We start from the raw sequence: 288,358 nt of genomic DNA, 5'->3' as shown, positions 1-288,358 counted from the left end.
TCAAAAATATCGTAAAGAATACAGTCCACAAAAAGCATTTGTATCGGAAGTTGTGTACTCCGAAATGTGTAATTTGTAAATCTAATGAAAATCATTCTCTGAATGTATGTCCTGTGTTCAAAAATATGCTTGTTAATGAGAGAATAGAAGTCGTTAAAAATAAGCAATTATGTTTTAATTGTTTAAATCACCATAAAATTGCTAACTGTTATTCAAAATCCAGTTGCTCCATTTGCAAAAAACGACATAACACTCTTTTGCACTTGGGAAATACTCAAAGCGAAACTGAAACTCGCTCGCAAAATGCTAACGCGGGATTAAATCCAAGGTCAAATGTATTCGTTCCGCGAATTAAAAATCCTAGTCATAATTCTTCACAACTGACGAATGAGTCACCTGCGAACAGTACGCATTCATTCACTGCTACCAACTTAAATCTAAACAAAATGGTTTTATTAAGTACTGCAAATGTAATGATTCAAAATAATGTAGGAATGTTTATGAGTGCACGTGCGTTACTGGATGTTGGTAGTATGAGTCATTTCATTTCAAAACGTTTAGCCGATAAACTGAATTTGAAAAAAGAAAGACGAAACATTGTGGTTTCTGGACTAAATCAATCTTCTTCTGTTATTAACTGGATCGTAAAAACAAAAATTTCGAACGTTAGCGGAAGCTTTGAAAAGGGAATTGAGTTATTGGTAGTGCCGCATATAACAGATTGTATCAACTCGAAACAATTTGACATTGATACGCTAGAATTAGATAGTTTCAATTTAGCGGATGTGAGTTTCAATGAACCTGGAGAGGTGGATATTTTATTAGGTGCCCAAATATTCTATGAACTTTTAAGATCGGGTCAAATTAGGTTTCCGGGAACAGACATTGTTTTTCAAAATACTGTGTTTGGGTTTGTTGCTACCGGAAGTGTTCCAATAGAAAACGAAACTACTGTTCATTGTGGGTTGGTAATAGAAGATTTGGATGCAAATTTAAGGAAATTTTGGGAAATTGAAGATGTTGAGGGGGATAAATTACAAAATGATGAGAGTTTAATATGTGAAGATCATTTCATGAAAACACATTTCAGAAATGACGATGGAAGCTATGTTGTTAAAATGCCGTTTAAAATAGACCCCCCATGTTTAGGCGAATCAAAACACATTGGTACTAAAAGATTTAATTCACTTTGGCAACGTTTGAAGAGAGAACCAGAGTATAGGCAACTATACAGCGAATTTTTAACTGAGTATGAGAATTTGGGGCATATGCAGGCAATTTGCGAAACTCCAAGGTATATTATGCCTCATCATGGCGTTTTTAGGCCAGAAAGTAGTACTACAAAATTACGCGTTGTTTTTAACGCATCAGAGGCAACGTCATCTGGACAATCGCTTAATGATAATTTGTATTCAGGATCTGTTGTCCAAGATGATTTGTTTGCTATTTTGTTGAGATTTCGAAAACATTCTATAGTTTTCACCGCCGATATAAAAAAGATGTATCGTCAAATTTGGATACATCCAGATCAGTGTGATTTACAATGTATTTTATGGAAGGATTTAGAGGAAGAGAATTTACGTGTATTTAAGTTGCTCACTGTTACCTACGGAACCAAATGCGCTCCTTACTTGGCAACCAGAGTACTAAAACAATTATGTTGTGATGAGCAGAACAACTATCCTTTAGCCGCTGCTGCTGGCAAAGATTTTTACGTCGACGATATACTCAGTGGTACCGAGGATTTATCTTCTGCCATTGAACTACAAAACCAGTTAATACAATTGTTAAAATCAGCTGGTATGGAGCTTCACAAATGGAGCTCAAATAATCCTGTTTTGTTACAAAATGTACCAACGTCGGACCGAGAATACAATTTCGATAACCCCAACTCAGCAACTTTAAAAACTTTGGGATTACAATTCAATCCTGAAAAGGATACATTTAGTTTTAGTGTTCAAAAAATTGTGAGACCTGCAACAAAAAGAACAATGCTATCGGACATATCCAGATTGTTTGATCCTTTAGGCCTCTTAGGACCTTTGATAATCACAGCGAAGATGTTCTTGCAGAAGTTGTGGATTTTGAGAATTGATTGGGACGATGAAGTTCCCTTACACTTAAATAGAGAGTGGGAAAAATTTAGTTCTGAATTGAGTCAATTGAAAAATGTAAACATAGATCGTCATGTGTTATGTTCTAAAGTTCTGAAAGTAGACCTGATAGGCTTCGGAGATGCTTCGAAAAATGCATATGGTTGTGCTGTCTACACCAAGTCTTTGTCAAGGTCTGGTGAGATAAAGGTGTCACTCTTATGCAGCAAATCTCGAGTGGCTCCCATCAAAGAAATTAGTATCCCACGTTTGGAGCTGTGTGCAGCGGATTTGCTTTCCAAGCTTACCGTTAAGGTTCTGTCATCCTTGCAACTAGACATTGATGGAGTACATTTGTACTCGGACTCCACTGTGGTGCTTGCTTGGATCAAAACTCCACCTACATCGTTGAAAACTTTTGTGGCTAATCGAGTCGCTAGGATTCAAGAGTATACTAAGAACTTCCAATGGCATTATGAAAATACTGCTGAGAATCCTGCGGACTTGATATCACGAGGAGTTTTCCCTTCAAAGATCCAACAGTTGGACATTTGGTGGAATGGACCGTCTTTTCTTTCATCTAGTAGCTGTCCAAACTTCAATGACGATCCTGGTGTCTCAGATGATGAATATCTTCTTGAGGTGAAAAGAACTGCAAGGAACTCTGAACTGAATAATGATCCTATGATTAATCTTTCCATTTGTAATACTCCTAGTTTTTTACAGTGCATATTAGATATAAGTAATAATTATAGTAAAATTGTTCGTATTTTAAGTTATGTTTTCAGGTTTGTCAAGAACCTAAAAGAAGCAGTGAAGACAACAGGTCCACTGAATGCTGAGGAATTGAACTATGCAGAGACATTTTTAATTAAAAATGTCCAAATCCAAGAGTTTGCCAAAGACGTCAGTAGTCTCCAAAAACACCACTGTGTGCCTCCTGGTAGTAAATTAAAAACTTTGAATCCTTTCTTGGATTCTAAAGGATTGTTAAGAGTCGGAGGACGGTTGGGTAATAGTAATTTTAATTTTAATAAAAAGCATCAAATAATTTTGCCAAAAAGCCATAGATTAACTTTAATTATAATAGAACATTTTCATAATAAATATTTACATGTTGGTGCTTCTTCCTTGCTATATCTTGTTAGAGAAAAATTTTGGCCTCTAAATGGACGTAATAGCTGCAGAAAAATCGTTCATCAATGTATCATTTGTTTCAAGGCCCAACCAATTGCACCTTCTCAAATCATGGGGAATTTGCCCAAGGAAAGAGTGTCTCCAGATTTTGCTTTTAATTGTGCTGGTGCGAATTTCTGTGGGCCGTTTTATATTAAGAATAAGGCTCAGCGTAAAGGTGCTTTACAAAAAATTTATATTTGTATTTTTGTATGTTTTTGTTTTAAAGCTGTTCATATAGAAATTGTTTCAGATTTGACTTCTGATTCCTTTATAGCGACTTTAAAACGATTCATGGCTCGAAGAGGTAAATGTGCGAAACTATTTTCAGATAATGCTAAGAATTTTGTAGGAGCTAATAGAGAAATTAAAAAACTTCATGAAATGGTTAGAAAACCAGATGAAAAGCTGGCAGGCTATTTAGCTGCAGAAGGTATTGAGTGGAAATTTATTCCACCTAGATCCCCACACTTTGGCGGTCTTTGGGAGGCAGCTATAAAGTCATTTAAATACCATCTAAAAAGAGTTGTTAAGGGAATAAACTTAACTTATGAAGAGTTCTTAACGGTAATTGTGCAAATTGAGGGAATTTTGAATTCTCGACCACTTTGCCCCTTGTCAGCTAACGAGGACGATTTTGAGGTTCTTACTCCTGCACATTTTTTAATAAATAGGTCTTTAACCTCTTTGAATGAGCCTGATTTGACAAATTTAAAAGAAAGTCATCTCAAGAAATGGCAAAAGGTAACTAGACTTGTACAATATATGTGGAAATTTTGGCATCGTAATTATTTAAGTCAATTACAACAGAGATCTAAATGGATGTTTGACAAAAATAATGTAAAATTAGGAGATTTAGTGTTATTAATTGAAGATAATTTGCCTTGTTATAAATGGGATATGGGTAGGATAATTAAAATTTATTATGGTGATGATAAGAAAATTCGTGTTGTTAAGATTAAAACACGGTCTAGTATTTGTAAAAGAGCCATTTCTAAAATTTGTGTATTGCCTATGGAACATAATTAATTTGTAATATTTGATGTTGAAATTTGTAAGTTTTGATTCTTATTTCTTAGAGATATTTATTATTATGTATATTGTGTATTTTTTACTAGATTTGTGTAAAAGTTGTAATATTGTTTATGTTATTGAACATTGTAATCTCTTGAAACCCTGGGGTTTCAAGGTGGGGAGTATGTTACAGCTTCACGCCGATAGATGGCGTATCTGTCGAGTACAAAGTTCTGTTAATTCCTTTTTTGTATCAGAACGTAGAGAGTGTAAGAACGATTCTGAGAGGAGACGAGGCATCCAACTGTGAGAGGTGTCCTAATCTGTAACAGTCTACATGAAGTGGCACAAAAAATGTGTCCGAAATAAAATGGTGTTCACCAGAAAGAAATGAGTAATTATTTGAAGAGAATTACAATGTTATTTAAATTCAATAAGTTATTTCATTCCTGTTAGTTTATTATCTTTAAAAGAATTTAACATGCATTTACTTAAAACTACAAAGCACAAGCGTAATATAATGACAAAAAAAAAAAGCAACAAGTATGAAAATGAAATGGTTAATGATTTGTTTTATTTCCATATTACATACTATGAAACTTAAATATCAATATCGCATCACCTCTTCATTCACAATGTAATTTTATACATTTCTAAAAATTATATATGATCCGTTTATGAAATGCAATACAAGAACAAAATTGTTAACTGCAAAACAACATTTTCAAAGATAAGAAATAGTGATTTAAAAATAGACATTAATAGAGGGGAAAATCATATTCACATTTACATGCTAAAGAAATGACAACGCATTTCCTCGTGATCAACGAAAAACGATTCAACTGAACCGGGATAAGCGTTGAGCTACAACTCAACATTTAAAAGACAACGTTTATCCCTGATGCCCCTCTCCGGCAAACGTACCTACCTGTGAAAAGTACGGTTCATGATGGATTCGCCCATCCCGTAGGGATTACGTTGCGCTAGTGGAAAACGGAGTTTTTCAGACCACGTGATTTCTCCGTCAGATTCCTGAACTGTATAATTCTGATCGTTCAAAAATGTTTCGAAATTTGTCTTCGGAATTCTGAAATGTAAATGCCTTTGATTTTAGAATAGTGTTATTGAACTAAATATAACGACGCTTTTTTTTTATATAGAAGTTATGACATTATATGAAAAGTAAGATGCTGCAAAAAATTATTGTTCAAATAAAAAATACATTATAGATTTCTCATCCATGTCACCCAAATCATTGATTTATTTTTTATTCCTTTACTTTTTAAATACTTTAATTAATTTGAAAGTAGCTCAGTTTACTTATAAACGTATCTCGGAATACCAAACGCAATGTCATATTATTTGTTTAGGTGGAGTTATTGTGACAACAGACAAGTATTTTTTTGTTTTATATTATCAATTAGTAACTATTGAAAGCTTTTGTATTTATTTGAGAAAATTATGATTTCATCAATTTACTGTTATATATATATTTCAGCGCCAATATGCATTTTTAAGGAATATTTTCAAACACATATAGTTGGGTATGTATTAAATACATACCTAACTATATGTATTAAATACATAGATCTGAAAATGTAATGATGAAGAAATATGGATATATACGAGTCTAATATTTCAATCCCATAAATGAAAAATAAATTTAATATATTAAATTACATATATTTCAGTTTCATAATTCAAGTGAATTTTATTAAACTATATTGAAATGACATTTAAATTTTTAAAAGTTTATTATATTATTATTTTGCAATAAATTAATATTACAGTTTTGAGTACATGCATACTTAGCCTTGATATCTGTGTCATTGAAATATTTGATGTTTCATTTAACTACCAAATTATTAAATTAGTGTTAAATCAGTTATTATTAAACTGATGATTATGAAGGAGTTAATTGCTTATTCTGCTATGAGAATGTATTTTAGTTCAAACATAATTTGCTGGTCCTTTTTAATTTTGTTTTTTAATAAATTAGATTGAGAGCCTTACTCATGTCTCAATGAGAACAAAAGTTAATCACATTGTAATCTAAATTTGCACGATTTAACTATTGGAAATGTTATACATTGTAATCTAAATTTGCACGATTTAACCATTGGAAATGTTATATATGTAATAGCTTATTGAAAATGTTAAATGTACCTATATTTAAAAAAATTGTGAAAAACTAACAATTTGAAATGATAACGTTTATTATTCATGATCAAAAAATTATCCTTTTTTCTTCAATAATATTTTACTAGACTTTTGTTATTATCAACTCCATGCCTTTTGAGGTTTGCTTTTTTTTTACTTATTAATATTTAATAATACATATATATAATATATATAACTGAGATTTTATGATTTGAAATGTTAGTTTTTAATTTTTAATATTTTTATTTGCTGACAACATTTGTAAATCACACGATCTTATGATGATGTTTTAAAACTCTTAAAATATTAAGATATTATTAGAATTTAATCATGGTAAAATCAAGCACATCTTAATAACCAGTGTTAGTAGAAGATAAAATATAAAGGCCCAAAGCTGTGATTTTGTTCATTAAAGTTTAGTATAGAAATATAGCCAATAAAAAAAAATAACATAATGCTTAATGTCCATGACAAAATATTTTTAATTATCCGATTATTATAGATGTTAAAGTTATGGTACTTTTAATAATCTTGCATCTCTATTGCATATTTTATCCCTCAAAATAAGAGCATGAATTGCAATAAATATGACAATGGCCTAGTAACTTTAATATATATTGAAATTTTTGTACTATAATTTTAAAAATACCTATTTACAGTCTTCAACAGATTAATTTTAAGAAAAACTGCATAGCATCAAAAATATATAGACATTTTTTTAAAGCTGAGAAATTGCATGTGAAACAAGTTTCAGGATATAAAGTCCTTGTATGTACAGCTTTACCGATTGATCTCAATTTTCTCCATTATTACGATATTGGTATTTAACCATATGTAATATATCAATGCGATTCTGTTCATTTTTTTATGTAAAGTTCAGTTAACCTGAAAGGCTAAAATTTTAGAAGTATCTCTCAGACAAGTTAAAATTATTTCCACATTTGGAAATATTTATAAGTATGAGCAATTATTTTTTTTCTTATGACATGAAATATGTTTTATGTCAGATCCAGAATTACTGATATTCACCTTGTATAATTTTTAAATTGATCACTGTAGGCAAAACATATTCCTTGAGATAAACATGCAAGAAAGGCAGCATTAATATTACTTTTGTCTCTAGTTTTTTTTTTTAATGACATTTTTGAAATAGATTAATATTTCTGTTAAAAATATTTTTTTTTCTCTCCTACATAAACTCAAACCCTATTTATTTTGTTAAAGCTAGCATTTGAGTTTGACATCTTTACTATAAAAAGGGAGGAGTTTATGAAAAAAATTATTTTGAAATGTAATAAGAGCAAGATTTTATTTTTGAATTATTTTAAACAAATTGTTAAATCCATTTGTCAAGAATCCTTTTAAGTAAATAATTGTTGGTTTGATGATACATAAAATTATTTTATGGTTTTAATTTGTTATTAACTAATTTTAATATTTTTGAATGATTCCTAAGGGATATTTAAAGAAGAGTGTAAGTGAAACTGATTGCACAAAATATCACATTATATATATATATATATATATATATATATATATATATATAATGTAAAGAAAGTAAATAGTTTAATAAATTCAACCCTCTGATTCTTGAAGGTAGTACTATTATTTATGGCAGAGTTGATTCTGAAAGGGTTAAGCGTTAAGCTACAGAATATTTTATCGTATATATATATATTTTCTTTTTTGCTGAGATGTTATAAAAATAATGCTTTCAGTGCTCTTCTTTTCAGCATACAATGAAATCATTTCTTTTTCAGAATACAAAGAAATGTAATTTTAAATATGTATTCTCATTCACCATAACATATTTTTTATAAAGATTTTTACTTTTGATTGAAAATAAACATTTTTATATACAAAAAATCTTGTTTTAGTCTTCAGTAATAATAAAAATATTGAATTATTTTCATATCTCATTACAAAATACAATTTAATAATTTTAAAAAACAAGGTTTTGTATTTTAATAAATGTTTTTACATAACTAAATGCAAGACATGCATTTAATTCCCAGTTTGATGTAGGATTTAAATTTACATTTGAAGATAATCTTTTACTCATATTCAATGTCATGCTTACCAACTGCTTAAAAAACTACAAATAATTTATTATTGTATCAATTGTCAATGAAATATTCATCTATATTATAAAAATTACTATACATTAGATGTATTATCAACATATTGTTACAAAATTTTTCTACTACAAATACCGTCAATTAATCTTAATGACGCAGCGCATTTAATCTCTAATAGTTCATTAGTTCAGCAGCTTTCTTGCTGTCTAATCCTCTAGTCTTTTACTCGTCGACGACTCCGACTCCTCTCACACACACACAACTTTTGACGATCCACACAACTTCTTCCGATACACACGACTTCCTCTTCCTTTGTTGAGAGGGATTACGGCTCATTGGGGCCGCAGGCCCCACCATCCGTAAATCTAAAAATGGTTAACTTTGGAGTGATATGAAACTGACCTTAGTAATTACAGTGCATCATACATGGTTTAAACGACTTCATCTTCAGATTGCCCATCTTTTATAGTTCCGGGAGGCGGGGCTAGAATCTTCAGACCAATCAGGGCGTACCTAGCTGTATCTCGGGTCTTAGTGGATGGATCGTGAAAGTTCTCGAACTTTCCAGTAGTATCCATTTAGTCGCCAAACTCGCCAAATCCGTCGCCAAATGGTCGCCAAGCTCACAGGTCATTGACGCACCGGACAGATCTTACAAAGGGTCTTTCTTACGGTGATACTAGCCGTGATGGGAAGCAAATTACAAGTTTGTAATATTGCTCCCCTCTTTAAAGACTGACGTCCCGGCAGTCCACTTCAATCCAGCAGCTGGCGTAGGCTTCCGAGTGATGTGATGATGTTGATTCATTTGGCGACTTCCGCACTTTCGAAGATGACATCATTCGCTAATTTGGCGGCGACTAACGATCCATCCGAACCTTCTCAATGCTTTTGACACGGATCTCTTCGTCGTTTCGGATGGTACATCCAGACTTGATTCCGCTCCTTAAAATGCAAGATGTCCCATGGAGCCAAACATGATATCACAACATGACTCTCCGAAACGAACTCAAGCCAGGATGGTCGGGTGGTCACTTTGAACTTCTTCCATCGAACCCACCGAATACCAGGGTGGTCAAATAGTGCCTTCAGGTGTCCACTTGAAAGCGAGGGATTCGCTTTCATTGCCAGATCTTCCACTGGAATATTCCCGCTCATTTCCATTTCATTCTCGGCACTCGAGAACTGTTCACAACTCTCAGTACAGGATCCTTTGAAGAGCGCATCTGCCTTTGCTGGAAGGGTTCTTCTGCGGCGACGTAATTTGTCCGGGTACACAGGAGATTCATCGGCTCCTATTTGCATGACATTCCTCGAAAAATCCAGAGCAAGGCCGGATTCTCGAGGGAAGTCGAGGCCGAGACTACAGGAATCGGCGATTCCAACCACGTAGTCTTCTTTCGTATCATAATGCAAGGAGACACTAAGAGGCTTGCTAAGAGATTGTCCCATCGACCTTCGGGATGAATCCAGTCCAAACAGGATCTCTTTAACACCTGCATTCATAGGCATCGAGCACGGGTCGCCACTAACAGACCCGTCCAAACAGAGTTCACCTTCTCCATCCCCAAGTGTTTGCACCTTCGATTCCACTTCAGGGGACTCGTTCGGAGAAGCCTGTTTCAGCCCTGCAGATATTTGACAGTCTCCCTGTTCGTGCATCTCCTCATTGAACTTCGGTTCATCCTCCGGATGGCTAAGCTCCATTTCGGTGACACCGGTCTCCATTCGATCTTCAGTCTTTTCTTCCACTTCGCTCTCGCTGTTTTTTTCAATTTCTTCTGTGATATCGTAGACGTTTTCGGTTTTGTTACTTTTATCTTCTAAAATTTCTATCTTGAATTCATTCTTCATTTTCTCATATCCGGCTTTCAATTCCTCTTGTCCTTTCTTTATCTCTGCCATCATGGCAAGTAACAATGCGAATTTTTCATCCATTTTTCTGGTTCAAGGCATACACAGGAAAGTCCAACTAATCCCACTTCTGTCACCAAATGTTACAAATTTTTCTACTACAAATACCGTCAATTAATCTTAATGACGCAGCGCATTTAATCTCTAATAGTTCATTAGTTCAGCAGCTTTCTTGCTGTCTAATCCTCTAGTCTTTTACTCGTCGACGACTCCTCTCTCACACACACAACTTTTGACGATCCACACAACTTCTTCCGATACACACGACTTCCTCTTCAGCTTCAGATTGCCCATCTTTTATAGTTCCGGGAGGCGGGGCTAGAATCTTCAGACCAATTGGGGCGTACCTAGCTGTATCTCGGGTCTTAGTGGATGGATCGTGAAAGTTCTCGAACTTTCCAGTTGTATCCATTTAGTCGCCAAACTCGCCAAATGGTCGCCAAGCTCACAGGTCATTGACGCACAGGACAGATCTTACAAAGGGTCTTTCTTACGGTGATACTAGCCGTGATGGGAAGCAAATTACAAGTTTGTAATAATATATAAACTTCTGAAGATATGTGGATAAAATATTTCAAGTAAATAAAGTGAACTTTTTAAAAGCGATTTGCATGCTTAATAATCTGAAGAAATTAGTGACATGGGGGAATTCATTGAGAGTTTTGTAAATAAAGATAAATATTAGTTATAATTAGCATCTAATCTTATACCTGTTTTCTAGACATGAGCAATTTCAAAAATAGAATTGTGTAGGAAGCTTAATTGTAACACATATTTATTTAATTCTGAAATGCAACTAAAATTAAGATTTGAAAAGATTATTAAAACAATTAAGGTTAAAAACATTTTATATTAATCATATATATAAATTCACACTACTATCATATTTAGAAATAATCCAAAGTAAATTTGAAATACATGCTACAATCGCATCTAAAATTAATTAAAAAATAAGTTCAGATTATTTTGAATTCAATTATTTATAACAATAATGGTTATAAATAAATGAAAACAGGTTCATAATTTTTCAAATTCACACAATAATTACATTTGTAAATGACTGAAAACAGGTAATAGTTTTTCAATAACACACTAATTTTATTTATAAATAACTGATAAAATATTTAAAATTATTATGGCTTTTGATGCTGGGTTTAATGCATTAACAAAATATTAATATAAAATTATGCTGGATAATTACACTACTTTTGTTACTGGCTTGCTGAATTAATATTCTGACTTAAAAGATTTAAAGCTATTGCTTTAGATTCACTGGCAGAAAGGACAGAAATATTTTTTCATGACTTGAAATTTTTTCTTCTTGTAAAAACAAGCGTCTCTGCTGCTCAAGATGTTTGTTGGCAGGAGCATTACTTTTGGTTTGTAAAGTAGCAGCATGTGGTTTTAAATTACATCTTAAAGCATTCAAAATGGGCATAATGAAAGAAATTTTTGTTCGAGCAACATTTAATTCTTCTGCCGTAACAAGGGAATCAATAACTTTATTACAATATTCCCTCAGTTTTTCTCGTTGGGGCAATAAAGGCTTCACAGATTCATTGTTATTTACATACTTTATAAGTGAATCCGATTCATTAAAAGTTAAATTATTTGTTTCATTGGTTGGTCTGGGAGACGAAATTGATGCTATATTTTCATTAAGATTGTAGGTTTCTGCAGCTTCACCAATTATCAAGTTTCATCAAGATTGTAGGTTTCTGCAGCTTCACCAATTATCAATTTTCATCATTGGAAACATTATTTGTTTTCTTACTGTACATGCATACAAAATGAATATGCTTGCACATATTCCTTCTGATGGAAGAATCAATGCAGTTGCAGATATAATTATGGATGCAACAATCACAGTCTTTATACCAAACAGAACAGTTGCAATTATCATTTACTTTTTGAATTTTAAATAATTCTTCACAATTTGATGATGGTTAAATGAAGCCATCATTGTAAGTGCATACCTCTCTATCTAAACCCAAACTAACTTGGAATTTGTAAATTCATATATAAAAAAATTTATTCAGTAGATAGATTACAAGAAAGGGTTATAGCAACTCCATTTTTAAATACTAAAATTAAATCACTTTAAAAATCTAAAATAATTTTGAATAATTTAGAATATTTAGGTGATACAAAGATGTTTATTTAAAAAAAATTACTGCATTTTTGGCTAATTTACTCACATTAGAAGTTTGATTATTTCATTCAATTGATATTACCCAAAAGGTTTACATTTTTATATACATCTTATTTGTATATACATATTTTTCTAAACTAAAATGCATGATAGTAAACCTCTAAAAAATTCTTGAATTGAGATGGTAAAAAACAAAACAAAAAATGTAAAATACAGTCAGTCTAATACAATTAAAAAAATCTAAAGCTGTTCTAGTATTAAATATAACACTAAAAACGTTGACAAACAGAAGAATTTGTCATTATTCATTTCACTTAGATTCTATATTAGGGATATTTAACTGACCTTTTTTATATTTTCATTGCACAAGAGTAGATAGTATTTGAATTAAATCCATCAAACGCAAAAACGTGGTCAAATTTTAATAGTAGAACATGACTCATTATAGGTACACACAAATAAGTTTTCATAACATGATACGATGAAAATCTTTTAACAATCATTAAATATAATTCTTTAAAAAAATAAAGTAAGATTTATCTTAAAAAATTTTCAGATATAATGAAATATACAAGGTATTTTATCATATGAATATTTTCTTTCTGAATAAATAAAAACATCGGCAGTGCTTTTCTTTTCAGCATATTACGAAGTCATAGCTGTTCCAGAATAAATAGATCCGTAATTTCAAACATACAATCCCATTGAATATAAAGGATTTTTTTTATAAACATTTTTGTTTTTAAATAAAGAGAAGCCTTTTCTTTAAAAATTTTACATGGAAAAATCCTGTAATAAAAAGCTTTCGTATTGGGCTTCAACAATAACAAAATCTCTTGAATAACTTTCATAAGTAAATATAATTTTAAAATCTTAAGAAATCAAATGCAAGATTTTTACCTAGCTAAATGCAAGATATTCATTTAATTCCCAGTTTGATGTGCAATTTATTTACACAACTGAGGATAATCTTTTGTCCATCTTTTTATATTAATTGCCAATGAAATGCTCTTTTTTTAATTATAAAAATAGTTGTGTATCAAATTTATTATCAACATATGTAAACTTTGTAAAAATATATGGATAAAATGTTTGAGGTAAATAAAGTATGACTTTCTAAATGTAATTTACATGCTTAATAATCTGAAAAAAAAATGACTTAGAGGATTTCATAAAAAGTTATTTTCTTAACAAAGATAAATATCCAGAACTAACATCTAATCCTATAACTTCTTAATTGACATGAACAGGTACAGAAACAGAAATGTGTGATGAGTGGTACATGATTCAAAATATTTGTATCGTGTACAGCTTGCAATTCTTCTTACATCCATATTAAACATTTCACAAAATAATTACATTCGTAAATAACTGAAAGATAATAGTTTTTCATATGCACACTATAATTGCATTTAATTATTCAAAATATTTGTATCGTGTACAGCTTGCCGCGGACACAACCATAGGCATAATAATTCTTAAGATTTGTGACTTTTTGATATTGGCTACATAATAACCGCTCAAAAAATATTCGTCATCCCTAAACTCAACTGAACTCGGCACCAGATCTGATCTCATCACCAAACGCAGACATAACAGAAGCGGATAGCGAAAGAACGATCATACAATGTTAACGAACTTAGAAATTTTTTGAACAGGAATGAGTGTCTCTGCGCATGCTCAGATTTTACTGGGAAAAATAAGTAATATTCACTATGGTTCATGATTGTTCTCTCGCTATCCGCTTATGTCTGGAGCATCATCAGAATGAATTTTTTCGCGTTTAGAAAATCAAAAATGTAAATGATAAAATATTTTTAACAACTATTTAAAAAAAGTAGGAACGTTGTTTTTCAACGTATTTCGACAGTTAATTAAAAAGTATTTTATAAATAAAAATGTTTTATAATTCAAACTTTAAAAATAGGGTTGATTTTTGATTTCTTAAATATTTAATGAAACTTCCTGAAAATTGACAGTAAAATTAATGTGTCTTCAGTACTATATTGAGGATGTAAGTTAGGAAAGTATGGTTATGTTTTTTTTTTTTATTTTCCTTATATTTAAAGTAAAATAAAGGTTAACTTTATTTTTTTTAAATGCTTTATTTAAAAATGTTAGTAATCAAATACCCATATCTATGAATTTAATATAACAATTTAGAAAACTTAAAGAAATTTATCTTCCTTTGAGGAATTTCTGAGAATAACATTTGAAATCATTTTAAAAAGGGCTTTTGAGAAACAAGGAAGTATCAACCATCATATTAATTGAAGCTGCTGTTTTTCTTCATATCTTCTTTTGTAGAGTATTTTAGTTAATAAAAAATTCTTTTTTTTAATTGAAAGATGAGCTGATAAAAAATTACAAATTATAGATATTATTTTTGTAGTAATTTGAAGTGAGAATAAAAAATACAATAATTATTTATAATACTAAAGATTCCAACTATCATCGTAATCCTAGTTCATAAACAGGATTATTTACATCATGTTTCCTAATTTTTCTAAGAATTTAATAAATCTTTCACTTAAAGATTCCATGCAATCAATCCAAATTCCATTTAATCAATGTATTTTTTAATGAAATAATCACCTTAACTATTTTTGCAATAAAAGTACTTTGTGTACATAATAATTTTAAATATAATAAGTATCTACATCCTCTCAATGGAACGAAAATTTGATCTAAAACCTTTTTTTTTTTTAACAAAGAATTGAAGGGGATGTAATTCTACTGATTTCAAATATTCCTTAAATTTTATTTCAGTCTAATAAATAATTGAAAAATAATAAATTATAGTTTTGAAATTCAGTTCTGGCAAAGAAAAAAAAGCCATTTGTCAAATTAACTGTGATAAACGTGAACTATTCTGCAGCTACATTTTTTTCTTCTTCAGTGGCAAGGACTTTCTTTTAAAACATACACTTTTTGTTACTGCATATACTTTAAGTTTGATGAATACTTAAGTTTTTATTATGGTAGCATCAGAAAAAGATAACTGGGGAAAAAATCCTCAGTTTAAATTAATAATAAAATGTTTATCAAAAGAGACTAAAATAAAATTTAATAAGATCCCCTCCCCAAATTCTTTGGATTCTTAAAAATTAATATTTAGATAAAATTTAACATGACTATATACTCAAAAAGGAGTCAATCATGGAATAACTATCTTGGTCATATCTTGCTGAAACAGTTTTCTGTAGTTAGGCAAGTAAGATAAAATAGAAAATCTACATGTTTTCACCACCATGATTGATATGCATTTATCAGAAACAAAATTAATCAATAATCCAAGAATAACTATTAACCATTTCTTCTTTAAAAAAAATAACTCGTATGATTTCAACTTTTATCCATCCAGGACTACTGGTGTAGCTGCCAAGATTTTTCCGCAATTTTTTTTTTAATTCAGAGAATTTATTATCTCATTCTTTCAGATATATTTAAATAATACAAATATGTTTTTAAAAATTTGATTTCTAAACATTTTAATTTAAGTAAAAGTTTCGATTTTTTGTTTGAAATTGTGAATTATAAATATTAATAATTTTATAAAAATCTGATAAGATATATTATGTTGCCATATATTGAAAAATGTTAGTGTTCTATAGAAAAATCATAAGAGATTTCTTATATCATCACATTCATTTTATTTATTTTAAGCAATAAATATTGATATTTTTACTTGACATTTTTCTAAGCTAAATGAAAGAAAAAGTGTACTGAAATGTAAAACTGAATGAGAATAATAAATTAGAAGAATTATAAACAATTTTGAAATTTTACTACAGACATCAGAACTACAAAATGCATCAGAACGACAAAATGCATTTTATTTTAAGACATTTGTATTGTTAAACATCAACTTAACTGATTAATATAGAACGTTTTACTTCTCCAGCTTCGCTTGTATTTTCTTACGTCCCGTGTTTTTCGACCATTGATTTAGAAATGGTTTGTTAGTTAAGACGATGGGAAACGCAATCAAAACATGTTTCATAATCACAAGTTAATTGCTTATAATGAATTGGACATTAAGAAGCTAATGTCTACATTAAATACGGAGATCATAAAAACCGAAACTTCATAAACTTGTCTTGAGTAATTTCCATCGATTTCAATTTCCAGTAGATGCGATAGCAACAAATTTAAATGGATTTTTTGCAATTATAATCTTTTGATAATTTTTTGAGAACTGCACACACATTAAATTTAACAGTCGATTAATTGGGGATTTCCGAGAATTACAGAGTTTTATTATCTAGAATAAGATACTTTTCAGTATTTTGTTAGATTAGTAGAGGGTATTGCATTCTTTCAAAATACTTGTGTACAAAAACATCTTTAGTTTAAGAATAGATCTTCAAAACTTCTAAATATTTTTAAAATAAAAATAAATTTACACGCGAAATTTGGTTCACAAGCTAATTTCAGATTTGGATTCAATTAAAATACATAGTCAACACGTTAAAATCTTTAGTTCGAACTTTGTTTCCGTAATGATTTTACATAGCCGGCAAAGAATAAAGATCTTACGATTAATATAAATTAACAAATGACAAATTAGAACAAAACAACTTTATTACACACAGTCGAAATTATTTACAGTCAGTCTTCTATACACTAGAATTATAGAAAAATTACGGATTATACAAGTATAAAGGATAATTAGAAATAGCATACAACCAATTGTAATACATAAAACTCAGATTACACACTTACATTTATAAATATCTTGTTTTAAATGGCGCCATTTAGAACACTTTACACGCACTAGGAATGGAGACACTTTACACACACTAAAAACTTTTTCCGACTTTTTTTTTTTTTACTTTTAAAGCTGATTAGGGCATTTTGTAATTGAATACATTGTTTTTTCTTTAGATAAGCATATACAATTCAATTACAATATTATACTTTGACTATGTGAAAAGCTAATAAGTTTGAAATTTGAAGTAATCTGAACAAAATAGATTGAAATTTAAACGATCACAATTCTACCCATGGTGAATTAGACTGAAGTAGTAGATAACCAGACTATTGTAATAACCGGTTATTCTTAGAAGAGTTTAAAGTAACCACAATATACTATGCTTTCCATGCATGAATGCAAAGAGAAAGTGAAAAAGCTTTTTACGAATATAGAAGACCAGATAAGCTCCAACTAGATATTAAGACAAAAGAATGGCATATAGAATTGAAGTTAGTGAACTGTTGCCGCAATTGGAAACTGACCAGAAGTGGTCAGATTATCGACCACTGGTGTCCTACGTAAATTTTTGCAGTCTAGTCAACACAAGCGTATGCAGAGAAAAATGTGCGGAAAAATTTAGTCTTTAGCATTCCACTGATATTGCTACGAGGACATTGAATCTCGTGCATGATTTAGGCTTAAATACAATTTGTTCAAATACAGAAAGACTTGCTGAGATCAACTAATATTGGTTGTTAATCAGTAGTTGCATTGCCTTTTACGGAACTTTTTACTTGTTTAAGACAGTAAAGAAATACAAGTCATTTAAAATAGTATTTAGATGACAAAGATTCAAGTTTAAAACTGGCTTATAAAATTGCTTATGGACAAATATAATCCGATATATAAATCTATATAAAGAGCCTTAGAAATGGCATCTAATTCACCGAGAGATTCTTAAGGACAAGAGTAAATGGAGACTGAGAAGGTCAGTTTTTTCACCTTCTTATGAAAGTCAGAAGAATCAAAGATCGGGTTCTTTAAGTATTTAGAAGTATAATTTATAAGGATTTGCCAAACCTCAAATATACAATATTTATCTCCATTACGAAATGTAATAAATCAGATTCCTAAGCGACAGTGTTCGAGTCTATCCAATGATACAATTTAATTCTGGAGACGAACACTTCCATAGAACACGTGCGACTTGGATTTCAGGCAGTTTTTGAATCAAAATGGCATTTGAATTTTTAATTAAATTCTAAATATTATCATTAAAAACCCAAAAAGGCACCTTGGCTGTATAGGTTAAGAGATTTCGTTAGAAAATTTTTTTTTAACAGAAAGCAAAGCATTTTTTCGTCTCCTGGGATTTATCAGTCTAAATAATTTTCTGAAGATCAGTGAAAATTAAGTAGCTTACCATAAAGCATTAAAAGTTTACTAAGCAGTCCTTTTCGCTCAGTCAAAATGAATTCCTAAACATTTAGGACAGAATATGTTCAAAGAATTGATCAATATATGCCCATAACCCATTGGCTTCTAGAATTTTCATTTGATATTTAAGTATAGTATACTTTTAAAGTTTAATATTTCAACTCAAAAGCAAGTTCTGAAATATATATTTTTTAAAAGATGCAATTCCCTCCCACTTTCCCACAACAAAGACAATATGGTATTCAACATTAAAAAAATTGCGATAGTACAGACAATTGGAAAGTAGCTCCTTGGATATTGAAAAACAAACAAAAATTCTCAGATACAAGCCAACTGGAATACTTTCAATGCTAACCTTTTATTTTAACCTTCGGCACTGCCTAGTTAACTGCACATTGAAATTGGCATCTTATCACATTGGTGACCAGAGACGTTATAGCACGTCCGAAAACCGAACATTGACTGCCTATTAGACTTGTGATTAGGCATCATGCGAGTTGTCAGTTTGTGAATAGATGGAATATGCAAACAGAATGTGCATTTGACAAGTTAATCTTTGCGTTTTAATTTATAATCCATATATTTTAGGAATACTGGATGACATGGAATCAACATAAATCCTCAAGTACATATAAACAATACTGAAGTCATTTTAAATTACTGGTTACTTACCGATTCCATACTCAGTCGGAGAAGCTTTATCCAGACAGAATTCCAAAAATGAATTAAACGAAGAATCCCTTAACATTTCTTTCTGTTTTCATCCAGAAATAACCAACTTCATATGCCATATTTTCAACAAAAGGAAAGAGTCAGCCATTATCTCAAAGCACCATAATACAATGATTAATTCATGGTTATTTGAGTCTAGATCACAATACAAACTTATGTAAACGACTCGGCAAGACCAAACCCGTCTTGAACCCGTACATAATTTCATGGTTATTTGAGTCTAGATCACAATACAAACTTATGTAAACGACTCGGCAAGACCAAACCCGTCTTGAACCCGTACATAATTTCATGGTTATTTGAGTCTAGATCACAATACAAACTTATGTAAACGACTCGGCAAGACCAAACCCGTCTTGAAGAGGAAAATCCAATAGTCGTCCAATCCAACTATATTACTGAAAATGAGTAAACAGTTTCTACCTAAAATCCTTTAGTAAACTAGATTTTATCAGTCACAAAACAATGTATTTACAAGTAGAAGGATGTAAGCAATCAATCGCCCGAGTGTCCATATGGATGGAAAAAGATTCAATTGAGACATTATCTACAACCACCAACCAATCATTCATTCATTTTTTACAAGATTATCAAGTGGGTCATCTCCATAAGGCAGGCGAAATAAAACCGGATGGTTTCCCCTTGGCTTACACGTATAATATTGAACCTAGCAGAGAGATAGGCAGAAAATTCAGCAATTCAAGCGCTTGTAGAACATCCGCGATTAGATTATAGACAGCACCATTTCATTTATAGGTTGACTGATCTCAAGAAATGGAAAATAGAACGACTGGCCTATGCAGACTAAGACTGTTGGCATTAAGTCTATATAATAAAAAGCTGCAAATTGGACAGAAAACTCCTTAAGATACCTCGGCCAAGAACAAACCTCACTTGGAGACTGGCATTTTGCAGTTTTACATTGACATGTATACACAGATGACTCCAGGACCCAACTTGTAGTTTGTGTTATGTATTTCATCCAAGAGCAGATATTTCCCATATCAAATTGAGTTTTCGACGCATAATTGGTAATTTTTAGGAATACAACAATGCACAAAAACAGTTTAATAGAAAATGTATAACAGCAATGCTTCTGAAGCATTCCAGCATAAAAGTAATACGGAAAAAAGCATGAAGAGTGAACAAAATAGCTGACAAGCTTTTAAACAAACAACCAAGAAAGACAAACTATTAAAGTGCAGAATTATAGTTGCACAAAAAGAATCTTTGGAACCCAATGATGGAAGTCTGACAGGTACAGGAGAACCATTTCATAGACCAAGAATCAAATTGCGAAACACTGTTGAGAATGGGAGTCATTTTCATGCATTTGTCCATTTAGAGAGACCTTTTGTATATTGCAGCTATCTGAAAATCAACTGCAGCTGTGTTTGAGTTCAAAATTGCATTTTTATTAAATATGTATCGACAGTCGTCTATGACAAAGTTAGAAATGAATATGGAGGCATTGTGTTAAGCATACAGCTGACAACCCACTTTCAAAGTCGTTATCCAAGATTCTCAATCGAGTAATGCTTTTTACTCTCATTTCAGTTAATGTTGAAATACTATAGTTCATATTTTTTGATATGCAGTTTCCTATAAGCTGAAGGGAGTGCCCAATTTTTTTCTCTGAAGAATGCACGCATCTAACTAGCACGCATTGTTTATTTTTAAGTTTTGCAGTAAATAGGAGACTTTACTTTATCGGATTAAATAAAAAAACTGATACAAGAATTAATTTTTACTTTTAGCGCAACAGAAAATTTTACTTCAAATGTTCGTTGCATTTTCGAACTAGTATACAAGAGAATTTTCCCTCGACAAAAACTCAAAATTTGCTTTTGAAGACTTATTCTAACACCTTAATTTTAAGCATAAGAAACCATTAGGAAAACAAAGATATCGAATTAATGGAACAAAGCACAAAAATCAATGTCTTAGATATCGCAACGAAAAATTAACCTATCATGCAGTCGCATATTTTATTTCTAATGGGAATTTTGGATTAATACATTAGGTGGAAGGTAGTTATATTAACTGTTTGACGTCTACTTTGATCGAAAAGAAACTAAATATATCTGAAAGATTTTTTTTATTTACTATTTTACCTATAATCTACGTCCACATTTTGCAAATTGCATTTTCTATTATATATTTAATTTTCAGAATTGTTTACGATTTTTAACTAGACTGCACAAAATTTAAAAAGATTTTAGAATTGTTTTTGCTTGAACTTAATTTTGAGTTTGGTAGGTCCAAAAAATGGATTGCAGATGGATAGCATGGATTACAAATGAGTAACGTTTCCTCTTTATGAACAATTGCGAATAAAGGTCAGCTTAAGAGGGACGTGTTTGGCATCGCGGCCAGATGACGATTACTAGGTCTCTTTTCGAAAATCTCTTCTACAAAGTAAAAGCAAGACTAATTTTGTCGATCCCAAGAAGATTAGCGTCTAAAACATTGAAGTTATCCTAGATTACCATTTCGGGCAATTCCTCAACGTGCTCACCAAAATGCCTCAAGATCAAAATTTCTGTTAATCGATTTCAACAATATTAAATTCATTAATATAGCTTTTCCAATCACAATGCTACTTGGAGATAACCTTTAAAAATTCTGCATTCCATATCAAGACATGGAAGAGATGACAACATGAAATGAAGACGATACTTTTCTGCTTAATGTAGCTTTCCTTTCTCTGCAAGATGCTTAATTCTCCATTCGTTCATAAATCCCTTAAACGAACCCATGAACCGACCTCGAACTTATGCTCTATTCAATAACGGGTCTTCCTGTAGAAAGCTCTTATCAGGGGGAAACACACAGACACCCACTCGGGGGGGAGGGATACACACAGACACCCACTCGGGGGGGAGGGATACACACAGACACCCACTCGGGGGGGAGGGATACACACAGACACCCACTCGGGGGGGAGGGATACACACAGACACCCACTCGGGGGGGAGGGATACACACAGACACCCACTCGGGGGGGAGGGATACACACAGACACCCACTCGGGGGGGAGGGATACACACAGACACCCACTCGGGGGGGAGGGATACACACAGACACCCACTCGGGGGGGAGGGATACACACAGACACCCACTCGGGGGGAGGGATACACACAGACACCCACTCAGGGGGGAGGGAAACACACAGACACCCACTCGGGGGAGAGAAACACACAGACACCCACTCGGGGGAGGGAAACACACAGACACCCACTCGGGGTTCAAACGAGTTCTCAAATTAGGAATCGTTAATACCACAAAGTAATACGCTTAAGTTAGTTTAACAGAAGGAATCTCCTCCCAAGAGACCTTTGATATTGTGGATAATTCCCGGATGAATTGTGTTGAACAAGTACAATTAAGCATTTTGTAGAGAAGGGAGAATTGCGTTAAGCAAAGAAGCGTCGCTATTTCCTTTGTTAGCTATTCCTTGCCTTGATGTGAAATATAGAATTCGTATAAGATAGTCTATATAATAACGTTGCAATAGGAAATGTTATGCTAATGAGTTTATAATTGTATTGACAACGAATAAAATTAACAGAAGTAAATAATTCAGTTTTATTTCAGGTTATGAAAAATGCAATTTCTAGCCCATATTTGAGAAATTGTTATTACAAAAGTTGTCAAACTGTTCATGATCTTCCTACAATCAATTTGAAAAAATGAGATTAGAATTTAGAAGAGATGCCTTGTTCGGTCACTTCTGGAGTACTTTCATAAAGTACGTTTTCCCAATGCAGAGAGCGTTGTCCAAATTCGTGGCTGCACTGTATACTACAAGAAGCACTACAGGGAATCATCGCGCATCTTGATTATTGGTGGCGATGACAGCCACTCGGTTAATTCACAGTTATAAAGGATGAAGTGAGCAGACTGGTGGAGCACCAATGCATGGCAGCCTGGCTTGTGTAAAGGTTCTTCAGTTTCAGAAATTGGCCTCAAATTTTCTCAGGATATACATCAGATTTAACTGCATCCCTACAAAGTTCGCTTTGACTGGCATTGCTACTAAATATAGCTTTCCTTATAAAAGCTATCAATATCTCCATACAATTTTCAACTCTATCGATGTACACTTTGGATTTTCAAGGTATTGACATAAAACGTGTAGTCAATATATATTGATCTGAAGAAATCAAAAATTAAATAACCGTAATTGTTTTACCATATCCTAATTTTTCAAAAACATGATAACTTTTACGACATCAGATTATCCTGAGAATGTCACAGAAGTGAAAATTAATGTAATCTTTTATTCTTTGAAACCTTCAGCAATTCCTAAACATAAAAACGCACGTAGAGGAATCGCACAGAACTGAAATTAAACATTATATTTAACCTAGACCTTGCTGGGATCGGTAAAATTCGTCTCGTTTTCATGTTACGTAAGGGATATTGAAAGACGGACCTATTAATCTTTCATCCATGCCAGATGACGACAAGTCCTCTTAAGCCTTCCCTTTACCGACCCTCTTATACCTTACTATCCATTACGTTTACGATTCTTTAGCACTAGAATTTGACGATTGAAAGGAGAAGAAACATGACACCAAATTATTTCTACATATTGTGTTAATATAAATTCCTCACTAGATTAAGATCCTTCGTTCTTATGGTTCTTAAATCTAAAGAAATTTAAAGAGCTGGACTAATATTTTTAATTTAATAAAGATTTTACTTAACTAAAATAAAGTAATGTATTTCGGTATAATTTTCGAAGATCCTGAAGTATATTGGGAGTAATTCGATTCATTTATCAACGGAAAAATGTATTTCAGAGACTACCCTTGAATTTTCTGTTATAGAAATCTATTGAAAAAATCGACTAGCGTTTTAATAAACTGAAACTGTTCTAATTTGTATATAACCAAGAAGTTATTTTTAAATTTAACCGATGGTCGATTTTAAAATGGATCATTTTGAATAGCGGAACTCTAGCAAAATGCTTTATACGAATGAAAAAACGGGGATATGCCAACTTCGAGATTTAAACTTTTCAAGAACGGGAATAGGTCAACTTCGAGATTTAAACTTTTCAAGAACGGGAATAGGTCAACTTCGAGATTTAAACTTTTCAAGAACGGGAATAGGTCAACTTCGAGATTTAAACTTTTCAAGAACGGAAATCCAAAAAGTGCTCCCTTGGTAAATGCAAGCTTTGTAAGAAAATTTATACAAACTTTAGAAGCTAATTTTAAAGTTAAATGCAGAGCGTGCTCTTCAGTTTTACTTCGAACATTGTTGTGCTGTTGTGTTCCTTACAGAACGAGATGCCTTCTGCTAATGCGTTAGTTACAAGTATCATTTATGCGTTTAACTCGGCTATGTTAGCTCTATTCAGAGTTCTCCTGAAATATTCATAGAATAAAGTATCTTCTATTTCTCAGCATACTAAACTTATACTACTTATCCACTGGTCTATTTCTGCAATAGTATTAAATATGAAATTCACCTAAAAGAAGTGAACGGTTAAACATGCCAAAACCTTTCGAAATCAGTCGCATCACTACCGATAAAGAGACAGTATCCTACACTATAGACTACACAATGGCGACAATACATAGGATACTGCATTATAACAGTGAAATAGTAACAAAATTCCAAATTGGAGATAAAAGTTCCAAATTGAAAGTTGCCTTCATGACTTGAACAAAAGAACGAGACAAGCATGAGAAGCACTAAATCTTCACACAACTGAACAACCGCAATGCTTTTCCCAATACTGTAACGAAATTTTAAATCGAGAATTATTTAAATATTCGTATTTCCAGAAAACCTTTAATGAAATAAAGAACACTGGATTTTAAAACTCCGACTCCAATCCAAAATAAAACACAAGGCAGCTACTATAATTAAACTAGATGGGCATACATTGTTAGTATTTCATGTTGCATCAGATTACATAATTATGGAAAAATGATTGACTCGCAGTCATTTTAAGCTTGAATATACATGTTGCATTTCAATAACATTTAGAATATTGTTAGAAACTCGATTAAAAGATAAAGTAATAATTCCATCTCGTAAGATTCTTTGAATTTTGGATATCCAATTGCTGCAAAGATAGCAGTTTAGTAAATTAGATCTAGGATTAGACGAACTAGCTTATTTTCCAGAACTGGAATGAAGATTTCAAGTTAATTTCAAATTTGCATTACGCTTATAAACCAGCAGGAATGGTCTTTCCAAAACTTCCACATACTCTAATAAACTTATGCCAGAAAAGATTCATTTCTTTACAATATCTACATAAGCAGAAAAGTTATGCCAAGGGGGGGGGGGTGCAAGATAAATAAACGAACAAGAATTTGAAGGCTCAAGAATTAGATATACAAAAAGCATAATTGGAAATTAGATATATAAAAAGATTCCTCAGAAGAATTTATATTTCAATACATATCAAAGCATTTAATATTCAATATTTGGAAATATATTCTCAATGGATAAGAAGATTCAACGAATTCGCTATGCTAAACATACCAATCACTTATTCAATAATAAGGAGATATCTTTTTTACTCAAGTTAAAAGTAGTAAAAACATAACACTAATGTATAGTAGTAACTTTTATAGGCATTACTTTAAAAGTTCCTAGAAAGTTATCCCATATCTCAAATTGCACAATATATAAATATATCCTTAATATTTTCTTAAGCAGTATTAATGACAAAATGTAAACATAAGTTGAAAGCACATAAAATTGAATGAAATAGGGTAAAAATATGAAAAATTTCACCAACATTCATCTGTAAATTACCGTTGTATTCATTTTACCAGATATTTGAATACAAAATCGATGGCAAAAGTTTGGCTTCCCAATATGAACTTTACAAGTCAATTTACAGATTTAAGAATTAAAAAAATGGCCCAAAGCAAGTGCTCCGTTCTTTGCAGTTCCATTTCCTCTGACAATGAGTAGTATTGTTCGGAAATAGTTATGTAAAAAGAAATTTCAATGCATTTCAGTACAACTGAAGATTGCTCTATGAAAAAATTTGAAGCTATCCAATACATCAACTATTGCACCAATAAGTAGGCAATCAATAGCACAGATCCAAAATATTGGAGAAGTTGAACTAAAGCTATTTTAGCCTGATAAAATATAGACTTTCAAAGTCTACTAGAGACTATGGTAGCAGTTGAGTAAACTCTTCCTGCCGATTTAATCATTCACATGCAACATTTGCTATTTTTTTTACAAAAGAAAATTGTTATACGATGTCTAATTTCGCAATATAATTCAACTCTGCAATTTTAAAAGAAATGTTGCCCTCAAAAATCAAAGGCTGCAGCCAAGAACTTCCGATTTGTACGAATTGCTGCATAGGCACTGGGATGGTTAATGTTGCGCACTAGTCTCGAACGTATTCTAGAATTTTAAAGCTTATGTGTTTTCATCTTTAAAATTGACTTGGGGCATGCTTTTACTTTTCGACATTAATTTTGAAAGCGTTTCACAATGGGTGTTTCCTCAATAACTTGGTTTTTTTTATTATTATTAGTTAAGCTTCCTAATTCAATAACTTTGAGCACCTACAAGTATTTAATAATGTGTTATTTCTAACAGATGATCTATAAAATAAGGTGGAAAAATTTTATATCAAACAGATTTGGGAATTTTACGCAATCCATTAAAATACATAAAAATTTCGAAATTCTTTAGAAGAGCGCTTTCAGTGAAAATATTTTTAAAGGGAAAAATTAAGTTTGCTATCGAAGTAAATTTTATTTCAAGACTTAAAATACCACAGAACATAAGCGCATGTCAATATCCTCCAAGAATAAGAGTAGCGCAAATTTGAATAGACATTAAATATGCAGTTGAACGCATCTATAATTATAGAACTCGCTCAATTTTTGGAAGAATTCTATACATTCTTTGACAATGAAGATAAGAAGGAACGGCTGTTAAATATTTAATAAATTAGAATGATTCTGGGCAAAATTTAATATTCTATTGGATTATGAATTATTTACATCTAGAAAACTGATCATAAACTGTATAACTGGATGACTTACCAAAAGTAGCCGAGCAGTGATACCGACTTTAATGCACAAATAAGTATTCAATTGATATTTTTGGAGTTACACGACTAATTTGTGAAATTTGATTCTGCCTTTCGCATTCAGCTTTGAAGAACAGGATGTTTTATGTGTATTCCTAACAACTCATTGAGCCTCATCCTAACTCATTGAGCCTCATCCTAACTCATTGAGCCTCATCCTAACTCATTGAGCCTCATCCTAACTCATTGAGCCTCATCCTAACTCATTGAGCCTCATCCTAACTCATTGAGCCTCATCCTAACTCATTGAGCCTCATCCTAACTCATTGAGCCTCATCCTAACTCATTGAGCCTCATCCTAACTCATTGAGCCTCATCCTAACTCATTGAGCCTCATCCTAACTCATTGAGCCTCTGGTTTGCTTTTATAGCTAAGCATCCGAAAGATTGACATTATCGTTCGATATCTTTTTACGGGAAATTTCAATTTTTTTTTCACCACACTACCAAAACTGAAAGTATAAATTAAGCTTCTTTTGGTGGTAAAGGGAGAAATTGAATTTATAGTTATGAATATTTTCCCACCCTCTCACCAGCCGGCTGGTAGGTAGCCCGTCCTATTTTTAAGAAAAAGGGGGAGGGGAGGGTGCTATCCTAAACCTTTTATCCCCAATTTAATGTTAAATATATTAAGCCTTTCCATTAAATACCTATCCCTAATAGTGCGCGCGCACTTTCTCATTTTTTTTATCTGAATCTCTTTAAAATAAGAAGCCCATCTTTATACTTCAGAGTTGGAATGAGGGAAAGAAATGAAATTTCTCCTTCGCTTTCTGCAACTGAAATGGTGTCCAAGTACCTCCTGAGAAGTTATCGAGTTTCGATTTCATGACGTAAGGCTCAGATCTGTGCCAAGATGCACCACTGCAAATGTATGCTGACAAGTTATGGTTTCATTAAAGAGCCAAATATGGACAAACTGTGCCAATCATGGTTTGGGATTGTAAATTTAATATTAATGAAAGGTCAATGTAGTATTAATTTTTGTATTCAACAAATTAAAATGAATACGAAATTCGCTATACTTAAGAATGCGTAAGAATGTTTGTCGATTAAAATCGTGACCTTCGGATAAAAAATTAAATGAATCGACGTGGGTTGATGAACACCGATTACTAAAAAGTTAGTGAAACGGGTTTGATTAATACAAAACCGATTCATTTTCACTTCAAGCTCTGGTACAGGAAGAAAAATCCAGAAAGTAGGCAACATTGATAGAATGAATTGCAATTAGAGATTTATTGATTCTGGTCGTGAATTAAATACAATGGTGAAAAAAATTCCTTCATTGAAGTATTTGCAATTTTATGCAAATGAAACATTCTTCCCGCATCTAATGTTACTGATGAAGGATTTTGCAAGAGTGGATTGAGAATTGTCTTCCTGCCATTTTACATTCAGCTCTTTAAATGCATTGTTACTGGTTATTTGAAGTTTCAAAGATTTCGATATCGAGAAAGATGAGTATTAGGCGCGTAGTTAAAGGGTCGGAAAATTTATATTTCCATCTTAATTCCATGTCTTTACTTCTGTATTATTGTGGTAGACACCATATTAATTTTTGAACTTCCAATTTCAGAATCGTAATTCAGGACACTTTCTCACAATTTAAAATAAATCACAAACGCATTTCCTATTCTGATGCATTATTTTCTTAGGAGAAAAATGGAATCGAGAGGGAAAAATTATACAATTTACGAATTTTTACTAATACTCACTATTAATATTCGTTTTTAAGTTAATAAGTTTCAGAGTATTTAATTCCAAATTTAATGTCGTTTATTCAGTTTAACCGTGTGTAAACTTGCATATATTTTTAACATGCTTCATATTTACATTCTTGGCTCTGAGATTAAAATTTATTGCTTGAAGAGTCACGATTTAAGTCTTGAAAGGCAAAAAGTCAGATGACTTGATGAAGCCAATTTTATTCTCAATTTCATAAATATTGAATTTTTTTCAATCGGACGAATTAATATTGAATACTGTTCGGTGCTCAAAGTATTGAGTTTCTTGGATTGATTCTTTTATTCAAAGGTATGTTGCGGGTACTTAACTGTACCCGCAACTGTAATTTAAAACGGTTTCAAATTTATGTTTTTATATTTACATGGTCTATCAAAACACAAGACAAGATATCGTATTCTTCACTGACAATAGTTTTATTGATGCCTCGAGGCTTGTATACTATTATTCGGAGCAGCCATTTATAGAAGGATTAGTTTCGAATTCTAACCTTAATGTAATGAAGATTTTTTTTTGGAGGGGGAGGGGGGGAGACGAATGTAAATTTGTTTCCTAGAATATTTAAACACGTTTGAATTCCAGATAGAAAATGGAGAAATCCCTCGAGAGCATTACTTCTAAAGATTTTGTATATTGATTAATATAAAGAGTTTCTTTTAAGCGAATGTTATGAAGTGAGATATCAGATCCAACTTTCCCAATTCGTCTCGCTTCAAGTGATTGGAATCTGAATAGCTCCCGAATGGGACGGCCTGTGGACTTAATATAGAAGATTCCATTATAGAAATTATGTACACAGATTTCTCCAACATAAAAGCCAAATGCCTCATTGAAGCATGTTCCATCCATTAGAAAATAGATCAGAGTTTGAGTTTGTACCCATAATCATAATTTTTTACTATTTACTACTGTTCTTATTGTAATGTTCAGGATTTATGGAAAAATTTCCTTTTATAGAAACACTATTGAATAATCAATTTCTACAATCTTAAGAATTCTGAAGTTGAATACTGAAACACCCAAATTCATTTGACAGAAATTCAATTAAATACCCTCAAAAATGCCTATGATGGCTCATTTTGATGATGCACAAAAGTAATGCTCCGACTTCCTTTAAAATTTCCAAAATATGTTTCTTTGCACAAAAGCCTTCCCAGCGACTTACTCTAAAGAAGAGCCGCTTGACAAGAGGCTGAACCGCCATACTTTAATCGAAGTATTTCGGGATTTCAGAACTGGAAAAAGATTCCTACACTACTTCGCAATGAACTACACAACACTTAAAACGATTAACATATTGAAAATTAGACATCTATAGGACAAAAGCGAATCGCAATCATTTGAACATCTGTATCAAGATCTTTCGCATGCAATTGCGAAATAAAATTGCAATTTTTTTCCTAACAAGATCAGATTTTTGAAATTTCGTCGAGACTCGGAAAAATCTGCCACAGAAGTCGGATCAAATAGTAGAGAGCACTTTCTAAGACAGTCTACAATGGGGATTTAGAGTCAGTCAAGAGCTTCAAGTATTCATTGCACATGCTCATTTTACGCAAATTTAATATCTTTAAAAACATCCTATTTTGGATAACATAGTATGAAGATTTCTTAAATAATCCAGAAAATATTCAAAAGATACTTCTAATTATAATTTAAGTCAAAAAATATCACCATGTTAAATTCGATTCCTTGGGCTCTTCCGGACTGTATTTTCTGAAGAAACTTTCTCATCTGTTCGGGAAAAGCAAACAAGCTTCGGTTTACAGGAACAACAGATTCTTAAATTAACTTTTATATGGCCAGGTTCTTCCTTCAGAGCAGCTTGCAGTCGATTCTTATATGCATTCAGTAATAAAAGAACCAACAATCCTAAAAAGAAATAGCTTTGTTTAAGCCTCTATACATGTAGGATTGAGATAAAAATTAAAATATTAAAGTTTAATGAGATAAAATTTAATTTACCAAATAGCACTTAATCATGTATAAGAAAATATTGTGAACGTCAAAAAATTCGAACTCTACATTTTAACGAATCCACGCTTTAAGCCATTCCGCATTCGAAAAACATTTTTGGATCTTATTTGAACACTTGTAAACTGATTTCGGTGGATGAAATTTGGTATGTGGTCTTTACATACCTTGTAAATATGGCTAGAATTCTACAAAATTTGATAGGAAAACGAATGAATACGATAACTACAAAACTTAAAGGGCAAGATAGATGAAATTTGGTATATATTATTAGCATTTGAGTTGTAGAATACAAAAGGAAAATTTCGAAATAAATCTATTGAAATTTTATCAGTTCTGTACTTTCCTGTGGATGTAAAAGTGATAACTCAAAAACGTCGCATTTATATCAAATGTTATTTGTCTAAGTAATCTTACTAAAATTGAAGTTTTGCTAAATTGTGGCCTCGGTTGAACAGAGATTTTATATTTCTGAATATATGGTTCATCGAAAAAATTCTCTACTTCAAGAGCAAGACTCATACAGAGGTTGAAAATGAAGTTGAGCACCCGTGGAGTTCTATCTCGTTCAAGTTCAACAATTATATGTGAAGGAAGATAAGTGTGACGATGAAGTTGAAAGTATGCGCAAAAATTTCTGCAAGACTCCGTCCAGTTGATTCTTATCTGTTCACTGTATATAGATTAGATACCAAACAGTTAAAGTTATTTCGAATTGCAAATGTCATGTCAATATGCTTGTGATTTTAGAAATCTCTAGCCACCGTAGGTGACCAGTTCTTCGAACTCGATAAAATAAATTTTATACTAAATGAAAATGCCATTTAACATTAAGCCGTCAACATTTTTATTGGTTAGATATGTACGTAAATTGGGGAAAAGCGACGAAATGACTCCAGAGGGTGATTCTGGGGCTATATCGAAATTTTATATTTTGAGAGCTTAAAAATTGAAGCACGGCATGGAGCAGGTGACACTTGGACTATATAAAGACCACCAGTTTTTTTCCATCCAACAAAAATTGGAATGACTTTCTCCAAACTAATTTAATAAACGTTACACTTTCACATAATACTGAATCTTGGGCAAAATATGACAATATTATGACTGGCATTGGTGATCAATAGTTACTAAATATTAATCTTTGGCGTAACTGGCATTTTCTCGTATACGATGTATAGATAAAGTATTGTAATCGTCAAAAAATTCGAATTCGACATTGACGAGTCTCCACATTTTAGAAATCGAATTAAATAAACATTTTCGTAATTATATCAGTCCGTCCGTGTTCTTAAAGCCTTAAATCTATATGGCAGAACTCAAACAGCTTTAAGCTAGACTTATGAAAACTTATTCATCTGAGTAAAGTAACCCAAATTTTAGCAAAGTTGACAGTGAAATTATATGTCGAGGAGGCATAAAGTTGAAAACAATTTCCTTAAAGTAACTTATTGATTATAAAGTATAAAGTCAATGTGCTGATTACTGGTGCAATCAAAATAATACGATAAATGCTATAATCAAAGTTCAAATTAACATTACCAGATCTTGGTCAACAGATTCGAACCATTCATCCTTTCTGTCTAACATTTAAACGAACTGAAAGAAACCGTTTAAAAAAGGTGAAGCAACAAACCAGTTGCCCACAGTTAACTTATCTTCCGCCTCGACCGAAGAACTTAAACCACTTCGCATATTCCGTCTGAAGTATTTACATGAGGAGTTTAAACAGCAGCCAAATTTCCATTGCAGTTGCACAAATCACGAAACTTGCAAAAAGGTCGGGTTCGAATCGTTTAGTTTGCTTGAGACTATGGCGCGGAATTGGAAAAACACAAGGACACCATAAAAATTCGGATCCGAAATAAATTTCTGTATGGATCTTTTCCAAATGTCCAACAAACTCGGTTTTCGCACGAGATTTGTAGATTTCAGTCAAATTTTGAACAAAATCCGTTCATTGGATGTCTGTTCGAATTTAAGTTAAAGCGGTTATTACAAAGAGAAGGGATCTAAATGGATTAACTTCGGTACACAGATTTAACATCTATGAAATTTTGAGCCAAATCCAACTTGGTTGACAACTGGTCGATTATACTTTCAGAAACGTAAACTTGACTTGAGTGTTACAAATTTGGCATGTGATTGCGACTACTGTGTAGACTTTCTTTCAAATTGTACAAAAAATTGCATAAACAAATTCAATTTTCAAATACTCTTAGCCTCAAACCAACGATTAATCGACAAAAAACTAGCCAAAGAACAAAAGACGGATTAAATAAAAATGGCAAATTGATGTCGAAGTTAGAATTTCTTGTCTATAGTACACTAATGCCATGCAGGGCGTTCTCCGAGCTTGACTAGGATTAGTTTGGTTCAGTGGTACAAAGACCGATTTGTCGTACGTTATTTTTCAGGTTATGTTTAATAAACATTGTTAAAACCAAGTAATTTAAATTCGAATTTCTCCAAATAAAGCATTGCCTGTCCCAAGGGTGTCAACTGACATAACGATATATGCTTCAAAGTGGCTTGTCCAAGTAAAAAGTTTTTGCATATACATAACATGCTTAAAGCTTAAAATACAATTACACATGTTACATTTGACGTTCTCTGGAATAACACTTATTGGAGAGCATGCGAGGAAACTTCGTGAAACTACTCCCACTGGTTGCTAACCGATTAAAACAAAAATTTGTCAGATATAAATGTAATCTGAAATTAATAGAATTTTGTATATGATCTTAAATTACGTTTATATGCATGTCAAATTACAGATCAATAAAAGCCAAATTTGTAGACGAATTTAATTCCAAATTTGAACCGAATCCACATTTTAGATGCTAAACTTGTGTATAAAACTATACATTGGTTCTATAAGTTTTCTACTTACTGCGTTCGTTTTACTCGGATAGCTTCGACTAACTTTCTCCGATTAGATTTTTTTGTCAAAATTCGACAGAACTATTAATTTGATCCCACACCAATTCATCTGTTCAGCTCGAAGCGTTTGAATTTATTTTCACAGAAAAACGGGAATCGATGCCAAAAATGCGATTTGGATTTAAATATATCAGAAAAGATTCGTGAAAAAACCCTAATTGAGTTTTTTTGCAAATTGCAATACTTTGCATGAGAAAGTAAAGTTTGATGAAATCGGCGTAATGGTTGTGGCTTGAAGATTATCATGGCTTTCGTCAAAAAACGAGATAGGGCGAGAAAAATCTCGCGCTATTTTATATTCTATTCATGCTAATTTAATATATCTGCGCTCTACATGCAAAACCGTTTGACGTAGAAATAGTGAACTTGTCAGAAACGCATTTTAGAGGGTGGGAATTTCATTTCGGGGAGAGGTGCAAATTATACCAATGTTAACTTTTAAATTAAGTTTACTTTCTAATGAATTTTAAAAATATTTTAACTGCTTCCAACAATTTATTTCACAAAGAAATGAAGTGCGTAGAAAAAAGTTTTAATTATGTTGCAATTACGCTGGCAAAAACTTCAGTTAAAAGACTGAGTTAACTCTTTCTGTAATTTTAACCCTAAAATGCGATTTAACATTTTTAGGTATTGTTGTCCGTATGAAATAAACTATAAATGCGATATTTTCTAAAAAACTAATACGAGAAAAAGTTCTACGATGTTTTAAAATGGTTATCAGTTCAATAATTCATTCTTATTTAAGGCATATACAGCATAATACATAGGATATCCACACTAATCAGGGACCAACAGCTGATTTCCACAACTTTATTAGATACATACGAGAATTAGTCTAAATAAGATATTTTATATAGTTTGAATCAAATATTCCTATAAATTATGTTTACAGATTTTTTAAACATTAAAAATTTTATACGGTATCCTATATTCTATAAGTCATTAAATATTAATGTTAAGTCTATTTTATTAAAAGTTCCATTCTTTTGCAATTAAAATGTATTAAGTTATGAAAATTTGAATGCCTATTCTATAAAAAAGCATCGTTTTGACGAAAATGCGCTACTCAGGGCTCGGATTTTCTAAGGCCGATTGTCTAAAACAATGCAATTGTTGATAATCTTATAATTATATTCAAAGCATTATAACTAGATCAGGCTGGATCTCGGAAGACAACCGTTAGACGCAAGATAATTTTACCGACCATGATTTACAGGATCGAAGAACTGTATAACGTAGAATTCATAATTTTCTGAAGTACATTTATTGATTGAAATAACACTTGCCGCATTCAAATTTTTGAAGACAAAACTGAATTTGACGAATCAGAAGTTCACTGAATTCTTTCAAATACTGAATTATAAAATATTCTCCGATACATATAAGCTTACAATACTGAAAGATTCGATTTTCCGTAATTTAAAATGACTGGTTTCGGTAAAAAAGTTCGCATTTATTGAAGTTCTCTTTCATTTCAAATTCAAATTTAAATCTTACGGCAAATTGGAGATGCCAGAAAATTAGATATTACAATGAACAAAATGTCGCAAGGTTTCAATAATGTGAGCTATAGAACTGTAAATTTGAAGCTCAATATTTTGATTAAGCTATTAAGAGACAAAGGCACATAAATATTTAACAGAATTTTGGGAGTTTTACACCTGGTGACCTAGTTGGTCAACAAAGGCGGCTAATATTAAATAAGTCTCATCCATTTTAAAACTCATAATTTATGTATGAAAGAGCACATCACTGCGCGCAATTGAAGTAGTGGAGTGCATGACCAGTTTCATCGACATTTGACCTAAATGGCGTAAATTTACTCCTGAACTTAATCGGTTAAAAACATTCTAGATGGCAACAGATCCATTAATCATTTTGAGCACATTTCGGATTTTAATTAACAGTTTTGAAACATTTAACTTTAATTTTATGAACAAATTGAAAAATGCTGAAAGGATGTTTTTAAGTAGAGAGTTTATGACTGACACAGTCTGTTGCTAATTGGCTAGACTGCTTTAGTTGAGTAAAATTATTGGGAATAGCGGTAAATTTAAGTATCTTACTTTACAATTTATAACTTATTTCAACACTGAAGAGTAAAATATTTTTAACCGTACAAATAAGAACCAGTTGAAGTCGTCACCAAAACTCACTTTCTAAAAAGGCGTTATTCCAGAGAACATGTTTCATGGCATTGGTGTAGAATTACGAAATATTCATTTCAATAAAGAATTTATCGTGTGTTCCTAAATTCATAAGAATGTTACGGAGTCCCCATTAATACCTAGCATGCGGTTAATAGTACCCGAAAAACTAATGCCTTTTAGACGCGTTTATCCCAACCGATTTGACCCAAAACCACACATACATATCATGTTTACATGCTTTTGAAATTACAGATTGACCGACCGACGTGAACCCCTTGATAGATTTGATTCAAAATTTAATGGACATCTATACTATAGATATTAATCCTGTTCCAAGTTTAATTTAGCTCTATAAATGTCCCGTTTTAAAGAAACACTAGTCTATTAAAATATGTACCAAGTTTCATCTGAACTCTCGACGTTAGTGCTAATTTGTATTTAAACAGCAGGGCAGACTTCTTTAGGGCGGATTTCGCTTATAATTTGGCAAAAATTTTAAAATCTTATGTAGAACCGTAGTCCAAATTCACCCGTCTGTCTCAGAGTATTTTTGAATTGTCTATCACAGACGAAAAAACTTAGTGTTATTCATAATAGGGGTGGGCAAAATCTCGAATTTGAATTTTTCGACGATTGCAGTACTTCATATGTTAGAAAGTAAGAATGAACACGGAGTCGCAATTAAAAAAAATCAACACTTCTACCAAGCACATGCAGCAAACTCATTTAGTAATATACTTAATATATTCAATTGCTATTTATTGACAATAAAATTATACTGTAATTTTAGGAGACAATTTTAAGTTGCTTAAAATATAACATTCAGCATCTAAGCTTAAAAGTTGAGAGGAAGTATAAATTGTAAATTAAGAAAAATAATGATATTTTAGTTTACTTACATTTGTAAAAGTCCCGTACAGGCGTAACGAACCAGCAGATAATTACGGAAGTCAGCCTTCCATTGTGTTTTGACATTAGTCGATTCTTGCATAGCAAATCTTCTAAAATCCGCCATGTTTTTTCAGATTTTCCCCACTCACCAAGTATCCAGGCAATAGCCGATGAGATGGCAGATAGAGTAGCCTGAAAAGAATGGAAATACATCAGTGAAACGTGTTTAAACTGTTCACAATTTAAAGATATAGAAAATGACATGATCCTTAAAGTGATCTCAGTTTATAAAACCATTGACAGTAATTTTGCTAATCAGATGCAACTTATTTGGGGCATTATTTTAATTTCTATGAAAAGGGCATTTGGGTAGTGAAGCGTTTTAGCGATTTGCCTTTTAAATTTATATTTTTACTTAATTGCAGATTAAAGATTCAGTAATTTGATGAACGAGTTCGACTCATCATTGTTTGCAAAACTTTTAATAAAGAATTAAAAGACAGCTTACAGGTGTTCAGCTGATGCGAGACAATTAGTTTGAGTTTTTTTCAGGTGGAACAAATGCTTGACAAAACATGCCGAAGCGTCTTCAAGAAATTCCCCAATACAGATGTTATCCTCCTGCCCTAGCATTAAAATTGTGAATCATTGTTAAGGCCATTTTTGTATGAAAATGACATGCCAGATTTCATCTTACTAAAATGTTGAGTTTCTATCACATGCATAGAGGCAGGTATACTCTCTGACAGTCAACCCATTGACTGATTAGTTTCAAATTTGGCGCAGATAATTTAGATGTTAAAATTGTACCAAATATCAAGCGTCTGCCTTTTTATGCTTCATAGCTATTGTGTTGCACTTGGACATATGTTCTGTGAATGGTTTTGGTCCAACAGTTAATCGAGATCCTAAAATTTTGAACGACGTTTCATTGTTGTAGCTCAACGAGTTTCGATTATGGCCATATACAGACATCTCTAAAGACAGTTTCCGAAATCGTGGAGCACTGAAACATGACGATTCATCAAAAACTCTAGTTCGAATTTTAGCGATTATAATAAGCTATGAGAAATGGCAGGATAAATTAAAACCCATCAAAACGCAAAGCATAACTAATTAGATGCGACTTAATCCAATCATTCAACTGCCCCTAGATGAAATTTCATTTAAGATTGAAATTTTTCAGGAACAAAAAGCCATGGATAATTGCAAAGTGTATAATTTTGAAATGAGAACTCCACAAAAAATTTCTACATAAATAGTTGAGCAATCCACAAAATTAGCGGTGTTTTTCCCTTGTAGCCATACGTTGCATTTTCGACATCAGAGTGGCTCGTTTTGGTCCATTTATCTTCAAAGGTTAACACTACGCTTGCATATAAAATCTTTGTATCCAACGCATTAGAGAATCTACTAAGCTCAAATTATAGTTTTAGGCGTATTTTTAAAGTTAAAACAATATCTTCCAGCTTCAGAATCCCAAAGGATCGCGACTTGCAATTCTCAATGACGAATACAGGCGCTTTCAGGTTGGAGAGTATTGCAGACTAACCACTAATTGATTTCCTAGGAATATTGCTTTCGCTTTATGTTGAATCTCGTAAATACAACTTAACGCTCATGATTCTCTCCTCAACTGAAGCATGTTCTTAATAAAGCATAATTCCATCGTTAATTGTTTATTTTCTCAAAATTAAGTTTCGGCGTATTCTATATCAAATTTCAAGTGATCTTTTAAGGTAATGCAATTACCAGTTTGTTCCAGTCTTAGCAGAAGCGTTTTTTCCTGAAGCTTTCAGAAATGGAAGGAAGCATGCGATTGCTATTTGGAAAAATATAAATGGTTTGAATATCATTACAATAACGCAAGAAAGACTAATAGTTATTTTAAAAATTGTCAAAATTCAGAAAGATTGTATGGTAATAAGATTTTCTTAGACGATTTTTTTAATTTTAAAAAGACGCATAAACTGAATTTTTGCTTCGATGTTCCAGGAAATATTGACCCAAGAAAAGTCAAGTTTCATTTAATATGCAATTAAAGTTTCATAAAATCGCTTAGAGATAAACATTTTCATCTTATAAATTATACCTGTGCCGAATTTAATAGTTTTAATGGCTGTCCTGTAAACTTCCGTCACGAATATATACACTTCCTTTTTAAGTATAGATTACACAGTTCAGGAGAAAACCAGCCGAGATAAAAAAAAAAAAAAAAGTAACAAATAAACAGTTAGAATTGAAATATACTTTAAGAGATTCGAAGTTTCATGAAAAAAATTAGTCGGAATATGTTTGAATTCGATTTTTCAAATTCTCGTAATTCTATAGTTTCAGAATTCATAGTGTAGAGATAAAAGGCAGTTAGAAAGTTACTGTTTTGCATTTGCGTACTAAATATTGCACATACTGATCTAGCCATAAAGGTTTTGAACTTAAAGGCTGTGACCCAAATAGACAAGCAAATTGTTTGTCGGGATATACCGTTGAAACTTTTAATTGATAAATTTCTTATTCGAACTTCAATTAAAAATTCTTCAACACTAAAGCAATTGTTATAAGCAAATAATTGGAGCTTAATCCACATATTTCGCTTAAATAAGAGTAAATGCTCAAAAAACATCCAGAAAGTGTCGAAAATGAGAAATTAATTTTCAGAACAATGGTTCATAATTACCAACTTGGCATTCAATAAAATTGCTTAATAAAACGTTATAAACGCGGATACATATTAAACGGTGACTGAGAATGAATATTCCATAGATAACTAACTACAGAAACATTAAAAACTAGCGTCAAACATTATCCATTTTCATTTGCACCAAAATATTTACAGGGTTATGAAAAAATTCACTACTCAGAAAAACTAGGTTGCAAAAAAGAAAAATTTTCAGAACGGCGATGGTCTATAATTATCAGTTTATAACCTAAAGCAAAGTACAAGAAAACATCCGCAATGTAATGATATTTATATTTACCGAATATAATAAACAAATTGCGGTAGGAACACGAGAAAAATTACCTTTTTTCAGATTAACAGGAGACTGTCTCAATCCTAAGAGAGTCGGGAACTCCCTTCTCCGACTCAGATGAAGTGAGATATCACTATACCAAAAATCTTTGCAAATTATAATCTACTTCACTTCAAATCAATGGACTAGAGCATAACTCCTTAAGCTATGGGTACAGGTTAATCATGATTGTTTGAAAACTTTTTATGCTATTAAAATTTCGTCAGCCTTTGCAGTATCGATTTTTTTTTAATTTATCAAGTTACGATAAATAACTCCATTTAATTCTAAGAATTTCATTCCAGTTTTACAAATAAGCACAATAAACTATATTTCTTTTAAAATTCTTTTATTGCAGATCAGTTATTTGTTTTTGTTTTCAATTTCCTTGATTATGAATACACTTGAGAACGCCAATAATATGAACTCAAATGAGGCTACATTTGTAAAAAGTATTTGAACCCCTGGTAAAGAACTCCAGGATAGAATAATATTCTATTATTATGTTCGTGACTTTTTAAAATTTAAGAAAGAATTTTAAAATCAACAATAACAAAAAAAAGATGAGTTAAATACTAAATTGTAATAATAAATAAATACTAAATACTTAATAACACAAATAGCAATCCAGAAGGCAATTTCAAACAACCGAACTTGAGATTATTCACTATCTACCAAAAAGTATTTGGACACCCATGCAAATGAGATTATCTGCCGTCATGATGACGTCACATCTTCTGTACTTAAATATCGTGTAGGATCCACCAATGGCATTAGCCACGTAATTCAGCTCTGTCTGACTTCGAGAAAGGCGTAATTGTTGTATATCATTGAAATGGTCGATCTTTGGAAGGCATATATAGCGAGTTAAACATGCCAAAATCGTTAATGGCTTTTGTCGTTAGGAAGTGGTGGTGATGGTGAAAATGCACTTAAACCCAGCAGCCCACATAACTAAGAGGTAGATTGTACCAAACCGATGGCGTACAGATTCGAGGAGTTCCAATAAGTATCTACGACTATTTATTTAATAAACAAACGCGAGGAAGCCCACTTGCTTGGCTTCCATGGCTTGTTGCCGTCCATACGCTTTCGAATACAAAATCCCACCAGCTCTGGTGCAAGGCACGTCAGAATTGTATCCTAGATTAGTGTAAACGGGTTTTCTGGAATAATGATCAAGGTTCAGGTCCGATGACAATATGGGATTATAATATATGGAGAACGCTTTCGACAGAAAATATTATGCTTACAGTAGAGCTTGGAGGAGGAATTATAATCTCGCGATATTACTTGTGGTATAGACTAGGACCTTTGATCCCAATTCATGGTAAGCTCATCGCCGACTCCACTATTCTGAACGACAATGTGCTTCCTCGCAATTTTAAGAGTGGGATCATTGTTTTTTCTAGGATGACGATGTCGCTTGTCATATTGTTGTGATTTATGGCACTTTATGAGACATATAAGCGATTTAAGCCGAGTGAGTGTCTCGCGTTTTCCGTAACTCAAACTAGGGCCAAGAGTACGACTCGGCTACTTCATGCGTCGCTTTCGCTTGCACAATCCCGTTTCTACAAGGAGTCACATTCACACACATCACCGATAGAACACAGAACAACCATGCCCGAACCGGCACCTCCAGATCACGGGAAAGTAGCGCTACTCCTATGCTAGAACGCTGGTATTATTTTGAGGGGTCCACCATGGATTGGTATGATAATGAGGTGAACCGATTGGACTAGCCAGAACAGAGTTGAATCCTATAAATTCTGTCAGAAGAGTTGGATCGTCGAATTAAGGAGTGCAGAAGCCGTACAAAATCAGTGAATGGGCTTGCATATCTAATCCGATCCGAGTGAAAGAAAATACCCCTGCTTACTATCCAAATATTTGTGGAAAACATACCCTGAAGTGTTGATCTGTAATTGCTTCAAGTGGAGGCTAGACCAAAAATTGAATTTGAATAAATTGTTTTTATCACAAGTGTCCAATTATTTATTGGTAGAGTGTATCTTAACGGAATATTGAACTCGAATATTCTTTTGCATCTCTCGTACTTTTCTGCTGTGAAACCGAGACCCGCTGTCCAACTACCATGCCATTATGGCACCTAAACTATTTTTATGGATGCCTGGTTATAGCGGTACCAATACTTTAAAAAAAACTAGTTGCGAATCATAGGTTAGTGGTAGAATCTCAAGTTGGTAATTGGAGTGGGTCATTACCATGACATGTGTATCTAAACTATTTTATGGATTCCTAACAAATGTGGTAGCAATAAAAAGAAATTACTTATGAATTATAGGTTAGTGGTAAAATCCTCAATGGTAGAGATGCATAATCCACAATTTTTTGAATAACAAATAATATTGTTATTTTTAAATATGCGTTCCAAATATCTGTTATTTCAATCATTTTCTTAATTAAAAATTATTACTTAATATTAAATATAAAATTTATGAATTGTAATTAATACTTAATTTACTAATTTAATTAACGTGTGATTGAATTAATTTATCTGTTTCAGCTTACTTCTTAAATTTTTTTCTTCTCAAAACTATTAATTTATTTTATTTATTAGAGTGAACCATTTTCTAGAAAAGATGAGTTAAAAATATGTCATTTCTTAAAAATGTTTACTTTAGTCCTATATTTTACCAATAGATGGCCCCAGCAGTAAACAGAGTACTTGTAATCAAAGTCAATCATGTCACGAGCAATTAAAAATGATCTGTATGGAATAGTGCATCATCAAATACGAATATCGGTCACTCCCGTAAAGTGGAGCGGTGACTTCGCACTTTCCGGTGAAATCACCGCTCCGATAAATTTCAGTGATATGCAATTCAATGATACGATACGATATTTCCAATAACCGGTCCATTCACTTTTCAATCCAATCACAGATTTCTTTCGAGAGCTTCCATTGGACAGATCGTATCGATTGTTACTTTTTAGTGAAGTCACCGCTCCAGCAAATTTCAGTGATATCGTATCGATTGTTACTTTTTAGTGAAGTCACCGCTCCAGCAAATTTCAGTGATATCGTATCGATTGTTACTTTCTATCGCGATCCAAAACCTGTAATCGAAATATCATCAGTAAGATCGTATCAAGGATTTGAATCGCACCCCTCTTTGAAAAGTATTGATCACTTGTATTTGTGACTTTTGGATATTGGTTACGTAATAACCGCTCTGAAAATATTCGTCATCCCTACTCAATGGGGTCAATTCATGTGACCTAAAAGTCACAAGTCATGAACTTCTGCGCATGACATTTAAGATTCATCCGCATCGCTTTCATCGATTAGTCTGCCATTAACGTTCTCCGCTAAGTATGAAGCGGATTTTTTGTTTACATTACAAATTATAATTTTTGAGTCATTTTCTTTCCTCTTAATATGTGTTAAAAGAAGAAATACTGGTGTGCTGATGGATGCTTTAATGCGAAACACAAGAGTGGGTATCATGATAAAATGTTTTCTTATTTTCCTTTCGACAATCCTGTCTTGGGTTGATAGCGTTGGTTTAGATTTTTTCAAGCCTTCGAAGTTGATGACATGCTTCGCTCATTTTGAAGAATTCATTCAGTGTGTGTCCATTTCTTAAATATAGCTGTTCCAGTAATTTTTTAGAAAATTTCTTCGCAAAAAAAAAAAAAAAAAAAAAAAATTTCAGTAAACGATTTGCCAACAAAAACAAACAAAATCGTGAGTGCATTTCCAATTTACTTTATTCACATTTGATGAAATTTCTGATCATTTTGAATGTGCTTAGAAGGTTTTAAAATGTTTACATGAATATTACATTGCATTTTCTGCCATCAGTTTTTTTTACAAATTTAATTAATGTAAGTAAATAAACTCCTGTTGCAAAAATAACTGCTATAATGCTGAACTTAAATGGAAGTGAATAAATTTCTTTCAGATTTTTTTAATTAGGGAATCCTTTACTAACTATTGAAAATCCAATTTTCTTATTGACTGTTATAATATATATATAGATTTATTTTATTAAAAGTGCTCTTAATTTGATAAATTGAATACTATATATATAAGAAATATATATATATTTAAGTTTTGAAAACACATGTCCTTTAGTTAAGTATATAAATGCAAGAGAATGGATTACCAAGCAAAATTATATGAATTCTGATTTCAGTGGAATGTACTCTGCTTCTTTCCAGACTATTTTTTTTTCTTTTTTTTTTATGAAATAATCCATAGGATTAGCAATTTGCAAAATGAGTCTACAAAAACTTCAGGATTCTGCAAGAAAGAGATTTATTCCAGAAAATATTGGTAATGATATGAAAATGAGGGTATTGACAGATTTCACTGAAGAAAGGTTTTACTCTATATATGTTCTTCTTTTTTTAATTCTGAAGCAGATCTTCAAAAATTAAATTTGTCGAAGCATCCAATTGATTTATATGTTGTGTTCTTCATGAAATTAAGGACTGGAATTTCAAAAGAATTTTTGTTTTGTTTGAAATTTCAGATTCTACAGTTTCAAGGTATTTTAATTTTGTAACAGTTTTTTTTTTAATGAAAAGTTAACAATAGTTTTTTTTATGAAAAGTTAACAACAGTTTTTTACATTATAATGAAATGCCTTTTGAGGTTTTACTTTTTTATTATGAACCTTAAGGTTTTCTTTATCTTTTAGATCACTAAAAGATATTGTTCAGTTATTGCTGGGTAATCATGTCTAATAGACAAAAGAGCAAAATGGATGGTCCCAGAAAGCATTATTTCTAATTCCATTTGCAGAATTGTGATGGATTTAAAGTAAATTTATATCAAACAACTTCTCTATTGTTAAAAATGAAATGTCAATAGTTTATTGTATTTAAACTGAAATTGATTGTTATCGTAATATCTTGTTATACCATTGTGCACCTCAGTGATTTCTGTTTTAATAAATACAGCTCTTTTCATTGAAAATCAATTTCCATATAAGCATTTATTATATAATTTTTATTCCCAACTTCATTGCTACATGCATGTTTCACTTTTTTTTTCTATTTTTTTAACGTATCGATTTTGAATTATAAAATTCTGTAAAAGCATAAAAGCGTTTCTTCCAACTCCTCTTTATATCCTTTTTAACTTCTCTCTCTCTCACTCTGTTTATATATATATATATATATATATATTATGACCTTATTCTTGTTTATTAAATTTACTGCATTGTATGTTTTTGTTTTATTTTATGATATTCATTCAATGTAATTTTTATCAATGTAACTTTAGCATTAAAAAAAATTTCATAAATGTTCTGCTTTAAAAGTATATTGTTCAACATTATGCTTTTATTGATGATAAAAGAGAATTGTTGTTTAGTATCTATGATGTTTATGTTGAATAAAATTGATTTCATCATTTTCATTGACATTCTTGTCACATTGTGTTTATATTTTTTCTAAGTGTCTAGAAAAATAAATGTTGATAAATAGTAAATAGTTTTTTCAGTTAGTGAGTACATTGAAACATCCATTTGATCATATTTTTTGAAATAATTATCATATATATATATATATATATATTATCTATTTAATTTTTTTTTGTAATGTGTAAATAAAAAATATAAAAGTGTAATTTTGTTTGTTTTCCTTTCAGGATTTCTACAAATTAAAATGAAATAACTGATTCATAAGTTGCATAGATTTAAAAAAAGGTATCTATACTTTTTTATATTTCATAATTTGAAATTATAAACATAATTTATTCAATATATACTAATTTGAGTTTCATGTTCTTTCCTCTGAGCAAACTGAAAACATCGAAGTCTCAATATTAATAAAAATCATTACATAAGAAAAAAAAAATGTAGTAATTTTATTAGTAAGCTTTAAAATATTAACTTATCTAATAATTATTTTTAAAAAGAACTATATTCATAAGATTCAACATTCAATAATATTTAAATAATATGTATAAAAGAACATATGTAATTTTTCAAAAACACTGCCATAGTCATTTGTCAAAATGTATCCTTTCGATAAAAAAGGAAAAGGAAAGAATAAAGTGGCATCAAACGAATTAAAAAGCAATATTAATTAATTATGCAAAAACAATAATTCCATTGAAAATACTAATTAAAATTTTAATATAAGAAATAAAATTATATAAATACGAAAATTTGGAGAAAATAATACAAAATAATATCTTTTTTTAAAAAAAATCAGAAGTTTCTAATAATTGATTTGTTAGCTTAACATTTAATAAACAATGGTTTCATCAACGTTATCGGCAGACATCCCGACAGGCGCAGAACAGTTGAAAATTGAACAGAAACGGTTTGGCACGTGACCGTGAATTGACCCCATTGGAATTAGAGTGGACTAGTTAAGATCTAATTAAAACGTTGAAATAACCTTGTTTAATGAGATTTGACTATATCAAATTTAGTAGCCCTAGAATCAACAATCCATGCAGAATTATGATTTTTAATTCTGCGAATCGCATTACCTCGTTGCAGCTAGCAGATAGTATGCCAGTCTATAAACATCATCCAGTGGGAATAGTTCCCCAACACTTTCTGGCATATTCTGTAATAAAGATGTTATCCCCTGCCCTGCGCAAAAAAATTGTGAATCTTGGATAAGGCAGAGAATGCCTTGCATAGCATTGGCTTGGTAATAATTGCACTTTTGGTGCGAATGGAGCATTTTTACTGAATCTAATGTGTGATCCTTGGCGTTGAATCCCTGGCATGCAGTTAATTGTACCCAAAAAGGGAATTTGTGTTAGGCGTCTCTATCCTAACCGATTCAAACCAAAATTTGACTTAGAAATAGAATTATAGTCGTAAATGAATGAAATTTGGTATGTGGTCTTAAGTTATTGTGTCATTGGTTTACATGCTTGAGAAAGCACAGGTCGACAAAAGTCAAACCTCTTGATGAATTTGGCTCCAAATATGGTAAAAATCTACTTTTGAAATGCTATTCTTATGCGTCAAATATTATCTGTCTAACTTTCTTCAGTTTGCAGTGAGAAGTTAATTTATATTCGAACACCCAGACGGTATAATATTGAAATAATGTATACTAAGATTTTTAAATAAAAATTTTCTATAAATAAATATCTCATATAGTTTTAATTTTTTACTTAAATAAAGTAAAATTATTTTGCCTTATAAGTGCTTTTTTTTTCTTTAAATATATGTAATCATTCACACATCTAATTGACGCGTGTTGTAGAGATAAGTATATAAGAAATGTCCGCAAACATAGTGTTAAGAAATATTTCAGTGATTTTTTTTATTTTACAAAATTTTAGAATTCTATCACATCAGGAAAAAAAATCTTTTTTTTAAATTCCATCTTTACAAATATAAAACAAATCAAACTAAATTATAAAAAAAAGTCCTTGACTGCAATTTCAAATTTAATACCTCGAGGCTGATATGGAAGAGTGATTTCTCTCATGGTCGGCAACAATGGTGCTGTCCGTATCCATCTCTCGTATAAACCTTAGACGGGCCAAAAGTGCGTATATTTTTAATTTTAGTGTTCCGTACATGAGAGTTTTGTATTTTTTACTTTCTCACAAAATAAAGTTTTTTAATTGTGAAAAAAAAAATTCGAATTCTGAATTTTTTTTTTTGAATTTCCATGTTTAAGACCTCCAAGTACGAAAAACACATTTTTTTGGCACAATGTCTGTCTATTCACGAACTCGATGATTTAAAAGCACTTTGAGCTAGACGGCTAAAATTTGATATATGGAATTATGACTAAATTTGAAGATTTCTATCAAATTTTGAACGACATCCATTAAATGGAAAGTCTGTCTGCCTGACTGTTAGAGAACCAAGTGAACTTAATATCTACAAAACGCAAAGAACTATGTAAATAAAATTTGATATACAGATTTAGAATCTAAAATGCAGATACTTATTATATTTTGAACCAAAGCTGTCCTACAGTTGACTGCCCGTCTGTCTGTATTTTCGCGTACATGTAAATGCCATAACTCGCAAAGTTCAACGACTTAAATCCATGAAATTGAGTATATTATCTTGTGACTACAACTTTGGTTTTGTGCCACATTTTGGAAGCAATCGGTTGCCAAAGAGACGGCCAAAATACATGGTAAAAATGGAAATAAAATGAAAACTACATTACCAAATGAAATGGTCATAAAAGGAAAACTACAGGACCAAATGTTATCAAACTTCGTAATACACTGCTCAAAACAATTAAAGGATATTGAAAGCCTTGTATAAAATAACGGTATAAGCAAAAATTTTTTGAATAAAATGGAAGAAGAGAGTCACAAAAACATTTTTTTTTCAAACTTCGCAATATGCAAATTTTGAGTTTGACGTCGAAGACGACGCTTTAACGGCAGCGAATTTGATTTGGCTTTCTACTTAATGTAAGACAAAGCGGAAAAAAATGATCGACATTCAGTAAGTGTGTTGTTTCTATCAGTGCGATGTCTCAACGAAGTCATTTAATCGAATCAGAAGCTTAGAGAGCTGTTGGCAAGTTAGAGGGGGAGGAAAGCCAAACACAAGTCAAAGTAGCAAAAGCCATTGGAGTTTCACAAAGTTTGATTTCCATGATCTGGAACCGCTTTTTGGAGACTTTAAATGCAGACCGAAAATCAGGGCAAGAGCCTAGACGCTCAACAATGCCCAATGAAGACCATTATTTAATGCTAACGGCTCGGAGATACCGATATATGAATGCCACACTTCTTCAACACCACCTTCGCTCGACAACTAGTACCTCAGTTTCGGCACAAACTGTCCGAAACCGCCTTTACTCTGTAGATATGTATGCTCGCTGACCAATGTTGTGTGTCACGTTAACAGCAAGGCACCGTTGTGACCGTAGGGAGTGGGACACAGAGCATGTGAACTGGAGGAGAAATGAATGGCGCAATATTCTTTTATCAGACGGGTCCCGTCTTTTTATTCATCCTGATCATAGGGCGTATTTTCATCTGGAGAGAAATTGGCATTAGAAACAATCCCGCGTTCGTGCACAAAAGTGTAAGATTTGGCGGTGAGGGAATGATGGTATGCTGGCATCTCGATTGATGGGCGCATCGATTTCCGTATCATTCGAAAGAGAACTCTGACCGGTCGTCGATATAAAGATGGGATCCTGAGACCTATTGTAGTCCCTTAGGCTGCAGCAATTGGAAATGACTTCATATAAATGGATGTCAATTGCAGGTCACATCATGTTAACTTGGTGAATGATTTCCTTTTGGAGGAAGGAATCATGCGAAAGGATTGGCCAGCGTGTTCTCCGACATGAACCCAATGAAGTCAATTCACGGTCACGTGTCAGGTACCAAACAAACCGCTTCTGTTCAATTTTCAACCGTTCTGCGCATGTCGTGATGTCTGCCGATAACGTTGACACTGTTTACATTGTTGTTGACTTTGTTTAGTAAATATTAAGCTAGCCGATCAATTATTAAAAACTTCTGATTTTTTTTAAAGATATTATTTTGAATTATTTTCTCCAAATTTTCTTAGTTATATATTTTTATTTCTTATATTAAAATTTTAATTAATATTTTCCTCAGAATTATTGTTTATGCAAAATTAACTAACATCGCTTTTTAATTCGTCTGGTGCCGCTTTATTCTTTCCTTTCCCATATCCCCCCACCCCCATTTTTTCATCCGAAGGATACATTTTGACAAATGACTATGGCAGTGTTTTAGAAAAATTACATATGTTCTTTTTTACATATTATTTAAATAGTATTGAATGTTGAATTTTATGAATATAGTTCCCCCAGTTAGTTCTTTTTAAAAATAATTATTACTCTTAGATAAGTTAATATTTTAAAGCTTAATAATGAAATTATTGTATTTTTTTTCTTATGTAATTACTTTTATAAATATTGAGAGTTAGTTATTTGATGTTTTCAGTTTGCTTAGAAGAAAGAACATGAAACTCAAATTAGTATATATTGAATAAATTATGTTTACAATTTCAAATTATGAAATATAAAAGGTATGGATACCTTTTTTTAAATCTATGCAACTTATGAATAAATAATTTCATTTTAATTTGTAGAAATCATTAAAGGAAAACAAACAAAATCACGCTTTCATAATTTTTATTTACACATTACAAATATATATATATATAGAAAGAGAGAGATAGATATAAAATATATGTGATAATTAGTTGAAAAAATATGATCCAATGTATGTTTCAATGTACTCACTAATACAAAAAACTAAGAAAAAAAACTATTAACTATTTATCGACATTTATTTTTCTAGACACATAGAAATAATATAAACACAGTATGACAAGAATGTCAATGTAAATGATGAAATCAATTTTATTCAACAGAAACTTCCTAGATACTAAAGAACAGTTTTTTTTTTATCACTAATAAAAACATAATGTTGAACAGTATACTTTCAAAGCAGAACATTTATGAATTTTTTTAAAATGCTAAAGTTACATTGATAAAAATTAAATTGAATGAATATCATAAAATAAAACAAAAACATATAATAGAGTAAATTTAATAAACAACTATAAGGTCATGATATATATACATACATATATATAGAGAGAGAAGTTAAATAGGATATAAAGAGGAGTTGAAAGAAACACTTTTATGCTTTCACAGAATTTTATAATTCAAAATTGATATGTTACAGAAATAGAAAAAAAAAAAAAAAAGGAAACATGCATGTAGCAATGAAGTTGGGAATAAAAATTATATAATAAATGCTGATATGGAAATTGATTTTCAATGAAAAGACCTTTATTTATTAAAACAGAAATCACTGAGGTGCACAGTGTTATAACAGGATATTATGATAACAGTGAATTTCAGTTTAAATACAATAAACTATTGACATTTCATTTTGAACAATAGAAAAGATGTTTGATATAAATTCACTTTGAATCCATCACAAATCTGCAAATGTAATTAGAAAGCTAGTAATATTCACTTTGCAATAGGAGTTTGTTTACTTACGTTAATTAAATTTAGATAAGATTTTGTAAAAAAATGCAATGTAATACTCATGTAAACATTTTAAAACCTTCTAAGCATATTCAAAATTATCAGAAATTTCATCAAATGTGAATGAAGTAAGTTAGAAATGCACTCATGATTTTGTTTGATTGTATTTGGTGGCAAATCGCTTACCGATTTCTTTTTCTTCGAAGAGTTTTTCTAACAAATTACTGGAACAGCTATATTTAATAAATGGACACAAACTGAAGGAATTCTTCAAAATGATCGGAGCATATCATTGATTTCGAAGGCTTGAAAAAATCTATACCAAAGCTATCGACCCAAGTCAGGTTTGTTGAAAGGAAAATAAAAAAACATTTTATCATGACAGTCACTCTCGTATTTCGCATTAAAGCATGCATCCATCAGCACACCAGTATTTCCTCTGTTAACACATAATAAGAGGAAAGAAAATGACTCAAAAATTATAATTTCAAATGTAAACAAAAAATCCGCTTCATACTTGGCGGAGAACGTTAATGGCAGACTGATCGACGAGAGCGGCGCGGATGAAACTTAAATGATATGCGCAAGAGGTACATGACATGTGACTTTTACGTCACATGAATTGACCCCATTGAGCATGTTTGTGACATTCTAGGTGGACGAATTCCTGGAATCCTACCACCCCTACAAACTCCCGAAGAACTGGAAAGACCTCTTCTGGAGGAGTGGACATAATATCCCAGCTCATCATCAATAGCCTCATTGACTCGATGCTTCAAAGGTGTTCAAGTCTCTGGCCGTCCGGAGAAACCACATCCTCTACTAAAAACGATTTTCTTTTAAGGAAACACCTTTTTTTAATTTCCTTTTCTCAATTTCGTTTTTTCCCCCTTTTGTACCCAAATACTTAATAAAACGCATTTTTTTTTCTGCCAGACAAATGTCATTTTTGTCTCATATTGCCTACTACGTCTGTCGATAATGTATCAATCACTCAAATAATTCTTTAGGTGCAAGTTCAACCCACAAATTTAATATCCTTTCATTGTTTTGAGCAGTGTAGTTTAAAGGATATCATGAGAATTTCTTTCCTGCCCCAACCCCAAATAAAATTCAAAAACTTACTACCAAGGGTGAAATGGCGCTATAGGCAATATTGTTAATCAAACTAGGACAGGAAGACACAGGTTTAAACACAAAGAAGGAGAAAAACAGAGAGAGTCTCACTTAGACGCTAATGGCAACGTTATTAACATAGCGCTTCCAATAGACAGTAGCGCCTCTAACTTCCCGCAATTGAACTCACCGGTCTACGTCATTGAGACGTCATCACGACAGGAGATGATGCCTGTTCCCATGATAACGATGTGAAAAGTTTTTGGAATTGCTATCATTAATTTTCCTAGATTTTGATAATGCTTCGACAATTATGAAATTTAGGAGCAGCCGTAATTTTTTTATGCATTGTTAATTTAGAAATACTATTTAGTCATCAATGTAAGGAGTCTTTCAACTTTCTTCTACAGATTGGAGTAGATTTTGTACTTTATTTTTAGATATAGACGGACTGAAGTTTTTAGCTAATTTTGCTTCTCATTCATCTATGTGAATAAACCACTCAAGGACTATTATGAAAAAATTCTAATCCAGCACCCTTTCCTCACTATTTGAGATTTACTTTTTGTAGAGAATTAATAATTTAAAGCATATGGAAATTTCATTAAAAAAGTATTAAATTTATTTTAAATAAAATCATATTCATTTTCTAAATATATGAACAGAAAATATTTATCCCTTTCGTAGAGTATTAATATTTTAAAATACGAGGATAAAAAAAATTAAAAAGTGTAAAATATTTTTCAAATTAATACCTTTTTATTCTTTTCTCAATTTTTTTTCAAATATAAGTTTTAATAAATTAACCCCAGGAAATTATTTTTTAGGGAGATTAATTTAACTTCTTGCTATCTGTTGAGAATATATTGAAGTAATAAATTCATTTTTTCTAATTTATCATGCATTTTTTAAAGACATAAAAATTTATGGAATGTAATTATGGTAAAGAAAATTCTTTGTAAAGTTAATTATCAGTTTTTGTAACCATTGAGAAAAAATGTTATTTAGCTTTGCACCAAAATGTTATAATAAATGACAGACTTAAAATGTTATAAAACAAATTTATTGAGCATACATAATAAAATATTAAAAATAAGGAACATTCCAAAAAATGTCATAAATATTTCACCTTTTTTTCATAATCAAAATTGGGTTCAAATCACAGTTCATCATTTTTACTTTATATTTTATAATCTTCCTAGCAAGAGAAGATATAAAAAAAATTTGCACTTCATGATTATCAAAAAAGTCCATGTTTAGTTTGCATAAGATACCAGCAAATTTTTTATTTATACATTCTTTTTCATAAAATAAGTGGAAATTAGTCATAAAAAATTCATGTAGTTTTACAAAATATTGAAGTACATCATTTACTGGCCAGTTTTACCCAGGTGTAAAAAAATCATTCTTTCAAATGCAAAAAAAAAAAAAAAAAGTGATTATCTCAGATTTTTACCTTATATACTAATAATTTTTACCACGGAGCAAAGAGAAATCAGAGGAATGTTTGTTACACAGCTGGCATTCCTTAAGATGTACCTTAATTTTTCTGATAGTATGTTCCATTTTAGGGCCATATTTGTATTTCGAAAATATAACATAAAAAATTTATAATCAACACAAATTACATTTCACCAAATTTTAAAGTACAGTTATACGAGGTGAGATACATATGAACAGTAGGTATTGGCTGTGAAAAAGCAAAAACCTCGCATATACATATCATGCAACTATATAAATTGCCTAAGAAATCATAACAGTTCTCATCTGGAGGAATTCCGAATAAAACTTGTCCAAGAGTTTCACATAAAGAAGGTTCTAATTTTCGGACAGGCATCATCGGCGTTCAGATCCATAGCAATCCTGAAAAATATAAAACACACACACAGAAAAGAGTGCATATACAAAATTATATTTAGGCCAAAATAAAAGATAATCTCAGGAGCAATGAGAACGCAGGGTCACAGGGACGAGAGAAAGAACAAGAGAATAAGGCGGAATAACCAACACGATCAATATGTCACCCACGTGACGTCATTGTGTTGTTAGGGTATTTAACTGACCTTTTTTATATTTTCATTGCACAAGAGTAGATAGTATTTGAATTAAATCCATCAAATGCAAAAAACATGTGGTCAAATTTTAATAGTAGAATATGACTCATTACAGGTACACACAAATAAGTTTTCATAACATGATACGATGAAAATCTTTTAACAATCATTAAATATAATTCTTTAAAAAAATAAAGTAAGATTTATCTTTAAAAATTTTCAGATATAATGAAATATACAAGGTATTTTATCATATATATATTTTCTTTCTGAATAAATAAAAACATTGGCAGTGCTTTTCTTTTAAGCATATTGCGAAGTCATAGCTGTTCCAGAATAAATAGATCCGTAATTTCAAACATACAATCACATTGAATATAAAGGATTTTTTTATAAACATTTTTGCTTTTAAATAAAGAGAAGCATTTTCTTTAAAAATTTTACATGGAAAAATCCTGTAATAAAAAGCTTTCGCATTCGGCTTCAACAATAACAAAATCTCTTGAATAACTTTCATAATATTATACAAGTAAATATAATTTTAAAATCTTAAGAAATCAAATGCAAGATTTTTACCTAGCTAAATGCAAGATATTCATTTAATTCCCAGTTTGATGTGCAATTTATTTACACAACTGAGGATAATCTTTTGTCCATCTTTTTATATTAATTGCCAATGAAATGCTCTTTTTTTAATTATAAAAATAGTTGTGTATCAAATTTATTATCAACATATGTAAACTTTGTAAAAATATATGGATAAAATGTTTCAGGTAAATAAAGTATGACTTTCTAAATGTAATTTACATGCTTAATAATCTGAAAAAAAAATGACTTAGAGGATTTCATAAAAAGTTATTTTCTTAACAAAGATAAATATCTAGAACTAACATCTAATGCTATAACTTCTTAATTGACATGAACAGGTACAGAAACAGAAATGTGTGATGAGTTGTACATGATTCAAAATATTTGTATCGTGTACAGCTTGCAATTCTTACATCCATATTAAACATTTCACAAAATAATTACATTCGTAAATAACTGAAAGATAATACTTTTTCATATGCACACTATAATTGCATTTAATGATTCAAAATATTTGTATCGTGTACAGCTTGTCATGGACACAACCATATCAACCATAGGCATAGCAAATATTCTTAAGATTTTCCCCGCGCAAATTTTCCCACAAAATAATTACATTCGTAAATGATTGAAAGATAATACTTTTTCATATGCACACTATAATTTCATTTATTAATAAATAAAAGTATTTTAAATACGTTCAAAACAATCTTTCAACGGCCGATAAATAACGGACACAACCATATCGACCATTGAAGATAGGCATAATAAGCTAATAGTCTGAAAATTTTCCCCGCGCAAATTTTCCCCTTCTTTTTCCCTCGGAGCAGAATTTTTGGAGCAGCCCCTAGACGCTTCTTAGATAGAGATGCATAATCCACGATTTTTTGAATAACAAATAATATTGCTATTGTTATTTTTAAATATGCGTTCCAAATATCTGTTATTTCAATCATATTATTAATTAAAAATTATTACTTAATATTAAATATAAATTTTATTAATTGCAATTAATACTTAATTTACTAATTTAATTAACGTGTGATTGAATTAATTTATCTGTTTCAGCTTACTTCTTAATTTTTTTTCTCAAACTATTTATTTATTAGAATGAACCATTTTCTGAAAAAGATGAGTTAAAAATATATGTCATTTCTTTAAAATGTTTACTTTAGTCCTATATTCTACCAATAGATGGTGCCAGAAGTAAACAGAGTAAATGTAATCAAAGTCAATCATGTCACGAGCAATTAAAAATGATCTGTATGGAATAGTGCATCATCAAATACGAATATCGGTCACTCCCGTAAAGTGGAGCGGTGACTTCGCACTTTTCAGTGAAGCCTCGCACTTTCCGGTGAAATCACCGCTCCGATAAATTTCAGTGATATGCAATTCAATGATATGATACGATAATTCCAATAACCGGTCCGTTCACTTTTCAATCCAATCACAGATTTCTTTCGAGAGCTTCCATTGTACAGATCGTATTGTCACCGCTCCAGCAAATTTCAGTGCTATCGTATCGATTGTTAGTTTCTATCGTGATCCAAAACCTGTAATCGAAATATCATCAGTAAGATCGTATGAAGGATTTGAATCACACCCCTCTTTGAAAAGTATTGATCATTTGTATTTGTGACTTTTGGATATTGGTTACGTAATAACCGCTCTGATAATATTCGTCATCCCTATTCTTAGACAAATGCTGTTATCACCTGAATGCGAAAAGGTTACAGTTAAAATCGAACTTCATTCTAGGACTTCATTCAAAGTGCTTATTCAAAAAGCTGTTTCTAATAATCCGTATCTATGGATTATTTTCAAATCTCTGAAGTTTTTTTAATATCTATTGAACGCACTCTTTCGATATTAGGGGATAACGGCCTTTGTTGCCAAAAATCCAATTCTCATCACATTTCAATCAGTCAATCAAAACGACGTCAAGGAGCAGTGTGCGATTGCTTTGTTTACTAATTGGCGAATGTTGACGGTAGTAGAAGTATTGCTCTCACTATGTTTATTCAGATTTTTTATTATTTAATATGAATATCTTATAGAGGTAATTAGCTTTTTAAAATGTGGTAGTCTGTAATTTTTCAATACAGAAGTATTTTTTAAATTAAAAATATTATAGGAGTTTTTATAATTTTTTATTTTGTTGATTACAGACATTCACCAGGTATTGATATTAAATATTTTATTTGATATTTGCACTGTGTAACCATCAATGTCTAATATTATATGTGATAACTGTAGCCTTGCTCAGAAATATTTATTATGATATAAGTACTTCAAATTTTTCACACAAATCTTAAAGCACTGGGAAGGCTTTTTGAATTATAGGATAATTTTTTTTTCAATAAAACACATGACAGTATTTCCAACTCAAACAATGTCAGATACAGTGAGCAAAAAAAAAAAAAAAAAGTATTTGCACACACACAATTTTTTACATTAGTAACAATAGAAAGAAAATTTGATGCTATTGTTTTGACTATTAATTTATTTAAATAAGCAAATAAAAACACTCTTTTTCCTTAAACATTAATATATCATGTTTTAAAAAATAAAACATTTTTTCATGCCAGTAAAGTATGTGCACATTAAACATTGACTGTTAAAAAAAAGCATTAAACATGAACATTATGGAAATATTTAGTGCATCAGTCCCACAGTACATTAGCCTCACACTTTAAAACTATATAATATATAAGGTGAGACTGGGATTCTGAGTTTTCTTATGGTACTGAAAATATGTGAACACTCTGCAGCTACCCCTGAGAAGATTATACTTCTTCACAATTCATGATTAAATTACTGAGATATAGGTAAAAAATTAAATTTTTCTAGTATTTGTTATGTAATTTAAGAAGAAAAAAAGAAACTAATTTGACAATAAATAAGCCATGAACTGGGTGTCCAAGAAGATTAGATGGCAGACAAATGAGAGCATTCTTAAAAGAATCTTCAAAAAAGTGCTTGAGAATTGGCTGCTGATGTTGGTTCAACATTGGGGACAATAGTTACACCACAAATAATTAGAAATATTCTTCAGGATGCAAATATTCAAGGAAGAGCCTTCCAAGGAAAAAAAAAAAAAAACATTTATTAGTGAAACAATTAAGATGAAAAGACTAGAATTTATAAAAGTTTATGTTGGTTAATTATTGGAGTTTTGGAAAAATGTTATTTTTTCTGATGAAAGCGGTTTCAATATTTTTGGCTCAAATGAAGGAAAACTGTGTGATAAAAGCCAAATACTTCTCTTCAAATTAAAAACTTGAAACCAACTGTAAAGCATTATAATGGTCATATTTATTCCAATGATTTGGGGATATATGCCTTTTAATGGAGTTGGTGAAATGTCCTTTATTGAAGGTAATATGAATGCCAAGCAATATATTGTTATATTGCGAGATAATTTATGTAATAGTGCTCTGAAGTTAGGAATTCATGTTATTTCCAAGAGGATAATATTCTAAAATCCACTGCATACATTATGAGGTTAGAGTTGCTATATCATGTAAAAAATAAATTTCAAACGCTACCACAATCACCAGACCTCAATCCAGTTGAAAATTTATGGCATAATTTGGATATGAAAATAAGAAAAAAGAAAATTTCTACCAAATCAAAGCTAAAGCAAACACTTAGGGAAAAATGGCTACAAATCAGCTGCTAAACCTCTCGCAAATTAATGGAATCAATGCTCAGAGGATTACAAACTGTAATTGAAGCAAATGGCATTCATCATTTCTAACTGATAAATAATTCCTATATTTCAATTCTTATTGCTAATGTGCAAATCTTTTTTTGGCTGTACAAATGCTACTTTTTTATACATTAATATTTGAAATATAATTATTAAATCGTATATTAAATATATTTAAAAGTTTTTGTATTTTTAATTTAGGTGCTATTGTATTTATATGTATGATACAACACATTTAACTGGTATGCAAGTACTTTTTTTGCTCATTGTATACGAGTTAGAAATAAGGGATTGTTCATATAGAATGTCCAACTTTATTTATTACATAATACATTCATTTCAATATCATAATCAAGGAAATCACAATTTTTGAAGAATATTAATATGCTTTCTCCTTTATATTTATATATAGGATGTTCCCAAACAGAGGAAGAAGTATTTATTTCCTTTGTACACATATACTTTCAATTATAAAGTTTCTTTAAATAAGGTTGGAAATTATATGAATGTACTTTGAATTTTTTGGAAATTGGTAATAAAAAGTTAATATTAATTTTTTTATACAGTCCCCATAATTTAAAACTGACAGTTATTAAAACATTTCTTTTACATTCATCTATGCTCAGACACAATTCTATGCTTCTGTTTATAAAATTTGCAGAGATTTGCAAATTTATTAAATCTTATTAAAATTTAAAAAATGGTTATAATGAAAATTTAATTGAAATTTGTTCAAAAGTTGTTTTTGTACCCTTGTCATTTATACAGAGTTGAATTGTTCTTACAATGCTATTCTTTTCATCATTTGTAACATAAAGGCAAGTTTCTTAAACATGTCTGTAGTAGACATATTATGTATATTGATGAATGTTAGCGGCCTCATGAATGGTTTAGTAGGAAATTCCATAACTTTTTTTAAGCTAATCCACTTGTCATGGAATTCTGTATTGTCGTCATTGTGTAGTTGACATGAGGTGAAGAAGAATTCCATCTAATTTTGACCATACATTTCATGCATTGGTTCAATCATAATTCTATACAAAACTGAATACTGTCATTTATACTTCTTCACAAAATGTACCAAACAATGTGTTTTTAAAAATGCAGCACCTCACATTTATATAAAAATAGATAATATAATTAATTATTAATTTGCTAGTAAAGAGATATTAATTTTCAAGTAAAGGGATGTAAGCAGAAAAAAAAAAAAATACATATAATTTTATATCATACACTTTTCAAAGACTTATGTCGAACCTCTTGAAATGTTTCAAAACTTCCAATCCTAATAAATTAGTAATTAATTATGTTAAAGATTTCAGACAACACAATTGATACATATATGTAAATGTTACAGCAGAAAAAAGGAATTGTTATAAAATGAGTTTAAATCAATTTTAAAAAATCAATTAAAATGAGAAAAATAGCTTTACCTTAATGAAATTTATGTCATTCCAAAGCTAATTTTTTAAATTTTAAGATGATGTAAAAATAATTTTTGTGCAATAGATGTTCCAAAGTTATGACTGAAGAATGCAAATCTACCCTATATTGCCACCAAAAACAGTTTTTTAGTAGTTAATCAGTCTAAATGCTAAGGAACATTTCAGTCATTTGTGTTAAAGGATATGGAATTGTATTGAGTTCAAACAAGTAAAAGGATATTCAGTTTTATAAATATAAATAATCTCTGACAAATAATTTTGTATAAACCATCGGGAGTAGTCCCCCCCAAAACTTTCTCGTATGGTCTCTAATAAATTTGTCATGCCAGAGCACGCCTTACATATCAATGGTATGTAATTGTTATTAAATGTTAACATTTGGCTTTAATTTAGCTTTTTTACTGAGCCTGTCATCTTAAGCGATTAATTCCTGGTGTGCTTCTGAAAATACAGCTTCACATGCTTCAGAAAATACAGAGGACCAACAGGCATTGAACTCCTTTTGGATTTGATCATTACAGTGTTAAATATGTGTGACGAATTATATATATCTAACTCTCTTTTTTTCGTTTAAAATCATCGTTTCGTTTTTAATTATTTTAAATTGTATTCACACAGATGGACTTACTCTGAACAGATTTTACTCAAAATTTTATAGTAATCTGCAAATTGTGTGTGCAGATCATGTACCAAATTTCAGTCATCTAGCTCTAAGCATTTTTGCGTTATCTTTGTCACAGACAGACAGATTGACATTTTCCAAAAAATGCATTTTTGGAACTCAGTGAGGTCTAAAATATGTAGATTTATCAAAATCTCAAATTCAAATTTTTTGATGATTTCTGTACTTTCTCTGTACTACGTATATGAGAAAGTAAAAATAAAATTTTATCATTTGCAAAATTATTGTTTTGATGATTTATGTCTTACCCTAAATTATTGCAACATTTGTCTGCTAAAACTACTTTTCTAAGGAAAGAAGAATTTGATTCTACTTGAAAGATTGGATTGTTAAATTTCAGACATTGATGATGATCTGATTGTGGCTATCCATGGAATTCATAAATGGCAGTTATTTCGTTGATATACTCTCTGCACTACTGTACTCAGAATGTCGACTTCTGAATTGAGAGTTTCTTCTAGTATTAGGGTAAATTGAAAAATAAGTCAAAGTGTTAATTTTTTTATAACTGGTATAATGATTCAACTTCTTCATTCCTTTTCAGAATAATAAGGATCATGTTAGTTTACAATTGCTAAACTATGATGTTAATCCACTTTCTAAAAGGATGTAAGGATTACAGAAAAAATTATTTTTGTGTTTGCATCTAGACTAGCATCATGATTCTGAGCACTCTAATGCATCAGAATTTTAATGTTTCTTGTCACTAAAATGCATTCTTTTTTAGTGTTTAATATCATACACATATCCACTTCTTAAATATTGATTCTTTTCTCAATAACATAAATATTACAACTATCAACTTATCAAAATGAAAAACATTATGCATAACTAGAACATTTCTTTAAAATTATGATAATTGAACAATTTACTATTACATAGTAATTTTCTTATTATTTAGTAAATTATATATACAGATAACTATTCAATAAATTTTCTATATCTATTGAATAAATGCGTATTTCTGAAATAAATGTTTCCATCTAAATTTATGATTAGTCCCTCTAAATTTAAAAATAGGCATATCCCTGCTAATTTTTTAGATTTATGAATGAAACAGTGTTCTAATTGGCCTCTTTGTACTATGCAAAGGGCCATATAAATTTTTTTTGTTTTAAACTTTTATTATTTTCTTAGAAGTTAAGTATTTTCATACAGTTGTCAACCTTATCTAATAAAACATTAAAATTGGAAATATATGTCTGATTATAATATTTATGGCAAAAATATATTCTTTATTGATATTATTTAAAGAAAGATAATATTTGTAAGCAATAATTTATTAATAACCATACAAGAAAAGTGCAATCTTTGCATTATTTCTTTTATTTATATAAATTTTTCCTTTTGTTTTATAAGTTGTGTGACACATTTATGGATTTCTTGATGAGTATTTAGCATGCTATTTTGCTATTATTTTCATTATGATTAATAATTATGTGCCTTTTATACATATATTTCTAGTAATGGTGACTCTTCGATTCTACTATGAATATATCCTCCACTTATTTTTAAGCAGCTTTTTTTATAAACATATCTTATTAGAATATTATTTTATTATCATAGGGCAAATGTTCTCATTAAAATGATTATTTAAATTACACCATTTTTTATAGATAGTTTGATCAGCAACAAGTGAAAAATGGAAAAAGAAACTGCAGACTTTTCACTTGATGTTAAAAATAAAGTTAGTATTTTTATTTCTAAGCTATTTAATACTTTTTTTTTATGCATTTCTTTTAGTACGGGTCCAAATAAAATCTTGTGAAATTTGAATGATAACTTGCCACGTCTGAATGATGATCTAGCTAGCATTTAACTTTGGGAAGGACTGAGACGCCACTAATTATTATGATTATCATTATAAAAGCTATATTAAGTTATTAAAAGAATGATTATTTCTTAGTGTTTATATTTAATTTAATAATAGTTTACATAGATTATAATAACATGCTTCTTTTGCGAATAACTGATACATCAGGAAAATGCGTAATTTTTATTTTCAGTTGCATCTTTTATATATAACTTAATGTTCATGATTCCTCTCAAGAAATATCTTTAAGCATCTAACAGACTTGAAACCTGTATAATTTTAATAGCCTGTTATATATCTGTTCTGTTCATTGTGTATCCTAATAATATCAAATACCATCCCATCATAATAATATTTAAAATGCAATTTTCAGAATTATCTAATTTTCCTGGTGGTTAATTTCAGTTTTTTTTATTCCCCACTAGCTAGTTCATCAGGGATAGGGGTTATATTTGATTTCAGATAAATCTTTTACATATTACTTGATGTAAATTCCACCAAAATGTTTGACATTAAAGTTATTTTATATTAATTGGCTTATTATATTTCTGTTTATTTTGTACATCAACCTTTCAAATGAAGAAAGTCCCATTATAGGGCTATTAAAAACTTAAATATCCATTTTATCTATCTTCTAAATTTTGTGAAATTGTAACTTTATTCGTCTCCTTCTACCTTAACATTCAATAATGTTAAGGTAGGAAATTATTATTTAATTAGGATTAATTATTTAAGGAAACAATGAAAGAGGTTTGAGTTTCAGGTCAAGAAAAATGCCAAAATTTGATTTAATTTTTAACTAACTTAATTCTAATTAAAATTTCAAAAAATTGCACCAAGGTGCACACTCCCACCATTCAAGTCATCTATGCGCCAAAATTATTAATTGTTGATCAAACGGTCTGGTCTGTACATCACCAACACATATGCATGCACGCATATAAACATTCTTTATTATTAATATAAATAATAATAATAATAATAAGAAGAAATGAATTCGAGATACATTTCACGAATTTATGTGTCTATTCTAGTCTTTGATATTGAAACTATCTCTATTTTTTCAATTCCAGAATATTCATTTATTTCTGAAAGTTTTTAAGTTATAGTTTGCATTTTGGATTGAGACACTATTTAGATTTCATATCTTTTAATATCTGTATACCTGGTTGGTGTTAAAAATATATCATTTGGACTACATCTTATTGGATGTGCAAATCCTAATTTTTGTTTTGGCATCATATGGACAGTTTTGTTCTTAACATTTTGATTAAATCAGTATAAACCTAAGCATGAATAAAAATGGGTTATGTGATCTTAAAGCTTTACAATTTTTTTATGATGGACTGTAGTAAAGGTTCAATGAGTTGAAGTCTATAATTTTATACTTATACTAATTTATTGAAGGTTATTTCTATTTTTTTGGAGGGGGAGGGGGGGGGGTGGAGACTTTTTTATTTGCATTTTGTCATTGCATCCTCCCCCCCCCCACCCTGTTTGTAGATTGCTGTCAGTTTCAACTCAGTTTTAAAGATTAGTTTTGATTTTATTGTTATTGTGCATTATAAACAGAAATGATTCCTTTGCAAGAAAAAAAAACTTTTTAAAATTATACTATATTGACATTTAAAGTGTCCTAGAAATAATTCTACTACATCTGTAATTAATTTATTTTTGATAATCATATCTGAGATATTGCTTGGGGTATAACAAATGGATAATTGAATATCCATTTGTTTGTTTAAACTGTATGCAACTTCATCCACTTGAGAGAATTAAATTAAATTTGGTGCACATGTTCCTAGGCATTTAGAATGATTTACTAAGCTATTAAAAAGTTTCTAAAGGGAATAAAATGGAAGTAAAACAATTGGGCACTTTTCTGTATAACTTTGTAACATATCATTATGCAAAATTTATTTTTGCAAACTATTAAAATATAAAATATTAGCTTTCCAGTGACGTAAATTTCATTTTTGTACTACTAATTCTCTAATTTTTCAAAAATTTTGTGCAAGGATGGTATTTAAATTAGGGAGTAATTACTAAAATAAACACTGGCAGAGCCACAGATACAGCAGCTAGTCTCTACTAATAATAAAAGAGAAATTATTATATTGGCTATACTGTTTAACCTAGAACTACTAAATTTGACTCAAACATACTTTAGAAGATGTGAACCTCAGAATGATTTTCTAAAATTTGAATAAAAAAAACTAAGCAATTTTTTTTTTTTTTTTTCCTGAACATATTGTACAAAAATAATTTGTGCACTTTTTTAGAATTAAAAAAAAAAATGCCTATTTTATACCATATGAGTTTTTTTAACCCCCCCCCCCTGAATTTGGAAAATATTTTAAAATATTTTTTGAATAATTTTCAATGATTTTTTTTGTGGTTCACATGAAAAAATTATTTTCACTGTCTCGCCTTATATTTAATCACCTGATTTTTTCCCCCCAATTTTGGAAGCTAAAGGAAAAAGATTATGTTTACTTTTTGTTCAGTTTAAAACAGAATGTGATCTGGTAGCCTGAAATATAATATGTACTCAAAAGTTATAGTTACATTTTTGATAGTATCATGATTGATTCCATTAGGAAGGTGTATGTATGTACACAGTAAATAGAACAATTGTAATATAACCTTAATGTTTTACATTTAATGCTTAAAAATACTTTATTCAGGGAATCATGAACATTAAGCTATGTGTAATAGATTTAATTGATATTAAGCACAGCCAATAATCCCAGCAAGTTAGCTGATCATTGAAGTCAATACCTGCTAATAGTGTAGGGATGTAATTCTTCCATAAATTCTCAGTTTTCAGCTTTTTTTTTTTTTTTTTTTTTTTAATTTCTTGGCTTTCCCTGCTTTAAAAAAATCTGTAAGTTATTGCAAAAGAAATTACTTTCCAACAATTTTTTTTATAACAAGGGCAAGTGTTAAAAGCTTTCCACTTGCAGCAGAAGGTGCCCTTGGATATTATATTGTTGTGATCTGCATAGGGAATTGATCATATTTGTGAGAAACATTCTCTTTCTCTGACATTAATGAAAAGGAATAAAGAATATAGATCTGGTGATGAATGTCGTTGATTTTGGAGAAAGTGGTGCTTATGACTTGGAATTACATAAATATCCTGCTGCCTGTTTACAGCAACCACACAGAAGGAGCTAGTGGATAGAAATTGAAAATTTCAGACAGTTTACCCTAATGTTAAAAAGAGCATGTGTCATAGCTGTTTTCATGGGCCTAAAATTGAGTTGAGTTTTCTTATCATAAATCCGGTTGTTACTTCTGAAACAAAGACTAAATGCTGAATTATTTTTCATTCAGACTGCAAAATATAAGCATATGTTTCAAAAGAAGCCTGCTGTTCAATTGTATAAAAAGAAAAACTATACAAAGATGAAATAGACAAAAACTTCTGCAAAAACATGAATCCGGCAGACTCTGCGATTCCCCCCTTACATCTGTACTTCTCCCAGAAGGGGAGGGGGGCGAGGACCCAATTTCTTTTCTCCATAACCTGAAAGCAAACAGAACAGAAGTTTTTAGGAAAAATGTATGTGACAAATAATCAAGTAAAAAAAAAAACTAGTATAAAAGGAAGTTGCAAAAAAAATATCTATAAAAACTACCAAACTGTGGAGAAACACTGTATCTGAAAAAATAAGGTCCTAAGTCTCAGAAATTTTTTCCACATTTAAATCTTGTACATAAAATGAAGATGCTTGTTCTACCAATGTGACCAATGCTCAAAAGAAAACTATAAAGCACCAATTGAATGATGAGGTTGAAAGACCAGTAAAACAGCCAGTATGCATTTAAATTTGTTTGAGACATCATACTTCCCTTAAAGTATCTTTAAGAAAAGTGAATTGTATACTGTTGATTTATTACTTTTTATAAGTATTTTCAAATGAATATAAAAGTGAATATATCGGGCTATAGTTTTTAATGATTTTTTTTTACTATACATTGATTATTTAATTTACTTTTTGCATGTTTTTTCCCTTTGCATGCTGTTTCATGTTGCCTTTTTGAATTTACTCTCTTTTGCCTTTTGTTCAATCACATCCTTGATAATAAAAATGAATATGCATATGTGTATTGGTACTGTACAAATCAGACCTTCTGGCTTATACCTACCAAATTTAGTGCATGTATACCTTGGAGGGTTAAAATGTGCACCTTGGAGCACTTTAAAAAAAAAAAAAAATTTGAAGTAAAACTTTTCCAGCATCTAAAAATATTGTAGTGAAAAAAATAAAAGTACACAATTTAAAAATTAAAAAAATTTTCTCCTATTGACACAAATTTAATATCACTTGAATTTTTCCTGAATTTTGGCAATTTTTAAAAAATATTTTTTTGCTTGATTTCCAACATAGATCAACTATCCAACAATAGATTGTTTAATTTCCCACACAGATCAACTATACAGCAATAGTTTGTTTAATTTCTAACATAGATCAACTATCCAACAATGGATTGTTTAATTTCCAACAAATTTATTAACTATCTGCTCATGTGATTTTCTTCTATTGTTGAAAGCTAAAATAAGAAGAATTTTGTTTAATATTTGTGTAGTTTATAAGCAAGATAAAAAAAGAAAAGTAAATATACAATATCATGAAATTTAGAAGAGAGATGAGCTGGAAATTTCTGTTTTTAACAGTGCTATGATGTCATGGTATTGATTGGAATTAGAGGGTTCAAGTACACAATAAACAAAGTGGATGCAAAAAGTTGACATGGCTTTTAAAGTCTGATAATTTTGTAGAAGGATGAGCATGAAGTTATGTCTGAATGATTTAAATAAAATTAATTATAACTAATATTCCTGGTGAATGGACTGATTGCTAAAGGTGAGTAGTTAATAGTAAAATAAGAAAATTACATTTGTTATTATAAAAAGCATGTAGGCTGCAGTACATTTAATCCTTTTGTCTTAAATTTATCTCTTTTTAAAATATTTTAGATATAAATCAACCATATAAATTGTTAGACAACTATCATATTTTCTAGCCCCCCCCCCAAAAAAAAATCTAAAGTTTAGCATCCACACTACTTGGGTTTTTTTTTTTTTTTACTGACTAACCTTTTGCTTTGCTATTTGCTATGCATGAATCATTAATTAAAATTTAACATGCATTCTGTATTAGGTTCTGCTATGATCACTTGCTGTTGATAACATTTAGAGAATGGTATCTTCAATTTGAAAGTAGCTATTATATTTTCAAAAGGAAGAGTATAAGTTGACCTACAGTATCTGAAAATAAGTTGTCATCTAAGTTTTGCAACCCTAAAAAAATTTAGATTTTATAAAGGATTATTTATTAGTGTTTCTATTAAGCTGATCTAATGAGACAGAGAAACAGGATCAGAGGCAATATTATATCAATTATCCCTGCCTTGATGGTGAACGTACAGAAAAAGTCGGATAAACTGTGTAACAAATGATGCTCATTTGGTTGGATTTTTTTCATTGAATTTTTTTCCATTATTTAGTTTTTTATTAGAAATTAGTATCTCTTAATATTAATTTTTACTCATTTGCTGTTTTTCTTCTAATTTACTTATAATTAATTAATGTAAGTAAAAATTAATTACTATATAATGTTCTTAAAATCTCAATATTCATTTTGAAACATCTTGTATAATTAATTAAACAACAAAATATAGAATAAGGAACTTTATGGGAAGAATATTTCTATTGATAGTTGCTGATAGGGATTTACCTCCTTTTATATATTTTCCTACTCTGATCTTATCTTATTAAGATTCTTTTGAAACTTACAGTAGGTGTGACATTCTCTTGTTCAAAAATTATTCAATTATTAAAATTTTTTACAATTTCATGACATGTATACTGCCTGTCTTTATTTAAAAAAAAAAATGGCATTAATTTATGTGCTTTCTTTCAGATGGAGTAAGGTATATATATATGAACAGATTTTGCTTATAATATTTATTTTCCTCATACTCATTATTCATTACAGCTCCCTCAAGCGAAGACATTTGCAGAATCTTTATTATATGATGGAGACTCCTATGGAAATGATGAATCCAATTTTGAGGAAGTTGATGGTATATTATAATTTACAGTTTTTATTATTGAATAGATAAGCAATTTGCATTTTTATAAAAAGTGCCAATAGTATGAGGAATAATCAAAGCATGAAACAGAATTTTAGATTTAGTTGCCAGTAAAATAATTGCTTTTTAAAAAAAAAAAATTTAGTAGGAAAAAAAAAGTATGAATCTGTCATATTTCTTATATTTGAAACTCTGTTTTAATATTTAAACGTATAAAAATAGTTAAAAATTTTAAAAAACTGTTGAATGTCAATTATTTAAAGAGCTTTATAATATCTCAAAAAAAAGATTTAAAGGAAGTTTTTTTCCATCATAAAGTATTGTTTACATTTATTTTGGAAAATGTTTCCTCAGATAATCATTTCCAGAAATCATCATTTTATCAACTTATTTTCTACTAAATTGTTTCCTTAAAACTGTTAAGCAAGCTTTGATATAAAAAAATGCTCATGCTTTTTTGTTTGTTTATTGTATTTAGATATTAAATCTAAAATATTATTAAGTTGCCTCAGAAAATTAGTGGAAGTTTGTACAGCATGAGCAGAAATCTTTCTTTTATCATAATATACCTATTATTCTTAGTACTTTCACTTCAATTTATAATAAAAAATTGTGTTCAGAAATTTAAACATTAATTGTAATTATAAGTGCCTAATTGAAAGTGGGAGCGTGATTTTAAGGATATGTTTAGTTTCCTGTGGTAGAAATTTAAAATTTGTATAATAGGTGTTATATATAAATTGAAACATTTTATATAAAACATTTAAAGGCAATATATTGTTGAATACTACTGAAGCAATGGGATAAGTAACATTGTGTTTTGTATTTCTCTAAACATGCTCAGTACATAATAATTTAATTATTGTAGTCAGGAATTTTTAATGTAACAGATATTTGCAACCAAGTGAAGAATGCATATGAGATTCATTTGGCTTTAAGGTCATCTTAAGAGTTTTAAACTCGTAAGATGTTGCATAATTCTACTGAAAGCCATTTGGAGTCCAAGTGATCTAATGAGTGATCAAACAGGGTTTGTTTGGGGTTTAGGATCAAAGTTCAGAATTTAGAAGGGATGCTTGAAAGCTATATTCTTTGTTTTCTTGCCTATTGTATCATCCAATTAGGAAATATCCTGTATGAAATGAAGCAATTTTTCTGAAATCCAATATATATCCATAATATTAGCTTTATGTGTATATTTAGATTGATTTTATTTGGCTATATTTAAACAAAATATTTTAGAATGAATTGATTTTTTCAAAAGTAAAATTTTGTAAAGCAGGACGATTAAAAATGATAATGACACTTAATTGATATTTCATTTTTATTTAATTTATAATCATTGTTTAACAATCAAGTTTGATTGTTTAATGATGTAATTAATGAATCAAAACTATTCTTGTTTAAAATTTTTCTTTGTTTTGTGCATATACTTAATAGTTTTTGTGCATTAGTTTTCTTATATTTGTTCTTTAATAATTTTTTTAAGTTCATATTCAAGAAAATTTGGAGGATGATTTTATTAAAGAAGCTCTTAAATCTGTAAGTTTATTTTTCTGTATTTAAGATAAATATTGTACACATATTTTAAAATTTGTACTTCTATAATATTGAAATTTTTCTTTAAAAACACATATATCTGCTGTATTTCATGAAGTATTCAAGAATTTGCTTCAAATAATGATCAGCCATCTATTTAGTTTGTTCCCTGTTCTTTTCAATTTTCTGATTGCAGATTTATTCAATTTTGAAGAATAAGCTTTTTGAAGAAGCTGCAGAAGAAGATTTTCATGATCTTAGCAATACCATAGTGCATCTTTACTTATACTAAAGAAGAATGTATGTTTATGTGTATTTGTTGGTGCTCTACAGGCCAGACCATTTGATAAAAAGCTGTCAAACTTGGCACATGTGCAAACTTTGGAGAGCAAAAATATGTATCTTGCAACAACATTTTTGGAAATTATAGTTACTTAATTAGTTAAACATTAAGCAAAATTTCAGTATACTTTCCCAAAAATTACAGTATAAAAAGAATTTTTTCATAATTCTAAAATTCACACACAATTTTTTTTACAATTTTATTTCTCATAAATATAAAAATGAAATTTAACCAGCACAAACACTTTACTCATGCATGTAAAAATTAGCATTTATCAACATGTTACCATCATTTGACAAAAGTTCAAATTAAAGGTTTAAGATATGCAGACTAAGTATGAGAAAGTATAACTTTCAGCATGTATCCATATGAAATGAAATAAACAAGAACATGTTATTTCCTTAAAAAAAAAAAAAAAAAAAAATGTGCTAGAAAAATTGTGCTGTGATCTTTTAACACACACACACACAAAATGTACGCTTTAATTGAATCCTAACATTTAATTTTTAAACAATTTGTATTAAGGGTAATCATCAAATGGGTAATCTATACTGTCTATCTATAATGGTCTAAGTGAAGTAAAACATATTATTTTATCCAATTTAAGTCAATAAATGTTCTAATGAATGAATTTTGAATTTCATATTTTTTATTCTCCATTCTATGATTCTTAATAAAATATCCTTGAGATAATTACTTATATATCAAAAGAAAGGTCCACTCCATTGTGACTTAAGATGAGTGCATCATAAAAATCGAATATTACCAACTTATAAAAAATGCATGATTTTAGACCACTTCATTGACCCTCTCAAAGAAGATGTACAAATCAAAGCTCAGATTTTCCTTATGGCTGATTAAACTAAAATTATAACATTGTTGATTATATTAAAATAATGATATTCAAAACTTCATAACTTGATCAAATTTGCTCACAAAAAGTAGAAACCTTTTTTATTTAAAAGTTGGAGTGTCAAGAATATTTCACTGAATAGGATGTTTTGGGTCAAAAAACAGTATAAAATTTAAATTTCATAATTTTTTTTCTGAAGTACATTTTTTGACTAAAACAAAATAAGTTATTAATTATATCTGTTAAATCCTTTTGAAAATGAAACTAAATATAGATTTTTTTTATGATGAATAGGAGAAATTTTTGTTGAATGATTCTTTAAAATTTTGCATAAATTACAAAAAAAAAAAAAAAATCCATTGTATTTATATTTTTTTTAATGTTTAATTTTAGCAGAAATTTTTTTTCAATTAATTGAAGTTTAATCACTTCCACTTCAGTTTAAAGTTAAAATTTTACAGGATCTTACAGACAGAAAGATACATAAAACAATGGTTTTGCTAAAGGAACTATTCAAAGACGAAGTTTCATAAAAATTTTAATTGAAATTTTAGCAACTGTTAATCACAGTGAACCAGCTGGTCACCAAAAGCAACTAGTAATTTAATAGATGCAGCTTAAATTATTATTTTTTATTATTATTATGTACTGTGTTTTGCATTGCTAAATATATTGAATTTAGTTGTGTTATTATTAATAGTATTTTTTAATTATTTTTTATTTAAAATGATTACATTAATTATTTTACTTTTAATATTACTTCCTTTCCTTGTATTTCCTTGATCCATTTTACATTTACTTACATTTTTATTATCCATTAATCTTATATAGGATTTTTATAAACTTTACAGACTCCTTATTGATGAATTTTATTTTGTTGCAATCATGTGTAAGGACCCAGAAAAGTGTAAGATTTTCCATTGGGTCCTTGAAATGTCTTCGAAAAATAAGGAGAATGTAATTATCTTTTGTGATTTATTTTCCCTTCAAAATTCTGCTAATTGGCGAAGAATGTTGATATAATTGTCAATCGCCAATTTTTTCTCTCTGTAGAGCTGGAGAAAAAGGGAAGGGAGAACAAGCAGGATTATAACCATAATTGTTAAGGAATTTTCCAGAGACCACAGACAAAATTTTGGGATTTTTATTGTTGCTGGGATTTTAGTAGTTACCTACTTGATAATTTGATACTTAGATGCAAAACTGAAATGGTTTTTAAAGGGTATAGATATACATTATTCATATGAATTTGCTTGGAGATTTCAAACATCTTCCAAGATATTATCAGGTAGCAAGATTTCCAAAAAGTTCACCTGTAGGCAAATAAAATGCTCTTGTTTAAATTAATTTAATTCAATATATGGTCTGCTTTGCTAATGGGCTAACTAAAACCAAACCAAACCTTAAAGAAATTAAATTAAACAATTTTGTAAAAATATAAGTTCAAGCAGCATAAATAACATGACAGTTGACCTTTCTGTTTAAGAGATCCTATCTATTTAAATAAAATTTAATTTATTAACTATTTAATTTCATTTTTTTAAAATTCGATTTTAATTGTAGGAAAATTAAATTCTTTTTTGGTAATTCTGAATATTTTTCTAAAATTATATTAAGATCTATTATTAGTTCATTTACATTTTAGATCTTGTGAAATACAAACCATTCAAAAGACATAATTAAAAAAAATTAGATAAGAATTTTGTAGAATATTATAAATGCTAAATTTTTTCAGATTTCATTTTTTTTTTCTTTCTGGATCAAAAAGCAAGGCAATCATGAAAGTATTTCTCTTCAAGAATATTTGATAATTAATAATTTTCTGATAAAGCCATGCAAGTTTATATATTCATGGCTTTATCAAAAGTTTTATTTCCTGAATAATTTTTTGAAATCATATTTTATATTTATTTTTTGTCTTTAGGGCATGGATTTGAGGCAATATTCTAGACAAATAGAAAAAGAGTTAAAAGAGGTCGAAAATGCTTCCATTCAAGATTGTATCTTTTTCCAAATGTTTCTGCATTCTGTTTTTCTGCTATAACTTAAGTATTTATGTTCTTAAGTCTCAGAATTCTGTAATATTAACCTTCTTATATATATATGTGTAATGATATTTTAAAACTTAATTTAATCCTAATTAACTTTCTAAATTTGTAGCCTAATTCAGCCCATGTCAAAGTCATTCTAAAATATTCTCTTATTTCCTGATCCCATTCCACTTTTTCTATTTAATTAATTCAACTGAAGTTTTGTAAAAATAATTGCGTCAGCAGTTTTCACGTGCCGAGTGAAAGGATAGAGAGAGAATCGCTGATGTAAACAGATTCTTCTAAAGGATCCCTCTGTTTTTCTTGTCAAGGTCGACACATGTGAGAAATTCCAATCAAATCGACACGTGTCAGAAATCTTCTGTTATATAAAATTAGGGATAGTTAATTTCTTGCTTCTTCTTGCCTAATCTGTTGCTAGGAGTGGATGTGTTTTGTTTGTGCCTTCTTGTAAATAAATTGTGCCCTTTAGGGATGGATTAAAGCGAATTTAAAAATGCAAGGTCTCTTCACTGTCAACGAATCTGCCTTCTGATTAGAAAATTATATGCTTACATTTTAAGGGTCTGAATCCCTCTGAAGTGGTTGATGGTAAATATACCATTGTTTATGGTAAATATAATTACCATCATTACATGCAAGATCATGTTAATGATAATGATTGGGGATGTGCCTATCGTTCCTGTTTCATGACAATCGTTTCATGGTTTAAATACCAAGGATATACAGACTGAAGTGTGCTAACTCATACTGAAATTGAAGAGGCTTTGGTAGAAATTGGGGATAAACCACAAGCATTTGTTGGCTCCAAGAAGTGGATTGATTCTTAAGTGAGCTTCTGCTTAGATCACATAACTCAGGTTAATCAAAAATCATGTTTGTTAGCTCAGGAGCAGAAATGGCAAATAAAGGTCAGGAATTATACTATCACTTTAGAGATCAAGGAACCCCCTAGAATAAATTTAACATCTGATTTACTAGTTTCACAAAGGTCTTATAGAACCTCTGCTACTGATGAGATTGAAATAAATAAGCAGATTAAAAATTTGTTAGATGCAGATTTAATAAAAGAATGTACTAGTAATTATTCATTCCCTGTAACATTAGCATATAAAAGAGATGAAAACAGAAAAAGTGGAATAGGATCAGGAAATAAGAGAATATTTTAGAATGACTTTGACATGGGCTGAATTAGGCTAAAAATTTAGAAAATTAATTAGGATTAAATTAAGTTTTAAAATATCATTATGCACACACACACACACACTTCAAATATCTTACTTTAATTTCATCACCTCTTATTATTTAACTGAAATATTTTTTCTTAAAATTCTTTTTCATATTTTTACTTTTTTCAATCTCTTTTTGTGTAATTTGTTAAAAAAAAAAAAAAGGAAAAGTTTTTTTTTTTTTTGTTTTTTTTTTGCTAAGCTTAGTTAATTTTTTAGTAAACATTTATTATAAATAAGCATTGTTAATAGTATTTTACTTTTCTTAATTGCACTCAGATATACAAGAAAGTCAAAATATTGCAAGTCTTCACAATCAAATAACGGCATGTGATGAAATTTTAGAAGTAAAAATATATTTTTAATATTTTATCTGTCATATGATTATGAAAATTTTGGTTATAGATATTCTTATGCCATTAAATTATTTTGAAATAAAATATTTTCTTCTGAATGATGATTTATGTTATGTCATATGTATAAATGTAGATTTTATTTCCATCTAATTTGGCCTTATGATTGTTATTAATACATGAATATGCTAAAAATATACATTTCAATTTACAATAAAGTACTGAATTTAATATCAGCTTAAAAAGTAAAATTTTAAAATATGAGAAATGAATGCACTGTCTGAACAAATGGTGGATAAATTTAACTAATTCTTCATTCAGAGGTAATGGTAAGTTAATTGCTGCATAAAGAATAATTCAACATTTTAATGAACTGAAACTGTGTGTCGATATTTGACACTTGAGAGCTATTGAGTTTTTTCAATGAATTAAAGATGGCATGCCCATTCCATTCAATAAAATACAATAAAAATAATTTATATAGAATTGGTATATTGAGAAATTAATCGAAGGAGAAAACTGTGACTTAATGTCATGCTCTTTCAAGCAATAATATTTCAGAATATGTTTTTTTTCTTCTTCTTTTTGCTTTAAATGTATAACTATTTTGGAAAGCAAGTTTCTCAAATTAAATGTCAGTAAGTAGAAGTGATAGTTTAATATTTTTTCTGGCAAAAGATTATCTTTTCACAAAGAAAGTTCAAAGTTTGATTAATGGCCTAACTATTTATTACAATTAAAGAAAATTAATTTCTAGTAATAACAAATCTTAAAATGAGATATCTGATTTGATATTTCCAAATTAACAAAAATATGTTTAGTTTTATATTGTCACAGAACTGATGGGGAACAGATTGAGTTATAACTCAAAGGAAATCTAGCATAACTGGATGTCAAATTAATGACATCCAAACTCATTTCACTATAAATGTCCTTGAAAGCTGATCTGGTTATGAATTTTAACATGTAATCTCTATTATAACACTTAATAAGACATTTCTTCTACTTATATATATATATATATCTATATGATTATGATCTGCTGCTGATTTAAATGCCAAAACTTTACATTTTTACTTGACTTATTTAATTTAGAAAACTTCTTTTAAAAATTAATTTTTTAAAAAATATATTATTTTTATCTTTTGATATCAAAAAATTTGCCACACAACCATATTTTTAAAAAAAATTTCATGATAGTGTACTATTTTGAAACTTTATATATAAGTTAATAAGCCATGAATAATAATTAGCAGTATTGAATTAAATATAATGGGATAAGGTAGAATAAGTATTTTTTATGTAATGGCTTTTTATTTTTATTAAAGAACTTTTTTATTTTTATTAAAGAACCTGTTTTTTCTGTAAATATAATTTTCTCTGATGGGAATGATCATGGAATCAGTATCCTGATTTTTCTTCTGTGTTGAAAAATAATATTCATCAAGCAAAAAAATATACTTTTATATTTACAAGACATTCACTGCATATTTATGACCAGGATCTCAAAATCTATGGATCATTTCTAAATGCATTATTTTAAAAAAGCCATTATGTTTTACCATCATCAGCTTTTAGATTCCGAAATTGAGCAGGGATTTTTTTTTTCTCTTTGTTTTATATTATTTCAGAATTTAAGTATTTTTAATATAATAACTTCTTTGCTTCTGATGTAATTGCAGAATATGTCAAAAATTTAAGTACTGAAGAAAATGATGTTAACTGAAGATATTGTATTCACATTTTGTATTTCATATTCTGTTAAAATTTATAACCACATTTCTTGTAGAGAATGGAACAGATGTTGAAATTATTCCAGTCAGACCTTGGAAGCATAAGCAATGAAATATTAACACTTCAGCAGCAGTCTGTGTCTATGAATATACGTCTGAAAAATCGGCAGGTTAGCTTATTATTTTATGGACTTAACTGAGGTATTTGTGCATCTTTAAAAAATATTTTCTTTTTTAGGTTCTAAAGATAATTGATTTTATTGTAAAATCTTATATCTTAGAAATTTTCAAATTATTTCCATTTATTTTATTAGTTTGCACTTTTTTCTTGCAAATTTTTTATTATTATTTAAAGTTTGATTTCAAAAATAGGTGTTTTGGAGGAACAAAGAGCTAAAGAAATTACAGTCAATGACATAAAGAAAAGACAGAATCAGATTCGTCAGTCTCTTTTAGGAAAAAGAAATCTCTTTTTGAAAAGCAAATTGTTGTAATGTTATGTAATGTTAATGCACTTACTTAATAAACTGAGCAAACCAGAGACTTTTCACTGCTAAAAAAATCTAATGAGTTGCAAAAAATTATTAATGAGAAAACTGAAGAGTTGAAAGGGTTAGTAACTGAAAATTTCTAAAAAGAAACAGAAAATTTTGTTTGCACAGTTAATAAAATTTTATATGTTGTTTTTTTTTTTACTCCAGATTTGTTTATTTATGTTCTTAAACTTTTTTTCTGTTAAGAAATTAAAATGTTTATGAAGCGGCAATGTAATATTTTTTCTTCTTCTTAATACAGCTAACTGTAATGTAAATAAAATATTTCAAATGTGGACTGAAAGTGCTTGAATTAGATTTTCATGAGGAACTTACAGGAAGAAATTACATTTTAAGGAACTTAGCTTTAATGTTAATGAAAACTATGCAATAGTTACTGGGGTTGGGGGGTATTTTATGTTTCTATATTTTTTTTTTAATTGAACATTTTTTTTTATCATCTTAGTGAAGTTCAGGATGGTCAGCCGGAAACCTGGGAATCATCTGGGAGATCGGGAAAAGTCAGAGAAATTTATTCTGAAATAGAATTTTTTTTATAAATTGGTAAATTTATTGAAAATGACAGTTTGCTGGTATTTTTTAGAAGCAGAATGAAACATCGTTGTCAACCAATAAAAATCCATAATTTAAATCCATGTTTCTATGCATGCATCAGGTTGGGAAAGATTTATATTTAAATTTCTGAGGGATCGAAACTTCAGATGTCAATGCTTTTCAAGAATCTCCTACAATTTTGAAGAATAACTTATGCATCTAGATTGTGATAGATTTTGATTCAAATTGTGTTGGCTGTTTTGTATCTAGTAACTAGTTTATTAAATGCTTTACTTTTCTATTCTGTACACTTATCTAAAAGAATTTACTCTTTTATCCCATTTTTTTTTTCATTATTTTTGGTATTGCATTGATAATTTGATGACATTATGATTCAATGTTTTTAGATCAAGTTGCAATTGAGGCTAGGTTTTAGCATTAGCTAAAACAATTTAAGCACCGTAAAATTGGTTAAATTAACATTTGGAGCTGCAATAGAAAAGATTGATTAACCATCATATCTAATTTACTGCATATTTATATAAATATATAATATATTCCACCAAAATTTTTGTTTGCATTGTGTGGAAAAAGGCTGCTTAATTAAGACCTAAATGCTTTAATTGTTATGATTTTAAATAGGTCCCTTTTATTTTAAAGGAAATCGCATAAACTTTTTTTCCCCTTCCTTTTCTACCTTTGAATGTCAAGTCTGTCACACTACATTTTTATAAAAGCATGAATTTGGGGTACTAATATTCAAAAGTATTTTAAACTGGATGTAAAATATTGACTCATTCTTATAATTTTGATATAATTTATTGTAATTAAATAAGTATTTTGCAATAATTTTTTTTTCCACTTCTGATAAATCTTTTTGTTGAATTATGAAGTACTGGATGTTATTTCTAATATTTTCTTAAAAAAATTTTTTTTTAGTTTATTTTCAAATTTTAAGAATATGGATCTTTTACTATTTATATGGATGACTTGGGAAGGACATTATTGCTAGTATTTTCTTTTAGCATTTTAAAATTTATTTTGCATTTTTTAAAAATTCCCCATACATTTAACAAAAGGCTCTATAATTTAAAAATAATATTAAGCACAAGAAAATAATTTTTGGATTCAATATATATACACATTTCGCTTGTGTTTTCCCTTACTTCAAAATTTTCTCAAAAATTCTTGCAAGAGGAAAGGGCAGTATTTTGTTTATATGTGTTGATGTGTATAAAACTGATTGCCGACATTCAAACCGATTTACAAAATTCATTCAGGCTCTTTTTTTTAAAATGATACTACCAAAACATTTTTCTTTTATGCAATAAAGAAGAAAAAAATGATAATAAATGCCAACTTTCCATTTTTTTTTCTGCATCTTATGGGTTAAACATTAAGACAATAGGCAGGTGATTTTTTTACTGTAGTTGGTAGGCTAAAAGTTTATGTAATTATGATAAAATTGAATAATATTTCTTATTTTGATTCAGTGATTGAATTTTTTAATTGTAATTTTTTTTTTTCTGATCATGGAATTATTGATTAGTTCTGATTTGTGTAGAAGACATTTTGAAAAAGAGTATAAGTGATGCTAATCAATTTCTGTTTGTACTTTTTTTCATTGTTTATATTTTTAGCCACATCCAAGGAATATTTCAGAAAGTATTTCTGTTTAAAATTATAGATTAATTAAATATACCCTTTATCTAAGATGGTATACTCCATATTAATTTTCCTGACTTTTTAAAAAATGTAACTGCATTCATCTTTAGTAGTAAATGTAATGAGGATGTCACTAGTTATTTTGCTGAAACCCCACCAAAACAATTTTGCTAGCATTTGAGTGTGCTTCATGCATTCACAAATTTTAAATTTTCACTTTAGGCTATTAGAGGGGAATTAAGTCAGTTTGTTGATGATATGATTGTTCAAGAAAGTTTAATTCAGTAAGTGGCCTTTTTTATTTTGATGTTTGAAGTATTTAAAAAATGTTTTAACATATTTCTATAAACATTTATATTATCATCTTTCTAATTTCAGTTATACAAATTTAATTTTTTCATTTATGACCATGACATTTAACAATATTTTATAAACTAAGTTTCATTGTTTCATGACGATTGAATTTTAAGAACAAATATTTGAATTTCTAATTTTGATCATTTGTTATTATTATGCATAGATCTATTCAAGAGACTTTCTTTGCATATTATTGACAAATACTAAAGGGTTTTAGGAAAGGATGTGCAATAATTAATTAAATAACAATGTTTTTTTATGAATTGTAAACTTTTTTTTTCATAAGTAGAAAAGATTATTCATGTATAAAATGCTATTTCATATTGAAAAGAATGTATTTCAAATATTTTAAATCATGTCATTTATTTATCCTCCAAATTTACTACTACTTTAAATAGATTTTATAGAATAAGCTGACTTTCAGTGTTGCTGCCCTTTTCTTATTTTAACTTAGTTGCAAATGATAGGAGTAGTTTATGTGTTATATAATTTTGAAAAAGTATTTTTTTATTTTGAACTATTACAAGTGCAATGGTGTTTTGTCTAATATATTGAACATATCTTTATATTCTTTCATTGAAGTTATTGCTGATTTAATTTGTGATAAATGTTTTTTTTTTTTTTTTTGATATTGTACTTCAGAACTTACTCATAAATACAAAAGCATATATGTAATAAAGTTATTTTCATAGTTAATTGGGCAGTTAATTTTTTTAATCAATAAATGGCTTGAAAAAATTTACATTTTAATCAATACCAGGAATACTAACTAGTTTGTAAAAACCAATAAACATACATAAAGGAAGTTCCACAATGATATAATTGTCCAAAAAAAATTTTTTTTGTAAGGCATTCCATTTTTTTCTTTCGTTTTATATTTTAATTTTGTTTTTGAATTTGATAGTTTTAAAATTATAATAATTTTTATTTATTCTTGTATGAAAAATTACAAATTACCATCTTTTTTCCTTCAGGCATATCTTAGAATGTGCAGTTACAGATAAGGAATTTTTAGAAGACCTTCAAATTCTGGATCATAAAATAGCATTTGTCAAAGAGCAGTCTTTCAAAGATGCTAAGTGCTGCCAAGATGTGAAAGATGTTCTTGAAAAGTTAAAAACAAAGGTATGTTTGAATTTCTGTATGCATTTTCTACACAGTATTATTTAACTTTTGAATTTTTCTATATGATACCTTAGATTAATGCAAACCCTTTGCTTAATTGCAAAAATATATTGACATAAAATTTTTATATCGAGACACATTTTTATTTTTGTAAATTTTAAATATTACTATTAGTTTAGTAATCATACTTGGTGCCTTAGGAAATTTCAGCAGCTTCACTGCTTGTATATCGGAGAATATCAAGATGATGGTCTTATTATGTATTGTTCAACATTTTATCTGGAGCAATCAATGCAGTTTCTGTAGGAATAGTTTTCAATGTTTCAGCTTCATAAAATCTTGTGGAAAGGTTATTCATGAACTAACCCAATGAAGAAATCCAGAGGAATAATATTAGAAGAGTGTGAAGCTATACTTTGAAATTTTCTGACCAAGTGTTGAACTATTGTTACTGAAGTGAGATGCTGAATAGTTATGGCATTTAGAAAATTATGTACATAACAACTCCCTTAGAAAATAAATGATGTTTGGTTTCATAAAAGAAACTATTTGTTTTTTGCCTTTTTTAATCATTAAAGATATTTCTGTGAAGAGTTCTGATTCACTTCTTATAGTTGCAGACTTTTTGTGCCATCTATTCAGCTATAAAAAAAGAACTGCATGAACAGATATATGTAATAATAATAACATCACATTTCTGTTTTCAGCAATTATTTCATAGAAAGATTTTGTGCTTAACTGTTATTTCTTTGATTTTGACTTAAGAAAATACATAGTTTGTTAACATTTTCTTACATAAAAATTATTATTATTATTATCATTTTTTACAGGCTATATCTAAAATACGAGAATATTTGCTCCAGAAAATTTACACCTTTCGAAAACCCATGACTAATTATCAAGTTCCACAAAATGCATTGCTCAAATACAAATTCTTCTATCAGTTTCTAATGACTCATGAGAGGGATATTGCTCGAGAAGTGAGGGAAGAATACCTCGACACCATGAGTAAGATTTTGTTCTCATATTTCAAGATGTACACAAGTCGGTTGATGAAATTACAGGTAAATACATAGTGTCCTTTCTTATAACATAAATTTCATTGTCACTGTATACGCTTATTCAAAAAGTATACTGTTAAATGCAGTCATTTAGATTATAAAAATTTATGGTTAGATCATTAACTAAAGAACAGCATATTGCTTCTTAACCATCCACGTTCAAAAGCAATGTTACTGATATTGAAATCAAATTATGGAAAAAAATATATACATTGTTTTATTTTTATATTATTACAGATTGTTTTCTTGGAAATATTTAAAATAAACTTTTGTATTTCGATGCTTCTCTCTCAGTTTTTCTCAACTTTATGATACTACATAAGCTTTGCATTCTAATTTAAGGGGTTTGTGAAAGAAAAAAAAATATAGTTGCTCATTCCAAATTTATGTGTTACTTTTGAGTGAGATAAATAGATTTCATTGGTATTAAAGGTCACCAGGTTAGAATGTAATATAAGTAATTAAATTAAAGGATTAACTTTAATGCAGATTTTAATGGGTAATTTCTTTTACCCTCATCATTTGAAACATTCATTGCAATTTTTTTCATGTGCCATAAATATTTACATTTTATAATTATAGATTTAGGTATTTGTGACTTCCTGTCTTTTAACAAGTGGTCACTTAAGTTCCTCATTTCAAATTTTTATAATTTAATTTTGTTACCTTTATTAAAGTGTATATGTTTTTATTTATTTGTATATCATAGAAAAATAATGCAAAATAATAAAAATTTTGAAAAACTAATCAGTTATCGATTTTTGTTCTTACAAATAAGAGCGTTTCGCTGTAAAATGTGCAACTAATAACCTTTAATTTTCCATTTTTAGTTTGAAGAAGTTGCCGATAGAGATGATTTGATGGGAGTGGAAGACACAGCTAAAAGAAATATCCTTTCCAGAAAAGTCCTTGTGTTTTTCTATGCTTACAAAGTTAATTCTATATTTATTCAGAAATGTCTGTCATCTGTATTTGTTTTCATTTTCTCAAATTTTGCCTGTTAGAGACTTACTATGGTATTGTAGTTAACTAGACTTTTTTTCCAAATCTTAACTTGTCAAATGGAGCAAGAATCGGAAAATTTAAATTGCAATTCTAAAAAAGAAAAATTGAATGTTTCTCGAGCCATTTTTTTTATAGAATTAGACCATTGCATAATCTTAAGTTTAACTGAAAAAAATGCTTCATTACAATTTGTAACAGAATTTTGAAACTTATTTTCCTGGTAATGTAATTTTTATTGATGAACAGGCATCTAAAATTATTGGGAATTTGGAAAAAAAAATCAATCAGGAAACAAAATTTTGTCCTAAAGAATGGTTTTTATCAAATTTAATAGTGTAAATCCTGCTGTGTATGGTAAAGCAGATATTTCCCAAATATAATTTCAATTGATGTAAAGATTATTAGACTTAAGAAGTCAGAAATTATAAAATTATTGTTCACTTATCTTATTCAGAAACTGAAAATAATTTCATTTTGGGCCGGATTATTCAAGCTATGAGATGATAAGGAGATGAAATATTACGTTTTAAAATAATTATTATATTGGAATTACTTTCCTATATGGGCACATTTTTAGAAATCCATTCATTTATGTGGGTGATATGACAACAAATAACTTTTTCGAACTTTAGTAACTAGACTGTGTGAAACAGTACTTATTTTCTTTCAATAAAAATGCATGAGAAGTTTATGAGGCAGAAAATACCAAAAATTCAATTGGTAAAGTGTTTTGCAGAAAAATTTGTTAAATAGCTAAACAGTTTATTGAGATCCTTTTCTTTTCATGATCAGTTGTCTTCCTAATTGCAGAGTTCAAAGCTTAGATATTAGGCTACAATTAAAGTGGACTCCCTGTATATATAAAAGTCACAAACTCTGTTCAGTTGTATTTGATGTTTCCTTCTGTTAAATTGTCATATTGTACTCCATATTTTCAAAATTGAAACTTTTAATATCGCGTTGAGGGTTGTGGAAACTTGAATGATTTTTTTTCCCTTCTTACAATTTATATAAGTAAATCAATAAATAAAATGTCTTTAACTTTTTTTAAGTATATTTTCTTCTAAACCATCTTTGAAGAATCGTTCTACTGTATTTACGGTTGGAAACAGAGGAAATGTTTTGACAACTGAACTAGAAAGCCAAATCATTGTCCCACATTCAGCTCAGAAAAATGAAACAAAAGTAAGTCAGCGATTTTCTTAATCACATAATTATTTTTAAGATATGTATATCCTGAATTTTTTTTTCTTTTTACTAACAAATTTGATATATATAAGTGTTCCATTTCTTTATAAGACAACTTTAACTTAACTGAGATGTTAAAAATAACTCATAAAACATTGCTATAATAACATATTAAATATGATTTTTTTCATTTGTTAATTTCAATTACTATAACTATATTTCTTTATATTACAATATTTGTAACATTTTATCTAATTAAATTTTTTTAAATATAATTAAGATCTTTTATTTTTATTGCTAAGCTTTTTATTGTATGAGTCTCCTTTTTTGTGTATCAATAAGAAGTATGTATCAATTTGAAATCCCTCTTTTTACTATGCATAATTTTATCCTTTTAGTATACATTTGAAAGTTTGTTCAGAAGTCAACAATATGCCTTAGTAGATAATGCCTGCAGAGAATACTTATTCATCACAGAATTCTTTATGGTTTCTGGACGAAGTGCTTTAGAATTATTCAGTTCAGTGATGGGGAAAACTTTGTCAATGTTTTTGGTAAGATATTTATTATGATATTTTTTACACATATTATAACTATGAAAATGATTAATTTTTACTGAGTGATATTCATTGTGTTGCTTTTAATAAGTGAGATTAAAAATATAATTTATGCAATGTTTATACTTTACAGATTCCTCCTATTATCTACTTTTATTAATTTTTTTTTAAATTGTGAATATTAATTGCATCAAATAATTTTTAAACTACAGTCTATGCAAACGATTTTTTAAAACTGTTAAAAGCTAATTTTTCATACAAATATTTAATAATTTCTTTAAATAAATGAATTAAATTTGATGATGCATTGAGTGTTAATTGGATTCAAATAAAATTATTTGAAATATAATATTTTCATCCATTAATGATGGTAAAAAAAATCTTTTTCATCTATGGAAACATTATTTCAAATTAATTAAAAATAAAGAAATGTAATTAAGGAATGTCCCAAAATATCTATTTTAACTTTCCTTATGTGTTCTAGTATTTATGAGCAAAATTTTATTAAAATTTTGCTATTCATTAATTTTTTAGTATAGAAAACATTTATAAATGTTCGTTTCTATTTATATAAATTGGTAATGATTCTGACTTTTGAGGAAAGCAAAAAGGAGTATTTTGGAAAGAAAGAAATTTCCTTTCCAAATCTTGATTCTGAGTGTTGTTCGAATTCCATGCATACAGAAGTACTTTGATAATCTTGATATGCCTTCTGATATTTGAGTAGCATTTATAGATATAGTTAATTACTTCTAAATGCAATAATTTTATACTTTTAGTTATGTTGTTTCTTTACCTGTGACTTGTAATAATGTCTGTTCAGAGAAGGAACTGTATTTTTTCGTAAATCATAAAGAAGTTTAAAAAAATTATGTTTTTATATGATTCTGTTTTATTCATACTTGGTAAATACAGGATTGCCACACCACAGAACCTGAAAAACATTGGAAAATTAAAATTAGTCTTAAAAAAACTGGGGAAAATGCAGGGAAATTTGAAAATTTTTATAAAAACTTTGAAAATACAAGGAATTTTAAGTTTCTTAATTATTTATTTTACATTTAAAAAATGGCTATCTCTAAAAATTGCAAGATAAAAAAAATCGTAGTCATAGCTTCCAAAAACGAAAGAATATCATTCTCGATTGTGTAAAACGAAAATACCTTTACTCCCCCCCCCCTTTTTTTTCTCTGTATAAATCAGGCCAGTTCTGATTTGCTCGACAATTGTTCTTTTTTTTTATGAGGTTCCCGAATAGCAATCCATGAACGAGACGTCTCTAACTGCGTGAAAGAATAGAATACTTTTCTCTGGCGGGAACATTTCAATCTGCGGACGCAGCGCGGTGGTGTTTAGTCTACCTTATTTGAGTTTATTGAATGGTATGTTTATCATTTGAGAAACTGTTAGCATATTCAAAGTAGATTGGGGATTTTTTTAAACAATGAGCTGCTCAAAATCTGTGTTTTATATGAATTGAATGGATTTTTAAAAAAATCAATCTTGGTTTTGTTGAAGGGGGTTCTAGAAGTTCCATAAGTCAGTTTTTTGTACTCGCTTTGTAAGAAGATAATCAGGGCCCGACTTAGCCTAATTGGGACCCGGGGCAAAAATTTATTTGGGGGCCCTTTCTGTTTCAATGCTTTAGTAATGAAAAACAGAACTTTATGGAGGTATTTAAATTTTTCATCTCATTATAGATATATAAAAAGAAAATTGACTAGAACCTAAAAGAGCCATAAAGTCTACCCCTCCCCCTCTCCAATGGTCAGACGAAATATCGTTCTGTCTATTTAATGATTTTCTGGCAATGGGGCCAACTTCTGGTGTGGGGGGCCGATCCAACTGCCCCATTTACCCTTGCCTTAGTCAGGCTCTGAAAATAATAAGCTTAAGTAATATGGGAAAACAGGCACTTTCTAGTCATTCCAAAAGAATTAAATATTCACGACTGAGTGCCAGCTCAATAAAAATCATTATTGATACCAGGCTTAGTAGCTAAAAGAATGACACGTCAAATTCGAAAACGTCACCCGAAAATAAATTGATTTCGAACTTTATAGTTCAAGAACAATAATTTAAAACTGAATTTTTGTGGGCATTAAAACTTGTTGTGTAATATTCGTCCTTTACTGCATTCAATGATATATCAGAAATATTTTCACATACGCTCACTGAAAGTGATATAAGTAAAAAATGTCATACCTTATTTGTTAAGGATAAGCTCCATGAAACTGAAGGCTGAAAAATCTGCAGAAAGTGATGCCCAAATAAGTTGACGAAAATGAATGAATAAAAAATAGTAAATATTATAAAATAAACATTTTAATTATGCCTTTGTTGCTTGTGAATAATTAGTTCATTACTGCAAGTTTAAAAACTTTATCATAGACTATATGTGTGTTAAATGAGTGAAATAGATGTGAACTACTGCAACAGACTATTAGTGCAATTTGCAAAATCATAAAATTAAAAGTACTCATTTTATATTTTAAAATTTGATGATGATAAAAAGTATTATAATGCTCCAATAATATTCTTCCTTATTTTTTAGAAAAATACTGATCAGTATGTTCAGGACTGTTACGATTCAATAGCCTTATTTTTGTGTATACACATAATTCATCGATATCAAGTATTAATGCATAAAAGAGATGTTCCTGCTCTAGATAAGTACGTATTGTCATATTATTTCATCTTAACATGAAAATTTAATTTGCTTTTAATGTTGTTTGTTATTTCTATACAGATATTGGGAAACACTTTTGCAAATATTTTGGCCTCGATTTGAGTATATATTGCAGTTGAACATTGAGAGTATTCGAGATTGTGATCCACAGAAGTTCACTAATATTGATAAGAGACCCCATTATGTAAGTGTCATTTCACTTTCATGAAACTAAAATCATTTGTAATTTCTTTTGTAAAAAAAAAAAGGCACATATTTAGATATGATGTATATACACAAAATCAAAACAAATTTACAAAACTGCATTAGGTAATAATTGCATTTATTTGAAACATAGATTCTTGGAAATGAAATATATTCAAGTTTTGAGTGGAAGAATAGCAAATATTCAGTAGGGGATCCTTTATTTTTTGCATGGTTTACATGAAACATAATGCTGTCATTTCTAAATTTTTTACTATCATGTTTCTGTCAATGCTGAAATAGTAGCAATGATATGATCTTCCAAATTAGAGACATATGCACATTATCTTCTAGAATTTCTCCCAAAAAAGAAATAACTTAAAGTACAATTTGGGTTTATGATGACTAAGATGACAGATCTTTATCTTTGTCATCTGAAATGATTCAATTATGTGCTAATGAAATTGGGGAAAACCCATTACTTAGTTCCCCAACTAGATCCATTAAACCAACTTGAAATTTCATATTAAAGCTTGTGACTCTTAGGTAGATCATCAGTCATCTGCATCTTCCCTTTTCCATTTGCTGGTTAAATGGGAAAAAAAAAAAAAAAATGCTGTATTGTAATTTTTTATAGGAAAAACTCTAAAAAGCTCTCCTGCTACAATCTTGTACCAATTTCAACAATTTTTGTTTTTATTTGAATGCTTATGAAATCTTGTAATTCTCACCATCTGCTTCCTACCACTCCCTTTTTAGAGATATTGAAAAATAAATATTTGACAGAACTCTCAACCTCAAAAATAGGACTGATATAGCTAATTCTGTGGAATAAAATATGAGCCTCAAAATTCAGTAATATCAATAGTCATAATAACATCTGGTGACCTTTTTGACATTTTTATCTTGTTTTGTATACCACAAGGAATATTTGTGTTTTTTACAGGTTTTAGAAGCAAAATTAAATAATTTAACAGTATTACTACACGCAAAGAAAGAATATTTCTTTATGTGGATAGAAACTTTTAGTAGAATGAATGTGAATAATATTTTCTATTTCATTATAACTGATTCGCATATATGTTGAAAATTTAAAATAATGATGACTTTCTTCAGAGAATGTGAATTATTCACATATTGAAAAATCAGGAAAATCATACTAATTTATATTTTCTTCACAGTAATTAAATAGAGTGATTGATAATGAAGAAATGTTTTAAATATTATGGTGACACATATATCGAATTTACAATTATCATCTTATGGTGAGTTAACTGTAATATGAAGATTTGGGTTCGAGACAAGTTCTTGTGCATTTGAGTTTTGTGCTTGCTGAATCTGACATCATAAATCTAATGGTATCAGTGATTTAAAAAATATATGTTTATATAACAAATCAAATTGATTTGTCTAATAGAGATGAATGTAATAAAGCTCCTTGCTAACTGGATGAAGAAATAAAACCTTCTATAGTGGATTAAAAAAAATAATTGAAATTATTTGAAAAGCAATTAATGAAAATTCAATGAATGCAGATCTTTTTTGAAAAATTAACAGCAATAGAAATCAGAAGCAGAAATTTTACCTTCAGCTCTTAAAATTCTTCAGAAAAGTGATTAAAAATTTCTCGAAACTCTGTAAATTACTTTAAAAAAAGTAATTTACTAAATTACTTATGAAACAAATCTCTTCAAAATAGCAAGTGTTTGTCCTCCTGACAGATTTATTTACCATAACTAGAAATGATATTCTAGGCAAATAATGCAAAAAAAAAAAAGCATTTAAAATAACATAAAACATTAAATAAAAAACTGTAATTTTAAAATATGCGTTTTGAGATGCATTGAATCATTATTGCGACATCTTGTGTGTCGAATTTCATGGTTGTAAATATGATAGATTTCTCTGAATGTGTCTGAATACCACAGACACATGGAAATTCTGTAATTGATCAATCTTGATTGATATGACTGAACTAATGTTATAAACATCTGGCTTCAATAACGTTATTAATATCCTAGTCATATCAATCAACTCAAAAGAAATGCATCTTGTCAAAAAAAAAAAAAAAAGTATTTTAAATTATAATTGCATAATAGTTATAGAGTTTTCTGGTTAGTTAGTCATGCCTGGCTATTACAGAAATTGCTGATGAAAACTAATAAAACTATTTTACTTTTTGAGACTGACAGGTATGCTGTGTTTTGCAGTATCTTTAGAAAATGCGAGCAGAACAGGTGAGACCCTTGATGACATATCTAGGGATTGTAAATTTTCATATGAAATAAAAATTGCCAAAATTGATACAGTAAATATTTTATTTAGTGGTTGATACTAGAGAATTTTGCCAAAGTTTTCCTGCATGGAAAATGTACATGGAGTAGTGCTTTCAAGATTTTTCTTGAAAATGGATAGCGATTGAGAGAAGACGCTATTAATGACATATCTAGTGCCATTAGCTTTCATATGCAATAAAAATTGGCAAAATATGTGCAAAATATTGTGATTGGGAAATGTGTTCTTTAGTTTCCTGTATTATTTTAAACATGTATATTATTTGTGAGCAATTGGGTCCTGAAGGTGGCTAATTAATGAGAAGACACGGACAATTGAAAGAATGAGATAGCAAAATTTTTTTATTGTGAAACAGAAATCTTTGCTTACATAGTTGATAGAATTTGCATATTCTATCAACTATGTAAGCAAAGCATGTTGGAATATAGTCTAGATTTGTTTACTTATGTTTGTTGGTCTCTCCCTTCAAGAAAATTAAAGCATTTATGAAATTACTGTGTTATGCTTTTTTTTTTTCCTTTCAAATACATTTAACTTTAGTGTAATGAAGTAATTTTAGATATGCAATAAAAGTACTTTAATAAGGATTTTTATTAAAAAAAACTTGCAAAAGGAACTTTTGAATAATGTAATTTCTATATTTGTAAAAAATATCCACTAATTATGTGTAATATTTATTATATGTTTATATTTGCAAAAATTTGGATATTTTCTTAGAAAAATTCATGAATTTCATTATAAAACATAGTTCTATAATCAAAATTACTATATTAGTTGTTATTTTTTCTTTAAAAATACTTATAAAGTGCTTATTTTTAAGATAAAATTTAACTACTTACCTTGTATTATCCATTAATAACAAAACTCACATCTATTGCTTATTTTTTATCCCCCCCCCCCCCAACTTACCTCACAAGCTAGTTCGCAGAAATATTTATTGGTAATATTTCAAAATTTTATTTATTTTTATTTCAGATTACTAGGCGATATGCAGAATTTTCTGCTGCAATTGTTGGAATAAATGAAAATTTTCCGAGTGAACGTGTTGCTCGGCTGTTAGCTGCATTGCAAGTTGAAGTAGAGAATTTTATTTTACGTATGGCAGCAGAATTCCCAGATCATAAAGATCAACTTATCTTTCAAATTAACAACTATGATATGATGCTGAATGTTCTGCTTGTATGTTAAGTAAAATTTTGTTTTTTCTTAGAAAAAGCGTTTTTTATTTATAAATGATTAAATAATTGCATTTAATCAGTTGATTTGGGAATATCGAATGTAAAGAATACAAAGTCTTTTGTTTACCTTTGTTAAATATGAATAATTTTAGTAGAAAACATTATATTATTTAAACAGACGCTATAAAATCTTAATAAGATTTTTCACTTTGATTCAGATTTATTAGGTTTTAAATTATGTAGAAAGCTGTAAATTTTATGAAAGCTATCACAAGCAATTCTTTATTAAACGAATTAACTCTTTTAGAAAAACAAAAAAAGATGAAAATGCTCTAAAATAAATATTCTTTTAAGGTAGCAATCACAATTATTTATTGAGAAAGTATTTACACTTTCGTCTATGGAATGCATGTCAATAAATTGTACAAATTGAAATAGAAGTGTTATATTTTTAGGTTAAGTATTGGTTATTATTGGTATTCGAAGAATATTTTTTGAGAATATGTATGGTATTGTATCTTATATCATTATAATTTGCATTAATATTACTTAATAGGAATCAAATCAAGAATCAAATATAGATTTTTGGGGTAATAAGGATTTTATGTTAAAATTACTAGGATGCAAGCCATATTTTCCCAGAGGTTGACATAATTTGACTATTATAAATTTAGCTACTATTATAAATTTAAAAACAAATATGTTACATTGTATCATTTTAGATATATCACCTAAATCCAAATTTAACATAGGGCTTGAATTGGATTCATTCAGGCTAATTAGATTTGGCATATTTGATATCTTCTGAATTGGATTTGGCACATACAGGCAGTGCTTTTAAATGTAAAATTTACTCAATTACGTTGAATCTAGATGAAATATTTAACAATGACATATACTAGTATTTAAAAATGCAATTCCTATGTATAAATTAATTATTATTGAGAGAATAAATTCAATATATCTTGCTGCTGAATGTCTAGTTCATCTGAGTTTCTCATCCTGCATGTTCTGAGAAAAATGGGCAGTCTGCTTAAATAGTTCAGAAGTTCTAAAATTCCAGTATGCATCAATAACCCTTTTTAGGTATTTAATTATCAGTGTGACCCACAAAGGAGAACTTCTTCTGGGAAAGTAATTAAGATTCCATTCCTATTATGAATAGTCAATTGATGGTTCTTTAGGTAGACAGCTGGTTGGTATACTTGTAATTTTAATCTAATAAAAAAGGAACATGTAATAACTATAACCCATCGAATTGATATTGAATATTAGGAGTTAATTAATTTTTTTTGGTGGAAATGGTGTAAGATAATATTTGATATCTTTGATTATGATCTTTGCTACAAATATGTGTCAGTACTCCAGAAGAAACAATTTGTATACAGTCTTTCCCAGTTTGAAATAAGTTTCCATGTTTTGAATTTTCATTTAAAAATTATTTTATAGTATCATCAACTAATAATTTAATAACAAATAATTTGAACCATGGTAAAAAAAAAAAAAAGAATGGAATATTTTACCATAGTTTTATGAGACTTGACAAAAAGATATTAATATTAATTAAAAAATTCAGTATGATAATTAATATATTCAGCATATGAGAGTTAATTTTAATTTTACTTTAGTATGAGAGTTTGGCTTAATAATTTGGAGAAAAAAAAATGTAAAATTCAAATAATAGTTTGATATTCTAAAAAAAGAGATTCTAATTAAAAAAAATTTAATCAAAAATATGTTAACTAGATATGAAATTTGATTTGTTTGATATAGAAGCTTTTAATTAATATTATGTAATGCAGGCAGTGAAGCTATATATTAAATTAATAAATGTAACCTTTTTTTAGAATTTATAATTTGGTTTTCTATTTTATATATTTTTAAGGAAAGAACAAAGGAAGATTCAAGAGAATCTGAAAGCTTCAAGGATCTTCTGAATGCCAGAATTTTGGAATATGTTGAAGAAATTCTTTCACCCTATTTTGGTGGAATGATGACTTTTGTTAAAGACTGTGAAAAATATTTAGAAAGAGGTCAAATGGATAATTTGAAAAACGAGGCTGGTATGAATGATTTTTTTATATGTTTTTAGTAATAATTCAAGGTAATAATAAAAGGAAATTGCTAAAATTGAAAATAAAGCTAATGCCAAATAGAAACTTTTCACTACTAATAAAAATCTAAAAAATGAAGAAAAATTATTAGTGAAAAAAATTGAAGGAATTAAAAGTTTTGGGGAAAATTTCTAAAAAGAAGCAACCTTTTATTTACATATTTAATAAAATTAGCATTATTTTTAAACTCAAAATTTGTTTTCTTATATTCTTAACCTTTTCTTGAGGAATTGAAATGTTAATGAAGTAGCAATAGAACCTTTTTTTCTTATACTACTGATTGCAATGTAATTAATCAATTTAAGATTGGAGATAAAAAGTGTTAAGATTTTTTTTAATGAAACTCGTATAAAAACATTTTTAATAGCTTAGTTTCATTGATGGTGAAAATTATTCAGTAATTCCTGGTAGTATTTTATATTTGAATAAAATTGGACATTTACTTAGTTAATACCCAACTTAATTTATTTCAATGAACTCAGTTTTATAATAATAATAAAAATACTGTGTTAAGATTGGTTCTTATTTAATTTTTTTCTAAAAATGCTTTGAAAGTACTTATAAAGTTTTTATTTTTTTAAGATAAAATTTATCTAAACACTCTGCTCTAACATGTGTTTTTTTTAATATGCAAATTTCTGAATAGTATACAATTTATTATTGCCTAGCCAAGTATTCTTATTCCTTTAATGTTTTTATATTCTTTATATAAAATTTAATCATTTCCTTATTCTTTGCACATTTCATTCATTTATTTATTTGAACTAATTCTTTGAAAGCAAAGTTTTTTATTACATACTTGATTTGAACATTGTTACCGTATTTCTGATAATTAGTACTAAATAAACTGGCACATCATTTTCACTTTTATTTATAAATATATGTTGTTACTTTGGTAATTTTTTAATTGATATGTTTTGATTCTATATATTTGTGTGACAGAAAATGTTCTTTAACATGTCAGCTTTTGTTTTAAATATTGCAGTAAAAGTTCCAACTTTAGTGAAGTCATTTAACAGCGGATGGAAAAAAGCAATGGATGAAATAAATGCAGATATCATGACAACTTTTACTAATTTCAAAAATGGCACAAATATCCTACAGGTATGATTCCCCCCCCCCCTTGGATTTTAGTTGATAAGTATTGTGTTGTTCATGATGAAGACCTTTTATTTGTAAAAAAAATTGTCTTTTTAATTAATTGTTATGCAGCTTTCTTGCAAACCTTTCTTTACTAGCAAAATTTAATGTATAATAAATACTATAATATGCATAAGGATAATCATATCAAATCTGCTGTTAATTTCCTATACTAGAATTAAATATATATATATACTTATATATTTAATACTTATTATACATTCTTATATATATATATATATATATATATATATATATATATATATATATATATATATATATATATATATATATATATATATATATATATATATATATAATACATCTGCATATACTTTATATATCCAGGGTGATTAGCAAAATCCTTTTTAGCCTTTTAATTTCAAAACAGTATTTCAACACGGAAATAATGTACAACTACAATGAAGTGACTGTGCTCAATTTATTGTGACAAGTTATAGCGTTTTCTATTGATTTAATTAAGTAAGTTAGAAAAGAAAAAGAAAAAAAAAAGTAGATTGGCCAAAAAGTCCAATTTGAAAAATTTACACTATACTATAATTGAAAAATAGCAAAAATTTTCATGGAGTTATCTTAAGATTTTCAGAGATATTTGCGATTAAAACGATGAACTTGATTTGAAAATAGGCTCCTCCTTAGTCAGATTATCTGATACATTTTCTCAAATTCAGCAATGCTGAAGTGAAATTTAAGCAATGAAGAAAGTAAACAAAAATAATTATTAAAAAAAATCTGACAAGTGCACTCAGGGGAATCTAAGGATTCTTTTTTCAAATTTATAATAAACCCTTTTCAAGTCATGGAAAATTCATAGTTTTAATCACAAATATCTTCATGAATTTAACAAATTCCTCCATGAACTTTTTCATATGTTGATACTTTAATTTTGCATACATTTTTCTAAGTGAACTTATGGGTCAATCTCCTTAATTTTTTTTAGTTATTTCTTTCATTTCTTTTTAAGCCCACATTAAGTGGTTTAAGTTCTTTATTCTGCCTCTAGGGATACTGTGACCTATTTCAATAAATTCAGCATAATAACTTTACTATATATTTGCGCTGATTCCCTGCTATACAAGATTTCATTGTCAATTTAAAAAGCTCTAATCAATCACTCTATTGAAATATATTATCATCCACTTCTGTAAAACACATTCTTTTTAAATAAGAAATAATCTAATGTCTTCTGTAGAAATTAGACTGTACCAAAAAATATTTAAAACTATTGAAATGATGTAAACTTTAATTATGTGGTAACTTAAGGAAATAAATAAATGATTTAAAATATGTAACATATTTTATTCAGTAGGTATGACATCATAAAATATAAAATCTTCTCAGTATATGGACACATACTTCAAATTATTGCGTAATTTTCATGAAATGTCGACCAAAATTTTTCTGTATACTTCTCAGCATTTGTGAAGAAAATCTGTTAAGAAGTTTGCATTTCTGTAGTGTGAAACTCTTAACGAGTATTCCTTTTTATTTTTATTGTTAATGTGCTTTCATTTCATAAATCTTATTTCCAGACTGCTCTAACTCAGTTGATCCAATATTACCACCGATTTCAAAAAGTTCTTTCTCAGTATCCATTCAAGAGTTTACCTGTTCGCAGTGAGTTATTGAACATCCACCACCTCATGGTAGAAGCAAAGAAATTCAAAACAAATTTTTAGTTTTATTTGTAAAAAGTAAAAATATATTATTAAGATTGTTGGTTTATAGCACTTTTTTGTTTAAAGGCTTATATATTCCTTGTAAATAGTTGGGATAATAAAAAATTGTATTCTGAAATTGAAATGTTTTTATTTTCTGCGTAAAAATATGAGGCTAATTTCATTTTGTATAGCAGTTTCTTATAATTATATGCATCTCTAATATTTTCTACAAATATAAAGATAAATTCATTTATTATTTTAAATAAGAAATCTAGGTGATAATTTACCCAAATAAATTGACTGTGTTTGCATTCGATTTCCTTAAATCATTGATTATTGTTTGGTAAATATCATAATATTGATAATCGCATTTTTTTAATGCCTTTTTCTGTGAAATGAATTGTTGATATTTAATGTTTCCTTACGAGTTTGTGTTTTTCAAATAAAAAAATGAAGGAAATATGAAAAAATTATATCATCTAAATGAGAAGCAAGTAATTTTTAAACTTCAACTTATTTATCATAATTCTAATTATGTACATACTAAATAACAAATGACATGTAATTTTTCAGTTGGTATAAAAAAATTTAGACTTTATCTAACGATATACAAAAATTACCATACTTTCTTAAAGCAATATTTCTTTGAATTATTAAAAAAAAAAACTACTGCAATTATAAGGGAAAAAAATTGTTTTAATTTCATCTTCTACAGTTAGAATATTTTTTAAATCCTGACAGAGTGATACATTTTATTTTTATGGAAATCTGTGCAACCAATTTTTTTTTATGTTAAAAAATTCATGTACTATAAATCCTCGGAGGAGGATTGTCAATCAAAAAAGCAATAATTATGAAATTCAATTAAAAGCATTTCCAGAATCAAATTAATAAGATACATTGTATTTAGAAACTTAGAAAATTCTAAAATTATTTTTGCGTTTGACTTGATTCAAATTCCGGGTTGTTGAAGCTAAAGAGGATTTTCTTTCAGGTACTTATCAAATAAAAATTGTGTCATTTATTGTCTTTAATTTTGTGATACTAAATCTTATTTGTAAAACCACAATTTCTTGGGATTTTCGGGTCACAAGGGGTCAATATTTTGGACGAAAGTCGGACCTCTCATAGAAAAAAATCCCTGGTTTGAATCTCTGCCTGAGGGTGACCCTTGGAAAAGTCTTCAGGCCGGATTCTTCATTTCCTTCTTTTTAGTTCCTTTTTTTCATTTCAAATTAATATTTATTTTTAATTTAGTTGCAACTATAAAAACAGATTTAATTACATTTTGACTGTTGCCATTCAACATCATGTGATAGGCAGGCGATTTCTGTGCCTCGTACGTTAGTATTTTAAAAACAGTGTCACAGACACAGATTTAATGTCTATAATGCAGACATATATCAAGTTTTCAGCCAAATCCAACATGGGATTGGCCTTCTGTCGGCTGCATTTACAAAGGCATTTAAATGCAATAACTGAAAATTGCGGTGACTAATATATCACATTAGGTATGTGATTTTGTGATTACAATTATAGTTCTTTGTCAAATTTTGGTTTCAGTCATTTCAGGAAAAAGCTTTCAAAACACAAATTTGATTTCCGAATATTATTAACCGCATGCCAAGGATTACTTGGTATAATTAATAAATATACTAATTTCGAGCCAAAAGGTTAATTCATTTTTCAATTACAATTCTATATCATAGTTTTGATTTCAATCGATTGGATCATCCAGTTCAACCCTAAGATCGATATTTTGTAACTATTGTTCGCCAATGAGATGCAATTAATATACAAGAGTCAGTTTTCTTTACAAAGCGCGCAACTCTCACATGCGGGAAAAATATAAGCACTTCTGATATTCATAGATTCACGACTCTGTACGAGTGGCAGAAAGGACAGCTTTATTAGAGAGCACCCGAGAAAGTTTTGGGAAGATCGTCCCCGATTGTTTAAAATTGTGTGTTTTTAGCCCTTAATATAACTGTCCTGGGGCACCTTGATGTTAAGTACAGAAGATTGAATTTCAGCAAACTGCTACAAGCAAAATTCACATAATCTAAGTATATATGGGTAAACTAGAATGACCATGAATTTTTTTTATACATTTATTCTTTGTGTCATGTTTAATAAATTGAAAAGAAACGAGTCACGATTTAAGAACGTTTATTTTTGACATTCTTTCATGCACACACATCACAGCTGAAAGCCGAAAAGCAGTTAAAAGAATTTTACATTCAAATTCACTCACTCTTGTATACAACGAGCTTTAAATTTCACAAACAAATCAGGTTTACTCTTGCAATAGCATTTTCTAGAACGCTGTTATAGGTTCTCATTTAAAAGAAAGAATCTCATGACAAAGCTAAAATAAAAAACCATCTAAAATTATAAAATCAATTCAATAAATTAAAATTCAAAGCTCGCTATATTGCATGTACGGTAAAGTATCCAAAGCTTACAAATGACAGGAGAAATGGTGTAAATTGTAGCGATCGCTCCTAGAAAGACCATTTCACTTCAATTCAATACTCGGAACCCCCTGGCATCCTTGAGATCACTTTGTAAATAGGATGCCACCCCCCATTAGTTATAATAACACTAAATTGTAGAAACATCTAACATTTCGTAATTACAAATTTACCTAGAAGCCTTCATAGAACAGTTTCATAGAAAATTATATGTTTATATATTCACTCATGTATGTATATAATATTTCTTTGTAAATTACAATCAATGAACTAAATGTTACAAATTCACAAGTTTTATATATATAGTACAAAAGTGATTAAAAAGACTTGATTAAAAAAAGTGTGGGAATTCAGAAACTTAACAAACATGGAATGACTTAAAAAACTAGTTCGAAGACTAATAATTAAAAAGAGTGCATGAAAAATACATCAAAAGCTGTGAAAGGAACTATTTGGTATGTATGAAACATGACAAAATAAAGCTAAGACCATTTTTTTTTTCAATAAAAATCCACTTTAAGACATGAATCCTCCTTTCAGTGTGCAGTTCCTTCACGAGTGCTGCCGTCCACACGGAATTGGAGTAAAGCTTGGTAAGAGGTATGGCAAAAACTGCTGCACACATAGGGGAAATGAAAAAGTGACATTGAATAATCCGATCGCACAATACTGAGTCGTTTGAGAAGCAGTCCTTTTTCTGCTTTCCATTACCGTTGCAATACTGTTTGCAAAGCAAATAAAGGTAAAGGCATTCAACCTGACAGTTCGGCTGAACGCGTTCACATTGGTAAATACAACACTAAATCAAAGGAGTTTGAAGTAGTAATGTTGAGTTTTTGGAAACAGCAATAATTTCACCAGATTTTCATTTTGATGATCAAAGTGAGGGAAAATTTTAATAGCTTGGATTCACACTACACGGGACTGCTTTTGCCGATGCTGGTTTTTGAGCCTTTGGGGGACTTGTTTTTGAAATTTTCATCTATGATCAGGTCTGCTGGCCTGCTGTTCCTGCAAAGAGATTGAAAATTTTGAATGATTGAGAATCAGCATTTCATCTGAATGGAAATTTTGCGATTGCATCTGAACAGCTCATTAATTAAAATATCAGACACGAACCTATAACACAAGTACATCATTAACAATAATTAAAACCTTAAGACACTTTCAGTACAGAAAAAGTGGTCTGTATTGAATTAATATTTCAACTGATGGCTCGAGCATCAATTTCTGTTACTATTTATTATTGATAATTGATTTTTTTACCGAGTTGTTTTAAAAATTTAAATAATTACGAAGTTTAATTAGAATCCAATTTCATTAAGGATTACTCACTGTTGATTTAAAATAGTCATTTTTTAAAAGAGGAGAAATTAAGAAATTCATTCTAAAAATGAAAAACGTTTATAAAAACAAATTTCTTAGTTAAATTTTTCTTTCTAATGAAATTTATTTATTAATTGAACCATTAATCTTAAGTTTATAAAAGAAATATATACATTTCATATTGTCACAAAACTATGAAGTATAAAAAGTTAGAAAAAACCTTTGACCGATACAGCAGTATTTGTCTATATTGCACAAAACACAAAAATATAGATAATGAACATAAAAGCATTTTCTTAAAACAATATTTCAGCAGTTATATGGGGATACTAAACAATTAAAAACAAGCATTATTTTTTAGTCTTTTGAACTAGGAAACTGTAAGTTATAATATACCAACAAAAACTATCAGGTGCAATTTCATGCAGTAAAAAACTATACGCAACAGGAGAATGGAAGGACAAAGATACCTTGCAAAAAACCATGGCTGGATGCATTTAATCACTATTGGAAAATAAGTGACTGAAAAACTTCATTTAATTATGCAGAAAAAGCTTTATTTTTGCTTTAACTGCAAATCTAAAAAATTAGCTGCATTTCCCTGAAATGAGTTGCAAAGAACAACGTTTAAGAGTGATGCCTTTATTATGAATACTTATTATCCAAAAGTAACTGTACCCAAAAGTCAAGGTCTAGAAATAATTCATCCTCTCATTGGTAGCATGGGAGCGCCCTCATAAGGATATTTTGGTCTGGCATCATCACCATTGCGCTGGTTGCCTTTACTAGAAGTGGAAGATTTAGTCAATTATCATATAGAAAAATATTTCATCTTCCACCAAACTGCAGTTGAAGCGAGCGTCTTCATAAAGCAGAAATTTAATGCTTTCAATGCTGCACTATTTTAGTTTTGTCTTATTTCGAAATAATGGGAAGTTCCTCCCTCCTTTAAAAACATATACGAAGAAAATTCATTTGTTCCTTCTCAAAAAGTTTTGCCTGGTGTTCATTAAAAATGAATAGCAGTTTCATTTCCTAATACAGTATTCAATAGGGTGTCTACTAATTCCAAATAAGCTTTAAGATTTAAAAGCGATTCCAAACCTAGCACAATAATAATGAAAGCCTATTCAAATTTAAATAATTAAACTATGATTTATAATTGCAGCAAATTCTTATATTCTCTCTGTCCAATGTTAGTTGTTCATTAAACTTCAAAATTAGCAGTTCGATCTTTAATGAATTCATAACTCAATAATTCAGCGAATCATTTTCCGAAATCATCGACCTTTTATGGCATATCAAGTCTAATAATTAATTATACCGGAGTCATTTTGATACTTCATTAAATAAAATGAATTTTCTTTTTTTCCAAATTTTTTTTTACCGTATGGGCATCTTGAGTTTTGTGTCCCAGTTCATTAGAGGATTTCTTACATAAACAGATTTTTTTTTTTTTTTTTTTTTTTTTTTACATTTACAAAATGAGAAAACAATGAATTTTCGGAAAATTTTGCATAGGAAACACTTTGAAATAAGTTTACAGAGAGGATCGTGGTATTAGATTACAATGTTTATTAGTATTTTTGTGTTTAAAATCTGTCAACGAAAAATCATGCAACAACTGGTCTCCCTTCTGCGACAACGGTCAGTCTTCGATTAGAGAAAATACACTGAAGTGCCAGAAAAACTGGTACAACAATCTAACAGTGAAAAGCCCCATCGAGCACGTAGAAGTGCTGCAACACGGCGTGGCATAGATTCAACTAATTTATGAAGATATTCTGTAGACACCATGATTCCTGCAGGGCAGTCCACAAAGCCATGGGAGTGCGAGGTGGTGGAGATCTCCTAAGGACAGCATGTTTCAAAACATCCCAGATATGCTTGATAATTTTCATGTCAGGGAAATCAGGTGGCCAAGAGAGGGACCGAAATTCAGAAGAGTCTCCTCAAGCCACTCGATAGCTACCGAAGTGCTGTGGTGTGGCGCATATCCTGTTGGAATTGCGCACTTCCGTCGGAATGTACACATGACATAAATGGATGCTGGTGACCTGTTATAGTTAAGTCTAGACGTATCAACGATCCCATTTGATGCCAACTGCACACGCCCCATACCATCTCAGAGCCTCCACCAGCTTGAACAGTTCCTTGTAGGCATGAGGGATTCATGAGGTTTTCTCCACACTTGTACACCCGATACAATTGGAAACATGATCGTCAGACCAGAAAACGTTTTTCCAATCATTAAGAGTTCAATGACGATGTTGGCGGGCCCAGGCAAGGCGCAGAGCTTTGTGCCGCTGAGTCAACAATGGTACACGAGATGGTCTACGGCTACGAAAGCCCATATCAATTAGGATATGTTGTACAGTACGTACGCTGACGATTGTTGATGGGCCTGCATTCTAATCCGCAGTAGTCTGAAGAAGTGTTGAACGTTCTATCTCGTGTAACGATTCCCTTCAGCCGTCAATGATCCCGTTCTGTCAAGTTCTTTTTCGGACCGCATCGTTATTGAAGATTTGAAGTTTTGCCGAAAGTCTAATATTCGCGGTACACCCTTGCAATGGTCGTGCAGGGAAATCTAAATTTCATAGCTGTTTCGAAAATGATGTGCACCGACGATTAGTCCCCTTTGAAAATAACTTAAATCTTGATAACATGTCATTGTAACAGCAAGAATCAATGTAATAGCCTCCTCAGACATCTATTGCCTTATATACTGTCGACCACGTCGCGTTACGCTGATTGGTTTAACACCTCCATTACTTGCATTCGCCCTGCTATACTAGTTTTTCTGGTTCTTCAGTGTATGAACTGTCGATCCATGCAAATGATTGTTAAAATCAGCATAACAGAAAGTTAGGTATTAGGATTTCATACAATTTTAACTGATGAGATTCTTCGCTTTGCAAAGTCTAATCCGTCTCTTGACTTTATGATTATCATATCACAACCAAGAAATCTAAATATTAAAGGTTGTTTTTGAGGGAGGCATCTTCCTTTGAACGATACAGTTAAACCATAGCAAACATTCACAATCAAGAGTAGCTAAATGGAGGACTATAAATTTTAAAAACAAGCCGTATCTCTTTTGATTTCATTCAATGATTTTTTTTTTCGGCTCTTGCAGTTGAAATCCATACTAAAAAGTTGATTAGTTTAATAAGATCACCGAAGACAGGAGAAGAAAAATCCCTGTGAGACTTGTGTGCAATTTTAAAATATTGTATAAATAAAAGATGTGAGTATTTTGAACAAGTCTCGCTAAAAGATACCCTTCACATTCATTAATTTATTTTTAAAGTATTTTAAGTAAAGTAAGTTTATCATTTTTCAGAACATTTATTTTATACAGTTAATTTTTTTTTTTTTTGGATAAAAGAGGGGAAAAAAAACTTGCGACTTTCCAGATTTTCAAGAACAGTAGACACCCTGCTCAACTTAACAGACTGTGCCATTTATGAACAGAAAATTTCAGGACTAAATTACAATACAGCCAAGTTATGGTAGAAGAAAAGAATGCCAACACCAAGGATTTCTATTAACTATTTCAAGAAGTTATTCTTAGTATGTTAACTTTTTACATGATAAAGTTAATCATTTAAAAGATGTCTTACTCAAATGCTAGGTTATCCACTTCATGTTTGGGCTTTTCTTCATAATTGGATAGTTTGCTACAAGAGGACAGAAGGTACATTGAAACACACAGACAAAGGTGCACAATACAAGAAATGCGTGTAGCACACAGATCAATAAAAGGTTCCTCTTTTTTTTCAAAAACCCTTCATGCTTTTAATAAATTACACTGATGCTCACATAATATTGTACGCCCAAATGAAAGCAGCTCCAAATTGTGAAGTTTTGAGGCTTAAATCATCTGAGTCAGAGGCAAGTGCGCTGCTTTTAATTATAAACCTTTCACCCAGATATCATTTACATTGCATCATCGAAAAACTGCATTTCGCGAGATGCATTAAACTCTACGTACATCCATTGGACTCTAAATATCGATTCTGCAAAAAAGCAGGAATAACGTTGCCTAATCTTGTTTGGAAGAAATGATACTTCCTGTTTTGTAGCTTCACCGCTTTACACCGGATTTTCCTCCAACGAGTACAGGCATGAAGCAGAGAAATCTGCAGGAAACACATTTCATTTGAGCGCACCTTATACATCAAAATAGGATTTTAACAATTAAAATTTTATCTTTTTAAAATTTACTTTTGCAGAAAACATTTCATCTGATAAAACACATTATGGCATTCTAATATTTCAATGCTAAGTAATTTTTTTTAATTACAAATTTAGCTTTCTTTTATCGATAAGAAAACATATTTCATCAGTTTTTATGCACATTAATAAACTTTTAAATCAGCATGTTTAAAAATAAAATTCTCCAAAAATAAAAGGTCGCAAATAAAAAAAAAACTGTTATAGCTTTATCGAAATTAATAAAAAATATTTTTCAGTTCAAATTTCAGTATTTATAATTATGAATTAAAAATTTTGGTTTCTCTTTCGAAATTCCTTTTATGAAATTTCGGAATTCAAAAACAGTTTCGTCACTTTTTTTTCGCAACATTGAAATGTAAAAAAAAAAAAAAAAAAAAAAATCATGTATCGGTTTATTTTTTTTAAATCTTGTTTATTTCAAATTTTGTTATATTAAAAAAAAGTAATGAAATTTCAAGTATGAAAAGTTTAATAAGATTAAAATTACTACATAGCTACGACACACATATATAAAGCAAAAGCTGGATAAAAGCATAGCAAAAGGAAGAGGTAACAGATGCAAGAAAGCAATGCAAAGAGAACATGCAAAACATTCAGTGGTAATAACTGATCTTGTAAGTTCATTATTCAAAGGACGGCGTTATTTCATTAAATCGATTTCCAAATTGCTTGCTTCAACTAGAGTTTGATGGTAATTGAAGAAAATGCAATATAAACAATCACACTCACTGAAAAAATAAATAATGGCACTGTAATTTAAGTAACTTGTTTTGAGCAATTCATTCTCATCAATAAAAATATTGTAAAATATTAACCGCTTTATTAATAAAGGGCGATAATAATAAACGATTACTCCGACTACAAGGGGCAATAATTTCCTGATAAATAATGACCGGGAATAAAACTTGAACAGAAAAAGTTTAAAAAGTCATTTGTGTCTCTATCCGTTGTCACAAGAACACGGTGAAGAATCAAGGCTTTTTGCTGCCTTAGGCAATGCACATTATAAGGCCCTTCATTTTGTTCAATTTAGTTTCACATGTTTTTTTTTTTAACTTATTCAACATATTTATTATTTATTTTGGGTTAAGCTTTTGTTTCAATACTTTTGTAAAAATGTTTATGCGATTTTTTTAAACTCATGATTGCACAACATCCATTTTTATATCCCTATATTATTTAACCAGATATTCAATAACTGAGTGACCATGATAAAACAACTAGGAATCTGGCCAATTTTACTTGAAACAGTGTTCGCCCTATCTTTATATGCTTTATAATTGATAAAATTTAATTTTTTACAAACTTATTTAGCTATTAAACCAAAAACAACTTTTTAAAACAGAGCTGCTTACTCCTTTATCAATCAAGTGTTTCTAGCCAATGGCTTAGTCGGACATCCGCCATGGCACGGACCGTACTTGTCGCGACAGTGCATTTTCTCTTCTCTAAAATATGCCAATACATCCAGAGTCAATAGGAAGATTATTTTAAGCAGATAAAATGTGCGCAGTTTTGACGTGCCGACGAACTTCCTTCGTCTGCAGCAGTGAAGGTCATGCAGAGATGACCCTTCACGTGCTTTTGTCTCGGTAAGCAATTACTTATTAAGCACGCAACAAAACTTTAAACTTTCTCTTCCAATCATTGTTTACAAGGAAGTTATTACAACCAATTGTAACCAGGGCAATTGTTTAGAATAACCCTACATATGCTCACAGTTGCAGTTGCATTGATTATTGGCTTCATTGTCGAGTAATCAGAGCAGGGAAAATGAATTGGTAAGTATTATTTTATGGCTAAAATGTTGTTATATAGAAGTATATCTAGCCAGATTCGAACCATTCAGACATAACAGTAATTTGTGCTATAAAATATTATTATTCGGCGTTTTGAGCAGACTTTCTCCAACATCGGTCAAACAATTACGTTTCCAATATATGAAATTACAAGATTTTACTTATCAACTTGAAAGCTCTACGCATTCTTTATAAGCCTTTAGAGTTTTTATTATCTTCTGCAAGAAATCTTAAGTTTTCAAGGAGGAATGACTTTTAATCTAAACAAGTCAAATATACCGGAAGAATCTTATTACAATGGAACTTGGCTAATTCGAGCGATTTGAATCCGAATTTTTCACTAGGCCTTTAAATTACTAACATAATTTTGAAATATAATTTGAATTAATTTTTGATTTGAGATTAAACCTAATTTTTTTTAAAAAAAATTTTCGTTTATTAGGTAAATACTTCTATACCTTGTGTTCTTAGTAAGCATAAAATAATTTTCAAGGCGCTTAATTAGTTTGAGAGTTTTTGCTGTTATGCATTATATTCACCCAAAAATACTATAAAAAAGAGGATATCTTTTAAGAAGAAATTAAATGTAATTTATTTTGAAACTTTTTTTGCAGCATTGCATTCGAATTGCTACTTATTAATTATTAAATTTATTTATTTCTGTTAAAATGAGTTATGTCACTAATTATTATGTTTATAATATTAATGAAAAAAGTTAATAATTAAAAATAAATCTTTACTGCCATTTATTAATTTAAAAATTATTGCCTTCTATTGATGAACTCATATTTAAACTCTGTCCATAATTAAAATTTTTGAATAGAAACAAGAACATCTAACAAAGTCGGTCCTTATTTTCCCTAAGTGAGAAATGTTTTGTTGCAAAAACAATGCACAGCGGTAAAATCTCCGAGAGCAACAAAAGCCTTAAAAATTATTCAATTACCATCAAAGAAAAAATAGTATGGGCTAAATAATTCCGAAATAATAAAAATGTTTAGTTTCGGCTTCGAATTAACCCTAATAAATTCGAAATAATATTTTAACTCCATGTTAATAGAAATTCAAGGAATTGCGGATAAAATTTGAATTACAAATGTTCGAAAAAGCTATGTTCCGTTGTATGACAAAATTTCCAGAGTGAGACAAATTGTTAATTTGTTAGGGTTAGTTTCTGTTATTAAAAAAAAAAAAAAAAAAAAAAAAAAAGGAGGCACTGGTGCTGATATTCCGCAAGTGCTGGGCATGCTCTGTGCTACAAAAAAAGCAAATCATGCGTCTCGGCATGCAAAAGATGATGCATTTGGTCTTACTCAGGAGGCGGTAGTTGGTCTGGAGAAGATGGTGACCTTAATTCTGATTTAATCTTTCCGTTGTTTGCAGTGGAAACCTCCTTAACGCTAAGCAAGAAAGAAAAATGATGAACCAAACAATTACTCCTCATGTTAAGTATTTATCATTAATCAACAACATGAACTTACCATTTCATGTTGATATAATTCAACCTAAGAAGTATTTAAAAAAAAGCAGTTCAGGATTCTATGGTTATAAATGACATTAACATATTCTAGCTGTCTAGTCAAGATGCAGTATTTATTAACAAGCATTTTAGCAGCATGTTTCAATTGTAACGGTGAAGAGATGGAAACCTGGCTATAACTAAGTTTACAATCAGAATTAAATACCAACATCATTTTGTTTGCACGCGGAATCCAATAATTCCTCTCATGTTATTGTTGTTATTTGTCAGTCGCCACTCTGAAAGTCAAGCTCCAGTCCAAATGACACTCCATTTTCCACCAAAGCACTCGTACTTTCTCATACATGAAACATATAAATACTGTAACTGTCAGAACAAACATCGGTCTCAAAATTGATAATTTGCACGTTTCATGCCAAAAAATTAAACCTGAAAAACACATCCATGGAATTATATCTCTCTGCCTGTGAGCACGGGAAATGAAAACCGCTGTAAGTGACAGGTGTACAATTTGGTGTGTGTAACCAAAATTGTAGTTTTGCCTCAAAATGCGATTTAATTGGTCTAAAATGCAGACTCGAGTTTCCTCCGATACAACGAAGCAAAAAATGATCACGTGAGGAACTCCAAAATAATTACGCTCGTTGATAATAATTACGCGACGCTCGTTGTGCGCATGGCCTTGCCCAAAATTCTACATATTTGAAGCGGGATGGGGAAATGGAGAGAATAATATTAATTTAAATTTAATAATTAATGTCGTGATCGAAATTTTCACGAATCTTTTCTCTCCAGGTCTAATAAAGCCGTTTATGGAATTATGCCAGTTTGAAAACTGAGTGCAATGTATATATCCTAAAAATTTCGTGACTTTATCGGCTTTAGTTGTCACCGATTCTAGAAAGAATCACATAGGAAAAAAAAATTTCTTAAAAGAATTTCATTCTTTATAATCCAAAACAGTCCCATACAAGTATAGCAAAGCACCGTTTATACGTCTTTCAAGGGGCCAACGCAAAATGACGCAAAACTGACATTTTAAAAATAACGTCAGTTAATACAAATTTAATGCTATTCATTCAGATTTACTTGCAAAAAAATAATTTCAATTTTTTTTTTTTTTTTAAGAAAGCAGTTTAATAAAACTAAAGATTGGAAATAATTATTAAATTTTTAAATTAATGCTTTTTTTTATAAAAGTGAAAAAAAATTGTTACTTTATTGCTTATTTTGAATATTGATCATGCGCTCATAAATTTCAATTTTATCTTTCGGTGAAAGTGCTTCACGTTTTCGGTGACACAAGAATTCGAGAGTCGCTCACTCATCAGATGGATGAAGCGCCACTTTCAGTGTTCTTATCCCACCCTCTAGTCATGATATGCTTCCAGAAATGCTGCCTGCCTTGCTTCCTTTATTTTAAAAAGACAGGGAAGAAAATGTTAACTAGCCTTTTTAGTTCGATTTTCTTTTTTCATTATTAAGAAAGGCGAAATAATGACTAAGAAAATCGAATAATTTTAAAAGGGAGGAAGAAAATGTCTAACCGAAGCTCCGCATCTTCTAAGCGAAGTGCTTCACTATTACAAAGGTTGTGATGAAAGGTTTTATAAATGAGAAACGCTGCAACAGTGCTTTACTTTCTATCTATGAATGCCTAGAGCAATTGCAATTCATTCACGAGGAGGAGTTGAGACCTTACCAAGCTCTGCCTTCCTCCACTCCCTGCATCTTCTCTGACGATCTCCCACAAGTGCGATATCTCAACAGGTACAGGAGTCCACAGTGGAATCTGAAGAAACACGTGATGTCCAGGATGACCAGCACGACAAAGAGTGCGACCAGAACAATCGCAATGATGACGGGGAGGGAGACTGTGGGCTCGTCCAGCATGCTCGTATGACCATCATTCACTTCGCCTGGAACGACAATTTCAGAATAATTACCACGCATGCATGAAACAGGATACCTCCCTCAAGCATATAGAATGTTATTTTTTTTTAACTCTAAAAAAAAAAAAGAAACGTTGAAAAAATATATTTAATTAAAAGTTAGTTTAGTAATATTAACGTTCCGTTTTAAAACAATTAGAGCTATTTTGAGACGGACCTCGTGATTTTGAACCGCGGTCAGATAACGAGGACAGTATCTGAGCTGGCAAAATCTTTAATATGACTCCAAAAATAGAAACTGTACAGATTCAAATCCAATGCATAAGATGTCTAATGCAGTACACAATTCGCTTTATATACAGCTTTTGCATCAAACATAATGATAATGGCCGAGGTCGGTTTTTGAATGTTGAAGATAAAATCCAAGAATATTTCTATGGAAGTTAACTAAATAAATATTAATTCTTAACAATAAAAACACCATTTAGAGTTAAATATGACAACATGGAAGACATTTTAAAATAAAATTATAAATTTCTTAAGTTTTTAGAATTTGTTTGTTCAGTTCTATTGATTTGAATAGATGTTAAACATTTTTATTTTTTATACACTCTCTCATTGCAGTCATTCATAGTAATCTTTTAAGAAGTCATTTCAATTCAAAGTTGTAGTTTAATTACTATTCAAACAGTATTTGTTTGTGAAAGTTTTTGCATAAATTTTTTAAACACTGTAGAAGATATTAAAAAAATATTAATTAAAAGAACATTATTTGTAAATAATCTTTAATTTATGGAGAGAAAAATTCTACTGCCAGAGATATGCAATCAGTTTTATAATTTTCTAGAATAATTATATCGAGAAAAAAAAATAACTGATACGCATACTGATTTAAGTTTTTAAACTTGCATCAATTTTAATTAAAGATTCAAATTTAAATAAAAAAAGGGAGGATCTTGCAACACTCAAACTTTAAATAATCAAATCTTTTTTAAAAAAATTATTAGCTAAAAAGATATTCAAAGCGCAAATTTTTGTAATTTTGGTTTAGGGCTGTTTTTTTTAATGCAAAATAAAAATCAAAACTGATTTCTGAAAAATCTTATTTCAAATACGGAAGAAAAAAAACACAGTGTGGAAAATTTGAACAATATTTTAAGCTAACACAAAACAACAGATAATGTAAAGAGAGGAAATAATTATTTCCTACGACCAAAGTAATCAGTGTTTACCTGCTCTTGTCCTAATAACCACCGATTCCGGCAGACTGTTGCCAATCTTGTTAGTAGCCCGGATTTCAATTTTGTAATAAGTATCTGGATAAAGTCCAACCAACTCGTACGAAGGATTACTTTCCCAGCTTCGAATAATTCTTTCAATTGCCTTGTCCTTTTGCGACCAGCCATTAATTCCTCGCTCAACCTGAAAATAAAAATCGCGTCAATATGTCTATAACGCAAAAAGACTCCATACAAAAACTAAAAACTATCACGTAAGATATTATCTTATAAGCGATAGAAATTCATCTATTTTATATGTAAATTTTCAGTTTTAATAAAGCCTGAAATAGTAATTTTAGTCATTGATATTCTTAAAAAAAAATTCTACAAGAAAGCTTAATTTTGGTTTTCCTGAAATTCTTATAAATTTGCATTGAATTTCATGATTGAAAAATTATAGGAAACTAAATCCAGTTCCTTACATTAAAAATTTCTTAAAGCGTTTCGAATACATTTTTGGTATTAGAGAAAATTTAAGAAATACTCATAGAACTTTTTAACAAAACAGAGATTATCGTCAAAAATAAAATATCGATAGAAAATATATACTGCAAGTAGTACCAATACATTATACAGGAAATGTGGAATTTTGCTACAGTACGAATAATTTTATAACGTATTTTGGAAATATCACTTAATCTATTAAAATACAAAATCAAAATTATATTTTACAAAAATACTAAACAGTGGGTGTATTCTCTCTGGAACTTCCTCCCTTACTCTCTAACGAAGGGGTTACCCCCCACCCCTTCGCAAAAAATTGTGGACCTAAGGTAAGGCACAGAATACCTTGGATGGCACTGATGTACAATAATTACAAAATATTAACCTTTGGTGTGAATTTAGCATTTTTACTGGATCTATCGGTGATTCTCGAAATTTTTTGCGACTAATTCCTAGCACACGGTTAATAACATCCAAAAATCAGATTTGTGTTTTAGACGCATTTTTCTGGACCGATTGGAAACAAAATACAATTGTAGAAAAATAACTGATAAGTATAATTGCAATCGCAAAATCGCATACCAAATTTGATATTTATTGCATCTTTGTGTTATCGCATATATATACTTCTGAAAGCACAGATCGACAGAAGTTCAAACTTTTGTTCGATTAGGCTCAAAATTTGATAGGTGTTTACATTATAAATTTTAAATGTATGTACCGAATTTTATTTATCTAGCTTCTCTTCGTAAATGTGTTAGCTTATATTCGAAGTGTCAAACAGGAAAAAATTTGAAAGAATTCCACACATTTGGTGCAAGAACCGTCATCGGTTTAACTCAAGGCGTTTATCAGTTATCTTTATCACTCACACACAGACGCACACAATGCCAAAAATTTGTTTTTCGAACTCAGAAGGTCTAAAACGTGTGCATTTATTAAATGGCTCGATTTTTTTCTGATTACAATAAATACTTTCTCTATACTTCATATACGAGAAAGTGAAAAAAAGAAATCAATAACTTACTTTTCATAATGCATGTATAGATTGCGAATTTTGAGAGAAGTTTTGACTGCTTATCAATGTATCATTGATTTCTTACAAGAAGTGATAATCTCAGCCGAATGCGTAAAGGTTCTATCATAGTCTATCCAGCTAAAAAGGGTTGGAAAATGTGGCGGTGAAATTGGCATTTCCTCGTTGAAGATAAGAGATCAGATTTATATGCAGTGATAATTCGAAAGTCGAATTATCACTGCATTATAATGGACGCCTTTAATATTGGAAGAGTTTTCAATAGCTACGAAAAAGTGGTTTTCAACCCCTAACTTGGGCTGCTTTTTAATCGAATCGCGCGATTCTTTGTTAGAAAACTAATCAGTTGCATTCTCTTCCGTCGTTTTTCCTGCTTATAGCCTTAGTCGTATGAAATCAGAGAAGTGTCACAATGATTGGGGAAGGGGTGTGAGAAGGAGGGGTTTACATACTCCAGGTGCCAATCTTAAGGGATTGTATCATTTTTTTTTAAAGCCAAATATGAAACGGGGGTGAAAAAGGAATGCATACCCGCTATGTCATCTACATTTCCTAATAGAATGATTGATAAATTTACTCCAAGCGATATTAAGTTCAAAGAAAAAAAGGAACAGGGAGTCAAATGCTCTTTCTCATTTTATCTTCAGACTAAAATTAAATTATTAATTCTCACTGTCTTAAATGCACCTGCAACACTTGATAATATACTTAGCAACAATTGTATAACCTCACCTTGAAATAGCGCACTTCAAACTGTGTAATGGGCTCTCCGTTGTCGTTTGGCACCTCCCACCTCACTTCAAATCGGTCTGGAAAATTGGAGATGGTCTCCTGCTCCGTGATGATGGTCGGAGGTTCGGGCACCGTCTCTTCGGGCATGATGTAATCGGCGTTCTTCCAGGGACCGTCCCCAACCACATTCCGTGCAGCAACGCTAAAGTGGTACTTAGCTCTGGGCTTCAGGTCACTCAGAATGTAAGGAGTGTCTGAAAACGAAGCATTGTTCCCTTATAACAGTTCGTAAAAAAACTAACTTTTGTAGAAAAATTCTGACATTTGTCTTTATATAAACATTTTTATATCACAATTTAAGATACTCGTTATTGCGATATTTGGTTACAAGAGCATTTATCCTCTGTTGGGAGGTGGTTTCTCAACTATTTTCTTTTCTTCTTGAAATCAGTTGTCAAAGATTTCGCACCCTTTTAAATGCCTTTATTAATTTGGCAAGAAAGGAAACATTTGTTTAAAAAGAAAATGTACGACACATAAAAAATCCCAGTTACAGAATGAATTAAAAAATTTATAACAGGTATACACTAAAGATAAAAGTTAAATAGAGAATCATAAAAACTATTAAGATATTTACTATGGGCATATAATCAATATAAAAGCATTAAAAAAACTAAGAATTAAAAAGCTAAGCAATTCAATACCTAAAAATATTTTTAAAAATGTATAAAAGATTTTAAAATCTAAATGCTTTCAATCTGGAATGGAAAAAAAAATAACGCATTAGGGATTTAAAAATTGCATCAATCATAAAAAAATAAAATAAACACACACACAAAAGAAATTCAAAAACTGAATACTTTCAATTCCAAAAAAGTGCTCTTATTAAAGTTCTAAAAAAAATTGAATATCTCATTTTTTTCCTTTATAATTTCTTTTTATATACGATATGATATTTTAAAATTAATTTTTATATCATATCTTCACTACTTGGTGGAGACAATCGTATGAATCAAAATTTAATCAAACGAAACCATTTAGCTCTAAAAATATTGAAATATTCAGAGCGTTTTCAGGAGTGCATTCGAGTTTGCAACATTCAAAAAACTTAGCACATTAGAAAATGAATTTAAAAAATAGATTAAAAATATAAAACTAATAAAATGACACAGAAGTGAGTGAAAGAAAGACACCCATACCTTTTGCCCATTCAACAAGCACGGAATTTTGCTCTGGGTCGTTTGCATTTCTATACTTCATAATATAATGAGTTATAGGCAAGCCTCCTGTATTCCCAGGGCCCATTAAGCGGAAAGTTATGGTTGTGGAGGTGACCTTGTCAAAGACGATCTGAGTAACTTGGCCAGGTTCAGCTGTGAAAAGATCATGCGACGGAAGAGATTAGATCCTAAAATTATGAGCTCCTTAAAGTGCACTTAAAAAGCATTTTTTAATGAATCGAGTCTGTGTGAAAATGAAGTTTCTGAAACAAAACTAACATTACATCTACTTACTTGCTTCTTCTAAATATATGTTGATGGAGTTATCGCCGATCGCATTCTTAGCTTCGCAGGTATACATTCCGAAGATCTCAAATTGAGTTTTCTTATCAGTATGGACCTACCAGAAATGGCTCATTTATTGAAATTGAAAATAATAAAATAATCATTTGGTTGAAAGCAAACGACTTTCAGATTATATAAATCATAGAATTTTTCTTCGAGATTTATCAGTTACAATAAATTTTCCATTTTAAAATTCTTAAATTTGGTGGACATTGTTTTATTTATGTACTAAATTTTTTTGGGGAAAAAAAAACATAAGGTAGACATTTCAACAAAATCTTTTAACTCTTCTAAGGCTCACAAAAAAGAGTTTGTCATTAATATAGTACTGACATTTACATTTCATGCATTGTACAGCAAAATTTCAATTACTAACTGTTAAATTAACTCGATGTTTTAAGTGTTGTTTAAAACCTGAATGATTGAATGGACGTCTTTCCGTCGATTAAAGTGAGGGCTCATTGAATTCATGATATTGTGAGTTCTTATTATGTATAATTTTCACAGATTGAAAATGTTTACAGATTTTAATTTCAGATGAAGATAAAATCTTGAGAAAATAGGAAATGATCCCTCCCTTTTTCGAATACTGCAATAGTTAGAAGGATCTATTTCTGCCCCGATTGGTTCTGTTCGAGGAGGTTGTGCATGGGAGGGGAGCACAAGGCCAGTTTATATTAGCTACTTCTTATCCCCATTCTTATCAACTAGCAACAGGATAATAAGTGATGCAATATTTCAAACGCTGTATAAATATTCTCACATATATAAAATAAGGTATACATGATTATGCAACAGAATTGAAGAGGTCAAGTAGGAAACATCTACTTGAAATTTAGATGGCAAAAAAAATCTAAGGAGAATTAAAATTTTAGATGCTTAATGGCACAATATACATACGAGAAGAAGAAAAAAATTTCCATAGTACTACATCCGAAAAAGGTTAAAAATTTTTGCACAAAATAAAAACTTACCAGAAGGCTTCCATAAGAAACACCGCCATAAATTTTGTATCTCTCATCAGATGGATCAATCAGTTCGTTCTGAAATTTCCAGGTTAAAGTTGCGTTTGGATTTGCTTCAGCAACGCACGACAAGTTGGCTGGATTAGCAGACCAGGCCTTCACCGTTGTGGTTGGTGTCAAATTCATGTCTGGCTTGACTGAAAGGAAGAGAATAGTTAATAACAAATTGAAACAATGGCTCATTCAGGATTTTTTTTTATCAATAGGCACAACGTACATTCCATATTAGAAAAGGTTAAAAAAAAAAAAAAAAAAAAAAAAAAACACCAGCTTAGATTCGATCCAATACAAATTTAGATTTAAAATTAATATTTTCCTCCTCTTTTGATGAAGAAATTTTAGCATCGATAAATAACTGCAGATAGTCAATATTATTTTCAACGGCAAACAATAATAATTAAAGGAGCAGCTCGAAAACCAAAAGGAAGTATAAGGATTAAATTTTTTTTAAAAATAGAATATGCTAAGAATTAACAGCTTCATCTTCATCCAATTTCAATTACAAACCTGTTTAACTGGAAATCAGAAAGTAGTAAAATTTTCAAATTACACTAGATTTTCTATTATACACTGCGGTGAAAAAAATCATAGGACAGCAATATGCAAATATACAGATAACAGTAGTATCGGATAAAGAAATATATAAAGGGGCAGTGCATTGGCAGTGCTTTCATCTGTAATCAAGTGAATCCAATGAAAAGGTTTCTGACGTGATTATGGCTGCACGACGGGAATCACCAAACTTTGAACGCGAAATAATATATGGGTCTAGACGCATGGAACATTCCATTTAGGCAATTGTTAGGGAATTCAGTATTCCGAGATCCAATGAGTCAAGAAAGCACCAAGAGCCCCTAATTTCAGGAAACCTCCCATCGCCTGCAAATCAAGATATAAACCAACGACGTTTCCATAGAATTGTCATTTTTAGCAGATAAGCAGATTTGAATAAAATAATACCATGAATCAATGTGGGACGTACAACGTACGTGTCTGTGAAGATAACGCGCCGAAATTTTGCTTTAAAGAGTTACTGCAACAAAAGATCGACTCGAGTACCTTTACTAATAGCATGGCATCGTCTGTAACGCCTCCTCATGGCTCGTGACCATATCAATTGAACACTACACGACTGGGAAACCGCGGTTTGGTCAGATTGATTTCAGTTGGGAAGAGCTGATGGTAGGGTTCGAGTGTGGTGCAGACTCCATGAAGCCTGTTCTTAAATTGCACTGGCACTGTTCTGGTTCTGTAATGGTGTGGGATGTTTATACATGGGATGGACTGGGTTCTCTGATCCAGGTGAACCGATCAATGACTGTAAATAGTTATGTTCAGCTACATGGAGTCCACTTGAAGTCATTCATGAACTTCATGTATCCAAACAACAATGAAATTCTTTTATGAATGACAATGTGCCCTTTCGCCTGTTCGCACTTGGTTTGAAGAATATTCTGGACGATTACAGCGAATTATATGGCCATCTAGGTCGCCCGACATGAATCCCGTAGAACATTTATGGGACATAATCGAGATGTCAGTTCGTACACAAAATACTGCACCGGCAACATTTTTGCAATTATGGATATTTACAGAAGCAGCATGGCTTAATATTTCTGTAGGAGGATTTCCAACGACTTGTTGAGTCCATGCCAAGTCAAATTGCTTCACTTCGTTGGATAAAAGGGAATGCGACACGCTGTTAAAAGGTATCCCACGACTTTTGTCACTTCAGTGAATAATCAAGCTTTTAAAAAAAAGTTCTTTGCAATAGACTAAAAATAATTTGCAGAGTTCAAACGGCAGTATTTCTCATCAAGCCCATAAATTTAACAACATAGTATTTTGAGATTTTAAAGAAACTTTAAAATAATGATCAATACGCTGTTTACCTTCATGAATCTATTCAAAAGCTTTATTTTGTCGAATTGTTGTAAATTTCTAGAAGCTATTTTTGAAATAATTTTAAAGTTAAAAGAAGTTAGAAAAGTCATATCTTTCAGATGAAATATATACAGTTCTTAAGAGATTAAATTGTGCACTCTTATTTAGTTTAAAATGGTTTTTATTCCTCCCCAGGTTATGAGAAAGAGCACTTACACTGCACTTCTATGTGTCCGGCCTTCTCAGAATCGCCCGCAGCGTTGGAAGCCTTGCAGAAGTACAGGCCATCATCCGATCGCTTCAGACTCGAGATACGAAGTCGAAGAATGCTGAATTCGCCCTCTTCTACTTCTTCCAGTACAATGCGCTCGTCCTGCAAAAAACACGAAGCGCTCCTTAATATTTGGGAAATCAAAGTGCGTGCTATTATTACATAAAAATGATTGACATGCTTACTTGTCCATCCTGCAGGGGCTGGAATGAGTTGTCTTTCCTGATCGATAGCACAGGCCTCGGAACACCCTCTGCTTTGCATTCCAGTTCGGCGATGCTGTTTTCCTCTCGGGTTAGATTCTCCAATTGCACGATATTCGGACGCACTAGGGGGATATTTTAAATATTAAAATTTATTTTTAACCCTTCTTTCAGCACAGACAGTAATCGCTTTTAGTCAATTAAAGTTCATTTTTCAGTCAGAATATAATAAAGATGTATTCTGACGTTGAGGCATGGACCTGATTATCAAACAGGTAAAGCAAATAATTTTGGAAAGCCTAGAGACTTAGTTTGTTTGTTTGTTTTTTCGATATTTTTAAAGTTCTCATTTTTCACTTTCAATTGATTTATAAAGGTTATATATCTGAATATATTCAAACGAACATTAATAATCATTTAAATTCCTGAACATTAATCTTAGTTGTATACTTTCTTCATGCTTTCCAATCGTTCTATTCCCCGCCTCGGTTGGCTGACAAATCAACAGTTCTGTGAAGTTTCGTTTTTGAATTACTTTGTGTTTAACTAAATGCCATTTTGCTTAAATTTTTAATAATCAAGATCAAAAACAATTTTCTTAAAGGCCATTTGCAATTAAATGTTATTATTCCAATTGAAAGTAATATACAATATTTATAAACTTATATAACTACCTATAAATAAATAAGTGTGAAGAATAGCCAAGTTTGTAAGGGATCCCCCAAATTTGCATTCCCTATGGGTGAGATTTTTTTTTTTTACTTTTTATAATATTTTGAATTTAAATTTAAGGGTATAAAGTCAAAAGTAAAATGCCCCCCCCCCCATCTTTCCACGTAAAATATCCTTCAGTATAAAAAATTGTGTCTCAAAAATTTTGTCACAGCAAGCAGCCCTGCGTGTAGAATTCGGGAAAGCAGAACATTAACTCTTCAACGGCCATCAAGTCAAATCAATCTGAAAAACTTTTCCCTCGCATTACTTTCCTACATAAAAATCTAGTCTAGACGCTTCATCTTGCGTTTGATGAGCAGAAATTGAGACGACAAGATTACAGTCGGAAGCCAGTGAAAAAGAAATTGTTCTCAAAACAACCTCAAGACTTTCAGGAGAAACTCATTATGAGCTGGTTATCAGGCACGAGGAAGTATTTATGCATTGCAATAAATCCAGGATCCTTATTTTATTTATTATTTTTTTCAACGGTTGGAAAGATTTTTTAAAAATATCACAACATTTAAATAAGGGGTAAATTAAAAATTTCGGCCAAATCATTTGATAAACCTCTAAAAACTAGAAGAGTTTTGCTTTATATCTCTTTTTATCCAAAAAAGCCCTATATTCATTTTTTTTAATTGGTCACTTAACTGGTACTTTTTGGTTTCATAAATGCTTTTTTTAATCTTTTTTATGCAAATATTCAAAATCATAGCTAATTACGAACGGTTTTTTTTTAAAATCATCCCGAATGGAATCACATACTATGCAGGACTCTGAGAATCTATTTATGCAAATTTTAATGTTTGTTATTAAGTTTTATAGTATAACTGTAGTTGTATGAAAATTGTATTTTTCAAAATAATGTGTTTATTAAATATTAAAATTATAAAAAAAATTATTATTTTATTCACTAAAATTACTTATTGTTTGATTATTGATTGCATATTATATAAATTATATCTATATAAAATTCCTTCACTGCAATTTTGAAAATTAATTGTTGTCTTCTCTTGCTGCAATCACGTTCCGATCCAGTTTCTCTTCATTCGAATTATTAGAATGTTTATTATCAACTTTGAAGTAATCAAATCGATTCAAATCATATCGGTTAATTAGTAATCATACCTTGTACTTCCAGTCTAAAGATGGCCTCGTCTTCACCAGCAGGATTGCTTACTTTACATTTGTACTCCCCTCCGGCATTTCTTTCCACACGGTAGATGGTCAGGAGACCAGCTTGCACCTTAAATCCTTCCACGGCGCTCAAGTCACGGAGTTGCTGGGAGAAAGTGCAAATTCTTCATGAGCATTTGAACAAAATAATTCATTAGACAAAGGATATTGATAAACGAAAAAAAATATGAATGCCAGATATTTTCTTTTTAATACAACAATGGTAACTGACCATATACCAAGGTGGTTTAAGCACAGTAGTTCGAAAAGTTGATGACATACATGTCATTTAATTATTAAGAACTCTTTCAAACTGATCTACTTTGTTAGAATAAAATATCTTTGGAACAGAAAAAAATATATATGGAATTTAAGCATGTTGTTCCATTCTCTTTTTTGAATGACCAAATGTAGAAGTTCCGTTAAGAAATAAATGGAATAAAAATAAATGTTTCTATCACATTTACAATTCTGTAAAATATTAATCATTTTCTACTGTTAAATTTCCATTTAAAATTCATTATTACAAATGACATACAATTTTGAATCAATCTTTACTCATTTTCACTACTTTACATGGTACGTGGAATCAAAATTTAACTAAACGAATCGATTGACTATTAATTTCTGAAGATGATGAAATACTGTATTGCCATTTAGAATATACAAAAAGTACAAAATTTTCAAAACTCTACTTCTCTGGAATAATAAATCAGAACATTTTATTTTAGGAAACATGAAGCAAATCAAGTTAAATTAAAGTGTAAAAATGAGAAAAAGAGAAAATTCCATACAGGGTCGAACCAAGAGTAGGTGAGAGGCTCCGAACCATCTGCGCCGCAGGTGATGGTGTACTCCTCCCCTTGGATAGCTACGAATTCTTCAGGGAGCTCGATTATTCTTGGGGGAGCTACGAATAGAAAATGGAACCTTATATTCCAGTTGGGAAGGATTATGTATAATAATACAATTAGATAAAGATTTTTTTAAATTTACATATGAATTTCTAACAATTTTTGAAGAGGTATTTGATGCTTTAGTAGCTAACAACAACATTTGTCAAAAGCAGTCTAGTTGTGTGTTCATTTTTAACATGATAATGTTTCTAGACATGCACACTACATGTAAATTGCGGGAAGTGCAATGCACAGTGAGAGAGAGAAAAAAACAACATTAAACGCTTTCTACAAGGCAAAGAATAGGATATAGAATTAATTAAATTTGATACGTAGTTACTTCTTTGTTTTACTAGGTATTCTCTAAGAAATGAATTAAAACTTTAATTAGATTTTCAATTAAAAATCTAATCAAAATTTTCCTCAATAACTTGGAAGTATATTATTGCACAAAAACAATTTTAGATCATTTTATATTTTAAAAATGTTTTTCAGATATATCAATTTTATTTCTCAATAGTTTTCTTTTCTAAAAATGTTGAGTGCATTTGATATCTATACTTTTAATTGCCAGATTTATATTCACGGACATTGCGACTAAATATTAAACATCGTTTTTTTTCCTAAGCTTGTTATCGCTAATTTATTTAAGAAGGAAGAATTTTAAAAATAATGAACACTAATAAAATATGAAAATTATCATGAAAAATACTTCAAATTGAAATTTTGAACTTTTTTTAATTCTGCGTTCTCTTTCAGATGAATCTTCTGCAACGTTCGAATACTATTGTGTGAATAAACAACAGAGAATTGGAGCAGAAGGAATGCAGCAAATTTTGTAGCGAGCTACATTTCCTTTCTGTATTAACGCCTTTCAAACCAATTGGTTGAACTTACTTAGGAAGAGATAGAATCAAGATTCGTATCGTTCCCCAGTAGTTAAAAGAGTTCATGCTGTGTTACAGCTTACAAAAATCTTTTACCTCTCATCGAATATGTGGCGTGAGCCGTTGCTTATCTTTAGAATATGTGTCTTTTCAGCTGATGTAAAAAATACGAGTTCAGAAGAGGCAAATGAACTTGCGTTTCATTTCGCCAATACAATAAGTATAGTTCAGTTTTATTAACGTCCCATTTTTAAAGCAACACTAGAGCCATTTTGGGACGAACCTCGTCATTTTGAACCGCGATCAAATGACGAGGACGACACCTGAGCTGGCACCTCCTCTCCAAACTTCCACACCACACCACACCAGCAAGAGGAAGTTTAGCCTCGACAGATCAAATGTACACTAGACACGCTTACACGATGGTTCTTCGGAGGAATCGGGACTCGAGCCTGAAACCCTCCTGTTCCGAAGCCGAGACCTTATCAACTGGCCACCGCGGTCCCTAAACAATAAGTATAAAACGTTTTAAAGAATAAGTGTCTTACTCAGGACATTGACGGTGATGTTTTTGTATTTATTGGTACCAGTTGCCGGCACGAATGCTTCGACGGTGTAGAGTCCTTCATCTTCTTTAGTGACGGAAGAGATTTCTATGCCGGCCGGAGTGACCGCCACGCGCTCAGATCGTACCCTCTGCTTGTTCTTTTCCCAATTGATACTCGGCTGAGGATTTCCAACAGGTCGACAGCTGATGAACCCCTTCTTCCCCACGATCAGGTTCTGAATGGCTTCACAATTCTCGAATTTTATGTCATCTGCAATGCAAGTGAGGGGTGAATTAAATAAAAATTTTAAGAGCAGTGTAGTATGTATAATCTTTTGTTTCAATTATTTTCTTCATTATATAACAATGAATTACTAAAAAAATCAATAGGAAATCTTGAAATCAATTTTTCTCAAATTCATTGCTACAGGAGACAGCTGTCTTACAATTAAAATGCAGTTATATAAATCGATTGGAATTAAATCTTTTTAAAAAATTAAATAGTATGTTGCCAGTTTCCAAAATTTTAGAACAGAATAGAACGGAATGAAAGAAATTTATTGAAATATTCCCCCTTAATGAAGGTAAAAAAAAACAGCTTATAAAAATGGTAATGAAAATAAAGTGATCTTACCATAAAAAGTTAAGTTCGTGTTTACTTCCAAAGTTTTGGTATTGCCATACAGCGCAGTGCATTTGTAGGACCCGCTGTCATCTGCTTTAGGATTGACGAAAGACAACTTGAGGCTATCCAGGCCATATTCTTTCACCCCCGGAGTTCTGCGAAAGAAATACAAATGAATAATTACCGACAATTCTAAAATACATTAGATAAATATCTCATATTACAACAATTATTTATCCCAAAAATGTTTGAAATCACATTTACTTCATTCTTTTTCTTCCGATTTTTAACATTTAACACAACATTTCAACACATTCAAAAGTTAAAACTACATTTTAATTTTTAAAAATTTAATTTTTTAAAATTTTTTTAAAAAAGTATGATCAATTGATATTGGTTATTGATTGAAAGGTATGATTATTAATAATTCATTAAAAGAGAACATATTCTAGTATGAATAATGTACTCACAGTAAAGAAAAATATCGAATCAAATCAAAATTTGGACCCTTTGCCTCGAAGAAGCACAATAATTTCTAATATCAGACAAGGCGTACTTTTTATATAATTTATACAACTTTTATGAGAAACCGCATCGATTCTCACATATAAAGAGAAAAAAAGAATATCCGGAAGGTAAATTTTGTTCGTCAATTAGAACACAAGATGTAATGGAGTGAAACATTTTGTTGTTCAATAAGCGCATTTCAACCTTTTCGTGAAAAGGTAAGGATTAAAGGCACCATGAAAAGGCCGAAACACTAGGCCCTTGTAGCGCACTACTCATGTCAGCGCCTCCCATCAATAATAATATTAGATAAGATGAATCGGACTTACCCTTCTGGTATAATTTCACCCCTGGGATTTATCCACTCCATGTTTGTGAAAGCCCCGTCTTCTGCGTCCTGCGCTTCTCCCTTGCACATCAGGCCGAACGGTTTTCCGGCAGGGGCGTACAAGTTGCTCTGGGGCGGAGAGATGACGAGTCTCGGTTCCTCGCATTTCGCCAAGAAAATCTGGCAAGCTGAAAAGAAAAAAAAAAGGTTAATTAAGAATTGCACAAAAAAGGATGAAAATTAAATCCACATTAAGAATTCATTTTTATAAAGGCTCTCTGTAAATCGGAGAAACAGATTTATGCAGAGTAAAAAGGTCCAGAAAAAAACCATTAAAGACAAATGCAGACAAACTTCAAAAATATAAGCAAGAAGTAAAAGAAACTCAACCGCAGCTTTTTGGAAATGTTAATATGATAACGATTGATCGTGTCATCATTTTCATCAAACATCTTAATCCTTCACAAACAATTACAGAGCCTAAACTTTCAGCTGTTTGCAGTTTTTAGCAGCATAAAAATTATTTTTAACAAATTTTGGCTCGTAACAAGACCTTTGATATCACAAAATATTCAATATTATAAAATATTTAGAATATCTATAATGGTCATACAATATTCCCTCTTATAAATTTGATTTTTTTGTCAGCACCTACAGTAAATATTTTAGCATTACATTGCTTAAATCACTTCATTTGAAAATAAATGCTAATCATCTACCAGATACATCATTTCTAGCTTAAATTCAATGGCGTTACAATCCAAGGCAACAAAAAGTCTATCAAATTCAAAGCGGAAGTAACACAGGTAGATCAATGATACATTTTTATAACAATGAATGCAGAATTTAGATGGTCTCGATTTATTTACTATAAAATGACATTCCAAACTATTTCGGGATAGTTTTTTTCGGATTCGGATATAGCGAATTTGGATTCGGTATGGTATAAAAAGTATTCATTTCGGCTATTATAAAAATGCTATTGGATTTGAACTGGCCTAAACTTGAAACTGCCTAAAATTTAATTTTGAAAGGACTTTCTGTGGCACAATAAAGAGATTGAAAGAAAATATTTTATATTTCATGAAACACTAGATTTTATGCTCATCTCTAGGAAATGCCGGACAGAAGTGATATGAATTCTATCGACATTCGAAAAAAATAAAGCAATAAATAAAATTTTATTTTTAATAATATGCATAAATGCAAAATAAATAAAAAATAAGTTAACTAATAAAAGTAGAGCTTTTATGTTTTAATTATTTCAACTTTTTAATCTTTAATTTACCATTCATTATTTTATGCATTGTAAAATTATTGTTAATATTCTTTTTACTCCTAAGTTCCTCTACACTTAGGAATTAAAATGTAATGATATATGTACATTCATCGGTGATTAAGCTCTGGAAATATTTAAAAAGTTCATTGTCATCGGGAACATACAGGAGTGTAGAAAATTTCAAATCTAAAACACATTCGGAAATGAGTGAAAAATCGATAAAATTGCCTTGTTTACAAGCATAAAACAAGTCAAATAAAAGTGGCGTCATTTTCTAATGGTTGTCTGAACTTCTGGCAAAGATTCTCGAAATGTCCGTTTCCCCGAAGGTTTGATTTCCCTATATCCTGTTCTTTTCAACAAAGTGGAGCAAAGATAGAAAATCTGATAAATGCTTGTTGGAACTAATTGATGAGCGATTAAGTGTAATCCTCTGCTAAAGTATTGAAAGCACGAGATGGTATGTTCATACATTGTCCTGAATCCATTTATAATGACATTCAGCATAAATAATTTGGAAAAAAAAACCCTAATATCAAATCCTTGCAGGTGGTTGACAATAGGAACTTCGTTACAAAGGAATTTTCACGAATATATTTTAATTTTGCAACACGATAAGCGTTTTTGATAATCTACTTTTAATGCGAGTACATCCTTTTTCGAGAAGTTGAATATAATTTTAATTGTTTCTTCCTATCATTGTCTAATAGTTAAATAATCCTATCATTGGACGAAGGGATTATTTACATCGGTCAATTTTAGTTGTCCTATTTGCCTTCTTTTATCGAATTTTTGTATGGGTATTCGGGAAAACTCGGTTTAGATAGTTCGGCCATGAACTATTTTTTTATATACGAACGTCCAAGTGCCACGTTACCCGCATGAAAATGAAATTCCTTTTCTCGTTTTCTTTCTCCATTTTGTTTTCTCATTACTGAAATTTAAAGTCACGACAAGTTTTTATGTAAATAACGAAAGGGAAATAACCATTTTCAGAAATGGCCAATGCTTAAGTAACATTTATTAACGTTGATGTCGATTTGGTATTTCGAAAATTGATGTGTTATGTCTTTGATACAACATACCACTACCCATTAAATCGACACCCATTTAATAACCAGGCATAATAAGTAACATAAAACTAATGTTTTTTTTTTTTAGTTTTGCAAGTTTTTATACGTTTTGAGGTAACAGATTCTTTGTTGACTTATTTTTGAATGCGAACAGCTTTCGGTATGAAGTATTATTGCATATGTCAATGTGCACGTGTTTCAGTAATATGCTAATATGCCCCTCTTATTCATTAATTGCAACATGCACAGAAACAGAAGATTTTTTAATTGTAACTTCTTTCCTTACAGTTTATAATCGTTAAACCTTCTGTATTATTTTTAGTTATATTAATAGCCCGTTGTAAAGCAATACTACGGCTATTTTGGGACGGACATCGTCATTTTTAACCGTGGTCAAATGACGAGGACGATATCTGAGCTGCCCCTCCCCCTCTCCAAACTAAACCTTCTGTAAAAACACTTCCTAGAGAGATATGGAAAATTCGGGAAACGTCTCATTTCTATATTTCTACAACTATGCCGTCATGATGAATCCACATAGCATAAATCTTCACAGATCCAAATATTTGTTACTGAAATATGTCATTCTTTTAGAAAGTACACAATTACGAATAAAGAATTTTATTTTCTTGCTCGGCTTTCCAATCTTTGATATACTATATTAAAATTATCTCTAATCTATCTTAAATGGTCCCTTTCTCTTAAGTCGCTGTTACAACTGTCAGCCAAGAAAAGTGAACAACACTGTGCGCGATTAGCGAACTTCTTTGAATTCATGATAATTGGATGAAGTATTGATAGACAAATATCCGATACAGAAAAACTGTTTTATGCAAATAAGTTTGCATTAATAAATGCCTTCATCTGAATTTGTGATTAGCCCCACCAAATTTGCAAATAAGCATATCTCTGCAGATTTTGTAGAAATATTTTTTTTAACTTTTTACTATTAACCTTTACAGAAGTCAAGGCGTTTTCATTTGATTATCCACCTTGTTTAATGAAATTTCATTCGAAACATACGCCTATGTACAATATTTAGTTTCACTTTTTTGGGTTCATTCTGTATGTTAGCTGATGCACAGGATTTTTTTTTAATAAAAAATTAATTATTATTAATTGCCTTTGTGTTTCAGTATTTGTCAGCAAGTTTTGAAACATCTACTAATAACAAAGGGAGGATTAAATTTTTCGCATATTATAAAATGACATTAAACGGTGTAAATGTCATATGCAAGGATATAAAAATATTACCATGACGAAAAAGCAATGCTTATATAAATAAACAAATTTTTATTAAATCTTTAAAATCACGAAAATTCTAAATTTCGTATAAAATACGCAAATTTTTTTAACGTCAGCCACAATAATGACAGCACACAGATTCCTCTTATCGTCAGTAATTTTATTTTTAATTAAAACGAGAGCATCAGAAGGATGCACAATTTTAAAATCTCTTATTTTGTTTTAAAAGTTAATTTTCTTCCATAAGTTACGAATCATTTTAAAAGATTTATACAGAAATTTAAATATGGTAAAAGGTAAACAGGTGTAGGGGAAAAAAAAAACGATTTATAATATTTTCATTAAACTTTTAAAACAATAATAAAACCTTAAAAATTATTTCTTAAACATATCTTAAGATGCTCATTTGAAGGAGTTTTTTTAAAAACTCTACTCGACATTATCGAGCTAATTGACTCTTTGCGGAAGCGAAACAATAGCCTGCTCTGACCATTTCTCTGCCGGCCGGGGAGGAAACAGTCCGGTAATGGATCGCGCACGCATTCACGGCAGAGCCAAGCATGACACCGAGTAACGAAAGGCTTGGGCAGCCTGCGTGTTGCACGAATCATTGTTATTCTTGCTTCCTCCGCGATCTTCAACCGAATTCGTTAATGAGTGATCCGCTTTCGATAAGTAGAACTCTTTGTCCTTTAGGGTCATATCATGAGGTTTCAGAAGCAGTTTTTAACCGTGACCGCATTGATTTGACGTTCCCGATACGGAAACCACGATACGATGATATGGAGGCTTACATTTTTTTTTAAATCTTGAAAATAAATATATGGTTAAACGTAACTGACGCTAACGCTATTGATATTTTTTTCGACATTCTCAATTTCATCTTGCGCATATAAGATTTTTGAAATGTAGATAAGGGGAGGGAAAATGCTCATGCAAAGGTGCAACATTTTAAATAGGGAATTTTCTTTTCGATCAAGCGTGAATATCCAACAGGTAACAAAAGGTACAAAAAATTGTACCTTTCACGTAAACAGTGGTGGCCAAAATGACCGACCCTTTTTGGAATTTGAAATCTTTCCAGTTTAAGTGCTTGTAAGAAATTTTATATTTCCCATAAAGCAATGCATTATGTATCTAGTTAAAGTAAATCTAATACTAAATTCGAAACAAAAATACAGGCGAAATTTTTGAATGAAAAGAGATATGACCCTGACTTTCGTCTGAGAGACAACGATGACAGCGAGACCCTTCGTTCCGCGGTTTAATAAAGCAACAACAACTTTTAAATTCATATTTTAAAAAATGGATTTTTTTTTTTTAAAGATTAAAGTTGTTCTTTGACGTTACGGCTGTGAATGTGCAGTTTTTATTGATTTTAATACCATTCATATTATAAGAAATAATAATAATAATAAACAATGCTTCCCAGAATAGGGGGTGACTAGACATCTATCCCTAACTGGAAGAGTCTCATCTAAACTTTCTCACACACTCGAATAAAAGTGAATTTGTGCTTTAGATGCATTTTTCCAAACCGATTGAAACCAAAATTTGACAAAAACGTTCTCAAAAAGAAACGCCCACAGTGCACTTCGATACAGTACAAAGGGCATCATAGTTTCAAGGAAATGTACGGTTTCAAGGGAATGAAAAATGCATTTTTATACTAATGGATAAATTTATAATATTTTATTAGTAGCACACTTAAGATAAAATTAAAATGTTTTCAACAGTAACACTATTAGACAAATCATCTCATTTTTAAAGAAAAACAGGGAGAATTAAATCTGATATGCTGAAAATACAATTAAGATAACACCATAAAACATAAATTTACATTTTAACAACTCAGTATTAAAAAAAAAGGAAAAAAAAAAAAAAAAGAAACTCTAAAAATAAATTTCAAATCAACAAAACAATTATTTTCAACATTTAAAAATATCTTCCAGTTTTAAAATTTATTCTTCGAGTGCATTGAGCGGAAGTCCAGATCTTGTCATTCACACCAGAATCATGATAGTGCTACTGCTCACGAAACACTAGCCTACCTGTTATGCTCCTTCGATTAGACGTGACTTCAGTCCATTGTTCGAATGCCATTAACTTCTACCTCCCCCCCCCCCACTCCCCTCTCAGAATACAAACTGGGGAGATCACCTGTGATCCGGTTTCTTCCACTTCTCGTATTATCGTCTTAGCATGGGAAGAAGGCCGTCAAACCAGGGCGGAGTGCTTACTTCAAGTTACAGCAAGAGTTGAATCTCACACAAAGTGATATTTCACAGATTCGTTTATATTTTGCGATGAGTCATAAGCAATTGGAAATTTGAATTCCTAAAGTTAAAAAAGATGCTTCACCCCCCCCCCCCTCTTTTTTTTCAATGCCTTTCAAAGAGAAGAAATAATTGACAAAAATCTTAATTCATATTAAAAATCTCAGTTATGCAGTACTGTAAAGTTACGCAGTTTTCAGAATATGAAAGTATATTATATATTTTTAAAATTAATTCTTAAATTTGCAAGTTAAAAAGTTTTGAATAGAAACGCATAAAAATTTTAAGGCCAGTTGAAGAAGCAAGACAGGTAACATCAGTACTCCAAATTTTATTCATTTCCGTCAAATAGTTAAGATATGTAGCACTTTCAAAGCAGCATGATTTTAATACTTTTTAGGGGGGGAGGCCTATTTTCGTAAAAAGGTTCTCGCGCAAGAATAAAAAGTCGTTAAAAGGGAACGAAAAGTAAAGCATAAATTTTGATACTGCTTTAGATTTAGGTAATTGTTTTTTCTTTTCAAAGTAAACGCTAAGATGAGTGAGGTGCGACACATTCTACTCTGTTTATATTTTAAGTGAAGCTTAGTTTGTGACAAATTGTAGATGAAGAAATGATTTATGAGGTCTTTAATGAAATAAAGCACAGAAGTAAAGTTCTGTATTAAGTGCAATAATAGTGTGAAATGTATGAAAAAATAAAACTATTGAATAAAATACAAAAGTAAATCCTTGTGTGTAGTTAAGCAATGACATTAGACTTCCAAAAAAGCTTTAATATCAAAAATAAAATAAAAAATCCTTAAAAAATGATTTATTGTTTGGCGGAAATGTGAACATGCAAATCAGCAGCATATCCTTTTTTTTTGTTTTTGTTTCTGTTTTAATTATAAAGGAATGTTTTAGAAGCTAAGCATCTTTTCCAGCTGCTCCAAAAACTTTGAATTTAAATTAATTTTATTAATGTTAAATGTTGCTAGCATTCATTTTAAATGGATCAAATGGTTAAGAAATTTGGATGCTTTCTGATGCTTTCTCCAAGAAAGTAAAAATATAAACAACTTTCAAGGCATTAAAATCTTGCTCCCTTCTACATTACATCATCAGAAAGTGGAATCTTCGGCAAGGACGATATGAACTCGTCCCGGAATCCGAACAAGTTTCTTACTTGTGCCAGTACCCGGATCGATTGTAGTCTTGGGCCTCATGAACCATAAAATAACAATGGTCCAATCGGCCAAAAAACAAGTGAAAAATCGGTAGCTTCCCTGACGAGATGGAAGATAAAAGAGGCTCGTAGGGACTACCTGCTGGTCTTTTGTTTCCACTGGTGGGAACCACTTACTGGGGGTTCACATATGGAAGCTATAGGGTCAAGGGCGGTGCCCGACACACCTCGAGGATTTCGGCATCACCTTCTTTCCCCACCCGCACACCTGCTGCAATGTGAACAAAGACTCCAATGCAACCAGGAATTAAGTGCAGTCAACAAAAATACAATAGATAAAAACCACGAAGATTACGAGCCGAAAACGTGATTCGGGCTCACCCGTGTAAATCATGCAGCGCAGATGCACCGAGAAGGATATAGGAAGGCGAAAAAAAAAAAAAAATTATTTGAGGCGGAGTTGTAGTGATGCCCAGAGTAGATGACATGCAGTCTTTCTACCTGGTGATATTTTAAACTGATTTCGATGAAAAAATTTTATTATCATGAGGTATCGATATATCAAGCACTGCAGGCCGCATTGAGCTCTTTGTCAATCGTCAATAAATTTGTATTAGCCAACAAGAAGATAACCTTGTCATTGAATGCCTTAGACTAAAGAGAAACTGTTCATTCATTTTCTTTTAACAAAGCAAGTTCATATTAATCTCAACTGTGTCGATCCTTTTAATCCGTACAGTTATTCTACTTCTATTTGCATACTTTAAATTGAGCAACAGCAGGATGAAAAAAGGCGGTGAGATTTATCCATTTTTTTTAAAAATATAACCGGACGTTTCGGATTCTTGATCAGGTAGAAAAGGCCCGCTTATTAAATGACTTCTGAAAAAATAGTTTGGTTTTATGTAAAAATAAATTGAAATACCTTGTTGTTTATTTGCAAAAAGTCCGTGTTCTAAAAATGAAAAGATAAATCACATTAAATCTTTAGAATTTAACTTAAAAATTCCGGGTTTTAACATGCAAAGAATATGATACATTTTTGTGAATTCAGTTCCTAATTTTTATGACCGTTATTCTACATTTAATGAATCCTTGCAACAATAATCAAATGAGCATGCGCGAAGCGTCCTGGATCATCCACTGCAGTCTCGGTTCGATCTCCACCCCCTGCCTTCTCTATTTAAAGCGGCGCCCTCACATAATGCATGTGTGTGGGATGATTGAGAAATCCTACTTTATTTAATCAAAACGAACAATTTCAAATTTATATGCATTGGGAAAATTATTAAAATTTTCGGTATATTTCATTCTTTGTCTTGACGCCCGAAATTCTGCAAATATAATTTTACGGTATATTGTTAAATTGCAGGAGATTCAGCTTATTTTTCATAAAGTAATTAAATTCATGGCAGTAAATTTTTAGCAGTAAAATTAATTTCAAAAGTTTTAAACTATTATATCTTAAAAGGTTAAATATATAAAGAAGAATTATTTAAATACTGTCTTTCTGCAACAGATTAAGCCAAAAAAATTTTAATGCCTTTCAAAATAAATGCATTTTTTTCTTCAAAACAATTGGGGTATTAAAAAAAGACAGTATTAATACACATAACCACACTTTACTAAATCTTTAGAGATAAAAGTAAAAGTTCATGCATAATTCATGCGCCATAGAAATCAATACGACTGAACTCACTTAAAAAATTTTTTTTCAAAGTACCTTTAATTACGAAAACAGTTTCAGTGAAGATTTCGAAAAAATTCATTAAATAGTTCCTTTTTTATTTAGTAAAAGTTATGTTTTCTTTTTCAGAAAGATTTTATTTCATCTTGAGCGCTGCCATTCCTATCCAATGGAGATATTATGAATATTTAAAACATTTCTCATAGTTAATTAAAATTCTTTTTATCATTCTTGAAAAACAACAACTCATGAGAAAAATCGGCTTCTGGAAATTTGTAAAACTTAATTAGTTATTCTTCTTGCAATCCAAAAATAGAGATGTAGATGATAAAGATGATTTTACATTTTACAAAATTTCATATAAAAACAATTTAATGTTACATATTAGATAACCAAACAATACCAAGTATATTAGAAGAACAAAAATATTGCTACTTATTATTTACAATAGGTTTAAATTTCGATAAAAATATTTTTACATTCTGAAAACTATTCCATTCTGTAACCATATGCGAAAGAGAAGACTGTGGACACAGAAAGAATTGTTTTACTGATTAAGACGACGAGATTTAAAATCCATTCGAGCCACTCTTTGCGGGCAGGGAAAGCTAAAAGGATTTGTTTCCTTTTTCTATTTAAAAAAGGATTACAAAAATGGCGGCTACGAGATTATTTCGTTTCGGTGGGAAAATTGAATAAAAAATGTACCGTGTATATTTATTTCAAAAGAGCGATCGACTAAGAAATATCTTAAAAGATTGTATCCAATGTAAGATCCGTTCATTGCTAAAATTGTAAAGTGTTCAAAGTTAAAATAATAATGATATCAAATATATGCACATGATATATGAAATGAGAAACCTGTTAACATACTTAAATCTCAAAATTCCTAAAATCCTTCATGTAATTGAAAAAAAAAAATTCCATTACAATTTATTCATTGAGTCACCATAATCATTAACTTTAGTCAGTGTTTACTGAATATAACAAATCATGTTTGTAAAGATGGAACTTTGTAATTGATTTTTTTTTTACTTACTTTCTAAAGTGTTTATTTTATTTTATTTATTTATTTATTTTTACATTTCGGTGCTATTGATGAAAGTACATTAGATTAATATATTCAGAATTTTATTGTCCATTAATCAATTCAGTTAACTAAATTTAGATTCAATAGGTGTGTTGCCACCTTGGTAGAGAGTTTGAAGAAGCAAGAGTTGAGAAAATGATTTCATATTTATGATAAGGAATGACAAAGAGAAGATTTAAGTAATGACATTTTAGAATAAAAAACGAAAGTTTCGTATTTTAATACTCTAAAAACAGTGTGTTTTTTAAATTATATGTTTTACTTCCTATATTGAAAATCACTTACATCGCATTTTATGGAAACTTTGATTTTCAGTAGGAAATTCTGTTTTTTGAATAGTGTTTCAATACACGGAGCTAAAGTTTTATCACTCCAATTTATGTAGACTTATTACAATCAAAGGCCGACCATTGATTTTGTTCAAGCAAAAAAATATAACCTAAATAAAGAAAACATGTACTTTCATCGATTTCTGTTGCATTAGAAATCCTCGTGCAAATAAAAATATTTTCAGAAAAGTAAACATTTCCCACCGACTTATAGGTTATTCTTTCTTTTGCTCAACGAATTGGTTTCCAACTTTAGAGCGAAGTTTTAATCTCGTGTAACAAAAAAATTGTATAAATATCATTTGGTGTTTTCGAACTTTTTTTTTTTTTAGTTTTAACTATCACACTCTTGTAATATGCAACTTTTTGTATGCTTACTTTATAATAGCAGTTTTACGACTTTAACCGCACTCTTATGATTTGTAAGTGTTCCTCAAAAAAAACTCATTTTTTTAAAAAAAATATTAGACTACAATTGTAAAATCAAGCTGCATTATATTCATTGGATTTTATCACACATGGAACAGCTTTCAGAATATCCAAGTAATAGCGAATTTGTGATCGAATTATTGTCTATTACTTATTTGTTCCTTTCAAATACCACAACGCAACATAAAAAACAAGCGACTTTTATTTGGTGAGACCGAGAAGCTTAGAGCGAGATTTTAAGTTAAAATTTAGATTTCATACAATCAGCCGAGTACCTAAACGAAAATCTAAAAATGGAAGAGATAGATGAAAAGTAAAGAAGCGGCAGCAAACACTATCAGCAATCTTGAAAATAATTATCATTGTTCATTTTTAAAACAAAAACGAGAAATTCAATTTTTCTTAATCCCAAAAAGATGAACGAAGCACAAGTTTTTAATGATATAAATGTCTATAAATGTCTGATCTATATTTTTGTCCTCTAAAATATCTATACATCGAATTTTTACCAAGAATTTTCAAGTTCAGTATATATTTAAATGTTAATTTATAAAAGCAAGCATTATGATTCATTGTTACATAATTTCAATTTTTCTTTTAGAATTTTCACCTTATGTCTGGCTCAATATGACTTAAGGTAAAAAAGTCATACTGTGGTATGACTTTTTTCCTCCGATCATACTGCTCCAAAGAAAGGTCAAGGAATGTCTCTTGGTATAATAAACCATGAACCAATCAAACGAAATCTTTTGAAATTTCCTAGTCAAAAATTAATCCAAATTGCGTCATTTTGAATTTCAAGGAAAATATGAGGAAAAATATAAATTAACCTACGACAAAGTATGAACGAAGCTTGACAGTATGCATATTGAATTCTTTCGAAATAAATAAATTACGCAAATAACGTTCGACAACCTGCCCGCTGATTAGACCACCCTCTTCAATCAGCTAACAGGAAGGAACGAAATCGGAGCAGAGTTCTTACGGAAATAGTGTGTTTCCCAGGCCTTTTGTTTGCTCACCGACAAAATTTTAATTTGAAAGTTCACCTAATACTCCAAGAGCAGGGAACGCTCACCGGTTGAGCGAGCCGGTCCCCGAGGGGGTGCGGAGACTGTCACCCGCGCTAATTAACAAAACTCCTCGAATGCTGTCTTTTCCATTCCTATGATTGCTCGTTCGGGAAGATCTATCGCCGGAGCTTGAAAGGATTAAAACGCTCCCTCTGTTCTAGAATTCTCATTCTTCCCAGAAAAATTCTTCGTGATCGAAAATAAATCCAGAATTTTTTATTCGTAATATAGAATTCTAGAATTCGTGATGTAGAATTATGAGCACGAATGTTAATATTTGCAACATATATATTAATTAAATCAATGAATTGAAAGACTTTAGAATCAGCTCCTTTTAAACAAAAATTAATTACAATCTGAATTTTTCAAATGTCTTAAATAGGGAGAAATCCGGAAGAAATAATGTTTACGATTTACAAACTTTTTCGCAAAAATATCGATACAAATTATAGATATTTGAAGATATGTTTGCACTATTTTTAATAGTTCTATAATAAAACAATAGAAGTAATAGATAATCGATGGAACCTGAACGGAAATGATAAATTTTAATTGAATCAAATCTATATAATGAAAATTAAAAATGATATAAAATTGAAAATTTATAAATAGTTAGTACGCTTTAGAAATCAAAATATTCAATAATTTTTTTTCTACAAATTTTTGTCAGATATACTATAAATTATACAGAAGGTCACAATTAAGATGCTTTTTATTAAAAAAAGAAAGAATTATATTTATTTTTTGCGCAGTTTTGTAACTTAGGGACAAACAAAAGAATAGTTATGCTTTCATATTAGAAACGAATTTCTCTTGACTTCCGCCATTCTTACCCTATTTAATTAAAATATTACATAGTTTTAACCCATTTGTCTGACCTCGAATGGACATTCAAAATATTTAATTGAATTTTATGCCATTTTTTAAAAATTGTTAATAACTTGAAGGGATATTTGGTTTCGAAAATTTTAATTTTTTGGTATATTGCCCTTTTTCGACTAGCCGTCAGATTAAAAATTCTTTACAGTAACTGACATTTGCGGCTTAACTGAATTTCCGAACGGCAAAAAGAAAATTTGCTTTATTATACTGTATATATATACTGCCTCTTCACTCCTTTGTGAGTGAATTTAAAGTATTTTTCCATTTTCTCGCATATCAACACAAATTAGTTTTAGAGAATGTTCTATTTATTTGATGCGATAACTTTTCCTATAAAGGCTTCACATTTTCCTCACAAACATTGAGGCATTAGAAAGGACTGTTGAAGATTAATTCATTTTTTCCCGAATAAAATATAGGGAAATATCTTCATCGCCAAGTATCAGCTAATTTCAAAATAAATGCTATTAGTATCCAGAAACATGCAAAAACTGTCACAAGTAAATGTTCATGAATTTCCGAAAACACAGAATCGTAATTGAGCTTAACCACTGAGCAAAAAAAGGAAATGGCAAGGGATGAGGAGTTTCTATTTCAATTCTACTTTTTTAAAAATTCTGTCAAGTTAATGAGGAAGAGTATAGAAATCTCATCATGAAGCCATACATTGCTCAGCAAAAGATAATGCAAGAACCACTTGTGCAATAATTCGAACTTCCCTCAAAAATTTTCGGAAGAGAGTACATTTCTTCCCAAGAGCAACTTTGACTTAATGAATTTCAAACCGTCGTAAAAAGCACCCTCTTCTTTAATATTTTTTCCCCTTGTTCCTTCCTTCACTCTTCAAGAGTTGTTTCTCTTCACTTCACTTTCCATTATGGCCGCTCCACCTGCCGATTGCTGGTTCTGGGTTTCGTGAGATGCATAAAGATCCGCGGCGGCCGGCACATAACATCCACAGTTTGTGATCTGGCAATGTCCAAAACACAGCCTTCCGAACGTGACCTCAATGCGGAATGGATCTTTCGGAAGGGGCGTCCACACACATTCGACGAGATGTCGGAGGTGGGAAGACTTTGAATGGGTTTCAAATTAGGTGGAAGAGGCCTTTCTGGAAGGTATCGTTTCCCAAACAGCAGTTCTGGAAACTCCTGGTCCCTTTTATGAGCTATCTGTAAGCGACACGCACGTAAGGGCTCATGCATAGATGGGTGAAAACCAGATTCATTTAGAGAAATTCTAAGATTTACACGGAAAATTTCCGCATCGATATTTGTAAAATATACTTTGTTGTTTCCCAATTCCTTTTCTTTGTTGCACATTGTCTTCAAGTGATTAATTCTCGAATGTTTACTTGTGGAAAGCAAACAATCTGGAATATTCAATACACAATTATTCATGAAGTCGGTATTAAATTCGATATTATTGCAAAAACATTCGGGCCAAATTTTGTTGTATTTATCGCAATAATAAAAAAAAAAAATTGTTTTCGCAAATTCAAACAAATAGATAACTTTAAAAAGTTTTTCCTTCAATAATGTAGTTCAAATGCGAATAAATTTTAAAAATACACCTATTTAGTGTATCAAAGAAATTCCTTTTTTAAAAAACAATATTTATGTTATTATAAAAATAATAATAAAGCAATGTAATTATCACTAACAATTGTAAATTTTTATCGCAAATAGGAAGAAATATGTCTTCTGGAATTTTATCTGTCCTTTATCTTTTTTTTAGATGTGAATGCAAAAAAAAATCATATGAGCTATACGGATGAAATGTGGCATATTAAAATTGAAACAAATCTGCATCAGGAGCACCAAAAGATTGATCATCTGATTATCTGTACAACGCGTATGTGAATGCGACACCTTTGAATAAATAAAATTTAACATCTCGTCCTCTCACCAATGTGTGTTAAATTTCAGACACAATCAGTAGTCAGAAAAGCGTGCAAAATACATACTCGTCTCTCTTTATTCTACTGAAACACGCCAACTTGGAAGTAAATGAGGCAGTCGTAGGAAGAACAGCCCCGCTGGTTACACATATTATTAAGAAATCAACTAAAAGGGAACAAGAGAACTTAAAAGAATTCAAATGTTCATTTCAGTTTGAAACATGAGTCCTTGTATTTTAACAAATATCTCACCAACTTCTTAGAGTACTGACAGCAATTAATTCAGATTCAAAATTATCAATCAAAGCGTTAGTAAATAATTTTTGTCCAGACATATTCAAGTTACTCAGTATTTTTTCACCCTCCTTCCATCGGAATTCAAATGTCGATGAATTATTACTATTTGCCATTCATGCAGGGGCATTATTATATTTCGGATGCCGCAATGAGCCTGAGTGGGGACGGGGAGGGCATAAGGAGTCAAAACAGGGTCTATTGGATAGAGGCAGTGGTGTCCGAAATGATATAGAAGAATTCCATTTGCCCCCGGAGAAGGAAGGAAAATAGTACATCTGCCAAAATACCTCGAATTTCCAAGAATGGATTTTTCAGTGTTGCGAGTGAGTAAAATAAATTTTTGATAAAAGGTGGCAACTAAAGTCGTAGATGGGAAAAAAAGAACACCCACTTATTCAACGCCTTTGGACTTCCGTACTCATTCGGAAACGAGAGGCGTTGTAAACGGTGGAAGGGCTGTAGGCTATATTCTATCTTGCGCTTTAATGTCTTTCAGCATATTTAATTTTTTTCTTTCCAAACTCATTATTATTCATTTAATTATTGGGCAATAAAAGTTAGATTTCCGATTTGAAGTAAGCAGAATTAGCATATAAATTGTAAATTAATGATTAATAATTTTTAGATTTAATTATAAAGTAGACATTGTGGTGGTAACATTATAAGCCAGTTAACAACTTCCGGAGAAGAGTGTACACTTTTGTCTAGTGGCTTTGTTACTCGGCTACGAACCCTAACGTTGCGAGTTCGAACCTCAACATGCACAACATCAAAATAAATAGTTCTTTATCTTTTTTTTTGCATTCTTTATTTTTTTTATAAGTATTTACTTAACCGCAACTAATAATAATAAAAAAAACCATGAAAGTATATTGCTATTATACTTTCCTGCTATTATACTTTCCTGTCGAATTGTCTTAGAAAATGTCAAGAAAGAAAAAAAAAACAATTTTATTGCTTTAAATTTTTTTAGCTGGCCTCAGTACATATGTCACTCCATTTTCTCCCGGATTAGAAGAGGGAGGAAAACTGAAAAATCACATTTTCAAGAGGAAACTTTTTATTAGGAAATTGATCAGTTTTAAAAAGATCTATAAAATGAGTAGTCGAAAGTTAAACTTAATATATCAAGTAAATTTAAATGCATAAATTTGGATTTATTAAAAAAAATGAAGCGAAATTTTTGAAATTTCACTTGAGTATTTGATACAGGAGGGGGAAACTTTTTTTAATTGATATCTGGATTATTTTTTTTTTTAATGCTCAACATGAACGTAATGAAATTAAACGCATTAACTACATGTAGCATATAAAAAAATGTTTATAAGTACTTTTTGATCTGTCTGATTTTAAATAAAAAAGGTGATCTTCATAAAGTATTGGTCTACCAATTCAGGTGATATTATAATGGAATAATTTCACAAAAAAGTCGTGAATTAAGAATGGTTTATTTTTAAAAAGAAATTATACGTTCTCAGTTAACCGCAATAAATAGAATAAAAAATTTGAGAATTTTATCAGTGAATCCCCCCCCCCCTTTGGAATAGCTTTTCACTTACTGATGTTTTATGGGAAACAGTTACTTTAATTATAATTTGAAAATAAATTTACAATAAATATATTAAATCTAGAAAAAAAAAATCCCCCCCTCTCCCTTCATTCGGTTAAAATTTCAAAATTCTCAAGTCTTGCAAAAAAAATGGAAGCAGCTAAATGGAATACAATACCAACAAAGAAAATAATCGAATAAATATCAATAATCGAAGAAGCAATGAAATAGTGCACTATTTAGCTTATCTAATTAAAAACCAAAATCTGATATAGAAATTACAGAAAAATATACAGCATTATTTCCACCCGAGAGCAACATTTCTCCGACAGATGGCGCTTGAATAACGACCCGAACTAAACTAAGAGCAGCATTTCAGAATTCGATATCAGAATCATTAATTCTCAGTGACATTTAAGCGCTCGGCAGTTCCAACAGAGCCTTGGCATTGTTATTAAATACTAAGGCTAATTAATTAGTTCAATTATTTCTTTGGCAGTTAATAAAAAATCGTAAAAAGTGAAAAAGAAATTTATTAGCTTGTGTCCCCCCTCCTTCTCTCGCCACTAGAAAAATTATAAATAAAACCATTTTGAAGGAAATCCTTCATAACAATAACAATAGATATGCAGAATAATATAAACAGATGAGAAAGCACTTTGGAATCGAAATCATACAAAGAACGTTAAAAAAAAAAAAAATCTTAGTATAACTTTTTTTTTATTTCAAAATTTTTAGACTGGCATACTTTCTTCAATTGGGTATACAAAGATCGTTCGGGGCGGGGGGAGGGGGGGTAAGAAAAACTGCTATAGACAGTTGATATTACATACATATTCTTTCTGTAAACTGCGCGATATAAAAATCGTTCGCAGAATACAATGACTGTTGTTACGTTCAAATGAATTAGATCTAAAACATGATGCTTATTGACTTAGAGTTGATTTTCTTTCTTTCTGTCTTTCTTTTTTGAAATTTGGAAGGGAAAGGCGCAGTTTTGTATAAAACTGAATGTAATTGACAATAAGTAATAGGAGGATGAAAAATACAGCCAGATTATTAAATTTCCAACTCTGGGTGGGGGGAAGGAAAGCATTCCTTTCAGAGTATTAAATTTATTCAAATTAAAATCAAGTATATTTTAAATTACAGAACATTATTTTTAATTTGAAGTAGGAACAGAAAAATACCATTTATTAAAAAATCTATACTGAAAAATTAGATTTTGTAAGAGGAAATAATATTTTTAAAACTAAAAATGGTAGAAAAATTATTTTTCATTATTGGACAGCTAATAAATAATGTCTAATTAATAAGCAAATAAGACAAAAATTATAGTTATCATTCCAATTTTCATAAATTTATGAATAAGAATATGAATAATTCAAGTCATTTTACTACACATTATACAGAATTTTGAAATCAATTGTACAGCAAAACCTGAACACCATAATTCACATCAAAAATCTTTCATTTCTTAAAAAGATTTTTTTTTTTATTGAATACAGTGCACAACATACTCCTCGAATGAATTGAAAGTTATAATAAATGAATAATTCAAGACAACAAAGTAATCCTTATAAGATCTTATCCAGGAAAAAAAAAGGTTTTAAAACAATTTTTGGTTTTGATTTCGAATTAGACAAATTCAAGTTACAGACAATCCTCAATTTAAAATTCGGAAGAGCAGAGAGTTAACTTCACTGACTGAATAAGCGATTTCGAATGAATCAGACTCCATTGTAGGAAAGCATTCAAGGTTGAACAATTTGTGATTCTTAAAATCCAAGAATGGCTGGAAAGTACCGAATGAAAACACTTCCGGGATTGGAGAAAATATGCAGATTGATGTGAAAAATTTTTCAACCAGCAGGATTGTTTTATTCTTCATTTTCTCATCTACTCGGCTGCATAACACGACTCATTCTGTATTCAGTGTCGCAGTAAAGAGAAGCGAATACTAAACGGTTCTAAAATTTCATAAAGGCATACAATTATGAAGTCTAGAAAACAGGCTGAATTTTATTTATCCAACTTAAAGTGATTTTGAGATTATTATATTCAAAAACCCAGAAACACACATACTGTGATGGATAATCAGATTTTCAATGGATGTGATCTAAAATTTGACATTGTAGTACAATTTTAGTGATAAAATCATATGGAAAATTTCAACCATATAGATTATTTTTGAATTACCTTCATGTGTTTGAAAATGGATGGGTTGCAGTTATACATTCTTTAAAGCTTTCCGCACATAACAAATTTGCAACTATTAAATGCAAGTATTAAATTTAAAAATATATATATGTTCTCAAAATATCGAGTTCGCAGACATAATTCTTACTTTTTTTTTCGCCCTCTGAAAGGTCTACAACGTGGAGAGTCTGCCAAAACTCCATGGCGAATACCCTCCCCCTGATTAAAAGGAAATAAGATTGGGAGGGGGGGGGCGTACCTTTAATTTTTGCAGTCATTTTGAGAGTCGCTAAAAATTATCAATTGAACCATCCAATGCATATCAGACTATCCAAATAATAAGTGTTTAGCATATCTTTTAAGTACCGTAACGACCTCCCTTTAGTCGGTTCGTTCCGAGATCTTCAAAAAGCGATCATGCAGCAGATGACTTTTCCGTTCCATGTCAGGACGGACAATCAGGCTCATGTCAACCGCAACACTCATTCTCTAATCTCTTAAATCCCAAGAATTATTACTAGCAGCTTGTCTTCATCCCACAAGGAAAAGTTGACCGTTAAGAGGACAGTCGGTTACGGTTAGAGTAGTCGGGGGTGAGGATGTAACAGGTGTTTTCCCATGGCCGTCACGCTAGAGCGGGTGCCCTTAGATCAGTCTTCCTATCTTTTGTCTTACTTAGTTTATTTTAACGTTCTTTATGCCCACCATGCTTCGCTGCATGAGCGGCCTTTTGCTAGATTCGGCTTCAAAATGTGATTTTTTAAGATTCCCACGACTTACAAAAAACGAAAATCTGTCACATGCATTGCCAACTTTAAAAAAAACAAAAAAAAAAAACATTATAACTTTCTTTAGGATATTGCGCTTCTATGGCACAGAAAACAAACATTAAAATCCAAATGAATTTTTAAATTTACTTTTAGAATTTACTGTACAATTTAATCTCGCCACATAAATAAAAAGGTAGATTCACTAATAGTTTGCAAAATATAAAAATCCAAAACATTGAACTGATTTTCTTTACGAAGCAAAAAGATTATTTAAATAAAGATTCGTGACAATTGGTTCATTTTTTTTTACTAACCAAAAATTAACTTTCCGGTACTGGAAAAGTAATTTTTCTGTAGTTTAACTGAACAAAAGCATTAAAGATATTTTAAATCGTATTTTTTATTAGTTACCAATCACATTGCTCATTAATGTGTGCATTATGAAAGCGGAAGTGTTGCAATGAATTCTGTATCGCTCAGAGAAGCCGTCCAGCATAATTTAAACTTTTAAGGGTTTCAAATAATTTGATTATTAAACAAAAAATCTAAGCAATTAGTAAATTTTTAATAAGAATTAAAATTTTAATTAATATATTCTTTTAATTTTCTATCATTCTTGATTTTTAATATTTACTTAATTACGACTATACAATAAAAAAATTAAATCATAGAGTTACATATAAATAATTAATACTGTACGGACTACATAAATGTGATAACTGTAGGGATGTTATTTTTGCATTCATTTACGGTAAAATTTAACACAAAATTTTCTTTAATTTTTGATATAATTATCTTTCCTATCTTTTTTAAATAAAATTCAAGCATCAAACTAAGAAAACAAATTTCTACCGCAGTAAAACATTTAAACACTTTTCACCGTTTCCCGAAGACAAATATGTGCTATATTCCTGTCAATGACATCTTCTCAACAAATATTATAGAAGGAAAACAAATGCATTTTGTGAATGAGCGTGGACAGCGGTATACATTTATTTTTTAGGACAGGCATATCGTTTTAAGGTGTGCTTTCGTTGTACGCTGATGAAATTAAATAGCGAGTTCAAAATCAAGTACATTAATAATTATATATGCACACTGAAAGAACTTTGGTATTGCATGATTGCACTCCTTTATATGATAGTTATGATATCATTTTAGCATTTATACTTTTCGCAAAAATTATTAGTACAATCCAAAATAATTCTAAACATTACGAAATTTTTAAAAATTGTTCCTGAAAAAAGGAGCATATCATTTATAACCATAACGACAAAAATATAGGAGAACGGAAAGCATAAAAGGAAAAAGTTTGGCTAAGGCGTTTTCCACAACAGACCAAGCTGCGGATCATCAAATTCATAATTTGAATAAAACCAAAAATATGCGGTCTTTCAACCACTTCGTTTCCTGTGGGAGAGATACGAAGTGAAGCCACTTTTATAGTTTTCTGCTCAAAAAGAAAATATCCGCACGAAAACCTTCTTCTGAATTTGCGTGTCAGATCTCGAAGAAAGGGAAGTTCCACCACCATCAATCACGTCCGGTGTCATCTCCGAAACGCCAATTTTCTACCATTTCTGAAAAAAATAAGTTTCTTCTTCCAAAACAAACTAGGAAAACAAAAATAACGCCAAATCCTGTGGAAATGTTGATTCTCCCTCAGCGTTAACCGGCTTATAGCATTTATTGCGGATGATGAGGAAGATAAATTGAATACATCTAAAACTTCCTCACCGTTTCGATTATAACTTTCAATTATTTTTTATTGAAATTAAATGAGAATTTGAGAGGGAATATTTCCATATGTGAAGAGAAATATTTTGTATGTTATTACCGGTGCAGATAATTTTTCATGTTTTATTTCGCCAACAATACGCACGCTTCAAATCAGTTATTGATTTAGTAAGTGCTAACTAATCCGGGCTTTTCTGACTGAAAATGCCAAAGAACAGTTTCCGAAACAAGTGGGAGTTTTCCTCGCCCACCCGCGAGGATTTTTCATACGTTAAAGAGTGTTATGTATTCATAGTAATTTTCAGTAATTCGGTATTGCTCTGTACTGATGCTTATCGGATTAGTGAATGTTCATTTAAGAAAATGCATTTTAACCCCTCGACCTACGAATTCAATGGACTTTATTCGATGAACATCCTATTTGAGATAATTATTATTTTAGTTCCTATAAAAATATAAGGGCATGCGAGACATTGAGGCGTTTTTACGTGATCTTTGCATTTTAAATTATTTAATACTTTCACTTAATTGCAGATTTAAATTAATTTAGTAAAATAATTCGATGTACGAGTCAGAATCGCCATTGTATACGAAGGGGTTAAAACAAAAATCTATATTTATTCCACGTGATTATTCAAAGATTTTCTATCTAGTAATCTTGAAATCTGAGTACTAGTTTATCATTTACGCTGCGCAAAGGTCGATATGCAGTGACATGTCTCCCCTTCCGCATAAGAAAGAATAGTCAACATTTCTTTTCATCTAGAGCCGGGGAGCCAGGTTGGGTGGAAATGTCGATTATATAGAGAAAAATGCGGAGTCTAATTTAGATATTTTTGGGGAGGTCATTTAACCCCTTAACCTACAACTGCGGGCATAACCCGTAGTACGATGATCGGGCGAAATGTAAATATCACGGACATAGACCGTGCGATGATCGGACTGGAACTACAAATAAATCTTATTGATTTATGTTATATTTTAGAGATTGATAATAATTATTTTGAATATCTACCACAATCAGGTTGTAATTACCTATTATATATCCCACAAAATTAAACCAGTTGTATCTTTACACAATATTACCATTCCATAAGTCGTGCGCGTACAACTTAGGACTGATTTGCAGAACCATAGAATAGCTCGAAGTCAGCGCGCCCTTGTTTACGTTTTCGGCCCAAACTTTTAGAACGTAAATCAAGGTTAAGGGGGTTAAGTGCAACCTAGTTAGTTACAAGATGACATACCATGATTCATTTACCCAATTTATTACGTTTCTGAGTTATATTCACATATATGGCGGAGAGAAGCGTTGACTGATTGGAGTTTTGGTGTGAAGACGACGAACCGAGTTTTATTCCATCTCGTTTTAGTTATCGTGTTCACAGTCAAACACAATAGAAAAATATTTTTCAGATCCAAGGAAATGTCATCAAATTCCAGAAATTGTAATTTCTGAAGATTTTTCTTGGATATAAGAAAAAGTCGAAGAGAAATCGCCACAAGAAGAGAATCAAGATTTAACAGTTCTAAGGTAATAACAAGGTATTACCTTAGAACTGTTACCAAATCTGTAATACAGCGTAGCAGATGTACCGTTTGTTCATCTTATAACAGTCCATTCCATCGCGCTTATTCGGAAAAATGAGTCTCTTGCTTCTAAGCAATTTAACAAATATTCGGCTACCTCAGCAATTCACAATTAACGCAAACAATTGGCACGCACGTAGATAAATTATTTAACAGCCAACAGCTATGTAACATAAAACCAAAGTTGCCAGGTTTCGTTTGTGGATGGAAATGCTTGTTAATATTACAAAGCAAAACAAGATTTCCCATTCGTTTGGACTCGCTATTTATTCGGACAGCTTCAGTACAACAATACTGCCACAGCAGACATGTAGCGATACAAATAACGAAACATAAAAATGAAAATCAGGCTCAGAAACATTCTATTAGAAATGCTCCAACAAACATTTGCCGTGTTCTCCGCTGAACTGTACGATCCTTACAAGGGAATAATTAACAAGCGGCATAAAATCAAGGGCTGGTGTAATGCGACATGCATATGAGGAGCAAATCGCGTGAAATCTCATCCCATTTATTAACTCATGAGCAGGGGAGAGGGTGGGGACAAAAGGCTAGGTTTCCCACCACCACTGCGAGTAACCAAGAATAGTAGTTGGAGAGAGATAAGACAGCGTTTTGTGCAGCACATTCTGCAGAATATGCATGGCTGGTAATGGTTCATCATTATTCATAAGTTTCGCTCCCCTCTCCAGCCTAATTTGCCAGCACTTGTTTTCAGGACACCCCTTTTCATGGCTTTCTTCCCAGAAATCTAGGTTCAAATAGCGCCCCAGATAAAGTAATTACGCCAGGGCCCTCATTTCATCACGAGGCAATCACATTTGTTTCCAGAGCTTTAAAAATTCCGTCGGCAAGAAGGTGCACAAGATGATTCGTCAGCCCAAGCGATTAAGAGTAATTGATGGATTCGGTTGACATTTAGTTAATTATCGCTTTCGATATTTAGCGGATGCAGACAAGGTTTCTGCCTTTGTAATGACGCGATCCAATTATTCGGCAGTAAATATGGATGAGACGTCCTTGTCGAGTGATGAATGTTAACTATTAGAAGGAGGATGAAATTGCCTTTATTATAAGAGCTAAAAATGGAAAGACTTTAAACTGCAAACCATGATTCTCGACAGTTTAACGGTGAAAGCACTAACAGAAGAATTTCTTTCTTCCGACAGAAAAGGACGCCTTCCGGATCATTGAATATGCGTTTCCAAAACTTCCTATTCGTGTTGTCTGACTCATCTATTGAAATTGGAATGGTTAGAGAGAGGTCCGGTGTCAATGTTTGCCATCTGTCGATACAATTAAAATAAATTATACTGCACTGCATACAGAATACTTTAAATTTTTTAAAAAAGCAAACGTTGTTTAAAACTTTTACGAAATTAAACATTTAAAAATAATTGGCACACTAATATTCGAAAGTTATGTGATGACATAGAATAATAAATAATTACATCCTTAAAGGGATTTTTCCAGAAGTTTATCGCCTGCAATAAAGCCTCATAGAATCTTGTGCTGATATATGTACAGACCGTTCAGTAAACTTTATGAAAATTTGCCTCCTTCCATTTCACTTCCTTAGTTTGCAACCTTATCTTTTCCATTCTTTTCAGAGACATGTTGCTTCTTTATCAGTACATGTTCGATTATTTTGCCGTGATCAAAGAAAAGAATGAAGAGAATTGACATTTTACGTCGCCCCCAAATTTGCATTTCCCCACTAACCCATTTAAGCCGTCATTCATGATCAGTCCATATCACGCCACTCCATCTTTTAAGAAAGACCCTTCACCATTCCATCTGCTCTAAAGGCGATCCAGAGTTCCTTCACCTCCACAAATCTCAAGCGTCACCCCCCAACCTTCAAAAATGGAATTTAAAACAGAAAAACTACATCTCCACTTTTTCGTATACAAAATATAGAAAAAGTACTTCAAAATTCAAAAAGTTCGAACGCAATACTGATGAATCTCTACGTTTCAGACCTAAAACACATATTAGGAATTATGTCTGTCCGCCTGTCTATCACAAAGATAACTCAACAGCAGTTTGCGTTGGACGGATGAAATTTGGTCTTTATACCAAATTTATAGATTTCTATCAAATTTCGAGCGAATTCCATTCAGAGAAAATATGTAAAATAAAAAATAAAAATAAAAATTAAATTTAGCAGATTTAATATCTAAAGTATAAATATTCATCAAATTTGGAATGAAATCCGATGGATGAGGGTTGAACGGCTCTTGGTCTGTACATTCAGAAGCATGTAAACGACATAACTAAAAAAATATAACGACTAAATATATCAAATTTGGAATGTGATTTTGTTGCTATAATTGTAGTTCTGTTCCAAATTTAGGTTTCATTCGGTTGAAAGAAAAACGCTTCAAAAGTTTAAATTTGACTTACGGGTATTCTAAGGACTAATTGCCAATAATCAACGACAGATTCAGTAGAGATACTCAATTCGCTCCATAGATCAATATTTTATAACTATTGTTCGCAAATGCTGCAAGGTAATCGTAGTCTTGCACTAGGTCCAACATTTTATGAGGGATGAAGAAGATAACACTTTTATTAGAGAATATGCGAGAAATGTTTGTGGAGTTCGATGGTTTAAGCCTTAATTACTGAATTATGTTGCCATCCATTTTTCAACTTCATTTTTGCACTAGTAGTTAAGTTTTCTTGCAGAATAATCCCAGGGAAGCCAAGAAAAATATTTTAATTAATAGAAATATCTTAATTTAATTATTAATTAAATATTTTTAATTCCTTTTAGCTTATATTTATTTCTTGCTATTTGGGTTACATTCTCCCTGTTCTTTAGAATACCATCAGCAAAAATTGTCATATTACGAAGATATAAGCCAGATTTAAATGGTACTTTTAAGTACCGTCTGTAAATAAAGGGTTAATGTAAAAGTTGGAGTCCTATATTTGAACCTAATGAGATAAAAAAAGTTTTATGTAAACCCGGGCATTCACTACTGTAACTGTCACAACCCGGACTGTCCAAAACTGTAGTGAATGCGGTTACTTTTTACATACTGTGTTTTAGATTATTGGTTGCTAATGCTGATGAACTAAGTGTCATTTATCAGAGATTTTATTATATTACTTCGTTGATTTTCCGAAGCAAAATTTATAGAAATCACCTTCGAATTCACACATTTTTATTGTTGATATTTTTTTATAACCAGAATTGTTACAAGTTGAAAGAAATATGAATATCTTTTCTCCTTCTGAACTGATCAAAACCACAAGTAAAAGAATTAGGGTCATTTATCTAAATGATCACTCGCATCTCAACGAATGATACTGTAAACGAATGTGCCAGACTGAATACAGATATGTAGTATTTCACAAACTAAGAACGCTTTTATTTCTATAAAAGATTGCCAGATCTTTTCCTGATACTTGGTATTCATCAAGCGGTTCATGAATAGATCTTTAAACGACCCGAAACAGCTCCACTTCCTCACCGAACTAGACTCTCATTAAAATCCTGATGTTCTCTTTAAAGGACTCGGCATCAACGTCGAAAATCGGCACTCTCAGTGGTTCATAGAATTTTTTTATTTCTTTTAAATCCATTGTCAACGTGTGCTAAGTACTTCATCATATTCCACGGTACTGACACACAGCCGTTGCCACAAATCCTTCCGAGCGGTGCCAAATGACGATTATTATCTGAAATGGAAGAGGAAAGGGTTGCACGGGACAAACCTGAAGGGGAGGGTGAGTCGAAATGGTTTGCACAGAGGACTGTCCATTAATTATGCATCATTAACGTTACAATGTCCGGAAGAAAACCGGGTAGCGCACCCCGACCGTAATGAAGGCCTGCATCATTTATTAGTGCGCATTAATATGGCTTCCCTGGCCATCGTTTAGGAGAGGCCACCTTAATTATGGAGCCAGTGGTGTTTTATTAGTTTAAGTTTCACCGAGGAGGAAGTAATGACCTCGGTTCCAGCCTCCAGATCGAAAGCCCTTTTTTTACCGTCCTCTTTTCCATGACTTCTTATGTTCCCCTCGCTGCAACTATTAAATTATCTTCAGGGCGAAATTTGGGCTGAAATTCTAGGTTCGGCGGATAAATGCGAAGCCCTTTAAATTGGGGAGAGTGAATCCAAAGATATGTAATTAGACTTTTTGTGGAAAAAAAAATATTACTGTTTTCAAACTACGGGAACTTACTTCTTCCCTCCGTCCAAATGGGTTTTTATGCATTTTCAACAAACACATCAAAGAATAGTTAAGTGTAATAATCTTAACAGAAAGGTCAGGAAGATCCTCACATGCATTTTGAGAACTTGTTAAACAAACAAAAGACTACCACAAAGATACAGTGGATTTCGATTTACTTTTTCTTCTAGTCCCTTGGAAATACAAATACCTTGAAGAAGAACGGTCATATATGTGTGAATAATTTATTAATCAAACAACAAACAAAATTTTCTTTGAGCATACAATGGACATGATTCATTCAATCTCTTTCATTGTAATTCATCGGTAATTAGAATGTATCTTCTGTTCTCATATGTCTAACTATTGAAAAAATGCGAATTTATTTCGGTTAATATGAAGTGAAAGCAGAAACTTAAAAAGTTAATATATATTTAAAATCTCAATAGTTCATCACTGAAATGGATTTGGAACTCCAAAATTAAAATATATATATACCATGTATTGAATCCTAACACATTTCAATACAGATCTAAATGTATTAAATTTCGCCAACATTCCTTTATTTCGTTGTAACGCGAAAAATACTTGAATATCTAAACACTTGAATTTTAAATACTTGAATGTATAAATAATTGAATAAAACCACTTCCAAAAGCGGGAGTTCACATTTATTCCTCTACAGATTCCACATAAGAATACTGCTCCTCACCACCATCGAGGAGGCGGGGGTTGTGCTAGTCTCGCTAAAGCATGACAAAACGATTCAATATCGAAGTCCCTTTCTCTTGTAGAGGAATTTTTCCTCTACTCTTTCTTTCATAGCTTTTATCTGTGGTAATCCCCCCCTCCGAAAGGTTTAAAAAAAAAAAAAAAAAAAAAAAAAAAAAAAAAAAAAAACGTAGAATTTTTAAAACCTATGACTACCCAGGAAAGAACATTATTTTTCCAACCTAATCCGTATCTAATCTGGCACGAAATGCCACTTTTTGTTGACATTTTGTTCAATTTAACAGTTTTTAACAAATGACGCGATTGTTTTTTCAATAACATATGTTTTTATCTTATCGGAAACGTCCATTTGTTGCCGCCCACAATTGGAGAAATGTTACTGACTCGTATATATTTATGAAATACTGATTTATTATACGTATGTTGCCCGGCGGAATCAATCCATCCATTTCGCATTTAAAATTATATGGAATCTTAGAAAGAGTAAAACCGATTTTCCAGTATTGAAATTAAAATGCTATTAAGTTAACTACTAAGCTTTCATATTGTATCATGGATAGTTTTAGTTTATTTAATACTTTCTATCTTCGTTAAGATGGAAATTTGTAACTGAGTTTCCATCCGCTTCCTGGTGATCTAGAGTTTGAAAATGTTTACATTTTTGGATTCTAGATAACAATATACTACTTCAATTTTTACTAACATATTATTCCATTAATTGATAATTTAATCAAATTTTCATACATGACGAGCGGTATAACCCGATAACGGCATTGAGAATACTTTTATTTCAAAATTACGTTATTATTTATATAAAGCATTAAAATATATTAATGAGATAATATACAATAGTAATGCATAATAATCTATTAATGAATCATAAATTAGAAAAACCTTAAAAGTAGACAAAATTTTAAAAAAATAATCCGCTTTTAGTAAGCAAATAATATATTTTCACAACTATTTTGATTAAGTTTAGATAATCTTAAGTATTAATTAAAATTTTAATCTTGTTTTATTATTTATAATAGAATGAAATATTATTAGAATGAAACCATTGCCTTACGACCATCGTTTCTCAAATTTATAAGACGAAATTCAATTATTCAAAGCCGCTACTATTTGGTGCGAAAATACGATGCATGATCCACAAATGCATCTTAACTAAATCAGAACGGCTTAGTTGAGTTTAGTTATACAAACGTCCTGTTTTAAAGCAACACTAGGGATATTTTGGGACGGACCTACATCCACATTTTGAACCCCGGTCAGATGACGAGGACGACACCTGAGCTGGCACTCCCCTTCCAAGATTTCCACACCACACTGGCGGGAGGACGTTTAGTCCCGACAGATTTAACTTGCACTAGACCCGCTTACACAACGGTTTTTCGGTGGAATTGGTTCTCGAACCTTAAACATTCAGGTTTTGAAGACCCTACAATCAGGCCACCACGGAGCTCAGTAAAAAAGCATATTCCCGAGATGGAACGTAGTATCTGATAATATTAAAAAATGCAAAACAATTCATAGAATTGCTAGTACCAGAGATCCTCATACTTCTAGTTGGAGCACAGAATCCGTAATAATAATATCTGGTTGACACACACTTTCCGTCACGAAAAGACATTCAAAATTATTGACAAATAAATCACATCCAAAATTTTATCCTTAAATAAAAGAAAAAAGCTTCTCAATATCGAGAAAAGATTGATCAATCAAGTCGAAATTTCCTCCTCGAGACACTCGGCAATTCCGTTCTATCACAGCTATTTGGTTTCTGAAAATGTTAAACACTGGACGAAGGGGAAAAAAAAAAAAAAAAAAAAAAAAAAAAAGCGGCGAGTGTTTCGAAATGCAATAAACTCAATGTTAGCGACGTCAGTCTATTGAAGAGTTAAGGATGGCCGTTGATTGATACAAGCTCTTAGAAGACCCTAACTTGGAGATATTCAATTTAACCAAATAAAATTTAACTAAATCACATAGAAAGAAACTTGAAGGAAAGTAATTGATAAAATAAAAACGTGTTTGAGAACAGTAGTGAAACAGATTTTTGAAAATCCAGAATTTTATTCAGAGACATCAAATCAGACATATGAAAAAGGAAAACATTAAATTAATACCATAGTCAAAATTGTTTAAATAATCAACAAAAAAAAAAGAAAACTGAATTTTAAAAATCGTAGAAAAAAACAGTTGTCTTAGCGCTTTATTAATGTATAAAATTACTCTTTGTTTGCAGTCAGTGGCGGACTCAACTTCTTGGAGGCCTTGGCGTCTAAGTGCTAGTCAAAAAGTTCTGGAAGCATCACATAAGTAAATGAATTTTATAATTGCTCCATTCCTGAATTTTAATCACTTGATTAAATTAATTAATCATCTTTTAGAAAGATTTTGCTCGATTTATATCGTTAGCAGCGAGATTCGTCTCTGATGCATTTTTATTATCTCTTTACTTCAATAACAAATATTTTCTGAATTTTACCATTCATATTTGTTTAGATACTTGGAAACTTATGCGCAACATTCTTTCAAATTACATTATTTTCGAAGTTCCGCTTTAATTTTCCTTTTTCTGCTTTTGATTTGTATTGTCTTTAAGACCATTCGGATGAAATATTTTCTTACTTAATTATTTATTAATAAATTTTTTATATATTAATTTTTATATTTTAAGTGGCAGAAAATCAGAGCAGATAAACTTTATTAGTGTCCGAGTTGTGCTAGGTCTTTTTCATCCGTTTTCAGAGATAAAATCTTTTGCTGTCTCAAGGAAATTTCACTACTAAGCAGGATTTTACACGATTGCGATCTTTTTCAAGCCGGAGATTAGGTTTAGTTATATTGACGACTATGTAATAAAGCAACACTACGGTTATTTTGTGACAGATCTCGTAATTATGAACCACTGTCAGATGACGAGGACGATACATGAGCTGGCACCCTTCTCTCCAAGTTTCCAGATCACACTAGTGGTGAAATCAGGTCTCGAACCTGAAATCCTTCGATTCCGAAGCCGAGACCTTACCACAAGGCCCCCAAGGCACGCTTCAAGCCTGAGAAAATGACTGATCATAAGGAACACTAACTGTAGTATGCTTCTACAATGTTCAGATAAAAATAATTTATCTCGGTATCGAAAACAAAATCATAAAAATAATAGTTTTATTTCGAAGGCTCTGATACACTTTGTCCTTTAACCATACCTGTTTTATATTATTTAGAATGCATTCACTAATATTTCATACATCACTAGTTAAATTTTAAAGTTATTCTTTCTCCTTTTTACTACCCAGTTGCGTTCATTGAAGGAAATAAAAATTAAATTAGTAGGCTTAAGTTCAGAAAATAGTAAAGTGGTGCAAGGTTACCAAAAATAAGGACACAAAATTACAAAACTGTAAGCTAATCAAGAAATGAGTTACAAAATTTGACCTTTACAAGCATTAAACAAGTCGAGTTAAATAAGCTTGTAGTAAAATTGAGTAATAAAATACCAAAATGGTCTTGAAATAAAAAAAAGTCATATAAGAGATTTTAAAAGTAACGAAACTCGATATCTCGGGAGGTGACGAAACCAGCAAGAAATTGCATAATTCTCACCTTTAGATAACACTTTAAATTAAAAAAAAAAAAAATCGTCTGTGAACTACCGAGTCTAAAAATATTCATGTTTTAAGGTTATTTTTATAAAAAGAGTGGCCTAATATATTTCTTTCATTCAAACTTGTCGCCATCCACGAGAAGCTGAAATACCGGGGCTCAGCGGGTATTAACTTTTTTCTCCAAATTGGCCAAATATTTTAGCAAAATCCAAACATCATTTTGTTTACCTGCAACCTAGAATTTTGAGGTGTAAAATATATACGGCTTCATTTTTTTCCCCCACCAGCAGCGAAATCTTCCATCTTGCAAGACGGTATAACGTTACATTTTGGGATTTTCGTCGTCGGTCTTTAATCCGATAATCTCTCCGGATGTTCGACAGGGAGGAAAAAAAAAAAAATAAAAAAAAAAAAAAAGGAATAGCGAAAAAAAAGTTGCATGCAATATTCTGAAAGAGGATTCCAGAAGGAAGGATGAAAAGAGCGCAAGTTGTTTCCCGAGGAGCCTTCCTACGGGCTATTCTTTTATTCATCCCTCCACTTTTATACTAGAAAGAGGATTAGAAAAACAGTAGAACAGGAGTAAAGTGTTCTGGAACCTAATTATGCCAACGAAAAACAAAGAGTAGATAACCATCCTTTTCCATCCCCCCCCCCCGCCCAACAGAAATTCTTTTTTCCATTGATATTTTCTTTCCGAGGAAGGTTTCTCAACTCCAGCAGATAGCGCATGCATTATACGGTGGGGACGGCGGAAGGAAAATGAGCGGGGAATAAAAAAATATATCGAAATTGAAAATATTCATCTCAAACTGCATATTGCAGTCATTCGTCTCGGAAGTCAGCTTTTTCAGAAAATATTTATTTTTAATTAAAAAAGTACTTTTTTTCCTTTTCTTTTTGGTATTTTGTTGGAAAGATATTGCTTGTGCAAATATATAACTGCATCTTTTTTCCTCCATGTTTTTAAATCGAAACGAATTGCAATTTAATTTTTTTTCCCTCGATTGCAATCTAGTAAGTAATGTCGGGCTATGAAACTGTTATTTGAACTGGTGGAAGTGAGATTGCTTTTCGACCGAAACAGCCGCACCATCTTAGAAGCAAAGTGCAAATCGAACTGTGCTTGAACGAACGTAATTCTGTAAGCACATGCAAAAAAACCACAAATGCGCTTAAAACATCACGTCCTTTTCAATTCATTCCATATTTAAACACAAAGATTTTGAAGCCATCAACAGGATAAGCATAAATAAGAACCGATCTTATTACGACAGCTTAATATAAACTATTTTCTATAAAGCATTGAATTCCACAATTCTCAAAATAAGTCTTCGGTTATTTCTATAAGCATACTTCTGACATTAAAGGCACAGCAATATGTTTGTCAAATTTAATTTTCACTGACGATCAGTGACAATTTGGAAAGGAAACCATCAGTGATCAAATCACATGTAAACGACGTTGCGATCATTTTTGTACGTTTAGGGATATAAAAAAATAAATAAAAATCCTTTTTCAAGCACTTTTTTTATGTGTATCAAAAAGAAAATTTTTAGAAAAATTAATTATTTTCCATTTTACCGTCTTTAAAATGATAAGTATTACAGAACTTAATACATTTGAAATAATTTTTCTCCATTTCATTAACAGGTGTCATCACTGAAATTTATTAAATGAATTGATTTGCTGATAATGAAATTCCAAAAATATCAAAATAATATACTGTCATCAATATCACACAAGTACAGAATATTTCGTAACGATGGCATATCAAGAAATAAATAGAAAAATGGTTAAAATTTTCAGTTTTCATCAGTTGAATCTGCTAAAGTGCTCTAAGAGACGTGAAATAAAAGAACTCATTTTAAATAAAAAACGATTAGACATAATATCGAAAACCAGTGTCTGCTCGACTATTCCAAAATTTTATTAAAAATATATATTAAATTTATGCAGGGTGCGCTATAAATGCCGTGCAAACTTCAAAAAATCATAAAAAAATGACGCTCGAAAAAAAAAAATGCTGTTTACGAAAATGTGTTCAGAGAGCCTTTGGACTCTTTACTATTTAAAGGGATTAAAAAATATGACCGAACGATGGCATCCACACCTTAAACTGAGATGGTTTATGCAAATCAGGAATACCGGGTACAGTAACTTAACACAGCACATTTTTCTTTAAAGCAAAAGATGTTCAACATGACCCAACCTCAAGGTATTAAGCAAGTGAGACGCACAACTACACCTATTCCAGATGAGTGTAGCATGTCAGCATCGATGCCACAGATGACCCACTGAAAGTCATATTTCATTTCCACCCAAATGGCTGGAGTGCCCTAGTATACACGAGACTTTAGGTATCTCCACAACCAAAAGTCCATTGGAGTAAAGTCTGGCGATCACGTAGGTCACTTACTCTAACAATTTCGGCTTATCCCTCGGTACTCAGTGAATGTGTTGAGGAGAAACGTCTTGGCGGAACGAGCAACGCGAGACGGGGCACAATCCTGCATGAAGGTGACGGCAGGTAGCGCACGTTTTTGCTGGAAAGCAGGGAGAACGTAGTCTCGTAAGAGTAACCGTTCTGCAGTGACGGAACAGGTTTTCAAGACAACTAAATACAAAACAACGCTTTTCAAAAAAGAAAACGCACAGAAGGAAGGACACGGTGAAATAATAGCAAATAGTCACACGTGGATAATGTAGTGGTTTGGTCGAGTACTCACGAGGGTTTGTGTTTTGCGTATTGACGTCAACATATAATGAAAAGTGGGCTTCATTTATCCACATGATGTTCTACAGCAACAGTGGGCAAGTTCCATTTCTGCAAACATCCATGTTACAAATGCTTGGCTTTCAGTGGTGAAGTGCCTGTATCATGTACGGATGCAGTTTCAAGATTCCGTGCTGAATGTGTCGGATCGACGTTTCCGGAATCCCCGCTTCTCTCTCAGCTTCACTGTTGGGAAATTTCCCCTGATACTTTGTGAAACAGGGACGCGGTGCACACTGACGAATGGTCTGTCATTTCGTGAATGATCCTCCAAATTCCCCGTTTCGGTATCCCATTCAATAAAATGGCGCTTTTATTCGCCTTGCTTCCTTTCACAGTACTGAACTTTTGCAATACTTACTTGTGGATTCACCCGTTTTGTAAAAAGATTTAACGACCCATGCTCGATCCGGTAACGATAACATACATGCTGCTAGAATCGAATGGCGGATCCCTTTCCAACCTTATATTTTAAGGATTTGCATAAACAATCTCGTTTGGCGTGTATGCTAATGGATATTTTTTTAAATCCTTTTTAATGAGGGAAAAATCCAAAGATATTCTAAATATTTTCCCGCAAACCGCAATTATTTTTCAAGCATTACTTTTTTTTTTTTTTGTAAGATTGCATTAATTTATGGCACACCCTCTATTTAAACCTATTTAATTCAATGTAAGTATAGACACTATTGGTTTCATTGGTTTAACTGGAGTTCCCCTCGACTATTGAACCATATGGATTCCGCAAATTATTCGAAAAAGTTTATACACTTAAGTAATTTTCAAACATTTTTATTTATTTATTTACCTTTTTAATAGCTGTCAACATAACAATCTCTCGAAAACAGTTTCGAAAGACATTATTGAAACCTCACACAGAAGATCTACTCATGGAGGCATAAAATTCAAATTCTTTTGATAATGAACCTTCACATCAGCAGCGCCGCTTGTTGAAATAGTTATTTATTTACACTTATTCTCGAATCGGGGAAAGTGCTGGTCGTTGTCTCTCAATGCATGCAAATAAAACCATTAGGGTTTTCTCCACACACACCTCAGCCTAAGAATCCCTTTCGATCGCAGCATTTCCGACTTCACTTCATAAATCTTTCACCGTTCGCCCCCCCCCCTTTTCCCCAAATCCCTTCTTACATTCCCACAGATCGAAAACACGTGGATCACGCATCATTAACAGCCATCTCTCGAAATACTTTTTCGAATGTTTATTTATGCCATATTTATCAAATCTTTTTTTTTTTTCCCCTTTTCCTTTCTATTTATTATGATCGCCACTTTCTTTCCTCGTATTCATATTGGATGCCGGATGCCACGCACGCGCAGGACCCATCTATCGCTGGAATGGGGGGGGGTGGAAGAAAATGGCACAATAACCAACTTTGAGAATGGAGGAGGGGAGAGGCGAAAAATGAAGCACGATCAGTGGGAAGAGTATTGAGGTGTAATTTCGTCTGAATGTGATGGAGATCCCTAATTCTGGGTGAAAATGGTTCGATGCGCGGCGTAGCTTTCGCAAAATAACAGGCGAGGGTGGTGGAGATTGTGGCAGGTAATGAATTGGGACGATGCCCCTAGGAACTGACAGTATATATTGTACACAGTGTCTCTCTCTCGTATAAAAAGAAATAATTTAATATACAAAAGTTAACATAAAACTGTAAGAAAACAGGCTCTAAAAAGAATGGATGGCCTATTTTTAAACATTGTACATTAGGCTCACGCTTGTAAAAATGAATTTTACAGTCATTTTTTTTTTTTTATTGAAATGCTAGTTTTCATAATATTTTGCTCGCGATGAGCACCAAATATTTTCAAAATTTAATGTTCAGTTAATTCATTCATTCATTTAATACATGTTGACTGTGTTTGAATGAAGCGTATTGGGAGGGGGGGAAAAAATCAAGATTTCGTAATGATCACAATAATAAATTATAAATATATTTAAGACAGAAAAAAATTATAAACGATTTTTTAATTTAGTTTTTTAAGATTAATAAAAAAGTTTTTCAAAAATTTTTTACTAAAATTTATTAAATTTACAACAAGCACCTCTTATGACTAGGGCTGAAATGATTGCATTTAATTTCTTTAATCGGTAGAGGTAAACTGATGCTCCATATTTTTTTCTCCCTCCCCCTCTTTTTTTACATTTTTCTTAAACGTAATTGTAAGGAATTTTTGTTCCGAATTTTGTTGTATTAGAATCTAAATTTATATTCTGAAGTTCAATTTCCAAGTGTAGTTCTTATCTTAAATATTACAAAATAATAGAATTCACGATACAATGGACTTTCATTCTATCAGGTCCTGAATTTCGAATTTTCAATAATGTACACTTTCCTCACATTAAATAAAATTTAATTTTAAGACACAAGGAGGGTAAAAAGAGCAAGTAATATTTATCAAGTAAGGTTAGTTTTGAATTTCAAACAGCACAAAAATCTTTTTGGAAAAAAAAAAAAAATCAGCAATATTATATATAACTTAAGGGCTTCGAGATTGTACAATAATGAAGATAAAATTATTCTATTATACAAATTTTAGAGCAGAAGTAACCACAATGAATTTCCTATTTTTCATATATTTAAAAGAACTCTGGTTGCATAGCAATTAATAAATGTGAAACTCTGTAAACAGCATCTATTGTATAAGACAGAGGGAATGTTCTCTCATAAGCATGCTCATATACTCAAGCAAAAATGTTTCACAACACAGTTAAGAAGCTCGAGAATGTATTTTGAACATTTTGATGAGCTCAAAAATGTATTTTAAGAAAGATCCTCATTTTTATGAGAAAACCACGCACCCAATTTCATCACTTAAGAGTTGCCTTTTTTCTTTATGGCGATCAAATACAAGAGAATTACGAATCAGTAGAAGATCTTTATATTCATACAACCATCTCTTTGCTATTTTAACTGTCACGGTCACGTGCACAGGCAAGGAAGAACTGCGTTCATGGATTTTACAGAAATCTTCAATTCGGATGCGGATTGCTAGCCACAATCAAATGGCTGATGGCTAGCTAGTTGTCTTTCCAAAGATTGAAAAACACATTTTTGAAATCTTGTCCAACTCGGGAGAAACACAGATTTGCATTAAAATCTGGAAGTAGAATGGTTCGATGACTACAGGCTGTCTTTGAATAATTTGCATACGAGAAAGTAAAAAATGATGCATTTACTTCAATATGTAAATTCATTGCATAGTTTTTTTAAAAAATATTTTAAATTTCAAAACTGAACTTGTTTCATTTAAACAGTTCAGCAACTGGCAGCAAGTTTCGAATTTGGCAACAATTCACGCATCAAGTTGCAAGATGACAATGGCGTTTAAAATTAAAATCAATAAAAAGATTTTTAATGACATTTTTTTTCTTAAATGGAAATTTAATGAATTTATATATAAAAAATCATAACACTTCAATACCAAGAAAAGAAACTAAGCTTTTCAAATAATTTTTAAATAAAACGATATCACAGAAGTTAAATCATTTATTTGAACAAAAAAATAAAATCGGGAAAAAATGAGAGAAATCATAAAATTCCAGTTTTACAAACATGAAAAAAAAAGTTCTAAAAACTTATTAATAAAAAACGACAAGATTGATTTAGAGTAACAGATCATCCACATCCATCCAACAGCAACAGTGGAAGAAGTTGAATATTCCGAGACTTAATTCATTTCACCTGCGAATCGACCCGAAGTAAGTGGCGTAAGAGAAAATATTCTTCACTGTTTGAGAAATAAATCTACAGCTTGAAATTCAATTTTCTCCGAAACTTCTGAAGAATTTTTTTTCACTATCTTTCGCAAGGCTCTTGCCTACACTTACTCAATAAAAACTCGTTCCCTTGCCTTAAGATTCTAATTTTTTTTTCATCCCTGCCTACATCCTTCTTTTTCCAAACATACTCTGTTTTATTTTGCCGCAATATCGTTATTCATAGAACGTTCCGGGTATAGCTTATACTTTACCTAAATACACTTTGGAGCTACCCTAAAGATCGACGTTAAGCAAATAAATTGCAACTTTACAAACAAGTTGCGAAACTCGATTTATTGTAAGAAGTCTACTGGGAACAAATGCCTTCGATTTCGATTATCATAAGCTTGATATTTTGTGTGGGGGGGGGGAGAAGAAAATGACAGACAATAAATTTTGCTCTGCTATTTTCCGCCGAAACTCCATCTTCCATCAATAAATTCAAAACAAATAACATCTCAAATGACTCAGAAAAGAAAGCCTCTGAAATTTTTTTTAGTACTGATACATAATAGCTTCTAAGATTTTCTAATACTAATGTTTAAATTTCTTTCAAATGTTGTGCAAAACTCCTTTAAATAAAAATCATTAAGATAATCACAGATTTGAATGAAACTTCGAAGGTTTGATTTGCTAAATTCAAATTCCATTTGAAGTTTAACCAGAATTATTTTGTGTTTTAAATTCGGCATGGTCATACGGTGAGAACATTTTCAGAATCTGTACCCTATTCATTTCATTAAAATTTTCAAAATACATTTAAATATTTTGCGATATATTTGTATTTTTTTTCATTTCATTTTCGTTGGAATACATTATATTTTAAGGATCGTTTGGAAATTTACGCAATAGAGTCAGTTCCGCTTACAAGCTTAGCCAATTCATCATAAATACCATAATAAATCATCACCATAAAAAAAAATTACTTTCATTATTTGCTTCCACTTTTTATTGAGCTTTTAGTTTTTTTTGTTTGAAAAGAAGAATTTTGCAATTGGTTTTTCACTCACTTCTAGCTGCACAAGAGTTCTACGTCACATCATTCGGTCCCGAATCAGAAAACATCCAGTCTGAATGGCGTCTGTATGAACAGCAGCTCAAGAGCGGAATGCGCTTGAGAATGAAATTTGGTTTGCGGCATTTATAGGAAAATTGTATGTCATCCAATTTCGGAAGCAGCACGTCGTAAGGATATATGTCTGGTAGTTAGTTCCATGGGTTTTTAGAATGATGACTTAAAATTTAAAGGGTTATCTTGATGAAATCTGACATGTGATTTGATTATTAGAAATATTCTCATCCAATTTATCAAAAGAAATAACTATTTATCTGTCTATTCACGCATATGTTGAGCATGATGACTTAAAATGACGACAAACGAAAACTTTTACATTTAAATTGCAAGTTGGCGTTTACTATTAGATGAAATGGCATCGACCTGTGTCTATGTAAACATAACTTTATAATAGAGCATAAAAGATAAACAAAATTTGATATTTAGTCTGATATCAAAGATGTGGATTTGAATGAAATATCATATGTAATCGCCAAGAAGAATTCCGACCAGCAGAACGAAAACGAAACTCAAAACACACAGCATCGCAAGAGGGCTGAATACTTATAAAAGCTAACTATCCAAACAAGACCAAAGAGCTGCCTTTTGGATGTTTATTTGAAAACTTCTGCGTCTCATAAGACGAGAAACTCAAGCGAAATAAACCCTTCTCCGTAACTGCAGAAGAAGCAGCTCGTGCACTTTAGAGAGCGCAGGCTTTCTCGATAATCGGATTTAGAGAAGCAACCACCTCCCACCGCCTCCCCTTTTCTAAATCCTCCGGTGGACGAGGAAGCGATTACACTTAATCAACTAATAAAACTCGGGAGCCGAAACAAATTTCTGGCGGGCCGGAACTCCAGACTTCCTCCCTCTGCCCACCTCCCACCTGCGGCCCGGACAGGACTTCATTTGGAGGAGTGCTGCCTGCCATTTTATACGCACTTGCAAAGCCGAAATGCGGCCTGTTTGCACGATGGGAGAAGGATCGAAAGGACGGCAGCAGCTATCCAGGTTAAGATCCGAGTTGCTCAATGCTGATTCCTTTCAGGTGCGTTAGATAGACATCATTCAAATCTTGACGAAACCCGCGAATCATGTGTAAAGTTAAAATAAAACTTTCAATAGAACACTTCGCTCATATTAAAATATTCGCAATCTGAATTTGGATATTGGATGCAAGTGGCACAATGGGAAACCAGCTACTAATAGACCATGTGGCGTGATTTGAGAACATTTCCAGACCAAATTTTAGTTTGGTACGATATGAAAGGCGTAAAAACCCAACAAGCATGAAAATCACACATTGTTAAAAAATATGCAGAGAGGACACAGGGGATTTTCCTTTCATTGAAAAATACTTTATTTGAAAGTGCTATTCTATAACATTCCCTCTAAATGTAAAAAATTATTTTAACTCATATATTCAGTACTGCTCAGAATGAAATGATCATCGTATTTTTTCCTAATAAAATATCTATTCAGTCATCAAGTGCCGAAAAGGGAATGTTTTAAATCCCATTCTGGTATTATTATTTTGCTGATTTAAGCATTTCGGGGGGGGGGGGGGGGGGGGAAATGACTGAACCCTTTAAGATTTATTTGATGGTTTCCAACCCACAGAAATTTGCGAATTAATCCAATCTTCGACTTGGGGAAAGAAAGCGAACAGGAGGGTATGGAATATCCTAGGCAAAGATCCCTAGAGAAATTTTTGAAAATTAGGATACTAAAACGTGCATTTCGAGACACTTGTATTGTGCATTTACTTGTGCGGCTTATAAGTGCTGCCTGACGTTTCCCAGGAACCACTCCCGAGGCTACATCGGTCGGAAACCATTGATTTAAAGTTAAAAAAAAAATGAAAAGTGCATTGTCTTAAAATGTCTTATTTATTAAATAGGAATTTCTAACAAATTTTTGTATTTAAAGAAAATTCAAAGTCAAGAGTTTATCAAGTCGATGTTTCTTAACTTTGATGATCGGACGAAAAGAGTAGCGTGATTGTTGCTGTACTCTGACGGCAAAAGAATGCAAACAGTTTCTATTTAAAAGGCATAAATAAAGATAATTTTATTTTGATTATTTTCATCTTTTTAATTCTCAACTAAAAATTAATTATTATAAATATTACGGAGTTTAATTGACATAATCGACAGACTCACCATTAAGTTCAGAAAGCATTAGTAGAGTTTACTGTCATAAGAAAACAGAACACATCAGAAAAAATCAAAAGAATGTGAAGAATCAAAAACAAAATTCAATCTTCACAAATATGGATAGAGTTAAAAATAAGCAAATAAAAACCTATACAGAGATGCAAATTAAAAAAAAAAAAAGCAGAGAAATAACGAACTACTCATCTCCTCTGTTCTCAAATAATATCAGATAAGGTAGAAAACCGCTCATAAATTCAGTAATAACTGATGATAAAATGATGCAACAAATATTCTGCTTAAACAGAAAGAACTCAAAAGTAGTTCCATGCAACGGACGCCATTTTTAAATTTCGCGCAGAAAAATAATCGCTAATGAGTGAAACTGAGGGCCATCAATGAGCTGTACCTGCGACGTAATAATGCATAAAAATGAGTGCTTGCGAAGCAAAGCTTTCAAAATATTTCAAAATAATTCTTCAGGGAATAATTAGATAATTTGTTACGAAATATTTAGCAGCGAACCCATTAGCAATTATATCTTCTCGTATCCGTTCACAAAAGGAAACTTTCATTTTTATTATTTGATTAAAATTCATTCTTTTTTAGGACAGCGTTTTACTTTTTAAGGCAGGGCGAGAAAAAATAATGAAAAAAAATTATTTGGAGTTATTAAAAAAGCACGAGGCAAGACAAATATATTAGAAAGAAGTTATCCGCAGAATCAACATAATACATTTACACAATTATCCTCTACATCATTTGAGGGATAATAAACTAAAAACAATGTTTAAAATGTTTCATTAATGGTTAAAAAGAAGATCTTTTAAATTATTGTCAAGTTTTGAATATTCATCTTATTATTTATAATATTGGATTTTGAAATCAGTTTTCTGAAATCCATTAACAGGTTCCATATCATCACTCTGATACGGAATTAAATTTAATTAATCTATCAATCAATAATTTAGGTCTAGAATTATTAAAACCGTATTCTGTGCACATAGTTAAAATATTTATATTAAACTCTCAAATTACTGTTGCCATCGAGAACACAAAGTGTAGCTACTAGAACTTCATAATTGCTGAAATGACAAAGACGTCAATGAATTTAAATAAGTCCTATCCCCTTCTCCAAAATTCCTTTCCACATTACCAGGGGAACATTCAACCGTCGAATCGGATTTGATGTGTACGACGATCCAAAACACAGTATATTTTTGGAGGTAGATTGCGAAGAAGAAACACTTTGAGATCTATCTATCTTACCATCAATCCACTTGGGTTCCCAAAACTTGAGATTTATCCCAATTAAAACCATTTTTAAATTCGCTGTTTCTGTACCGAAGTTCATTTAACCAAACAAAATCTGCTTTTTTCTTTGTTCCTTTTCTTTCTTCTGTCTTTCTGCGCTTTTCACAATATGATGCACTGTTGACGAAGAAGAACGCTGAACACGGAAGAAGAAGCAAAGGGAAGCAATAAAAATGATTCTGCGCACAATTTCTTCCGATTCCGCGAAAACTGTTAGGATGCTAATTAATGCTGAACATCCATGCATGGAAGTGCAGAAATAACCGATTCGGTTAGTTTATAAAACAGTGGTGACCAATTCCAGCTTCGTCCTACAGAACGACGAACATTGGATCTTCCTACGCAAAAAACAAAAATAGAAATAAAACCCCACGCTTGGGTAGGTTTAACCGGAAGTTCGGTTTTGTGTTGTTCTTTTCAAATCGAAATGAGTAGGGAGGTGTTTTTTTGAGTGCTTATTAAACGCTTGAGAAACCCACTGAATAGCAAGCGCTCTGGCGTTTTTGTTTGCGGTTTTGCATAAATACTACAGGTCATCAACCGAAATCTTTCGAGAATCAAAATTTGAAAATGTTTCAGAGCAATTGCGCTTTTTTATGGTACTTTTTGATTTATGTGTTATTCGAAAAGAAATATTATGTAAATAAGATATCAAAGGTCTTCTTTAATATCTTACATTATGCAAGGAAAATATCATGTAAATAAGATATTAAAGATTTCTGGAGTCCAGGCGATAACGGACCCATTGATGAGAGCTAATCAACAATTTATTTAACTATACCGAATTGAAAAATATAAATTATTCCCCAAGTGAATTAAATATTTTTTTTTCTACATTTCAATTTCGTATTGCTTAAGCCCATCGCATTATTAACGATAGTAACAATTAAAAAAAAGCGAAATTCCTTTTGCTGATGCAGGTGTATACACTTAGATTTAGTTTGATCAGATCTTAATTTTTCTTTTCTATTTTGTTTTGCTTGAGGGGGAAAAAATCACATTCATTTTACGACATTTCACAGAGGTAAAAACCATTTTTCACTCCTACTCGTTGCTGGTCTGGATTAACCATAATGGTAGTCATTTTTCCCAACTGATCCATTCTTCTAAGAGGATGAAATTGCATTTTATTCATGTCGCGAAAAAGATCATTTTTACCTTTTTAAACCTTCAAAAGCACCACTGATTGGAATAATTGATTCAGTATCTTATAAATACTTTGCACTCGAATATCACCTCTGAGGTACCATTCAAGGCCATAAAGTACCATGTGCATAATTCTGATATTTTATTTTTTTAATTTTGATTGTTAAAAATACTTACAGAACAGAGTTGTAAGAAGATGTAGATTAATTTTTCGGGAAAATTCAACTTAAAACGGATATACATTTATTTTTGATACTGATATATATTTACTTTTCGGAACAATGAACAAGTCCTCGCATTAAGTGAATAATTATACATCGAATTACTTTTCCGAGTGCAAAGTGTTATCTATATAATGCATTCCTTCATATTTGTATTTGTGACCATATGTCCCCTTTGGTTTTAAATGTTATTAGGTCAAAAAATTTTCTTTTTTATGAAAATTGCGTTTGATAGCTTTAAAACTCTTAAACACCTGCTCCATTTAAATTGCATTTTACTAGTGGAATATATTTTTACTATCTGGACGTATCCTTTTTATTTGAATATATCTATATATTTCAACCGGAACATACTCAAAAAGGAATTCCCAATCTCCAAATACACAGATCTATGATCGAGTCGATCAGTAGTGACTACCTCAGAGTGCCGATGAAGCAGCTTAATTTATATTCAATTTTTAGTTTAGATTTTCTGATTTCAAGGGCATTGACAAGACAATTTTTGTTGAATGTATGTATTTTTGGTGAGGGTATTTAAAAATATGTATTCTTCTATCCTATAAGGGATAGAAGAATACATTTTTTTTGTAGTAGTGTTAATATCGAGATTGAAAATGTTAAGAATTTCCTCGTATGAAAGCTGAAAGCTTGATTTTGAATTAAACTAGATTCCCAAGAGATTCTGCACGCGCCCATCCAGAGTCGCATTCCGAATCCAACAGCTATCGTATCGTCCATGAATCAGATCCGATTCCACAGCGCGGCAACTTAGCAGTAGCGCAGTACTGCAGTGTTTGAGGAGGGTGCAGCTGTTTCTGCGTTCCGTTTTGGCCTGACTCATTCATTCATTCATTCATCTGACCACTCATCGACCGTTGATAGCATTGCAATTGGGCGGGATGCAAACAATCATCGGTTTGATTAAACCGAAGCAACGCTTTGGTGAGAATCGGCAACCTCACGATGGAGGCTTTCGATGCAGGACCCTGGGCGTCACCGCCACTTGAGGGGGGGGGAGGTGCAACAACCTCTTGTGAAAACACATGGCAATGTTTGTCGATACATCGATCAATGAGTACACAAGTATGAGGTCATGCATTCAATATCTGTGCCTGAAGAGAAGGGTCTCCACTAATGACGAATTTCTCTAAAACGCAAAGAAACTTCAACTTCTTCTCACTTGTCATTCCATTCGACTTTTAAATCTTTCCGTTGTCAAATTTTCGTTGGAATATTTTTTTTTTCCGCAGTCTCAAATGAGTACAGAAATAATAAATGTTACTTAATACCAATATGAGGGGAGGGGGCTAAAAAAAGACTAACCAAACTAATGTTTTTCCCAGGAAATAAATTATGTTAGAAGTTGAGATTTATGTAACCGCTGAAATTAAATTTACTTTAATGTTGCTTCTCTTTTATATTTATAAAAATGACATTAAATTTTATCATTTAGATCAGTATAAATGTTTTTAATATTTCTTTCTTGTACAAAAATTTCTATCGATTTGTTTCATAGATCTACTTCGATGACCGCAGCATGGCATATTTGATCCCCCAAATGATTAAGAGCGGTGCTGTCGAAGCGATTCTGATTTGAAGGATAATGAGGACCGTAGTGATCATGTTATTGCAGAAAAGGTGGCCAATGTCAAGTTTCAAAGCGACATTAGTCGAGTTCTATTTCCAACGCACGCACACTTTCCTCATTTCTTTCACTTCCCGGGTGAGAATCATATAGGAAACGCCAGTGAGTTTTGTGGCTCGGCGTTAAGTGGATAACGAGCCGCCTTAAATAAAAGCACATCCGTCAACGCGCGGGTGTGTGGTAGAGCATTTCTGGCGACAGAGGTTGTTTTTGGACGCGAGTAAGTAAGACACATAAGGCATTAAAAAAAAAAAAAAAAAAAAAAAAAAAAGAGTTTCGAAGAAGTCGACAGAGGAACGTACAGTCACGGCGACAAAATGGTTCGGGCCCATCTTTTTAATCGTGACATTGCAAACAGACCACAAAGCGTTGAAATAATTCTCTTCAATTCAGAGAATTGAATGAACACATAAATCTTTTTTATTTCATACTCAAGTTCCTTCAATTCAGAAAATTAATAAGAAAAATATTAATAAACAATAAATTATATTTAAAATATTTATTTAAAAAATTATTAATGGAATATTTCAGTCCAAGGTACAATTTGTAATCCTTTGTTAGACGCAGGTGGTTTTTAAAATCGCTTAAGTGTATTTTTCGCACCTCGTTGAATTCCAGCGAGTATAATTTCACCTTCTTTTAGCTGTCTTGTCACACCTCCGAGGATTTAAGACGAGGAAACTGCGATTTCAATTGCTTCAGGCAGAGAAGAGGTCCGCATTCATTTTCTGTGCCGCACATTCTTTTGTGCCAATGTGTTTGTTCGAATGTGCCAAAAGTCGCACATTTTTTTTTTTTTTTTTTTACATACATTTTGCGGAAATTACTATAATTGATTAATACAGAAGAAATTTATATTCCGATTGAATCTTCTTTGGAAAAAAGAATGCCTGTCTGAAATCGGAAGAACAAAAGCTATAATTCCCTCAGAATTCATGGCAGTCCCTAAAAAAATAAAAATCGGGGCGGGGGGGGGGAGGAATATGTTTGCAATAGTGCGGAAATAAAAGGCATAAAAAATATTTTTATATATTCATTTCCGAAAATCAAGGAATAGAACATTGCAGAAGCATATTGTTTGAGAGATCACCATTTCTAACGAAGGATTAAGGAACCTCAGGATAAACTTTTCATCTCTCTTTCTACTTAAGATGAACAAGAACGATTGTACTAAATTCCATCTTATACCTGCATATTTTCAATAATATTAGTTGCGTATACAGATAAAAATACAATACTAAACAAAAAAGTAAAAAAAAATTATATAATTTCATTAAAAAAAAAGAGAAACCTTTCATTTAATTTATAATTATATTTCTTTCATGTAAAAAAAAAAAAAAAATTAAAGGGGATTCCAGCCTTTAGTTTGGAATATTATAGCTTGAATCATGTATCTTATTTTAAAATTTTACTTTTAATTATTTAGCAGCTATAAAGCACGCACACACCCACCCTATCGTCAGAACGCGCGAGTGGGCATCCAGTAGATAAGCACTGAAAAGTATCACACGTTCGTTTGATGAAATGCTTGCGTGTCGACGTATGGCAAGCGTGTCTTAGTATGTGTTAAAGACATCCACACGGCACCTTTAATTAACAATGCCTGCGCATTTATTTCAAAAATCTGAGAACTGTACTGTCAACTGCAGTTGATACGGATCAAGCATTTCGTCTTTTTGAGAATGAATAGAAAGAAAGCAAGATTTCAGTTCTGTACCATTTTCGTCCAAATCTACCATTTCTTTGGAAGACATGACCTCAACACTGCTATAAACTTTATGACATTATATTATATATTTGTTTGATAAACTAAGCAAACTTTCAGGCTAGGTTAAAATATCTACAATACGTTAGGTATTTTAACCTAGCCTACGCAAGGCTTACAGAAATGCATGTTAAAGTAGATATTGTCAAATCGTAATGTAAATTAGCCTGAAATCGATTAACATGACTTGACTACAGCTGATGCTATCTAACTCAAATTCAAGGTTAACACATATCTAATTAGATACTTCCCCCTCGTTATTCTCATTCAAATATAATAGAGAATGCGTCACTCTAACTGGATAAAAGACAAATTTCATGGCATTACATGAATTAGCTATTACAGCGATTCTAATAATTTAAACTGTGACAAATCCACTTATTTTATAAGAAACCACTCAAAATTCCTTCATACACGTTGTGAAATGCCATGTATGAGAATCTTCCATGTGTCAATACCGGAAGATTTACATCCACTCTTCATTTCTGTACCATAGTAAACAGGAGTCGGAAAAATTTATTACTGTGTGGTCCAACCCTGACTTGGCCCATAACATCCGCACTGATGCGGCAATAACATTTGTAAGAGCCAATCTAATTTAAACATTTAACTACAGCATTATCGCAGAAGCATGAAGCAGCGGTTAAGGGGTGGTAGAATTTCTCAAAGCCATGTTTACTGTGAGAACAAAAATAGAGAGCCAACGAATCGTTTTTTTCTTATAGCAGTGAAATGAGGATTTTCCATTTTATATCCAGCAGTCCAAGACTATCGGGAATTTTACGGCTTGCGGCTAAGAGCGATCGTAAAGATTTTACGAGGCCATATATCTGGATCTTTCCTCCGAAAGGACCCCGGGCACACACTGCCAATGCTCGCATAACGGAAATAACCAATTAATACGAGCATTCGTTTAAAGAAAACATGCTCCGTTTTTATTTATTTTTTCCCCTAGTTCTAATTCTTCAATGCATAAAGAATTACGTTAGATATTTCTTCTCCCCTGTTTAATCGGACGATTTTAAAATATTGACCTCTTTATGGTCACAGGTTAATGAGCAGTCTTCCTTATTTTTATTGTTCTGTTAATATTTATGGACATTTCGGTTTTGTTTTCGTAGACCAATGATTTTATTGCGACATATGGATGCTAGTAAGACATCAGCTTATGTGAAATTTATTAAAATATACCCAACTATTAAAAATAATTCTTAATGAAATAAGGACTGTGCGTATTTGGCGAATACAAAACACTAAAATACTACCCCGAAATGCCACTTAAAGAATTCGACGAATTAAAAAATGGATGATATTCTTGGGTCATCATGATTAAATGATGTTTGGAAGGGTAAATATACCCTCTCAGTATTGGGGGAGGGGGGGAGGCACGAGGGTAAAAGGAAATAGATAAAAAAAATAAAGTCTGGAAATTCCATGGAGAAGAACCATCGATAAGTATTGACCAAGTGCAACGAATTGGGGAAGAGGCACTCCAACATCTCCAAAAGAAGTCAAGAATACCCTACCCCCCACACACAGCGCAACAACGGTGCTCGAAATCAATGGATCGTGGTGGCAGGAGTTCTCCATTTCTAAAGACGCCTTCAACTGGAAATTGAGGTCCAGGTGTTGACAGAGAAGAGACTGGACAGTTGACTTTGCTGTCCATTGCAGCCTTCCACATCACACAAAACACTTCTTTCTCCTTTTTTTTACACACCCGGAAGACCATTGGACTTGGAAATGAGGGAACTTCGACTCCTTGTTCTGATTTTTTTATTTTTTTTTGCTGGCACAATGGGCGAAAGCGAAAAGCTTTTGCCTTCCTTTTTTCACTAAAATCGGAGCTCCCCCCCCCCCTTTTCTTTAGGTAGGGATTGAAGAAAGTTTTCTTTGAGATAAACTTCGTTGAATAATAACAATGCATTTCTGACACGGCTATTTATATATATGTATATGATCATGCAGAAATGATTTATATTATATATATAAAGAAATCCCATTTCTTGTTTTCTATGAAAAGCCAGCAATAGGTATATACCTAAGTCCCAGAGATATCATTAAAAGATTTTATTTTCTAAATTAGACCCCCCCCCTCCCTTTTTTATATTTATTTTGTTTTTACTTTTTCGTACAAGACCATTACTAAATTTTGAGCAAAATCCGTTCAGAAGAAGCCTGTTTATCCCGCTGTTCAAATATAAGTTAACAAGAACTATAAAACGAAGAGCTCTCGGCGAATAAAATTCGGTACACAGATTTAACATCTACCGTGAAGACACCAAATTTTGAACCAAATCTAACAAGTTGACCGTCTGTCGGTCTGTACTTTCAGAAATATATAAATGCAATGATTTAATTGGATCCAAATTGGCATGTGACTTTGTGACAGCAATTGTGGTTCTTCAACAAATTTTCGTTTCACTCGGTTGGTAAAAACTCATCTGAATAACCTTTATTAGAAAGGAAGTGAGAAACTTTTAGGGTGACCCTTTCCGCTGGTTAATAACTGATTTACAACGTCAAGCAGCAAACCAATCGTTGATACTTTGCGTAAATAGCGAGTACTTTCTCTCCGATCTACATAGTGAAGCGCTTTTTGTGCTTCGTGTTGCTGGAACGAAAGTCGAGCATGTAGCTTGAACTCCTGCCTTTTAACTGTTTGGATCCAAAATTTGGCCGATGTCCCATCCAGGTGACAGGACAACTTACCAAATTTTATTTATCTGCTGTTGTGTTTTAGAGTCATCCGGCACAGTCATTCGCACAAGAATGTGCAGAACGGCAGAAAATATAAATTAACTGATTTTGTACATTTTATGCATATTTGCGATTCAAATGTAACAGTATGCTCAATTTCTTTCATTTAGTTCTATTTCATTTCCTCCTATTCACATGCACAAGGACGGAGACGTGCATCATTTCGAAAATGTGCTTTTCGGACACGTGGCAGCTTCATTGAAGTCAATTATTACACTGCTTTTAACTATTACAACAGGCTATTTTTAAATATATAACTTCATAAAAAATAGTGATAGAGATGCCAAAGCGAAGATGCCAAAAATACGAAAATAAATGCTTGAATTGTATAAAAAGGCGCAGAAAAACGATAAAGTGTATGAAAGGAAGAAAAAATTATTTTAAGACGCTTGAATGAAAGAAGTTGATTCAATCGAAAATCTAAGTCTGAACAAAGACCGCAACGTATTGCAGTAAGTGGCGCTTGACATTTTATCACTCGAGCCAAGATAACAAGCTCGAGAGGTTTAAACGAATCAAAAATGCTTCTTTCATCTTAAACGAAAGTTAAAAACATAACTCACACTCTTTCTTCCGTTTCCTAAAAGTAGAAACATCTTCAAAAGAATGCAAAATTTCAGATAAGAAAATAACACGATTTTTTTAAATTCATATTGGAGAACCTTTCACATTTTTGCAACATATTTCAATCAGTCAGCAGCCTTCATAGACATTTTGCCATTCTCAATTTCGATAGTTAAATCGATACATGAAACATCAATCGTCATTCCTAGATAAAACCAGAGGGAGCGTTAGCCCCTGGAATGGCGCTTTCAAGTTCAAAATGTTCAACGCTTTCAAGTGTCTCAAAATGAGCAGAGTTCAGCATACATTTGAGCCTCTTTCCTGAGGCCAACTGAAACAAATCTGCAATTAGGATGTCAAGACGACATACCAAATTTTATTTTTCCAATTTCTTAGATTTTTGACTTACGGCAGACGCATATTCTCGGATAAATAGTCGAGGAAATAGAAAAACTTATATTTGGAATCGACTTCAAAATTTGACACAGAAGCATAATTGTGATGATGCATCGCCAATCGCCAAATTTATAGCCAAATTTTATGCATTAATGGTGCATTTTTGAGTTATCGGGTTGACATAGCCGCGAAAGGTCAAACAGAATTCTTTTTAATAGATTTCGTTCAAAATTTGATAGATATTTACAAATTTGATAGTAAAGAAATAAAGTAAATTCCACCCTTCTAGTTGGTGTCTGACTTTGAAGGTATTCTTTTTCTCAGACAGAGACCAACACGTAATGTCAAAAATATTTTTTCAAGAAACTTCATCCAAACGTAGCAGTCGATTTAAAATTTTTTGAGAACTACCTGATTTTTTTATACAGGAAAATGAAGGAAAAAAAAAAATACGAAATTAAAATCTTTCCAAGACTCATTTACAGGCGACCGTTATTTTTCAAGAGGCGATTCTTCCAAGACTTCTGTATATCTACATAACATTGAGAAAACTTTTTATCAAGTTTCAAAGCAGGAAACAGATAAAGATGGCATTTACCTTTTCAAGTGGCGCAATATTATCTTATGATTATCTTATTATCGACTTATGTTATTTAAAAGCGACAGAAACGGATTCACTGCTATTTTCTGGTATCCTATCGCATTATGGAATGTTTTGTGCTACGTTTCGTAGCATAGTGCTCTTCTTTTACATAGATTTTGCTCAAAATTTTATACAGATCAAGGTTTTGATTCTTGTTAAATTTCATCTATCTAGATCATGCTATATATTACAATCTTAACAACCACGCGAATAGACCGTCAATCCATAGATGGATTTGGTTCAAAAGTTGATACGGATCTAAAGATCTGATCATAAATTTAACGCCAAATTATTCCCATGCAACTCTGCGTTTTTCAGTAATCGCATTGAATGCGGGAGGACAGGCAAACTTCGTCAAAAATCCGGTAGAAATCTATCATTTTAGTGAGAAAATTACGCATTTCATCGTTTTAGCTAACAGTTTTTGAGATATCTTAAACACAGGCATGCAAGATTCTAAAAATGGCTTCTGGAATGAATGGCAAAATGATTCATCTATATTTGAGGAAGTTTAGTTATATTAACATTCCGTTTTATAGCAACACTAGGACTATTTTGAGACGGACTTCGAAATTTTTAACCGCGGTCAGATGACGAAGACGACACCTGAGCTGGCATTCCCCTCTCTAAACTTCCACATTACACCAGCAGGAGGACGTTGTTTGGGCCCGACGTATTTAGTGTGCTATATTTGAGGAAGAATTGTTTAGCGGTTACTATGTTTTGTATATGAGGGAATAAAAAGGGATGGCGTATCTCTAAAACAATCTTCTTTTGGCTAAAAACTCGACCAGAATAGATTCAAATAGAATTGAATTCCGGAAATATTCTGAAATTAAGTATGAGCCAAGGAAATGAATGACTTCCTGTTTTCCCTCTCCGAATTACCAGTATTGCTATCGAGGAAGTGAACAGTTGACCACTCAACACCCTTCTTCCCACAAATGTGTTCAAAACGTCGATTCTTCCTACTGATAGCAGAAGTAATGGACTCGAGTTCTGCGCTCTTCCGTGCGATTTACGTCATGCCAAGAGCAAGAAGGGAGTGGAGTGGAGCACTAACTTCTGAACTGAACGTGCCCCTCTCGGTTGATAATAACCATTCCCGGATTGTTCCAGTGGCTAGCTCCAGCCATCCTAGACGGATGCTACTGACAACCCCATCCGGTAGCCTTTGGGCAAGCAAAGCGATTGGTCTGTTTTTCGTCTGATGAGCAGATGGAAATTATCGTCCGAAACTAGATATCTCACAAATTAAGCAGAGAGGGTAGACGAATGTTTTGCTATGGCCTACTTCTGTATGGCGAGAATCGAACAATGGAAGGACGATTTCATTTAGAAAAACGACTGAGGTTGGACCAATAAAAATTCTAATTAAGAAAAGCTAGCTACATACGTTTAGTTTTATTAACGTTCCGTTTTAAAGCAACACTAGGGCTATTTTGGGACGGACCTCATATTTTTGAGCCGCGGCCAGATGACGAGAACGACACCTGAGCTGGAATTCCTCTCTCCAAGTTTCCACACCACACCGACAAGAAGATGTTTGACCCCGATGGATTTAACAGAAATCGGGTCACGAACCTGAAAGCTTCCGGTTCCGAAACAGAGACCTTACCACCAGGCCACCGCGGCCCCTAGCTGCATACAAGTAGTCACTTAAGTTGATTATTAATAGTGCATGCATGCTAATATACAGATTGTCATCAGCAACTGGTTCTAGGGTAGTGCTCAAATTTTGATATATATACTCAACCCAGATAATAAAATCTCATGCCGAATTTTCGTCTACCGAGCTTTTTGCTTGAGAACAGATAATTCAAAAATGCAGATACATTTACAAAAATGATTTTTTTTTTTTGTTTTCCTATTCAGGAAAGATCTGAAACGTGAATGGACATCCATATCTCGATATATAGATTTTTTTCCTGACAATTCCAATACTTTATATATATATATATATATATATATATATATATATATATATATATATAAATCACGAAAATAAAATAATTTTACTTCAGATTGCAAGCTGAATCTAACTTCCAACAAAAATTATTCGATTAGAATAAAATTGGTCAGAAATAAAACTCAGAAAGCTGCTTTTAGATTAGTAAATATCTTTAAAAAAATTGAACCAGAAAATAAGAGCGCCTATCTAGAAATTAAAAATTAACGAAATCGCAGAAATGGATCATCGAAATATGCATTAAATAACAAAATATCAGGGTACTCTTTTCAGATTTTTCCTTCAAAAGAAAACAAGATGATCTCATTTTAAAAATAGAAGTAAGAAATCTGAACGCAGAAAAATCTTTTGCCAAGAGAACTCGCATTAATAAAGATTGAACGAAAATCTACTTCTGCCCATTCGCATTAACATGTTAGGCGATATCCATTATTTTCATCCCAACTCTCAAGCCAGATATCATAAAATTTATCTCCCAGCATCTGCACGATGTATTTCGCCTGTCCAACAAAATATTAAGAAAAATATTTCGGCAGTTTATGTGGCAGCACACGAAATCAATAAGGCTAAATTCCCTCCAGATGAAAGCATCAATTCCCCTCTCTTAGGCAAAATAATGAGCCACAGGTTGATATTTATCGCAAAGAATGTAACAAAAACGACGAACAATCATTTTATATTTTTATGTAACGTCCACCATAATCCCCGGTTCCTCTTTTAACGACAATTATTAATCTTACGCGGAGAGGAGGACATAAAAAAAAAGGAAGGAAAAAAAAAATGGCACGCGAATGGCTCCATTATTTTTTTGTTCTTCGCGCATAAATAAAGGGAGCGAAATTAATTCTCGTTGAAACAATTTCCGACTAATGTTCGAGTGCGACGCGAAAACATTATCGACGGCTAATTTCCTTTGTCTCTGGCAGGCGTCGTTTCCATGGCGACGGGAAGCTTTTCTGATAGCTCAACTTTCTCAGCGGAGACATTCCTGGAGGAGGCAAATGTGTGTGTTTAACCTTTTGTCCGAAGCATGGTCAAATTCCCCTTCGGATTAATTGTCTGCCGATTGATTTCGCCGCCTTCCGAGGAATTCGATAGAAGGAGTGATTGGCTACTGGATCGATTTCGAGCGCTTTCGCATTATCCAATAAGCAATTGCTTTCTTTTTCCGTTAGCGCAAGGATTAAAGGGGAAGGAAGTGAAGAATTCCTGTTTGAGAAGCGCGAAAAGAATTCTGCAGTTCCACAGATTCATTTGCCCTTTTAAGAACTTCGGAATTGTTTGGCGATTTGTGACAGTTTCTTTTTTTTTAAATACAAATTTTCAAATGCATTTAATTAAAAACATTTGGAAACTAAAACAGTATGTTACTTTTTACCAAATTAGTCATTTAAACTCTAGACCTTAGTCATCTTAAAGTTAGAAATAAAAGAAAATGTCGAAAAGGAATGGCAACATCCTATGACTGAATCGCAGGGTACACGGACCTCGTTGAAGAAAATAGACGCATGCTATTGTTTCAATAGGCTAAAGAAATGATAGTCACTCGGTGTCAAATCTGGGCTATAAGAAAGATAATAAAAAATTACCAAAGAATCTTAGCGCTTCTTGAAGTTTGGTCTTCCTCAGTAACTCTAGAGTGGGTCTTAAAGAGTGGAGGTTTGTAGTATTGTTAATTAAGACAATAAGTACCTATCAATTATCTTTATAAAATAACTATTTGTTAATCCAACAAAAAAGTCTGGTGGATTGTGGTTTCGAGATCCCAATTCTGCAACAGTTTCAATTCAGGATCTCACAAATTTGGGGAGGAAAAGGGTATTCCTCATCTGACCATCACTGAAAAAATGCGTGATCAAACCCAAAATAGCTTTCCTGTTGATGAAAACTAGATATAAATTAAATAAACAAGTAATCAGGCATCGGAACGCACAAGAACTACGTGCAAACAAAGATTTCCGCTGGAATTTAAGCAATAAGTAACAGTTGTGTGATGCCATCACTCTTATCTTTCGTACACGTAATTTCTGCAATTTTTGTACATATATTAATAGCATTTCCCTCCTGTATTATTTAGACTTTATTTTTGTGTTTTAGCACATATACTTTTATGCTTTTGTATTTGTATTTTGAATATCTTATTTTTATTTGATCATGCTTCACCAATTGTATTATATCCTTTACTATATGCTTCCACTAGTATATGAGCAATTTCGTATTATTTTTTTCTTTGTTTGCATTAGCGCATTTCCTTGTTTCCCCCATTTTTCTTTGCATTTGTGCCTATCCTTTATATTTAAAATGCCTTCCATTATCAACTGAGTAAGTGACTGACGTTTGTAAACCTTATGATATACTTGTTGGCACACAGGGAGTTTATACATCGAGAACAAAAATTTTTTTTAAAAAAAATCGGAAATTGTATGAAACTCACTGTCACTGATGTGACTGATCATTTCTGCTCGGATAATTTAAAAATTTGAAATTTTGTCTCCGGTAACATCATTGTGATCTTTATTATAGAAAAACAAACAGCGTGAATAAATTTTGGTAAAAGCAATGTGAAAATACAGAATTTTTAAGCAAGTATCATTAAACGTATTTTATTTCATAATTATCTGGTATGATATTTACATTTATCAAATGTAAAGAAAATCTGTAAGCTTTCTAACCAGCAAACTTCAGATATTAGGTAAATGTAATTATTTATCTGGCCTAACAAGAACAACACTTCTTCAAAAAGTAACTGCAGCAAATTACAGATTTCATTTCTATAAAAAATTAAATCTTCAAATTGTAAAATATGAACAAACATTTAAAATTACATAAACAAAAAGTAGGTAAAAAAATTCCTTAAAGTATTCATTAGCTTGACTTCCATATGTTCGGTAGTATTCGTTATAACTTATTGCCAACAAAAAAGTAAAGAACAAAATCAATATTAGACATTTTCAAAGTTGGGCAATACTCTTCTAGTTGAATTCTTTCAAATCCTAGTTCTAATATAAGGTGAACGTAACTACAGATATGCCTTCAGAACACAAGGGATTGTCGATAGACATAATAAATAAGGCTTCGATTTAACATCTGAGAATTTAAGAGAAAAAAAAACTATAGAAGCTGTTAAACACGAATTTATATTTGATAAAATCTAATATATTTGGTATTCTTCAGAATCGCATTTTCTTCATTTCTGTACGAATAAATATAAATACATCTTGGATCAGAGGCATTCGTCTTTCAAGACATTCCAAATTAAAAAAAAAAAAAAAGTAAAATAGGCCTCTTATAAAACGCAAGACTTCTAGACAAGAAACAACCTTTATTTCAATCCAAAAACCCTGACGAAAAATAACCCAGGCAACCTATCCGTTAAGTACTGAACCCTGGATTTACCGAAACTCATTTTCAGACTAATTCTCAATAGTTACCACTTTCTGTGATTGCCACTTATAGAGAGAAAAAAAAATGTTCGAAATCTATCTCCTTGTTTCCGCCCTCCCATTACACCTGTGAAGATAGTGTTCCTTCACTGATCACGTAAGCGAAGACAGCTCAACACCTGGCCGTAAATCGCCCAATCGAATCCTTGCCAACCACCTCTTTCGTCGCGCTACTGAACGATACTCAGTTACTCGCATAATTTGTCCTTCACCGGAGATAAGGCCAATTAGGAACACTCATCACTGGGCTCTTGCAGAATTTTTTCGGGGGTGGGTGGAAGGATCTTAACAAGAAGGTTTCTTTGCCTAACTGTGTGTGGAAAGTGAATACCCCAAATGAAAATTTCTCCCATGTGATGCAGCCAAAATAACCTCCTCTGACCAGTACCGGAAGTCTGGTACTGAAACCGTCTCCTCCCCTCTGGAGATAGCGTTACCGGAAATAATTTCACCCCCAGGTTCGTCATTATCCAACCGTATCCTCAGGGAAATAGGGAAACGAAACATTTTTACAAGCTTTTGTTGGTTTCGGTTCCAATTTATGCGCGTAACGAGAAGGTTTTCTCCCCTTCCCAATAAACTCTTGATCCCCTCGATAGGAAAAATCCATTGTGAGATTTCAAAGACTAGAGAGAAATTCCTTTGAGGTAACCGTTTCCACTGAGCTTAGAGAATACGTTCAAATAAATATGGAAAGACTTTGATACGTTTATTGAATTCTTGCGGCGGAAATTTTATTTTATTAATATGTCTTAGAGAAAAAGAAAAGTCTGAATCATGAAAAAGTCATGAATGAATTCTCATGGTATTTCTACAAGAGAAAATACCCAGCAACCGAATGCGAAAAACCCAAATCCCTCAATAAAAGGATAAAAAAATTTTTTAAGACTTTTTACAACGATCTTATAGATTAGTAAATTTTGGGGATGATTATAAGAGAACAACAATAATGGTTTTTTCTAATAACATATTTCAAACATCAAAAACCGAAGAGAGATATGGGAGTGTCTCAGGCCAGAAGATAACATGAGGCAGTTACTCAGGTTATTTCAAGGCTGTAAGTGAGATAAATTCGTTAGGACCCCCCACACACGCACACACTTTTTTCTTAATAATTATATATTATCAGGAATCTTACAACAGTTTAAAAGAATTTCGAAGAGAAAAAAATACTGACTAATACAGTTTTTCAAATCAGCATTTCAACTAATAACACTAAAGAACTCTCAGATTATTTAAAATATTATTCTATCATCGGGAATCAATAGTTTTTTCAAAATTTCAGAACTCTAATACACGAGGAAGAGAATGAAAAAATCGATTATAAAATTCCACCCTTCTAAACGTGAAACATGCAAAGTTAAGTAAAAGCATTTTAAAATCGTTTTACCGGAGTCGGAAGAGGACGAATTCATCCATTCATTAAAATGTTTAAAAACTTAAAAATAAATTTAGATAAATTTGGTATGTGAATTCTCAACTTTGTTAGTAATAAAGCATATAAAAAAATATTAGAAAAAGATACCACATTTTTCTATTATCGTTCAATTTCATTATTTTTACATCGAAAACGTGATACACAAAATTAAAAATGCACCAGGCCGTTACCCAAGCGGGGCATTCCGATTAAATGGTTGGAAGTCTGCACCAACCGATAAACATGATAATAGTAATTTTAAAACAATTTTAGGAAGGGAAAAAAAGCGAGCCCTCATATTTCATTCACCACCAACCATCCGACTCATCCCTTTCACCTGCAAGTGTGAAATCGCTCCATTTGTGGACTTTTTTTGGCCCGGAGTGAGACAAATCCAGCGATCCGTGAGCAATACCGACTTACTTTTACTTGCCCGCGGGCCAACCAGAAAACAGCTCGCGCGGTCAAAATGATTCGGCATCGAAATTTCCTGCAGATCGGATGTTGTTTAACGTTATAGCCTCGAGAAGAAGAAAATGGGGCTCGCGCTTTTTTTCTCTCTACTAGATGCTTCTTCTTGCTCTCCTCTTCTATTTCTAAAAATTCTGCTCCAGTTGAATCCATAAAGTGAGGATGTTATTGGATATATCAGATTCAAGTTTCCTATAGAAATGACGAAGCAAAATATATACTAGCCGCCTTTGCTGACCAGCTATACCCATATTATTCACTTTTTAAACGATTAAAACTTAATAAATACTTAATTCATAGTGATTATCCATTTGGGGATGATTAAGTCTATTTTGGCGCTTTTTAAACCTTTTTATTTGACACTTATTTCTTTTACATTTTGTTTCCTCTAGCTTAATGGAATACCAACCCTCTCCAGAGCATTTCTAATAATATCTTACAGCTCCATTCATCACCGAAGCATTGAATGAAATGCAGTTGTGAGAACATTCGCCGAATCAGTTTGAAACGTTCACATAGTGATTTGTTTACGTTTCACTGTTGCCATTCAACAATAAGTAATAAGAGTGATTTTGTACTACGAGAGTTAGTCTTTTTTATATAGAGATGATTCTTTTTAATACATAGAAATAAAAGTTAAAATTTACAAATAATTCATTACGAAATTGCACTCATTATATTACAATACACATTACTGAAACTTCAAAAGTATTTCTGGAAATTTTATTTTTATATATTATAAGACATATTAATATTGCATATTTATTTATTTAGGCAAGTAAATGAAATACGTAGCCACAATAATACCACCAACAAAATGTGTTGGTGGTCAAAAGGATTTAATCCTTTTGAAACGAGTTATTTTTGAGAGGCATTGCATAAAAGTAATTTTAGCTCGAATGAAATTGCGATATTTGAAAAAAATGAAAGTGCTTTTCTTTGAAGTTATTTTTAAACATTCTTTTAAATGCTCTTACAGTGGGGAAAACCCTTTTTTTTTCTAGAGCTTTGTACTGCTGTGCGGCAACTGCACTGCATAACGAGAACAATTTCCTTTGGTGCTTTTCTGGCGTTAGATAATGATGCGCCAAGGCGGAATGGGAGCAAAGGGGAACGTTTCTTGTCTCATCTTTAACATAAAGCGGTCTGGGAATGACGCCAAATGGGACGGGAGAAATGACGTCCCGACTTTCCGATTTTAAGAGAGGAGAAACTATTGTCTTTTAGAAAGAAAAAAAAATCTTTTAAGTTTATGTGTGCGCGATTCGTATCTGTGAAAGGCACTGCTCTCCTTTAACAATACACAGAAATAAGAATCCCTAATTCCCGAGATGAAGGACTCTGGGCAAAATGATGAAAAAGAAAGTGTTTTGATACCGACTCGCTTGTCTCCTCGCTGACACTTTCAGATTCTTTGTCTTTTACAGGTTTTTAAGCAGATAGGAAATGAACAGATCAGAAGAAGTGCGCATCCCAGCATGCAAATCAATATTCACGATTATTTCACGCCTTCCATTTTAAAGCCATACATGTCCGGATACCGAATACGGAACCCCCAACATATATTCCAAGTAGTGTGGAAGTACCGTCATTTGAAAAGGTTTAATATTCGAGCTTCCGCTCCACGCCACGCCAAATTAGACTCATTTCCACATTCGTTCGGTTTTTGTTAGTATCGAGTGTTTGCGAAAGTCAGAAGAAAGACGAGAAACAGCAACATACGAATAAAATTCAATACCGGAGACGTTTGACATTAATAAACTTTAAAACGTTAATAAAACTGCTTCTCCATCCCCATGTTTCCGCTTCTCCATCCCTATTCCTCAATCCCACGGGGGAAGGCACCTCGTCATTGAGAATGAGAAGCTTCCTGCAAGGTGGTGGATTCTCGCCACTAATGTGGGTATACGAAAGGGTGGGAGTGGAAACCTCGCATCGATGACGGAACGCACTTCTTTAGGGAAGCGTTATACCGTAGCCGGTGATGGCCCTTAGGTCTCAACCACCATTCCCACCAGTAATGTTGTCGCGGCCTTCCTATCATTCAAGTTTTTCCGTGTGCCTTCGGGGTGAGTCGGAATTGTCAGTCTATGATTCCCCATCCCTTTACCTATTTTCATCTAAAGATATCGTTTATAGTATGCTGTCAAAATAACTGTCTCAATGCAATCGGAAATTATGGACTGGCACCAGTATAAACTCTCTCATAGGAATGAAAATGACCTTTGCCAAGTCTATTTATTTAAATAATTCTATGTATTTTTATTTTTTCCTGACTTGTTTCATGTTTGAAAACATGGAATGTTGTAATTGAAATTTATACTATCTTCTTAGCGTGACTCCATTTTGAATTTCTTATTGTCCCTCTAGAATACCTAAGATATTTTAATATTTTCAGAATTCTGTTATGAGTCAAACGATTAAATTAAATTTTGATTGATTACAAGTGAGGTCCTTTGATACTGAATTTGGGAAAAACTGATTATTATAAACTTCCATAGTTGATTTCATGATAACGAACTATAAATTATAGACTAAAATGTAAATTGAAAAAAAAAAAAAAAGTCATATTTGTACGTTAATAAAAGAGTTTCTTTAAAAATTTATTTCCTTTACCCTACCGTTGAAATAAAATGCTCTTCTAAATTTTTATTTCCTCGAATACATCATTTGCTTCGACTTCGCTGGAAAGCGTGGACAGTCAACTATATTTCCAGAATTGAATTTAAAAACGTTCTAAAATCTCTGTCGTAGAAAAAATACCATCGTTCAGATTAACCGACACCAAATGAAGTGCTTCCGCCTCTTATTTCTTTATTATTGTAGCCCTTTAGAAGTTTTTTTTTTTTTTTTTTTTTACACTTTTCCTCATCTTTTTCCGACGCCATTTTAAGTGTCCAAAATATTTTATCTCTCCTTGTTTGACGGGCGTCTTATCTCTTCCAGGAGATAAAGAAAACCGTTATGCCCGCCCCATCCCTTCCCCCTTCAGTACTCATCTTTGAATCAGATCAAATACAGTGAAGCGCAGTTCATTGATACGTCATTTTATTATTCCAGATTCACTCATAACCACTGCAAACGATGGAGTATTTCAGTCTCACTCATTGGTAACATTAGACTCACAACTGATGAATTAATAAAAGACAAATGGTAATAACTACTCATTTAAATGATGGAATTAACTCCTCCTTCCTTTAAAGATGGAATGCATTTCCATGAAAAAGTTCGGATGTGTTTGGTTAAAACATTAATAAAAAAATCAGTTTAACTCTATTATGCTGTAACAAATACTCGCGGCAAATTAGTATTTCGGACGACATTTCAGGGGTTTATGTATATATATATAAACTGCCTTCTTGTGCGTAGATTGTACAAAATAAATATATTGCAATAAATTTGAAATTTTTCTCACCTTTATGGCAAATTTTTAATATTAAATTTTAATTGTTCTCATATTTAACAGCAATCTACTAGCAAGATGCTTAGGTATTACATTTTAATGAATTTGCATTAATAATATTAAATATAATCTCTCTCTCTCTCTATATATATATATAATTTTTTTTAAGTCCTGTGCTATTGTAATTGCTTAACACAGAATGCATTTAACGTGGCGAGATGAATATATAAGTATGTAACATAATTTTGCAGATGCGTTGCTGAAAATACGATAAATCTGGAATTAAATTCTAATTATTTTTTCCACTAGAGGGCATAGTTAATAACTAGACAAAAAGCGGGACGCGCCTGTTTGCATCGCGACACAAAAGCAAGTATTAGAGGACTAAACTTGTGATGATCAAAAATTTTTTTAAAAATGCATGCAAGAAATAATTTAATAAAAAAGTGGGAATTGGAGCAATAAACAAGAGAAAATTGTAGTATAAAATAACATTGGGCTAACTTAAGATTTTTTTAACGAACAGTAGATTAATCAAGGTTTAAATAAGATAAAAATATTATTACAAATATATAAAAGAGTTATTTAATATAATATTATAGATCAAAATGTTGTACATATAAAAAAACCCATTGTTCTGGGAGGATTAAAAATTTTTTGCCATTACTTTTCCATTTCACTTCTGAACTGCATCTTCCTACCTTTCTATGAAGGATTGATTACGTCGAACGATCACATTCAATCACAATAGTCAATCCACTTACCTAAAAAGTGAAAACAAAAAAAAAATTAGTACTTAATGAACAAAAATATTTATAAGGAGTAAGAATTTTTTTAAATGTATATAGAGATAAAAATGAAAATAAATAAAAATATTCCGGATACTTAGTACTGCGGGACTGTTTCAAAAATCCTCAAAATTAACCATGAGTTAAGGTTCAACATAATTTCAGATATTTCAGGGAAAAAATACACATCATGAAACAGCCCATGCTTAAATGCACATAAGAATTTCAAAAAAGTTTAACTAGAAAAATAAATGAAATTTTACAAAATCTTTAAAAATTAATCTAGGCTTCATTGCGTGATTTCATAGAGTAGTTAAAAATTCAGTATGCCCAGAAAAATACTTTAACATAGAAAATTACTTGCATCCTTTAAGTGCCATATGAAATTTACGTTTGATATGACAAACTTAGAAATGAACTGCTAATGGAAGGATAAATGATAATGGGATAAAAGAATTGTTCAAGCTGTCCAGTTATTCAATATACTATCGCTAAAAAATTTATTATTGCCAAAATCCCATTCAGTAGATGGATTTACAAAAAACAATTTGTTTTTTTTATGTGAATAAATAGCTATCATTTTCTGCACAGCATTTAAATTATTATATCTGCTATAGTAAAAATTGGAATGCCTCTTGGGATGATGTATGTTTGCAGTAGCAAAATTTGAGGCAAAGGCAGTTTTAGGCACAAATTCCAAAAACTACCGATTTGAGAAATTAAAAAAAAGAAAAAAAAAATCTACAATTCCGGATATATCCAGGTGATAATTTATTTTGAATTCTGAAGTATTTAATTATTAAAAAAAGATTAAGAATTTGGGGAAAGTTTGAATTTATGGTTTGAAACATCATAGAATGATAATATTTTTGTTTGGCGCGATTGTATCAGTTATTGCATTTTATGTGTAACAATTTTTACATAATGTAATAACAGGAAAAGTGCCAGCACAAAACACTGTCATATTAAAAACTTTTTTTTTTTTTTGAAATTGAGAATACTATATCGAGTGACTTAAATTTGATTTTCAATCCATTTTTCAGTCGAAACAAAATACAAAAATTAAAGGAAATATTACAAAAAAAATTACTTTTAATCGCAAGAAGGCCAACGCGCATGCATGAAATGCATTTGATATAATCACAATATTCGTTTATTAAAATCAATAACTGAAACAAATGAAAAGTATTGATTAAAAATATGTTTAAATATATTTTACAATTATGAAAATTTTAAGATAAAATATGTATGAAAATGAAATTGATATCACAGAAATACATCCGTTTACCAGATTTCTGAAATTTTTTTTTAAAAAAAGATGTAGAAATGATTTTTGTACAATAATGAGTTCTGAAGTTATTGAAAGAAAACCTTACCATTTTGATTCATTTTTAATTAAAAGTCAAATTTAAATTTTGTTATAATCTTTTTAGTGAGTATATCTAAGAAATAATTACTGAATCTTGTAGCTTTAGGTTTGATGGTCAGCCTTGCAAAGCGTTTTGAAAAGTTTCGATATAACGCAAGATGCAGTTTGCATACAATGTTCAGTCCATAAATACTGTTGAAAAAGGAGCACTGCATGTGATATTTTGTCAAATTATATTCACATTCCGTTCAGCAGCAACATTGGACTGAAGCTATTTGGGGAGGGACCTCGTCACTCTGAATGGTGGTCAAATGAGAAGGACGACTTCCAAGCAGATGTTTCCTTCTCCAAACTCTTACGTTACTCCAAAAGATGGACAAGGACACGCTAAATCTGTCTCGGACAAATTTGTCCAAGACAGATTTAGCATGCACAGAATCTGCTTACAAAGAGGTACTTCGGCGGAAACGGGCTCGAACCGGGAACTCTCTGATCCAGAAGCCGACATCTTACCACCAGGCCACCGCGGTTCTTAGAAATCATTTCAAAGATCACTGCATCTAATATCATGCACTCATATAACAGCCGGGACTAGGGAAGGATAAAAGTTAAGATTTCGAAACCATTTCAATCAAACCAATTGCCCCCCCCCTTTTTTTTTTCTTCTTTAGAAAAGTGGCAGTTTATGTTTTTCATTTCTGAAGCACAACGAGGATCAACAAAATATTTAATTGCATGTGCCATAAACTTCTGCTTCGACGTTTCGGCATGCAGCATGCGTTAGGTTTCAGGTGCGTCAAACAAACCTGCTTTTATCCAAATATGATTTCCAATAGTTTCCCTCCTTTTCAGATGCGATCTTTTGTAGACGGATGAAAAATCTTTCCCTCGTGGTGGAAGGAAGAGCATATTTCATCTTCCCATCTTGACACAAAAATCAATCCACCCGAACATAAAGACTTTTACAAGTCTCGCTGGGAGACCGAGGGAAATCCTCGAGACTCTATGAAAAATGTTTCACGTATTCATCGGAGTGTGATGGTGGGTCGAAAAACAAGCCGACATTTTGCCCTAGATTGTGGCGATGCGAAATTTATGTTGCCTGCTAAAGGAGTTCTGAAAGATGAAAGTTACTTAAAAAAAATGTTACGGAAAGCAAATTCCCGGTTTAAAAAAGAGTTTATTATTATTTTTTTCAAAGCTTTGGATTTTATTTCATTGCGACCAGGGGGAGGAAGTATTCGTTTTCTTTTTAGCAACCAGGTAGTCGAAAGAGAAAATTGCTTAGGTTTCGTTTCTTAAGCATAGCTTCTTTCAAAAAAGTATTTTTAAGTATCAAATTATTGTAAATATTAACCCTTCGCTTACAATAACAAGTCTGACTCGCGCATCAAATTATTTAATTTTTAATTTTAAACCTGTAATTAAGTGAAAGTATTAGGTAATGTTAAATGAAAAAAAATAACTTAAAAATGCTTCAGTATTCCAAAAGCTCTTGTAATATTATCTTATAACTTTAAACGAGCCATTTTTGCATATATCAAGTATCTCGGAAACGCTCTAACGATTTGGATAAAATTTTATATTTAGATAAGGTTTTGCTTACTAATTTTATTGATATAGGTGTCTTAAAAAAAAAAAAAAAACGCGATTTTACACACGCGCGCGCGCGCACACACACACATTTATAATTAACTATTAAAATAAGTATATTCAACTTGCGCTTCGACATGAATGATGTGTGTGTTGCGGGTTCTTGGCTCGAGTCGAGCTTTTTGCTTTATGTATTTATATTTAATATTTTTGCTTTTTAAGTGTATCTATATGGGTGTCTTTCCAGAAAAAACGCAATTTTACACACTAAAAAAAAATATATATATATTTTTAGAACCAACTACTACTGCTCTCATGCTGCTCATATAGAGCCATCTCGGAGCCACTTTCACCATGATGAAACCGAACGCAAGTTCTAAAATATAAGTAATGATATATAAACTGTAAAATGAATACTGTAATATGACAATGTTTCGAATAACATGTTAAACAAAGTGTATTCATGAATTTTTTTTTTATTTAAATCATATGTAGGTAAGATTGAAAATTCTGTCGATTCGAATTCTGTGGCGATTACAATACTTCCTCTTTCTCTTCTGCTCTTCGTATGCGATATTTTAAAAAATCGCATGTTAAAGCAATGGCTTACGCCAAACCTACATAATATTTTGAAAAAAAAATCTATTCATAATCCAAATTATTTTAAATTAAAAATTGCAATTTTTTTGAACTTTTTTTTTTTAAATTTTAACTACCGACACTCAGTGCTTATTGAAACAAGCAAAAATCACTCCTTGAATAAATTGTTTCAAGTTTAATTTTTTAAATCAAATTCTCAATAGTTGTATTAAAGGCTGGATATAATCAGATGCAAACGTACTCGGCATCGAATAGAACCCGAAATTGTTCCAAACCGAAATAAACGCGTCCAAAGTAAAACAATCGACTCAATTATGGCAAAAGTTGGATCCAAATGACATCACAATCCAAAATACTTAAAATAAAAAGAGGCATTTTTAAGCCGAATAAATGCAGTCCAAAGCTGTAAATACCAAGCGAAGCAGCATGGGGGGTATCGAACACATGCTCCCCCTTTTCTCTTTATAGCTCTCGCAAATGATTCCATGGAAATGAATCTGGTGAACAATTCCAGACCCTTCCTCCTCCCCATCTATAATACTAATGTTCTCTCTTGCCCCCTCCCCCTCCCTCCAGAATCGTAACCGTTACTTTTGATGTCAGTAACCATAGGGGATGATGTCAAATGGATGTCATTAAGAAGAGAACGGCTTGCCCTCACTTTTTGAAAATGGTGCCGGAATTGTAATTTCCAGGGAAGAGGGGAAACGTGCTTTCGAAGTTTGGCGAATTCTCCACATTTATGGGGAGCACCGCGCAAGCAGTGTCGGTTTCATTAGCATTTTAATCGGATATTTGTTTCACCTATGGCCAGGGGGCGCTACTGCCAGATTAAAAGGACCAGAAGCGATTTGCAACGCTCGAACATTTAATTAACGATAACTTTATAAAGTGTGAGGTTTACTCCCTCACACTTGCCGAGATATTCGATTTTCTTTTTATGGTCAGGGATTCTTTAAACTATCCTCGAATGCATTTCTCCGCTTCAAAATTGAATATTCCATTTTTCAAGAGCAAATAGTTGAGGTCATGACAGACTTTTCTACAAATTCGACTTTTGTTAATTAGTCTAGTATCCACAGCTAGGTATATCTATTCCCTGATGGCTTTACGCAGTGCAACGCAACATTAAAAATTATTATGTTACAGGACCTGTCAATAACATGGCCAGGAAAACCCGTCCGTAGTACGGAGACCAAAACTTACCCACATTCTCTCTAATAAAGGGGACTTTGTTTTAGATGCGCTTTTTCCCAACCATCTGAAACCAAAATTTGATACAGAAACTACAACTGCAGTCGTAAAACCACATCGCGTATATATTTAAGTCATTTCACCGCGTTTACAAGCTTTTGAAAATACAGACCCACAGGTTTTTACTCCTTTTGGATTTCGTCATGCATAATGTCTGCACTACAGATGCTAAATCTGTGTGCTATATTTTATCCATCTAGATCTCTCCGTTTTGTACTTACTATGTTAGCTTATTTTGAAACACCTGGATAGACAGACGTCCTCAGAATAGATTTCATTCAAAATTGGATAGACATTCACAAATCTGGTATAAAGACCATATACAAAATTTCAATATTTGTTGTGACAATATCTCCTTAATTTTTAAAATATTAACGGTTAATAAAAGTATACTGATTCATGAAACAGCTGTAAAATCCTTGAAAGAGAAACATTTTCCATTCCGTAATTAATATTAAGTAAATATAAATTTTGAAAATAGCACAACATGTATACGCATTCCCTTCATTCCACAGGGCATGATACAAACCACACATCTTGGGCACAGTGGGACCTCAGCATGCTGCTTTAGATTCTGATCTGCCAATCCTCGTATTTTATTCGAATGATGACACCATTATCCATTACAGCAAATGGATAATGAGCTCAGAGCAGGGCCGGAAATCACCGTGTTCCCAAATCTCGCTGTCATTTTTGGTGCGAACATTCTGTTGGGCTTCGTATCCAAGGAAACCACAAAAATAATACCGGGCACTGTTTTTAGGCGGGGACACGGACCAATGCGCTAATGCATAACGGGTGATCAGATACCTTCACATGAATAATTGGAAGCTTCGCAAGAAGGTCAAATATCGCCGGTTTAACTTTGTTGATGTCATCCGAGGACGCCCCCAGAAAAAAAATAGAACTATTTGTAACTATCATCCGGACAGGATGCAAAAAATTCATCAACATTTATTGGCACGTTAAAAATAGGTTTACAGTGCAAAGTTAACAATAGTCATTTACAGTGATAATTGGATCGGGCAGAGTTTGCTGTTGTTGATTAGGTTACAGTGTTTCAGCTGCAGGAAAACAATGAGACACTTATAAATAGTCTTTATGAAATACGCTTTCAACTGAGATTTTAAATAGCTCAATGAACCAGTGAATGCTTTTCATTAGTTTCATCAAATCTATAGTCATATCAATGCTTAAAGTAAAATTTCCTACAGAAATCCTTTGCTTCGCTACGCAGCTACAGTAAAAATGATTTTTTTCGGTCCAAATCATCCTCGATGATTCAACAAATATAAATAGAGCGTAGACTTTAAGTAGGCAAACCAAGTAGACGCTAAATTTAAAAAATCAAACATGTAGAAGTGTATTTAAAACAGAAACACCATTTTTAAGTATTTTAAATTATGATAGCTTTCATAATTACTTTAAATTATTAGCAGAAAATGAGATAAACAGTACAAAATATATATTAAAAGAAAACTGCAATTTTCATCATTGAATAAAATATTTTTGGAAAAAATTTAAAAACTTTGAACTAACTGCGACTCTGTATAACTATTCATTATTTTTACAGGGGAATCTATAAAAAAAAAACATTTTCACCGCATGCTAAGGGTTAGCAACATCTAACGTCGAACAATTTGGAAGTTAATTTTAAAAACAGACGCAAGAGAAGAATTCCGATGAACCCAATTTGAAATATTGCAAAAGGATAATAGAAAAAACGGTATTGGATTTTTTGAAGTGCTTTATTTTGGCATCTAACATTCAATTTTTGGGGGTTGATTTCAGATTTAATAAAATTATTAATAATAAAGTAAAAAGTAATCTTTTTTTCTATGGCACTAACAAAAGTATGTTAAAAAAATCTGTTGTAATACATCTGTTCACTGAACCTCCGGAAGTGGGAGTAGTATTTTTAAAAAATTGCCTGCAAGGTGCGTGATGAAAGATCTTTGACATCTTGGTTAATAGAAGACTACGTTTTATTTCATGAATATTCCAGAAAACACGGAGCACAAGTAAGAGTCACAGAACACCATTTACAAAAATGAGCATTACAAGCAGACAACAAATATTCAATAGAATACAGCAGAAGATCTCAATGTGAACAATTAGAAAACTCGATTTGCAATGAACATTCAAATGAGAGAAATGACTGAATCTCTTCAGCCGCTTCTCGAATTTATTCGATTTTCCGACAGGGCAGAACGCCACATGGAGTTTTCAAAAATCTTCAGACCCTAGTTCCTAATAGAGATAAGGCCATAATTTCATTTCCCAGGTCCTCATTTTGTCACCAAGCTGACTTGGCGTCCATTCAGCATACCTGTAAATATCTTTCACATGATGAGGGTAATGCTGCAAAAAAGTTTCATTACAGAATATGGTTCTGTAATGCAATATTTTGAATGCTTTGCTTGGCGGTTTACAGGAGCGATCCAGATGTAAAGGTGAATACTGTGGCAGATGATGGCTCTGAAAGTGTGCCAGGGAATTTAGGGATTGTTCTCAATATTTTTGGTTAACCATCACAGACTCAATGTTGAGACTTCAGTTTGATTCCGATTAGACACATGTTCAGCAAGCAGGCATCCGAGAGACTTTTCTCGCATTCAGTCTCTGAATATGACGCATGCGTTCCTGGAATCCTAAATAACATGCATGTAAAAACATATCTACTTTACATTTTATAATAGAGAGTTATCCAAATATATTGCACTGATTTCTGCCACTAATTTCATTCAAATCTTGCATGGTAAGTCGAAATCCACCAAGCAAATATTTAAAATATGCTGAAATGCAATTTATAATTATACTATTCCTTCAATAAATACTATTACGCTCCACTACCACAGAAAAGTTGGACGTTCCTTCACAATATCACATCTTTTGCCATTTGAGGAATGGCAATGAATTTTCTGCATAATTAGGCAGGTTTGCCCAAACAGGACGCAAAAGAAATAAATCAGATGGTGGTTGTGCTGTTCACTGCTCTCATCGTTTCAGTTTTCTATTAGGGTAGCATTGACGCAATAAGCTATTCTTATATAAAAAAAAATTCCAAAGGAAACAGGATTCGCTTTTTACAAACGTTACACTTACTCTAAGAATTCACATTAATGAGAACTAGAAAGAACAAAGATGATCCGTATCTTTTCTTTACTTTACTTTCTCACTTAAAATCCGACGCAGCACCAACTTCCTTATTTTCCAGTCTCAATTTCATTCTTTTGAGACGACATAAACTTCGTAAGATCTGTTTCTCAACGACCAGACAATACTGCCTTCGGTTTCTTCCAGCAAGAAAATTAGAAACCAATCTTACTGCAGTGACCGTAGAAAGACACGACGATCGGATCGCTTCTAATGATGATGTTTGAATACTGTTGTCTTTGCAAGGGTCATCGCGCAAGTGGAGCACAGAAGATGACCCGCCCCTCTTTGCTCCATTGTGATCGGCGACAAAGGTACATATCGCTCATAAAAATAAAAAGAGGCTGGAGATTATTTTCTGATAAATTTGTGTTAGGAGTTGATATTGATTATAATCAAGGTACACTAAGAACTTGCTAAACAAGGTAAGAATTTGCAACTAAAGGTCTTTAGAAATATTACTAATGAACTTTTCCTTGAAAATTTACCAATGTTTTTTTTTAGCAAATAAGTTTACTTGTAATAATTTACTTATAAATAATTTCACTTGTAATAATTATTTTTACATTGTAATGATTTTTTTTAATAATTTTAATAAATTTACAATTTTACTTTCATTTTAACAAACTATTTTCAAACTCCAGATTGTGATAGACAATTAAGCCACGCTATTAAGTACATGAACCTCTCTAATGGAGCTAACATTATATAAAGTCACATAAAACGAAACTGTCCAAGGTATCCAAAAATGTACTGCACATTTCCTATACCTTCAGTTTCTTATATCCCATTAAAAAAATGCGCAATTAATTCCAGCATCAAAACAAAGTGAGGCGGGCATCTTACCTGTGATCATATCAGCGCAGTTAGCACGATGTTGAACGCAGGAAAATACGCTCATAAGAAAATGAAAAACGTCATTACAATCTTTCGACATTTCGAATATATTATTTAATAGTTTGGAAGGTTTTGCTGGTTACTGCCGACTTAGTTACCTTTATTTATGTTTTCTTTTGACTATACCAACCTTCGAAGTAAGAAGCACAAAGTTGATTCCTCTCTAAATAAAAGAGTAATCTTTTTATTGTGTCACAAATACAGTTTTTTAGTATATTAGAGAGTTTGAATAACGATAATAAAATCTCTTTAAATTATTAGATAATAAATTGCACAAGCGATTTCATAAAATAAGAACGTAAAAAGATTGTAAACGAATACGAAAGGAAAATACACTATGTAGTAATAAAATTTTAATATAACAAAAAGTATCTTGTAGATTAAATGAAAATGCACAAATATTAAACTGGTATCATTAAAAAAAAATTTTTTTTTGATATTAAGATGATGCAAAAATAACTTTATAGTGATATGAATTGCGTAAATTGTAACTGCCTAAAGTGCTAATTAAAGTAACTTTTTCCTTAAAAAATAACTCTGCATACGCATCCTCAAACGTGTCCTCCATGCCAAAATTGGTACTTATCGGTTTAATGTCCCGTTCTATAGAGAAGAAAATGATTTGTGTTCGTCCAAAGTTTCTAACTAGTTCTATTTCTAGGAAATTGATTCTGTAATACTGTCCTCTTCAATTCATTATTATATCAATCATCAGATATAAAAATATATTAGCTCCTAGATCAAAGAATTTAACTTCGAAATAGATGACGCACCCTATTTGGAACAGTTATTACGTTAATTTCAGTAATAATATAAAGAAATTTGAGACATTGAGGTATTTTAAATGATTTTTTTTGCATTTAAAATTTATATTATCACTTTATTAAATTTTTAATTTTAAATCCAGAATTATTGAGGTGCGAGCCATTCTGTGACGTGAAGGGATTAATTTGACATAGAGACCGTTTTCATGTTAGCGTCATATTGTGAATTATTATAAATTTTATAAAGCTCGTATGAAAACAAGTATCACCGATTTAAAACCGAAATTTGCAATATTGTGTGTGCCATGGAAAATCATGCTAATACTAAATCCATGAGGAATAGGGGGCTAAAAAAGAGGCGACATTGTTCCATGTCCACAATGACCGCGATCTTTCAACTACTTTTACATAACAAAGGCTCACCATAATACACTAAACGATTTTTACTGTCACTCCCCAATCCTGATGCGCACACGCAGTGTGAAAACTACTTAGCAATCTACTTCCATCCGAGAGAACAACAATAAAAAACCCGCCCACGCTGTCCGACAACAGACAGCAATCCTGTCTGACACAATTTAACTTGTAAATTGGTAATCGGCGACACTCCACGCTTCGTCTCAGAAACAAAGGGAAAAAGAAGAAATCCGGGTCGCTTGGCGGGAAAATTTAATAACCCGAGGAAAAACAATGGTGTTCCGAGCCATTGGTTTCGGCTCCCGGAATAAACTGGCCCCTCTCCAGATCTCACGGCTGGCTGGAGAAGGGCGCTCTCTTTTCATAGAGTCAGACCAGGAGAGAAGAACTCGTGAACAGTGGTTTTCCAGACCGATTGGGCGCAGTTGAGAAGCTATGTGCATAGCAATGCATTCTGCGTGATTAGAATGAAAGAACCCTCGATAAGAACAATGTAACCCAGTGAGTTGGTACTCCATCCTATTTTCCGTGCACCGACAATGCTGAGTGCTTTGCGCTGTTTCGGCGCACAAGATTTCCCTCTCATCAGTTCATAATTCATACAGATCCACGACTATGACGTAAAGCTAAAATTCATAAGTGTAAATTATTCAATTTCTAAGTTATTGCGGCCACAAACATAAGAAATACGTTTTTCCCTCTGATCAGTTTGATTCAAAAGTTCACATAAATCTGCGATTGTGGTATAACGATTACATATTGAACTTCCATCAATGTAAACTATTGAATGTTTGAATTATCTGTACACTCACATAAGAAAAACCAAAACCGGCTAATAGTAATTGTTTGATAAAGTCCAAAATTAGATATATAAATACAAAATTTTGATACGTCAAATTTCGTTTCTTTCTCGGTGAGTTTTCACATTCATACACTCAAGAACGTACTAACACTTTTCGAAAAGCAAGTTTCGACAAAAATTTAATAGAAATCTTGCATTTTCAAGTAAAGATCCCAGACCAAATGACAACGATGTAGCTTTCTAAGTGCGGGTTATCGTGTTCACACGCAGACAGACACAATTTCGTAGGGTTTTATTTCCTTTCCGGTCAGGAAAGATGCAAACAATTTGTAAGCATTTCCGGATCGAATTTGTCAACGATTTCTTCTTGTTAAATTCTTGTAAGAATAATAAGAGGTAGAGATATGAACAGACAATAGCAGGAAGTGATACATATTTAAGTAGGTTAACATACTGCTGTTCAGTATTCAAAGTCGAACTTCAAAATTTTGAACCGTGATAATAAAGGTGGCCGATTCTTTCTCAATTTCATCACATATCTGTGGAAGGGTGTTTGGCCTCTACGAATTAAACGAGCACCAGGTTTTTGAACCATCGATTTTCAGACCGCTTTTAGCACCTTGCTCTTCAGATAAATGAGTAATAAACATAGATAAAATATAGTAGCGTTTATTTCGAGTTTTTAAAAAATTCCCTTTTCAACTTTTTGAAGCCCCTTCATCCCTCCCAAAAAATAATTTTGTAAAAACACAATTTACTTTCGTTAAGACAACTATAACTGAAACCAACATATATTTCACGACACGAGAAAGAAGGAAAATTCCAAAATAGAGAACATAAAAAGCGAAAGATCCTTCCTTAGAACTGGATGAAATCATTTTATAAAAACACATTCACCTGCAAAATAAAATTTCTTTATCTTAATTATTTCCTACGTTTTAGCTTTTCATTTAAAATTCCTTATTATAATTGTTATAAACCTTTGCGATCAACTTTCACCCCTTAATTCACAGCTGGGTGTCATTACTCGTTTAGAATCTAAGTTAGTCCTTCAAATTGTTAAGCTTTTTTCTGTCAAATTAGATGCGAAATTTTCAAAATGTATTGATTCAACTAAGACTTCATAAAGCTTGCATTTGACACGCTTGCAAGATCAGGCATCATTTTGTGTTAAATTGTATACTAAAATTAAAATCATTTACAGACGTGATTTTTTTAAAGCATTCGGCATCTTAGGCAAGGGCTTAAAATAATAGATTAACTGAGAAACATTAAAATAAGCTTCTTTCAACAAAAAAATATACAAGCGCAAAATTTTTAAAATTACTTAAAAAAAAAAAAATCATGCAGCAGAAATTTGCTATTGTACGACGTTACCTCAAGAAATAATTATAGGATACTTGATACTATCGGAAATATTTTCTGTTATCTAGTATTTTGATTTCATATTTTTACCGAAAAAGAAATGAAGCTGATAACCAAATTTTAGCGAATGATTGATACTGAAAATACTAAAAAAGGCCCAGATCCAATAACCTCAAAGGCACTGTTAGATATCCGACTATTTTCTAAAACTGAAATCCGTTTCTCACTGTTTGCAACAGTAAAATGTTCGGCTACAGAAATGAAATTCGTCTTTTTTTCCCGAAAGCGCCCTAGTTTACTTTTGCTTTTTCTTCCATTGCTTCTGCAAAAGATATCTAAATGGACACGAAACATGGTCTGTGCATTTGACTCCCCCACCCCCTTTCTTCAATCCCATACCTTCCTCCCCCAACACGCAGGCCTTCTCTATCTCCAAACCTATCTATTTTTAAACGGAAGTGCAGAACTCCAGCTCTCTCGTCTTCCATCCATCCCCTAGAATATGCCCTTCCACCTTCACCTGAAAAGAGATAAAATGAAGAACGACACCCCCTAACAGAACGGTCTTTGGAGAAGAAGGAAGAGAAGGAGCAACAATAAAAAAAACGGGGGGGGGGGAGCTCCTCTTAAAAAACGAAGAAAACTTCCATCAAGTGAAAGGAAAAGAACACCCAAATGAAATTGTAGCCCAAAGTAGTCCCAGCGGACGGACGGATCCGTCTTCGAGGGATGCGGGGGCACAACAAGGGGGTTTGAGGGGCTGATCACAGAAAAGCAAGGATTCTGTCGTCGAGGATCTTTGGTAGTTAATGGCAAAAGACAAGGAAATCTCCCAAAGATACTCGGACGAACGGATTTATTTCGAGATCTCTGCGGCTTCTCTTTTTCCGCCCGTCCTAATCTCGACGCTGAGAGAAAACGAGCTGCTTGATCTTGTCATCCACCTCAAGCGGATCGTCAGGAGAGGGGGGGGGGGGGATTAAGAACTGCCAGAATTTTAATCTTAAAAAGCGACAGAATCGGACAGTTTGTACCAATTGTGTTCTTTCTGCTGAACAATTCCGAATTGATTTACGAAAAACGATCCAATTCTGCGAATTGAAGCCGCCTTTCAAAATAGACCATTAATTCTATCATGCATTAGGTTCTTTCTTAAATCAGTATATCAGGATTAAGACGTTTAAAAATATCTTAGTAAAAAATCCTTTATTTTCATCAATTATCCTTTCTCAAATAAAAATTTTTTGAAAGAACTTTCGATATAGTTGCTGCTCTTGAAAAAGTCATTTTAAAAAAAAATAACTTTCAATGTACTCATACAAAATCTGTTTTAGGATGGTATTTCGAATAATAACTGGATAATAAGAACGTAAAGAACTAGTTCTGCGAAGCAATGTGCTTCTCTGTAAAATTTCAAGTTAAAATTTTGCATGAAATTGTATAAATAAATGTTGGGTAATCTCTTTAGTTCCCATAATTTACAAATATTCAATTCGATCAAAAATTCTCACGGAAAAAAATTTATCATTAATCCATCATCCATCCAAAAAATTAATCATTAATCATTAAAACATTAATCCACTGCACTCGGAGAAGTAACTTCATGCATAATTATTCAATTAATATAGAGGCTTCTCTATTGCTTCAAAATATAAACATAATTGTTTGAAGCTGAATTTTCCCGAAAAATTAATCTAAGCCTTTTTACCATTTTGTAGGTATTTTTAACAATCAAAATTGAAAGACAAAGACATCTTCAAGTACAAAGGGTTAATCTTCAATATTTGACAGAAGATATTTAAATATAGGTTAAACGATTTAAAATGTAGTCAAGCACGGAAATGAATTAATTAAACTTCTTTTAGTAGAAAAAAATTGCATAATAACACGCAACTCGGACATCAACCTTGTAATGGGACAGCGGCTCTTTGCGTTGTCTTTAATTACTGCAACAAAAGACAGAACTCGTTTCTGCGGTTATACACACATTCTGCCTGGTTAGCTTGAGAGTTGGACTCATTAGATCCACAGAAAATCGGTAATAAACCAATTTGGAATCGAACTGTACATCCGGCATCATGAGTAACAATCGCAAAGAGCGGTTTCATTTCTGTTCTTCTGGAACCATTTTAATTTTGTAGACGGAAAGAATATCAACGAGATTTTGGATGTAAATAAAATCCAAGAGAAGACAGAGGTATTTGACTTTTTTTCACACAGTTCATGTTCTGCCGGTGGGAGGTCCGCGTTTTGAAGCCAAGTCGTGACTTTCAGCTTCTGGTTTTTCGGATAAAAGATATGTATCTTTAAAATTCCTTCAAGTTAAAAAAATTGAATAAAGAAAACCTGTTTTAATGGCTAAAACTTCAACCTTTGATCTTTTCTTCCATTTTTCACAGTGTAGAATATTGTACTGTATACGAATGATGCTGGAAATAATTTAAGCTGTCACGTAACAAAATGAAAGAACTTTTTAAAAGAAAAAATTATTGCTCTTTCACATCAAAATCATTTTATTTTAATTGAAAATTCAATAGATATCCTATCCGGTACTTGAAACGCGCTTTTATTATCGTTAACTATGAATTATTGCCAACAACTATTGTCGACCCCATAAGGAAACCCTTATGAATTAGAATAAGTCACGAATATAATAAATACTAGAGAAATTTTTTATTTATAATCATGAATCGATTTAACTTTTTCACACTAAATACGCTTAGTTTTTCAATAAATTGAAACTATTCAATATGAGAAAAAAAAAATTAAACAAAAATGCATTTTTTTCCAACTTATTAACATTGGCGTATAAAAATAATATAATCAAATAAAAAAAAAATGAAGCCTAATACCTTTGAAGAAACTGGCTTTTAAGAACTTTTTTCGTCACTTAATGCCAGTGCATTTACTCAGTGGCAATCCTTCATATTCACGTGATACGCGTCAATTATATTTTGAAATACATAGAGCTATTTACATTTTCGCTAGCAGTATTACATATCAATATTATATTACAACGTGTGATAGAACTAATAGTCAGATAACACGAGCAGTTTTTGAGAAAAAATCTGAATGTAGCGAAATTTTCTATTTTATAGAATATATAATGATATCAAATATGTAGAATTTTATTGCACTAACTAGCAGTCAACATTTCCAAGGAAGATGAAATCATTAAAAGCAAAAAGTCTTGAGAAAAATCGGATTACACAAGTTTTTATTTTTAACTTGTAAAGTCAGTTATAAAATTGTGGTCAAAATTTTCATTGATCTTGAACAAAGGCCCATCGATTTTCCAGGCTTAGCAATTACATTTTTGGAAAAAAGTTGTACATAATAGAGAGCGAAACAACATGAAAATTTTTCATCGAACATTAAAAAAAAAAGTCTTTCTCCAAACACGACATAGATTTTTTTTTTTTTTTTTTGCAATTTTTATTTTAACAAATATAGCCAAAATGCATAGCAAACATAATAGTTGGTATGGAAAAACAGTCATCCTTGTCTGAACCAATCGACTTTAGTCTCATTTCCCACCTTCCTGCTGTACAGGAAGTTGAAACTTTCCGGCTGACCCCTTTCACCCGTCATCATCAGACCCGCGGGGGTGAGAATACAACAGCTGGACTATACCAGAAGGTGCATAACAGCTGTTACACTTCTTGAAAACAAGCTGGCACAGGAGAGCAGAATCTTATCTCTGATGCTGTAGAAGTCGCATGCGACGAAAAGGAAATGTCAGCATCCATTTCCCCTTTCCAAACGGATCCTTTCAACGTTCTCGGAGCCCGTTTTCATCCGGGCCGCTCTGAAGTGCAGCAGGGACTGGATGCCCTTTTGAAAACGAAATATTTGACAGCCTGGAGAGACTCTGGAAAGATGTGAAAGTGGACCAAAGAAAGAGGAAGGCTGTGATAGATATTTTGATAATATCATTAAAAAGAGGCAAACATTCACAGATTTCAAATTCAAAAATGGCAGGAAAATTCTTTGCGTGAAGTGAAAAAAAAAAAAAAAAAATACTCAAATCAAAATGCATCTTTAAGTGCGTATGTTAAAGCGATTTATAGTTGGTGTAATTTGTGATGCAACGAACTTTTGTCGCTCATAATGGTATGTGTTGTTTTATTATGTGTGAATTAATTGTTTCACAATACAAAAATTTTGTGGTTTTTATATCAATTTTTGAGCAGTGAAGTGGTAGGATTTTATATACGCCACTCAGTAAGACATTGGAATTTCTTTTCTTAATTTGAGCAATGTTTTATATTTAAAAAATGCTTTTTCCCAAAATCTTCATACCAAAAAAAAAAAAAAAAGAATTGTGAGTAAAGAGAATTTTCTTTAAAATCGTGCGTCTTAAAGAGTTACAAAATTCTCGATTTTAATTTTTTCTAAATAAAATGATGGCCCACTGTAGAAAGAGTCCCGAACTTCTAAATTGTGCTATAATTCCCCGGCAATTCTGCATCATTGTATTACTTGTAATGTAGAATAAACCAAGAAAAGAAAAATTATACTTTAAACTATATAAATGTTTAAAATCTATTATCTGCTATCTAGTTTCATTTAGTTATATTAACGTCCCGTTTAAAGCAACACTAGGGCTATTTTAGGGCGGACCTCGTCATTTTGAGCCGCGGTCAGATGACGAGGACGACACCCGAGCTGGCAGCCCCTCTCCACATCACACCACACCAACGGGAGGACGTTTGGCCCTGACTTATTCATCGTGCAACCCCATTACACGGCGGTTCTTCGGTAGAATGTGGTCTCGAACCTGAGACTCTACGGCTCAGAAATCGAGACTTTACCACCAGGCCACCACGGCCCATCTGCTATCTAGTAATTGCAGTCAGAAATAAAATTTCATGTAAAACTCAAGGTTTCTTCTTCTTTTTTTCTTGCTATCAGCATAATTAAAATCATATTTTCAAGAACCTATAGTATATAAGGATTATGCAAAAAAAAAAAAAAAAAGTACACCATTTGACAGCAAAAATCTGAATTATTAATTCTTAGGAATAGCATTTAAAGTAAGGTTTTCTCCCCTCGTTCTCAATTCTTTTTTAAATTTGTAAAATAGGTTCTACATAGTGATTTCTTTGGGGGAGAGGGGGATGGATTTTATTAGTCCAAGACAGATCTGCTACTACTTTTCTCTGCTTTCAAATTTATTAGATAGCATTAATAAAAAAATGAACATGCATCTTCTATACTTAAAAATATTAATAATAAAAGGTTAAAGATAATAACAGAGACATTAACAATAAAGTTCAAAAGATAAAACATCTTGTGCTTGTCATTATCCAAAACTGATAAGTCTAACATTAAGCAAAAGATTCTGATTTAAGATGAAATACATGCAATTTTTGGAGAAAAACGGTATTAGTGTAGGAAAGAAGAAACGGAATGAGCGAAACACAAAGGATAATTTCTTCGTGAACGTTTAAAAATTAAACAATCCATAACATAAGGCGCTGAATAAGGGCTTTTTTTCCCTTAAAGAAGTAATAAAAGAATCCAGTCTTTTCAATCTGAAGGCTGTCTTGCAGTTCATGATTTACAGCAGGGCGATGCTTCAAAAGCGAAACCCGTGTTTCATCGACGAAATAACGCAAAGACAGCGAACCCGTCTCTCGTGACAGCTTGAGGCAACAAGACAAATTGACTTCTCCCAGGGAGGTGAACCCTGACTTAAAAAGAACAGTTCCTCGCATGAAATAAATTCTCGGAGAACTGCACGAGACAGGGAAGGACACGTGTCATTCCTGGCAGGGCCCCGATTCACCAACAGATACTGCTGGGTCACTCTGATTTCTTTGTTCAAGAGAGTTATGCGTCTTGTCATTGGCTTTGACTGAAATTTACATATAAAATTCATTGCTGTATGCGCAGATTCAATACATTTGTTAGATGCCAAGGGGGAGAATATATTGCGAAGCGCAACGTAGGAAAGATCCTTAAAAAGAGAACACGTTTTTGCGAATGTTTTTCTAAAAATTCCCAATTTTGATATGGAATATCTTGACAACTAGAAGGAATGCCCTTTTCTTGATTTCTTTGCGCGCGTTTTAAGCTACGTTCCGCCGCATAGTGAAAGAAACCGAGTATACATTTTAAACTTTATTGCGACCCAAAGATCATCATTGATCTGATACAAATCTACAACTTTAAGGTCATGATTACAAAGCAAATTTCATCTCTATAACTTGTCACATTTTTCAGGTATCATGCTTGCATACACACGAAGTGAACAGACCGACACATTCAAAGAATTGCGACCAAAAATTGATACTAAACTACATTTATAGCACTTCAAAATGACTCCACTTGCCTGCTGCGGTTTTGAACAATTGAATTCACTGACAAATATAATTCAAAAAAATTAGTCTTTTGGACTCATTGAGGACTGAATTGCGAGAATTCGTCCAAATCTAAGGATCGGTTTAAAAAAATAAACAATTTACATATTCGCTTCGTTTATGAAAGATCCATTCAAAATAACTTTAAAGGCATGGTTAAAAAATAAACAAGGAGGCAATGCAAACGAATCGATCCTAGCGTACGCCTAGTTTTACTTATAAAATCCTTCTATAATTTTTTTTTCAAAGCAATCATCCTACTATAATTTTCCCATCATCGGTAGGGAGCAGCCGACTTCATACCATTTCTGTATCCATCAAGGCGGCAAGAACCAATCACCTTCCCAGAAGTTTCGCATCCTCATGTCTGTCATGTATCCTGCGAGTTGACGAAAATAGTAAATCTGCATTAGATTTAGATGAAATTCGTTTACAGGTTAATAATCCGTCGACTCGTGTGTTCATAAGTGAATGGATCGGAACATGCAACGATGAAAAAGAATAAAATTTGATACGAAGTCTTGGAATGGAACGTATAAATTTGAATCAGTTTTTTTCCCCCAAGAGATATTCAAAATGTATTCTCAGTTTTCCATACTGTATAAGCCCAAAACATATGTTTTTATATAAATACGTGGAAACACTTCTGCTCATTTGCACCTGCTCCAGTTATTACAACTATTCGCCCGAATAGTTGTGAAATGAATATCCGAAATAATCCCCTTAAAATTATGAGTTTTGAATTGAAGTTTAAAAAGAAGCATCATGGAAGAAGCCCAGGAAGTTGCACAGCAGTTATTTAAGGCTGGTAAGAGAGATACAAAAAATACATTCAACTATTCCGATATTTCGCCCTTTTAAGTCAAACAGGCAAGATAAAATAATTACCCAGGAATACTATCTCGCTGACAGCACTGCACGACAAAGCGTACACTTTACTCAGTTTTATGGCATGTTTCTGAGGCCATAAATGCTGCTAAATGATAAGACATGCCTTTTACGCCGGCAACTGGAGAGAGTGCAGGCGAGAACAGAACACAAAAGGACGAGTATCCATTTTGAGGAAGGATTTCTAAATTTCAAACAGTTTATAATCCGAGGAATGCACTATTTTTAAACATAAGAAAGGCTTTGACGAATAAATGAATTTTATTTAGTGTTCGGTGCAGCGACATAAATTGTGAATGCAAAAATTATTTCAGGAATCAAAATATGTAATGTTTCGAATTGGAAGAAATGAAAGTTTTAGTGCGCTATGCGTCTTCCGAGTCGCCCTCACCCTCTATTATTCTTGAACTGAATCACAAAGTTGAACAAAAATTGAATAAGCTACTCAAGCGCAATGGGAAACAGTGTGAAATCATATGATCACATGATTGGAAACAGAAATAAGCCACAGGAACCAAACCTCAGAATCGATTTTCTTCAAATTTTGCAGAAAAAATGGTGGAGCATAAGAAAATCGACAATTGAAGGTTTTTATTAAAAACCGCATTTGTACTTAGAGATTTTTTTTTTTAATCTTCGGATTTTTCATTCCTATTAAATGAAAAGATTTTGGATGCTTGAAATAATTTTAATAATTAACTTTCAACCAATTATTTTGTAGTGCTAGGTTAATTTTATATCGTCCTTTAAGAATTATTTTTAACTTGTTAGGAGGGGGATAGCTATCGGTGGACTTCAAAAATCACTTAATATAGTCGAATTTTTCAAAAATTAACGAAATTTAAAAATGGATGCAACTGATAAGCAAATTTTAATTTAAAATGCAATCGCAGAGATTATTTATGTATTTGATGTATAATATTATTTTATATTGAAGTATATTTAAATAAAAAATGATGTCACGTTATTTGACAATGAATCTGTCTTACTCAAAGAATTTACGAAGTGCTTTAAGTGTCACCGGCAAATGAATTTTCATAGAAGTTCATTTTATGAATAAAAACATATTTCCACGCCATCCAGTGCTGGCTATATCAGCTGCTACTATATAAAAACCATCATATTCAAACTCATCTTAAAGAGTTCAAAGCCCTTATATCTTGAAAGAGTAGGGAAAAAAAATAAGAATGTCAAGACTCCTTAAAAACTTTTAACAAAAACGTATTCACAAAGCTTTTTCCATCAACACTGCATTCAGACGCAGGCAGAAGAGCTGTCTTCTAAACATTTTAACCAAGTTTCCGTAAAAACGCACTCAGTTTGCGAATCGAGTGCTTTTATTCACTCGCTCTGAAATTGTTTGAGGTGGCACCCCCCTTCCCTTTTCTCAAAAGAGATGTCGTCTCTTTTCAAAAGACCCGCTTGAGGTATGGCCAGAGAAAGTGTGAGAGATGCTCCCCACAGAATTTCACAAGCAGGCGGAATAATTTCAAAGTTGTAATCTCAGAAGAATTGTGGCCTCGTCCCTGTCTGCAATCGCAAGACGTAAATGAAAGGGAGGAAATGCAAACTAAGATTTTGTATGTTCCCGATCTCGGTCTGAACCGCGCTTCCTCTAAATGAAAGGCTAAACCAAATTGGAGAAATTAAGACAAACAGTAACCCTTTTACCTCGTCAGACAAAACGCTCGTTAAACCCTTTATTTACCGAATTATTTTATTGGCAATTTTTAAATTTTTTTTTGAACCATTACTTAAGTTTTGGTATAGAATAAATCCAGAAAAAAAAACTTAATTAAAATAATTTAATGAAATTAATAATAAAAGATTCTTAATGTTATTTTTAGCTGACATTTACTGCTTTTTATTGGAAATACGTTCTTCGTGTTCTTCCAAATACTTTTCGAGAGAATAGTCATATTGTGAAGATATCAAGAGAATTTAAGAGGTACTTTAAAGTACCGTCGGTAAATAAAGGGTTAAATGGAAAGTTTATCGGTAAAAGAAAGTAATGGTTGATTGAAATGAAGATTCCCACCGTCGTTTCACAAGTGGAAACAAAAAGTAGAACATGCAACGAAATTTCAATTAGCCTTTTATCATTTATGACAGCTAAAATGATAAGGGGAAATCCCCAGCATTTATTGTATGAATTATCGGCGATGTAGGCAGCATTGTTTGGGTTAGAACTATTTTCATGTCTTCCCCCCCCCAGAAATGAAAATCTAATTGTCGCAGAACGTTTCTTTTCTTTCACCACTTACGAGCAAAACTTTGCAATATAACAAATATTTATATGAACGGTTAAAATTGTCACTCATCTCATCCACTATTGAAATATGTAAAATTTTGTGCCTTAAAAGTAAAAATTATTTAATAATTAAAACTTGACAGAATCCAAAAGTGCCAGTATATAAATGCATTTTAAATAATATCTGATACTTTAAATATAAGTTTCTCTTATAAGAAATAATATAATATACAAAATCTTTCTCTCACTCTGCAACTTAATGTTCAATTAAAATGGGTCAATTTGTTGAATTAAAGAATTTTAAAATCTTGTAACTTCAGAAAGAAAAATTCCCCAAAAATTAAAAAAGGAAAATTTTCCCCAAATTTATTTATATAAAAAACGATACAAAATTTAATTGTTTTATGTGCTGCAACTTAAATATGGATTTATAGCCTGGTATAAGAAGGAAGCACAGAGTATGTTAATATATTACTAATTAAAAGAAAAAAGAAAATTTTGTATGATTTTTTAAGTAGCAGGAATCCTCAAAAGACACCTTGTTTAGCATCAATAAGTTCATTTATATTTAAAAAATTACCCTTTCCCATTTTTTGACTATTTTAATATCTACTTGTTGAACAATTTTTAAGCACCATCCTGTCCGCAATACTACACATGAGCAGTAAAAGTAGTTTTTCATTAATACAAAAATCAGCTCCCACAAAACTTTCACTGAAGCCTTGCCAATGATTCACGAAATTTGTGAGCAAAATTTGAAGAAAATGTATTCTGGATTTCTATTGTACAAAAAACAAAGGTGCTTTATTTTTATTTATATTGAATCTTTTTAGTCAAAAGAAAGATGTTTTGATATAAGTAAGGAAGAAGTAATACAAGTAAGCGGTAGATAAAACATTTCTGTAGATTTAATGTACCATCAGCTAATCATATGACTCATTGATTCCTCCCCACATAAATTCAACTTTGGTATGATTCCAGAGAGAAAAATAGTTTTCGTAAAGAAAGTTAAAAAGCGAATCACAATGGGAAAAATCTCAGACATCTTTGATAGGAGTAAAGGATATTTGTTCTACAACGGCATTTATTTTACAATTTCTCTTTGCAATGGCAAGCGCACCTAAATGATTGTCCTTTTATTTTATTATTATTTTTTCTTGTCTCGGTATTCTTCGATAGTTATCGATATCCGCAAGTAGACATCTCCGTTAATGACTGTTACACTTCAAAGAATTAGAAATGACACAAAGGCTCGATTTAGATTGCGATCTTTTTAACACTTCCCAAGCGATTCCGTGACATTGTTCCCATTTTAATCATGCGATGGAAGATTAGAAATAAAATTTTTTTATTATAGTAAGGGGTGACAATAACATATGGGAAACTGGTATGGGTCATTTCCAGTTTGTTCTGAAATATTATTAGCACAATAATATTATAGCATGAATACGAGGAAAATCATACTGAATAAATACATTCATTAAACACTTCCATCAGTACACTGAAAAGTTGGAATTATTTTATTTTCTAATTTTTAGTCTTTAAATCGTATTTGATAGCAAATATAATGGAATTTTGAAATTAAGTTCATAAATAAATTATTCGTGGAATCAAAATTTTGTTAAAGTAGCATATCAATTCATAATTTAATTTTCAAGCACGGTGGTTTATTTCCTGTGCTATTTGCATTAAACTGTTTAATGCAAAGCGATTCGGTTTTTAAACTGAACCACCGCGAAAAAAGCGATGATGAGAGTATACATTTGAGCTTTAAAGCTATATTTTCTTCATTAAGAAGTAGAAAACACTTCCATTCCGCCATTCATTTATTATCAGTGAATGAGGTGATAAACAACTATGCCTGAAAAAGGTAAATTCTGAAAAGGTTAAACGATTCAATTGCCTTTGTATTCTATACGCAACTTCAGACTAATACATATAGAACGTCGATTACTGAATGAAAGTGAGGGTTTTAACATCCAAAATTCGACGGAATGAGCGGTTTAATGCCAATTTAGACATTTGGAGATTCCAGAATCAATTTTCACACGATTTCTAGTTAGGATTATAAACAGGCTCAATTCTACTTCCACTGAAAAGTTAATTCCTAATTATGAATGGACTGAAGAACATTTTCTCAAGTTTTATTCAGTTCATTAAGTCAAACCATTTTTTTTATGATGAATAATCAGCAGAAATGGCCTCCCAAAAATTTTCGCATACTCACTAATAAAGATGTTTTCTTTCACTTCACGCAAACAACTAACCACGAAAAGGGCAGAAAACGCCTTTCACGATACTGATGAACAATAGTTATAAAATATTAGCATTTGGCGTGAATTCAGTATTTTTCCTGAATTTATCGCGTGATCTTTGGCACATTTTTTGGGGCGATTAATCCTTGACATGCGGTTAATAGTATCTGAAAATCGATTTGTGTTTTAGACGTATTTTTCCCAACCGATTGAAAAAATAATGATCGGGAACTACAAATGTAGTCACAGAATTGCATACTAAATTTGATATATTTAAGTCATTGCGCTTTTGAGTTTACATTCACATGCTTCTGAAGGTGCCGACCTACCAGCAAGCCGAATCCCCTCGTTGGATGGAGGCCCAAACTTCGACAAGTGTCTACACTATAGATAGTAAATATGTGTACCGAATTTTATCCATCTAGCTTCCTTCATTTTGTAGTTGTCGTGTTCAATTAAATTTGAACAACCGGACAGATAGACTTCTAAATATATCATTTTAGTGTAAAAATCAGGTAACAAACTTCATCTAGATCAGAGCGTTCTTGAGTTCTCTTTTTACAGACACACAGACATAATACTAAAAATGTGTTTCACGAACTCGGGAAGGTATAAAACGTGGAGATACCGAAAGTTCTAGCGTTCGAATTTTTTGATGACCACAATACTGTTTTTGTACTTCGTATGCGAGAAAATAAAAATGTATCGCTAACAAGGGAAAAAAAAAAAAATCTTAATCATCCAATGGATAGTCGATTTATACCATGAATCGAATATTTCTGAATGCTTTAACCTTACCTCTTTTAATATGACCCATTAAAATGAGGTATCTCACAGCTTTCAATTCCCTGCCTTTGATCGTAAACATTTGAATCCCAAACACTGCAAATGAATCACGATCGAAGCTTCATTAGGATCAAAGTTCACGTTCCCTAGAAAGGCAGCAACCGCATGTTTTCCCGCGGAATAAATTAAAAAAGAGGTTTTGGAATAAAGAAAGGTGGCTGGAGAGGATGAAGACTTTAAATTTCACCGCTCCGGAGGGCATCCCCGGTGCGCGGAGTTATAAATTGCGCGAGTGGCACCGGTTGGTGGGCCGTAACTATTCCCCAGGGGACCGACTCGAGACCGGAAGGGGCCCAGCTTTACAACTCTTTCAACCGCCTATCAGGCTCTGGGTCTCGCAACGCAATTCATTAGGCCACGCAAAAAAATTGGGAGAAAAATATTTTTTAATTTATTTAGAAGAGGGAGGGGAAGGGGAGAACATGGCAAACGGCTGGTGGTGTTATTGGATGGATGATTTAACTGAATGGCCCATTTGTGCAGTTTATATCCCTTAATGCATTTTCATAATTCTATCAGCGAAAAGCACGATTTTTCTTTTATTGTAACAGCTGCAATTTGAAATATTTATGTTGCGCTGCTTTGAAAAACAAACGGTGGAAATATGGAGTTGTAAATAAACAAACAAACAAAAAAAGATTTGCTTTCTCGCCCTTCATTTTCAAGTTTTTATATGTAAAACGAAAAGTAAGAACGATTCATATTTTATGAAATGAATTCTTTAAATTTCTTAAGGTTTCCGCCCCCCCCCCCAGAATATTTCTTATTTCTAAAAACTCAAATAGGAATCTTCAGGATTTCTTTTTTTCGAATCTTACATTTCATAATATGTTAAAAGGCATTGAAATTTTTTTTTCCTCAGAAATTTCTTTACCTTCAGTTATCAGTTTTATGAAGAATACATTGAAGTTCACGTCTATCAATTCCTCTTTTATAGTTTTCAATTTTCTTGAAAGAAATGCATCAGATGCTGAATTTCAACTATTCAGTGGGAAAGGGGATAAGAATTAAATAACAAAATTTCTCGATCTTAAATCCAAGAGAAGTTTCCGAATCAATAAATATCCCAAAATGTTCTGCAAAGGGATTGGTGTGAAACGACGTATAAATGAAAAAGAGTACAATCGAAATCTAAATAAGCAACTTTGATTGATACAAATGTAATGTTGATAATATAAATTCACTTTAAAATAATATTTTTAAAGATAAACTAGCAATATAGTATTGTAAACAGTAAAATTTTAAAACTAAACATTTATTACAAAAGAGAAAAAAATATTGCATTATATATTTTAAACGTTATACATTTCTTATATATTTGCACGCAGGTAAAAGTCATTTTAAAAACATTTCTTAATAGTCGTCGTATGTGCAGATAGTCTGCATTAAATGCAGAATTATGAACCAAATTGTCTGTTTTTTCACTCATATTTTAGAAAAGAAAGTAAAATCGGAAGAAATTTTTGTAAATTTTATAAATGGTTAAACCTACTTTTGCATTATTCCCTTCATGAAAAACGAAACATTTTATTATAATAATAGTTATGAATGAAAATGAGATTAGATTGAGATGATATCTAAATGACAAACGCACAAACGATGCTAGTCCAAATATAAATTTTAAAATGCTGGTAAAAATGACAAAGAAAATGACTTCAAAGCACAAGAATGTTAAGAATTTTAAAAATATAACTTATAGTAACATATAAAGCTTTTATCTACATGATAAATTTATTTAAGGAGAACTACTTTTCTTTTATACACTCAGTCTTCATGCATATTTTTGCAATTCCAACCGAATAATAAATTGAATGGTTTTAATATTTGAAATATAAAATGTGAAATATTTAAAAGTCTATATAAAAGTATAATATTTAAGGTATATTTAATACTTAAATAAATAATAAAATTTAATATTATTAAACATTAATATTTTTAATATATGAAATATTTAAAAAGAATGAATATCTAGGAATTTGAAGAGGAAGTGTAAATACTTCTAAACTGTCAAAAATAATTCACAATCTGAGAAAAAACATTAAGAAAATGCTAAGCCCTGAAAATCACCTATTTTGATCTAACATTAAAAGAATTCTTTATTGCGCTCATAGCCAAAAAGTTGACAATTCAATTTCCAATATCAAGATCCGGACAAATGGGGGAAGTGCGGGGCAAAAGTGATTTCTTGTGATTGAATTCCCCCAAACAAGGGCAATTTTCTCTCAGAACTGGGTGGGAAACGAAAGCACCATTTCTCCTAACATTTCAAATTGAATTTCAAGCCAACTTCCCACATTCTGAAACATTCCCCACCCTTTTTCTAAAAAGAAATCTCTTTTCGATAAATTAAACCCAACACATGACCTCTTCCATTAATTTTCCAACACTGTTTGTTCCACCCCCTCTCACGTGACAAATGCCATGTATCCATCCCAACAGGATCATCCGTGGTCCCTGGACCAATCACATTAAAAGCCATGGAGTTGATCGGGAACAAAGTCTGCAAGAGAAAAAAAAAAATGGCAACATGGGACCAAAGATTAAAAAAAACAACAACCCAGGAGTTGATATATATTAGGCCTTTCAACGATACCGGGGGAAAATTAAAACGTGGTGATGTTTGTAAGGGAGGGGAGGGATGCTGTGGGAATTGGTGTGAGCAACGACCCCTTGATTGAACTACGATAATGCGCCGTGTCCACTGTTGCCAGTGGGTGTTATTGATGATCCCTCACAGAGAAAATACTTTCATGTTTGTTATACTTAAAATCTGCAAATGAGGAATCGGTTCGATTGAGGTCCATCATTTACCTCTTCTGATGAGTCCCACCTGTATAAAGAATTTGCATAAGCCATTCGAGTGCAAACATTTTGTTTCTCAGCGTAAAAATGCATCTTTATAAAGCGCGTTTTGAAGAAAATAGCAGATTTTTACAGAATTAAAATGCAGCGTTCACAAAAGTAATTCAACATATAAAACGTTTACAAGAATTTGTATCATCCTTTGATGAGTTAAGCCGATGTTGATTACTTCATGTAGGGGGAGATTGTTTTTTAACATACGCCATGCCAAAGCAGTAAAAAGAATATCTTATATTAATGTTCTGAATGATAAAAAAAGTGAATGAACTTAGAATGGATTGCTTAAAATAAAATTTATTTTATTACAGTTTAACCTGAAAATATTAAAAGTTCATTGAACTGATATTGGTTAAGTGGTAATATAACGCCAAAGTTCTTCCTTTCCGCAGTGAGAAGGATGAGGGCGATGAGGATGTTAAGTCCAGTTTCTGCTTAGCAATAATGGAGTTCCTTTGGTTCCATTTCAAACAAAAGGAGCGTGCATCCACGAGAAGACAATGTATCTAGAGCATCTTTGCACCCCTACAAAAAATATACCGAAGGGGGAAATCAGCTACTGGTTAATGCAGCGTTGATAAAGTGAAGTCATGTGTTCTCACATTTAGTAAACGAAAACATCAACAAAGCATTCGTCTTCCTTTTCTAAATAATATATTTACTATATGTGTTTTATTGAATAGGGGATAATTATGAATGTAGTTTTTTTTTAACTGCTATTTTGGATCCGTATAATTTAAAGCAGAAAGTGCTTTTCCATGGGTTACAACGTTTAAAATATCGGGAAAAATTGAAAATATATTGAACAAACAAAATCCATAATATAAAATGTTATTTATTAATTTATATCAAGGGAAAGATAAATTTGAGTAAAGGATATTATTTCGCGATTTAAATCGAAATGAATTGCCGAAATATGCAACATATTTTGGCATGACAATTTAATCAGTTATCCTCCTCATGACTGAATATATATTTCAAGTATAATGAGTCTCTGCACTTAAATTATTCCATTTTAACCATTTTTAAGATCGACTTATCCATACTACGATGAATCTTCATAACAATACTTATTGGTAATTCTATTTTCATCATTGATTTTCTAGAAATGAATAAAAACAGATTATTAATGGGTTCAATTTTGACAAAAATGTCCCATTTTTTCACAAATTTATTATTAACTAAACTAAATATTAGCAAAGATCATAAAAAGTTAGATATAAGAATGGAACTTTAAGAGGAAATGCAAATCAATAATAATAACAAAAAGCTAATCATACATTTTCTAAAAAAAAATCCAAACTTATTCTAATGTGTGTCAGAATTCAGATTCATCTGCATCTAGTAGTTTTTGATATATGTTGACAGTAGTTTTATATTAAGATTGAATTAAAATGATCAGAATTTTAACTTCATTGTTTGAAGTATGAATACTCAGTTCCTTAGGCCTACATCCTTCAATGTAAAATAGTCATATAAGGAAGGTTTTAAAAAAAATATATGTCAATTATAAATAATGAACCTCCCCTTGTTTCTATGTGGTATATTCAATCCTTTTTTCAATTACAAATTTAAAGAAATAATAGCTTGCTCAAGTGATAGAGTTTAAAATGAAGACTTGAGCATTGTAATCAGAAAAATTTTCTTCTCATGGTTTAAGGGTCATAAATTGAGGATGTTTTTTTTTTTCTTGTTCAAAGGTTTGCAAAATGTTTTCATGTTTCTTTCTATGCAATGAAAATATATACAATAATTTTAGAAGAAATTATATTGCAAAGTAAATTAATGATATAACAATTTCTCACCTTTCCATTGAAAAATATCTGTAAGAAGTAATAATTTTTCTTTGAATGTATAAATTTTATTTTTAGGGCCTTTTCATCCAACATTTATTTACTTTGTTTGAAAGTGTGTAGAGAATCTCAAAAATATCTGAACTCGAGATTTTCATTTTCATACTTCCCAGAAACACCTTTTTTGGCTCTACGTCTGTTTCCCCGTGAACTCAGAAATGCCTTGACGCTGACATTTGTTACACGGAATAACGATCAAATGTGGACTTCTATCACATTTTAATCGAAATCCATTATCGGGAAGTCTGTATGCCTAGCTGTTCGAGTACAAATGAGCTCGATAACTATAAAACGCAGAAAGCTAAGTAGAAACATTTTTTGAACAAGCATCTAATATTTAAAATATAGATATTCATCAAATTGTAAACCAAATCTGTCAAAGAATGGAAAGTTTGTCGGCCTGTAGCTGAAAGGTCCTCTACTCATAAACAGAATGGCTTAAATCAATGAAATTCAGTATAATATCAGTATATCATCTGAAGAAAGATCAACTATAAGATGGGAGTCGGAACTTGAAATTTTATTTAAAATTTTAACTGCTCAAAGTGCAAAAACATCAACACTCGAAAAAAATCGCCTTTCATTTCACACTTCACTTCTCATTCTACAATCTCCTCCCCCCCCCAAAAAAAAAAAGATCATCATAAGATTAAGAAGTTAATTCTTTGCGCAGCATTTCCTCACTCGGGGGTTAAATAAAGAGGGGTGCGTTTTCAGATTCAACCTTCTGAATTTTATTCGGGGAGTTGAATCTACATCGTAAGGGCTGGAAATCTCTAATGAAAGAGGAAGCTGCCCGCTTTTTGATGCTTATCTAAATTGCAATCTGTTCCCTTCATTACGCTAACAGGATAGGCCTCGCAACCGGGCCCTGTGGGACACATTCCCGCATTTGGCGCTGCGGCCCCGTTTGTTGTTGTCAACGACCAGGTGAAACCGTTCTTGCCAACTCAAGCAGGGAAGATGCTGTCAATCTAATTAAAACCTGAAGCCCTGCTGGTCAAAAGGAATTCGGAAAGGAGACGGTAATCTATACATCGGTAAATTATATTTACGATTCGATAACTGAATTTTCATTGAAAGCAGAGTAGGAATTAATTTTAAACATGTGGATGACTTTAGAAAATGAGTTTAGAATAGCTCTTCACAAGTTCTCGGTGCACGACCGCTCAAAAACGCTGAAGGAATTCGGAAATACCTTTATCATTGATATCTGAAAATGTATTTAGTAAAATCTCGACTTTTTGCTCTTCTATGAAATTTTCTGTAGTCATTCAGGCTACATTAAATTTTGAGAGATGACGACAATGTTCTGTTGGGCATATAATGAAGAGTTAACGGTAGATGAGCTTAAACAGATACAAGATTAAAAAAAAAAAAAATACAACTGTAGAACCCAACGCTTCAAATCCAGAAGAGTAAATAACTGAAAGATTGATGACAAATCTTGGCTCGCATGAAAAAGGATTGCAGATTTTCGATGCAACAGATAATACAGTACAAAATTAAACAAAAATGTATGAAATAAAAAAAAAACGCGTGAAAAAAATGTGTTTCATTATCAGACTTTATTATTTTATAAGAAGGAAGTGACATAATTATCTTTTCTTAAAAACTCAGTCTGATTTTCAAATAGGTAATGTAGGTTAAGGAATTCGTGAAACACTTTTTAGGGGAATGAGGGGTCTAGCCTCCAGGTTTATTATTATATTGTTTTGGAATAAATTTTGTATCATATATTTAGATTTTATTTAATTCTCTGTAATTTTTAAATCATTTTAAAATTCAGCCATTAAAATCAACTCTCTTGAAAGTAATCATTAATTAAATATTTTGGCGGTTTGAGATAACATTTATTACTTGAAGTTTAATTATATAGATATTAAATGAAATCATTGTAATAATTTTGGTTTTGAATGGTCGGAAGAGGATGACAAAGAGGGGGGGGAGAGATCTTGGATTGTTTATGGGCTAGAAGAAGACTTAATACGATCTTAAAAATACTCTTAATATTTTGTACGCAATCAAACAGTTGCAGAAATTAAAAAAGAAAATTCAAATTTTATTTTTATTTGAAAATATAACTTTATTAAATAACCCGTTTTCAGACAGTGTCATAATTCCATATAAAACTTCCGAATCTGTCAGAAAAAAATTCAATCAAATTGAATTTTACATCAGAAGCGTCAAAAGTTTTATCTTTCAAGTAGTTCTATAATGAAGGAAACAAATGAAAATCTAATGGTTCAACGGCAAATTTAAAGTAACAACATTTTCCAATCTAACTCCAATATTCTTTGGCGAATGATTAAAGATATGTGGGACTTTGGATTATCATGTTGGGAAACAACACCCTAATGATTTGCCAATTCTGGCAGCTTTTTTAAAACTGTATCACCCAATTCGATGGGTTATTGAGAGGACATGTTTGGATTAATCGTTTTATTTCTTGATAAAAGTTCAGAAATCTTTTATAATATTATCGAATTGACAACAATTTTTTTTGGTGAAACTTAGATTTTGAAGTAGTCTGAGATGTTTTGTCTTGCTTTAGCCACAATCTTTTTCGATTAACATGCTATAAAGTATTCATTTTTCGTCACTAGTAATTAGTCATTTCAGAAATAGATCGTTTCAAATGCGAATCGAAAGCGCTAATGCATTGCATAAAATGATTTTTTTAAGCTGATAAGAGACCCATAAATCGAGCTTCATGACATAGCTAAGCTGTTTTAATTTTGTTTTATGTATTAATGCGATACGTTGAGTATCGCTGCAATCTATGCTATGACGATATGAATTGATAATGCCTCTCATTAATTTTAACAAGACGGCCAGATTGATGCACATTTTTTAGTGGAAAATCATTAACATGAAAAACGACAAACCAATTTTGGCACTGCCTTATATTTAAGGTTTCATTCTCATATGAAATATGACTTACTGCACTGATGCTTTCCTCCTTTTTGTAAAAATACAGTAAAATATGTCTAAAATGCGCATTTCGAACAACCATTTTTAAAATGGCATAAAGACGAAATTAAATAACTAATTGATACAATTATCTTACTAATTAAAAGTGGTAATCCAAACAAAAAAATAATATAGCTTAAATGCCTTTGAAAACCCTGGGAAATCGGAAAAATTTGTAAAAATCATCTATCTACAAAATCACTAATCATCCAATATTTACTGTCTTGTATCAAACATGCATGAAATTATTGTTCATGACACACTGTTATTCAATATAGATGCTTCACAAATCTTTTTCATTAATTAACGAAAATTCGCATACTACATGCATACACACACGCGCACAAAGTTAGGCAACGAGTTTTTCGTTATCTGTTCGGATTTTTAACTTATTGAATATATTTTCAACAAATTTTAAAATCTCGTCATAAACATATTAATTATACAAATTTTTTGAATAGCATACGAATAGTAGTAAACATTAGAAGTAAATGAAATATAAAAATCTGTTCTTTAACATTTAGTGCGCAATCTGAGATAATGAATTTTTATGTCAACGAGTTATTGGAATAATAGCCTCAACTCTTTCAAAAGAATAACGCATCGCTTTTGATTCGTCGACAGAATACGCGCAATTCGTTTTTTTTTTTTTTTTTTTTTTTTTTTCATTCTTTTAAACGCGCATAGACCCAAGAAAGGAATTTTGAAGCTTGGATGGACACCAAAGCGTTCTCTTTGGGGGAGACTTTTACTTAAAGCAATAACACCCACAACTTAATTCGAAACGCCTTTCGAAACTTCAGTAGGAATGTAGCAAGATTCGCATGGTCACTGCAAGTGAATGAAAAGAATGTTTTGGCTTTGAAGAATGCAAAGATGCTGTACAATAAAACAAAAGTTCACATCATCAGCGCTTTCGAAAGAAAAGAAACGAATTAAGGAACTTATTTTTTCAGTAACACAACAAACGAAGGCTGTAAGGTCGAGAACTTTCAAATAAGTATGATGTAGCATTTTAATCTGCGTTTCAAACACGTATTTTCTGAAATACATCTTGTATATCACGGAAATAGTTTTTTTCTTTTATATCATCCATATTAAAGGTTCCAATGTTTACGATAATACTTTCGCGAATGTGAATGCTATAACATTCATTGTAATTATGACGCTTAAAGACATGGATGTGACGCCATTTAAAACAGAGCCACATTACCATGGTCCTGCGTATACTTTATATTTGAATATCCTTCCACAATTAATAAGGGCTCATTAAGTATTTTCAGTTTGTTTTATCCTTTCTTTCCACAGTTCTCGAAATGTTTAAAGATATTTTTAAAAGGCGGTTCACTGCACTCGATGAAAATAAGTTATATTAAGAACTAAATTCAAAATTTTGCGATTAAATTAAAAGATCCGAATGATATGTCGACAGTTATTTAATTGCATATAAACAGTGACATATGTTTAAGTAATTATTTGTTAACATTTTCCGAAATATTTTTCTTATGATTCCCATATGGGATTATGATAATCCCATCTATTTACATCACATTTTAATTTATTTCATAAGAAAAATTTTAAATCTTTACTTATTAAAAATTTTAAAAGAAGCATGTCTGACAGATTTAAAATACCAGATACAGGTAAGCTAATAAAATGTAAGTGCATATTCCGATGCGTCTTGGAGCAACTTGTTTATTCTGAAGATTGCTCAGAAATCGAAAAACTATTTCGAAATGGTGATCTGAAATAATGACACAACACAGAATAAATTTAACATTTCAAACAATCTATCAATATTTTATAATTTAGACTACAGACATCAAAAAATTTTATTGGAAGAAGATTGATTTCGAACATCTGGTGGAAGCTTATAAAGAAATGCGCAAAGAAAGCAGCAGATGTTTTTGCAAAATCGATTGCCTCAGCCACGCACATTTTATCAATAGAGTAACGGGGAGAAACAAGGGGGAAAAAAGACCGAAATATATAGAAATTTTAGCTTCAGAAATCACCTACAATATTTTGCAGAGATAAGAAACATACTGGTTTTAATTCTTAGAATGCGGTAGCCTCTCAATAATGACGCCAGAGAAGACATACACAAAATCATCTTTATTATAAGTAATGAAAGAGGGACCGAGTGGCACCCGTATTTGTACCCAGTATTGTATGACCATCTGTTACAGTATATTCCATACTTTATTAAGTGAACGGAATGACTGGCATTTGAGTCATTCTACTTGTAAAAATCCCGATTTTATTTTCATAGCTTATAATTCATATTTTCAAAGTTTTGTAATTGTTACAAATTTTCTTACCTTCGCAATTAGGCTAATATATATATTTTAAAATAGATCTGTCTGCGGCCTTTCAATAGCCAAGAGGCCCTATTGCGTAGTTTGTCAAATACGAAATGCATCATTGTATAGGCTGAAAGTAGTTGTGGTGTATGGAAAAATTCCATTTAAAGAATACTCTCATTGTGACGGAAAATAATTTCCTTCAGTATCATTAAAACTTTTAAGGTTTTGAGAATGGAATTAACCTACAAGAAACCGTGGTCTAGGTCATTCGAGGATGAAAAAAGTATATTTTCAAATACATACCAAATCATACAAATTTTTCCAACAGAAAACATTTACCTGCAAAGAAAGAAAAACAAAGAATAAGTAATTTTTTTACAAGAGAATAAGTTAGTATAATATAATTCTAATCAATTTAAAAATGGATGGTATATTTAAACATAACTATCACCATCGTGAAATATAAAAACTTTAGACTTAAGATTAAAGTTCAGTTTCTGAGAACTCTATATTTCTGAAGAAATTATTCATTGTGTCTACATGCTTGCGCTACAAATCGTGACACGATCCACTCCTGGATGGAGATGGTTCTAAATTTAATAAGGATCTTCACTTCAAATGTTAAGCTTGTGTATCAAATTTTACCCATCTGACTCCCTTCGTATTACAATTATTGTGTTTACTTATATTCGGAGAGCCGAACAAATAGATTTTCACTCATTGGGATAAGCTCAAAATCGGATCGAAATTTACAAATTTGTGGATTATATACAAAAGACTATATACGAAGTTTCATCTATCTAGCTTAAAATATTTGAGTTATCGTATTCACAAGCAGATATTATATAATCCAAAAAATGTGTTTTTTGAACTTAAGAAGGTCTGAAATATCGAAATTCGTCAAAATCTCAAGTTTTTTTTTAACGTTTTATAACACTTTATCAATATACATTTCGCATGCGAGAAAGTAAAAAGACGTGTGGCATTAGTTATCTGCGCATCTGTCCCTCGTCACTCTGAACATATTCTTAGCTTCGGCAATCGAAGTAATTGTATCTTTGCAGTTTTTACTATCTCAGGCACGAAGTGTACAAAGATTATCGTAAAGGTCAAATAATTCAACATCGAAATTTCGTGGAATCCCCATGTTTCAAACTTCACTGAATTAAAATTATATCTGAATAGTGATGATTCAAAAACGCTTTGAGCTTGACAAATTTAATATGTCGTCTTTGTGCTAAATTTTTCGAAGTTCCATCAGGTTGTGGACAAAATTATTCGCAAGAAGTTTACCTGCGAAAAGGAACATGATAACAACAATAGCAAAGAACTAGATAATTAAAGTGTCATGCACAGTTTTGTCATCCGAAGTAGAGATCTGTATCAAATACTAAATCCCCTGGTCAACTGTGCGTACATGAGAATCCACGCAAACGGACTAATCCAAAAATGCAACTACTTAGATGAATGAGATTCGGTATGGATCACGTTGCTAAAATTGTGGTTCGATGTCAAATTTTGTTTTCCCTCTGTCGACAAAATAGCATTCAAAATGCATGCTCTCTTTTCTTCAATATTACGAAATGCATATGCGCAGGATTGGAGATAAAAATCCGAGCACTTGTCACAAATCTGAGAAAACTGTTTACGACCTTACGCAAGATTTATCATTTTTATGCCGCGAGAAGAGTAGAATCTTTATTTGGGAATATGGGAAAAAAAAAATTTTGAGAGCCAGCTCCTATTAGATTAAAATCCAGAAATGACAGTTTTTTTCCTCATTTTTTTAAGGAATCTAATATTGCAGCATTCTACCAAATGTAATTTCTTGAATGTAAATGCGCAGAAATTAAATGTTTAACTTTCAAAAGGTATAAAAATTTATTCGAGGGAGATTTCATGTAACAAAAAAAAAAGTTAAATTATCAAAGATTAGTTTATAAAATTAAGCAGTATTTCAAGCTGAAACAGTATACAATATTATATTATATATATATATATATATATATATATATTACGTTAGAAGCAGAAATTAGTTAAATTGATATCACCTACGTTACATAAACTACGATAAATATTCTGTAAGTTTTCCAGCTTCCAAGAATGAAATACTTAAGCGACATGACTTTCCGAAAAAGAACGCAATTTAAGTTTAAACTCGTTTTTCACCTCACACAAAAGAAAAGACCTACCAAGCATTCAATTTTATGAGAAAACGATTTTTTTTTTTAAAGAATCAATCAAGCTGAGATAATCGGAAGCGTAAGGTTTCACTCTAACACTCACCTCATCACACTTCAGGCGCCAGCAAACATGAAACTCGACTTGAAGACTCAAATCTTCTCCGGAAATTACAAGAGCATCTTCGCTTCGTTAAGCTCGATCATTTAAGAAACATTTCGCATTGCGAACTCTTAACCGCCATCGCTTTCGCCCTCAAAAGGATTAAAAGTAATTTCACTTCGCTTCAGCAACTTTTCCGAAATTGAACCCCAGCTGCTAATAGTCGAGCCTCAAATTTACTTTGCGCGCTCTTATTTTTCATATTACCTGGGGCAGCCTTTTCAGCAGCATTACTATATTTCACTTTGGACTAAGAGGGAAAAGAATTCCGATATAATATGTTAAGTGTAATATGAGGGAGGGGCAGAAACAAGTGGTTAAGCTATCATTTACTACGGAAGAATAGAGAAACGTTCTCACAAGAAGTGATAAAGTTTTTCCGCATGTTTTCGCACCTGGCACGGTGAGAAGTGAAATGGAATATTCTTTTCTGAAGAAAATGATCTATGAGAATTAAGAAACGGCACGTCTATTGATGGTTTTATAAATGGGAAGTATCGTACATTAAAAATGGTTTCAAAAAATTTTCAAAATTGAATTACGAAAGGAATGCTCCAAAATTCTTATTTTTGAATCATATAAATAGTAACTGTAATACCCGACTCTGAACTAGATAAAAAATATTTGATCGCATTGCAATGGCACGAGAATAAAAACATTTTTTTTTAATAATATTATATATTTGTATACAATGCAATGAATACTTCTTGCATTATCTTTATTTTAAAATTTATTCCTTATTATACAGTGTTTATTATTAAATATGCATTATGTACGATTGCAGAAATGAAAACAATCAAAATACTGTCATAAAATTACTTAAAACAGAAAAATTAAGTAAATAAAATTGGTATTAATAATAAGTTTATTTTTAATTAAATTTTAAACGGTGTGAATTAATTAAATTTTCATGATTTAAAACTGTTTTTGTATAGTAAAATGCTCCGCCAATATTCGGGGAAAACAAAACCTTTCAACCGATTTTAATTAAAATTTTAAAAAATAATTTCTTAGTTACGTCTTAAGCAATAAGTGTACATTAAATACCGAATGTGAGAGTTTTAAGTACAACGGATCTAACTAGAATTTTTTTTCTGATTTTTTTCCATACTGTTTTATAAGCCTGTTTGCAATTTACAAATGGTATGCCAACCTTAAATCAATTGCACTTGGAAAATATTTAAAACAATCAAAAATATCATTTTCGTTCAACAAGAGTGCAAATATTATATTCAGAAATGGTCTAATATCAATTATATACCTTATCAGTTACCTTTGATAAGAGCAATTTCAAAGAAAATAAACCATTCTCATCATACAAACAGATACGACGAATTCACATTATTCTACAGCCAAAGAACCCTTTCCATTGAAAGAAATAGTAAACCACATATTTCCCACAAATCTAGGACTGTTTATTCATAAAATTTCATTAGAGTAAGAAAATTTATAATTTAAAAAAAATCAAAGAATTGTAATTACTTCAGACATGAAAATGACAAATCGTTTAAAGTCTGTTTAATACACATGGTAAAGATTAAGAAATGTATTTCTGGTTATATCTAAAATAGAAACTTTTTTTTTTTTAAGTCAAGAGGAAAGACGAGAAAAAAGCAAATTCTGTACAATTTTCAAGTAACATTTAACTTTCAACATTTTTCTTGAAAGCCTTTTTTCAAAAGGATATTTAACGAAAGGTACACATTTAGCTAAATGAAGACATTTATAAATTCGGCCAAAGTAAGAATGTCGCCCATTTCCCTTAATGAAAACGCAGTTGAACAGCTGGGACTTTCTTTCCTTATTAAGCAAGAAAACAACGAATTTTGTCTTAGTTTTAATTTAATTAAATTACTTTTGAATTTAATTAAAATAGTTTAGGATATCTTGTTGCATTTATTAATAAGAGAGTTGGAAAGGTCTAGAACTTCTTCCTTGTCTTAGAATAATTAGAGAGTGAATAAATTAATTTAAGAAGGGGAAAAAAATAATGTTCCGAATTTACACATCTTTCGAATTATACAATTATTTTCCGTTCTCGCAGACTAAATATAAGAATAGCAAAAATTCGACTTTATTATTTCAACGAATTGATTTTTAACCATTAACTTTCAAACCCTTTTTAGAAACATATGTGTCTGTCTGTGAGCAGGATATGTAAAAAACACAACCATTGAATTTGTGTCACAATTATATATATATATATATATTTACAATTCTAGAAGTTAGATCATAAAGCAAGTTTCATTCGTCTAATTTGATGAGTTTTTTTATATACACTCCATAGTTTTTAATATATCGTTTTCACATCAGACTTTTGAACAGATACAGACAGAATTCTTGTAGACAAATTTCGCACACATTTCAATTTGGGGCAAAATTATATAATACAAATTTCATGTGTTTAAATTATTTCATTCTGGAGTTATATTTACAAACCTATATAATTCCAAAATGTTTTTCAAATTCAATCAGATTCATCAAATCTCAATTGTAGTATTTTCTTCCATTATTCTTTCGGTACGGAAAAGAATGAAATCGCCGAAATTTCTCGCCCTTTCTTTTTCGATAAATGAATGAGAACAGAGCTTACTAACAGGTGTTTCCACCAAGATCTTTCAGAAGCGCTTCCATTAGCCAGAATCACCTTATTCCCCATCGAAAAGTACATCCCCCCCCTCACTGTTCACTTATTCCCCACAGTGACACATCGCGACCCCAAATCACGTAAGGGGACATCGCATACCACGGATTCACTCTAAAAGAAAAGAGGAAACGAATGATCCCTCGCTTCATTGCATTTCCCATTTCGGATTGTTGTAAAAGATTTGAAAGATTCTGGGTAATCACGTGGAATGCAATTCCTTACGACATGGGTGGACAGTCTGCGAGAACGAACTTAACACGGAAGGGACTGTTCAGACTAGCAGAAACATTGTCCACAAGCTTTCATCTTTGAATATGGGAAACATCAGTGAGTGATTTAAGGCATATTTTAATATTTCAGTATTTGAAAATCGAATTTAAAAAAAATTCCTCCTCTATTCGATTTTTTACACTTGGAGATTGTTTCCTATATTTGCAATACCAGTAATTTTTTTTTTGTTATTATACATAGTTTAATATAAAAAAAAAATGTCTTGATTACAATTAGCTTAGCTTCCTTATGAACAATAAGACTTCCTTTATAAATGAAACGAAATGCATTTATAAATGGGAGAATAAACAGTTCATATTTCTGATAATTTCAGCAATGCATACAATAAGACAATGTTTACAATAAGATAAGATTCGTGAGTCCCCCCACCCAACACCCTATCGAAACAGTCATTGCATCCTATTGGTGCAATCAATTTCCACGCATTTCAAAACCGGCACTTTTTGTCATGGATGCCTTCCAGCTATTTCAAGCATTAATTACCGCCCAGTTCAGGCTTCAGAAGACTACAATGGAGCAATACGCTTAGTCTTTCCCTATCCTTTTTTCAAGTCTTCTGTGTCCCCCTGTGAAAGAGAGTGCAATAGCAGCACAAAGCCAACTCAAGTGTGAAGATGAAATGGGGTCGTCCTCTCTTTGGTTGCATGCTTTACCCTCTCGCCTATTATTTTCTACCCCCCCCCCCCAACGTCTCTTCAAACAAAACTGGCGTTTTTCATTTTCGCGAAGAACACACACATCACTCGAGTTTTTATAATTTTTTTCCCTCTCCCCTGCCCAAGTGCTGCCTCCCCGTATCCTCTGGAAGCCACTTGTTTGAGAATTATACGGCCGATCAAACTTCAAAAGCACCACACGCTTTCATATTGAAGGTGAGGAAAACCAGGAAAAGGCCGAGAGTTGGGTTGGTGGTAAAATAAACAGTTTCGGGGGTCGTGGGAAATTATCGTACGTAGAATAAGGTGTTGGGTGGAAAGTCTGTCAATATTTGGGTAGGATTCAATCAACAGCTGGTTGGTTAAGTGGGATAAAAAAAATACGAGGATGGTGGGAGACTCCAGAAATTCTATTTAATTCCCACGGAAAATGCTTTAAAATAATTAAAAATTCAATAATCAGAAATTCTCACCTGTCGATTTCAGGAAGTTATTTTGGGGATTCAATTGAAAAAGGTTTACAAATAGAAGGTTTTAAGTATTGTTTATGAGAGCTAAAATTTGCATAATAGTACTAATAGCAGAAACTCAATTTCATTCTTAGGATGCGCGAAATTAAATAAATGGGTCAACAGTCTTTATATATAATGTTAAAAATCGTTCGATTTTCAAGATTGTTTCTTTGATGAATTCTAGTTAAATATTTTAAAGCCAAATCAATGACAGAGCCAAAATACTTTTTGTAGTATTTAATTTAAATGGTGCATTAATTTAAGCATTTTAAGACTCTCACTTACATTTTTCATAATGTCATTTGTATCTGATTCAACATTTTATCACCTTTACGTTTGGCACAATTATCTCCATTTTGCTACTTTCAATTCTACGATCCAGAAATATAACGGCAGCATGTAACGTTTATCTCCTTTACTTATGATTTTACTTAACTTCCTAATTGGATTGATTACACGTCCTATTTGACAAATTTATTATTATTTTAATTCCAATAACATAAGGGCATATGAGATACTGTAGCGTTTTTAAGTGATTTCTGGATTTTAAATTAATACTTTTGCTTGATTACAGATTTTTTTTAAAAAAATCCAGCAATTTGAGCGCGAGTCAGACTTTTCATTCTTAGCAAAGGCGTTAAGTATTATAAAGTTTGGTAGAAGTTTCTAAAATGTATTGAATACTAAACAATATAAAATACCTACATGAGTACTGTACATATTTTATCACCTAAACAGTAACGATAGCAAAAACGACGACCGCTCTGTATTCAGGTGCTGACTACATTTTCAGAATGCATTCATTCACTTGTATTCCATCTTATTCGACTGTGTTATTTTGTCTTCGAACTCAAAAACCATGAAAATACCCAATCTAGCAAAAAATGCCATTTCTTGCCAAGTTTTGGATCCAGCTTCGTCGTACGGTGAAAAGAATGAAATACGCACTTTGAATTTCTTATTATTGGACGACCGGATTTAAAATTATACAGAGCTGCAAATTTTATATTTAGACCATATATCAAATTTTATTTTTCTAGTTAGTTGCGATTTCGAGTTATTGCTTTCATACAGTATTACCAAGGATTTGCATAACAATTATTTATACTTTTTGTTGCAACGATTCATTCAGATTGACCCTTCCTGTTGAATTTAAGCGATAGAAAAATATCTTAAACTATTGTTTAACAGTTTTTAGGTATGATTATCGAAAAAACAAACATACAAATTCTAGCTCGTAAAGTTTTATAACAAAATACAAGTTTAATGTGTATGAATTTTGGATTTTTAAGAGAAATATAAAATTACATTTAGAATTTATTAAACATATTTATAGATATCCAATAATAAATTACTGTACATAAATTTCATTCAAGAAAGAATAATCTACTTTTTTTCCTAGGCTTTCCTTTTAAACTGATGAAAAAAGTTGAAACTAAATCATCAAGCTGTTGGAGTACTTCCTGCCATTTTTCCTACTTCATTATCAATGTCTTTCTCAGTTCATTTAAATGAGTGCTATGAAATTCTTGACAAAAGTTCCGTATTCATAACACAAGCAGGTCATTTGAAGGCGATATCCGGGTTCATAATGGAATTCCACTATTGTCTTTCAGAGGAGAAAAGCCTGCTACAAACACTGCAAACTGGAACTGATTTGCGTGGAAAGTAAAGAGACTCAGACTACAATCTATATAAAAAAAAATCATAGCAAATTTTAAGATATAACTTCTAGTCCCTACACAGTTTTATTTTTCATAGCCGAAATAGATAACATCTCCCAATTCCGGAATGAGCAGCTTTACCGATTTAACTCGGAATACTTGAACTGTTCGCAGATTGTGTGTCTCGATTTATAGCAGAAATTTAATCTGCAACGATTTTAAATTTGAGAATCGATAACTCAATGAACGAAGGGACACAACGGTTAAGAAACTAAGTTTTTTTCCCCTTCCACATTTCGGCATTCCATTCTAGACAAAAAGCATTTAGCTTAAAACTTAGTTACTGTCAGCGAGATGCAAGAGGAAAAATCTCACTAAAAGAAGATGAAAAAACGACAGAAAGGAGTATAGAAAGAACATCTGTATGAATGTCGATTACTGATGGTGTTGAAAAGTGATAGTCCCAGAGAAATTCATCAAAAGAAAAGTGATAAAATTTTCAGAAAAAACTTATACAGAATTTTTTTCTTCATAAATTCATTTATCATTAAAATTATGGAGAACCTAGGATATAAAAGCAAAATATAGATTTAAGAGGTGATAAAATGAAAATAAATATATCAGAATATTTTGCTATTCATTTTACCAAAATATTTTATAATATTTTCTTCAACATAGGAAATCCTTTCATCAAAAAATGTTTATGAGACAGAAAAAAAAACAGGTTTCATTTTTGGAATCGGTGCTAAGAGTTTTATACAGGCAACTACAATTTTCAATAAATAAATAAAAATTGTAGACCTTTATAATTAGTGTAAATGATTTTCCGTGGTTATACCATTAGAGTATAGAAAAATGTAAAAAAATGTAAAAATAGGATAATATTATATATAAATGAACAAAGAGACAGACAATCAGCCCATTGGCTGGCTAAAAAATTCGGCATAGATCTAAAACTTATAATGATGAAAGAAATTTAACATGAGATTTTATTTCTTTCCATTTTTTAGTCTCTGTTCACAAGTGCAATAGGAAACTTCCGGTATACAGGTTTTTTCCCCCAAAAAATTCGACAAAATTCTCCAACTTCGGTAACCACATGACAAATTTCATTTCGACTCTGAGTTTCTGAGCCAAAGACCGGAAGCAAGCATGATTCCAAAGAGAGCAATATTAGAGGAGAGTCATCTCAAATATGAAGATTCATACAAAACGTGACATGAAATATTTGAAGACTGAAATACTTTCTTTCTGTGATTGTAGGAAGTAAACCAGAGGCAGTGGTCTCTCCAAATCCCTCTTGCATACTTTCTAATAAAGGTGAACTTGTGTTGTAGACGCGTTTTTTCCCAGCCGTTTGAAACCAAAATTTCACACAGAACTACAATTGTAGTCACAAAATCACATACCAAATTTGATACATTCAAGTCTCTGCGTTTTTGATTTATCGCGATTACATGCTTCTGAAAATAGAGGCGAAAGATGCTCAACCCTTTCTTGAATTTAGTACCGAATTTTATTTATCTTGCTCTTTTTGTTTTGTAACTATCGTGTAAATTTATATTTGAACATATGGATATTTTTCCTCTGAATGGATTTTGTTCAAAATTTGATCGACATTTCAAATTTAATATAAAGGCATGATAACAAGCTTCATCCGTCAAGTTCAAAGCATTTTTGATTTATCTTTATCACATGCATTTTCCAAAAATGTGTTTTTTGAATTTAGATAGTTCTAAATTGGAGATTCGTCAAAATTTCGAATTTGAAGTTTTTGATGATTACCGCAATTTCCGCATACTTCTTATACGACTAAGTAAAAATAAATAAAATAAAGAGGGAGGAAAAGAAGAATGAAAGAGCACATTTGAATGAAAATCAATATTAGATTAGGAGGGAAAAGATTTCAAGTTGAAAATAAAATACCATGTCTCGCACACTGATCTTATTTACTAAAATTATTAAATTGAAAATACTTTTAAAAGAAATATTGTAAAAACTTTTATTGGATTCTGTAAGTATTTATTTGTTCAATAATTTCACAGTGATTTGAGAAAAATAAAAAATTTAAAAAAAACAACCGAATTTCCATTTTTTTTTATTAACATTATCACTCTCACAATGAGGCAATCCCATTAAATAGGATAAATTGAATTTTAAATTAATATTGTAAAGCAAAATGGAAAGAGCAACTGATAAATAATTTAGGAAGAATTATTGATTCCAGCAAGCGTAGGTAGAAAACCTAAACACAATTGCATACTTAAAAGGAAAAAAACATATCTGGTTATTTAATTCAATGGAACGAATATTGAAGAACTTTGCCTTAAGAGATTTTAAAAGGCGTAGAATAAATATTTTCCTCTCTGAAATGGGATGAATATTAGAATTTGCAAAATAATTGCTTTTTAAATTAAATTTTCTATCTTCGTAAGTCTCTTAAGCTCCTCATTTTTATCTTCAGAGAAAACAATTTATATATTCTTCCATACAGAGATAAGTTCGGATCAATATATTTCATGGCCTAAGAAAATGCAGGCTTATAAGCAATTAAAATAAAATCTATAATTGGATATTTGCTTAGTGACTGAGTATTCAAATTCTGAAATTTGTACGATAAAAAACCCATAATGATAAGGCAGTAATATATAGAAAGGGGCATCTGATTTTTGCGCCTTATAAAAATGTTATGTATTCATCCAATCTTGATGAAAGTTACCGTATGTTTTCCAAAATCAGAGAAGTATATTTTCAATTATTCAAAGCGCATAAGTTAATTTTTGATTACCAGAAGAATTGAAAAGAAATTTGGTAATTTTGCATCATTTTTGAGCCAATAACTTTCAAAAGAGTCATTGTTCGGGATCGATTTTTACGAATTTTAGAATGCAAATAAAGAAATAAAATTAGTTTATGCTTTGCAGAATATTTCATCGAATCTTTACAAATTTCCGAAAACATCGCAAGAAAGTTAGTTTTCTCTCATTTGCTATATAAGAACAGAGCGATAACAATTTTAAGAGAATTATTCTTTACAATTGATATAACACACTATTCGCAAACTCAGGTAAAACGTTACCACAAAATAACACCTTTTCCAGTCACTATTTCTGACGCATTTCCAGATACGAGATGAGATATGAAACAGATCCAAGCAAATCATTTAAAAGAAAGGAAGGGAAGAATGACAACCTCCAGAAAAGGCCGCGACTGGCAAAGTAATCAAAATGTCAAATCAGACTGACTTTGACAGAGATGAGCTTAACACGTGGGGATCGGAAAGGAAAGACTCTTCTTTCCATCAGGCATTTAAAAATGGCACGTGGCTACATCCAAGCCAATTAAAAAAAGACCCCCCTCGCTTTGTGTGAGTGTGAAGGGGGTGGGGAGTTTCAAATATCCTCCTAGAATCTACCCTTTTTCATCCCTTACTGCCACTTAATGTTCAAACGACCTGCTACGAGAGAAAACTGATGGACTGCGGTCCGTATATTTCATTTCATTACGATCAGCGGCTGGAGCATTTATGGAAAGATAAGTTTGTGTGCGGGGGGTGGGGGGTGGGGATGAATTTTTATTTTTAAGTTCGAGAAGAATATTTTATCTGCATTTTGTTGAAGAGCGAAAGAGAGAACCAAATCTGGGTTTGAATACGAGAACGTATAAATGCGGTACTGGGGAGGAAGACAAGCTCAATTTTCAACTGATAATGGCCACCCCCTCGGTTCGGATTTCGAACAAAGCTGGCCCTTGTTTGACGGACAGTCGGCCGAATAAAGCTAGGCTTGGGATTACCATAAAAATGCTAATCGTGTTGGCTTTATCTTCCAGGAAACATGCTGGGGAGGAAGCCGAGTAGTTTAATATGCAAATCAGAGGACTGTGCGGTCGTGATTTGTGGTGGAGACATTCGCATGCACGCCGGCATATCCACTCCTGTTCAGAAAAAACTGCATCTGCACTAAAAGTCCAACGGCGAAAATACGGCAACGTTAAACTATCAAATATCTGCTATATCTCGTTACAGTAGCTTACAAAATGTACGTTAAATGAATAAATATGGATTCAATAACGTGAAGCAATATAATAACGCAGTTTTCAAAATGAATTTCATTTTGTCATCAGTTCTTCATTTCAATTCATTCATCATCAATCCATTCATTTATCAATTCATCGTTCTTCCTTCAAAATTTAGTAATATAGGATCCAGCAAAGGAAAAAGGAAATTTGAAAAACTTCCTTGGATAGTTGGCTATGCATAGTATTGATTTCCCAGCCATTTTTCTTAACACGTTCGTTGCTACGACTCACTCCTAATATTCTGGTAATCTATATAGTTAGATAATTCCTTCTTTGCTATCTCTAAGAAAGTTGGTTTCATACAATTGCATATTATCTGCAATGCACAGGTGCGTAATCCGACAGTCAATGTGTTAAAGGAGCGAAAGTTTTCAGTAGTATATAATGAAAAATAGGAAAGCACTGAACATTGAGGGAAATTATTAATACCCATTGCCTCGCATGGCAAAAGAATAGAAATAGAATTTCGGATAGAAACGGCTAACTAACTCCGTTCAATAATCCGCTTTAACAGTTCAAAAGATTTCAACTTAATGTCAGAGACACAGCACATCATCGGTATATTTAATTTTCAGGTTTAATATGAAATGTATGACCAATGAGTTTCGCGTGCAAGCTGGAATCCATTTCGAAATAACGGATTCGTTAAATAATCCACTTTTTAATTCTGGACCAGAAAATCATCTAATCGGAAAAGAGTGTTGGACGAAGGAAGTCTCTCATTCGATTTCCTTTCAAAAGTAATCAATTTTTATTTTATGAATGAATATAGATTCACACGACAACCACAGACGGCCGTTTGCAATAAATTTCAAGATCATGAACAGAATTGAATACAAACTTCCGATAATTCATTTCTCAGAGTAAATAAAACAAATCGAAATTCTTCGATTGAATCTCTCCTCTTCCTTCAACGGTCAGCTTGCACCGACACATGCAAACATTTCGTAAAAAATTTTAAGTTTAATAAAATTTTCCTTTACAGGCTGCTTATTTAATGCTACGTTTTAAGATAAATTTTCAGCTATTTGTGATGGCAAAGTGGAGATTATTATTACAGCAGTTGTACTTTTATATATGCATTCATGTATGATTAATCATATTCAGGTCAATTCAAGGAAGGAAAACGATACATAAGCATATACAAAAGAAAGTTTATAACTCACATATTTCGATATCAAAAAATTATTTTATACGTGGGAAAAAATAAACTCTTCCGCAAATCATAATACAAGTTTAACCCTTCAAAATCATTTTTGAGCACATGCTGAAAAAAATATACTTAAATAATGAATAATTTCTAAATAAAGTAAGCATTAATAAGCAGAAAACATGTTTTCAATGTAAAAATTTGCAAAAAAAAAAAAAAAAAAAAAACAACGCTTCGATGAATTATTTGAGTTTTTTTACAACATTGGTGAAAAGGGAAAGGCGCGAGTTTTTTATTCAATAAAGGAATAAAATTATAATGAATAATGGGACTTTTCTCTCCCCCCCCCCAAAGGAAGAATTACGATTATTGAAAAAACCATCCAGCCAATATTATCTTCTTGGAATGCGAAACAAGTATTTGTGATGTTTTTTCATTGAATGTTTTGAAAGAAAAATATTTTGAGTAATATTATTTACATTCTAAGATATAAGGGGTTTAAAATCCCACATAATGATGCGCTGAGGTTTAAAAACAAATCAAGTTTTAACTCGACTCAAAATGGGCAAAGCAAAGAAAACTGAAGAATGCAATACCCTGGGGAAAAAATATGAAACCGAAGAGAAAAACACAATAGGCTCTCACTTCCATCTTAGCAAATGTGCTGCAACAGCAGCGTCTCTCTACTTCGTGGTCTAATTCTTTCTTTGAGGGGGTGACATTAGCTGGCGCTGCAGCGCCCCATGCTTCGAAAAGAAAGCTGCGTTTTTTTTTAAAGGCAATATGTTTCCAGTATCAAAAAAAGAGCATCTAAGAAACCAGAACACAACTGACGTAAATCGTTATTTTTCATTTCAAGTTCTCAGGGAAGAAAAAATTGCTGAGCTGTTTTCTTCCCTCCCCCCTCCCACAGCAAAAATAAAAACTTTCCAGCGTTCCACGCCTAACTTTATATAACAGAAGTTTCAACGGCGCTCTAACATAGTAAGGGTGGAGATCGAGAATTATTCTCGATTATTACCCCTATCGTCTACTGACCGTGGCGTATGTTATAAAATGGCGTGAGGGTTGCTGCCACACAGTGGAAGAGAAATGATTATAATAACTTCACGCAAAAGAGCGCCATTTCTTCACTATCTTGCTGAAAATCTGGCAATTCAGACTATCTAACCTTTTGTAGGTTTTCAGTGATGGATTTACGTATTTTGCGGCCCTAGGCATGGCACAATACGAGGCGCCTCTTTTAATAAGCTGGGCAGTTTAATTTAACATTTCAACACATTAATAATTTAACATCATGCTAATAATTCCTTTTGGATTGAACAATTTTAGTTTAATAACTATGAGAAATGTATAGGTTTTTACTTATTTTTTTAAATAAGCCTTCTTTGGTGACTAGCTAGTTCACTGGGATTAATACTTACATAAAATATGGAATAGAAAATTTTAGCAAATTCAATTTTTTTAACAGTTTCTTTAGCAAAACATTTTAAGATTCAACTTTTAATAGTCATATAATTCATTCTGTTATAGTTCTCTCTAATTTTCTATCAGTTATCGTAACATTTGAACTTGAAGTGGAAGTGATTAAACTTCAATTAAAACAAAAGCATTTTTGCTCAAACCAAATATATTTAAAAAAAAAATATGAGTACAGAATAAAAGAATTGCTCAGTATCACAGTCTTATATGCACCACAGAAATTTTTTTAAAAAAATAATTCATATAAAATCAAAGAATTATTCAATAAAAATGCTCAGAATATTAAAAAAAATCAGTTTTTTTAACTTTTTTTTTCAAAATTTAAATGATGTAAATATCTTGTTTTAGTCAATGAATGTACTAAAAATAATGGTCTGAATGTTATTCAATATTTTGATCATGAAAAATCTTTCAGTGCAATATTCTCGACTTTTGAACTTTTAAATTAAAACATTTTCTATCTTCTATGCCCGAATGTGATCTGGTCATCTAATTGATCAGCGATGTTATGGCTTTTGTTTATTTGCTCGAAAAATCTGGTGTGTGTGTGTGTGTGTGTGTGTGTGTGTGGAATTACTTCAAGTAATAAAATTCTTTTTGTCAGAATTTATTCAATAAAAAATACGTTATGGTAATTCTGATCTTTTCTTTGGAAAATAAGATTAAAACAAGTATAAATACTAAGATCTCCTCCCCCTTCAAAACCTTGTGCAAATCGTTAATGCGCTGAAAAATATTTGTATGGCTTCATGGCAGCATTTCTTTATTTTATTTTATTTAAATATTTTCTGACTGTTTTGATAGTTTCAAGCAAGCTGAAATTGAATTAAAGAAATTCATTGCAACGCAAAGATAACTGCTTAAGGTATCCGACTAGGTTTCGAGGGGAATTTTTTAAAAATGATACAAACATTTTTATGGCACCAAATAGCTAAAACAAACTTGTAACGTCACTTTTAGAAGGAAAAAAATGCACTCATTGCCTTTAGTTTTAGAAAAAACGATTATTTAACGAAAATTTTGCAAAATTTTCAATGCTAGGAAAAACAAAGTAAAAAAAAAATAATAGAAATATTTAATTTTTATTTCACCTATATATAGCTCCAACTACATAAAATGTAACAGACCATAAGATAAAAATAATTTTAATAAATAAAAATTTTATGAGCATTTGAAGTAGCCATTAATGATTTTGTCAAAAGTTATCTATGTATTGAAATTAAAGTGTCTGTAAAATATATCTAAATGAAGCTACCTAAAAATCCGAGGTCTATCACACTCTCAAAGGTTTTGGATACATGCATACCAAATATCTTGAAATTTTATTGAATTGATTGAGATATCACGCTTTCCGTGAACAATCACAGTGAAATGTTTATTCTTCAGAAAATGCGTTTAAATGTTATACTAGTTAATTAGTTCATCCAAATGTGCCGGAATCAAATCTAGTTTTCACGCTTTTTTAATAATAGTGACAAAAAGAATCATACTACGACTGAGTAGGCAGAGGGTATATAAACATATCAAATATTATTTTGGAGAATTTTACTGTAAAAATAAAATAACTTATTTTCGGTTAAAATACCACTATTTTCGATTTCATTTTTATTTTTTGTGTATTATTAAAATCACTGTATCTAGTTCTATCTTACATATATTAAAAACAAAATAGTTTTAAAATCTACGAAGTTTGGACTTTACTTTCAGCTAGATGATAAAAAAAAGCTCACATTTTTCTGGTAAAGTGACTTATATTTAAATCAGCTTCAAGAGCTGAAGACTTAAAATTTCTTTCTGGGAAAAGGGGAAGGAATAAAATCTCAAGGGAAAAAAAAAATCCCTTTCTTAAAAACACACCATCATCTTAAAAAGTTGGCAGTTTATCGATATTAGCTTATCAGAAGAATGACATCAATTTTACACAGAGAATGTGTTTATCTCCGGAAATGAATCTCGCCATTTTAGGGAATGTTTCGAAAGTTATCACTTATCTTCAGGTTTGCTTTTGATAAGGCAGAGAAAGAATTCCCCAATTTCCACACAGAATAAGGGTAAAAATAAAAAAAAATAAAAAAAAATTGATTTCAGGCACAGCTTTATTAATAAATAGACAATTGTCTCGACAGCTCGTGGTTTTGGGAAAGTCCCTTCAAATTGCAATTTATTTAACAGAAAATTTTAATTACAAAGTGTACTCAGACTAGTTCAGATAAAATTTATCTAGTTCAAATAAACTGTCATTTAAATTTTAGGAGATTATTTTAACGATCTTCGTAACCGATTATCTATTGCAAAATGTATATTAGGTTATAGAATAATTTTAACAAGATGTGCAGTTTCTTTTATTTAAATACTAACCGAGAATAAATTTGAATAGTAAATAGATTGTATTAAAAAGTTGAAATTTTTAAAAAATACTTTATTTAAAACTACTTTTTAAAACTTTTTATAGGCAAAATTCTAAAGCTAACTTTCTTGAAAATGGCCCGCAATCAAATAATTAATTTCAATTTTCCGAATTTTGCTAGTTAAAATTATTTGAATCAAGATTAAAATCAATGTAATAAAAATCTCCAACACATGTCTTGCCCCTGCTCAGAGTGAATGGACGTATTGATGTCACAGCAGAAATGCGCTGCTTTCTTTCAAAAGTATAAAAAGCATCAAATTGAAAATTTCTTATTAACGACGCATTTTTTTAATTGTTAAATCAACGTGCCAACCATTACTAACATATGAGATATTTATTCAATAAAACTTTCTTTACGGTATGATTTTTATGCAAAAAACAGAAGTAATCACAACTTCCTAATCTATCATTAAATGGGGAAAAAAAATCCCTCAAGACGATGAACGATTTTTTTTAAAAAATCGAGCAGTTAAGAATAATTTTGCTTGCGATTGCAAAAAATATATTCGTTACAGAAATCAAAGTGTTTACTTCATCTAATTAGAATAAAAAGAAGAATTTAATCGTTTTTTTGAAGAAATTGTGATAATAATCATTAATACATTTATTATGTGCAATTGCTATCAACGCACCATTCGTAATTGTACACACTTTTTACACCCATAATAATATCAAATGTTGATAATCTCAAATCAGTGATGAATGACTGATGAAAGGCCATTTTGAATTTGATTGCCTTCTCATTTCATATCATTTGATTGCAAATTTCAGATATGAATAGCTTTTTGTTTTGTTTTCTTTTTCCTGATAACCAAACAATTTAGAATTTAAATCTTTCCGAAGCATATTCAAAGAAAGTTTTGGCTTTCGCGAAGCTATCGAGACTTCTAGCGTGTTACGAAGTGCTATATCCATTATAACTGTTAGAAGATCGTACAACACTTTAACGCAATAAAAATCCAGTACGTAGTAATAAGAAAAAACACAGCAATACACATGCCGCATGCTCCAGTCTTCGGACGCCATGAAGGGAAAATATTATTGTTCTTGTCACTTTTCTAGCTAAGTGCGAAAAAAAAAATGACCTGAAATATCCGGTGCCATTTGTTTTTGTATTGCCCTAATAATTACAAGAGTAAGAGCAACCTCCCAACCCCACTTCCTTGACTCCTTTTACCTAGCTACGCCACTGAGTGCACCTTGCTTCCAATTTATCCTTTGCTTACATTGCAAAGGATAATCAAGAATTCAACACACACTCACTTTAATAGAGACTTGCATTTTTCTGTTGTCAGAGGCCTTTGGGCTGGTTAACCAGAATTATAGCAACCAGCGTTAATGACATCCAGCCATTCCTCCTATCTACTCCACTGTGACATTCCAGTTGGACGCCACTCGCGCGTCTTCAGGTTGCGTCCACAGAGGGAGGAGAATGCAATTTGCTTCGAGCCGGGCCGTATCTCACCCGAAAGTATTCATCTTGCTCGAAAATGTAAGGGACGGCCATTAGAGTGGAACTCGGTACAGGCATGAATTTAATTAGCCAGTAATTGGTTCAAATAAATTTGCCACTTCGCCGGTAATTATCAAGCTATCGTGCTGCAGCATATCCATTCTTTCTCCTTGGAAGCGTTGGAGGGTTCATTAGGTATGCTAGCGAGGAAAAGGATATTTTTTAAATTGAAATTTTGCTAATCATTAGTTTTATAATGATTGAAAAATGTCCATTCTGACTTGTAAAGTGAAGTTTCTCCTAGTGTTAACAACATTATATTTATATTTTCTCGTATGCATAGTACAGAAAGAGAAAGTATTACAACCGTGAAAATAATAATAATAATAAAGTCGTAGTTCAGAGCTTTCGGATATATTTTTTTAACATTAGCAAAAGCCAGTGAGCCTGAATAATGAAATTTTGTATTGTGATCCTTACGACTTCCTTTAAAAAAAAATTGCCATCCAACCATTTAATCAAAAATTTCCAATCAATCAGTCTCGTTGCTTTTTAAGAGATAAAAAGGTTACTCGAAAATGAAAGAGGCTCAAAATGGATATTTTGTCAGCTTTTCTATACGCGTTTATGTGAATACAAATAATTCAAAAATATAACAACGATTTCTAAACGTTCCAATTTCTTCTTGCAAGATATTAATAACTTTTAAGGAATGATTAAAACATTAAACATTGTAAGAGACAAATCAGAGACGAATAATAATAAAAAAAAGATTTAAAATACCTATTACATTTTTATTAATAGGAGTAGCAACGCTAAAAATTCTTTTCTCAGTATGAGAGAAAAGTTTTTAATAAATAAAACAAGTGGACTACAACGAAAGAAAAATTAAAAATTCAATTCATGATGAATTGAAAAATCCTGGAAAAAAATGCGATATATAAAAATTTCAATAAACAAAAATGCATATCTTTATCATAGATAAACATTTCCGTTTGGAGACTTCATTCGGTTTAAGAAATCACTTGGATGAAACAAAAGTAATAAATTCAGCTCCAAATTAAGAAACAGATTCGTACAACATAAGCTAAGAATGACACATGGTTCGCTGACAAATGCTCATTGCATAAACGAATTCCAATCTGACGAAAATTTATTTTGCTTAAAAAATTCAATGAAACAGTTTCTATTTCAGTTTACAATCTGTCTTAGAGATGGAATCAATGGCCGGTTTTTATCTGAAACAGTACTCGTAACTTTCTTTCTTGGTAAAAAATATTACTTCTATACGCAGAAAGCAAATTTCTATTAAAAATCCAAATTTCTTGAGGGAAAAACAAAAATCAACACAGATTTCCAATGCACAAAATAATACAAGGGGATTCCACAGTATTTTACAAATTATCACTTAGCTTTCAAACATTTCTTATGCTCGGAGAAAGTATTCGAGAAACATTTGAAAAAAATGTGTAAATGACTTCTACGGTGTACAAACCATTTATGTATTTTACTTTTATTTATATAGATTTAAGCATCCAGTTTTAGAAACCTTACGCTTTATTCTAAGCTATTAAAAAAATAATCTGAAACACATTTATGGTTTCATCCAACACATGAAGAAAAAAAAATTTTTTTTTTCCAGGGCCACACCTGTTGAGGGTGGGACAAGGTCGGAACAGGCCAGTAGCCTCTGACAAAACGCACCCGAGATTAAAGGGCAGAAAGAACGGAACAATAATTTTCGATCTGTTGCCTCGATGGGCGTGTAATGGACGGTGGAACATTCAATGCTTCTCTCCGGTGGGAAAGGGGGGGGGGTATTATTTACATAGACCAAACACGATGAAGAAGCTTCGTAATTTCATGTCAGCTTTGCCATAAGGAGTCCTATAAATTCGGAGATTACTGGGGCTGCGTTGGATGTTTGCTCAAAGTCCTCTTATGAAACGAGCACATAAAAAGCCAATCGTAAAACGGTCCGACATAACGTCAATTACTGTTACCCGCGTATATCATTATAGGTCGTATAAGTGACGTGGTATTCGTAAGGAACCAATACATTTGCTACTATGGAAAGTATTAAAAAAAGAAATCAATAATGGAAAGCATATCCTGACAATAAAAAGTAAATGATGTATTATTAAAATTTTTTTTTTTTAACTAAATCGAGATCGGCCTTTTAGAAAGGGAGTGTCAAAATATCTGAACTTTCCAAAATAAATTCTAAAAGTATGATGCAAACATCTTTATTCTTATTGATATCCCACCACCACCACGGCGTCGTCACTGATATGGGTGAAAAATTTAACATATGTTAAATGTCTTATTGAATATTTAAGTTTTTCTGCTTAAGGATATTGAAATACATTTTTATGTTCTATCTAGACCTCCAGAAAAGTAACAATGAATTGATATTTAGAAAACTAAGGGATAAAAATTATAGTAGTAACAACATTACCTAGTTCTTATAACTATAACAGCTCAGCATGGAATACTGTATAAAAAATACATGCTATGAATCACACGTTTATCATTTTTCAAAAATTTTATTCCGCTGAAGGCAAGACGACTACTTTTCCAAAATTCTCTCTAGTTGCTTTTTCCTGATGTTTATTTTCATTGTTTTAGTCATAGTATTTCTTTTTTTTAGTTTGAAACGTACGTAATGCTTCCATACATTCTTAATGAAAATTAAACATTTGCTTTAAATTGCCTTTGGTGTTGACGGATGTCCTAAAGCACAGAGGATTTGCTTATTTTAAAAAGGCAATAAACAAGAATGAATGGGGGGAAAAAATTGCGCTGCTGACAAATTCATATTTAAAATTAACAAAAGTAAATCTCTCTGCCCGATCAGGTTTTATTGCCATATATACTAATCATTTTTCTCTTTCATTATAGGCTTGTATTTTTTTTTTTTTTTTTTTTTTTTTTTAGTTTATCTATTAGGTTACATGCCTAGATATTTATATGAATTCCTATACTATTATTATTTACCCCCAATCATCCATTTAAACAATTAGTTTCCAAACTTCAATTATTATTAAATAAGTTTAAGCATTATATTCTTTAGTAAACAGTCTTACCAATAAGCTAGAATTCTTTTAACAGCAGTAGTACCATATGGAAGAAACCGCCGATTTAGGAGAATATCCAGTAAAACTGAATAATCGGACAGCCGCAGAACAAAAAATATCGTGATGCGCGAGTAACGAAGCAGATTACGAATGTCATAAGCGGAGAAACCTTATGTGAATGTAAACTAGACCAAACCACATTTTTCGTTTAGGGGAACCTCCGCACGCCGGTTCTAATGTAAAGTTCACATCCTCGTGTACCCCATCCTCTCCCTTACTTTCTTTCAGAGAAAATTATTATACTAGAGCAAGTTCTTATAAAAAGAATCGATGCATTCAGTTTTATTCGCAGTCAGAATCAGAGCTTGACTAAGGCAGGGGCATACGGGCAGTTGTCCCAGGCCCCCATATCAGAGCCCCCCCCCCCAAATCGAATTTTCAAATGATCGAAGAATCGAATTTAAAGAAGTTTCCTTCTTTAATGAACATTTTAAATACAAAATATCAGTAGAGTGTAAAATCCAACAGTTTTATGTGAGCTTCTTCATTCATCTATCATCTGAACACAAAAAATCCACACTCTATGTTATGTGATATATTAATGTCATCCCACACTGCATGTTACATTAAAATTATCTTCTTACTGGAATTTGAATAATGAATCGGTCTGAATATTTTTCATTCTGTTAGAATAAATATTCGACCTTTCATTCCCCAACATTTATCACAATAAAATGAGACGGATAAAATAATGACCGTTCTTAAATAATTGTTTGTAGGCAATAAATGCAAGAAATAAATACTCTTGCATATGAAAATAATTGTTGAGAAATTTGCATGTTTTTTTAAATTTAAAAATGTACTAATATTTTGTTTATGAGATTTAGGAGTTTCTCTTATAGACAGATGCTTAAGATGGTTGTAGAAAGCATGTTAATATAAATCTAGCTTTAGCATTTTGCCAGATTGCATTTTAAATTCAATGGTTAAATGTGGTACTTCGAGACTAAGGGAGATAAGACCAAGAGTGAAATAGAACTTTGAATTCATTAACGAAAAATACCATAGATAAGTTATATGCACTTCTATGCACGGTTCTTCCTTACTGAAGCAGTGAAACAAAGGGCCTCCCCCAAACAGGTTTTTGCCCCGGGCCTGGCTACGTCGGGCTCTGCTCAGAATATCCAAGTGATTGAATATGCATTTTTTTTTTTTAAAATTTGAAATCAGTTATTACAATTTAGCATTCATTTTTGAGGGAGGCAGAATTTGTTATTCCTATTTTTACAAGAAATGAATCCGGTTAGATTTCTCCATTTTATAATAATCTTCACATAAGGGTGAGGTCACACTAGCCAAGTGATATCTTCCAGATTCACCGATCTTGCAAACGCGATTACTTTTCGGTGTGGGGAATTTGACATACCACATGACCACGGATAGGCATCAAGAGAAGAATAAAATGTCATAAGGCGGAAATTCATTTAATATTTTTATGCCCTTTTTATTTTTAATTTCGAAATAATTCTGTTATCTTTTTATTATTTATTTTCGATGTTGTAATCTACCATATCTCAAATCTCAGTATTACACTACGCATAAAAATGGCAGTTTGTGCTTCGACCCTCGCCCAAGTCCATCAACAGTGTGAGAGGGGTGTGCAGAGGGTCAAGTCCATGCCAACACAGTGCCTGGAATAAAAGAAGATGCATCCCTCTTCATATGTGGAGTAATGAAGCCCCACCCAAAAACGCAAGGCATGAGCATTCACCGCACGCCGCCAACTGGCTGTTCTTTTTAAATTGCTTTTTGGGTGGAGATAAAAAAAAGTGTATGGAGCGGAGTTTTTTAAAATGAGCTTTGGAGGCGTCGGGCTGGTTAAGAGAGGATAGCTGAAAACAACAGGTGTCTCTTGAATACCAGCAGGTGAGTCACGTTCGAAAAGAAATTTATTAAGAGATTTTTTCAAAGCAGAAGACAATTGTGATAGTTAGGCAAGAGACATCTGCGCTCCTTTGCACAGTTTAAAGAGAACTCTTACTAAGCATACTAAACGAGCTGATATGTTCCGCGTTGATCGGGATAAAAATATTTTCATGTGGTATACTTCAATGTAAGGATTATTTTCTGCAAAATATTAAGACATACAAAATCTTTTTATCATCTGAAACGTTTTTAAGACAAACATATCAATGAATCAGACGTTTTTGAATGCATACAATTGTAACTTATTGGGAACAACAACCGACAGTTGCAATGCACTTCATTTCATTTTTTTCTCAAATCTTTTTTAAAATGTTATTTAAAAAAAAAAAAGACTTAAATAACATTTTGGAGAAGTTAAAATAGTTTTCATTCCTTTTTCATTAGTAAAAATGTGAAAATAAAGCAAACCATAAGTTGTTTCTGACATAAATGATTGAACTCTACTTTTAATCTATTAGTGTTCATCCAGAATTCTTCTAATGTGTTCAAAGCTAACAGTTCTTTGTCTGTATTCTTGTTCTTCAACAGTGAATATTGTTATAGATTTGCGTTTTGTGTCATTAAAAAGCTTCAAAAAAACTTTAATATGATGTGAAAATAAGATATTTTTGGAGATGCAGAGATCAGCCGAAAAAAAACCATCCTTAATTTGGAATAAAGATAATTTTCGAACCTAAAATCTTTTAGTAACTGGAAAACTCAGCAAGCGTACAAAGTTTAGTAGGATGAGAGCTAATTGTTTTATAGGAGATGTCGTACCTGTATAGCCTCAATAATACTTTTATATTAAAATGAGTTAAAATTATTTAAAAATACTTTTATTACTATAATGCAAAATTAATTTCATTATAATTATATTCAGTTGTTTAGCCTTTAATTCTTTATTGAAAATGGAATTAAAATTAATTTTTCCAAATTTCATTACCAGATGGGCCATATGTATGGAATAAACATTTAATTAAAGGGCAAGTTTTAAAAATGTTAGATAATGTATCGTTTTAATAGCGCATTTTACTGGAAATACACGAGTATACAAAATTTCCAGATTCAGAAATATCAAAAAGCGATCGAAAAAACAAGCGATTGATTACAAAATTAGATCATAATAATAAATACTTCAACTTACATAAAACTTTGCATGAATATATAAAAAGTCCTGATGCTATTTTTTTCTTTGGAATAACGCATTTTTTTACATAAATGTTTTAAACGATTCATTGAAGAAAAAATTCAACGCTATTCGCCAAATAATGTTGAATAGTCGATAATATTAGTATTATAAGAAATTTAATATCAGAACTAAGCAATTACAAAAAATATTATACACTATTCCTTTTCTAATTTATTGTCTTTCAGCTTAAACGCAAGGGAAAAATCTGAGATTGTAGTCGTAGAAAAATAAACAATACGCCTCCCACTTTAATTGATTCTTTTGAAATTTAAAGTGGAACCATTCTACGGGTGCAGTCAAAGCAGCCACGTCATTTGATGCTGCTGATATTCAGAATTCCAGTTCGCTTCTGCGATCGGTATCTGCACGTAATTCGACCCCTTCTGCCTCCCGTGGGAGGTCCTCGTGCAAGTTACAAATTGGCAGAGAGCGTTCGTTGCCTGTTCCGCTGCATCTCCTGCAGAAGGAGATTGGAAAGAAAGATACCTTTCCCACACTCTATTCTGGCCAGTGAAGTTCGCGTGGGCGGACGCTACTTGTTCCTGATGCGTGATGCGCTAAGACACGTTAGGCAAAATAGGTTTCGTAATCTTTATGGGCCACACGAAGCGGTAACAATTGTTGCTACCATTGTGCAGATGGAAGGAAATATGTTGAGATCAGTGCTACAGGTGTGTCACACTTGCGTCTTTTGAGGTTTCTGTTCGTTTCTTGCACTGGCCATAAGGCTGGTTTCGAAAACAGAATAAACCCTTCTTATCGAATGCTTTTCTATTTCGCTAAAGTACTTCAAAATAAAATCCCAGTAATGCATATTTTTGTAAGACATCTGTCATGCTTTAAAAGCTATTAAAGAGAAGGAAGTGAAAAAATTGAATTCTGATTATAGCATGTGCAATTTTTATAAAAAGAAATTCTTTTTTTCCCCATCATTTATATTTTTGGCATTTCAACTTTATTATCGGAATAGCATCAAGAGAACTGGAACCAAAAAACCGTCTACAATCTCAGCTACTTTACTCTGTTTTAAAATAATAAATGGTAAATTAATTCCGAGACAAAAAAAAATCTCTCAAAATTAATTGTCCTGTATTACCTATAAGATTAAAATTTTCCACTTTGTGTACGATTTTTAGTGCGTGTGGGGGGAAGGGGGGGGAGGAATCTCATGTTTTTGTTCATCGGAATCTATCAGTTGGAAAGGGATATATAATGCATTCATATCGCATATATATGTTTTTCAGGTGCGATACAGATTTGTAGGTGGCTGGACGCTGCCAATCAGTTGACAAGAAATAGTTATTACGCGAGGTGAAGGATTTCTGAAGCTTTTAGACTTCGTAGCTATAATTGTTATTGACGTTAAGACTCGAGATTGACCATGGCAGAAACTCTGACAGGGCAGTTATACTTAATATCCCTGTATTTTTTATATCAATATTTATTTTAGATTAATAGTTCAGCATGTTCAGTGACTTCCACTCGAATATGCTACATGCATCAAAATGTTTCACATGAAATGATCTACAGTTTGGATGTTGTCTGTGCTACAACATCCAAACAGTCGTCGGACAGGGACAAACAGGACAGTCGCATACAACAATTATCAAATAGACAAATAAAATTTAAGTTTCCATCTGCTTTGGATACAGTTTTTCCTCGCATATTCACAAAGACATTATAGCCATTGCCAATCAGGATAAATATTTTGAATTACCCTATGCATTGTCTATAGTTTTCATATTTTAATGAAATATATCATGTTGGCCAGTAACTGTTTTTGTGTAAATCCCACAAGTGACTGAAAACGTTCAAAAATGGAATTTCCTGCATATATATGTACACGATTTTGACCTTACGTTTTGACCATGTAATGGGAAAGCACAACTTGGTTTAAATAACTTCAGCCATCGGTCCCACAACAACCGATTCTTTTCAACACAACCACAGAGAGTGAAATGTGCCAGAAAATCCTCGATCTACTACAGCAAGCTCGAATGCTGACAGAGTTTTGAATGCGATGCAATTGTAGGGATCTCCCAATAAATGCATGAAATAACGCCAATGAAGACAGATTGGTTGTCGGCGCTCCAGCACCTGGGGATTCCTTTGTTAAGTCTAATGGGAATAGCAAATCTGAAGGTGGGAGAGGGATGGTGAACGTTGCACCCCCTATCCGCGTACAAGAGAAATTCATCTGGAGGGAGGGAGAGGGTGAAAAAGTTACTGAGTGCAGATGAAGTGGAATGGGTGAAAGGTAGCAGGGTTTGTGAAAACCCTTTTGAATGAGCGTATTTCAGCAACCCTGGATTCAAATTGCCAGGGAAGAATGCCTTTCATTTAACGGTATTGTGAACCGATTTCAATGGAGACGATCAACACTGCGGCTGGTTATCGAAGTCGTTGTAAGGCCCTGCATTCATCAGTTTCGACAAGTAGAGAAATTTATGAGTTTTTAAAAGCTTCGGAATGAGAATAGGAGGTTGGAATAAAAAAGCATTCTTCAAATAAACTCGAGAGGAAGTAGAGAAAAAAATCTCTCTATATAACTATTTTTCTAAAGCCCCTTTGAAGTTATTTTCATATAAATAAAAAAGTTTATTCGATATTTTTATAAGATGATTAATTATATTTAACGCCATACAAGCGACAATCTAGATCCAATAAAAAAAAAATTGGTTATAGATAGAAAAAGTAATTTCTAAATATTCTCACAGAAAAAAAAGGCAAGAAAGTAAGAATAAGAAAAGATAGCACAATATCAAAGAATATAAAGAATTACGGAATTGTTACTGCAACAAAGTAATGGCGTCGCCTACCCAAATAACTGAGTGGCTAGTTTATCGTAGTTCAACAAAAGGTTTAAATCATCCATATACGTCATGATTCGATGCAAAAATGGCGTGGAGTGGACTCGTCAAATGTACTATGGACTCTGATGAGTTAAAATGAATCACTGCAGACTGTCTTCTAGTTAGTAAAGATAACTGAATGGGTAATGGAACTATGATTTTTGATATTTAATCCATTTTAGACAGATCGTTTTTCCAAAAATGACTCATTGATAGTAAATTTCGCCGGAAATGTTTTGAAAGAGCAATTTTTGAAAGATAAGCTTTAGAGCAATTTCCGTTCTGACAGTACTTATCTTCTCTGACAACCTAAGTAAAGAATCATCGGCAAAAAATTCCAGATTATAGACGTTGCCGCAGATGCTTCTAGTTATCAGGTTCGAATCGTAGACTTTTCCGTCTTATCTAAACACTGAAGTGATAAATAAGCTTTTACAGGTACAGAGCCATTATTCCGTGCTATTGCGTGTGCTCTTTTATCAGCAGTGCTATGTTAGTACAGCAAAGTCCGGCTTTTTTAAAAATAAGCCTTATCAGACAGCCACACCTGTGGCTCTTGCGGTTTAACAGAAATGTTTTGCTTTGAAGCATGTCTGCTTCTAATTTTTGTTAATATCTCTTCAGCAACATCTTCTGTTTATATCTTAAGTAATTGAAACCTCATGCAATTTACTACTTTTAATTATTTTATGTGTATCTTCATACGTGTAATAAATTTTGAGAATTTCAACAAGCAGTGCATAAATAAAAAAATCTTTTATTCTGCGTTATGTTTTATTATATATTAATTCTTCGTTTGGTATTAAAAAAAGATGCCCGCCCATGCATGCCCTCACCAAAAAAGATGCTTGCGCTCTAGTTTGCTCTTAAAACATTGAATTAACTCGATAAAGCATTGTTATATTCACACGAGGGAGTAAAATAAGGAATATTAATTACTTTTCTGGAAAAAATAAATAACCATCCATATAATGAAATGTAACCAACAAATAAATTTCCATTCTGAAAGATGCTAAAGCCAAGTTAGTTGAAACATTTTTTTCTCTTCCGAATTTTCAATGAATATATCTTAAGGTCATATTCCAGCTCAGAATTAATGGTAGGATTTTTATTTGCTGTTTCTTATTACTCAAAGTGGGAAAATCATTGAAAAATAATAATTTAGCATTTATTTTTAATACAAGCTGTTTGAACAAAGAAAACTGCATGCTGTTTATTTAATCATAGAGCATTCCGCCGGCGAATAATACTGAATCCATTCATCTTTACCGTTTTACTAAATATTTTTGCTTTTAATTGGAAGTATAATATGCATATAATTTTCTATGCCACGAAGTGCGATTCATGCAAATTTTGCATCCTCATCGAACAACAACAAAAAACTTTATTGGTGGCCCACTTTAATCCATATTGGTGTCCAATGTCGCAAATTCTAAAAGATCGGTGTTGCTCTATATTTATTGATGCCTCAATTTTTATACATTTCATTTGAAATTTAATTCTTGGTAAACCAACATATTATTCGGTCATTGGTCTCATTTTTAAAAAAAATTTAATAAGTGTTAAATGATTTTCAGTTCGAAAGATATTTCTGGAATAAATACTTTGCCTCATATTTTTCTTTTCACATCACGTTCACCAGGTCAGTGTAGCCTTAAACTGAAAAAGTCAGGATCCAGAAATCATAAATCAAACACAAGGAATAAGAGCATTCGAGCTTTATATATTTTTTTTCAAACAAACCTAACAATTTCAAAAGACAAATTGTTCCAACTGTTTCTTGTCAAACATTAAATTTCATTAGCTGTGGGTGGCAGTGAGTCACAATTATTTCTATTTTATTGCGCATTTATTTAGAGAGTTGCATAAAATGTTACTGTCTAAATTTGTATAATTTAATGCATAATAAAATTATAAACGCCAAGATCCTCTTCATTTTATTTATTCGTTTAGGTTTAATCGCCTTTAAAAACTTTCAGAGAGCACCTTCACTTTGATCGCCTGTGTTCAAAACGTAATACAAATTTACATTTTCGTAATGTAAAAGAAAAGATCTTATTTACAAAAAAAGAAAAAAAAAAAAAAAAAAAAAAAAAAAAATCATTTACGATTATGATAATAAAACCATTTGCCAAATTTCGTTTCAATTTCATATCACTAACACCATTAAGTTCACGGCATTTTTAAACTATCGTATTCACATGTTCAAAAACAGTGAATTTTTCATTCACACATTTCGTATAAAATTTGTTCAAAACTAAATCTTTTCACAAAATCATGAACCAATATTACCTGTAGAGTATTTTGCTATGTTTTGCAGCCCTAAGTGTGTACATTATAAACTTCCCACTTGAAAAAAAAAAAAAATTCTTTTTTAACAAGATGATCCATTTTCTGCACATTAACAATTCAATGATTTATTTTACATTCATCGTTTTTACTTGATTAACTTGGGAAAATATATTTTCATCTAGTGTGCCATTCTTACGCAATGCATCTTTCTTTGTATACAATATTATTAAAGTTCAATGTTTATAAATATTCTAATAATTAATTGAAACATAAGAACCCGATCAATTATATTTGATAAAGTATTAATATTATCTTATTCACAAAATTTGTATAATTTGGTGATTAGTTAAAAGTTTTTAATCGCTCTTGCTTGTGCTCGCCTCACCACAGATGGGCGACTGCCTAGTTTGCTTATTTTGAAGCGATTTATCAACATTTCGAGGCTGAACTTCCTCGTTGAGTACTCAAATGGTACAAAAGCAGATTAGACCAATATATAAGAATAAAACTGGCTCCAAAACTTTCATCTCAGGAAAACGGTCGAAGTGTGGATCACCCGCTTGGCATTATTGGCAGTCTTTTCCCTGAGAAGGGCCAACAAAAAGCGAAACTTTGAAAGCAAACATCAGCGATAAAAAAAGCAAAGAATCCGCGTGACAAACCCGTCTTGTTTGACATGGAAACAAGCGGGAAGTTTCCCCGCACCTCAGAACATAAACTGTCAAAACTGACGCTCGGCAAACGGCGGAGTTCCTTCAATGTATACAAACCCCTCGCGACCGTGTTTAGAGGTCGAGGTAGAAATTATTTTCCACCGCCAGATATTTACTTTGATGATACTTTCACACCTAACACAAACGGGCAAGAGACTGTTTGGGGGAAAATATACGAGATACGCGGCGATTCAAAAGGATATATCGACAGAATATCTTAATTATAGTTCACGTGTATAGGAAATACACATAATTCCCACTGCACCACTAATCTTGAGCATCCTTCCTCAAACTTCAGAAGGGAATGATTGACATTTTCTTAGTCGCTGGCAGGCCGCTTTCTTTTTAAAAGAAATTTTAAGAAAGGGAGCACATGAGGAAGATATTAGGGCTGGACAGAGGATTTTTGATTACATCTCATCAAAATTCAGAAAGTAAACGGCCTATTAGTAAATGGAATGCGTTGTCCTTCAGTGAGGTTGCGCCGTTGTACTTTTTTTGAGCTCGAACAACATGTTGTAGTACAATTCAGCCTAAACTGATCCTGTTAAATAAAACCAGGAGACGAAAAGAGTTTCTTCATTAATAAAACAACTAAACATTATTTTTCTGGTCTTGATGACAAAGTGCATGTTTTATTAGACAGAGGGGAGGAGAGGGAATCTCTCCATCTATTGTTCATTTCAGAATACCACACCTATCACATTTGAATGATTTTATTCAAAACAGATTCGATACTTATCCTACTATATAAAGAGGGGTTTCCTTGTTTGGAACGTTTGTTTTTTCACACATTCTTTTCCCAATGTTGATTATCTTTCTTTTCGAATCTTCCTATTTCGTTTTAACTAGACGCACTCGTAGTACTGTGTATATTCTCTATTGCTTAAAATAAAAATAAAAAAGCCTTTCCTCCACTTTTCATCTTACCCCTAATTCAGTGTAATAAAAGCTGACTACCGCAAGCACAAAACCGTTTTGTGTTAGAAAATGGACAATATGGCGAACTTGTAAATTTACTTCGATAAGACATGACAATGCAACAGCAAATGTCTTCTTTCGATTTCAGTATTTCAGTCTTTATTATTGAAAGAAGTACCGAGTGAATGTCAACTTATATCCAAAGACGAGACATTGCAAATCTTATATCTTCGAGAAATCAAGAGTTTTAGAATCTATTAGAAGGGTATGACTATTTGTTACATTATCTATTAAAAGAGTATGACTATTTGTTACATTATCTATTAAAAGAGTATGACTATTTGTTACATTATCTATTAAAAGAGTATGACTATTTGTTACATTATCTATTAAAAGAGTATGACTATTTGTTACATTATCTATTAAAAGAGTATGACTATTTGTTACATTATCTATTAAAAGAGTATGACTATTTGTTACATTATCTATTAAAAAAGTATGACTATTTGTTACATTATCTATTAAAAAAGTATGACTATTTGTTACATTATCTATTAAAAGAGTATGACTATTTGTTACATTATCTATTAAAAGAGTATGATTCCTAATAGAAATTTTTACAATTAGAAAAGGTGTGACTATTTGTTACAAAGAAGTACTTCTTAAAACAATGAACAAGTGCTGGGAAGATAGTAATGTTGACACACTTGCTTTTATCAAATTTTAAAGCATTAAGGAGTAAAAGCAGAAATGTATAAAAAAAAAAGGTTAAACTAGAAAATGCCGCACTGTAATGCTTCCGAATTTTAAAGGTGCTGTTTTCAGAGCTCGAAATAAAATTACGACATTTAGTACTTATTAATTAAATGATAAGAAATAGACGGTACGGAATTTTTGTCTTTTACGATAGCATATACACAGTATAAAAATATTTCTGTTTGATATAAACATTAAGATGAAAATTAAAAAAAAAATAATTACAAATTGAAATGCTGACAAAAAGAGTCGAAAAATTCACCAGTAAAGTCGTTTTAGTTTTTCACTTTCAAGCTTTCCTTTCTTTACATAAAATTTTACTATCAAAGAAATGCACTTTGCATTTTATTCAAATTCAGATTTCTGGAATAAAACCAAACTTTTGAATCTTACCGGCGTGAATACAGAAGAAAGACCTTTTTTTGGAAAATAAAAATTGTGTTTTAAATTAAATCTGACCTTTTTCCTCGTTTTAAATCGAATTAAATGCATACAAGTAATAAAAGCCACTAAATTGGGGAAAAAAATATCTGAATTACTTAAGGGAGACAATTTATTGGCAAGTCGAGTTGTCTGCATGAAGTCCGAATTAAAAGAAAAGGGAGTGAAGGGGGGAAAAGGAAACATGGGATGTTAATTTCCTTTTTAGAAATGGGTAAAAAAGCACTTCAAAGAGAACTTTAAAAGAATTCTTCTAGCTGTTTTAATTTTCTGCACAAGACTAAACAGATATAAGTGTCGACGTGTGGTATAAATGCTTAAGCCTTTTTTTCTTATTCCCGCCCCGTGGTGTTTTTAAAGAATTTATTTGGGGCAACAAATTAGCAATAAGAAGATAAATATGAAGAATAATTCTCACCTGCTGTCAGATTTGGTACATATGAGCAATTCTGATATAACAATTATGGACCAATTTACACTCATCACTGATTGAACAATTTAAATGTATTAGCGCTTAAGAAATTTAAACAAAAGCCATCATCACTTCTACACAGAAGGGTTTATCTATTTCGTGTTTTAACAAAAACTGGCATTAGCTACAATGCAAGAAAAACCTGTTACATTTTTTTTAACACGGAAAAACTTTTTAACAAAAGCTTTTGAAGATCATTATAACATAGTATACATGTTCAACTGATAATAAAGTTAGGAGGATAGCCTTTTTTTTTTGCATCCAATTATATGACAAATATATTAATAGTGTATGCTCTAATATACGGATTAGAAGTATCGCAGCTAGGTATAAATAAGTTACCTTAAATTTGGAAATTAATTTTTTATTTTTAATGATTCTGAAAATGTTTTAACCTTTCATCAGTCATTACGATAACTTAGTCGGTCACTCTTCGTGAACAACGTACCAAATTTTTTTCAGAAGTAATACACGATACCGTTCTTTAAAAATGTTCTTAAATCATTTTCTGAATAATCCCAGGCTGAAATAGAATTATGTGACTGGAGTGCCTTAAACAAGTTTCCTGGGATATTCTTAGTAGAGGATTGAAAACGTCCGCAATAGGAACTTTTTCAGTAATATAGTCAAATTCAAATTGACAATAAATAATTAAAATACAGGAATTAGAAATGTATCACTTCCCGAATTTTTTTTTTTAAAGAAGTAAATTTTAAACAATACTTAATGTACAAATCAGTTAAAAATTTCATCACTAAGGCAATATAAGTGTCGACATGCGATATAAATGCTTAAGCCTTTTAGAGGCTGCAGGTAATATTCTCCTGAAATACGGAAAGAACGACATCAACGCTCGTCTCTATCGTCTTGGATTCTACTGTCTGTTAAAAATATTGACATTTGCAATTCTGAAAATGCATGTCTACGATGGAGACTTATTTTAGGACTAACCTCGTAATTCTTCACTACCATCAAATGACGACGATAGTTCCCGGGTTGACATGCCCACTCCAAACTTCACATTATATCAAAGAGACGATGATGCCCGCGTCGTCAGTGCTAATATTTACTAGGTTAACATACATGGCAAATCTTTAGTGGAAAATAGTTTCGAGTTTGGAATTCTAAGTTCCCGAATTCATGATTTTATCTCTAAGCCACTTCAGCTCTGCAACAAGTGAATCATTCTTATTGCCAATTGCAAAATCCGTATTCAAGATGGATCGTCCTTTTTCGGACACCCTATATCGGCTCTTATTACTACCAATACGATTAAATTCGATGAGGGAAAAAAAAATCTACGGCACATCAACCAACTGAGGAAGAGGAAGAGGAAAAGGAAAAGGAAAAGTGGATGCATTCAGACAATGCCATTGTGTACAAAAATGGAGAACAGCCATAGAAAGAAAAGGGACATGTCAGGTTAAAGGTTATGGCAACACAGAGAAATTCAACGATAAATATGTTCCAAATCCTCCCTTCACTGTCAATCATAAGCTAAAAGAATGGGTGGTTTAAGCTTTCATTTTTTAAGTATTGTTAGCAACCTACTTTATTTAGGATAGACTTTCCTTTAGACAAAGTATTGTGCATTAAACTGTATATGTATGTATACTGAATAGCCAACTACGTACAAAGAATTGCTGGAATGACTTTTGAACCTACCTCGTAGCAAAGGAAGAGGATCAAAACTGGATAACTGAATGTACTTCAAGATACTTTGTTAATTGAAGTTTTAGGTTGCAACATTTTCTTTTTTTTTTCCTTTTCTTTTCAGATTTAATCAATATATGCCTGAAACTGATGCCAAATTCTTCATTACATGTATACATTCTGACGATTTGCAGTTGAATATTTAAGATTTTAAATAAATTGAAATTTATTGGGTTGTTCGGAAAAAAAATTGATTTTTTGGTGAAAATGAAAGAATATTTTAATCGTGTATTGAATTATACATTCTCCATTTTGGTAATTTTTTGCCATCTCCCCGGTAGGTATCATAATTCTGTGCTCTTAAAAACTTCTGATCTTTGCTAACATAAAAATTATCCAAGTTAATTTTGACATTTTCATTTGAAATAAGGATTTTGTCGACTACGAAAAATGCTTTGTAAAGAAATAATCCGAAGATGCCAGATATGGATTATACGGCGGATGCGGTAATACATCTCATCCAAGATATAAAAGCTTTTGGCAAGTTACCAACTTTGTATGAGGTTTTGCATTATTTTGGTAGAGCAATATACTTTTTCTGTTGAACAATTTTGTCTTTTCTATTGAGTTTGTAAAATTTTAGAAATTGAGGCTTGTTCATTTCAAGCCACGAGGGATCAACGTTTAAATGAAAATCAAACCCTTCACTGAAAAAAAATCTCTGGTTTGAATCTCTACTTGCAAGTGGCCCCTGTCCCCCGATAAAGTCTTCTGACCGCGGTCATCATTTTTTTAATAATTTTTCTTTAGTTTCCATTTTATTCTATTTTTAATGCAATATAAATTAATTTTTTTCTATTTGGAGAGCTTTATTTGCGTTTTAGATATAACAACCTTGTCACACTAACGTATCTTCCCCTTAAATTTCAATTTTTATTTAATTATTTCATAAAATCATTTTTAACTTTATGATTCGTATTTTCTTATATACCGGTTGATTCTACCCTTCTCTAATGCAATATGGGCAGGAGAAGTGAAGTTTCAGAAATTGAAAATCACTCTGTAGAAAACTTTTGAATATTTAAAAAAAGTTTCGGATATTTTTTTTCTGGAACATTTAATCAAGTAGTTCAGTCAGTTGCGAAATTCTTCGTCTACTACAAAGTTCGTAAAAAAGCCAGGGGAAAAGAAAGCGAGCAATACGTGCGGAGGCGCCCAGATTAATAATTTCATAAGAACCGGAATCTCCCCAGGGGGTCTAAATTTCATTCTTCTAGTCGAAAAAATAATTTCCGGAACGGAAGCTTGCGGACTTCTAAAAACGCTTCATGCGTCTCCTAAAACGAAAAAAAAAGTCGAGAAGGGGGGGGGGCAGGTAGTTTCTTTCGTAAACAGGAAGCGTGGTTTGAGTTTCGGGATAAAAACAGGAAAAATGTTATAAGGAAAGAAAAAAAAAAGAAGAATCAATAGCAGACGAAAAAGTAATTTCTGCACGAACACGCGAATCCAGTCCCCCCCCCCCTCTCACTCCTCGTCAATTCCCATCCATCATAGGCTACTGACAAGCGTCGATCAAAGCAAATCCCGTTTCGGCTTTGTTATTTTGGTTTGGCTTTTTTTTCCTCACTTTTGGACACTCCCTTCTTTTAAACAATTGCAAATGGAGCGTGGACGAACACTGTTTGGAACAATCAGAGGCATTGTGCTTTTAAATGGAAGAACTAATCACTTATTTTAAATATACATTTATCATCACGTTCAGCATATTTGGATTCATTTGGAATTTCAAAAAGCTCTCAAATTTTAGAAAGAAGAATATTTAATGAAGATCAATTTAAAAAGGATATTAAAAAGAAATATTCATAATTAGAATAAATTAAATTTTTTCTCTACTTTTTAAGTCGTTAATCCATCATTCGTTATAAAAATTATGGGCTCCTGATAAACTTTTTTTTTTTCAAAAATCATTATCATTGCCGCCACTTGCATGGAATTCAATTATAGTTGCGGTTCCCAACCTTTATTTCTTTCCTTATACCTTACTTCGAACTGTAATTTCACCAAAATGTTATAACTGCGATCGACTTATTAGCTTTTTTTTTATACATTCATTATTCTGTTGTGAGTGTTGACTTTAAAATATGCTTAGTTCTGCCTTTATTACATATTTTAAAACGGCGAAATAAAAAAATAGAATGTTATTAATTTTTTGAATTACTTATGCGGTGGTCACTGGCACAAAATAATGTACCTTTGACCTGGAAGTGTTGTAACTTAGATTTAGAAAATATAGGCATGGAAAAAAGAAACTTTCCATCGTTTAAAGCAAACTATAACTATACAATTCGTTTTTCATAATACAATTTGTTCCTTTTAAAATATGTTGCATATTTCACTCTTTAATGAAAGATAAAATCTTTATTCAGCTTTACAGTAAAAAAAAAAAAATCCTTTATTTTCATGTTTCATTCGCATCGACTATTTCTTTGAACATTTATTGGCAACAAGTCTACCTTTTTACTTTCTCGCACACAAATCACTGCAATAGTCAAAAAATTTGCCACGCAGATTTTAAGGGATCTCCAAATTTCAGATCCTTTTGAATCCAAAAAGCAAATGTCCGGAATTATGTCTGTGAATAAGATAAAGTCAAAGCTACTTCCCATTTTTTTTTACTTCAAATAGCTCATTGCTTTCGGCTTTCTTTTGTCCAATATTAAAATCCCCTAACCATATTTCAATAAATAAATGTTAGACGTAGAACAATAGTCACAGGGATGGATAGGACAGGAGCGTCTTTCCATGTCTCCCCCACTTCATGCCCATTACATTAAATAACCAGAGGGTTACAATTGCAGAGGCGTAAAGCGTGATTTTAAGAAACGTTTAGATTTCTTAAAATTTTGAACGAAATTTATTCGCAGGAGGTTTGCCTGCTCGAGTGCAACTGGATAACAAAATACAAATAACTGAATTAATAAAATTTGGTACGCAGATTTAACATCTAAAGTATAAATCTGCATCCACTTTAAAACAAATTCGTTAAGGAGTTGAAGGTCAATCGATCTACATGAGTATGCGTGACTGAAATTTGGCATGCGATCTTGTTAATAAAATCGCAGATTATACAAAATTTTGGTTGGCAAAAGATAATTAAAATAAAATTTAGGCTTTCTTTTTTATAAAATGAAACACAAAATGCTCATGCTCGAAAGCAAAAATTTCTGCACTTTCGAGGATCGCAGTCTTATTTGAAGTCTACAGCTTTTACACGGGAGATAAGCCAGTTAGATTAATTCCGCAAAAAATCTGAATTCAACCTCTAGCTAAAGTAAACATCTCTTTTCATGTTATTCTCACTCCTTTTTTAACAAATAAAGGCCTCCTGGCGCATGCTCAAAAATGCGGAATCTGAGGATGAATAGTATTTTAGCCCCGAGTGACTCTGAATTCACTGATAATTAAATTCTGGATATATGAAGACAGTTCTTGTTACCGAGAACACACAAATACGGAAAATCTTTAGAACATAAGGAATCAAGTAAAAAATTCTGATAAAAATCCATTATCACCGAAATGAAACAAGTTACATAAAACAAAAGTCTTGAAGCCAAATTTAGTTCAAATATATTAATTACTTTTCAACGCAATTCATCTTGGGCGGAATGAAATGTATTGTGCTTCATAACTGTATTTTTACATTTTAATCGTAGAAGTGGAGCCACGATTCTAAAAGAAAAGAAAAACATTAACAAGTTAAGAAAAATATTTTTACATAATAGACTACTAACATTTTTTTTTTTTTTACGCAATCCCATTTAAATTCTTTTATATTTATAAAATGTAATTTGTTATCAATGCTATTGAAATTTTATTTCAATACCATTGATGACATTAAGCACTCAATCATTTGGCATCAGGTATTGAAATTTTGTATTTTTTCTCGGCATGCTGTCTTCCATAGTTAATAATTCAGCCTTTTTAGATTCTCAGAGCATAGTTATTAGTAAACAAATTCCTTTAATGGAATTTTAAAGAATGGCGCTGTCTGACATTGAATTTGAGATTCAAAAGAACGATTTGCGAATTTACAGTTATGAATTATGCATTAAAAATCCAGATAAAGATAGATATTTTTTTTATAAGTGTTTAATAAACTGAAAACATGTTTAGCCTTATTATTTTAAACACAGGATCCAAATGTTGAAAAAGGATTTAGAAATGCTTCATTCAATAATTCATAGCGATGTGCCATTTTGACCTAAACGAACGCTTCGCTGTCAAAATGATCCTAGAGCAAGTTGATTGCAGACAGCTGAAAACCAATTCTTTAATTAAAGTTTGGCCCCGCAGAATGTCCTCGAATTTTCTGAACTCATCCGAAGAAACAGAGGACGTCGAATTTGATGTTACGCTTAGAGACAAATGTTCCGCGACAGATGCATCCCAGATTAGTAAGTCCTACGCGTTTGATCGCTGTGTGCGGGAGATTCTAAGATGTTATCTTAGATCCGATTCTTTCGCCAAATATCAAGTTGACAGCAGGGCTAGGGATCGTTCTTTCTACCGGTCCTCCTCCTCAGTTCATGTTGAGATATCTGGAAATAAAAGAAAATTCTCGGGATCCCCTTTTTCAGCTTGCTTCCATTCTTTTACTTCTGGTGGAAAAACTTGAACGAAAAAATGCGAGAAAGATTTCAAAGTTTGTCTTACGTACATAACAGGTTAACCTTTTCTTTCTTTCTTTCTTTCTTTTTTTTTTTTTAGTTCTCTTTCTTAGAGAACTATCCACTTTCAAAATCTGATGTTATCCTATCACATTTTCCTATTAAAATCCTTTCCACTATTCTGCCTAAAAACTACTTTTGTACGCAATACTATAAATTACAAAATTCTTTTTTTTTCTCATTAGAATTTGAAAATCAAGTGAACCACACAATTTTGAAAAACTTTCGATATTTAATTTTCCCTATACGTTTATATTTGTTACATTAGTATTGAAATTTTTATTCACAAATGGTGACGGATAAGTTAAGTTTTAAAGAGCATTTAAACAATTAAGTTGTTTATTTTTCATTAAAAAACATGAAAACAAACCAAATCGACTGCTTTTGATACAAATTGTCGATCGTCTGCTTTAAAAGCCTTCCTTTAAGATTTTATAGATATATTCTGGCAACAGCTTTGGGTCTGCTTTCTTGCATAACAAAAAATCAGTACTCTTAGAAATTTTACTTTTCTTCCCTTTGTTTGTTTTTTCGCACAATGAAATCACCTCTTAAAAATAATTAAAACTCCTTCACATGTTTTAAAATAATACTGAAATAAAAGTTATTTGGAATAGATAAAATAGGATAAGGCGAAAACATTTTTAAAAATTCTTATAATCGCAAAGCAATGAAAATCATACAGGATAGATTTTCAGTATCAGCTTACTTTTATTAAAAGGTAGGCATAATGATAATGTCACAGAATCGCTTTGAGAGTTATCTGAATTCTATTTCAAAATGAACGGTATTTTTGAAATACAAGTTCAGATTCGTTAAATGAGACAATAATAAGAAAAAGATTCACTCATTCTGAAGAATAAAATGGATTTTATGAGAGCTCCCCAACTTGTAGGCCGCGGAACCCGTTTTTAATATTTGTTTTAGGTGCTGCTCTCTGAGAATTGAAGATGAAAGGCAAAGAAAAGAAATGCTTAATGACCCGTTAATTGAACTATCAAGTGATCAGAGTCTAAAATCGCTTAAATCGAATCCGTTCAGGCTGAATGTTGGCAGTTTCCAACAATTCGTCTTTAGCAAAAGACATATTTTCGTCCACGTATTTGCATGAATATGTTTTCCAATACTATTTTTTTACACAAAAGTATAGAAACAAATGGAATGTAGAAGTTAGGATTTAATTCAGGTACCAACCTTTTAAATTTTCACCGTTAGATAATCCACACGCACGCAAAATTTAAAGTGTGTTATAAAATGAATCTTTAATTTCGGCGACTTTAATAGAATAGAACAACCTTTATGACTTTAAATTACAAATCATAAAAGTGGTCATACAGATCAAGCTTAATCACAGAAGGTTAAAAAAAAAGGGGGGGGGGGTTAAGGGGGTAATTTTAAATTTTCAACTACAAGCAAATATTTCCTAAGAGAAATGCAGTAATTAGTGCAGGGTGCAAACGAGAACTATTTTCGCAATCTTCTCGGGAAAAAACAATTAAAAAGTTCAAATGCAGCGTGTTTTCTAACTTTTTATTAAATTTTAAAAATATGTTGTAAAATAGCCTACAGTTTCTCGTATAGAATAATATGCACAATTTGATAACGCGTGTGACTAAGAATTCGAAATCTATAAATCTATATTATAGGTACTTTGTGGTTGCATGCATTATATTATATATTATATGCATTATATTTCCAAGTTATATTGTATATCAACCCCCTATTTTAAAAGCAATTGTAAAAACAATTAACCAATTTCAAAAGCAATTCTATATATAAGCACACACGAAATGTCTTGTCGAAGTTTTCAATAAAATTTAAATGATTTTATTGAATGACAGTAATTTGTAAATAAATGAATTTTGAATGAATGGCGGTAATTTTCAAATAAAAAAACAAATTAAATATAAGATTTTTATCTTGAAAATTAGAACAAATAAGCTAAACAAATGTGAAACGAAAGTAGGCAAACATTACCTTACTCACCCACGAAGTAATTTTTTTTCCAGGTAAGGATGGGGGGGGGAGGCTGAGATCGCTCATTGAGATCTACATCAGAATCATCTATCTACTCGAAAGCACACCTTGGAGTCATTTTTTACCCCCTGTCACACCTTAATTAAGCATTCTCCATGACCGAGAAGTCGAAGTTCTAAAGAGAACTTAATTTTCTCATCGCAGTCGCCTGAGTGAGCTCTGAGTAATCCTTTACCAATTAGAGCGCTCGTAATTATTAATCAATTAAAGTCGAGCTCCTCGCATTTTTCAAGAAACTTTCTCAGGAGCTCATGGATTTTATGAAGAATCCTGTAATGCACTGCAGACTATTGAGCGAATTTTCATCCTCCTCATTAAAGAAAATTCATTAAATAATTAAATCTGTTACTCTCTATTAATAATAAAGAAGAATGCGAATGCATGCTAGTGTTGACGCTTTACAAACCACCGTTTGATGTAGAAGTGTGCCATAGCTAGATAACTTTAGTTATATCAATGTCTCGTTTTAAAATAACACTAGTCTATTTTGGGACAAACTTCACAATTTTGAATTACGGTTAGATGACAAGGGCGACACTAGAGTGAGCACTCCTTGAAACTTCAGCACCTCGCCAGTGGGAGGACATTTGGATAGACGGATTTAACGTGCATCAGAACAGCTTGCACGGTGGTTCTTCGGTGAAATCGAGTTCCGAACCTGAAACCGTCAGGTTTTGAAGTCGATATACTTTATCATCAGATCTTTGGTATAAATATGAGAGGAGTGCGCCTCCCGGAGAATTTATTTTGTGTTGAAATTTTAATTAAAATATTAATCACAAATTAAGTGGGAGTTTGGAATATTTCCGCCAAAACTGCAGAAAATATCATTGCAACTCTCGTTGTTTTGCATCATTTTACAATTTAAAAAAGGATTTATGTTGATGTCTATCATAATTGTAATCTGTTCTTAGTTGTAACTCGATTTTTTTTTCAATGAATTGAGGTAATTTCTTTTACTTTTTGCATATTGAATACATTGAAAATGATTTTTGCATATTGAGAGTGATATTGAATACAGTAATTTTATACTTTATTAGTTTTACCTTACATAAATTATAAACTTTATACTTTACTATAATATTAAAACAGGAAATGTTTGGTTTTAGTACTAAATCGTCCGAAGTAAATTGAAAGAAATTTGTTTAAAAATGGCATATTGTATATGAAATTAGAACTAAAAAGTACATAAAATCGACAACCGCTTTCTAAAAAAATTAAATGGATGCAGACATGAAACGATTTCGAAAACAATTATTAAAAACGAACTTTAAAACAAATTAATTCCGTTAATTGAGAAAAAGGTAATAAACATCATCCTTAAAAATAGGACGAAATTAAGTCATTTTGATTTCATTTAAAATTTCAACATTTATTTAAAGGGGACGCGATTAAACTTTACGCGAGATTCCAGATGTTAAACATATCATAAGTTAATTTTATTTAGAATATGGTCAACAAAATCTTATAAATTATACGCTTTCAGATTAAAAAAAAAAATTAAAAATCTCAATTTACAAAACAGAATATAGTGAAAAAGTTACACTTGATTGCAATAGTATTATTTACATCTGTCAGGTCTTCGCCTATTACCCTCCCCCCACTTCTCTCTGTCGAAATGCTATATATCTTATCAACAGCTACACTTCTGTTGTTGTGACATGCAAGAAAACAATTCGCAGCAGCTTAAATGCCCATTCGGCACGCTCGTCGGAATCATTAAGGAGATTAAAAGGATTTGGAAAAAAACATGGAGCTATCCCCCCCCCCCTTCCACCAAACACACGCAATCGCCTCGCCTTTTAATGGCAGAGAAGAGATCGTGTGGGAAAGTTTTTTTTCCTCCACTATAAGCCACACAGAACATCTTCATATAGCTCAAAAATTTCAGTTTTTTTTTATTTTTTATTCTCGATAATGCTACTATAAAATAAATTTTTCACTGAAATTTTAAATATGCAATTACCCAAAGAAAAAATATTTTGGATTCATTCACAATTCAAAAGATATCTACGGGGGCGGAGGTTCGAGTTATATAATTACCTGCAATTAAAGAGTCCTTATATAGTACGGAGATATCATGAAATTTCCAGAGACATGCAGAAACTCATCATTTACTGACAGCCTCGTAGCTTATTCAAGAACTATCGACTGCTTTAAAATTATTAGTGAATATCAGTAAAGGCCATATTAGAGTTGAAGATGTCGGTAATCTAGAATTGTTCACTCAACTTTCGAAAAATTATTTCCAAATCAAGCCAGATCTTCGAGATTCTTCTGGGTCTGGATGATGTCGGTGAAATTAAAAACTTTATAATCTCCTAAAGAGAAATGAAATTGTAAAAGGAACAGCCGAGCTCTCATGCTTTTATAAGGGTTTTAAAAAGAATGATAAAAAATGCAGTTTCAAACCAGGATATAAAATATTGACTGTTTCGGACCACAGCGAGACAAATTTTCTGCCCTGATCGATCTTAAAAATTAGATAATGCATTCGTTTAGGAAATATGCAATAATTAAAAAAATGCCACCATTTAAAACACGAATCAGTCCCGTTTCAAAGAAAGATATTCTTCTTCCAAGAAGAACCTTTGCACTTTTTCTTTCTAGTGCGTGCACAGAGAGAGAGAGCTCTTAGCTGGGTGACGTAATGGCGTACCTGTTGAAAGATAAGCGTTCTTAACAATCAGACGATAACGCAAAGAAAATGTAGCTTTGAAGGTTCAAACCAAGTTATTTCCCTTGTCCTCATTTTTCACCTTTTGTTATTGATTTGAAATAAATTTCCATTAGAAATTGCTTCGCAAAAATTAATTTCGCACACAATGGCACTCGGGATGAAGGTGAAACGAACCCTTATTTCCCACACTAAATGGAACATTAATTTCCAATGCAAATTTATCGCAAGGCCTTCTCTATTATATTTTAATGAAGGCATATCAAAAGAAGTGGATTTTGAGACCTGGAATTAATTCGCTATGACCCTTGTTAAATGAAATTTTAACACTCTCAATCGTGATTACTCAATTTCCATTTTTTTTAATAACGAACTTCCCGTGTCTCACAAATCGGTCCCAAATAAGATTTTGTTCTGCAGAAAAGCATTTAAGCAGGAAATATTTTGGATTCCATTGATATTAAACCATTAAATTTATGATAAAAACAAGCTGAAGAAACAAGTCACAGATAACCGACAGCTCGAGAATGTAAGATGCTGCATAAAACAAAATATTTGTAATCGATCGTTTTAATGCACTGCTGTAATGGTATAACTTTTTAATGCATGGACATATTTTATAAAAAAGTTTAATTCACATCATTCTTTAATAGCCTGATAATTGATAGCCTGAGAAATTATAATGAAAACTTGACAATGGTTTCTACATTGCCATTATACATAAATATTGACGGTCATTAAAAATATGATTCAAAACATTTCAAATGAAATAAAACAAATTATGTAATTTGGGCCATGATTAATAACAGCGATAGCTGATCGAATATTTTTGAAATATTTTAATGTAATGAGTTAATCAGAATTATATCTTTTTATACAGAGTATTATCGGGGGAATCGAGTTTGTACTTGGGCACTATTCTAGAAGTTCCTTACATATATGCATATTTTTTTCTCTCTAAATTATAAGACGAGTCATTCGACTCTCTGAATGGGTGCGGATCAAATTACTGGTCACATGAGCAAAGAATGGATTCGTCTAGTCAAAGGATTGATTCGTTTTCAGAATCTAAGTTCAAAGGCGAAATTTACAAAAATCGGTTAGGACAAAAACCAAAACAACACCCCATTCCAATTCATTTTAACTAAACCGTCACATCTTACCCCTTTCTCCTCAAAAAAGTGTGTTGGGGTAAAGAATTGAAGTGAAGTCTACATGATTATATATAAAGAACTTTTGAGTTAATATACCCAAGCAGCTGGTCAATAATACGAATTTTCATTATTCAAACAGATCAATTAAACTAATGTCATAAAATTAACATGTATACGTTTTGGAGGACGGGAGCTTGCATCTCAAAGCAATTTTTGGAAACCTGAATTAGTTTTAATGAATCAAAAATGAAACGAAATTTTGAGAGGTTTTAATGACAATTTTTGAAAATATCTTATGTACAAATAGTTACCATCTATATCGCTTCTCAACTCAAATTATACACCAATTAAATACAATTATTACAAAATTATGCACCAATTTAAAATTCACACAACTCAACTTCCCATCGATTTTATTCTGCATTATTTTCAGAATTAAAAAATTTTAAAAATATTTGTAGGTATGATTTGTAATAACAATTTCTTTTGTTTAAATTTAAGTTCAGACCCATTTCCCTGGTTTATCAAACCCTTAAATCATAGGTCTTTTTTCAACAAAAGAAAAACAATTTTATTCGGATAACTTTTTAAATTACGAATTTTACTTAACTCTGAAGCAATGAAGAATTAGTAAATGATATTTATAAGTTTCACTCTCTCTGATCTCAAGCATTTGACGACTTCGATTTCAGTGTTAGATTTTTCATCTCATTTTTAGAATATAAAAATATTTAGGAAATGCTCGTAACTCCTAAAGCTCAAGATATTTTTAACCACGCTTTTTATAAAAAAAATGACAATTCTCCTTATTTTGAGTCAAAACATCTGCAGATATTAATTTATATCATTCATTATTTCATAAAAATAAATTAATAATAAACATCGAATAAATTCAATGATGCATTCGAACAAAATATCCATTCTTAAAAAATATTCTATTGTCATGACGCACTTTTTAAAAGGAGTTTTGCAACTCGAAATGCATGAAATTGAATTACAAATACACCTTTATTTGCAATAAGTTAAAATTGAAAAAATTTTTAATATGAAAAACAAAAGATAACTTATTTTAGTTTTAAAGTATTACATGATCAGTTCAAGAATGCAAAAATCCAATTAAAGAATGCATTTTTAAAAACAATGAACAATTTTTAAAAATAAAACCAGATTCAGCAAACGGTAATAAACTTAAATTGATTTTTGATTTCGAGTTTTTTAAAAATTCTAATAGTGAGTTTAAGATTTAATTAGGGTAAGTTTTTCAAAACCGCTTTTGAGGTGCTTCTAAAGAAAACGCACTTAATATTCGAAAACTCATTGAATTAAAATTTAAAAAAAAAAAAATTGATGCCACAATCATTGAAAATATAAAAAAAATAAGAAAAAAAAACACTGATTAAAATCTTTATTTTTATAAGAATTTTGCTAAAATTACACAATTTAAAAATGTTAACTTTCAAAATTACTAAAATTATTTTTTTTAAGTGGAAAATTTTATCCTAAGACTAAATGAAGACAATATCTTTATATATTGAATTCATAAAAACATTTTAAATGGCTAAAAAAAATTTTAATTTCAAACTAAATGAAAATTTAGGATTTTTATGGAATTTTTATTTGTTCTTGATTGATGAGATTATGTACAGCAGCTCTTTGATTAATTATTCAGTGCCAAATACAGCGTAGCAATTAAATGATCACTGGCTGAAAGAACTTTTCAAAATGTATCATCTGATAAAATAAACTCCACTCAAAAATTCGTTTTCGAGCTCCATGTTAATATTATGGACCAATATTAAAAAAGTTTCTTTTATGTTCTCACTTGAATTTACAACGAAATAAATTCATTTCGGCTTCAAAAAGTAGCAATCTTATCCAATTAATAATTCGTTATTCGATATACATAAAGCATTATTTCTGCACACTTCGCACACACCTATTATTAACAAACTTTAAACTTATCTATTTCAAAACACTAATTGCTCTTATTGATATTTAAAAAATATTTCCCAAACAGAAATATGAGCTTAATTTATTTATGTAAAGTCCAATTTCACTTTGAATCTATTCGTATGATTCACTTGTATTAAAGAGATATTTGCTTTTGTTTAATCAAAAAAGTATTTCCAAACATTCAAGACTCGTTTTTCTATGTCAGGAGTGACGTTCGCGCACTGGAAAACAGTTTAGAAAGTAATTGAATTGAGAAGTTAATTAGATAACTAAATATATAGAACTATTAAAATAAAAGAAAAAAATCTTAAATTTTTAAGAAGTTTATTTTAGATTTGGGCAATAATATAATAATATAATTTGGGGAATAATATAATTTAGATTGGGGAATATATAACAACTAACTTATTCTGCAATTTTGCGTCTTTCGGTAATGATGCCTGGGACACTTGCCCTATCTGCCCCATTCTAGTTAGGCGACACTGCCTAAGAAGGGATCGCAATTTGAATTAACATCGCATTTTGTTTACTTAACCAATCAAAATAAAACAATGCACACATTTAGATATTCAAGATTCTGCAGGTAATTTTGGAGCCACCAATGACTCAAAAAATATAAGGAATGAGTTAAAATCGAGTAAGAAAAAATTGTCAAAATTTAGAAATAGAAGAGGTATTTTTTAGTTTTTACAATAACAATCGTAAGATCAGCGATAATTTTAAAAAAAATCTATGTAATAGTTAACTATTTCTACTTATACCTGAATTTCATTTTTTCTATTTTAATAATATAACCTGAAACTCGGTGGAAAGTTTCTCTTTGTACTATAAATAAATTTCCGGTTGAAGTTTGTTGAAACAAACGAGATCAATTAAGAAAAGGAGGGATAAGATATCCCAAGAGTATCTTTTTACCAGGAAATGATGAAATGGAACGAAAATAAACCTGAAAAATCAATACCTGGATTATTTAATTAGCTTTAACGATGAAATTTTTTTACTTATCGACGTTTTAGCTTATTTGCAGACTTTAAAGTAACAGTTTGAAAATTCAGTATAAATTCTTAAAAATAAAATAATAAATAGACGAAAATGAAGTAATAAAGAGGCTGACATAATTAAAAATTAATGGTTTAATGTAGTATTCAATTTTCAGTACTTTTAAATAAAAGAACTGCATGGAGACCTTTGAATGGAACAAAATTTCAAAATAAACAGTATAACTTGCATGTGTTCATAAATGTGAAGAAAAACAACCATTGAATTCAAATAAGGCATTTTGCAGTACTTGTCTTCATATACAGAAAAATCGTTCCATATTACAGAAGAAATTTGCCCAGTTTTGGATGTTTAAAATACAATTCAATTTTATAATTTAATTTCGGGTCATATAACCCGATTTTAAGAATTTAAAAAATATCTTCCAGAAAAATTCTCATCTTTTTATATTGGCAAAAAACCCGAATAAATAAAATTAAGATTTTTTTTTTTTAAATTTATAAAACAAGTTATTTCAACGGGGAGAATTTTTTTTAATGATAAAATGGGTATGTACTTATGGTATGGCAGTCATTTTCTGAACTTTTTTCTATAAAAAGGGATACTATGCATATGTACACAAAGGTGCCACGAGTCAATGGTGAAAATTGAAGAACAGTGCATGTTACTTAGTGCCAGACTTGAAAAGTCTTGTTACTTCAAATTTCGGGATTAAACAAATATGAAAAGACATTTTGTTTCAACCTTTTATATAAAGTATTATTTTGAAAGCAAAATAAATAATTTTTGCATCATTTGAAATAAAAGATAAAACTATAAAAAAGTTAACTACTAAAGCTGGTAGCTAAAACAGTCATTTAATACATTTTATTGAGGAGATAAAAAAACAATCCTTTCATTTGGAAACTCTGAAAGGGAACTCCCCATAAAAAAACTATCATTCTGCTCTTTCAAATGAATGGATTATTTATTAAAACGCCCAAATTGTCATTTATATCACATAAACATTTTCAAGATTTCAAATTATGACGAGTACGATTTTTTAAGTCCCATTTTAATTAAAAAGAAAAATACTTCGATGCAGCTTCAAAGAACCGCGATAATTAATCAAAATCCTAAACCTGAAAAAAGAATCTCGATAAAAAAAAATATTGTAGGGAATTCCTTAAAATCGGAATACATAAGTGCAACTGAAAAAGCAAATTAGAAACTTAACAATAAATCAAAATGACGATGCTTTAAAAATTTAAAAAAAAAAGGCAAATCTCAACCGCAAATTAGTAATATCGTGATTGCTGGTCGTCATTAACCAAATTAAGTTTTCGTAAAAAGAACAGAAACGGTTTACGCTAATTAGTCGATAAGAGGGAAGGAAACGGAATTAATGAAGAGCCTTTCTATCACCCCCCCCCTCCGCATTTTTCAGCTTCGTTTTGGTTTGTCTCTTGTTCAGAGATTGAGGTGGCTCGCGAATAGATCATGTCAAGGAGTATTAATATTAAATATGAAAGCCGATTTTTCTTTTTTCGATTCCCTCTCAGATCCACGAATTCATCTTCAACAACAGTGAGAGTGACGGAACAAGAAGAGTTATTTCCCAGCTCAGACGGATCTAAATGAGTTATTAATCAAACGAACCAATTAACTGGAAAGTGTACTTTAAGGAATCAAAGGGGGAAATGTTCAAAAATCAAGCTCAGTAGCTCTTATTTTTAATGTCTATATAAGTAAAACATACTTCAACAAACATTTAAAGAGAAATGAAAATTTCAGTTTTGAAATCTTATCATTTAGTAATGAGATTTTTTAGAAATAATTTTTCAGTTTGATAAAGAAGAAACCGTTATTAAAATAAGCCCCATTTATTTTTGAATATTTTAAAATTCGAAAACTTAAGTCAGATTAAATGAATTCTTTGCATTAAAAAAGAAATTCAATGCATCATTTACTGAATATATTTTAATGTTTCAAGATAAAATGGTTGATTTTTCACAGCAAATAATGAATACACGACTTTTTATAGCTTTATAGATATTTTTGTAACTAAATAACGAATTAAAATGCAGCACACAAAATATTTCCAAAAAAATCAAAGAATTTAAATTTACAAAAGGTAATCAAAAGTTCCAACCACAAGGGAAACACTTCGATACTGGATTCAAATTTAATGGTTTTTAATCTATTTTAATACATAGTGGGAATTTATGATTTATAAACTGTTGAAAGCATTCTAGACGATACATGTTCACAACTGATTGAAATTGATACATCTTTCGAGATTTTTAGAATATGAATATTCCTAACGAATGCAGACAATGACTTGTTTCTCCTGATGAAGTGTTTTAAATGAAATTAGGAACTGAATTGAAATTGAATCATTGAAAATTGAAGTTTCCGAAATAACATATACCGGTTTATTTATTATTATTTTGTAGATTTATCGAGAATTAAAGAAAAAGATTTCATTCATTTTTAAAAATATTTTTGCGTACTTTAACGATGAATTTTATGTATATTTTTCAAAATTGAATCTGTAATCTATATAATCAATAATATATTTTTATAAGCAAATGGACCGATTAGCAAATGAAATGCATCAATACCAAACTACCAAATTCAATTTATATTACAAATTTTTAGAAATATTAACCCTCTGCATTCGAGCGCCGCTATTACGGTGGCATTTCGTTACATATTCTTTAAGCTTAAAACAGATATAGTCCAGCTTTTTTATTTAACACTATAGACAGATTTTTACTGGGATAACAACTACTAATTATGTTTACTAATTAAGATAAACTGCGTCGTGATCAGGAGTAAAAACGGAATTATATGTTTTATATCTAAAGTATGCATCAACCTCATGTCGCCGCAATGGCACAGTTTGTAAAATCATGATGTGCATTCATACCGTTTGAAATAAACTCAACCACACTAACATCTCAATGTTTTAAATAATTATGTGAATTCCGATATTAAACTAATCTGATGTTTTTATATCATCATTTAACACACCTTGACAATCCAATTTTCTTTGCTGTCACATTCCATGAAAACCGCTATTTTGAAAATCTATTCATTTTTTAAAAAAATTCACACTTAAGATTCTTATGGAATATTCTCCATCGAATATCATCTATAAAAGGTTTAATTTATCAGTTGAAAAATATAAATGACATGTACAAATTTGATTTATCACAGCTTATCGAGTGGTTGATTCTAGATAGACAGCATTATCGGTTAAAAAGAAGGGCTTTTGAGTAGAATGGACAAGCTTTGGCAAAAAAGCTGGGTGTTCCAGACATTTTTAGTTTGTAAAAAGCAAGATTTGATGGATGAGTCAGAATTCCTGCCATGTTTTTGACGGTTCGGGTGACGGTACGAAAAAAAGTTGGCAAATAGGAAAAGCGGTCCGCCTGCAAAGACCATCCCCGAAATTTTACGATCTGTACAGAGATGGAGAGAATTCCACGGGGCCATCACTGTCACTCCGAAATGACTGAAGATGCAGTTCGAAATGGATTTTAAATTTGTTTCTAGATACTGTCAATTTTTTATTTGGTTTATTCTAGCGAACCAAAAGAATATTTGCTGACGAAAATATATACCGAGAATCATTATTAAGATGCTATAATACACTCAGAAAATCCTCTAAGTTTTTATTTAAACTTAAAATCGACTGCTCTTAGGAATTACTAAAGACCGAAATAAATACATACGTACTTACTAATTAATTTTTATTCGGTAAAAAGTTTAATTTCATTTCAATTACTTATCACTCTTTAAGATTTAAATTAATATAAATTTTCAACTATATAAAATTTACTATGGCTATATAATATGGTAACTGCAATATTTTAATAAATACAATTTTTATATCTAGATTTCTTTATATCTGTATAAACATCAAAATTTAATTTTCAAAGTGAAAGTGAATTGAAAAAAAAAAAAAAATGGAGTAGGTGGTGAGCGGTTGTATGTTCGCTCATATTTATAATCGGTTAAAATGGAAGCAAAATTATCGGATTTTTTTTTTTGTATTTTAAGACAATGTGAAAATATGCTACGTATTGATTGTTTTTCTGAGAATTATTAGAGTAAGAGCCACATTTTGGCTAAATTGTGCCAATGAAAAAAAAAAAAAAAAAAAAAAAAACCTACTTAAAACTTGGGTATCATTTCGTTCCGCGTTTTGTTTCAAAATTCATCATGTATCCTAAATTGTGAATGTAAAGACTTATACCGTCTCATCTACTTGAAATTATTGCATTTTTAAGGGATTGAAATCACATACGAGTGAATATACGAATTGAAGGACGGGCGGCCTTTTGATGGGTTTCGTTCAAAATTCGATAGCATTACACTTGTGGTGAAAAATCATTCTAAATTACATCAATTCGTTGCCGTACACAACAACTACGTTCAAATGTTCAATTCTTATTACATGATCAATATAGCTCGCAATTTTTTTTTAGCTATCTTGTTCACAAACCGATATAATTCCAAAAATGCTTTTCTCATTCGAAAAGATTTGACGAGAAGTTATTCTTCAAATCTCAAGTTCGAAAATCACAGCTCGAATATATATGCACAAAGCAAAGGAAAATGAGAATCCTCAAACCAGTACTATCAAGCATATATATATATATATATATATTCTAGAAATAATCGCCTTTTCCCAAACTATTTCGAAAAACTTACAATGTACGTATTCTCAACAACCAGCGTAAGGAAGAGGGAAAAAAATCCGGAATTCTATTATGTCGATTTAAGTAACTCAAATAAGGTTTATTACAGCCCGCCAGTGAAGTCACGGGGCCGTGTCCACTAATGAATCAAATCCACAGCTAAGCAAAAGGTCTTGTAGATGGGAAGAGGGAAATCCCGACGGACTGACAGCAGTCCATTTAAAGCAAAGGAGATCGGTTTTCTCAGGAGAGTCCCAGAGGACAATGGCAGAGACGGACGTTCGATCCTCAAGGGAGGAAGGAGTTTCAAACGGACAGTCCGAAGCAGATGGAAAAGCACTTTCTGTTGCTTAGGTCCAGGCTGGAGGACTGCAAATTGGACTTCTCGCTTTATAGATCGGCAGATCAGAGGACATATATCCAGGAATATAAATTAATAATCAAGGTACTCCGGGAAAATTCGAGAAGTTGAAATTAAAATGCAATAAAATAATTATTTAGGCGAATTCAATTGTTTCTAATTTTCTCCTGCAGTATCACATATTTTTCCTTTTAGAATACGATACAAAAGTAAAGATAAAAATAACACAAAACAAACGAGTCCATTCTTTTTCAGAAATAAATTGGACACAATGCCAGAAACTGATCCCACAATGGCTGTCGTAAACCTTTCGGAAGCTGTGCTAATAAGCTGGCGGCGCTAAGGGTCTACAGTTCACGATAAGCCCGAGAAGATCATTGCACCAGACGATAGATAGATCTCGTATATTTAAAATTAAAAATAAATGTGAATTTTCAAAATACATTTTTCTATATTTGTGATGCTGATTTTTCGGATTCATTTCGGCTTCGTACGAACAGGATCCAATAAGTCTCGCAATTTATTCTTGAGTTGCTTACGACTTAATAGAAATTTAAACTTCAGTTTAAATTTTTCTTAGTTTTTCAATACTTTTTTTTTTTTTTTTTACTATTTTTAAATATTTAACCCACTTAAAGCAATCTGAATATAACAAGCTAAACGTTGCATAAAAATTTACGCATTTATCGAATTTATATTATTTTATCATCATATTAGATGCATCCATTAAGATTAATACGTGACTTGCTTTTATGCTGATCTTTCACAGTTATGTATTTCTCACTCATTCAATACAAAATGTCCTGTAATTATTTTAGTCTTTTGAGTTTTATTAAACAGAAGCTTTCATTTTCTGAAATAGATCTTGCGAAATCTTAATTATGAATAACTACAAATTCGCAGAAACACGATAAAACTTTTTTTTTAATAATTATAAGTAAATGCACGAAGAATTTCATAATCAGCAATGTTATTTTAAAAAAATAATTTTTCTTGCGGTAACGTTCCTTTTTAAGAATCGATCTTCTTCAGTTTCCCCAGCAGCATTAACAGCAGCCTTCGTGCAAGTAGGATATCTATCCGATTGTTTAGCAGAAAGGGGCATTGCATACATATCTAATAATCAGAAATGCTTCTAAATATCGATAACTTTCATTTTTCGAAATGAGTCATGTGTATTTATTTTAATAACTGAAGTGGACATCAACGGATTGGTGAATTTTCAATTTTATGATAAAGGTTAAAATTTTAAAAGAAGAATTGAATCGCAAATTTCATCACAATAATTTTTAAAAAGTGCAATTTGTGTGTGGCAAAATGCGTTTTCTTAAATCAATTTCGCTTCCCTTTTCTAAATAGTTAGAACCCAATTCTTGCATTATACAATAAGGTATACTTAAATAAATGGCAATCAGAGGCTCTTACCCAGACGGAGTGGTCTGAAACGCATACTCTCCAGTGAAGGCGAATTACTGTCTTAAAAGCGTTTTTTCACCACCGTTTAAAATCGAAGTGTGAAACAAAACTACTTCTGAAAGTACAGACTGACAGACGTTCAACCCCTCGTTCAATTTGACTCAAAATTTGATAGGTGTCTACATAACAGACGTCAACCCTAGGAATTTTATCCATCTTGCTCTTTGTTTTGTAGTTACCGTATTAATTTATATTCGTACAACAGGACAGATAGATTTTCCCTGAAATGAGTTTGCCCAAAATTCGATAAAAATATACACATTTGGTGTTAACTCCATATACCAAATTCCACCTGTTTAGCTCAAAGCATTTTGGAGTTTTCTTTGTTACAGTGAGACATTTTCCAAAAATGTCTCAAATTGCCGAATTCGAATTTTTTGATGATAACAATACTTTATATTTCGTATACGAGATAGGTAGTTCATTTTTCGATCTCAGTTTCAAATTAAAATTGTATTCCAAAAATCAACACAACTGCGAATTTACAAGATCATGATGAAGGTTATCTAACTTTTTAAAATTATATCGATGCACAAAGAATTTCAAACCATATCTTTTCAATTTAAAATTCGCCATAAGTAAGAGGGCGAGTGTCGTGGTCAACACTTCCACGTTTGCTTCCATCATCGCGAACCACACCTTCGCACGATCAGGATGCACTCACTGTCAGTGGTGCTCCCGAGACGCTTACTGCTTCAGAAGACTTGGTCAGTAGACAGGAATAAATGAAATCTGGTTACAGGCGGGCGGATGCCCTCACTATTTTCAAGGGTACTTGCATCTGCCTTCTTCGCATTCTACTCTAGGGTGTGTCTACCAGACGTGATCAGAAAAGAATTTGCAAAGAAAAAAATATTTAAAACTCAATAGACAAGAATTTGAGTTTATTCTCATTAAAAAAAATAATAAAATATGTAGAACGACTCCTTTTACAAAATACAAATATAACTTGAATTTCACTTGAACTTGAATTTATAACTTGAATTTATTTTGACCGAGCATTTTACTATTGATTTTACGGTCAAATAAATTTTTTTTTTAAAAAACTATACTACTTTAATTATTTTTTGAAAAAATTACAAGAGCAGCAAGAAATATGTTAATATGGTGATAAGGAATTTTATTTAAAACAAGGGCATTTTCAAAGACAGAAAAAATATAAATAAAAAACAAACCACATTCCTTTAAAAATCTGTATTCCTCCTGAGATCGATTTCATAACTCTTTAAATCTAATGAATAACTTTTTTTTTTAACAAAATGGTGTTATCATAATAATTTGATACCAAACTCTCAAATTTTGCACAAGTTTCTTTATCAAATATCAGGTCATATTATTCTATTAAAAAAGTTTAAAAAAAGATTCATTACATTTTTGAATTTAAAATATTCACAAACCGAAAAATCAAAAGTTAAATTCGTTTTAAGTTCTGTATGCGAAATAGTAGAAATAAAATCGATACATTTATACTTCCTTGTCTGATGAACATTCTTACGATCAGCTAACCAAATTGTTTCATCAATATGCAAATTTTTTATGGAACTTCCAAATGCGCATATTTTTAGAAATGAAATAACATAAATGAGCTTTTTTCACAGCTGAAGTTAATACATAATAAGTCTTTAAAAGATCTTTTATATTTAGCAAATTTCTATTCATTTATCAAAAAATTTAAGTTTAAAAAAATAACCAACCTGTAAGAATGAGAAGAAGAAAATCCATCCTCTTGAGTAACGATGCCATGATGTGGAAAACAAAATTATAGAAGCGTCTTTAAAAAATAGATATCGGAGTAGACTAGGAATTCGTTTTGCATAGAACACCGCCCACGCGCAACAAACCAAAAAATGTCAATGCAGTAGTCCCTTCGGATAAACACGGTCCGCTATTGCGCTTTCTGGGTTCGTATTTGCCCGCTCACAGCTTTCACAGGTCTCACCAATCCACCAACTGAGAATCTCTACTCGAGGATGCCTCGGGCCGGCGAACGATTCGGCAGATCGGAGCACAGCGCCATCTATTGAGCTCGATTTCGATGCGCAAGCGCTCAGGAAAGGTTTCGGTTGCCCGCCGAAACGTACGATTTCGAACTGTTCGTCGTCGCGGTGACCTGAAGGTAGGAAGCTATTGTTCTTCGTGGATGTTTTTGTTCTATTTGATGTCAGTCCTTTGTAGGTGGTGATTGCTAAGTGTTACCAGATGAACTGAGGTCAAACTACGGTTAATTGTTTGGCTGTTACCGCATCAGTTGTTGCGTCTGTAACGATTAGGAATGTGTTAACAAGAAAGTAAATCGATGTCTGCTGCTAGTGTTTCCATGGGAGGGATGGGCTAGGTGAAATCGTGTATCTCATCTGCACCCAATATCGCTGGGAATGTTCTCGACTTCATCTTCTACAATATGGAAAGCATTGAGCTTAGATTCCTGTATATTGATTTATGCATGAATTGTACATTTTGTATGCAATACCCTTGATACCAAATATGCCACAGAACAACAGTTATAGTGCAAAGACACATTCCTACAATCATTATCTTAATTCGTTACTTTTCTGAGTTATTGCATTCACAAACAAATCAAATAAGAGATCGAGGAGGCATTCAATCTTTTAAAGAGTCTGATCCAAAATTTTATACATATTTTCGAATTGGATGATAAGATCCTATGGCAAATTTCATCAACCTAGCTCATTGTGCTTCTAAATCATCACATTTAGAAGCACAATTCATGCATTATCTGTCTGCACAAGAATGTGCAGACAGATAAACATCCGCTTGCAGGATTTCATCCAAAATTTAAAAGCAGACAATTTTGGTCTAAACATGCAAACAATATTTCAATTTATTAGTCATCGGATTACAGACACGCATTATTATATCACCTACTTCCTGGTTTTTAGAACCTCTTCCGATTTGAGAGGAGGGGCCGAATTTTATTTTATCTTTTAAATGTAAAGACAAGTAACAAAGAAAAAGTGCAAAATGGAAAAGTACATGGAAAAAAAAAAAAAAAAAAAACCTGGCATAAAAAAAAATGGGGGGAAAAAAAAACTGTGGAAAAGTAAAAATATGTCTTAGATATTTAAAAATAATGAGGTAATTTGCTTTGCTAGATGTGGAAGTCAGTTTAAAAGAAGTCTTGCTCAATGGTGTTTTTCTAAAAGAAGATTGTTTTCGTTAAACATGAAACGAAAAACAAAAAGTCGAAGTCTAATTCTTGATAAATTATTTCTGATAATGCTTCTAAGCCATTGTAGCTTCTTTTCAACTGTACAAATTCGAAAATATCAAAAAGCTGTTAGTGGACATTTGGTTGCATAATGCATTGGATCACCTGTTTCATTACAGAAGCAGTTATCCTTTGTTTGGTTTAGTTCAGTTATATTAACGCCTTGTTTTAAAGCAAAACTAGGGATATTTTGGGACAACTTTCTTATCTTGAACAGCGATTAGATAACGAGGACGACACCTGAGCTGGCACCCCTTCTCCAAACTTCCACACCATTCCAGAGGGATTATTCGGTAGAATCTAACACCCTCCAGCTCCGAAGTTGAGACCTTACCACTAAGCCACCGCGGCCCCTTATCGTTTGCTTGGATACTGAAACGAAAACGATACAAAGGAAAGAGACAGAGCTCTGAAATAATCAGTTACTTTTTGTTCCAATGTATTTGAGATTTAGGCACTATTTCCCACATTCTTCGTTGTCGGCAGATGTTTGAAGCAGCTGTTCTAATCTCAAATTTCCAACAGGGCAGTGGTTTAGAGAGAAAGGAAAGAATGTCAATTATTACGATTTGGGTTGGGTAATTGGTCCGTACATTCGTGACTCGACTTGGGCGTTGAATCAACCTGTGTATATGCTTATTGGATGCAACAGATGGAACAACTTGATGTGCTTTAGTGTTAGTGAATGAACCAGGCTTGGTAAGCTATCAATGAAAATTTTAGCAGCTATCTGTAGTGCAGAAGCTGGAGTTGTTGCAGATAGACGTATTGCGTACAGGGATTGCAATACCGGTATACCGGGATACCGAATACCGGTATTTTGAGCCATTTGCACAATTTTGTAACACCGGTATTCACAAATTTAAAAACCGGTTTTTCGGTATTTACTGGAAATTTTAAAAATTTCTCCACTATATGTTCAGGTATCGCGAACATAGCAAAATAGTATGCGTTTTTGTTTTTATGTCTCCATAACGGGGGCAATTAATTAGCTAATTAATTATCAATTCGAATTCAATTATCGAAGATTATGATGTCACTACTGTCGATAGTGAAAAGGAATTGTCTCTTGAACAAAAATTAGAACTAGCGATAAATAAAAAAATTTCAACAAACCAAAATACAATACAGAAATCAGCTATATCCAAAACCATCCGACGAGAAATCGATTTATTTGAAGATCAGGAATTTAGAGGTAAATACTTGGAAAAAAGTATATCGCGCATTCTAACAGTACCACCAACTAGCGTAGATACCGAAAGAGCGTTTTCGAAAGCTGGTCATTTTTACACAAAATTACTTTTCAGGCTTAATGACAGTACAATGGATGCATTATGTTTTTTTAAATCACATTTCAAAAAGTTGTAATAGTACCCCAGACTGAATAGTGATATTTACACTTTTTTGTGATTTAAATAAATAAAATGTTTCTTTACTTTTTTGTGATTATATACTGTTATAATTTATAAGTTACAAATTATGTTTTGTGATATTTACACTCTCTAATAAAACAGGCAAATAAAACAAAGAAACACCTGTGTTTTCTTTCTTTTTCAAAAATTTAATACCGGTATTAAAACCGGTATCCCGGTATTAAGATTTAAAAAATACCGAATACCGGTATTGAACTTTTGGTCCGGTATTGCAATCCCTAATTGCGTAGAAAGTATTTTCGGGCTAGAAATTGTATGTCCGCTGTAAAATAATTCCGTCTGTCATTCATAGTAGGCAGAAAACAACACCGCCATTAAAGAGGAAAATGTAAACATATTTGAAAAATTTTCCACGATGAAGGCTATAAGAAAGATGTCCGTACATTATGCCTTCTACTTTATGTAACACATTTCCGGTGTCTTTTTAATGTGACATTGTGTATAGACTAGCACACTTTAAACCTTTGTAAATAAAATTTTAAAACTCGTTTTAAAAGTAATTTGATGCATAATCATTCACCTAATACAAGGACTTGTATAAAAATGTATAGGCTAATATATAAAATTGTTTTAGGCTAAGTTTCCACGAAAAATTTATCTATATCTTCTTACCATTTTGTAGGTATTCTTAAAATAAAAATTTAATAAATAAATAAATAAAACATTTAAATGATACATCGTTTTGAAACGGTGAGTGAGAGGAGACATCCGAGTAAAAAGGGTTAAAGTAGCCATTACCTTTCTAATATTTTGAAAAACAATGAACACAAGCATGTGTATGCCCTATTCGTTAAAGTAGCTCTCATTAGAAACTGGTTTATAATAATTTGTTTTATAAATCATCACTATAACTACAGTGGATATTATTTTCAAACAAAAATTAAGCTTTAAAAACAGCACATAACAAATAAAGCATTTTTAATAATCAACTATCGATTTTATTTTCACACTAATTTTATTTTCACACTAATTTTATTTTCACACTAATTAATATTTCACACTAATGACTATTGTAAAAACCACTTTTGTATAAAATATTAAAATATTCAAAATCCTTTTATCATCTGAAAAGTTTTTAATTAAATTCAGAATATCAATGAAATCAAAGACGATTTTTCCAAATGCAGATAAATAATTTTCTTCACTAGTTAGTGTTTATCGTGTTTTAATTTTAACTAAATTTTACTTTAAAGTAATACTTATTTAAGTCTATTAAATTTTGTTTATAAATACTGAAGCACAAGATAAGTTTTATCAAATACTTTAAGATTTTTAAAGGAATATTTGAATTTTCTTAAATAAAAAAACCATGAAAATAAATAACAAATAATTATATCCGACATAAAACATTAATCGCCAGCTGTGCATTTTTTTTAATGTTTTCCTTGAATTTTTCTAGAATTTGTGTTCCAGCAGCAGTTCTTTGTATGTATTCTAATTCTCCAGCAATAAAAAATTATCATTTACTCTCAAATGTTTTACTTCTTTAGCCTTCATTTAAATTTGATGTTGCTATTTCAAATTATCAATTACAACATTACTTATTTATTACTTCTTGAAGACACAAAGAAAGATAGAAGGGGATTTGGGCGGCAATAACTCTTAATTTGTTGTAAATAAAGAATAATTTTTTAAAGCCCATTAAAAACTTTATCAAAATATTTAAATAAACAACAACAACAACAACAAAAAAAAGAAGCAGAGTAGTCTGCAGCGGCAAAATATTCGAATTATCTCTATACTTTGTTATTTCAAAATCGGCTGCATCTATTCCATTGTTTATTTACTTTTGAAGAATTTTTAAGAATTGAAGAGAAAATTGTACAAATATGAAATTGCTTTTTATATTTGTTTACAAAGTTTTAAGTTAGTATAAAAGTATTTCTTGTGGTATATTTATGGTATAATTTGCCCAGAATCATTAATGGAAAATGCAAAATTTGGATTAGTTTCTAATGAACTGAATATCTTATTAACCTTTGCACCTTGAAATGCTGATAGTCGTCTTTCTCTTGCCTTAATTCATAAGGAGGCAAAATTGGATTGAACTGCACCCAATTGTTGAGGAGGAGACGCAGATCATGCATACATACATGAATAGTTGCAATGAAATTTATCTATTTTATTATGATGAAATTAACAAGTTCGCTTGATCAAGAATATAAACAAAGTCATTTAAGAATCATGAAGAAAGCATAAAGTCAAGATTAAAAGTCACTATTAAAGCTGTGGACGCTTTTTTTTGTTGTTGTTTTACATCCTGATGTATATTGGTATCAATATGAAAATGACTGAAATGTTCAAAATAATGAAAATAAGCTTCTGTCCTGAATATATACTTTATGTAAACTGTGACGTGCGTGAGGGGAAAAAAAACTCCCTTCTTCTAAACGCTCTTTTGGACTGTTAGACGTAAAGCTAAAAAAATGGACAGTTAGTTCTCTTTTGAATTGTAAGTCTTCAAGAGTTTTTTTTTTTCAAAATCTTTATTGCATTTTTAATTAAAAATGAATCGAAATTTCAACATTTTTCCTTAATAATTTCAGATCATGTTATTAACGGTGTAAAAATAGCTTGTGCAGAAGCTATTTTTACACCATTTTAAAATTCTTGAAGTTAGCTATTCACTTTTTTTAGCTTTGCTTTCGTACAACTTTAAACTAATTTTAATATTTTTTAAAAAATTTTTTTAGCATATTTTGCAACATTGATTTTTACTCCTTCCGTAATTGTGTTAATATAGAATTGCGCGCTGATAAAGTGTCAATAATCATTTTTGGTATTAGCGATTTCATTGCTATGCCACGAATGAAAGATTATTCAGGACCAGAACGGAGAAATCGAAACTGAAGAGCTTTTTTTGTTTATTCGTCTGAAATTTAAAATCACACGTGGCCACTTCAAGAACAACAAGAATTTCTCCAACTATCCTTTGAGCAGATTTTCGATCCATTAACCCTTTGCAGTCGGAAAGATAATTCGACACATAATTATTCACTTAATACATGGACCTGTTTATCACACCAAGGAATAAATACATGCAACTGTTTTAAATTGAGTTTCCTTGAAAAATGAATCTATAGCATTTTAACATTCAGTAGATATTTTTGACAATTACAATAAAAAAATGAATAAAGTGTCAAAATGATGCGCCGTTTTGAATGGTAACTGAGAGAAGACATTCGACTGCAAAGAGTTAAAATTGCCAGGCAAGAAAATCAATTAATTACATTAATACTTTTTACAAAGTATTTTTAGTTTGATTGGCGATTAAAGTATTCTATTCAGAATTGAAGATTTAAATCTACTTCAGCTTTTCTCAATTTTTAAATTTTAACGAAGAAGAGATTAAAAATACCAGTTATTCTTTTCCCGTGGAAACATTTAGTATTCCTGTTAGGCTTAGGATCACATTCCACACTTCGGGTTCTGTCATCTAAATTCTGAAAGAACGCATTCGCAAATTTTCAAATTGAAATATTTGGTATCTTGTAAATAAAAAAAAAATCAGCTATATCAGCAGTGCTATATTTAGCACAAAACTGTCTTCTTAATTAAAACTTGTTTCTTACTTTTTTAAAAGAAGAATCAGTTCCAAGATATTAATACTTTCCGTAAACTAAAAATTAGTAAGCAAGCTGATTAAATGGAGTCGTTCATTCGGAAAACATTATTCCTTTTTGCCATTTCATTTGCGCAACATGAAAGAGAATTTAATTATTTGATCTGAAACCAAATAATTAAAAGAAGCACAAGTGACATTTTTAACCTGAAATTTGGAGTTAATTAATTTGACGCTGACGTCATTTTAATTTTGAATAATAAGACATTTTTGATTTGAGATACTTTTTAAGAACTTGATCCGAAATATTATTAATATTCGTATAAAATCTTATCTTTGGATTAATTTCAAAGTGTTACAACTCGATCTTTTTCATACATTTTATTCTTATATGTATACTCAGCGAGTAATAATTCAAATTTCCAACGAATTTCCTGATTGCTCTTATAATAAACAGATATTTAAACGATAGGCACCGTGCTTTTTTAATTGGAACATTTTCAGTAGAAAATTAATTAATCCTATAATAAAAGATAGTATAAAGATACATTAAGCAATAAAAGTGTGAAAAAGCATACGTGGGAATGATATCTTTTTTATTTTTATTTTGGAGTCACATAACCAAATGACAAATATATTTGTGCATGCCGTTTATGCGAGTTTCCTACGAATATTGTTGAAAGGATGCCTCCTGCTGTAAAATGTGGGTAAATTTCCTAAATCGGCTCAAGTATAATTTGAATATGAATTTATTCTATTGAATTTTTAGTTTAAAGAGTATCAGGAATTTTTCTTCTTGGTATTATTTTTTTTGCATAAAAAAATAATGTGTTGCTTATTTTTACATTTCTAGACCTGCATAAAAGGAACCTGCTCCAGCTAACGACTCCACAAGGTAACAGCTCGCGAGAAACTTCAAGCAGATATAATACCGATGAATGATCCTGAAATGAAATATTTTTTTTTGCACATTTTTATGTAATTTATCTTACTTCAGATTTGTAAAAATGGAATTTGTAATAGATTTTTTATTACTTTCTGATATGCAAGAATTTTAAAAATCTGCACATTCATGTATACAATAGATGAATTTAATATTGTCAGAATTATCCATTAATCAATTATTCGAATTAAATTTTGATTTCACAATTATATTTAGTATATAATTAGTATATAATCTTTATATTATAGATACTTTGCATGCTTACCAACAGATGTCGCTGATTAAAATACATGCAAGCACATAATACTGGTAAGAAATATTTTGAGAACTATTTCCAGTAAGAATCTTCATCTATTTAAACCCTGTTTCTTAGTTTGCGTAATGTTGACTCGCAAACTTGACGAATTTTAATCTGCAATATCGCCCAGGGAGCCAAATTTTTCACCCAAACATGCACCAGGTCAGAATTTTGTTAGCACAAAGCGATCAGCAATCTCAATTGACTGAATTTCGTATTTCTGAAGATTTAATCAAGGCTAATTTACTCGAAGTAATGAAGGTTTGTTCGTTAACGTCAATCATGAAAATCTATGCTCTCTCTCGATGCCTCTTAGATACTATTAGGATTTGTTTCGAATTAAATTTGCTGTGTTTGCCCAACCAATTAGTTTACCAAATACATCTTACTCGTTTACTTATATAATCGTGTTTTCTTTTGTCTAGTTTCGCAAATTGTAACCGTTATTTGAAACTGATTTATTCCGTTGTTATCTTCATAAATGCTTATTATTCAAGAGACTCATTTCTATCATCGCATGTGAAATTGTGCATCCAATTTTAAACCAACGATGTATTTCAACGATAGATCGGAGGAGGGTCTCAATACAGTTTTGTTCCTTTGATAACATATTGCTTAAAATCCATCATTGATCGTACAAACGTTCTTAACACTATGCACGTACAGCGAGTTCAATAAAGTATGAAAATTCAGTTAATTATACTGTATCAGTTTCACTCGTTCATTTTGTAGTAAATTACTATTAATTATTAAAAAACTAAATTTATGAATTATTATTAATTATTATACTCGAAAATTGAAATATGAAATTATTTTTACATTTGAAAATACTTATGGGGGCAAGCAATCATTTTCACTTATGAAAGGGAGTAAGTTTACGGTCACATTCCGAATCATTAACATTTATTTTTAATTCCTGCATCCACCGAAGTAGAAAAAAACGGGAGAAGAGAGACAACACCAACTTTCAAGAAGAAGACACTCATTTTGCCGCGATTCCTGTTTTATTTCTATACTATGTTTTCGAAATTAATCTCACATTTCATAAAAATTTAAGAATTACATTTATTAGTTTTGCGATTCACACCATATTAGATTATATTTATTTGGCCCGGATCGTTTTTGAGTTTAATATCTTTTTAGACGATAGAGATCTTTACTTGTTACTTATGCAATTTGTAGATAAAACGATATTATATTTGGATGCAACTAAAAATATTTCTAAAATTGAATCGATGATTCAGAAACATAAAGCTGTTTTATGATTTTGTGCAACATTCCTACTAGTGTAGAATATTAATCTCCAAAACCGCCGAAAAAGTACTTGAACAAAAATCTTTTATAGCTATGACCACCTACACAATATTCACAGAAAGGAATAGAAGTACCCTTCCTTTCGAGGGTCTCAAAACCCAAAGGCATGCTTTTTAACTTCGCAAAATAACAATTAAACGAAAAAACACACCCAGAGAGCTTTCTTTCTGTCACTCCAATGATTGAAAAAACAAAATAAAAATAAATGTTATTTCTCAACATCAACACAACACCGCGCATCAGCGCTGATTACTTTTCTTTGTTTGCGCCCCAAACTCTTGATCATTATTTTCGCTCCTCGGCACAGAGAATCACGTTTTTCTTTCAGGAAACGTTACTCATGGTCAGTGATCAGGTCCGTCGGACGCTGTCCGTTTCTGCGTCATTAAATGTGGCGGGAAGGATGTTCCGCCCAGCCAACTCCCGTTGACTAACAGTTTCAGATAGTTTCGAGCTAGGGGGGCTCTCGAAAGTCGAGGATTAAAGCAACGACATTTTCTGACGAAATAAATAGAATTTACAATGGATCACAAAGAAGCATTTCATAGTATTATTAGCAATGAACAAAAGCAGATGATTACAGCATCAACTATAAACAACTTTTGATGCCACTGACAAAGCATATAAAATGACTTTCGCTTCAGATCGATTCATTTTAAGAAATCTGCATATTGCAATGGCTCTGGTGACACAATGCTGGAAAACTTCTGCTAATCCTATATAGCTATTATAAATTATAAATAGCCTCTCTTAACATGGAATACTGACTAATCAGAACGACTTCAAATAAAAGGAAGTTTCATTTCATACACTAAAAATCTTCGTGTTTTTTTCACTAAAGATAGTTAGAAAATAAATGTGTTAAAACCCCTTTAATAAAGTATGTAAATGCCAAGGCAACGTCTGCATGTTAAAATTTATCACATTGCATTTTTTCAATAATATAATAATTTTTAAAAATGTACTTTTTTTTTACTGCTGATTAAAAAAAAATTCTTTCAATTCTTCAATTTCTTTCATTCTTCATAAAAAAAAGGACATAATAATGCCTTCAACAAGTAAAAAGTAGTTTTCATAAAACCAGAATTCGAATCTGATGTCTTGAAAAAATAATTTATATTTGAATTACATAAGTTTTTATTCTTATTTTAATAATATTACTGGTAGATTTAATTTAAATATGCACTAGAATTTTAAAATTAGATAATTAAAATTAATCAATTAATTTACTATTACAAAATTCAAAAAGAAGCGAAAAATAAGAATTCCTAAAGGAGTAAAACATTAATAACAAATATTAAGGAGGATAAATTTATTTACTGGCGAATGATGTAAAAT

General features: G+C 31.4%; 2 protein-coding genes and 2 long non-coding RNA genes across 11 annotated transcripts; 2 read left to right on the top strand and 2 right to left on the bottom strand.

Annotated features, from left to right (window-relative positions):
- Nucleotides 1–30,844: 30,844 nt before the first annotated feature.
- On the bottom strand, nucleotides 30,845–40,337 carry LOC129983844 (uncharacterized). The gene is made up of 3 exons (XR_008785459.1): nucleotides 40,277–40,337; nucleotides 37,263–37,446; nucleotides 30,845–31,165 (listed from the first exon to the last, which is right to left on the bottom strand). It is a non-coding gene; the product is annotated as an uncharacterized LOC129983844 (long non-coding RNA).
- A 16,603-nt stretch (nucleotides 40,338–56,940) lies between these two features.
- LOC129984439 (vacuolar protein sorting-associated protein 52 homolog) lies at nucleotides 56,941–96,318 on the top strand. Its single transcript, XM_056094321.1, has 19 exons — nucleotides 56,941–57,176; nucleotides 62,453–62,523; nucleotides 68,658–68,745; nucleotides 70,244–70,296; nucleotides 73,414–73,489; nucleotides 75,049–75,116; nucleotides 76,912–77,025; nucleotides 79,831–79,892; nucleotides 80,940–81,090; nucleotides 81,921–82,154; nucleotides 82,982–83,083; nucleotides 84,237–84,341; nucleotides 84,743–84,898; nucleotides 87,456–87,574; nucleotides 87,651–87,774; nucleotides 91,044–91,247; nucleotides 93,132–93,309; nucleotides 94,346–94,464; nucleotides 96,054–96,318. Exons 2-19 carry the CDS (start codon nucleotides 62,479–62,481, stop codon nucleotides 96,198–96,200), a joined length of 2,145 nt encoding a protein of 714 aa, XP_055950296.1. The 5' UTR covers nucleotides 56,941–57,176; nucleotides 62,453–62,478; the 3' UTR covers nucleotides 96,201–96,318.
- A 2,016-nt stretch (nucleotides 96,319–98,334) lies between these two features.
- On the bottom strand, nucleotides 98,335–278,211 carry LOC129983656 (fasciclin-2-like). 8 transcript variants are annotated; one of them, XM_056093218.1, is made up of 18 exons: nucleotides 277,936–278,211; nucleotides 123,520–123,706; nucleotides 122,693–122,838; nucleotides 122,060–122,329; nucleotides 120,523–120,638; nucleotides 119,681–119,834; nucleotides 117,818–117,960; nucleotides 117,578–117,734; nucleotides 115,427–115,614; nucleotides 114,402–114,507; nucleotides 114,087–114,260; nucleotides 112,888–113,141; nucleotides 110,628–110,817; nucleotides 109,206–109,422; nucleotides 107,337–107,423; nucleotides 103,609–103,665; nucleotides 100,661–100,767; nucleotides 98,335–99,667 (listed from the first exon to the last, which is right to left on the bottom strand). In XM_056093218.1, the coding sequence occupies exons 1-17, from the start codon at nucleotides 277,982–277,984 to the stop codon at nucleotides 100,686–100,688; spliced, it is 2,577 nt and encodes an 858-aa protein (XP_055949193.1). In that variant the 5' UTR covers nucleotides 277,985–278,211; the 3' UTR covers nucleotides 98,335–99,667; nucleotides 100,661–100,685. The 8 variants fall into 8 exon arrangements, with proteins under 8 accessions (XP_055949193.1, XP_055949192.1, XP_055949195.1 ...); XM_056093217.1 differs by lacking the exon at nucleotides 100,661–100,767; XM_056093220.1 differs by lacking the exon at nucleotides 103,609–103,665.
- Nucleotides 105,713–122,330, top strand: LOC129983659 (uncharacterized). The gene is made up of 3 exons (XR_008785431.1): nucleotides 105,713–106,005; nucleotides 117,557–118,110; nucleotides 121,384–122,330. It is a non-coding gene; the product is annotated as an uncharacterized LOC129983659 (long non-coding RNA).
- Nucleotides 278,212–288,358: the final 10,147 nt, after the last annotated feature.

This window comes from Argiope bruennichi, chromosome 9 (genome assembly GCF_947563725.1).
Source record: "Argiope bruennichi chromosome 9, qqArgBrue1.1, whole genome shotgun sequence".
In the NCBI taxonomy this organism is placed as follows: domain Eukaryota; kingdom Metazoa; phylum Arthropoda; class Arachnida; order Araneae; family Araneidae; genus Argiope; species Argiope bruennichi.
The sequence above is the reverse complement of the archived record's forward strand: the minus strand, read 5'-3'. Positions and strand labels throughout refer to the sequence as shown.

What these genes read in the sequence shown, in the direction of transcription:
- LOC129984439 (XM_056094321.1), top strand. Translation starts at nt 62,479, where the DNA reads ATGGAAAAAGAAACTGCAGACTTTTCACTTGATGTTAAAAATAAA. An exon ending in TTGAAAAGTTAAAAACAAAG is followed by an intron (nt 81,091 to 81,920) that starts GTATGTTTGAAT and finishes CATTTTTTACAG; the next exon opens with GCTATATCTAAAATACGAGA. An exon ending in TGTTTTTCTATGCTTACAAA is followed by an intron (nt 83,084 to 84,236) that starts GTTAATTCTATA and finishes CCATCTTTGAAG; the next exon opens with AATCGTTCTACTGTATTTAC.
- LOC129983656 (XM_056093217.1), bottom strand. Translation starts at nt 277,984, where the DNA reads ATGGCATCGTTACTCAAGAGGATGGATTTTCTTCTTCTCATTCTTACA. An exon ending in AGCCCCTGCAGGATGGACAA is followed by an intron (nt 117,735 to 117,817) that starts GTAAGCATGTCA and finishes TGTTTTTTGCAG; the next exon opens with GACGAGCGCATTGTACTGGA. An exon ending in GGTTATTAGGACAAGAGCAG is followed by an intron (nt 109,423 to 110,627) that starts GTAAACACTGAT and finishes TTGTCGTTCCAG; the next exon opens with GCGAAGTGAATGATGGTCAT.